Source organism: Cladosporium halotolerans (assembly GCF_011745625.1).
Source record: "Cladosporium halotolerans strain TM138-S3 chromosome Unknown Sca7, whole genome shotgun sequence".
NCBI lineage: Eukaryota > Fungi > Ascomycota > Dothideomycetes > Cladosporiales > Cladosporiaceae > Cladosporium > Cladosporium halotolerans.
The window spans coordinates 1-214,265 of NW_027191458.1; the positions used below are offsets into that span (position 1 = coordinate 1).

At 55.9% G+C, this 214,265-nt stretch overlaps 78 protein-coding genes across 78 annotated transcripts; 40 read left to right on the forward strand and 38 right to left on the reverse strand.

Moving 5' to 3' along the window:
- Positions 1-3,178: 3,178 nt before the first annotated feature.
- Positions 3,179-3,538, forward strand: WHR41_02740 (uncharacterized protein; the record flags this gene model as incomplete). The annotated part of the gene is made up of 1 exon (XM_069371346.1): positions 3,179-3,538. The coding sequence occupies one exon, from the start codon at positions 3,179-3,181 to the stop codon at positions 3,536-3,538; it is 360 nt and encodes a 119-aa protein (XP_069231585.1).
- WHR41_02741 (uncharacterized protein) lies at positions 3,539-4,705 on the reverse strand. Its single transcript, XM_069371347.1, has 2 exons — positions 4,440-4,705; positions 3,539-4,392 (listed from the first exon to the last, which is right to left on the reverse strand). The coding sequence occupies exons 1-2, from the start codon at positions 4,616-4,618 to the stop codon at positions 3,816-3,818; spliced, it is 756 nt and encodes a 251-aa protein (XP_069231584.1). The 5' UTR covers positions 4,619-4,705; the 3' UTR covers positions 3,539-3,815.
- Positions 4,706-6,096: 1,391 nt separating this feature from the next.
- Positions 6,097-9,228, reverse strand: WHR41_02742 (uncharacterized protein). Its single transcript, XM_069371348.1, has 7 exons — positions 8,810-9,228; positions 7,984-8,758; positions 7,790-7,912; positions 7,618-7,738; positions 7,473-7,533; positions 6,959-7,416; positions 6,097-6,901 (listed from the first exon to the last, which is right to left on the reverse strand). Exons 1-7 carry the CDS (start codon positions 8,870-8,872, stop codon positions 6,295-6,297), a joined length of 2,208 nt encoding a protein of 735 aa, XP_069231583.1. The 5' UTR covers positions 8,873-9,228; the 3' UTR covers positions 6,097-6,294.
- A 587-nt stretch (positions 9,229-9,815) lies between these two features.
- Positions 9,816-10,658, reverse strand: WHR41_02743 (uncharacterized protein; the record flags this gene model as incomplete). Its single annotated transcript, XM_069371349.1, has 1 exon — positions 9,816-10,658. One exon carries the CDS (start codon positions 10,656-10,658, stop codon positions 9,816-9,818), a length of 843 nt encoding a protein of 280 aa, XP_069231582.1.
- A 714-nt stretch (positions 10,659-11,372) lies between these two features.
- Positions 11,373-13,391, reverse strand: WHR41_02744 (uncharacterized protein; the record flags this gene model as incomplete). Its single annotated transcript, XM_069371350.1, has 2 exons — positions 11,373-11,857; positions 11,904-13,391. 2 exons carry the CDS (start codon positions 13,389-13,391, stop codon positions 11,828-11,830), a joined length of 1,518 nt encoding a protein of 505 aa, XP_069231581.1. The 3' UTR covers positions 11,373-11,827.
- Positions 13,392-15,020: 1,629 nt separating this feature from the next.
- Positions 15,021-16,517, reverse strand: WHR41_02745 (uncharacterized protein). Its single transcript, XM_069371351.1, has 2 exons — positions 15,594-16,517; positions 15,021-15,536 (listed from the first exon to the last, which is right to left on the reverse strand). The coding sequence occupies exons 1-2, from the start codon at positions 16,475-16,477 to the stop codon at positions 15,032-15,034; spliced, it is 1,389 nt and encodes a 462-aa protein (XP_069231580.1). The 5' UTR covers positions 16,478-16,517; the 3' UTR covers positions 15,021-15,031.
- Positions 16,518-17,125: 608 nt separating this feature from the next.
- WHR41_02746 (uncharacterized protein) lies at positions 17,126-18,370 on the forward strand (the record flags this gene model as incomplete). The annotated part of the gene is made up of 1 exon (XM_069371352.1): positions 17,126-18,370. The coding sequence occupies one exon, from the start codon at positions 17,126-17,128 to the stop codon at positions 18,368-18,370; it is 1,245 nt and encodes a 414-aa protein (XP_069231579.1).
- Positions 18,371-18,926: 556 nt separating this feature from the next.
- WHR41_02747 (uncharacterized protein) lies at positions 18,927-20,457 on the forward strand (the record flags this gene model as incomplete). The annotated part of the gene is made up of 1 exon (XM_069371353.1): positions 18,927-20,457. The coding sequence occupies one exon, from the start codon at positions 18,927-18,929 to the stop codon at positions 19,647-19,649; it is 723 nt and encodes a 240-aa protein (XP_069231578.1). The 3' UTR covers positions 19,650-20,457.
- A 583-nt stretch (positions 20,458-21,040) lies between these two features.
- On the reverse strand, positions 21,041-21,496 carry WHR41_02748 (uncharacterized protein; the record flags this gene model as incomplete). Its single annotated transcript, XM_069371354.1, has 1 exon — positions 21,041-21,496. One exon carries the CDS (start codon positions 21,494-21,496, stop codon positions 21,041-21,043), a length of 456 nt encoding a protein of 151 aa, XP_069231516.1.
- Positions 21,497-21,635: 139 nt separating this feature from the next.
- On the forward strand, positions 21,636-23,819 carry WHR41_02749 (uncharacterized protein). The gene is made up of 2 exons (XM_069371355.1): positions 21,636-21,963; positions 22,024-23,819. The coding sequence occupies exons 1-2, from the start codon at positions 21,727-21,729 to the stop codon at positions 23,446-23,448; spliced, it is 1,662 nt and encodes a 553-aa protein (XP_069231515.1). The 5' UTR covers positions 21,636-21,726; the 3' UTR covers positions 23,449-23,819.
- On the reverse strand, positions 23,652-25,587 carry WHR41_02750 (uncharacterized protein; the record flags this gene model as incomplete). The annotated part of the gene is made up of 4 exons (XM_069371356.1): positions 24,713-25,587; positions 24,453-24,659; positions 24,351-24,403; positions 23,652-24,295 (listed from the first exon to the last, which is right to left on the reverse strand). The coding sequence occupies exons 1-4, from the start codon at positions 25,492-25,494 to the stop codon at positions 23,652-23,654; spliced, it is 1,686 nt and encodes a 561-aa protein (XP_069231625.1). The 5' UTR covers positions 25,495-25,587.
- Positions 25,588-26,073: 486 nt separating this feature from the next.
- WHR41_02751 (uncharacterized protein) lies at positions 26,074-27,758 on the reverse strand (the record flags this gene model as incomplete). The annotated part of the gene is made up of 3 exons (XM_069371357.1): positions 26,074-26,690; positions 26,738-27,688; positions 27,749-27,758. The coding sequence occupies 3 exons, from the start codon at positions 27,756-27,758 to the stop codon at positions 26,074-26,076; spliced, it is 1,578 nt and encodes a 525-aa protein (XP_069231341.1).
- Positions 27,759-28,984: 1,226 nt separating this feature from the next.
- WHR41_02752 (uncharacterized protein) lies at positions 28,985-30,173 on the forward strand (the record flags this gene model as incomplete). Its single annotated transcript, XM_069371358.1, has 3 exons — positions 28,985-29,627; positions 29,675-29,778; positions 29,834-30,173. 3 exons carry the CDS (start codon positions 28,985-28,987, stop codon positions 30,071-30,073), a joined length of 987 nt encoding a protein of 328 aa, XP_069231567.1. The 3' UTR covers positions 30,074-30,173.
- A 463-nt stretch (positions 30,174-30,636) lies between these two features.
- On the forward strand, positions 30,637-31,711 carry WHR41_02753 (uncharacterized protein). The gene is made up of 2 exons (XM_069371359.1): positions 30,637-30,923; positions 31,025-31,711. The coding sequence occupies exons 1-2, from the start codon at positions 30,783-30,785 to the stop codon at positions 31,592-31,594; spliced, it is 711 nt and encodes a 236-aa protein (XP_069231342.1). The 5' UTR covers positions 30,637-30,782; the 3' UTR covers positions 31,595-31,711.
- On the reverse strand, positions 30,937-32,564 carry WHR41_02754 (uncharacterized protein). The gene is made up of 3 exons (XM_069371360.1): positions 32,213-32,564; positions 31,675-32,144; positions 30,937-31,610 (listed from the first exon to the last, which is right to left on the reverse strand). Exons 1-2 carry the CDS (start codon positions 32,498-32,500, stop codon positions 31,824-31,826), a joined length of 609 nt encoding a protein of 202 aa, XP_069231337.1. The 5' UTR covers positions 32,501-32,564; the 3' UTR covers positions 30,937-31,610; positions 31,675-31,823.
- Positions 32,565-32,829: 265 nt separating this feature from the next.
- On the forward strand, positions 32,830-33,936 carry WHR41_02755 (uncharacterized protein; the record flags this gene model as incomplete). The annotated part of the gene is made up of 1 exon (XM_069371361.1): positions 32,830-33,936. One exon carries the CDS (start codon positions 32,830-32,832, stop codon positions 33,934-33,936), a length of 1,107 nt encoding a protein of 368 aa, XP_069231338.1.
- Positions 33,937-34,153: 217 nt separating this feature from the next.
- WHR41_02756 (uncharacterized protein) lies at positions 34,154-35,113 on the reverse strand (the record flags this gene model as incomplete). Its single annotated transcript, XM_069371362.1, has 1 exon — positions 34,154-35,113. The coding sequence occupies one exon, from the start codon at positions 35,111-35,113 to the stop codon at positions 34,154-34,156; it is 960 nt and encodes a 319-aa protein (XP_069231339.1).
- Positions 35,114-35,397: 284 nt separating this feature from the next.
- WHR41_02757 (uncharacterized protein) lies at positions 35,398-35,958 on the reverse strand (the record flags this gene model as incomplete). Its single annotated transcript, XM_069371363.1, has 1 exon — positions 35,398-35,958. One exon carries the CDS (start codon positions 35,956-35,958, stop codon positions 35,398-35,400), a length of 561 nt encoding a protein of 186 aa, XP_069231340.1.
- A 716-nt stretch (positions 35,959-36,674) lies between these two features.
- On the forward strand, positions 36,675-38,467 carry WHR41_02758 (uncharacterized protein). The gene is made up of 2 exons (XM_069371364.1): positions 36,675-36,869; positions 36,919-38,467. Exons 1-2 carry the CDS (start codon positions 36,676-36,678, stop codon positions 38,324-38,326), a joined length of 1,602 nt encoding a protein of 533 aa, XP_069231335.1. The 5' UTR covers position 36,675; the 3' UTR covers positions 38,327-38,467.
- Positions 38,370-40,129, reverse strand: WHR41_02759 (mitochondrial 37S ribosomal protein mS29). Its single transcript, XM_069371365.1, has 2 exons — positions 39,380-40,129; positions 38,370-39,323 (listed from the first exon to the last, which is right to left on the reverse strand). Exons 1-2 carry the CDS (start codon positions 40,029-40,031, stop codon positions 38,485-38,487), a joined length of 1,491 nt encoding a protein of 496 aa, XP_069231336.1. The 5' UTR covers positions 40,032-40,129; the 3' UTR covers positions 38,370-38,484.
- Positions 40,130-41,024: 895 nt separating this feature from the next.
- WHR41_02760 (uncharacterized protein) lies at positions 41,025-42,943 on the forward strand (the record flags this gene model as incomplete). Its single annotated transcript, XM_069371366.1, has 3 exons — positions 41,025-41,938; positions 41,986-42,356; positions 42,409-42,943. The coding sequence occupies 3 exons, from the start codon at positions 41,025-41,027 to the stop codon at positions 42,807-42,809; spliced, it is 1,686 nt and encodes a 561-aa protein (XP_069231539.1). The 3' UTR covers positions 42,810-42,943.
- Positions 42,944-43,824: 881 nt separating this feature from the next.
- WHR41_02761 (uncharacterized protein) lies at positions 43,825-45,692 on the forward strand. The gene is made up of 2 exons (XM_069371367.1): positions 43,825-45,308; positions 45,361-45,692. Exons 1-2 carry the CDS (start codon positions 43,856-43,858, stop codon positions 45,423-45,425), a joined length of 1,518 nt encoding a protein of 505 aa, XP_069231538.1. The 5' UTR covers positions 43,825-43,855; the 3' UTR covers positions 45,426-45,692.
- A 1,455-nt stretch (positions 45,693-47,147) lies between these two features.
- WHR41_02762 (uncharacterized protein) lies at positions 47,148-47,636 on the forward strand (the record flags this gene model as incomplete). The annotated part of the gene is made up of 1 exon (XM_069371368.1): positions 47,148-47,636. The coding sequence occupies one exon, from the start codon at positions 47,148-47,150 to the stop codon at positions 47,634-47,636; it is 489 nt and encodes a 162-aa protein (XP_069231541.1).
- A 1,204-nt stretch (positions 47,637-48,840) lies between these two features.
- On the forward strand, positions 48,841-50,252 carry WHR41_02763 (uncharacterized protein). Its single transcript, XM_069371369.1, has 2 exons — positions 48,841-49,137; positions 49,202-50,252. Exons 1-2 carry the CDS (start codon positions 48,977-48,979, stop codon positions 49,944-49,946), a joined length of 906 nt encoding a protein of 301 aa, XP_069231540.1. The 5' UTR covers positions 48,841-48,976; the 3' UTR covers positions 49,947-50,252.
- A 443-nt stretch (positions 50,253-50,695) lies between these two features.
- Positions 50,696-51,652, reverse strand: WHR41_02764 (uncharacterized protein; the record flags this gene model as incomplete). Its single annotated transcript, XM_069371370.1, has 1 exon — positions 50,696-51,652. One exon carries the CDS (start codon positions 51,650-51,652, stop codon positions 50,696-50,698), a length of 957 nt encoding a protein of 318 aa, XP_069231543.1.
- A 404-nt stretch (positions 51,653-52,056) lies between these two features.
- On the reverse strand, positions 52,057-53,265 carry WHR41_02765 (uncharacterized protein; the record flags this gene model as incomplete). Its single annotated transcript, XM_069371371.1, has 4 exons — positions 52,057-52,212; positions 52,273-52,712; positions 52,780-53,106; positions 53,167-53,265. 4 exons carry the CDS (start codon positions 53,263-53,265, stop codon positions 52,179-52,181), a joined length of 900 nt encoding a protein of 299 aa, XP_069231542.1. The 3' UTR covers positions 52,057-52,178.
- Positions 53,266-53,964: 699 nt separating this feature from the next.
- On the reverse strand, positions 53,965-56,607 carry WHR41_02766 (uncharacterized protein; the record flags this gene model as incomplete). The annotated part of the gene is made up of 1 exon (XM_069371372.1): positions 53,965-56,607. The coding sequence occupies one exon, from the start codon at positions 56,605-56,607 to the stop codon at positions 53,965-53,967; it is 2,643 nt and encodes an 880-aa protein (XP_069231545.1).
- Positions 56,608-57,553: 946 nt separating this feature from the next.
- On the forward strand, positions 57,554-57,978 carry WHR41_02767 (uncharacterized protein; the record flags this gene model as incomplete). The annotated part of the gene is made up of 2 exons (XM_069371373.1): positions 57,554-57,737; positions 57,803-57,978. The coding sequence occupies 2 exons, from the start codon at positions 57,554-57,556 to the stop codon at positions 57,976-57,978; spliced, it is 360 nt and encodes a 119-aa protein (XP_069231544.1).
- Positions 57,979-58,283: 305 nt separating this feature from the next.
- Positions 58,284-59,828, reverse strand: WHR41_02768 (uncharacterized protein; the record flags this gene model as incomplete). The annotated part of the gene is made up of 1 exon (XM_069371374.1): positions 58,284-59,828. One exon carries the CDS (start codon positions 59,826-59,828, stop codon positions 58,284-58,286), a length of 1,545 nt encoding a protein of 514 aa, XP_069231547.1.
- Positions 59,829-60,017: 189 nt separating this feature from the next.
- On the forward strand, positions 60,018-63,215 carry WHR41_02769 (uncharacterized protein). The gene is made up of 2 exons (XM_069371375.1): positions 60,018-60,320; positions 60,387-63,215. The coding sequence occupies exons 1-2, from the start codon at positions 60,144-60,146 to the stop codon at positions 63,075-63,077; spliced, it is 2,868 nt and encodes a 955-aa protein (XP_069231546.1). The 5' UTR covers positions 60,018-60,143; the 3' UTR covers positions 63,078-63,215.
- A 6,786-nt stretch (positions 63,216-70,001) lies between these two features.
- Positions 70,002-72,028, reverse strand: ded1 (ATP-dependent RNA helicase ded1; the record flags this gene model as incomplete). Its single annotated transcript, XM_069371376.1, has 2 exons — positions 70,002-71,757; positions 71,817-72,028. 2 exons carry the CDS (start codon positions 72,026-72,028, stop codon positions 70,002-70,004), a joined length of 1,968 nt encoding a protein of 655 aa, XP_069231369.1.
- Positions 72,029-72,612: 584 nt separating this feature from the next.
- On the reverse strand, positions 72,613-74,013 carry cpr2 (Peptidyl-prolyl cis-trans isomerase B). Its single transcript, XM_069371377.1, has 3 exons — positions 73,743-74,013; positions 73,482-73,683; positions 72,613-73,414 (listed from the first exon to the last, which is right to left on the reverse strand). The coding sequence occupies exons 1-3, from the start codon at positions 73,932-73,934 to the stop codon at positions 73,179-73,181; spliced, it is 630 nt and encodes a 209-aa protein (XP_069231370.1). The 5' UTR covers positions 73,935-74,013; the 3' UTR covers positions 72,613-73,178.
- A 141-nt stretch (positions 74,014-74,154) lies between these two features.
- On the forward strand, positions 74,155-74,899 carry WHR41_02772 (mitochondrial 37S ribosomal protein uS13m). The gene is made up of 3 exons (XM_069371378.1): positions 74,155-74,214; positions 74,277-74,588; positions 74,650-74,899. Exons 1-3 carry the CDS (start codon positions 74,212-74,214, stop codon positions 74,692-74,694), a joined length of 360 nt encoding a protein of 119 aa, XP_069231367.1. The 5' UTR covers positions 74,155-74,211; the 3' UTR covers positions 74,695-74,899.
- Positions 74,900-77,872: 2,973 nt separating this feature from the next.
- WHR41_02773 (uncharacterized protein) lies at positions 77,873-81,010 on the reverse strand (the record flags this gene model as incomplete). The annotated part of the gene is made up of 1 exon (XM_069371379.1): positions 77,873-81,010. The coding sequence occupies one exon, from the start codon at positions 81,008-81,010 to the stop codon at positions 77,873-77,875; it is 3,138 nt and encodes a 1,045-aa protein (XP_069231368.1).
- A 985-nt stretch (positions 81,011-81,995) lies between these two features.
- WHR41_02774 (uncharacterized protein) lies at positions 81,996-84,566 on the forward strand (the record flags this gene model as incomplete). Its single annotated transcript, XM_069371380.1, has 3 exons — positions 81,996-82,530; positions 82,585-83,274; positions 83,332-84,566. The coding sequence occupies 3 exons, from the start codon at positions 81,996-81,998 to the stop codon at positions 84,564-84,566; spliced, it is 2,460 nt and encodes an 819-aa protein (XP_069231365.1).
- A 140-nt stretch (positions 84,567-84,706) lies between these two features.
- WHR41_02775 (uncharacterized protein) lies at positions 84,707-86,678 on the reverse strand. Its single transcript, XM_069371381.1, has 2 exons — positions 86,091-86,678; positions 84,707-86,038 (listed from the first exon to the last, which is right to left on the reverse strand). The coding sequence occupies exons 1-2, from the start codon at positions 86,532-86,534 to the stop codon at positions 84,854-84,856; spliced, it is 1,629 nt and encodes a 542-aa protein (XP_069231366.1). The 5' UTR covers positions 86,535-86,678; the 3' UTR covers positions 84,707-84,853.
- A 502-nt stretch (positions 86,679-87,180) lies between these two features.
- On the forward strand, positions 87,181-87,753 carry WHR41_02776 (uncharacterized protein; the record flags this gene model as incomplete). Its single annotated transcript, XM_069371382.1, has 1 exon — positions 87,181-87,753. The coding sequence occupies one exon, from the start codon at positions 87,181-87,183 to the stop codon at positions 87,751-87,753; it is 573 nt and encodes a 190-aa protein (XP_069231363.1).
- A 4,110-nt stretch (positions 87,754-91,863) lies between these two features.
- Positions 91,864-93,764, reverse strand: WHR41_02777 (uncharacterized protein). Its single transcript, XM_069371383.1, has 2 exons — positions 92,493-93,764; positions 91,864-92,426 (listed from the first exon to the last, which is right to left on the reverse strand). Exons 1-2 carry the CDS (start codon positions 93,709-93,711, stop codon positions 92,368-92,370), a joined length of 1,278 nt encoding a protein of 425 aa, XP_069231364.1. The 5' UTR covers positions 93,712-93,764; the 3' UTR covers positions 91,864-92,367.
- Positions 93,765-94,308: 544 nt separating this feature from the next.
- Positions 94,309-94,650, reverse strand: WHR41_02778 (uncharacterized protein; the record flags this gene model as incomplete). The annotated part of the gene is made up of 1 exon (XM_069371384.1): positions 94,309-94,650. The coding sequence occupies one exon, from the start codon at positions 94,648-94,650 to the stop codon at positions 94,309-94,311; it is 342 nt and encodes a 113-aa protein (XP_069231371.1).
- Positions 94,651-96,311: 1,661 nt separating this feature from the next.
- WHR41_02779 (uncharacterized protein) lies at positions 96,312-96,980 on the reverse strand (the record flags this gene model as incomplete). The annotated part of the gene is made up of 1 exon (XM_069371385.1): positions 96,312-96,980. The coding sequence occupies one exon, from the start codon at positions 96,978-96,980 to the stop codon at positions 96,312-96,314; it is 669 nt and encodes a 222-aa protein (XP_069231372.1).
- Positions 96,981-97,293: 313 nt separating this feature from the next.
- Positions 97,294-98,196, forward strand: WHR41_02780 (uncharacterized protein). The gene is made up of 3 exons (XM_069371386.1): positions 97,294-97,487; positions 97,545-97,642; positions 97,741-98,196. The coding sequence occupies exons 1-3, from the start codon at positions 97,387-97,389 to the stop codon at positions 97,893-97,895; spliced, it is 354 nt and encodes a 117-aa protein (XP_069231439.1). The 5' UTR covers positions 97,294-97,386; the 3' UTR covers positions 97,896-98,196.
- A 170-nt stretch (positions 98,197-98,366) lies between these two features.
- On the forward strand, positions 98,367-99,510 carry WHR41_02781 (uncharacterized protein; the record flags this gene model as incomplete). The annotated part of the gene is made up of 2 exons (XM_069371387.1): positions 98,367-98,923; positions 98,979-99,510. The coding sequence occupies exons 1-2, from the start codon at positions 98,511-98,513 to the stop codon at positions 99,508-99,510; spliced, it is 945 nt and encodes a 314-aa protein (XP_069231438.1). The 5' UTR covers positions 98,367-98,510.
- A 1,156-nt stretch (positions 99,511-100,666) lies between these two features.
- WHR41_02782 (uncharacterized protein) lies at positions 100,667-102,660 on the reverse strand (the record flags this gene model as incomplete). The annotated part of the gene is made up of 3 exons (XM_069371388.1): positions 100,667-101,643; positions 101,696-101,785; positions 101,845-102,660. The coding sequence occupies 3 exons, from the start codon at positions 102,658-102,660 to the stop codon at positions 101,050-101,052; spliced, it is 1,500 nt and encodes a 499-aa protein (XP_069231437.1). The 3' UTR covers positions 100,667-101,049.
- A 2,024-nt stretch (positions 102,661-104,684) lies between these two features.
- WHR41_02783 (uncharacterized protein) lies at positions 104,685-106,085 on the reverse strand (the record flags this gene model as incomplete). Its single annotated transcript, XM_069371389.1, has 1 exon — positions 104,685-106,085. One exon carries the CDS (start codon positions 106,083-106,085, stop codon positions 104,685-104,687), a length of 1,401 nt encoding a protein of 466 aa, XP_069231436.1.
- A 384-nt stretch (positions 106,086-106,469) lies between these two features.
- On the forward strand, positions 106,470-108,782 carry WHR41_02784 (uncharacterized protein; the record flags this gene model as incomplete). The annotated part of the gene is made up of 1 exon (XM_069371390.1): positions 106,470-108,782. The coding sequence occupies one exon, from the start codon at positions 106,470-106,472 to the stop codon at positions 108,780-108,782; it is 2,313 nt and encodes a 770-aa protein (XP_069231443.1).
- Positions 108,783-108,987: 205 nt separating this feature from the next.
- WHR41_02785 (uncharacterized protein) lies at positions 108,988-110,132 on the reverse strand. The gene is made up of 3 exons (XM_069371391.1): positions 109,985-110,132; positions 109,603-109,661; positions 108,988-109,541 (listed from the first exon to the last, which is right to left on the reverse strand). The coding sequence occupies exons 1-3, from the start codon at positions 109,999-110,001 to the stop codon at positions 109,240-109,242; spliced, it is 378 nt and encodes a 125-aa protein (XP_069231442.1). The 5' UTR covers positions 110,002-110,132; the 3' UTR covers positions 108,988-109,239.
- A 250-nt stretch (positions 110,133-110,382) lies between these two features.
- On the forward strand, positions 110,383-111,435 carry WHR41_02786 (uncharacterized protein; the record flags this gene model as incomplete). The annotated part of the gene is made up of 1 exon (XM_069371392.1): positions 110,383-111,435. One exon carries the CDS (start codon positions 110,383-110,385, stop codon positions 111,433-111,435), a length of 1,053 nt encoding a protein of 350 aa, XP_069231441.1.
- Positions 111,436-112,457: 1,022 nt separating this feature from the next.
- On the reverse strand, positions 112,458-115,085 carry WHR41_02787 (uncharacterized protein; the record flags this gene model as incomplete). Its single annotated transcript, XM_069371393.1, has 1 exon — positions 112,458-115,085. The coding sequence occupies one exon, from the start codon at positions 115,083-115,085 to the stop codon at positions 112,458-112,460; it is 2,628 nt and encodes an 875-aa protein (XP_069231440.1).
- A 1,097-nt stretch (positions 115,086-116,182) lies between these two features.
- Positions 116,183-121,157, reverse strand: WHR41_02788 (uncharacterized protein). The gene is made up of 4 exons (XM_069371394.1): positions 120,599-121,157; positions 117,858-120,504; positions 117,482-117,590; positions 116,183-117,057 (listed from the first exon to the last, which is right to left on the reverse strand). The coding sequence occupies exons 1-4, from the start codon at positions 120,980-120,982 to the stop codon at positions 116,910-116,912; spliced, it is 3,288 nt and encodes a 1,095-aa protein (XP_069231435.1). The 5' UTR covers positions 120,983-121,157; the 3' UTR covers positions 116,183-116,909.
- A 435-nt stretch (positions 121,158-121,592) lies between these two features.
- WHR41_02789 (uncharacterized protein) lies at positions 121,593-122,909 on the forward strand (the record flags this gene model as incomplete). The annotated part of the gene is made up of 1 exon (XM_069371395.1): positions 121,593-122,909. One exon carries the CDS (start codon positions 121,593-121,595, stop codon positions 122,907-122,909), a length of 1,317 nt encoding a protein of 438 aa, XP_069231434.1.
- Positions 122,910-122,999: 90 nt separating this feature from the next.
- On the reverse strand, positions 123,000-124,359 carry WHR41_02790 (uncharacterized protein; the record flags this gene model as incomplete). Its single annotated transcript, XM_069371396.1, has 2 exons — positions 123,000-124,166; positions 124,222-124,359. 2 exons carry the CDS (start codon positions 124,357-124,359, stop codon positions 123,000-123,002), a joined length of 1,305 nt encoding a protein of 434 aa, XP_069231628.1.
- Positions 124,360-124,640: 281 nt separating this feature from the next.
- WHR41_02791 (uncharacterized protein) lies at positions 124,641-126,239 on the forward strand. The gene is made up of 2 exons (XM_069371397.1): positions 124,641-125,180; positions 125,232-126,239. The coding sequence occupies exons 1-2, from the start codon at positions 124,794-124,796 to the stop codon at positions 126,147-126,149; spliced, it is 1,305 nt and encodes a 434-aa protein (XP_069231629.1). The 5' UTR covers positions 124,641-124,793; the 3' UTR covers positions 126,150-126,239.
- A 169-nt stretch (positions 126,240-126,408) lies between these two features.
- Positions 126,409-130,959, forward strand: WHR41_02792 (uncharacterized protein). Its single transcript, XM_069371398.1, has 2 exons — positions 126,409-129,672; positions 129,725-130,959. Exons 1-2 carry the CDS (start codon positions 126,488-126,490, stop codon positions 130,785-130,787), a joined length of 4,248 nt encoding a protein of 1,415 aa, XP_069231630.1. The 5' UTR covers positions 126,409-126,487; the 3' UTR covers positions 130,788-130,959.
- A 1,230-nt stretch (positions 130,960-132,189) lies between these two features.
- Positions 132,190-133,792, reverse strand: WHR41_02793 (uncharacterized protein; the record flags this gene model as incomplete). The annotated part of the gene is made up of 2 exons (XM_069371399.1): positions 133,353-133,792; positions 132,190-133,301 (listed from the first exon to the last, which is right to left on the reverse strand). Exons 1-2 carry the CDS (start codon positions 133,555-133,557, stop codon positions 132,190-132,192), a joined length of 1,317 nt encoding a protein of 438 aa, XP_069231631.1. The 5' UTR covers positions 133,558-133,792.
- A 2,992-nt stretch (positions 133,793-136,784) lies between these two features.
- WHR41_02794 (uncharacterized protein) lies at positions 136,785-137,420 on the forward strand (the record flags this gene model as incomplete). The annotated part of the gene is made up of 1 exon (XM_069371400.1): positions 136,785-137,420. The coding sequence occupies one exon, from the start codon at positions 136,785-136,787 to the stop codon at positions 137,418-137,420; it is 636 nt and encodes a 211-aa protein (XP_069231632.1).
- Positions 137,421-138,297: 877 nt separating this feature from the next.
- Positions 138,298-141,228, reverse strand: WHR41_02795 (uncharacterized protein; the record flags this gene model as incomplete). The annotated part of the gene is made up of 1 exon (XM_069371401.1): positions 138,298-141,228. The coding sequence occupies one exon, from the start codon at positions 141,226-141,228 to the stop codon at positions 138,298-138,300; it is 2,931 nt and encodes a 976-aa protein (XP_069231633.1).
- Positions 141,229-141,890: 662 nt separating this feature from the next.
- Positions 141,891-142,526, forward strand: WHR41_02796 (uncharacterized protein; the record flags this gene model as incomplete). The annotated part of the gene is made up of 1 exon (XM_069371402.1): positions 141,891-142,526. The coding sequence occupies one exon, from the start codon at positions 141,891-141,893 to the stop codon at positions 142,524-142,526; it is 636 nt and encodes a 211-aa protein (XP_069231634.1).
- Positions 142,527-143,305: 779 nt separating this feature from the next.
- Positions 143,306-146,899, forward strand: WHR41_02797 (uncharacterized protein; the record flags this gene model as incomplete). The annotated part of the gene is made up of 1 exon (XM_069371403.1): positions 143,306-146,899. One exon carries the CDS (start codon positions 143,306-143,308, stop codon positions 146,897-146,899), a length of 3,594 nt encoding a protein of 1,197 aa, XP_069231635.1.
- Positions 146,900-148,952: 2,053 nt separating this feature from the next.
- On the reverse strand, positions 148,953-150,487 carry WHR41_02798 (uncharacterized protein). The gene is made up of 2 exons (XM_069371404.1): positions 149,536-150,487; positions 148,953-149,479 (listed from the first exon to the last, which is right to left on the reverse strand). Exons 1-2 carry the CDS (start codon positions 149,992-149,994, stop codon positions 149,093-149,095), a joined length of 846 nt encoding a protein of 281 aa, XP_069231626.1. The 5' UTR covers positions 149,995-150,487; the 3' UTR covers positions 148,953-149,092.
- Positions 150,488-151,156: 669 nt separating this feature from the next.
- WHR41_02799 (uncharacterized protein) lies at positions 151,157-153,214 on the forward strand (the record flags this gene model as incomplete). Its single annotated transcript, XM_069371405.1, has 1 exon — positions 151,157-153,214. The coding sequence occupies one exon, from the start codon at positions 151,157-151,159 to the stop codon at positions 153,212-153,214; it is 2,058 nt and encodes a 685-aa protein (XP_069231627.1).
- A 130-nt stretch (positions 153,215-153,344) lies between these two features.
- On the reverse strand, positions 153,345-156,484 carry WHR41_02800 (uncharacterized protein). Its single transcript, XM_069371406.1, has 4 exons — positions 155,040-156,484; positions 154,442-154,990; positions 153,810-154,389; positions 153,345-153,752 (listed from the first exon to the last, which is right to left on the reverse strand). Exons 1-4 carry the CDS (start codon positions 156,264-156,266, stop codon positions 153,640-153,642), a joined length of 2,469 nt encoding a protein of 822 aa, XP_069231416.1. The 5' UTR covers positions 156,267-156,484; the 3' UTR covers positions 153,345-153,639.
- A 1,267-nt stretch (positions 156,485-157,751) lies between these two features.
- Positions 157,752-161,738, forward strand: WHR41_02801 (uncharacterized protein; the record flags this gene model as incomplete). The annotated part of the gene is made up of 2 exons (XM_069371407.1): positions 157,752-161,354; positions 161,411-161,738. The coding sequence occupies 2 exons, from the start codon at positions 157,752-157,754 to the stop codon at positions 161,519-161,521; spliced, it is 3,714 nt and encodes a 1,237-aa protein (XP_069231417.1). The 3' UTR covers positions 161,522-161,738.
- Positions 161,186-163,516, reverse strand: WHR41_02802 (uncharacterized protein). The gene is made up of 2 exons (XM_069371408.1): positions 163,416-163,516; positions 161,186-163,355 (listed from the first exon to the last, which is right to left on the reverse strand). Exons 1-2 carry the CDS (start codon positions 163,489-163,491, stop codon positions 161,728-161,730), a joined length of 1,704 nt encoding a protein of 567 aa, XP_069231418.1. The 5' UTR covers positions 163,492-163,516; the 3' UTR covers positions 161,186-161,727.
- Positions 163,517-163,791: 275 nt separating this feature from the next.
- WHR41_02803 (uncharacterized protein) lies at positions 163,792-166,092 on the reverse strand (the record flags this gene model as incomplete). Its single annotated transcript, XM_069371409.1, has 3 exons — positions 163,792-164,041; positions 164,101-165,054; positions 165,103-166,092. The coding sequence occupies 3 exons, from the start codon at positions 166,090-166,092 to the stop codon at positions 163,877-163,879; spliced, it is 2,109 nt and encodes a 702-aa protein (XP_069231419.1). The 3' UTR covers positions 163,792-163,876.
- A 1,125-nt stretch (positions 166,093-167,217) lies between these two features.
- hxb (Molybdenum cofactor sulfurase) lies at positions 167,218-169,599 on the forward strand (the record flags this gene model as incomplete). Its single annotated transcript, XM_069371410.1, has 1 exon — positions 167,218-169,599. One exon carries the CDS (start codon positions 167,218-167,220, stop codon positions 169,597-169,599), a length of 2,382 nt encoding a protein of 793 aa, XP_069231412.1.
- A 198-nt stretch (positions 169,600-169,797) lies between these two features.
- On the forward strand, positions 169,798-172,968 carry WHR41_02805 (uncharacterized protein; the record flags this gene model as incomplete). Its single annotated transcript, XM_069371411.1, has 2 exons — positions 169,798-170,143; positions 170,200-172,968. Exons 1-2 carry the CDS (start codon positions 170,090-170,092, stop codon positions 172,966-172,968), a joined length of 2,823 nt encoding a protein of 940 aa, XP_069231413.1. The 5' UTR covers positions 169,798-170,089.
- A 1,999-nt stretch (positions 172,969-174,967) lies between these two features.
- On the forward strand, positions 174,968-177,303 carry WHR41_02806 (uncharacterized protein). Its single transcript, XM_069371412.1, has 2 exons — positions 174,968-175,800; positions 175,858-177,303. The coding sequence occupies exons 1-2, from the start codon at positions 175,310-175,312 to the stop codon at positions 177,131-177,133; spliced, it is 1,767 nt and encodes a 588-aa protein (XP_069231414.1). The 5' UTR covers positions 174,968-175,309; the 3' UTR covers positions 177,134-177,303.
- Positions 177,304-177,563: 260 nt separating this feature from the next.
- WHR41_02807 (uncharacterized protein) lies at positions 177,564-182,051 on the reverse strand (the record flags this gene model as incomplete). Its single annotated transcript, XM_069371413.1, has 1 exon — positions 177,564-182,051. One exon carries the CDS (start codon positions 182,049-182,051, stop codon positions 177,564-177,566), a length of 4,488 nt encoding a protein of 1,495 aa, XP_069231415.1.
- Positions 182,052-183,469: 1,418 nt separating this feature from the next.
- Positions 183,470-184,523, forward strand: WHR41_02808 (uncharacterized protein). The gene is made up of 2 exons (XM_069371414.1): positions 183,470-184,186; positions 184,244-184,523. Exons 1-2 carry the CDS (start codon positions 184,048-184,050, stop codon positions 184,480-184,482), a joined length of 378 nt encoding a protein of 125 aa, XP_069231420.1. The 5' UTR covers positions 183,470-184,047; the 3' UTR covers positions 184,483-184,523.
- Positions 184,524-186,145: 1,622 nt separating this feature from the next.
- On the forward strand, positions 186,146-187,553 carry WHR41_02809 (uncharacterized protein; the record flags this gene model as incomplete). The annotated part of the gene is made up of 3 exons (XM_069371415.1): positions 186,146-186,558; positions 186,606-187,261; positions 187,323-187,553. The coding sequence occupies 3 exons, from the start codon at positions 186,146-186,148 to the stop codon at positions 187,346-187,348; spliced, it is 1,095 nt and encodes a 364-aa protein (XP_069231421.1). The 3' UTR covers positions 187,349-187,553.
- A 210-nt stretch (positions 187,554-187,763) lies between these two features.
- WHR41_02810 (uncharacterized protein) lies at positions 187,764-189,121 on the forward strand. Its single transcript, XM_069371416.1, has 3 exons — positions 187,764-188,082; positions 188,138-188,365; positions 188,423-189,121. The coding sequence occupies exons 1-3, from the start codon at positions 187,936-187,938 to the stop codon at positions 188,858-188,860; spliced, it is 813 nt and encodes a 270-aa protein (XP_069231613.1). The 5' UTR covers positions 187,764-187,935; the 3' UTR covers positions 188,861-189,121.
- A 34-nt stretch (positions 189,122-189,155) lies between these two features.
- WHR41_02811 (uncharacterized protein) lies at positions 189,156-189,818 on the reverse strand (the record flags this gene model as incomplete). Its single annotated transcript, XM_069371417.1, has 1 exon — positions 189,156-189,818. The coding sequence occupies one exon, from the start codon at positions 189,816-189,818 to the stop codon at positions 189,156-189,158; it is 663 nt and encodes a 220-aa protein (XP_069231612.1).
- Positions 189,819-190,190: 372 nt separating this feature from the next.
- WHR41_02812 (uncharacterized protein) lies at positions 190,191-191,387 on the forward strand (the record flags this gene model as incomplete). The annotated part of the gene is made up of 1 exon (XM_069371418.1): positions 190,191-191,387. The coding sequence occupies one exon, from the start codon at positions 190,191-190,193 to the stop codon at positions 191,385-191,387; it is 1,197 nt and encodes a 398-aa protein (XP_069231611.1).
- A 4,814-nt stretch (positions 191,388-196,201) lies between these two features.
- WHR41_02813 (uncharacterized protein) lies at positions 196,202-200,773 on the forward strand (the record flags this gene model as incomplete). The annotated part of the gene is made up of 2 exons (XM_069371419.1): positions 196,202-200,156; positions 200,226-200,773. The coding sequence occupies 2 exons, from the start codon at positions 196,202-196,204 to the stop codon at positions 200,771-200,773; spliced, it is 4,503 nt and encodes a 1,500-aa protein (XP_069231610.1).
- Positions 200,774-204,521: 3,748 nt separating this feature from the next.
- On the forward strand, positions 204,522-205,321 carry WHR41_02814 (uncharacterized protein; the record flags this gene model as incomplete). The annotated part of the gene is made up of 2 exons (XM_069371420.1): positions 204,522-205,221; positions 205,290-205,321. 2 exons carry the CDS (start codon positions 204,522-204,524, stop codon positions 205,319-205,321), a joined length of 732 nt encoding a protein of 243 aa, XP_069231609.1.
- A 292-nt stretch (positions 205,322-205,613) lies between these two features.
- WHR41_02815 (uncharacterized protein) lies at positions 205,614-206,567 on the forward strand (the record flags this gene model as incomplete). Its single annotated transcript, XM_069371421.1, has 1 exon — positions 205,614-206,567. The coding sequence occupies one exon, from the start codon at positions 205,614-205,616 to the stop codon at positions 206,565-206,567; it is 954 nt and encodes a 317-aa protein (XP_069231608.1).
- Positions 206,568-209,034: 2,467 nt separating this feature from the next.
- On the forward strand, positions 209,035-209,877 carry WHR41_02816 (uncharacterized protein; the record flags this gene model as incomplete). Its single annotated transcript, XM_069371422.1, has 1 exon — positions 209,035-209,877. One exon carries the CDS (start codon positions 209,035-209,037, stop codon positions 209,875-209,877), a length of 843 nt encoding a protein of 280 aa, XP_069231607.1.
- Positions 209,878-210,821: 944 nt separating this feature from the next.
- On the reverse strand, positions 210,822-211,838 carry WHR41_02817 (uncharacterized protein; the record flags this gene model as incomplete). Its single annotated transcript, XM_069371423.1, has 1 exon — positions 210,822-211,838. One exon carries the CDS (start codon positions 211,836-211,838, stop codon positions 210,822-210,824), a length of 1,017 nt encoding a protein of 338 aa, XP_069231606.1.
- Between the last annotated feature and the right edge of the window lie 2,427 nt (positions 211,839-214,265).

The following is a 214,265-nucleotide window of genomic DNA, read 5'->3' on the forward strand; positions in this document are numbered from 1 at the left end:
CAAAGTCGATGTAAGCGGAAGTTCTGTAACCTTTTACGGTTAGCGCCGCCTTAGGGTTAGTAGGAGATCAGTGTTCTCCTCCGTTGCCTTTTGGCGAGGAGATCAGTGTTCTCCTCCGTTGCCTTTTGGCGAGGTATAAGCCTTAGAACTATAATAAAACTAAGTCTTATTACTAATAGTTAGAGAACTATTCCTAAACTATTATTCTATTAATAATATTTTAAGAGGGTATAAGAACCTTAATCTTTTCTCTTCTAACTTTTTTTTTTATCTTATACTTTCTTCTTCTTTTTAAATCCTAGTTTATTATTCTTATTACTCTCTTTTAAAAAATGGTTTTTACTAACTATTCTATTCTTATTAACTTTAATAAAGGAACTATAGATACTATAGACGCCCTATCGACTACCTATTCGAAGGATATCGCTTTTTCGCTAAATTTAAGGAACTTAAAAGAAGTTACTATTAATAATTATATTAAAGAATACTATTTAGGTAAGTTAACTATTCTAACTATTATACTTACTATTATTAGAGAACCTTTTACTAATAGTTATTATAGAACGCTCTCTTAACTATAAGGATCTATCCTCTTACTTAGAGGATATTAAACCTAAGGTTACTTCTAAGGAATATAAGGCCTTATATTTTTCGCTAGAAAAATTACTACTTTCGTAAGTATTCTATCTTTATTACCTTAAAGAATATAATTAACTCTACTATAGATAAAAGCGGAGGCCTTAGGTTTTAACTATATTAAAGTAAAGATTAAATACTATCTTAAACTCTAAACCCTAAAATATAACTATAATTTATATTATATCTAATAATTATAATATAATTAGATTTTATATTAAGTAAACTTATTAGGATACTAATAGATATTATAATATCCTAAGGGCTTACTAAGTAAACCTTAACTATAGTTATAAATTTAATAGTAATAGTTTCTATTACTTTATCTAATATTAACTTTTATACTTAATACTCTAAAATCTTTAAGGCTATAAGAATACTAATTAAAATAGTAACTTTAAGACCTAATTTTTTTTCTTATTTCTTAAGTCTACTATAATAAAGCCTTTTATTTTACTAAATTAAGGCTTTCTTTTAAGATCTCTTAAAGATTATTCTTATATTTACTATAATAATTATACTATTATTATAGCCCTTAAGATATTTCTATTATTACGATAATCTCTTTATATAATCTAAGTCTTATATTTAGTTAATAAGAAATCCTAGTTTTATTAGCGAAAAATAAAGCTAAATCCGATACCGGTATAACCTAAAGAATCCGCTAGTATAACCTAGGTTATACTAGCTCCTATAGGCCTAAGACTCTCTAACCCTAAGAAACTTACTTTTAAGACTATTAATAATTTTATTATACTAATATTCTATATATATACTCTCTATTCTACTCTTAGAATACTAAAGAGAAGGAGTTAACCTAGGTTTATAATAAAGTTAAAGTTAAAAAAATAATTATCTCCTTTAGTACTAGTCCGATTATTATAAAAATTATATATTATATTCTTTACGCTATTTTCTATACTATAGGAGAACCCTTACCCTAAGAATCCCGGTTTTACCGGCGGAAAAACGAACCTAAACCCGACGCCGGTATAACCTAGGTTATACCACCCTAGATACCGTTAGGGTTCGCGCCACCGCGCAAGCTGCGCCCTTGTCGTCTTATTGAGCGCATCACATCTATATATCCTTCGCGCGCAGCGTCTAGAGAGAAGAAGAGAACACGCCTATAGCACTGCGCTCGTCCTCGGCTCATGTGTGCGCGCACGAACTCTTGTACGTGCGCGGTCAAATTGGCGGACGTGTAAGGTGATAAAGGCTGAAAAGAGCGAAACAGCGAAAAAAAGAGGAGGGTGGCCGTTATGGACATATTAAGGTGTGCAAATAGGGACATCGGGACGCTGCTCAGATTGATGACGGAGGGCACTTGGGATGCGGAGCAGATGGAATGCTGACCGACGAGATAGTCTTGCTGCCGTCTAGTGGGTACGTCCATAGCGACGAAGAACGGGATGCAAGTGCACGCGCGCGTGCGCTTGAATCTGGTGAAGGAACATGCAAAACTGGTACATGCAGTACCACTGCACCGGCAAGTCTCTTTTCGGCTCTGCAGAAGGCGTGACCGCAGATCGCGTCAGAGGTGATCCCCAGCAGTCCGACACTGACGACCACTGCCTCGAATGCTGAGCGAAGCAAATCTACTCATAGCGGACAGCAATGGCATATCTAGCATGCCCCTGGGACGCGCCGAACTGCACGGTAGCATCATGCTCGCGCACTAACGGCACCGCGAGCACCTCACATGCCGCCAATTTCCGCCTTCTTTCTTCATCCGGCCGACCTCTGCTTTCGGCAACATAATCTGATGCAACCGGGCACGACACAGACGGACCACTCGGTCTGGACAAGGCCACCCACTGCATCTGAACCATCCGGGCGAGACGCAACGCCTCCGTTGGTACCAGCTTCAATGTTTCTCCGTACCCCAGCCAGCACTCATTTCAAATCCAAGTGGCCGCGCCTGGCGGCTAGCCTGCACCCACCGCCCACGGCCGTGTCTATGAATCAACGCCACTGCGCAGCAGGATCACAAGTCGCGCAGAAAAGTCCGCTCGCAGGCCGCCCGTGCGAGCGTTGCCATCCGCCGCGCAACAATGCTGAAGAAGCGCCAGAAAGAATAAGGCGCCCGGCAGTCATGTCTTCGATGTCTCCGGTGTCCGTTCTAGCACCAGCGACCACGCCTCCCATGCACTCGTTCAAGCTGCTCCGCGCGAGAAAGCGCGTCAGCACGGTTCTCCCGACCGCCAGCCGCCGGCTCGCCTCCCTCAGATGATGCAGATTTCGATGTAGGGTAGCTCGACTCTATCAGGGCGGATATGGCTTGCCCACGCTCCTGTCCGGCCCATGCTATGGGATGCGTTTTCGCCAGTTCCCCACTCTTCCACGTTGACCTCTTCGTTGCCGGTACCCACAGCAACACCTGTGGTTTTCCGGCGACAGGATCTAGCGCACATGGGCGCTGGCGCCATCATTCTCCGGGCTGCATCCCTCTTTACACCGTTCAGCAGAAGATCTCGCCGACTGATGCCGAGCCAATGACTCCGATCAGTAATCTGCTCTTAACTGACTGGTGAGCGTAGATATGAATACCAAGAGTCCTACAACCCAGGCGAATATTGACACAGCCGAAGGCGTGCAGGAATCATGCATTCTTTCTCTCTGCGACGGCGAATCCGTCGATTTCACTCGCCCCGGCAATGGCAGAATGATTCCAGCGGATCTCAAATCCACGGAAGCAACATCTCTGACTGTTAGTAGCACAGATTCTGGCGATGTTACGGGTCTATTCACCAAGCAGGCCTCGCTGTTCCTAGACGACTTCCGTTACGCATTCAACCCGGACCTGCGCACCTCGACTTACTCTACCACGGCCTGTGCTACGCCCACGGCTCTTCAGCCTTCCCTTTCGATCCCGAAGGCTTCTTCTGCGGCCTCGGATTAAGGGAAAGAGCCTAGGGGATGGATAGAATGGGAGGAAATCTGGGGCTGTTGAAAGGCATGCGACTCGTAAGACCTGAGTAAGGCATCATTGAGCGAGTACGCTTCGGCAGTTTGAGGCTGAGTTTAACGATTCAGCTTGCCAATAAACGCGATCAACGTTCCATCAGCATGGACGTGAAGGAAAAGCTCAGTTTCCACCGCGATTTGCATTTAGTGGAACGTAGGATTGGTATTTTAATGAAACCGCTGACAGAGCCTCGAATTGAACGGCCGATTTGCTAAGGTTTCCAGTCGGGATCATCCTCGCCCGTGAGATCAGGCCGTACTGCTCTCCCCTCTAACCAGTCTTTGCATTTCCCGTACAGAACGTCTTTCTCAGGGCCATGGCTGTTCAGGTTCATCTTCGGTGGAGTGCTGATCTTATTTTCGGCCCACGCCAGATAGCGATAGCCGGTCGGATATTTGTTGACTTCGTCCTCCGGGATGTCAAACGTTCTCGCTGGATTCACAGGAACGAACTTGTCCTTGTCGAAGAGCAGAGTGTAAAACACAACACCCCATCTGCCGCTACGCTTTTCCAGCAAAAAGAAGAAGCGGCAGTCGGCCTCGTTGTCCATCTCGATCCCGTCAAAAGTGAAGCGGCAGGTAATCGTGATCTTCTGCTTGCAGACCGCCCGGGTCATGGCGGGATCAATCTCGACTGAAGCGCCAATGATACGGTGGAGGATGTACATGAACGACGAGCCTTTGGCGAATCCCTCCTTGCTCGCCTCAATGAACTCGTAAATTCCTCCTTGCTTCCAAGAGGTGGCGATGTACGCATCGTCGAAGAACATGGAGCGGTAGTTCTGCCACCTGTAACGGGTCAGATCTAGAGAATGGCTGAGGCGCAGTGTTCATACTCTGCAGCGTCGCGGTAAGTACCCCAACCTTCACATATTTCCCGGATCTTGAATCGTTCCAGGGCTTCTTTGTCTGGGTCATTCCCTTTGGCGTTGTTGCGAAGAGCTTCCGAAGGGTATGTGCTTTGTTCTGGACTTGCAGTATGGTAAGGATCTAGGTCTTTGGGATCGAAAGGCATCTTGCAATGGCAATGTGTCACAAGTTTCACTTCAAGAGACCTTGTATTAAATCGCACTAGCAATTAGCAATGCGTGGGTAGAATAAGAATGCAAGCCTGGACTTAAATAAGACAAGCATTTTGAAAGCTCAAAGGGCAACACTCGTTGCCGAAAGCACTCGGAAACGTACGGCTGACACACCATGACAATATCAGGTTGACGATTTCGGCAATTGTTGTGTCCCAGACACGCTAGAGTCTATCTTCGATGACGCGACGTTGGACGCTGGATATTGACGAAAGCATGACGCATGCCGGGAGTCCAAGTTCACATACAACAGCGCTGGCTAGGTATGCACTGAACGTCTCTGGGTCAAGAGGAAGAACTCAGTCTCATAGAGAAGTAGTCTATGATAGAGAGCAAGTTAGGCCAACAGCTAATGGGCTGTGCAGTCGGGCATTATGATGGTGGAAGAGGTGAGACGGCTTTACTCGTCGCGGCCTCCAAAGTAAATGGCAGGGAGCTTCGTCGAATCGCCTGTATTGTAGCACTTACTGGCATATTCCAAGCAGCTTTCCAGTTCACCGGTTCAATTAGGCTTGCTCGCAATCAACGTTCCGTCCACAGCAAGCAAGGTGGAGATCGTACCAGATGGGATCACGGGCATGGTAGGGTCTGGTCTCCTTCGGCAAATGGGGCGTGTGGAACGTCTTCAAACTTGATAAACTGCAGTGCTGCTCTTGATCACCAGCGCCAATTTAACACTTGAGAAAAGCTACCTGCCTTGTCCGGCCTTGCAAGACGCATCCACAGAGCGAAGGGTGGGCAGTATCTTGATGTAATCTGCCGGGATGGGAGAATTGAAGCATGACTATATTGGCACGTCGATGGTCCTAAGACGTCACCTTCAATATGGCGTGCACCAGGCTGGTCGTGGGCGTCGGTCGATGGTCCCATGATGTATAATCCGACTTAGTCCGGCATTCTGGAGTATAATTACGCGCACTTGGTAGATGCAAGTACTGTATCGATGGGAAATGATACTTTTGGCGAAGTTCTTACAGGAACTCGTCGCATTGCGTGTACTGGTATGATCCTCGCACAAGCGGCAGTCACGGATGAGGTGGCACTGCAAGACGCCAGTAAGAATGGTCAAGCAGAATTTCCAGTGTTTTTGGACAGCCTGGACATAACAGGTCAACGTGCCGATGCATCGGTTTACTTTCTTCCATTCATTGGTGGAGAGACAGGCAACAGATCTCGTGTACTCGGCGGAGAATGGATCCAGCCCAGAGGGAACCGTGGAATCACGTTGCGACAAACTGGCAACAGAGCAGGAGAGTTTTGTCGCATTGGCGCCTTCAAATTTGGACAGTGGCGGGACCCAGGTTACACACTGGCTCGCGACGAGTGTTCCAAATCACTACGGCTGTTCGAGTTGTCTGGACGAACCTTGGCTCAATCGCTTTGTGAAGAAGTCATTCAGGAAGGCGAGCAACGCGAGAGATTTCTCAGCAGCATAGTCTAAGGCAATGCGAATGGTTGCATGGACCACAACTTTGTGAACTTGCGTACGGTGTTCGTTCCAGCGAGGCCTGAGAAGGATAAAGTACAAAAGCCTATGAGAGCATTAATCTATTCCATGCCGTAATTCATTGTAGTATACAAAAGTACAGGGATATATCACCCGCCCAAATCATCCCAGGACTCCAAGCTTCCTGGCATTTTGCACGTACGTTCGTGACGAGCGCTGCGGTAGCCATCCGCTGGGTTGGTGCGAATCCACAAAGTAGCCATCTTCTTGGTTCAACATGCTTGCTGTGAGAGGCTGAGGTTTCTTGGGAAACTCAAGCCCTCGAGATCTGAGGCTTTCCGGAGGCGTACACAGCTGTTGATCCGTCGCTTGCGAGGAACAGGCACCAGTGTCAGCGTAGGGATTTAGGAGATGATCCAGCATTTGAGCGGATGTTTGGTGCAGTTCTGTGTCCCCAGTGAAGGTATCAAGGAGGAGTTCGCGAAGTACAGGGTCAGCCGAAGGTCTTTTCCGGGAAGCTTGACTGCTGGCTGAACTGATTGACCCGGTCGGAGAAGTATGGCGAGGCGCTTGACGTAGTATCGATTGATGTGTAGAGAGAATCTCTTGGAATTTCCGGGCGACTGGGTCTAGTTCTGCACAGAAGGCAAGCACTTGGAGCACTTGATCCGCCAGCTCGAGACTTTCGTTCGCCTCTTGCTGAAGATCACAAAGCCTTAGCCGGGAGCCATAATAGCACAGAATTATGCCTGAAACATAAGATTGGTAGCTGCAGGCCTCATCAGCATGCCATCCAGGTCTGAACTTGGAGCGCGAGAAGGCTCACATTGTTATCCAGCAGTGTCTCACACTTTGTGAAGCTTCTCTCACCAAAAAGAGAATCCTTGCTGTGTGTTGTGCTGCGTTGATCCCATCGTGTAATGTGATTTCAAGACTCTCCTGCTGCTCCTCAGAGAGCTCTTCGCGATCTCTCGGGTCCCGAAGCATCGCCAGACAGCGGCGGAATATCAGCATGGTGGCTCCCATGTGCAGCAGATGCGCATAGTAAATCGATGTCTTCAGTGGCATGTACGATCCTGTACTCAATTGTTTGAGCTGAGCAGCATGCGGCAGACGCCCGTACCACGTCCGAAGGTTTTCTTCCAGTGGCTGGATCGAATCCAACAAGTCCGAAGCTGATCTGCAACCCCAGAGCACCCGCAAGGTTCTTGCTTTCAAGATTGCGACACTTGTCACGATGTCCTGGATGAAGTCTCGTTCATTCGGGGAGGGGGTGGTCTCAGCCTTCCTGGTTGTCAGCAAATGAGTTCCAAGTGAGGGATTAGGGCGGAAGGTCTCACGATTGATACGTTGTCCGAATGATCGATCGGAGAAAGAAATCCTAGAGTTGCTTGGAGCCATCTGTGACAAGCATCAGGTCAGCCGCTGAGGTACTCAGATAGGCAGACTATGGATGGCCTCGTTGGTGTAAACCCTCTCACTCACCCATTGCAAAAGGTCATCGACCTCCTTATCCGATTGACGTTTTGGACCTCTGTGGGGCTCACTGCAGATTCTTGATTCTTCCATTGTTGCAGCAGCCGAGAGCTTAGGGAAAGCCCAAAGTCTGGATGTTGTCAGTGGTATTCGGAGGGGCATAATGCAAAACATCGCATACCGAAGTAGGCCAGTGAGACCGTGGACTTGTTCAGTAGGTTGTATAGCCCCAAGAGGGCGGAAACCTTGATCGCTTTCAAGGGAGAGGTCTGGATGCATTCGTCGAAATACACTTTCGCAGAATCTTCCAAAGAAGAATTAGTAACACCGATTGCTAGATTGCTGCAACGGAATGAACATCGTTAGTCAACTTACCGTACCAGTAGTCTAAAAGATCTGCCTGAAGCAAGTCCCGCGCGTATTGCCCACACGTGGCAGCTATCGCGCACATTTCGCAGAGCGCATCGTCCTGAATTGGACGCTCTTGTGGTCGATCAAACTCAGCGAGAAGGCTTTCAAATTCTTCGGTGCTGTGGCATACGAAGATCTCGGAGATACAAGCCTGTTTGGTGAAGAATCCTGACCGGATTTTACTACTGTTGGATTGAAGAGATAGTTGCAATCCACCCCATTGGCTCGATTCCAAGCCCGAAGTGGTGATGGCTTTCGTGTCTGATACTTTCCCACGATGGAGAACTGGATTCGTAGAAGAGTCGACCCTCGCCAGGCCAACATTGTGAAGACTAGCTCTTCCAATAGTTGCATCAGGGGCTGAAGAGGGTCTTTTTCGTCGGGTGCGCGAAGGAGAATGGCTCGTAGGCCCAGACGCATGGTCTGACTTTTCTTCCGTGCTGTCGTTCCGTCGAAGCGTGGTCTCAAAATCTTGCGGCGCGGCCGGACGTGGACTTGCTTCCTCCGTACTGCTAAGCAAACTTTCCACGGAATCGAAGTTCTCAATGAGTGCTTGTGCTTGCGAGGGACTCGAGTATTTGAGTTTCCACAAGAACTCGACCAGGCTGCCATTGGTCGTTCGGAGTCGCTCGTTCTCAGACCTCAAGGCACCTGTCCTGGTCTCACCTGGCTGGGTCGAATAGACGCACTGCGTTCGCCGGTGCTTGCAAGACCCGCACTCGGGTCGCTCACCATCGCACTATGCCGTGTTACTACCCGCATAAGCTTCAAGGGGCACTGGTCAGCTTACCCGTATCTTCGAGCGCCGACACTGCCCACAGGCGGCAAGAACGAGGCGGCCCCGCTCAGGCATCTTGCAATGAGGGCGCAGGCGTGAAGCTTTGCATCCGCTCGAGTGAGTGTGTCGCAGGAGGCTTCATTCAGGCTGTCGCCGCTTCGAGTGCGCGTGTCAGGAGATGTGCTGCTGATTCGGGTGGTGTTCCGGAGTTCACGCCGCAGGGCACGGGCAGAGCTGCCGATGCAATTTCGCACTTCTGCATGCACTCATAAATGGCGAAGGGGATGGCGAAGGGCCAAAGTGGCTTCTCACCAAAACGGTGCTCGTGCCAGACAGATGTAGCCGGCAGCTTCATCATTTCGGCATGCGAAGCGGGACGCGGCCAGCACGCGCGCTCGATTGGCTGCGGGCCCGCTGAGGCTTTGCTGATTGGCGCAGCGCCGCACGCCGGGCCCTCGGAGTCTGAGCCGCCGCCGCCGCCCCTCATGACTCCTGAGGCATCAAAGGGCCTCATCGATCGCTGCTCGCGCTGGGATCGAGAGATTGCGGTGGTTCCCTCCGAGCGTGTGGTACAGTACATGTACGTATCGGGGAGCACGCTGAGCCACACACGCAATGCGTAATGAGAGATCGAATGTGGCGAGCCGATTCTGGTAGGGAGTCCGTCGTCGCACGTGGCCATGTTGCTTGCCCGTGACGCAAAACTTGTGCAAAAATCTCGATGACCACTTTCGATCGATGCTCGACTTCTCTGAAAACTGCCCATGCAACAACGAGGTTCGAGAACCTGTGTGCCTCCGTCGGCATTTCGAGCGCCAGATACCCGATTCCAATCTTCACGACAGCTTCGAGCCGTAACACCACGCCTAGTGGCAACACGCGGACGGCCGAGGTGGCGAGCGAGAGGAGCTTTCTGAGGTGGCGAAACTGACGCCAAAGGCAAGAGGCCAATGACTGTGTCCAGACGACAGAGTGATAAGAGCCATGTTATTCGGTCTTATGTAAGAAGCGTGAGCATTCAAGTCGCTTGCTCTTCGTCACGTTTCCGCGTCCTCGGCCGCAGACGATGTCGCGACAGAGACGCCATAGAGGTGACTCTGGAAGGTTTGCTAACCTCGTCATCCTCCTTTTCCTCGATCTTCCTGATGGCCTTTCCTTCGACCGAGCTCGGGTCCGAGAGCCGACTCCCAAGTCTCAGCGCGGACCACGCCATGGGGATGCACAGCGTCGCCAGCACAAGCGTAGCAGCTGTACCAAGTCCCACACCGACGACGTAGCGCATGACGAAAGACAATGACAACTGGTCCTTAGCATTGTAAGGCAGGTACTCAATATTGATGGCGAAGAAGGCTGCAAGAAAGGAAAGCGGGAGAAAGATCACTGTCACGATGGTGAACACCAGAATGGTCCGGCCGGCCGCAGCTGTGGAGTCCGCTTGCTTTCTCGCGAAGCGAGCCTCGATGGAATTGGCATACCGCTGCTTGTGCTCCAGAAGATCCGTAAGGGCGCGTTGCATATCTTCCACAGGCTGCTTCATGATCTCGACTTCCTGTGCATGCTGGTTCATGGAAGACAACTGATCATGCCAGGTGCTGACAAGCTTTTGCCAGAGCTTGTTGTTCTCGGCGGCACTCTTGAGACCGAGGTTGTCGAAGATGGAGTCAAGGACGATTTTCTGATCACTGAATAAATGAGCGAGGATGTTGAGCTCGTCCTTGATGTCCTTGACCTCTTCCAGCAACGTGGTTTCTGGCTCGATGTTCAGAAGTCGCTCCACCAGCCCGGGTTGGACGTCGCTGCTCTTCGATTCTATCCATTTCGAAGCGATGTTGCTGTCATCTTTGAAACCGCCAAAGAACATAACTTCCCGATCGACTGCTTCGCCGATGGAGGAATTGAACATGTCGAAAATACTTGGCTTGCCATGTATCTCAGCAGCATGATCGCATGCAGATAGGCATTGGCCAACAATACAGAGTGCCAGCTCGAGGACGGAGTGCACAGGATTCCCTGCACGCGGATTTAGTTCTTCGAGAACACCGGTGAGCAGCGCTGGCGTCTCATTCGTTGGAAGTCGCCATGGTTGAGGAAAGCTCGTGACTATGAGATCCGATCCCAAGATCCAGATCCAAAGTTGATCTACCATCAGGACGTCAAAAGCGTCTTGTTGCGATGTCGGGCCTCCGCTCTCAATTCGCAAGCGATCTTGGTAGCGCCAAATGACTTGGTCGCTATCACGAATGTACGTGTTGATGTTCTTGTACCAGAACTGATCCAGGGTGCGGCGAGCGTGCAGACGATACTCATTTGCGTGCCAGGCACGATCGGCGTTGTACAGAAGTGTGTCTCGATCTTTGGGGATTCTTGAGGGGTGAATGGAGTCCTTTTGCGGTTGGTTTTTCTTGCGATACATCTGCTCGTGCATCTCATCTACACAAGCCTTCGTCTCATAATCCAGATAAGGCATGAAAAGGCAAGCTTTGAATCGTGCCTCGCTCGTCGCATCCGTTCCAAAACCTTGGTGAGAAGCTGTTAGTACATCTTTCGTCGCTCTTTTCTTCTTCCTCATCTTCCTAGGACGGACGCCAGGATCAGAATGACGTTTCGGTTTGACACGCACTCGGGTCTCGCTGTTGTTTAGCGTTTCGGGCTCAGAATCACTGGCACGAAAGCCACTCTCGTCCATGTCGGACGCGTCCCGGTAGATGGCGAATCTTGGAACGTTGTTCGGTTGGTTTGGCGGTACTTCCAGACTGTTCATCCGCTGTGGACTTTGCGGACGTGAAGATTCTTGATCCGAAAAAGCGTCATTCGCAGCTCTATCCTTGTGAGTTCTGCTATCGTCATGGCTAGGATAGCGTCTCACGGGCAGTCTTTAACAGTACGGGCGCATGTGACGGGAATGAACCTTTCGTCCGCGGTACTGCTGCTGGTAAAGCGACCTCTCTAGTGCTTTAAAGCCCTCAATGTCAGATGCGCCATTCTCAATGAAATGCTTGGTCAAAAGTGCATGGCACCACCCAAGATTGTTCACTGGCAAATGGATCCAACGGAAGCTTCCTGTGTCTGATGGTTCTGGCTTTGTGCTCACGTTGTCCCTGCTTACTTCTCCAGCACTGCCGTGATTGCGATATAGTACATCAAACACGGATGCGCGGTACCTCCGGATCTTGCCGCTCGAGTTTTGAAAGTCGACGATGTTCGCATCGAAGCTTTTTGCAGCGGTCTTGATGTCGGATGGCAAAGACTCGACGCCATGCGTCGTCCAAGGAGTGAGCAACGGCACGATTTTGCCTCGCTGTGTAGAATTCGCAGCATCAAGTAGAGGCGTGTTTCCCGCAGAATCTTTCGCTGTGAACCGAATGTTTTTCTTCTCGAGTAGAACCTTGACGATGTCCTCTTGCCCCCATTCGGCAGCTATATGCAACGCCGTCCGCAAAGTCCGTGAAGTCTGATTGATATTGGCGTGCCCGGCAAGCAGTGCCCTCACTGTCGCGACATAGTCGACGGTCACCTTGAGCTCACTAACCTTCAGACCGCTCTCGAAATTCCCAACTGGTGCGTCCAGATGTCTTGTGTGTTGACCACAGGAAGCCAGATGCAGTGGCGTCCATCCGCCTTCACTCACGGCGTTGACATCCGCACCATTAAGAGGCACCAGGAGAGCGTTCACAATCTTTACCTGTCCATGAGCCGCTGCAATATGGAGTGGCGTCATCTGGTCGTCGGATCGCGACTTGACCGAAGCACCCTTCTTCAGCAGGAAGTTGACCATCTCGACTGAGTCGGTCCCAGAGCCGCACGCCATGTGCAAAGGTGTCAAGTTGCCATAGCACTGCGCATCAATCGCAGCTCTGTTTCTCAGCAGCATGTCAGCAATTTCAACATGTCCGTATGTTGCCGCAAAATGCAACGGGGTTTTGTCGTGGTGCTCGGTTGCATGGACAGAGGCTGTGCTTCTTGCTAAGATTATTTTCGCTATTCGCGTAGTCCCCCAGATGGCACTTGAGTGGAGCGAAGAGCGTTTCTTTTCGTCCAGCTGGTTGACGCTTGCAATCCGTTCGTCAATGGACAACAGAAGATCGATTGTAGAGTCAGTTAAGACCTTTTCCGTGTTGGTGTAGGTAACATGGTGCCAGATATTCCGCTTCCGATGATCTTCCTTTGCCGCAACTTTGTGGTCACGAAGTATTTCGCGCACAATTTCAGTGCGATTCTTCCATACAGCGGTCACAAGCGTAGATCTACCATCACCATCGACTGCATGGAGACTCGCACCAGAATCAATGAGGAGGGAAGGAATTTCTGAGCCCACTGATGACCCTAATAAGGAAAGAAGCGCAGTGCAGCCTTCGAGATCCTTCGCCTCCAACGCATGTTCGAGGTCTGGTTTGCCAGCTTTGCCGAGAAGGATCTCCGCGACTCGAGAATCCCCAATGAAGAAAAGCGCATTCTTTTTGAGCGGGTTTAGCTGAGCGACTTGCGCGCCGCGATTCATCAGCAATTCTATGACCTCCAGACGATCCTCGAAATCGGCCGGTAGCTTTGGGGTTCCCGCACAAGACGCGCTTAGTGGCTTGACTGATGCATGCATGTCCGGTGCGCCATTTGCTGAAGGCGGTACTTCTCCAGCTGTGTTACTGCTCCCAGCGCTTCTTACAGCTAGCACCAATGGCGGCCAGCCGCGAATGTCATCAATACTCTGGGTAGAGATGCTTGGGTCGGCATTTTCCTGAATAAGCAAGTACTTCACTACCTGGGCGTAGCCAAGATGGCAGCCTTCCGCCAAAGAATCTGCGAGCACCTCCTCAGGCTTGCGCAGCGAACTCTGCCTCGAGATGACTTGACTCAAACGATCCAAGTCTTCCGAGTGAACAGCTTCCCGGAGTTCCTCGACCAACAGTTGAATCCTGTACGTCGTTTTGTTGTTAGGCATTTCTTTCAAAGTAACGGCGTCCGACCATGACAATATTTGCCGTTCGGCGGATGTGGCGACCGCGGCCTGCGTGGAGGAAACAGTGTCCAGGCCAGGGCGTGTGACGAGGCTCCATGCACTCCTTCATATCTTTCTCGCCTCAACCGGAACGTGCAGCACTGGGTGGAAGGTATTGGTAATCGATTGTAGCGAAGCTGATCGCAAGGCTGCGCCCTCACTCTCAGCCGTAGTGCCTCAGCCGCACCAGCATTGAACGAAAACGGTCCCTCGGCCGCGCCTTTCCCAAGATGGTCGTAATCTCGCCCCATGCTGATATACACTGCATAGACGAGGCGCATCACATGCTCGTTGCGAACGACCGGGATCTGGGAACGGGAGCGGAGGGAATCAGGTATGGCTCTGACTTTCGCTGCCGTGTTTTGCCTTCGGAACTGGGTGAAGCTATTGCAGCGTGGAGCAAGGTCGCGATCAGAAATTGCGCTTGAGGTGCAGCCGATGAGATTTGTGGTGCTTGCGTGAGAAAGCCCAGAGAGGAAATCGTCTTCCTGTCCAGCCTCGCGCGATGCATGAGGTTCGCGCCACAGCGCTTACGTGCATACAGGGCTTTCGACCGCGCGAACGGCATCCCACACGATCGAGATCTGCCTGGTGCTGTGGGGCACTGGTCGTGTGGAGCAGAGACGAGGAGACGCGAGGCGGGCGACATGACTGATGTCCAGGTATCCGGAGAACGAGTCAAAAACCAACAAGCCTCCGAAACGATGTGTCGTGCGCTTAAGGTTTGAGGCTTACAGACTCTCTCGCGGCACGCGGTAGCTACTATCAGTCTTCGACTTCAACGCTTTGCCGCGCGCTCTCGTTGCTCTTCTAATACCAACAATAACGTAGTCCTCATATTTCCCAGGGTCTGGTACATGAATCCATATCGTCGCTGGTATCGGGGAATGGAACAATTGGCGCGCGAGATCTCGTCACTTTCCGTGGCGCGAGCGTGGTGACGAGCGAAAAAAGGGATCCCATGTGTGCTCTATGTAGGAAGGGTATCATTCTAAGCAGCGGGAACAGTGAATATGCGTGAGGGTACAGTATGCCGCTCTGGAATGACACCAAAAGTACAAAACGCCAGCTGATGCAAAGAATGAAAAGACAATATCCGTGAAAATGACCGAGGGCGGAAGGCATAATGCACAACATATGCAGTGGCATCACGCAAGGAAAAGCGTCAAGTGCGGTCGGTAGATAAGCCAACGTTGTCAAGGATACGTCTTGGACTTGGTAGCACAAGAGAGCGAAGCGTGCTAAGCTCGACTCTTCTCTGCCACCTCTTCGGCCCAGGCAAGCTTCTCCTCTTTCAGCTTTCTCTTCGCATACCAGAAGGTAGCGAGCGTCCAGACACCAGCCCAAACAAAAGGAGCAGCCCATCCGATGACATATCCGGCCTCTGCGTTGATAGTGAAGATGAGGATAGTGCACACGACAGCCATGCCCATCGCGCCGATACTCCAGAACAGACCAAGACGACGGAGCATGGCGCGGAAGACGTGGCTGGCTTCGTAGCGCCGGTTAAGGGCTTCACGGTATTCGGTTCCACCTCCGCCGTCCACACCGACGATGTCCTCGATCATGGGGTAGATGCCGGGTCGGAGCTGAGCGCCTTTGGGGATCGAAGAAATGCGACAAGGAGCTGGGATCTGAAAGTATCGGCCGACGTCGATGAGCAGGAGCTCTACGGCGAACGTGTATAGCATGGACGGAACGGGCATGGCAACGAGCCGAAGGGGCGGGTACTCGCGAACGGTACCACTTTATAACGGCGTCAGTAATTATCGCGGTGCAGCATTGAAAGGGTAGAAGACTTACATGATCAACTCCAACATGATAATTACCCAGCCGATGGTGTAGTTCCACAAGAACCAGTCAAAATACCAACGCCCTGCGCCTGTGGGCCTGCAATTGCTGTTCTTCTTCCACAAAGCCCACGTGCGGACAAAGTATTCGAAAATACTGATACCACCAATTGCAGCAGTGACGATTGAGAAGACGGTGTTGGCGGACATGCGACCGTCTTGGTAGACTGTATACCATAGACCGAAATAGAGCCCGATCGGCATGATGACACTGTCGAAGATTACGATGGACCAGAAGAACCAGAGAGCCTTCTTCTTCGTGCGCAAATCGTAGTTCAGCGAAGGCGGCTCTGGCTCGAAAGCCGGGTCTGACTGCATTGTGTCGACCGAAGGAGGCGGAGGGCCACCATCTTCAGCTTGGCTAGGCCTCTCCTGAATTGCAGTGTCGGGTTCGCTTTGTCGATGCGCGCCAGTCGGGCTCATGACGTGACCCGACGACTTGCGCCGGGTCATCGTGAGAGATGGGCGTCCATAGGGACCATCGTAGCGCCTGTCAAAGTCTTCGCTTGGACGCGGGGCTCTCGATATTTGCGTGCTCTTTCGGGGCGGCAGCCCTGGGGTCGTAGGCGAGTTCTTCTTGGTAGCCTTCTCGGCCTCCTTTCCTGCCAGACCGGTCGTGCTGTGTCGCCTTGCGGGAATCTCGACGCTCAGGGGCGCACCCGTGGCCATCGGTGTGTCGGCGCCCTGCTGGACCGAATGGCTTTTCGCATTTTTGACCGCGTGAGGTTCAGAGGTGTGTCGGGTTTTATCATGTGTCGAGTCGTGAACTATGGGCGGCGGATCGAAAGGGCCATCGTGCCGCTGATCGAAGTCGTGCTGTTTGGGTTCCTCGACCATTGCGGTATGCGGCTGCGCCAATATTGTCTAAGCAGTCTCAGCACTTGGCTGAAGACGCGAAGCCGGAGAATGCTAAGACCAGCGGATCGATAGAGTTTGGGACGAAAAAGCCAGAGCCGAGGGCGTTCTTCGGGGGGCGATGTGAAATGCTCGAGAGGCAGGAAAGGAGGTGTGAGTGAAGTTTGCCGTCGAGCGACAGGAGCGCAGGATGGTGTGTTGGTGAGAGAGCGACGGAGTGGTTGAAGATTGCGCGTGCAGGCTCTCGCCGGATGTTCCTCGCGGACGCGGGCGCGGGCGCGGATGGCAGCAGCGCCGACAAATGGTGAAGTCAAGCAATCTGGGCGCTGGGCGTGCATCACCAGCGTCGTCATCGAACAAGGGCCCGGCCGGCCACACGACTTCGCCTCGTTCCCTCTCCACATGCCCTCCCTGCCCTCTGCGCCGTGGGTCCGCCCCTCCCCCTCGCTCCTGTGATCCAATCCACAATAATATTTAATCTATTCTCTACCGGCACGGCAGCCAGCCAGGATTCTGCTGACTCTGCTCGAGAAGACTCACAACATCGGCCTGCGCGTACTTTGCCCACCTTCTAATCACCACCTGGGCCAGCATGTGAGGCTTTCTTGGCCCCTTCCGCGCACTCCCGGCATGTCAACAACCTCACTTCTGCGTGCCCTGTGCACGTTGCTGTCGCTACTCGCCTTCAAAGCCCTCGCGGCTGCAGCCGTCCCGCTCGATCAACAAGCGCCCCTCCTCCACCACGCACGCACCAACCACTCTGTATCGCTCGATCTGTTCTCCAACCTTGAAGAATTGGCCCGCATCGTGGACATCACATACTGCGTCGGCATCACGAGCCTCGGCATCACAAAGCCCTTCTCTTGCCTCTCGCGGTGTGATGATTTTCCAAAATTCGAGCTGGTCACCACGTGGAATACTGGGCCTCTGCTGAGCGACAGTTGCGGCTACATAGCGCTCGACCATGGCAAACAGAGGGTCATCGTCGCCTTCCGAGGGACATACAGTATTGCCAATACCGTCGTCGATCTGAGTACTGTCCCACAAGAATACGTGCCATATCCCGGTAACGATGGCGATGACGAGGCTCAAACTTTGCTTGACGTCGGCAAAGGATTCGTCGACGGCATCGGCGGGCACGCGAAGAGACACGTAGACGAGGTAGAAGATTTGCCCAAGTGTAACAATTGCACAGTGCACATGGGCTTCCACGCCTCGTGGGTCCACACGCGACCTTACGTCCTGCCCGAAATGGAGGAAGCGAAGGCCGCATACCCTGACTACCAACTGACTCTCGTCGGTCACAGTCTTGGCGGCGCGGTAGCAGCGCTCGCGGGACTGGATCTGCTCGCACGCGGTTACGATCCACAAGTGACGACCTTCGGGGAGCCTCGCATTGGCAACAAAGCACTAGTATCGTACCTTGATGAACGGTTCGACCTCCTTGCCGACATACCAAAGAACGACACGAAGCTGAAATACCGCCGTGTCACGCACGTTGATGACCCGGTTCCGCTACTGCCACTTAGTGAATGGGGCTATGCGATGCACGCAGGCGAGATCTACATCAGCAAGCCTTCGCTCTCTCCCGACATTCCTGACTTGAACCACTGCAAAGGCGACAATGATGCGAAATGCATTGCTGCGCAAGACTCGAGCGTGGTTGCTGATGAGCCTGCCATGCGCAAACGCGACCTGATCGGGTCGGTCAAAGAAGAAATGTCTGAGCTCACCACCGAGCCCTGGGGCATCCCGTCGCGATACAAGCTCTGGCAACTGTTCTTTGCGCACAGAGATTACTTCTGGAGGCTAGGTGTCTGTATGCCAGGTGGAGATCCCCTCGGTGGAGGCGGCAAGTATGAGTTTTCCGAATAAAAATTCAATCGTTTCGTTGTCGCAATTTTCCACGTCTTCGCCCAAGGCCTAATAGATGGAAAGGTGCTTGTGAATCCCAGAGCAGAATGACTGTACAATGCTGTCAGCCGTGATCCAAGCCCGCGGCCCCCAGCGGACGAGTCAAGCTTGAAGAAGTCCGACATGACGGTACGACCGCCGCCGAACGGCCAAAGAAATATTGCCTCTACGTTGTATCACCACAATAAAGAATGCCTTGTACCCAGAATGGCATGCCGGCAGGCAGCAAAGCCCCGCAAACGACGCCTCCACGCAGTAGCGCATCCTTCGCCGCTGACTGCCTATGGGCAAGCTGAAACGGCGACGACGTACAGCAGCAGATAAAGTCGTCTCAACGGAAAAGCAGCAGAAATCGCATGTCGAGAGCTTCCAAATTGCGGCGTCGTACATTTGATTCATAGCCATGGCACTGCCGGCCGCCCCTCCCTCGTCGGAGGACCCAAATGATGCAATCCTGAAAACAATCCGCAGCTCAACTCTCGCATCCCATACACGACCAGGAAACCCTCCGACGACCATGTTCAACCCATACCATTTCTACAAAACAGGAGACTTCGAGCAGCACCAGGCACTCGCAGCATCCCTGCTCGAGCGCGTCTACGCAATACGGCCCGAGGGCCAAGCTGTTCACGCCGAAGCACTGGCAGAGGAGAACGAGGCCGCCGGACCCTACATGCTGTGGGAAGCGTTCGTGACGGGGCACGTTGAAATCTACCAAGCGCTGAAGAAGACTTTCGCAGCCATGGGGTGGGAGCAAGCAGCTAGAACGTATGAGAAAAGGAGGAACGCAGAAGTCTTCCAAGCGAGCAGCGAAGTCAAATCCGGGGCGATCAGGAAGTGGCTAGAAGAGTTTCAGGATGACGGGACGAAGCTGATGTTCCAGGCCGCAGTGCACGGCGACGAGGCTACGCTCAAGGTCTTACTCGACGCCGGATATGCGATCCACGATGAAGAGCGCCGGGGCTTGATGCCTATGCACGCTGCGTGCTACAACGGCCACCTAGGAGCTGCGAAGCTGTTACACGGCGCAGGAATCGATCTGAACTACCTGGACGAGTTTGGAGGCACGCCATTGATGCGCGCAGCAGCAGGTGGTTACGGGCATGTCGTCGTGTGGCTCGTAGACAGCGGTGCCAATGTCAACATCCGTGAGACTCGCGAAGGCGGCAGCACTGCTCTAGAACTAGGCGCACGCGACGGAGGGTGCACCGCCAAGCTCGTCCAAAGCGGTGCCGAGTAAAGTCCCGCCGCGTTTGCAGCAGCAGTGAGCCATGGGGATGACAAGTCATTTGGCTGGATCGCGAACGCCGGCGGTTTCCCGGTAGCTAAGTTGCGGGACTCGGAAGCGCAAACGCAAGGCTTGAGCGATCAGCAGCGTGAGTCTGTGATTTTGGCCCTCAAACACTTTTCTGCCGGCTCCCTCCACATCATGAGCTTCCTGCTTGCATTGATCGCCTTATCGCGTGAAGGCGACAGGTACGAGCTTGATCTGACCGACGATGCCTTGTCACAGGCGTTGCGCAGATGTATCCCACGCGTTGTTCAGAACAATCATGTCGAAGTGGCACGCTTGCTAATCCGCAATTTGCCCGGCGACAAGACTTCGGGAGACTCGGAGCAGGCGAAAGCTGCGCGGGTAGAAGATCTTAACCAGTGGTTGATTGTTGCAACACGATATAATGCTACTTCCGTAGCACGCATGCTCCTGGAAGAGTACGGCCTTGACAGCAATGGAAATGCAGGGCCTCGGCTGGAAACATCTCTTGCAGTGGCAGGCAGTTCGCAGACGATTCAGTTGCTTGCGCAAGATTTCGGCGCAGACATCCAAAAAGCAGCTGGGCCCTTCGCGAACGGTCCGACGCCACTTTGGCACATGGTGCAGTCACAGAACGAAGGAGCCGCACGCGCATTGCTTGAACTCGGAGGTCCTGTCGATTGCTTACACCAAGCGGTCCAGCCGGGCGCGAAGAGACTGTGGCTCGTGGCCGGAGACAAAAGTCCGCATCAAGTCAGTCTGGGCGCTTGGATGAGCCCTGACTGGTTTGAAGAGGACAATAAAGACCAGTATCTATGCCTTGAGTTTCCAGGGGGATTCGAAGGGAGGATTCGGCCGAGGAACTCAAATGCTGGACTGGCGGCTGGCGACGGTCGGCCTGTGTACGAAACCGACCAGGATTCCGGATGGCTGGGCAGCTGGAAACGTTGGTTGGAATGGTTTGGAGTGTGAATGCGTAAATGCGGTGGTAGATGATCATTGAAAAGGGTGTAGATGTGTATGTTGAAAGTTTTGCATCCGTTCCTGACTTCACCCTCGTGCAGTGTCTGATCTTGGGCTTCTTAACCGCGAGGTGTAATTGGCTGTCATCTTCCGTGAGGGTTCCCAAGGCCGTCGCAGGCAACTCTCATTCGAAAAGAAATGAGGCTTCAGATGCGGCATACACAATTGCGTAGGGTATAAGAACGTTTGACAGAGCCCGCGCTGAGCTAGCCTGTTCATCATGGTGCTCCTTTGCGTCGGAACGTTACTACGCGCGGCAGGATTGCGCCTGCTCGTCTCGGACACTAAGCATGAGTGAGCATGGCATTAGTACATGCGCCCTCAGCTTCGGCGAGTGGCACACGGCCGAGGTCTCACGGAGAAGCCACAGGTTCAGCCTTGTGCTCCTGCTGCCTCTTCGCCCTTCGACCACCCTCGTTCTCCAGCACGAGCAGCGTGCCGGCGAAAGCGACGCCCACGCAAGTTGCGGCCATGAGGCTCACCCCGACGATGTTGGGCCGGAACAAGCCCTGCTGCAGCAGACGCATGGTGCTGAAGTAGCTATGGGTGCCGTGCGCCACACACAAGCTGCCGCTGCCCACAAGCACCGCCGCGGCAACTTTGGTGTTGCTGTTCTCCAGCTGAAGTAGGTGAGGTGAGATTGCAGCGAACGCTTCCACCTTCTCCAGCGCAACTCCCAGCGCGATGAAGCCGAGGCCGCTCCTAGCCCAGGCGAGAAAAGTGCGTTCGCTGGCCAAAAGATCGCGGGCCACGGAGCCGGTGTTCTTCATGGGCGCCGCCCGGAAGGACGAGAAGATGCGGCTGAACATCTTTTGAATTGGACGCTAACCGCAACGGCGCAGCGGTAAAAAGAAATGAGGTGTGCGAGGCAGAGGCGGATTATCCGAGGTTGATGTGGACGGTCGTTAGGAACAGGAAGGCGACAGGGCGACATGACGCTCGACGTCGCGCGACCACTCTCCGTCTCCGTCCACCAACGCCGACGCCCCTCCATGACCCTGCGAGCTGTTATCGGCGAGCAGCAACTTCACCACTCCCCATGAACCCTGCTATTACGACCGCCACACCCGTCTTGCGATCAGTCACGCGCCAACCTCCTCTAGCAACAGTATCTTCTTGGACTACCGCGCGCAGAAGCTTTGGCAGGATGGCAAGCCAGGCGTCGCTCAAGAGAGCCGAGGATTTCGTTTCCTTCCTCAATGCCTCGCCGACACCCTTCCACGCCGTGCAGACATCGAAGCAGCGTCTTGAAAAGGCTGGTTTCAAGCAAATAAAGGTACGCAACCCATAAGCGAAGCGAGGATGTTGGTCTAAGGCTAATCCCATCAATTTACAGGAGCGCGATTCGTGGTCGTCTACCCTGCAACCTGGCGGCAAGTACTACCTCACGCGCAACACGAGTACTATCATCGCATTCGCGATCGGCAATGCGTGGAAGCCAGGCAACCCAGTGGGCATGGTGGGCGCACACACTGACTCGCCGTGCCTGCGCATCAAGCCTGTTTCCAAGCGTAGCGGCGAGGGTTTCCTACAGGTGGGCGTGGAGACGTACGGCGGCGGAATGTGGCACACATGGTTCGATCGCGACTTGGGCGTCGCAGGCAGGCTGATGGTCAAGAGCAAGGACGGCACGGTGGAGCAGAAATTGGTCAGGATCAACAAGCCTGTGTGCAGGATTCCGAACCTCGCGGTGCATTTTGGAGGCAGCGTGCCGTTCGAGTTCAACAAGGAGGCTCAGCTGTTCCCCATCACTGGACTGGTGTCTGCAGAGCTGAACCGCACGGGAAGAACAGCGGAGGAAACGCGCAAGGTCGAGGCTGATGCCGAGAGAGACTCGTCGTTCGAGCCGCTCAAGACACCTACCCAGCGCCACCACCCCTACCTCGTCACGCTACTTGCCGATAACGCCGACGTCGATCCTTCTGCTATCGTTGACTTTGAATGTGTTCTGTTCGACACCCAACCCGCCTGCATCGGAGGCCTGAACGACGAATTCGTCTTTTCCGCTCGCCTGGACAACCTCGGCATGACCTACTGCGCCGTGGAAGGACTGATTCAGTCGCTGGCCTCTCCTTCAGCTCTTTCAACCGATCCCACCATCCGCCTAATCGCTTGCTTCGACCACGAGGAGATTGGCTCGACATCAGCTCAAGGAGCCGACAGCAGCATGCTTCCCGGCATCCTGCGCCGCCTCTCTTGCCTGCCTTCCAGCAGTTCTGCCTCCAGCGAGCAGAGCTACGACAAAGTCAGCACCAGCGGTGACGACACCTCGACCGCACACGAGCAGACATTGGCAACATCCTTCCTCGTCTCCGCCGACATGGCGCACAGCATCAACCCCAACTACTCCGCGAAATACGAGCAAGAGCACAAGCCGCACATGAACGCCGGTACAGTGATCAAGATCAACGCCAACGTGCGCTACGCAACCAACTCCCCGGGCATTGTGCTGCTGCAAGAATGTGCGCGGCGAGCGAAACCCGCCTCCTTCCAGCTGCCCGGGTCGAAAGCCGGACGCGAGGGTAAAGGCGTGCCGCTGCAGATGTTCGTCGTGCGCAACGACTCGCCGTGCGGTAGCACGATCGGGCCGATGCTCAGTGCAGCGCTGGGCGCGAGGACGATTGATGTTGGAAACCCGCAATTGTCGATGCACTCGATCCGCGAGACGGGCGGCAGCTACGATGTTGAGCACGGCGTGAACCTCTTCGACAGCTTTTTCGAGAACTTTGGCGAGCTGGAGGGGAAGATCTTGGTTGACTAGATAATATACCTTAGCAAGATTGAAGTGCTTTTGAAGACCAGACTTGGGCTGCTCTTATGGAGAGTTGATAAATTTTCATACTACTGAAGACCAACAGCGCGGATCCTCTGGAAACATGAACTGCAGCAAACCACTAGCAGACAGAATCGGCGCACTGGAGTCCTTATACAAATCATCCGTGCCCCTGGAAACCCGAACACCCGTCAAGACCTTAGGCCCACTGTCCTAAGAGTGTTCTTCCAATTGCGCCGGACAAGCTCCCTTGTCGGTGTTGAAAAGACAACATTTATCTCTTCCAGCGTCATGTCTTTCGTTTCTGGCATGAAGAAAAGTTGATAGAACCATCCCAAAACAGCTATCCCTCCGAAGAAGCCCAGTGACAGGCCAGTCTTGGTCATGGCATCCTGCATCCTCGTGAAGTTGTACGTGATGATGAAAGAGCCGAGGAACACCATGCCATCTGAAGTCGCCATGCCGTAGCTGCGTAGGTATGTAGGGTAGACCTCGGACGGGATTACCCATGTTAGGCAGGCGTAGGGTCCGTAGAAGAGCATGTAGATGATGAGTCCTGCAAGATACATGCCTTCGACAGTCTTGGGAGCCTTTTCCAAGTCAACCAGGTAGGATCCTCCGAGGATGGCCAGCCCGACGAAGAAGCCGGGGATCATGGCCATTGCCCAAAACCGACGACCGAAACGTTCCATGTACAGCACGGCTGGGATTGTGCCGATGAAGAGAGCGCCACCACCAACCATCGACATGTACGTGCTGTTTGCGTCGTTGAGTCCGATCTGTTTCATCAGTGTACCCATGTAGTACATAATGCCATTTATACCGACGAATTGGCCTGCGTTCAGAGTTAGGAGCGCATTCTCACGCAAGAGGTATCTTTCCTCACGTACCAAGAAGAATCATGATGTTTGCGTAAACAATGGCGCGGCGAGCCCTAGGCTCACTAAAAGGGTCAGCGACAGGCCAGAGAGACGATGCGTATATTGACTCACGTGAAGAAATCCAGCCAAACAAATCGAGAAGTGGTCTTTCTAGATTCTATGCTGTGGTTTTCTTGCTCGACCACCTGCCGCATCACAAAATATTCTGCTCTTGCCTCTGCAGAGGAGACGTCGCGGATTCGCTTCCAAACACGATAGGCCTCGAGAGGCTTCTTCTTGTGCACCAAAAACCGTGGGCTTTCGGGCAAGAAAAGCATTCTATGGCTGAGTTCAGCAAGCGGTTTGGATGCATTGGTGAGATGCCGACTTACCCCAGAAACATTATGGTAGAGAAAACCACTGAAGAGCCGAGAATGTAACGCCAATTGCCCTCGACCTCGAGGAAGATTGCGGCGACAACGTAGCCGAGAATTTCCCCCAAGGCAATGTTAAATTGGTACAGGGAGACGACGTTGCCGCGAAGCCTTCTCTCAATAGTCTCGGCGACATACACAGGCACGGTGCCTGTTTCGATTCCAACTCCAAGACCCATGATGAGGCGACCTGATATCATCATGCCGTAGTTGATGGCTCCTGCCTGCAAAGCCGCGCCAATAGTGTAGAAGACGGTCGACAGAATGATTGCCCATCGCCTACCCATGTACTCATTGGATGGGATCAACAGGATGGCGCCGCCTACGGCTCCAAGCGGCAGGCTTGCACTGACGAGGGCGACTTGATCACTGCCGAAACCGAGTGCATCAGGGTAGAAGAGCGAAGCACCGCTGATGAGTGATTGATCGAGGCCGAAGAGCAATCCGCCCATTGACGCGAATGCTACGACACTCCAAGTGAAGTACTTCGGGTTGGCGAAGGTCATGTGGAAGATGCCTCTCTTCTGTCCATCATTCTGCATCTGTGTCTCCAGATCATCAATGAAGGAGTTGATTCGCCACTTCTCAACATCAGCAATGCGCAGTGCATCTGCTTCAATCTGATCCACCTCAGCATGCTGCTTTGGGGAATCCGAAGCAAAATCAACATGGGAAGAGTCCTTCTCATCAATGGCTTTGGGTGGAGAGCTGCCCTCGTGGGAGGACTCCACGTGAGACATGGTCGGTGAAGATGTTATTGGTGAAGACGGCTCCTGAGTAGCTCGACAGAAACAGAAGATGATGCTGCTAGGAAATTGACCGATCGTGGCACAGGTGGATGGTTTATTTTATGCATTTCCTGGAGAACCGGCCCCATGGGGTCAACGGGCCCACGTGCCGTACATGAAGATCTCGCGGGCAAATCGTTCCGTTTTGGGCAATATCTCGGCGAAGGAGTGTGGGTTCACGTCGATGCTACGTAAGCTGACTTTGCGCTTTTCCCGCACTCACCCCGTCATTTCAACCCAATATATGTCCTCGCCAGCAAGGATTAACGCCTCCTCACGAGGGATGATAATCGCAAGTCGCGGACTCTTGACGCCGATCACAATGACAACATTTGACGGAAGACGCAGGATCGTATGATAACTGTGTTAGAATCTTCCAAAACTGATGAAGGGGTCGAAATTTTGCTTTTCCCACAATATAGACTACAAAGCCACATGCAGAACATCGCTGCATCACCAACGAAATAGCCACACAGTGTCTGCTCTTCGGCCCATCTTCACCACCTTTAACCTCCCGAGACACCTCAAAGCTCAGACCTTGAAAGGCTGCCTCGGTACGGCTGACACCATTAGCCTCACAGGGCTCGAATTGAATCGCTCAAAGTGATGGAAGTTTCGGCGCTCCTCATCAGTGACCTTCCACTCAAAAGCCATGATCAGAGCAGCCAGGCAAATGGAAATCTCCATGTAAGCCAGATTCCGGCCAATGCAAGCGCGACCCCCTAATGTGAAGGGAAGGACGAACTCCTTGAGATTCCTCAGCTCTTCTTCCGATGATTCATTGCTCTCTGGTATCCAGCGCTCGGGTATCCATGACGAAGCTTTTCGGAAGAGGCTGTCGTCGAGTTGCATCGTCTGCACAGACGCTGACACGGTAACACCTCCAGGGATGAGATGCCCCTGTATGACAGATCCTTCGCCCACTGTCTTTCTCGGTAGGCCAAAACGGACCGGCGGCATTACTCTGAGCGTCTCATCAAGACAGGCCGTTAGATATGGCACCTTGCCAAGCTCTGCAAACGGCGCGATGGGTTGCTGTCGCTTCTCGAGCGAGTCGGTCAATAAGCTGTACAGCTTCTGCTGTTTTTCTGGATGCGAGGCAAGCTGGAACATGGTATTTGTGAGTGTGATTTGCGTAGTATCATTTCCTAAAAGGAGTCAGCGGTTGGTCGAACTCACATTGAGATTTACTTACCGGCGTTGAGGAAGCTCGTGCATTCAGCCACAATTTCAGGGATTGTCATGGGCACCGGACGTTTTTCGGTTGCCTTGAGTGGGAAGAAGGTGAAGAAGTCCGTGGATACTGGCCCATTCTTCAGTCTTTCCATGGTTCCATAACGGGCCATGCCGGCGAACTTGTCTGCAGCCTGGTTGCGACTCATCCAGCGAGTAGCCCATCGCAAGAAGCCATAGGTAGCGGGGCTGCACTGTGCGCATAAAGTGTTGAAATGCACACCAGTACGGAAACTTTCCATGGCGTGGATGCTCGTGACGTGGCCGTTGACGTCCATGGACTTGCAGAGATCACTGCCCACGGTCAAGAAGCCGTACGGCATGGACCAGAGCATGCTTGAGAAAGCATCGAATGAGAACATGTTCATCCACGGGCGCAGATCGAACTCGCTCCTGCTGTTCACAAGGTAAGTATCTGCCTCAGATACCCGCCCACCAGACGCTTTGACATCTATAGCTTGCAGAAGGGTCTCCACCACCTGAGCTACTTTCGGCTCCATTGTCGATATGTTTTTGGCGGAGAATATGCTGGAGACGTTCTTGCGTTTGATCGAATGCAATTGACGACTGGAAGTATCGGCCATCGATGGGGTATCTCCTGCCAGATTGTCGTAAAAGGTGTCCTTGATTATAGAAGACCCATGACCGTAGATCTCCTTGTACGCCCGAGGATCGGAAAAGGATAGAATGTTGGGGCCAATGCGAATGATCGGGCCCAGCCTGCGATGGGCGTCTTCAACGGCGAGATACCTCATGCCTCGAGCATTGTGCCAGATGGCCCACAAGGGTGTAAACCCTGCGACTGAAGGGGCTGGAAAGCGACGAAGGGAATTTGCATCCAGAAAGTAGTGGGTGACGGCTCGAACGATCGCGAAGAGCAGGACGGAAATCGCTACGAGCAAGCAATTGGTGGCTTTGACGACGCTATCAGATTCCGTCGAATCTTGGAAGGACTTGTTCATAGAATACTCACAGGAGATCATTCTGTGCAGCAAGCTCCAATCCCCTTTCGTTGGTACTGTATAGGCTCGGTCAATGTGGGAAGAAATGGACGCACTGAAGATGTGATAATTGCAGATTCACGATGTCCCAAGCCCTCAACGGAGCTGTGTGTGGCTGATATATGCTCACCATGCCTCGTTCCCCGTGGGACGAGCCCACGTCTTGCACTCCTGACAATGCATGTGCCCGTATGAAAGCCTACCAACCATTGTTCATTTCGCAAACGGGTCTAGCTGCTTCAGGCAAGTTTTCGGCGGACAGGATAATTACCTTCGGGCTAGTGAACTCACGCTCTCCGCTCTCCGCAAAACCCCAGCTTTCGCTCTCCATGCACGGCATCGTCCTAGACTCTCGGGTCCTCCACCTACTACTACAACATCGAGTCATAGCGCCCTTGTCATTGCCCGCCGGCAAATTCCTATTTGCGACTGTTCGCGTAACAACCTCAAGCTTCTTTCTGGCTCACGTCTCAGGAGGATGACCTCACTTCCCGGAGAGTCCACTTCTACCCCGGAGCCCGTGCGTCGTGTGATCTCAAGTACACCTCCAAAGAAGCGTCTGGCAAGTTGCATCCCTTGTCGAGAGCGGCACGCAAAGTGTGGCAAGGAGCGCCCCGTCTGCTCTAGCTGCCGCAGCGCACAAGACTATCGAGAATGCACTTACCAGTCAAAGCGGCCGCTTCGATTCCGCCTGACATTCTCAGATCCGCGACCGCTTCCCCAAGGTGGCAATGCTGCTCATATCGTGCATTCAAACGATTCAACGACAAGTCCTTCTATCAGCCCCCGCCAGAACCATGCCTCGACTGGTTCATGGAACCTGGAAGCTCAAGGACCGGTGAGAATGATGCGACTAGGACACTCAGTCCAGCAGCTTGCAGGCACGCGCCTTGACAATCAACAGATCGTGCGAGAGGCTTCAGAAACACCCCTCGTCGCCCCAGATACTGTCAGATTACATGGATCACAGTGGTCTCCCCATCTAGTGTCTAGTCACCAGAATCGCTGGCACCCTTTGTCGAATCGAACAGAATCCGACATATTTGCCTTCTATGCCCGTAGTCTGGGTTACTGGGTATGTCGCTGAGTTGGATGCCGGCCACAATCCAGTTAAGTCTGGTCACCGGCTGCCAATACAGTACTGACGATGTCAGATGGACATAGGCTCCCCGAATCGCTTCTTCCAGTCTCGAGTTCCGCAACTCGCCATGGGCGACCCTTTGTTGTTCTTTGCTTGCCTTAGCTGCTCATCAGAGATCATGACGTTGAGAGGCGAGCTCGACGGTCCGGTGGAAGAACACTATCGCGCCAAAGTACTGGAGCTTTTGATCCCTTTGTTGTCGTCTCATGACGCGGTCCCATTCAAAGAATCTCTGATGGCCACTACCGTGATATTGCGCATGTCAGAGCAGTTCCTTGAGCTAGAAAATGATACTCGCCGGCATCTTAACGGCGCTGCATCCTTGTTCAATGCCAACACGTCGCGCTGGACGCTACAGGAGGTAGATTTGGCGACTGCTTCATTTTGGACGCATCTGCGAGAGTCTATTCGGGTAGCTTTTCTGAACGAGAAGCCTTGCGATATTTCTCTCCAAGGTTTGGTCAGCCGCGCAGCATTCAGTACTGAGCACGCTGTTTCTGACGAAGTCTGGACCAACTTGATGACATATTTGCTCCTCCAAACAATTGAGCTCTGCTGGGGCGAGTCGAACGAACCCGCGGAGTTCCATCGTTTAGCAGATGAAATTGACGACTGGCAGTCTTCCGTGCCCCAATCGTTTCAACCGTGGTATTCCGCTGAGGACCTTGACAGTCCGTTCCCCAGGATGCTGAATTTCGAGCCATGGCATGGTAGGTCATGTGCGGACTTCAGGCAAATCATTACTGACTCCTCGCAGTGGTAGGCTGGCAATTCTTTTACATAGCCAAGATAATGCTTGCGGTTTATCATGAAGAATCGAAGCCGAGAGGCAATATCCTCGAGCTAAGACGTCAGATTGAGGTATGTAGGAGAGCGTTGACATTCATCTATTCCGGACACTTACGCCCGCGATCAGAAGACGGTCGTTACTCCTACTAGGAGATTGTGCGGCCTTTGCATCTCATCGACCGACAACGTTGGGACCACCTTGAACGGCAGCCATCTCATGGCATGGGCGGGGCAATTTCTCTATCATGAGGAAGAGCAAAGACACCTCGTGACTTTCTTAGAACAGTTTAGCACACGGACGAGCTGGCCGACTTCTCGCAGCTTAGAGAAACTCAAAGCTAGATGGGAAGAACAAAGATCCTCATAGCCGAGGTTTACTAGCCATACTTTAAGGCAATGGTATTGCAATTGAAGAAGTTTACGTACTTCCAAAAGGGCTGGGGCATTCTTAGCCAGGATTTGTGACGAGTCTTGCTAATCGAGCGATCGTCAGCTAGTATACGCGGACTTGTGGCTCGCGTCAATGTCAGGATGACCTCAATATTGGCTTGTACCATCTGTCTTTGGGTATTGTGAAGCACCACAAGCCGATTGTTGCTATCAGCATCGTAGTACCTATCGAACGTCTTGCGACAGGCCTGTGATACGAAATATCAAGCGGCCATTCACTTCCCACAACCGTCAAATGCGCCCCGCCCAGACGAAAGCAACGCCTCCAAGCATCAAACCCCGGTAGCTTTCGGTTTCAACCCCCAGTGCTCACGTAATGATCGCCCGAGAACCACGTGCTCGGCGGCAAACCCAAAAAGCGCCTCACAGCGGAGGCGGGCGGCGGCGCGACAGCTCGCAAAAGCAAAGCGCACAAGCTCCACCGGCGCCAGCCTCGACCCCAGCGCCAAAACCTCCGCAAACAATCCTAACGCAACCTGCCATTAGTCTCCGCCGCGCGGCAACCTATCGTCTCGAAGCGTTTGCCAGCCACATAATCCGGTCTTCCAGGTTATTGTTCCTCCCGTCAGCTAGCTTATTTGTCTGGGACCCAGCGGTATTAGCGTCGGTGGGCAACAAGGGCATCAATGGCCTTGTCCCAGGCGGAGTTTGGGCGCGCTGTTGAGGGGTTGGAGGGGGCTTGGCGTGAGGTGTTGGGGGATGAGCCTGGGGTCTGTTCGAATGAGGAGGTGGAGTGGGAGAGTGTGGAGTTGCGGACAGATGAAATGGTATGTAACAACATGACTGACTGCTGTGAAGCATTAGGTTTAGATTTGCGCTGTGCGTGAATTATCAGGAGATTGAACGGTTATTGATTGGTTGTGTTCAGCAGCTCGGCACGAGATATCTGCGGATCAGACGAGAAGTGCAGACACACGGGCAGGTTCTTGAGGATGGTGGCGACAAAGTAGAGCACGAGGACGAGGGAGTCGTCGAGGAAGAAGATCCAGAAGCGCTTCTCCCTCCAGCCCGTCCAAAGCCTGACAACCACAGCCCAGGCCGAATCGCAATCTACGACATCGTCCACTCGCCCTCGTACCAGGTCCCGGTCCTCTACCTGACATTCTCCGAGCCCAGAACGATCAAGAGCGTGCCGCTTCCCACAATAGACGAGATCTACCAGATGCTAGTCCCTGACAGCTTCAAAACGCCCATGCGTGACGTGGGGATCATGGGCGCGCTGAGCATGGCCGATCATCCCATTTCCGGCGCGCCGGCTTTCTTCGTGCATCCCTGCCGGACGCAGGACGTAATGACCGCGCTGTCTGATGATTACGACAAGCCCGATATAGCAGAGCATTATTTGATGCTCTGGCTCGGAGCCATTGGTGGAAGCGTGGGACTGAGCGTACCCGTAAGTGTTGCGCAAACGCTTGCGAAGAAGCGAGGCGAGGCGTGAGGCTGGGAGGGGGGCGCTTGAGAAACGTTAGAAGATAGAGATGGAGTGGGGGTCGCTTCAAGCTCGTTTATAATACCCACTGAAGTAAAGTCTCTGAAGACTCGCCCGACCGCAAGATGGCGCCTTTCCTTCTCACACGCGCATACCCTCAATTCCCACTTCCAAACTCGGGGTATCATTGTCATTATCCTGTCTTTGCCTTCATGATCCTCCACTAAGCGTGCTCTTCCTAATCCTCATCGCTCATTTCCATCTCAGAATCGCCCTCGTCCATCGGCGCATCCTCATTGTCGCTCTCTTCACGGGCTCTCTTAGTTCCTTGCGGGCTCGGCGCGTTCTGTGCGGCAGCAGGAGGCGGCGCAAGACCAGGCGGCGGAATACCAGGAGGAGGGATAGCAGCACCGACACCGGGCGGCGCGTGTCCAGGTGGAAGAGGGAAATTGTTCGCGGGCAGAGCCTTCGACTCTGGCTGGCCGGGTTGGAGGGGCGGATCGTACTGGCCAGTCATCTTGGCGAGAGTCTTGCTCTTTTCCTTTGCATAGCTGAGTTTCTGCAAGGCGAGATCTGTCAGTACACCGCGCCAATTCTGTCTGCACGTCTTTTGAACTCGCGACGTACCATTTCCCTGCCGTAGAACTCAAAGCCCTGCAGCGCGCGCAAAGCCTGGGTGGCGGCATTGACATCGCGGAACAAGATATGCGCCTGGCCGCGCATCTTGCTGGTCTTGACTGCTGTGATGTCCAGTACCGAGCCATAGGTCGAGAAGAGCATGTAGAGGGAGCGCTTGAGGTCGTGTTTCTGGAGCTTTTCGGGCAGGTTCTGAAGGTAGAGAGACTGGTTGGGATTGACGCGCTGGTCGACAGACATGCTGGAAGCGCCCGTTTTCGCGACGGTGGTGGTAGCCATGGTGTGTGTGGGAAGTGCGGCGGGGAGAGCAATGGTTGTGGATGTATTTTTTGGACTTCGCGTTGGCAATGAAGCTTGCAGTCCCACGATCGGCCTTCGGCTGGTCGTTTCGGCGAAGGCTGGCTGCCTGTCGCTGCGTGCTGCGTCACGCTGCCAAGGGCGGGCAGAGGACATGCCACCTTCACTTACCGTCGTCTCTTCCCTCTCAACACACCACCGCATATTGCAGCGACAGTAGAGTGACCTCCCCTCCTGTCTACTGCTCCATCACCGCCATTCCACCAAACTATTCGACAAATCAAGCAAAGACCCGCCCCTCACCTCCAACAATGGCCTCCCCCGAAGTGCACCACCTCTTCCACGCTCCGATTGCGGACCACTCCTTCTCGGCCGACCGCAACACCCTTGCCGTCACCCGTGCGAACAATGTAGAGCTCTACGGCAAGCAAGGCTCTCAATTCCGCCTCCAGGACGAGCTCCGCGGGCACGACAAGCTGGTCACCGGCGTGGACATCGCCCCGCAGAGTGGCCGCATCGTGACCTGCTCGCAAGACCGCAACGCGTACGTCTGGGAGCCCAGCAGCACCGGCGAGTGGAAGCCAACGCTCGTGCTGCTGCGTATCAACCGCGCCGCGACCTGCGTGCGCTGGTGCCCGAACGAGAGCAAGTTCGCCGTCGGATCCGGCGCTCGCATTATCGCCATCTGCTACTTCGAGGAGGAGAACGACTGGTGGGTCTCGAAGCACTTGAAGAAGCCTCTCCGCTCGACCGTCACCAGCGTCACCTGGCACCCGAACAGCGTGCTTCTGGCCGCTGGCAGCACCGATGGGCACGCGAGGGTGTTCAGCTCGTTCATCAAGGGCGCCGACGCCCGCCCGGAGCCCAGCGCCTGGGGCGAGCGCCTGCCCTTCAACACCGTGTGCGGAGAGTATCTGAACGGCAGTGCTGGCTGGGTGCACAGCGTAGCGTTCTCGCCGTCCGGAAACGCCCTTGCCTTCGCCGCACACGACAGCAGCCTGACGGTGGTCTACCCGTCAGCGCCCGAGCAGCCGCCCTCAGCAGTCATTTCGATCTCCACGCAGCAGCTGCCCTTCGCCGACCTTCTTTGGATCTCCGAGAGCGAAATTGTATGCGCGGGCTACGACTGCGAGGCGTTCCGGTTCAGCGGCAACGAGGGTGGGTGGCAGCTCACCGGATCAGTGGAGAAGGCCAACGGTGGCGGCAAGCAAGGTGGACAGGAACATGAGGAGAGCGCGCGCAACATGTTCAGGGCGATGGACTTGCGCGGCCGCACGGGTGGAAACGAGAACACCAAGCTCCCGACTGTGCACCAGAACTCGATCAACAAGATCCGCGCGTACGCTGAGGCTGGTGGACAGGTGCAGAAGGTGAGCACCGCTGGTGTGGATGGAAGGGTTGTCGTGTGGAATTTGTAGACACGAGATATGACATGAGACCAATGGGCTTTGAAGCGCGAAGAACGCTGGCTAGAATTCGTTATGTTCTGCTATGCTATGCTGAAAAGCAAACAATCAATCAATGCGCTGAGCGCAATCGAGGCGCTCGCTTCTTTTCAAAAGTTCATAATCTCAAGAGACATCAAGCCTCCGTTCTCATCACCAAATCTTTCCGTCTCACCTTCTGCCCGCTCGCTTACATCGTCGGGTAAGGGTAGTGAAACTCGCTCGAAGTGCTTTCCTCCTTCTCTGGCTCTGGCACCGGGTAAGGGTAGGGGTTCTCCGGCTCATCCTTCACTGGGCTCTGCCCCTGATCAAGACTCGGCTTGGTCGAACTCGTGGGAGGCGGAGGCGGCTTGCTTGAGCTCGTCGAGGTGCTGGTCGTTGGCGCAGCACTCGGAGTCTCCTTCTTTTCCGGAGACGAAGACGGAGCCGGCTTAGGAGTAGTGAAGCTCGTAGCAAAACTACTGGGAGGAGCCTGAGAGAGTGGACTGTAAGTGCTAGAAGTGGTCTTCGAGCTTGCGAAACTACTAGGCGGTGCCTGCTTGAGCGGACTGTAACTTGGCGGGGGAGTCGTCGAGGTACTAGTAGTAGTAGTAGTAGTCTTCGAGCTGGAAGGGGTAGCCGTGCTAGATGGCTTGCTACCCTTGGGTGTCGGAGTAAAAGTCTTGAAGCTTATCGGCGGCGACGTGGAGCTCGTCGACGGTTTGGGTGGCGGGGTGCTTGAAGACTTAAGAGGGGAAGCAGGATCAGAGCTGCTCTTCGGAGGGATGGTGAATGTGCTCGGGCTTTCAGTCACACGAGAGGCACGAGTGGTGCCGTCGATGGTCTTGAAGACGACCGGCGTGATGACGGTTGTGCTCGAGCTCGGTCTAGGGGGGCCGCCTGTCGTAACACTCTTGCGCGGCGGAGCGGCGGGGAGGCCGTTGATTGGGTTAATGTCCGGCGCAAAAGACTTGTAGTTGAGTGCTTTGGATTGAGATGCTTCAGGGGAATATGAGAAAATCGTGTGCGTTTTGGTCGGGGCGTACGCGTAGATTGTCGATGTTGAGAACGCTGTCACGGTGCGGTCGACGGTGACTGTGTTCGTGCGGGCGATGACCCCTGCAGCTGCTGGCCCGGCCAGCAGGACAGAGATAGCAATACTTGCTAACATTATTTCGTTGTTGTAGTTTGATGGAGGTTTTTGGAGAAACGTAAGGAAAGCTTGTTGTTGGTCGCTATGGGTAACGGGATATCGACCCTGTTGCGAGGAAGGTCCGAACAGGACCATTGTATACATCCAGGCTTTCATCGATTTAATGGAGATCATCAAACTAGACAAAGCACTTTTTGTCCTTGTAGCGAGAAATCTGTCCTCGTGATGTTGAGTGAACAAAGCCGGATGAGTATATTGACGTCCGGACAAAGGGGTCGACAGTGGTGAGGTGATGCTGACAATCATGGCAAACCTGGAGTTCCGATAAACCATGTTATCACCACAGCTATTGCTAGTCCGCCCAAGGCAACAAGGACGCCAAATCTTCCGAGGCTGTCGGCTGCGTTCATGAAGAAAGCCATCGACGTGACGAGCTTGGCTCCAAAAGGCCCGTACAAGTGCTCAATCTGCTCTTCCGGGATCTCGGGCATTTCTGCAGCCTCTTTTTGGACTTCTTTGAGATCTCTGAGGACGCCACGCCGTCTTGCCCGAACCAGATCTTCAACATGTCCACCCTTCGCGTGAATGGAGACGCACGCGGTCGATGAAAGTAAGCCGTTGTCGAGTATGTCGACGTTCGATCCATGCTTGGCGAATCGCTCCATCAATCGATAGATGGGCGTGTATTGCGCCATGCAGTGCTTCTTGTAGCCGATGATGTTGAATAGATAGTTGTTAAAGAAATAGTAGCTCGCTTCGTCACGTAGCTGATGACAGACAAGGAACACTGCCATCGGCAGCGAGCCTGGGCGCATCATCGGGCTGAGCCCTTCTTTCGATGACATGAGGTATATCTGATGCATCGAAGGAAACAGGTGCTGGTAGATGATGAATCGTATGTCGTAAGGAAGGGAGAGCAAGTGAGTCCGACAGCCTTCGCTTTTCGGTGATCTGGGACGCCCTTCGAACATGTTTTCAGTAGCTTGCAAGATGTGTCAAAGGGTCTGCCTCATTGGGAAATCGTGAGCGGTCCTACTCTACTTTTACAGTCGCTGCTGCCTGGTGAGCATGGCCAGGTGTCGGGTTCAGCAGTTGCAGCCCCGGGCACATGGTAAGGTACACTTCACGCGGAGCGATCGTCCAGTAGAGTCTATGAGCCTTCCTCTAATTCGAAAATCGTAGTTCGAAGATGATAATGTGCAGATTTGGTCAATAAGGTGTTGCCGCATTCAAAGCCCTCGACAAAAGTAAAGTCAATGCGGTATCGGCAGCCCGCATGTCAGCCCGGCTGGTTTTCACTGCAGTGCTATTACGCAAACGTCTCTTCCCGTGAAAAGTATGTTCGTTTCATGGAAACATGGAGTACAAACAGAATTGTATCTGATGTATACTAAGAAGAAGAGACACCATTGGTGCGCAATACGAAAGGGATGGACCAAAGGGTGCTGTGACGTCAGGCGAATCGAAGGATGAACAGAGTTGGGGCTGTAGGCAGAACTCCACCGGCAGATCGGGCGGCATGGAGATAAGACGGTGTGATCATCGAAAAGAGATTCATCCCAACATTTCGCATATGTTACATGCATTTACGAACGCCTCTACTGACGCTGTCTTTCGGTGATCTCGCAGTCCTTCCGAGAACAAAAAAACACGTCCCAGCTTACAATCGCGTAATTCCCAATAGGGCAATGGGATCTATACCTAGTGAGCGTCGCTTCAAGGCAGACACAGTAGCTATCATAGGCGCAGGTCCGTCTGGCATAGCAGCATCAAAGTATGTGCCTCACTGTCACGGCAGATGGACGGCAACTGACGCATTGCAGATATCTCCTCGCTGAAAAAGCTTTTTCGAAGATTCAAATATTCGAACAAAGAGACAACGTCGGCGGTATCTGGAACTATGTTCCATGCCCCGAGAGCGCGCCCAAAGACCAGGCGGTGCCGCAAACTAATCCATTCGCGGGCCTTGATGAGCCCATCTGGGAGAACAGCAATGCAAAAGGCGCACTCAACAAGGAAGACCGCCAGAAAGCCTCATTCTTGTCGCCACTGTACGATCGGCTAGAGACAAACATCCCACGCGGTCTAATGGGATTCTCCGACCTGCCCTGGAATAAAGATATCCAACTTTTTCCAAAGCATGCCCAAGTGCAAGAGTACATCGAGCGGTACAGCGCGGATGTCGAACATCTTGTTCAATACTCAACCCAGGTCACCGATGTGCGACAAGAGTCCACCGGAAAATGGACAATCGAGACGCAGCCCGTGACCTTTACTTCCACAGACGAGATCACAACACACCATTTCGACGCCGTGATAGTCGCTAACGGGCATTTCAACATCCCCTACATACCCTCCGTCCCAGGCATCTCCGACTTCGCCACCGCCCACCCGGGCTCAATCACACACTCTAAATTCTACCGTCTACCCGAACACTACACCAACAAGAAAGTAATCGTAGTCGGCAACTCCGCTTCCGGCATCGACATCAGCGGGCAAATAATGCCTTACTGCGCGGCTCCTCTTATCGTCTCCTCGAAATCCGAATCCTATTTCCAAGTAGATACGCCACCCAACCAAACAAACAAACCCGCCATTTCGGAGTTCGTCCCTGGGAACCGCACAGTCGTGTTTGAAGATGGCACGCGGGAGACCGAAGTCGACGCGATCCTCTACTGCACAGGCTACTTCTATTCCTTTCCGTTCTTGTCGTCGCTTTCCCCATCATTGATCAGCACCGGTGAGCGTGTCGAGAACCTCTACAAGCACTTATTCTACCGCCCGAATCCTTCGCTTGCGTTCCCCGTGCTGAGCCAGAAGATCATCCCGTTTCCGTTCGCGGAAGCGCAAGCCGCCGTCGTGGCACGAGTGTTTGCAGGGCGGCTGGCGGTGCCAGACGAAGGGGACGTGAAGACTTGGGAAGAGGAAGTCCTGGCTGAGATGGGTGACGGGCGGGAGTTTCATGTGCTGAAGTTCCCGAAAGATGCAGACTATATCAATGAGATGCACGACTGGGCCTCGAGAGCTGATGGGGAAGGGAAAGCGGTGGGCAAGGAGCCGCCATTCTGGGGCGAGAAGGAGTATTGGACGAGAGAGCGGTTCCCCGCGATCAAGAAGGCGTTCATGGGTTTCGGGGAGGACCGGGAGGGGAAGAAGGCGTTGGAGGATGTTGGGTTCGACTTCGATGAGTGGAAGAAAGAGAGGCAAGAGGAGGGAAAGCAGCTTTTGTGAGAGGATGAGGCTTTCTGAGTGACTTTGAGCATCAAAAGATGAATGAGGGTACTGAAACGCTGTTAGTTTTGATCATCGACTAAATCTATGATACAGATATCTAAACTTCTCTTACAAGCTCAGTCGAGCTGCTCACCGATACTTTTGTACATGCGAACTCAAATCCTTGTCTTTACAGCGGCCTTCTCCAGCTCTCCAATGATCCCACCACCACTCAGACTCCACTTCTCGCCTACGAGACGCTCCGTGACAGCCCCCCTCAAGACACCAGACAGCGCATAGTATTCCATGAGACCCTTGGCTTCTGCCTTACTCAAGCCCTCAACCTTCTGCACATCCATCTTCTCCAAAGCCTTGCCAACCCTCTCGTCAAACGGAGCGTAAGGACTCCACGCGGGCATCGGCTCCGCTTTCCAGCCTGTGTGCGGATTGAATCTAGGCTCGGCCCAGTTCGTCTTTGCGCCGTACTTGGTATCCAACAGGTAGTCCAGAGTTTCCGAAGCAGCGCGGTTGGACTCTGAAACAGCGGCGAGGATCATACCTCCGTTCGGAAGTGCGTGCTCGCCTGTCATGTAGCGAGTGAAGTCGTTGACGAGAGCGAGATCGTGAGCGTGAACGAGACCAGCCTCAGAATTAAGATACTTGGACAGGCGCATAACGTGGTCAATGGCGTCGAATCCGAGGAAGAGAGGTGGACGCTGCTGACCCTTGCCGGTAGTGGGTTTCGACGGCGCAGTGAGCTCTTTCATGAGAGCAATGTAGACGGCATGTGCGTTCTCGGCGTTGTTGGCACCCATTTCTGCGAAGCGAGAGAGCGAAATGTTCTCCTGCACCGGGAAAGGGAGCGTGTGCTTCATGCTGAGCTGCATTCCGCTGAGGACCTTCTGATTGGCGCTTGCAATGGTCTTAAGCAGATTCGCGGTGTATTCAGGCTGGACGTATAGCTTGCCGCTTTCGTCTGGGTGGTAGGAAGTCTGGTTGTTGGTAAGATCTTGGCCTGCGCAATCATGTTAGCAACCCCTCCAAAAATGCTCCGAGAACTTGCAAACACACCATTGGGGAAATGCAGGACGACCCAACCCTTGTTCAGCGCGAGCGCCATGGCCTGCAGCTGCAACACAGTCTTGCCGCTTCCCTTCTCACCAAACAAAATCCTCTTGATGACCTGCTTCGCATTCGCATCCTCGCCGCCCTGAGCCGATTCCAAAGCCTTAGCGATCTCAACCGTCTCTTTCCTGATCACTGTTGCAGGTTTTCTGAACAGGTTCCACGCCTGCGTTGGCTTGAACACATCCAGCGTCCTGAGAGCGCTCACTTGAGCATCTGTCAAGGCGAGCACTTGCCCCTCCAGATGTGCAAGCTTCTCGGCGGAGGAGTTCTCCAAGTTGAGGTCCTGCAAACCCTGGACTTCCAGCGCATTGGTGTTGCTCAGCACAATCTTCTTGCGGAAAGCCTTCCTCTCGCCCTGCGCAGGGGGCTTGCCAGTAGATTCGCGCACGTTCTTGTTGAGTCGAAGAGTTTTACCCTGGCGGGAGGCTGGTTTGGCAGTGACGGGGCCCTTCTTCTTGGGTGGATTGGCGGCGAGGGCGGAGGTGGTAGAGAAGGCGGCGCGCTGCGCTGTGTTGAGGGGAAGAGGCGATGAGGCGGAGGTTTCGAGGGTGAATTGTGAGCGCGAAAGGCATCGCGAGCAGATTGATCGTGACATTGTTCAAGGCGTGGTGCGAGTGCGCGCGGCTGTGGACGCTCGTGCTGCCTTTGTCTTGTCTCTTGACGGCTGCCAGTCGCAAGTTCTCGGAGGTCTCTGCCAAGCCTCTCCCTTGCCCGGCCTCCGACGCAGCCAGATGATTGTTCACTACGGGTTGCGTCCTCAAACAGCATCCACGGTATTTTTGTCTTGAGAGGATGAAGCTGCTTCCGGGTACACAACTGAGACGGTGGTGTCAAGCAAGCAATACAACACACCTGATTCTACTCTGGACGAAGGGGTCCTCCAACCCAGAAGCACCACACGGCATTGCAATGGCGGAATACCCATGTCACCGTCGATAACCGCCCCTAGACTCAGGCTAATTAGTGCATAACCCAACCCAGCTACTTCGATTTTGCGCATGCGACCTTTACTTCTTGCCAAGCAGGGAAACGTGTGGACGGAGTTTTAGGTTCCAACACCCCTGCGGTGCCGCACATACTGCAGGGCTCGGAAACCTGACAATAGCGCTATGAAGTGCCGTGCGTTCGCATGCTCGAAGACTTCGATAATTCGCCAAAGCGGCACATACATTTGATTCCTGCGTCCAAGCGACGCCGCGTGCCATATGAAGCGCTCATGTGCCAACGCCGCCAGGCCGCATTTTACGGCCGAAAGCTTGCATTTCACCGACTTGACGCAGGCGCATCCTTTGCATAGTTGACCCTTGAGGACCAGGTATCGACCCGCTTCTTGCTTTGGGATTGGTATCACGCACGTAAATGGCTTAATGTTGCCCCGCCGGAAGTCGCTACTGTTTGCTTTCAGACACATGAAATGCATTTTACCCGTGAGATCGATATAGGTATCAAGCCGTTCCGGTAATGAATCTCGCCGATGTCAAAAGTTCACTTCAAAATAGCTGAAGAGGATAAAGCACTTGCAAGGCAATCTGACGGGTTCGTATTCAGGCTCTAGGGAGGCACTGATCCGACGAAAAACGTCACCATCATGTCCAAGAAGCGATCCGAGCCTGCCTCGACAGAATCCGTTGATGATGAGTCTTCAAATCGACTGACCGGCTGGAGGCAGCACTGTATCATCGCATCAGTCTTCATGGGCTTATTTCTCAGCTTTCTGGACACGACCATTGTCGCCGTGGCGCTACCGACCATCTCCGATCAATTCGGTGACTTTGAGCGGTCGAGCTGGGTCATCACAGCCTACTTACTAACCTACATGGCCTTCGGCATTATACTGGCCAGATTAAGTGACTTCTTCGGAAGCAAAGCTATCGAAGTCACATCACTGGTGCTCTTTCTGGTCTTTTCCATCGCCTGCGCCGTGAGCCAGAACATGTTCCAGCTCATAGTTTTCCGTGCCTTACAAGGCATTGGGGGCAGTGGCTTGTACTCCATGACGATGGTCATCAACCTCAGAATCGTCTCGCCGCGGAAGATGCCCTTGATGGCTGCCGTACTCTCCCTTGTCCAAGTGGTGTCTGGAGTTCTAGGTCCAGTCCTAGGAGGAGCAATGGCCCACAGCCGGACGTCCGATACATGGCGCTGGATTTTCTGGATCAACCTGCCGCTCGGAGGCGTGGCTTTAGCCACAATCATGGTTGCTTGGCCGCATGAGAAGGGGAAGAAAGTGCTAGCTAAGGCCGCACTGAGCAGTATTGATTTCCTGGGGGCTTTCCTCCTGTTAGCTTTTTCCATATTGCTTGTCTTCGCACTGGTAGAAGCAGGAACACGCGCATACTCATGGGGGAGCGCAGCAATCATCGTCTCTCTCGTGCTGTCGGGGCTCTCTTTGGTTGTCTTCGTGGCGTGGCAAGAGATTCTCACGAGGAGGCCGACATGGTCAGTCGAAGGCATCTTCCCGCTCGAAGTGGTGAAGATGAGAGTCATGGGCTCGACAATACTGTAAGTGCACCTTTTCGATCACCAGCAAAACCATCTGACCTCGCCAGCGTGACCCTTCTCACCGGATTCGTGTTCTACATCGCCGTTGTCCACATCCCAGAACGCTTCCAGGTCGTCTCTGGCGACAACGCTGTAATCGCCGGTGTCAAATTCCTTCCCATGATGGCCGGCTCTGCCGTCGGATCCTTCGTTGCAGGGGCTGTGAATCAAAGGCGAAATCTCACCTCTCCCATCATCGTGATAGCAACGGCTTTGCAAGTGCTCGGATATGGCCTGATGAGCAGCTTAGGAGATGACATCGGCACGCCAAAGGCGACTTACGGCTACCAAGTACTTGTTGGGCTCGGTTTCGGTCTGAGCATTGCCAGCGCGACGATCATGGTCCAGATCAACCTAACATCGCGGCCACAGTTCATGGGTGAGTTTCACCGGACGAATAGCATAGTAGAGACGATACTAATTCAACACAGCTGCGACACAAGGCGCCCTGACCCAGGTCCGCTCTCTTGGCGGCAGCATCGGGCTCGCCATAGCTGTCATCGTGCTGAACGCGGAGATCAGGTCCTCAGCTGTGCTCACTGATGCGCTGTCGTCGGACCAGCTTGATGCCTTGTACAGGTCCCCTCTAGTCATTAAGACGTTCAGTGTCGCTCAGCAAAGCCTAGTCGCCCATATTCATGCTCACGTGTTTGTACAGCAGATGCGCGTGGCGACTTACATCATTGCGGCAGGCTTTCTCGTGAGCCTTTTGGCCTTGGAAAGTAAGCCAGTTCAACCTGCGATCAGACAGCAATCGAATGAGGAGACGGCGCCAACTCAGGAAGTCGCTACGGCACAGCGGTCGGAAGAATCATCCGCATCGCAAAAGTGAAGTGTCTGAAACGAAATTCATAAGACCGGGGCATCGCTTCAACAGTCCATCATCCTGCTCACCCTCCCAAAGCTCCAAAGGATATCTCGGATGCTCCACGTTCCTAGCTGATCTGATCTGCTCTCCCCATCATCCTGCTCACCCTCCCAAAGCTCAAAAGGATATCTCGGATGCTCAAAGGGAGGGCAAAAGACTATGTTGATGAGAGTGGGATTCGAACCCACGCCCTTTCGGACTAGCGATTGTGGTTATGTCGAAGACAAGACCTTAAGCTAGCGCCTTAGACCGCTCGGCCATCTCACCGGTGATTTGGATGAAGGGGTGAGGCATTGTGTCAAATATAAAGCTGTGTTATCTTGGCTACCCATCACGGTGAACCAAAGGCTATGATTCGAAAAGGCCTAGACTTGACCTCGGGAGTCAACAAGTCTCTAGGCAGTGCTCATAATTCTGAACCCAATCATAGTCGATGAAGCGGCCGTGGTGTGCATTTTGACACCAATCCTTGTCCTGCTGAGTTTCCTCCAAGTTCAACATCGTTCTTCACAAGTCACAGGATAGCCAACCATACGAAGCAAGTAGCATCGCGTGAGACTTTTCGCTTGAAAAATGACGACGTGAGTGTCGATCCTCCACGCTAGAGAGCGTCGGGGTTTGGTCGTCCAGCGCGCCGTTCATCGGAGTCAGGCCGAGAGGCCGACGTGAAAATTGTTGCGACAATGGCATTCCCAAGAAGCAATAGCAATAGTCGTGACCATTCCATTAATCCTCTCTTACAAATCATCCGTCAAATCCTCCATCAATCCCTCCGTGTGATTGTTTTCTGGGTTAAATCTCTACATCGAGAAGCACAACTTTCCGCCGCCGACGACTTCTGCCGAAAACGGTCGTCGGGGCCCGCCAGCTTTTTCGCTCGCCGCAGAGACGGGAACATCACCCTCGTCACAGAGAAGCCGCGGAATCTCGCCCCATAGCCTGCCAGCACATATTACTTTTTAGTGTGTCGCCCTTGACCGCTTCCCTAACCTCCAAGAAATTCGACACACATGCATACTATCCGGGAGGAATCAGAGAAAACGGACCCGCAGCATAAAGTGCCCAAGCGATTGCAGGCGCGTTCCGGACCTGGCCTCAACATCCGGATGACGACGCTTACACTCTTCGGGCCCATTGCCCGGCAAAGGGTGAACGACAAGCAGCCGCCCAAGGCTCTCGATGATCTGGACGTCGAGCGATGCGCGGCCCTTCACAACACCCTGCTCCTCTATGGATGGGTATGCAGTGGCAAGCGAATCCCGCAGATGGAGAAGAAATCTTGGTGGAGTCGACACGGTAATGACTCTCTCAAGAAACTCTTACGGCCTACGGTAGTACGCTACCTATCCAAAGTGTTCGACGTGCCTGGCCACAATTTCTTCTACCACGTTTCTGGACTCGCCGCTCCAAAGGACATTCTGCAGCTCGGCGAGGTGCTTGAGGACGAGGACCGCAGTGGACCTAACAAGGAGGAGAAGTATCGCTTCATAGTCCTCTACAACACCTCGCGTGACCATGTCAGCCATCCTGCGGGAATCGTTTACGATCAGCAAGAGCACCGTGCGATCTTTATGCCGACCTACAACCACATCTTCAATCTCAAGGATCGCTCATTACCCTGGCAACCTCTCGAGAGCATACTGAGCGCCTACATCGACATGGTCGAAGCGGAGAAGGCCATCGCTCTGCACGACACCGTCGGTCAGGCCGCCGAGGGGCCCGAAACCGAGATCAAAATGGGCAACGACCGCGTGCAGTACAAGTCGCGACCCTGGGTATTGCAAGCCTACACCAAGGGCGATCTTGAAGCATGCCTCAACACTTGGCTCAAGCTTGTCCAAGCAATAGAACGACGCGCCGACCCCACAGGCTCCAAGCACAACCCGGAGGACGACGACGAGCCGCTGGCGTCTCGGACTGCCTTGAACGTGGCTGGTATTCCCAAAGGCTTCGCGTACGACCTCCTCTCGCACGCAAACTACTCTCACATCTGGTATGTAGCACCTGGCGTGCGACTGCCGAAGGTGGAAGAGTTCCTCAACCAGCCCTTCAAGAAGATTCTCAAGCAGTACCCGAAAGAGACGGAAGGCATGAAGATGCCCTTCCTCTTCTTGCGCGCCACAGGCGAAGTGTCTGCCAAAGAGGCCAAGTTCCGTTGGCCTTTCTCGACGCTCGAGTCGGTGCCGTGCGGCCTCTACCTTGACGCGTTCCCCAACGCCCAAAACCCGTTCGAGGACGCGTGCAGGTTCGTGCTCCCCATCAAGCTTGGCGGCAACCGCTATGCGCGGACGGCCGACTTCAAGCCTATCATCCGCTCGCACAGTGACTTGTACCAGACCGGTATCAACCCGTTTGTCATGAGGCATGGACCCAAGCTGGTAGCGATCTTGGAGAACTGGCTGGAGCACATCGAGAGAGGCCATTGGCAGGTCGACGAGAAGGGTGTAGTCGGAGGTATTGATGGTGAGTCTGCCGCATCCAGAGTCTGTAATTGCACCACTAACACCCTTCACAGTGTGGAAAGAGGCCGACACGCGACAGAACTGGTGGCGTTATCAGGCAAAGCATCTTCTCATTTGAGGTTGATGCGTTTCATTTGGCAAATAGGGGAGAGAGAGGCAGGCGGACAGTCTATTTGCATTTTGCGAGGCGTCCAGAAAGCGGGTCTGGGTCTCATCTTTGCAATCTCTGTGTTTCGCAAGCAGCAGCGTGGCACCCAAACGAAAAGCAACAATTCATGACGAAGCGTGGGCGCATCACGGCATTTTACGGAACGAGGACATTATTGTAGATACCTTACGGTCTGAGCCACAACGGCAAATGTAATGATAATATTGGGCGACTCGATTTTCCTGAAGAGGGCCACGGCGCGTGTGAGAAATGTTCCAAAATCCTGGGCTCAGGGTTGGAAAGAAACGGAGCCTCAGGTGGAGCCTCAGGTAGCAGTCTAGACCTCATGTCCTGTGTACGCCTGTACATATGCGAGAATATCAGCATCGCATCCACACATTTCCTAGTGTCCCCTGTTGCCCAGGTCTTGGCTTGTGAGTTTCCCATTGTCCCAAGACACCATCATCCGACAATACCGATAGCCGCGGAGCACGCACCGAAAGCCCACGACTCTGTCTGGCTCAGCGCCTTACTTCACGGCCCGACCCTGTCTCTCCGCCCTCTGGCCGGCACCGCGATGGAGGTGGCGGTGCGATGCGAGTTCTGGTTGGACTACGGTGTCGGAGAACCTGGCGAACACAAACCTTGTGATCCTCATCACGGAGCTGCGGAACGCGGGCGACATCTGCATGGTTATCTCAAATTCCATCATGGACTCATCAACCCCCTCATCAACCCCCTGCAATCCGACCATCCGTGCCGTCCTGATCACAATCCACGCAATGCAGCTCTACTTGAGACGTGAGGGCTCGGTTACAGATGACTATGCCAGCAATTTATTGCATGCGAGTACGTAAAGTATTCTAGACTGTGCCATCGGGCTCGCTTGCCTAGGCAACACAATAATAGCTGCCCATCAGCCACGCCGATACGAGGTTCGCCTATCAACCATTGGCAAGGCGCGGTACTCCTGCCCTACGCTACTGCCTGGCGCGCCACGCGTGCCTGGGCCAATGGCTGTATGGGAAGCCGCACGCGAGTCTGCACGTTTGGGGGATGACGTTGTTGGCATCTGAACGGGCGCATCGATCGGGGCCAAGTCCTGCAGAAGGCATGTGGCACATCGGGCCATGTGTATGGGTGTGCCAACTTCGAGCTTGCAGGTCGATACGAAACGCGGAAGAAAAGATACTCAAACTTCGTTTCGACCTTCATGCAGCGGGTCCGGTTCAGGGCGGCCCCCAGTTCAAGGCCAGAGCACTGAAGCAGAACGTGTGGCTCATGCCCATTGAAACGGTGCTGCCTGTGAGGGGCGGAGCATGGTCCGAGTGCGTGCGAATGGGCAGCAGCAGCCGGCGTATCAGGCGTGCGAGGCTGAGCGACCCTTTGTTTTCCTGCTGCCTGACGCGCGCGCATTGGTCCTCTCGAACCCTGCTAGTGGGGCACCGTGGGCAGGACCAAACGCGTTTCGCGACGACAGCCGCAATCGGCGATTGCTTGTACCCATCTTCGATCCCCGCGCCTGAGTTCGCATGATACTAAAGACAACACCATCGCTCGTTTCGCTCACCATCGCCGCATTATTGTCAAGCTTCTTGTCGTCGCCCAGCTGACGCGTGCTTTCCGTCGTCATTCCCGCGCCATCCCGCAGCCCTGTCCTTGGGAAGACTTGAGTTTCTACCGCAAACAAGAATGCCTCTCGCTGCACCCGCCGTCGAGCCCGCCTCACATCTCTGCTACTTCAGCTATAAGCGACCGGTGTATGACCACTCCCCAGTGGAGACTGCATTGTCAGACGCCACCTGCTCTCCCTCTGAAAGCCTATTTGAATCGGAACAACATCATCTCCTTCTGGCCCACACGGATCTCTCTGGATCTACCACCATGGCGACGGCCGACCTCCTCAAGTTGCAAACAGCAGCCGCCCACGGGACACCAATCAGGCCCCGTCCAGTACCGCAGCAGAACCTGCTTCAAGTCACCAGCGACGATTCGTCTTCGTCCTCCTCTTCGTCCATGTCCATGGACGCTTATTCTGCACCCGAGATTGCACGTTGCTCAAGGTGCCAACGTACCCCCAGCCACGACACCAAGACGGGCAAGTCAAACATGGTCCAGTACGGTCTCAACCTGTGGTATTGCTCGCGTTGTGCGAGCATGGTGGGCTTCACGGATCGCTGAGACGCCGAGCCGATCAGCCGTGTCGAAGTGACACCGGCAACACGAACTATTCAATTTGAGCCAGCCTTGTGCAATCTGTTGCACGCACACCTTTACTCAGTCAGCTGAGTCAAGTAGGCGGCTCATAATACCGCCAGAGACGACGCTCAACACCGCCCATACACCTTGAGACCCCTGGAAGCTCACCAGAGAGACTGCACAACCAAATGCATTAGGCCTCACGTCCGGCCCACACGACTCGATGGAGGCGAGCCACACATAGGTTCGGCTCGCTAGCAGTAGCATGACACCCATCACTGGCACTCAGTGCGGGATGATGGAAGAAGGAAGGAATAAGAGAGATGAGACGATGAGTTCTTTAGCACGACCGCGACGAGCATATTATGATACCCCACAGAGCTCGACACGGAGTTTTTTGTAGAACATTATGTAACGATACAAAGCTGCAGCATTATGATTATATCGATATCATCATTGAGGCCACCTCCCTTTTGTCTGATTGATTTGTTTGCATTTCGCATGACAAGTCCACGGTGGCGTAGCACTTTCAAACAATACCGAGTGGACGTATGTTGCCTCATGGCGAACGCGAACTCGAACTCTACTCTATGATGTGACACATCAAAAGTATGCCACCAAGATCTCCACGCCGTGCCTTTTGCGTTACAATTCCGCTCATGATGGGGATTGCCCTAACCCTAACCCTTCCGTTCACGAGCCCAGATTGACTTGGAGTTTGAAACGCTATTACTTTCGTTTTCAGAACACATCGGGAGATCTTTTCTTTCGCGGTATCGTACTGAAGCTCACAATAATTCCGTAGGAATAATGGGCGCGTATTCATTGCGAAGAACCGTGTTGCCTTTCCTGTGATGTCTTGGCGAACCTTTCTTTCGACTGATAAACAGTGGATCACGGGAGTCTCTCGTTCGGTTTCTAGTTGCACAGCCCTGCGATCCATATTTCAGAACATGTGATATATCATTACGATCAAAGTTTTATGTTCAAGCGATCAGGATGTAAATTTTGGGTGCCTCAGACGGAGATGCTGTCGCGGTCGTTTACAAGATGTCTCCCGTTGCTGGAGCGAGTGCGAGCGAAAGGAAGACCAAGCGCGCTTAACCCCAGGGAGGGCTCGGCACGTGTGAGCTCCCCACTTTTTCGAACTCACCTACGGCCGAGGCGCCGAGGTTACCACATCTCGCGGGGAGAGGCCGGGGTGGACGAGGCCGAGTTTGGAAACAGTTCCCTCGCGACCTCACTTACGCTTCCATTTCCCATCATCAGGAAGCATTCTCCAAACGAAGCAGTGAGGTACTGCCCACGTGAAATCAAGCACCATGTCCGACCCAACCGCCGAACCCGGAGCGCCCGTCGAGAACCAAGCCGACGCCATCCCTCCGGCTCGCGACAACAGCATTGCGAAAGAAGTCGAGAAGAGAGCGCCCAGACTGGTCGACATCGCTAGGACGCCGGACAAGATCATCCTGCGATTGAACAAGTGTGTCTTCCCAGTCTCCAAGCCGAAATACATAACAGAGCTACCCATCTAACCGACCCTCCAGACTCCTCGCCGCCCCCGGCGGTCTCAGCGCCTTCCTCTCCACCTTCAACTACACCCTCTACCTCCTCACCTTCCTCGAGCTCAAGTCGCAACCCCTCCAAGCCCGCATCGCGCAACGCCTAGGAAAAGCCGCCGCCGCACCCCGCGCCGGGCCCTCGCCCATCGCCTCGCTCGCCACCCTCCTCTCCAGCTGCCGCACGACGCTCCGCCTGCTCGGCGTCCCACCTCTCTACGCCTGGCTCCGCCAGCTCCTCCAGGGTCCCAAGCCCGGCCAGGACCGCGTGCTGTACGCCACGGCCCTCACGCAGTGCACCTTCTACCTGCTCTTCCAGAGCCTGGAGAACATCGCGCTGCTGACGGACCACAAGGTCCTCTCGCCGGCGCTGACGGCGCGCTTCAACAAGTCCGGCAGCACGGCGCGGATCTACATCTGGAGCTACCGGGCGTGGTTCGCGGGCGTGGTGTGCGACTTCGTGCGGCTGGGCCGCGAGGCGCAGCTGGAGAGGGCGAAGCGCGCAAAGAGGTCGGAGGGCGAGAAGGGCGGCGTGAGTGTGCTGGAGGAAGACCAGAAGGCTGACGCGAAGTGGTGGGCGGAGGCGGTTGTGCCGGCCAGCTGGTTCCCGATGGCGCTGCACTTTGCGCTGGAGAACGGGCTGCCTGGGTTCAACTTGGGCGTGATGGGAATGGCGGGTGGGATCGCTGGACTGGGGAGGTTCGCGAGCTTGTGGGCGGCGACGGCTGAGTGAGAGAGGGAACGGGGATGGCTGACGAGGCGCGGAGATGGTCGAGTTGGATGATGGGTTGAGGCGCCAGCGAACGTCAGGGCAGCTTGTAGGGTCGCCATGGGGCGTTTTATCCAATGGTCGCGCAACCCTAATCCCGGTTCGCACGCGGCTTCAGATGACCAAGCCTTGTATGACGGTCCTGCGACAGACCGCCATCTTGTGAAGGATGCCAAATTCCGAGCGGTGAGGTGTAAAGTAATCAGGCTTCCTTTTGTGTATTCGGCCCTTTCGTTCCTTAAATGGACAAAATATTCCCTTTTGATGCTATGCACTGTTCCAATTTGAGGCCGGTTGTCATCGCCATATTCTGCTCCCTCACAGCACCCGCAGTTGCCCTAGCAAGCTCATCCGACTCTGTCCGATTCCGAAGCCATATGTGACCTCCCAAGTGCTGCGTGGATGCGAAGGCATGTCGTCGGCAGGCTGCTGCGGTAAGTATTTGATCTGCCGTGACGAAATACTATGAGTGATGGACTTGATTGCTGAGCTGTGCGGGAATAGCCTGGTGGGGCCTGAATATGTTCGGGTCCGATCTAGTCTGTCTGTCTTTCAACGACAGGTCAATTCTAGTGGTATGTCAAGGGAAGTCGAGGTCTTGATGTGAAGAGCGACACGAAAGGTCATAGTGAATGGAAATTAGAAGCTGAATCGTCCGATCCTTCTATTCTTTTCTGTACAATTATTCATAAGGCGTGACAGATCACATCAGATCAAGTCTCAACGCTCTCTCCGTTCCCCAGCTTCCCTCCAGCGGCCTTCTTCGGCACGACCTTCAGCGAAAAATCGACGTGCTTCGTGCCCTGGTGTATGCTCGATGAGCTGATCACGTCAATATCGTCGCAAACGTAGTCCTGGACATTCTCCGCCGTCAGGCCGCCGGAAACCTCAATCAGCGCTCTCGCCTTGTTGCCCCGACCCCACTTGTCCTTCAAGTTCTTCGAAGCAACCTTGACGCCGTCGCCGGTGAAGTTGTCCAGCATGACCACGTCCGCGCCCGCCTCGATGGCCGTGTTCGCCTCTTCCTCAGTCTGACACTCGACCTCCACCTTGATCGCAAACCCGCCCGAAGCCTTCGCGGCCGCGACAGCAGACGGTATCGAGCCGCCGCACGCCCAGATGTGGTTGTCCTTCAGCATCGTCATGGCGCTCAAGTCCTGCCTGTGCGGGTCGCAACCTCCAACGAGCATACCGTACTTCTCCACCAGCCGGAACCCAGGCGTCGTCTTCCTCGTGCCCGCCAGCGTGTTCTTGTACCCAGCATTCCGCAGCAGCGTCAGCATCTCATGACTCTTCGTCGCAATGCCCGAGCATCTCGCGAGCAAATTCAGCGCGACGCGCTCACCCAGCAGCAAATTCCTAACCGGCCCACGAACAATAGCGCAGCACTGCTTCTTCTCGCTAACGCCAACCTCCTCGCCCTCTTTCACCTGCCAGTCGACGGAGCAGTCGAGCTGGCGGAAGACCTCGTCGAAGAACGGGACGCCGGCGACGATGCCCTGGGACTTGGCGAGCAGGCGGGCTTCGGCGGGGTCATCGCCGACGACGAAGCCGCCGTAGTCGAAGCTGGGAGTGTCTTCCTCGAGCCAGAGAGTGATGTGTTTGCGCCAGGAAGGTGGGAGGAGGTGTGCGGGGTTGCCGTGGACGGGGGCGCCTTCGGTGACGGGCATGATTGCTGGTGTCAGAGAGGAAGATTCGTAGAGTAGAGGATCTTGGTGAAGTCGTCAGAGACTATTGTGGTGCATGACGAGTGCATTAGCCGACGTGATATTTTGTCGGACCGCTTACTGATCGCATCCGACAGCGGAGGAGGACGGCGGGGCACACGCGCGCTCCCCGCTGTGGAGAGAGCGGGCTCCACTTCACGTCTTGGGCCTCGTGGCTAGAACTGACCATCTCACGGACCGCACATGAAACGACGGACGCGTTCTACTTCACATGACTAGACAATGTTTCTGGAAGAGCTCGAGCCAGCACGATGGCGGTTTCAGAGCACGTGGAGTTTCCTGTCCTCGTTTGGTAATGGCCGCCAATTGACGCGCCACTGGCAATCGCTTGCATTGACATGTTGCTGATGAACGACTAAAAACACCAAGGAATCTTCTGAGCCTGGTCCTTTGCTATGGGCAAACCTCGCGCCCCTGGCCTCGCTTTTCTGCACCTGAGACTTTGCTCTCACAGAACCGTTTATCCTCTCTAAGCAAGACCGAACCACTTCATATCTTGAGCGCTGCATCACAAAGTCAGCCAAAAGAACTCCCGCCAACGAACCAGAAAATCGCGAACTCACCCATTCATCGGGACAGTGTGTCCAACATTTTGCGCATAGATACCCTGGACGGTACCGAGCGGGTTCTGCGAGTCAACGCCCCAAGTCTGCGTCGTGTATCCGCTCTGGGGGAAACCCTGCTGCGTCTTCTCGGGCTTGCTCGCATCGAAGCCGAAAACGCCGGTCCACTCCTTAACGGTCTCCTGGTAGTTCTGCGGACGGAGGGTGGTGTCGGCGCTGCCGTGGTAGACCTGGAAGCGAGGACGAGAGCCGGTGTAGCCAGGGTACATGTCCTTGACCGTCTTGGCCCAGTAGTCGGCGGAGGCCTTGACGTTGCCCTGGGCGCAGGTGGAGTTCCAGCCGTTGACCTGGTTGCTGGCGGACATGAAGCAGCCGGCGGGGACGCCGGAGTAGGCGGTGGCGGCCTTGAACATGCCGGGGTAGGTGGCGGCCATGACGTTCTGATTGGAGAGATTGGTTAGCTTGCAGGTTGCGGGTGAGGTGAGATGAGATGGGATGTTCGCTTACGGTCATCATGGCGCCGGAGCTGCTTCCAGTGACGAAGACGCGGCTGGAGTCAGCCTTGTACTTGCCGAGAGTGTAGGTGACCATGTTGGCGATGGAGTTGCTGTCGCCGCCGCCATTGTGGGTCAGGGCAGACTTGGACGAGACGTCCCAGCAAGTGCCCTGGTACGGGGATTCCGGGTAGATGACGATGAAGCCGTACTGGTCGGCGAGCTTGGCGTACGGAGAGCCAGTGTAGTAAGCCTGGGCAGTACCAGAGCAGTAGTGGATGGCAACGACGACGGGAGGCTTCGCAGCAAGCTTGTCGGGCACGTAGATGTACATCTTCGTCTGTCATTGGACGTCAGTATCGGCATTTTCACATCAGGGCTGGCGACTAGGATGACGAACGTTGGACGGGTTGGAACCATAGTTGGTCACCTGCTGCAGCGAAGCACCAATGGAGCTGCCGACAAGCGCGAGAGCGGAGGCGAAAATGGACAATCTCATGGTGTCAATAATCGATGCTATGAGGGTTTCTTAGGGCAAAGGATGGAAAGGATCGAGGGCATGGTATCTGGGCCGTACAAGCTTTTAAGAAGCATTTTGCTTAGTTCGACTCAGTCGTCTGGGTCGCTTAGAGAATTTGAGCGTGCGTACGTGCTTGCGTTTGGCATTTATTGCTTGAAACATGCTATAGTGCTTAGTGGCACGGAGGTTGGCCGTCCGCTTTTAGGCGCGTCAAAGTCGACGTCGGTGCGTTGCCTGTTGTGTGTTTCTGAGACCGATTGGTGGAGTTGAACGTCGCTCCTACCGGCGTCTTTCGGCTACCTAAGAAATGTCGGGCCCTTGAGATGCAAAATTACTCAAGTGCATGTGTAACTGCCGATCGAATGCATCCACATCGTCGGCACGCGCTGTGTGACGGTGAATGGAAAGGTGCTGGGCATGTATGGTTGTCCAGGCATCACGGTTCAAGCATCGAAGATGTCGACTTGTAGGCTTCTTGCTTCGACGACGGGTAGAGTTAACAATAACCTTCAATTATCAGTCCTAAGGCCGACTTATGTCTTTCATTTTCTTTATAGTAATATACAACATCGGTCAAAACGTCTAAATGCTTTTAGATAGGCGCTTTTACCATGTAACAAGCCGAGATGGTATCCAAACCCCACCGATCCCTCACACCCGCCTCTTCAACAAAGGTATCTACAAGTACTTGTTCTCCTTCAACCAAGCCTCAACGTCCTTCGCATCCCTCTCCAACCAACCAATCTTCGCCTTGACAGCATCCACGCTCTGCGCAAGGTTTCGCTCGAAACCCTTCGTGCTCTTGCCCTCAAAGAAACTCTGCACGTCCTGCAGCTGCTCCTTCTTTGTGAAACCGCTGCTCGCCATGGCGACGACGGAGCCCAGCAGCGTGAAGCTGGGCGGCATCTTCTTGACGAGCACCTCCCAGTTCTCCTTGACCCAGGCCCAGAAAGCCTCCATACCAGGCGCGTGGGCGCGGAGGCCTGCGAGAGGCAGGTAGACGTCCTGGTCCTTGACGTGCTTGGAGAGGGAGTAAGCCAGGGTGCGCTGGATGAGCTCGGGCTGCTGGGCGCGGCCGAGGGAGCGCAGGGCGGCGTTGCGCTCGTCGGCGTTGGCGGCGGTCTCGTACTCCTTGACGAGGACGTTATACTCCTTCTCACCACCGTACTTGAGGACGACGGCGTAGACGCTGGCGCGGAGGTTGGGGTGCAGAGCTTGGCGATCCCCAGCGGCGAACTTCTCGAACATCTCGAAAGCGGCGGCCTTGGTCTTCTCATCGCCGGCGCCGGCGGAGGCGCCGAAGAGGAGAGCCTTGAACTGCTGCTCGATGTGGCCGTCAGTATCCTTGAAGGTCCAGCCGAGCTTGTGGGCTTTGTTGGCGACAAGGTCGCGCTGGAAGGCACGGAGGGCGTCTTGTGTCTTTTGATCCTCGAAGAGCCAGGCGTTGCGGACGGTGCCGACACGGGCGGTGATCTCATCCCAGACGACGAAGTCGGGCTCGGTGTCGAATGACTTGAGGAGGGAGAGAAGGCCGGAGGTCTTCTGGTAGCCGGCGGCAGAGAGAGCGCCAGCGTCGGCGATCATACCAGCGCGGTCCTCAACAGTGAGAAGACCAGCCTTGGCGTTCTCACCGAGCTTCTGCAGACGGTGGGCAGGGTAGGAAGTGCGGTAGATGCCGCTGTGGTCGGCGTTGAGCTTGTAGAAGTCGAGGTCAGGGACCTTGAATGAGTCCTCACGCTTGTTGAGGGTGAGCTCCTCGTTGACGCCGTCCTTGGTACGAAGGCCGAGGAAGACCGGGAAGAGGGTCTTATCCTCTTCGGGCTTCACGTCAGCTGTGCGCAGGAAACGGTTCTGCTTGACCTGGATGGATGACTCCTTCTCGTTCTCGCTGACGGTCACAACAGGGAAACCGACGTTCTTTGTCCAAATGTCCGCAACGCGCTCCACGTCCTTGCCGCTGGCGTCGCTGAGGGCAGCCCACAGGTCACCAGTCTGAGTGTTGCCGTATGCGTGCTTCTTCAAGTAACGGCGGATACCCTCCATGAAGACATCCTCGCCAAGGTATTTCGAGATCATACGGAGAACGCAAGAGCCCTTAGAGTAAGAGATGGCATCGAAGATCTGGTTGATCTCGTCGGCGCGCTTGACAGGGACCTCGATGGGGTGGGAGCTGCGGAGGGAGTCGAGGCCGAGAGCGGACTGCAGATTGTCGGTGACGTAGCCCTCCCACACCTTCCACTCGGGGTAGAAGATGTTGCAAGAGTACCAGGACATCCATGTGGCGAAACCCTCGTTCAACCAGAGGCCATCCCAGAAGTCCATGGTCACGAGGTTACCGAACCACTGGTGAGCAAGCTCGTGCTGGACGACTTCGGCAATGCGCTGCTTCGTAGATGCACTGCTAGTCTTCTCGTCGAGAAGCAGGTCAACCACACGGTAAGTGACAAGACCCCAGTTCTCCATGGCACCAGCTGAGAAATCGGGAATGGCAACCATGTCCATCTTGGGGAGGGGGAACTTGCTGTCGAACTGCTCCTCGTAGAACTTCAGAGTCTTGGCCGCAAGCACGGCAGAGAAGTGACCGTGGTCGATGTTCTTGTCGGGAGTGCAGAAGACACGGACGGGCAGGCGGAACTCATTGGTCTCGTAGACCTTGAGCTCGCCGACGATGAAAGCCAAGAGGTAGGTGGACATCAGCGGGGTCTTGTTGAAAGTGACAGCCTTGCGGCCCTCACCAGCCTTCTTCTCGTGAGCGACGTCCATGTTGCTCAAGCAAGTCATCTTGTCGTCAGCGATGAGGGTGACGGTGTAGGCGGCCTTGAGCGCAGGCTCGTCGAAACAAGGGAAGGCTCTGCGGGCATCGGTGGGCTCCATCTGAGTGGTGGCCATGTAGGCATCCTCGCCATTGGGTCCCTTGTAGGATGACCGGTAGAAACCAGCCATGTTGTCGTTCAGCGTACCGGTGAACTTCAGAGACAGAGTTGCCTTGTTGCCAGCGGGGATCGACTCGTCGAAGTCGATCTTGGTTGTTTGGGAGTCCTCATCGAACTGAAGCTTGGGAGACGAGCTGACAGTCTTGGAGCCGCATGTTATCTCGGTCTTGTGAATGTCCAGCTCAAGGGTGTTGAGCGAGATGCTCTTGGTATCCTCGACCACGTCCAGCTCAATCTCGACGTATCCGTCATATTTGAAAGTCTTGAAGTCAGGCTCGAGGGTCAGGTTGTAGTGCAAGGGCTTGACGTTCTTGGGCAGGACCTCGCGACCCTTGGCGATGTCCATGCTGGAGTCGGCGACGTCGATCTCGCGCTGATGACGGCACATGGTTCTTCGGTGCGAGCAGTGTCTTCTGGTGGCAGGCAGCGGGCGGTGGTTGACGAGGCGGTTGTTGGAGGGGTAGTGGCGGTGCTTGGCAGAGAGTGGATCGCGGTGCAGCGAGGGCGCTGACCGCTGGTCGACGGTGGAGCTCGATGGAAAGGCAAAGGTGGAGGCTAGCGATGCCCGCGAGTGGAAGGCAGCGGTCGGCCTGGACGAGCGCAGCAGCGGCCGGGCGGCGTGCGCCAGACGCGGGCGGGCGAAGGATCTCATCCAAGAGGCCTTCGGTAGGGAGCGAGTGTATACAGAGGAGGAGGAGGAGGAGTGATGGACGAACGCAGGGTCATGTGACGGCCGCCGTCTGCGAATTCCATCTCGTCTTCTTCGTCGCTTCGGGCGCGGCGTGCGCGAGCCTCGCAGGCGCGCACAGACTCTGGGGTGCCTGGCAGCCTCGCGGCGATCGACGACGGCGTCGCCGACTGCTTGGACCCGCGCGGCCGCCCATCGACCCCACCATGTCACGTGGATGATCGCATTGCTCTTTCCGCGCTCCACCACCGCGGGCCAGGCGTGCCAGGCCAGCACGGCCAGGTGCGAGGGGGCTGTGCCTGCAGCCACCGGTGGAGGGTCAACGGGCGGTTGTTTGCTTGCATCTGTGCTTTCACCTGCCTGCTGCTTGTTACTGGCCAGGCACGTGAGGCGCCCAGGCGCTACGTCACTTGTGCTCGCCCTTGCCCGGTTTCGAATGGAGCTTCCAGGCCATGCGTTGGAGCTTCCCAGATACGCCCTGCGTCCACCTTTAAAAGACCCCTCTTGACCCTTCTTGACGACCCTTCCTCTCACAACAACAAACTCTCTCACACCCAGAACAAGTAAGCCCTCACGCGACACAGCCAAACCGCTGCAGCTCCTGTGCTAACAACAACCCACAGCACACACACACAAACCAATCAACATGGACTTCGTCAAGAACGCAATGGGCGGCGGCGGCAACAGCTCCGAGAACCAGCAGCCCTCCGGCTCCGGCGAGCAGAAGTCTGGCGGCGGCGGAGGCTTCCTCGGCGGCCTCGGTGACAAGCTCAACGGCGCTGCTGGCGGCGGAGCCGAGGGCGAGAAGAACGAGGACTACCTTGACAAGGGTGAGTGATTGCCTATGAGTCCCACGCCATCTTGGGAGGTTGCTTGACTGACACAACGTTTGCAGGCATCGACATGGTCCAGGAGCGCATGGGCCAGGGCAAGCAGGACAACGAGAGCGCCGTCGAGCAGGCCAAGGACGAGCAGATCTCAGACTTCATCCGTGGGCAGTACAAGAGCGTCTCTGGCAGCGACATGCCGATCAAGGACAAGCCTACCACTTTTGACAAGAGCACCGACTAAGCTGCGGCACAGCTTTGCTGGAAGAAATCAGTCATTAAAGACTTGGAGCTCGGAATTCCGATGTAGCATGAACTGAATGAATGACGAACAGAGTAACCACATTTCGTTTTGCCAGCCCTTACGAGGTTGGCAGGAACTGCTACCACCATAATAACGACCAGTGCTCATGTATCAATTGAACGATGAGTTTCAGGAGGTAGTTGATGTCTTTGAAAACGAAACAGAATGTCATCACAGCCCCGCCCGCGTCTCGACAGGCACAGCCCATAACCCGTATGCATTTTCTTAGAAATTACCTGACACGTCTAATGCCTCCAAATCCTCACCGCCTTATCCTGCCCACCACTCCCCACCCTCTCGCCATCCGGGCTCCAGTCCACCGCGAAAACCTGATCCTTATGCCCCGGCAAATTCTCCGCCAACTTGCCCGTCCGCACCTCCCACGCCTTCAGCGTCGTGTCCTTGCTTCCCGAAACCAGCAAGCGGCTGTCCGGGCTGAAAGCAACCATGTACACGGCGCCGACGTGCCCGCGCAGCGTGTGCAGGTACTTGCCGTCGGCGGCGTTCCAGAGCTTGACGTGGTTGTCGAAGCCCGCGGACGCGATCGTCGTGCCGTCCGGGGAGAAGGTGACGTGGTTGACCTGCTTCTGGTGGCCGATGAGGCGCGCGAGGGGCTTCGTCGACTTCGAGGGCTCCCACAGGTAGATTGTGCAGTCGTCTGAGGCGGTCACGAGGCGCTCGACGCCGTGCGCGGGGAGCGTGGCGGCTTTGTAGCGCTCGAGGGCTTTGGCGCGTTTGCCTTCGACTGTGTCGGGGATTTCTTTCTTGCCTTTGTGGTCATGGAAGCCTGTGCGGAGGACGTGGTCGGTGGAGAGGGCGAGGTGATTGACCCAGTGGGCGTGCGAGGAGAGAGTGTGCAGCAGAGTGCCCTTGCGAGCGTCCCAAAGCTTGACGGTGCGGTCGTGCGAAGCCGTGTAGATTGTGCCGCCTTCACCGGCGCCGCCCCATTTCACGCATGATACGCTCGCCTTGTGGCCGGTCAGGGCCATGTCTGTGTGCTTGCTGACTGCGTCCCAGATGCGGACGGTGAAATCACGGCTGGCGGATGCGAGGCGTGGGCGTCCCGTCTCGCGCAAATGGTAGGGTTCCCAGCATATGCTCGTGATCCATTTGGTGTGACCTTTGAGAGCGCCGCCCAGCGGCGTGCCGGTTTTAGGGTCCCAGAGGCGAACGGTGTTGTCCATGCTGCCGGTGGCGAGAATGCCGTCGTCCGGCGACCAGGCGACCGCAAGCACCCAACCAGTGTGTCCCTTCAGGGTGTGCATCGGCGTTCCAGTATCGCAGTCCCATATTCTAGCGGTGTTGTCTCCACTGCCTGTTGCTAGTCTACTTGAGCTCCCGGGCGAAAAAGCTGTTGTGAGGATGCTCTCTCCGTGTCCGCTAATGCTTGCTGAACATCTTGTCACCGCTTTGACCTTGAACACCGCCTCTGCTCTGCAAGGAATATCCAGCTGCAACTCTGTCGTCACCTTTCCCTGCACGTATGCCTTGATCACTTCATCCTGGTTGAATTCGCCCTCGCCGATAGGGTTGTAGAAGCGATAAGGTAATCTTTCTGTCGGGTCTGTGTGGCCGAGAAGGCTGTTGAGGAGAAGCGAAAGGTTCTTCGGGTCGAGATCTGCGAGCGATACTGTGACAACGGGCCCGTGGGGCTCGCCTGTGTCTGCGTCTCTGAACTGAATGCGTTGGAGGCCTTCGGGAACCGCAGCAGGAGCTGCGACCTGCTCGCGGGCGCGTGTGGCCTCGGAGGTCTTTTGCCGCTTGGAAGGCGGAGGCAGAACGGTCGCCATGTCGAATCTGGAATTTCAGGGCGGTAGGATGGATTTTGGTGAAACTATTCTTGCCGGCGCATTCGTCTGTAGAAGGAAATAATCTTGACGCTGCGGACCCTTTCCGCTCCAAAATTTCCAGCATGTGAACTTGGAGGTGCAGCTTTCTTGGGCTTGCCGCTCGACTTTCTAGAAGAACACCACATTCGCTACGAGACTGTCGCAAGAGCGGGCGATCGCTGAGAAGAGAAGGAGATTGTGGAGTCCATTTGAAAAGATATTGCATGGGCAGAAGTTGAAGGCATAAGAGGGTACCGACCGAGGAAGCCCGCGAAAATGGCGTACAAAGCCGATGTCAAGACGACTTTCGACCCAACTCGTGTGATCCAGCCGATCTACACCGGCGGAACTGTAGCAACCAGCGGTAACGGCAAGATCCTGGCCACATGCCTCGGCGAGGAGGCTCTTCTCACAGATCTAAACACTGGAGCGCATTTGGCGCGGATAGAAGGCGTGAGTCTCGCTGCTTGAAAGAAGGTCCTTTGCTCTCTCTGGACTGACCGTTGACCAAGATCGCAGGACGGTGAGCAAATCACTACGCTTGCGTTCACACCCGACGGCCTCTATCTCGCAATATGCTCGAGATCCTTGTCTATGCGCATCTATGCGCTGCGACCTTCAGACGACCTGGACGAGACAATTGAGCCGAAACTTCTGCGCACCGTAAAGCCCCATGCTGCTCCCGTCGTCACCAGCGCCGTCGACTCAACAAGCTCTCTTCTGGCTACTGGAGGTGCAGACGGAATTGTAAAAGTATGGGATCTGAGAGGAGGCTTTGTCACACATACATTTCACGGCCACAGCGGCGTCATTTCTGCGCTCCACTTCTTCCAGGTGGAAGCTTCCGAGGAGCAGCCAACGAGCAAGAGCAAGAAGCGAAAGAGCAGACAGCAGGATGAGGAGGAGAATTCAGATGAGGCCACGATCGGATACAGGCTGGCTTCCGGTGGAGAGGATGGAAAAGTCAGGGTTTGGGATCTGCACAAGCGCAAGAGCGTCGCCATACTTGATTCTCATGTTTCCGTGGTCAGGAGCCTGGATTACTCTCCGGAGCAGAAATTGCTGCTCTCAGGCAGCCGGGACAAGACCGTGATCGCATGGGATGCACCAACGTGGAAGGCGAAGGCTACCGTGCCGGTGCTTGAGGTCGTCGAAAGCGTTGGCTTTGTGCAGGAGGGCGCATATTTTTATACCGCCGGTGAAACCGCCAGGCTTCGGGTTTGGAGCGTCGAGGCTGGCGGCGAGATCACCGAAGAGCAAGAGCCTGGTTCGGAGATTGAGGCGATCGTGCAGGTATTACATCAACCGGGTCTCCCGTTCGTGCTTACCGTGCATGCGGATCAGACACTGGTTTTGAGGTCACTAGAACCTCTGGCAACACGACCAAACCGCAAGATCCCATCACTTCCTGTCATCCGACGCATTTCCGGTACACACGACGAAGTCATCGACCTGGCATACATCGGGTCAGATCGCAATCTGCTTGCCTTGGCAACCAACCTTGAGGATATCCGCATCGTTTCATTGGAAGGCGGAGCTTCTCGTTCATCAAGCGATACGCCGTACTTTGGCGCGGACGTAGCGCTTTTGAAAGGCCACGACGATATCATCATCACAATTGACTCAGACTGGTCAGGTCACTGGCTTGCGACAGGTGCGAAGGATAACACAGCCAAGCTTTGGAGACTGGACCCAGCCAACAACTCATACGAGTGCTACGCGACTTTCACAGGCCATGCCGAGAGCATTGGAGCTGTGGCATTACCGAACGCGGTTCCCCAACTCGGATCTAAGGCTTACAACAACCCGCTCGAGCACCCTCCAAAGTTCCTCATCACAGGTAGTCAGGACAAGACGATCAAGCGATGGGATATCGGTACGCAAGGCAAGGCCGCACGTGCCAATTACACCCGCAAGGCGCACGACAAGGACATCAACGCGATCGAAGTGTCTCATTCGGAAAATGCACCGCTGTTTGCTTCCGCGTCCCAGGATCGCACGGTCAAGATTTGGGATGTTGAGGCCGGGGAAACCATTGGTGTGCTGCGTGGACACAAGCGTGGTGTCTGGTCTGTTGCTTTCGCACCCACCGACATGCCTGCCCTGACCACCGGCGAAAGCGGCGGAGCAAGCAGCGCCAAGGGCATGGTAGTGACGGGTAGCGGTGACAAGACTGTGCGTGTGTGGAGTCTGACGGACTACAGCTGCTTGCGGACATTCGAAGGTCACGTAAACAGTGTGTTGAAGGTTGTGTGGCTCCCGCCTCCGCCCAAGCAGGCAAAGAGCGATTCACGAAGAGGCATTCAAGTTGCAAGTGCTGCTGGCGATGGTCTCGTGAAGGTGTGGGATGCACAGAGTGGCGAATGTGCGGCGACATTAGACAATCACATCGATCGTGTGTGGGCTCTTGCGGTCAAGCCGAAGCCCTTGCTCTCCGAGGCAGAGCAGAAGAGACTGAGCAGCAAGGACTCTGAAATGGCTGACGCCGATGAGGACGAGTCCCACGAGGACCAAGTTACACTGGTGTCCGGTTCTGCCGACAGCACCCTCACATTCTGGACCGATACCACCGCAATCACCGCACAGCAGGCCACCACCCAGGCGACAGCTCGCATAGAGCAAGACCAAGAACTCCAGAACCACATCCGCGCCAACAACTACCGCGAAGCCATCGTCCTTGCCCTCCAACTCAACCACCCCAAACGCCTCCTCGACCTCTTCAGCGCAGTCGTCAGCGGGACACACGACCCTGCTTCAATCTGCGGCAATGCCGATGTCGACGAGGTGCTCTCCAACCTTAGTGATGCTCATCTCTGGGCCTTGCTCCGCCGTCTGCGTGACTGGAATGCGAACGCCCGCACTCACAATGTAGCGCAGCACATCCTCTACGCTCTTTTGCGATTACATCCCAAGGAGCGTCTCCTGAATGTCCGCAAGAGGAGAAAGACGCCCATCCCTGCTATCGATGAAGAAGTCAACGGCGATTTGGCCCAAGCGATGGGAACTCTGAGCACGAAGGAGAAGACGCAGGAAAGCGTGAAGGATGTTCTCGATGGCTTGAAGGCCTACACCGAGAGGCATTACCAGCGTCTGGACAAGATGAGCGAAGAGCGATTCGTCTTGCTCTGGGCGCTGCAACAAATGGATGGTGTCGCTGCCGGAGGTGCCCTTGATGGATTCCGGAACGACGATGTGATGATGCTGGAATAGAGGGTAGGAGAAGATGCTAGAGCATGGCAGGAAAATTTGGTAGTCGAATGTAAGATCCAATGTGACGACTGGAAGAGAATAAGATTTTCCTCACGCCTCTAGAGAATTCTCACAACAAAATTCAGCTTCATGATGGCACTTCGACGATTCGATACGTTTCACGAAACATCAATTGGAAGAACTGACGATCGTTCGAGAGCGAACTTGGAGATGCTTCGTCTCCGGCGAGAAACAATATAAAGGGCTCTTCCTGGCCCTCCCTCTCAATCTTTTCTTCCCATCCTCCTCAACCACAGCGTGATTAACCTCAGTACAGCTACCTAGCTCGCACCACCGACACCAATTATCCTTTACCATATCGACAACAGTATACGACCTCTCACATTAGCATAAACAGAATCCCAACTTCTCGGTCCATTTGACCTTAATCTGATCAAGATCACCGGTACAATCTCGATTCTCAACTGCCAATCGTCGACTATCATGGGGTACTCAGATTCCACCGGCGCGGGAAGACACTGGATGTCTCGGCGCAGTTTCTCCATCATGTTCGCCCGTCTCATGGTAACCCTGCTCGCTCTATGCTTCGTCTCCGAGTTGCCCCATCTCCTCACCTTCGCCCACGCCAGTCCGACAACTCACCTGGCGCGTCGCGAATCCTTGCAAGAGCGTGGGATTGGGGACGCCCTTCTTCAGCCTCTAAGGGACGCCAACATGACCCAGGTCTTCGGAGTCATCCTGAAGAGCATCATCCCTCCTTTACCTGTCCCTTCCTCTCATTCGCCGACCCCGCCGACCGAGCACGGTACGGCTGCGATCGACAAGGTCGCACATCACGCTGCCAAAGAACTCCAATTCAACCTTGACTTTGACCGAATTCACGAGGTGTTCGAGGCGTCTTATGCGCGTCGGGATCAGAGCGGTGATCCGGCGACGGTGGATGAAAGGTGGATTGCAAAGCAAATGTCGGAGGAGATTCCCAAGTTGAAAAAGCAATTTGAGGGACTACTCAAGCAAGCATCGACTCCTGGTCAGAAGCGCGACGTCGTCCTCGCTCTGCACAAAAACCCCAGTGACCAGAGCCCGGAAACGTCAAGCGACGCAGATCTCGACGTTACTGAGGAATCGTTGTCCAATTATGTCCTGGAGGACTTGGCAGCTGGCAATGGGACCACGAAGTTGACCTCCGAGAAGTCTTTTGCCGCTCACAGGTACGAGGAAGAGCACAAGGAATCACCTGTGGAGGCTGTGCAGAGATGGGTGAACCAGACTCTCGACAAAATCATTCCGGATGAGGTTCGTGGTTCGATTTGCGAGCATGTAGGCGTCGAGTGGCACGAATTGGCAAGCACTTCAAGCAATCGCGACGTGTCCGCATGGCCTGTCAAGATGAAGAAAACTATTGGAGAATACTGGATTTCGAGGGGAGCGTACATCTTGGAGCTCTATTCGTCGAGGAATACGCTCCCAACCTCTGCTTCATCCAATTCAAAGACAAGCACCAGCCTTCCCACCATCGTCGTAACAGGTCTCACCACAGGCCTACACCCAAATAGCTCTGCCACATTGACGAGTTCGAAGTCCGATCCAACGACGACGACGAGCCTTGCTTCTGTACGTTCTACGGCAACCCAAGCGACTTCCGGCAAACTCCACGCCCGTCAAACGGCTACCCCGGACCCGAAAGTGGAACTCAAGGATCTATTCTGGAATACTCCCGAAAAGCGCAGTAATGGACGTGCCCACGCCTTTGACATTCAGGGCCAGCAAGCAAACTCCAAGGCAAGTGTGTCTCGTGTCCATTTGAAGAGAGACTTCCATGACGTGCGATCATTCACGACACTTGCAAGCTCTCCATACTCTGATCCTAGCCCCTCCCAGCAACTCGAGAATAGCTTTGAGGAACGGGATGCAGAAGCGAAGAAGGGCGGTTCGGGCGGAAAGAAAGGTTCGGCCCCCGCGGCCAAAGCAGTATCGTCGGCTCCCAGCAAACCTACCTCAAAGGCCACCAGCGCTGCACCGGAGACCTCCAAGGCTACATCTCAAAAGGCTGCCGCAACCTCCAGTGCACATTCGTCAAAGACCTCATCTCACAAGGAATCCGCGACTTCCAGTGCCGACTCAAAGGAGTCTGAAAAAGAAGCGCCTGCGTCGTCATCCTCTCACAGTAAGACTGCTTCAGCAAGCGGCAAAGCTAAAGCAAAGGCGACTGCTGCTCTAGGACTCGCAACAGACGCCTTCAGCAGCTTCCAGGCTTCACAGAAAGGCGAAGAAGGCACCGGAGGCGCTGCGGGCACAGCTGGAAAACTCGCAAGCTCCGCTTGGGACTCACGCAGGGGCCGCAAGAAACATGGATCGTCGGCCCATTCGAGCGCTGCAGCTGAGGAAGAGGCGATGGCTTCGGATGAGGCTGAAGTTGCCGCTGACGAAACCACAGTGGAAGAAGAGGCCCCCGTTGAGGAGTCTACTGGAAGCTCTCACTCCTCTAAGCTGAAGTCTCATGGGCGCTCAGGCAAAGGCCATGGCAAGAGTAGCTCTACGCACTCCAGTTCCAATGCAGACATCAGCGAGAGCGAGGTCGTCGAAGAGTCTCCTGAATCTGAGACTGAGATTGCCGCTGAAGAACAACCTCCGGCATCGAGTAGAAAGAAAACATCGAGTCATGGAACCTCAAAGAAAGGCCACGGCTCGGCTACGCTTCAGCGTCTCACAAGACGAGCAGCAATGGCACTGGGAGACAAACGCCCAGCAAGTCCTGGTCAGGATGAGGATCCGTCGACTAAACGGACACGCGTAGAAGATCGTACAGGCGCTTCTGGAAATGGTGTCGCGGCTGCATCTTCGCCGGGCGTCTCTGGAGGCGGTATGGGAGCAACTGGGCTAGGAAGTTCTTACGGCGATGTGAGTCCTGCTGGGCCGGTGCAAGGAGCTAACGAAGGCACCTCTGGGCTCGAAAATACAGTTGGAGGAGCTGTATCCCAGGCAGATGGCTCAGCCAGTGCCGCCGGAGCATCTCCCGCGAGTAATTCCCCTGCTGGCAGCCAGGATGTCTCTGGAAGCTCACTGGGTTCATCATCTGTACCGGATATCCCCTCGTCCTCTGGTAGGTTGCACGGAAGCGATGCGCCTTTGGATGAGGCTGGCCCGGCTGCGAAAGGTGATGCAGGGTATGTAGCTGGCAGCGACTACGAGTTCTCGGCAGGTTATTCGGGCTATAGCACGGATCGGGATACCTCAGATGTCTCGACCTTGCAACCAGATCACAAATCCGCTGGCGACTTGGGAAACTCTGGTGCTCCCGCAATTCGGCCTACGTCAAGCATGAGTGTGCCTTCACTTCAGAGTACGGCGGCTTCTAACGATTGGAGTTCCATGAACAATCTCCGGTCTTACTACAACAAGCATACCAACACCCTCAATTCTGCGTCTCCAGTTGTAGAAAACGGTGACTATGCTGCAGAGAACCATGATGATGATTGGGGCATTACTGCCGAGCCTGATTCATACCTGAAGCAATCTCCAAACAACCCTTACCTCAGCTCTCCAAAGATCGCAGGCGGCGATAATTATGCTGCCAACGGTAATTCGCCTGCGGACCTCGATCACACTGGGAGAAGCTGTATCGAGCCCCAAGGGACCGTCTATTTTCGTCACATCTCCCGGAGGTCCAAAACTATACGCTGCGGAAGTTGCCCACTGGAGTGAGGATGGATTGCTGTTGCCACCGCCCATGAACAGTTCTCCATATTCGATGGCTCACCACGGTTCGGCACCTGTCCCGTCGACTGCAGGAGCAATCGCATCCGATTCTGCCAATGCCGTGCCCACTACTAAAGCCAATGTTGCCGGAACTAGTTTGCCGGCCGCACAGCCCTCCGGCACAGTGATTCGTAGACTCGCCAGACGATCCGCCAGAGCACCCCTTGAAGCGTCGGACCAATTTGAAGATGAGGGCAGTAGCGGCAGCGGTAGCAGTGCAGAAGACAATGCCGATGACACAGATGGCGAGATGTCTTCTACGCCCATCACGGACAGCACCACTTCTATGGACGAGCCAGGCTCATCCGGCGATGACACGTATTCTTCCGAGGCACTGGAAGCTACTTCAGCAAGTGGTGATTACTCTTCAGCTAGCGATCCTGCACCCAGTGGCACTTCAGCCATCGACTCTTCCCCCAGCGATACTTCAGGCGGTAACATGTCCGCGGCAGATGACTCGCAAACGCCTAGTGATGAAGCAGCCTTGACATTGAGCACATCTTCGTCCGATGAGTCTCCTGCTGCTCTCCTGGAACACGCTTCGTCACTCGTAAGTCAGGCGATCAAGGCTCTTTCAGGAGGTGGAAGCGATGGGGGAGATTCCACATCGTATCCCGAAAGCCCTGAGTCTGTCGGAAGCACCGCCGCTGACATAGACTCTTCAATTTCTTCTTCGTCTTCTTCCTACTCTGATCTTGGCGATGAGGCAACCGCTGGCACATCATCTGCGGCGGGTTCAATTGATGCAGTAGGTTCTCCGTCATCAAAATCTATGGGCATTGACTCCACCGGCGCGAACACTGATATGAGTGGTGCTGCGACCGGTTCTGGACTTGACTCAAGCTCTGGCAGTGCATCCAGCCTAGGTGACACGACAGACTCGGTATCTTTTGGTGCTATGGGCGGCGACATGAGCAGTGCGACTGGTGGCACGAGTGATATTTCCCTTGACTCCACCGCTGGCTCTACCAGCTCATCAGCCAGGGCAGGCGGATACTCTCCCTCGTCACTCGACGCAGCAGATCCCATGTCATCGGGCTTTTCAGGCGTTGGTGGCAGCAGCGCAAGCATGAGCGATACTTTGTCTGGATCTTCAGGCGCTGACTCTTCGAGTTCGCCACCCAAGGGTAGCGTGCCCGGGTCCACTGCTCTTGACGGCTCAGACACTATTTCGTCAGGCTCTTCTACATCCGAAAGCAGTAACGCGAACAGTGACATTAGTGGCACGACTGCGATTGATCCTGGTTCTGACTCCATGTCGAGCTCTACCACTTCGTCGGTGCAGGGCAGTGGACCCGCAGCTGCTGCACCGGACGCATCAGATCCCAGATTAGCCCATTTTCTAAGCACTGGCCCTGGAGACGCGACCAGCATCATGAATGACAGTCCGTCAGGAACAGGAGGCGACTCTGACGCTGATTCTGGCAGCTCGTCAGCCGCCGGAAGTCGATCGTCGCCTTCCAGCCTCGGGGCATCAGAGCCTGTATCTTCCGACCCCCTCGGCGCCCCAGGAATCGGTGCGAGCAGTGGGATGAGTGATAGCCTGACTGGCACCGGATCTATCTCTGGGGCTGGATCTGGGCCCTTGCACGGCGCAGGGTCGAGTTCTGGCTCTGCATCTGGCAGTCAATCTGGTGCAATGAGCGGAGGAGCCGCATCACTGCCTTAGAGCGCATGCGGGTCTGAATCCAATTTCTGATCCCCTCCATGTTGGCAATTGGTGAGAGGGCATGAGACTGGTATGGCGGTGAACCGAACACTTCGGGTCGATGTGGAAAGCTGGAGTAATTCGAGCTGTTCAAAAAGAGTTTCTTTTGTGACTATTAATCTGTATTGATGCTGGATTTAGTTGTAATAATTAGCTGCTTGATATTCCTGTACAACCGTTATTTCACTCGAGTGCAGCCGAACCTCAGGAACGGAACTAAACGTGGAAACGTGAGGTCAAACCTACCTCTGACCTGGATAGGCGCAAATTCTACGAAGTCGCAAGATAAACAGAACGGAATCTTAAGTGAGACAAAAGTAAAGGAAGACATATTCCATATCAACCTAATCTATACTACGGCAAACACATCGAACCAAAGAATCAACCGCACGCATTAGAAGAAAGGCCCAACAGAGCAGTGACCAATTCAGCAAGCCAGTCTCTACTCGCCAACCAAAAAAAAAGGTAAGCAACAAGAGACCTTGCCTCGCCGACAGCCACGCCGCCCTCCGAACCTTTCCCAAGAGAAGAGCCAAAACAGAACGTGTTTTTGTGGAAACCCTGCGTTTCAATGCCAATCACCCATTTTCATTTCATCGCGCGCCCCGGCCTCTTCGGAAACCCCATCTCATTCCGCATCGAGAGGGTGAAGTGAAGGCCCAAAGCGCAAGACATTCGAAGGAGCACAAGCCCTCTTTCCTTCCGAGATGCCACCTTTTTCGTCGTGTTCGCCAAAAAGGGAGACCCGGAAAAAAGAGGAAAAGATCTATCAAGGTATCATCTGAAAAAGGAAAACAAGCAGGTCGCGTCTTCACTCGCTCGAGAAAGAAGTCCACAAGCTCCGGGAAAACGGGAAGGTGCGCAGAAGCTCAAGGCCTTGAGTGGTCGGTTTCCGCAGGTGTCGCCCTGCACCCGGCTGCCAGGTGGTTGACGACACCGATATGGCCCCAAGAGCCGCCGCGCAAGACATATCCCTTTCTCTCCGGTTTTTTTTTCCAGCAAGCAAAGCCGCAAATAACGCCCGAGTTGTGGATGATCAACATATGCAGAGTTCGCTTTTGGTTGGGTAGTAAAAAAGCAGGGTATTAACGCCGTATGCGAGCAAGCAAGCACGCTCTCGCTCCAGCAAACCAGCGGTCGGAAAGCAGATAGTCGTAAACCGGTCGTGATGCACGTGCGTTCGTCAGCAAGAGGCCCAGATGTAATCCCGTCAGGCCGTATGCGGAAAAACCCAGGCGCACTGAGTCCAGTAGAGAGCGCCAACTTTCCCCACGCCGATGCTATGCAGTCAGGCTGGAAAGTCAACGCGATGTATCATGCTGATTTGATAACCGAGTGGAAGCGCACGCTCGATCGCAAGTCGAAAAAAGAAAGAAACATTAAAGGGAACTGGCGAATCAAAGGCCTCAGTGCAGCAGAGAAGCCGGGAGAGGCTGAGCCGATGAGGCGCTGAGGTTCTACCACCAGCTGGAGGGGCCGCTCGGGTTGCCGTAGCCACCGCCGCCCATGGGGCCACCCATGCCCATGCCGGGGCCGCCGTAGCTGCCGCCCATACCCATACCGCCACCCATGCCCATGCCCATGCCACCGGCATAGCCAGGACGCTGTCCGCCGCCGAAGGTACGGACGTCACGGGTGGCAGCAGCACCACGGCCGCGACCACCAGAGCGGCCACCACGGCCACCGCCGAAGCCACCACCCTCGCGGGCGATGCTCTCGAGAAAGCCAGGGACCTCCTGGTTGGCCTCCTTGAGCAGCTCGATGAGGTCACGGACGACACCACGGTTGCCACGGTTGAAGAAGGCAGTGGAGACACCAGTGTTTCCGGCACGGCCAGTACGACCGATACGGTGGACGTAGTCGTCAATGTCGGTGGGAAGGTCGTAGTTGACGACGTGCTTCACGTTGGGGATATCGAGACCACGAGCAGCGACGGCAGTGGCGACGAGGATCGGGGCGCGGCCAGAACGGAACATCTCGAGGGCGCGCTCACGCTCACGCTGAGTGCGGTCACCGTGAATGGAGGTGGCAGGGAAGCCCTGGTTGATGAGGAAGTCGGAGAGGGTGTCGGCCATGCGCTTGGTCTCGACGAAGATCAGGGTAAGACCGGCACCGTGGGTGTGAAGGATGTCGAGCAGCACACTACGCTTGTCCATGTCCTCCACGTACTCGACCTTCTGGGTGATGTTCTCAGAGGTGGAACCAACGCGGCCAACAGACAAGAAGATGTAGTCGCTGAGGAAGTCGCGGGCGAGCATCTGGATGTCGCGGGGGAAGGTGGCGGAAAACATGAGAGTCTGGCGGCCGTTGGTGGGGGGCATGTCCTCGCCCTCGACAATGCGACGAATCTGGGGCTCGAAACCCATGTCAAGCATGCGGTCAGCCTCGTCGAGGACCAGGTACTTGATGTTCTGGAGAGAGATGCGGCCACGCTCGATCAGGTCGACAAGACGACCGGGGGTAGCGACAAGCAGGTCACAGCCACGCTCGATCTGGCGGAGCTGGGAGCCAATGTCGGCACCACCGTAGACGACGCAAGGGCGGACCCAAGAGCGGTAGGCGAACTTGCGGGCCTCGTCGAAGATCTGAGAGACAAGCTCACGGGTGGGAGCGAGGATGAGGGAGGTCGGGTAAGCCTTGCGCTGGCGGGCGAAACCAGACTGGGGAGGGGCGTTGCCGCTGGGACCGTTCTGGAAGGCCTGGGAGAGGATGGGGAAGAGGAAACCGCCAGTCTTTCCGGAACCGGTCTGAGCGCAAGCCATGAGGTCACGGCCGCCCATGACGATGGGGATGGAGTATTTCTGGACGGGAGTCGGGACCTTGTAGCCAGCCAGGTTGATGTTGCTGATGAGGTGGTCATCGAGCGGCGGGTTGGAGAAGACGTTGACGGGCTCGGGAACGCCCTCACCGGAAGCTTCAACGGGGATGTCATCGTATTTCTCGAAGTTGATACCGGTCTCTTGCTTGCTGGTCGGGTCGGTCGCAACGCCAAAGAGTTCGCGCTCAACGCGCTGGTTGGCAGGGCCGGGCACGTGCTTGCCGTCGACCCAGCGTCCATCGCCAGAGCCACCGTTCTGGCGGCCGCCAGCGCCGCCGCCGGGTGCGCCGCCGTAAGCGTTGCGGTCAAAACCACCGCGACCACCGGGAGGGCCGGCGGGGCCGCGAGGCTCAAAGTTGGGCGCGCCGCCCCAGCCGCCGCGAGGTCCACCGTAGCTGTGGTGTGGTTAGCTATTGCTCAGATATGTCGCATCTCGTTGTGTACGAAGACTTACCCAGGGCCGGGACCGTAGCCGTTCATGCCGCCCATAGGAGGAGGGCCGTCGAAGCCAGCAGGAGGGCCAGCGGGCGGGCCGCGCGCACCTCTCATGTGAGGCGGGATGTAGGCAGAGCGTCCTTGACCGAAGCCGCCGTTCTGCTGGCCGGGCTTGGGAGCGTGCTGAGAGTCCTGCAGGCTGAGGTTGTTCATGTTGAGCTGGTCCGCCATGATTGCAATGTCGTCGTTCCGCGAGGTGGTGGAAGTGGGTTACGTTTGAGTTGAAGGGAGTGTAAGTCGGTCGGTGTGTATTGCTTGTGCAGAAGGCACGTGCGTCGTCTCGTACAAGGAACGCTTGCAAAGAGACACAGAAATGCTGATCTGAAACGGAGAAGTTTCTTGTTTCGGGTGATGGGAGGAAGAGTGTGGGTGGGTGATGTGAGGCTGGCTGCGTGAAATCACGGTGTAGTTTTTCTAAGAGAGAAGGGTCTGCCCATCACAGCGCGGGCCGTCCCTTGGCGCTAGTGGCGACTTGACGCTGCTGACCCGGTGCTTGCGATTGGCCCCTGCGCATGAGGGTTGCTCAACGTGAAAGTCAGAAGCAACAGTGGCGAGCATGTTCATATGACGATGCGGTGCGTTGGTAATCTGCAGAAGCGATGAATGTCCCGATGGTACTAGGGCTGGCTTTCCAACAAGGCAATTGCGTGACACGTGATACTTGGAGGGTTTTCGTGTGCTACAACAGTCATTTTCATGTGCCGTGCAATGATATACTTTTCTGAGGCCCTTGAAAGACACCATAAGGACAGTCATGTGCACCACGGTTATCAAATATCGATTTCTTCGAGTCACTAACAATACCCTGTAAATCCGTCCGTATTCGGTAAGTGTTCGAACCAAATCAACAAACGACTTTATATCCAGACAGTACTAGTTTGACAGGCCTCAGGGTACGAATGTAATTGATTTCACATGTCTCAGGTTCATCATATTCAAACCCCAGCCTTCTCATAAGCACCAGACCGCCCAGCAAAGCCAGCCTTCTGAGGCGAGTAAGCCTTGACAAACGCAACGCACGCGGCAACAATAACGCCAACGAGCGCAAGTTTGGCAACAAGGCTCAAGCCCTCCTCAGAAGCAGAGCCAGACTGGACCGGCAAGGCCTTGTCGAAACCAGAGCCAACCTTCTCACCACCCGCATCCACCTTGGGCGCGTCGACACTCGCGCCCGCCCACTCGTCGTCCAAAGGCACAGCCGACCCGGCCGAGCCCTCCAAGCCTAAGAGCAGAAAACGCAAGTGTCAGCCAGAGCATCGACACTGCCCCACGGCGAGCCAACTTGTCTGTCGGGAAGAGAGAGAGAGGCTAGGTAATAGGCTTAGAGTTCGGCACGGATACCTTCTTCGGGCACCTCGAGCTCGCCGCTCTTGACGATCTTGACGGGCTTGGAGGGCTTGTCGCCGGGGCCCTTGGGCACGTTCTCGATCTTCTCCACGATCTCGTAGCCCTCGAGAACCTCGCCGAAGACGACGTGCTTGCCGTCCAGCCAGGAGGTGATGGCGGTGGTGATGAAGAACTGCGAGCCGTTGGTGTCCTTGCCGGCGTTGGCCATGCCTGCGGTTGAGTCTGTTAGGATACCGAGCTCGCCAGATACCGTTGTGCTTTGTTCGTCCCAACTTACTCAGAAGACCCTTCTTGGTGTGCTTCAGCTTGAAGTTCTCGTCGGGGAACTTGTTGCCGTAGATGCTCTTTCCGCCAGTGCCGTCGCCCTTGGTGAAGTCACCACCCTGAATCATGAATTGCTTGATTACGCGGTGGAAGTTGGAGCCCTCGTAGCCGTAGCCCTTCTCGCCGGTGGCCAGGGCGCGGAAGTTCTCAGCGGTCTGCAAGAGGCATTGGTCAGCTTCGTGCTCTGGAAAAACAGCATTGATACCAAGCTCACCTTGGGGACAGTCTTGCCGTAAAGACCGAGAACAATGCGTCCAACATCCTCGTCGCCGTGCTGAATGTCGAAGTAGACCTTGTTGGTGATCTTGGGGCCCTTGCCGGCAGCCTCGGTGGTCTGGGCGAAGTAGACGAAAGTGAAGGTCAGGATGACCAACACGGAGAGGAGGACACGCTGGATGCTCGCCATCTTGTGCGATTGATGTTCTCGACCAAGAGGAAGAGTGCTAGCGGTGAAACAAGACGAACAGCCAGCTGGCGAACGCGGGACACGACGACCTGAAGCCAGGGCCCACTCGGATTGCGGAGAGATGCAAGGGCCCAGACGAAAGCCGTGGCAGCCTCAGGACGAAACGCCGCAGCCCGGCGCGGAAGTGAAGCCGGGCTCGAGAGTCGCAACCACGAATACCACGAACAACCTGCGACCACCACCCCTACGCTGCATCCGCCCCTTCAACACCGCCAAAATGGTATGCAAAACCCACCTCTTCCCAATCCCGCCAATCCTAGCCATCTAACAAAACCCGTCCAGGTCTTCATCTTCGGCACCCCCTTCCCCGAATCGCAACTCGTCTCAAAAGCCCTGCGCAGCTTCTACGGACTCGGGCCCCAAGCCTGCACGAAGCTGATGGCACGCTTCCACATCCACGACACGGCGCGCGTGGGCGCGCTGGCCGAGAAGCAGATCAACAACCTGGCGGGCGAGCTGTCGGAGATGACGCTGGAGAACGACGCGCGGAGGCAGCTGCAGGACAACATCAAGCGGTTGAGGGACATGGGCACGTACAGGGGCAGGCGGCATGCGATGGGATTGCCGGTGAGGGGACAGAGGACGAGGACACAGGTGAGTGGTTGTGTTGAGGAGAGGTTTGGTGCGGATTGGAAGATGGCTGACCAGAGGGCAGATTATGAATGCGAGGAAGTTCAACCGCGTGGAGAGGAGAGGTTGAGGAAGGAGCTTCTATCCGCGGTCTCTGGCCGCTTTCTTGTTATTTCGAAACTTTGCATACGCTCGGGCGAGCATCAGGCGGAGCTGGACTGGCGCACTACGAGACGGACTACACTTCACTGTAAAGATACCAATGTACAAAAGATGCATTCCATATCCCGAGAAGGGACTTGGGAAAAAGAACAAGACAGAAAGGTGCACTTGCATTTCCACTTCAACCTCAACATATTTTGTTTGGGTTTTCTGATCTGGTCTATCACTACATCTTCGCAGGGCCCGCCCGGCTTCTATCATAAGTGATGAAGAAATAGTGAGGAAAAAAATCAGCAACGCCAAGGAGCTCTTCCCGTCCACGCTATGCCGCTATGCCGACAACTCCAAAGGAGATAAAAAGTAAAAATTTCAGCATCGATCATGAAAATCAAGAAAGCAGCCCTGCTGCGTGGGGTACCAATGCGTCCCTGAGCCGTCTACCCGAAACGCCGAAAGAAGAATCTCTAGGCTCCCAAAACCAAAAAAGCGAAGATATTAATCAACCGCTCATCATCATACAAGTCATGCGTCCGCCCACTCTGATGGTCACGAGCCGCCGCTGACAAGGCGCCTCGTCCACCCTGCTGACGAAGACGTTTCAGTTGCCTGCGACGAAGAGTCAGACCTCGCTTCAACAGGCAGCAATCTCAAATCCTCGACTATATAAGAAGGCGCAGCGCTCCCATGTCGTTCACCTACCTGGGTCTCTGGGCTGCGGGCCCAACGAAGCAAACGACATCCGGCCATTTCCTGGGTCCCTTGGTTGGGGACCACGACGCATGCTCAGTCTTCCGTTGCCCGGATCCCGAGGCCAAGGGTCCTGCGGCCGTGGCTTTTGAGGGCCGTGACGGGCAGACATGGAGTTCGACATGTGGCGGGTGTCGCCGTCTCGCGGCTGTGGTGGTTGAGGGGCGTTGGGTCGTTGCGGCCTTCCTCTGTGGCTTGGTGTGCGAGTCTGGACGCGAGGGGCAGACAGTGTGATGGCGAGAGGGGACTGTGATGGCTGGCTGAAGGCGATCATGAGTGGCAGGTGTATTATTTCAATGCCAGTGTAAGTCGACAAGGTCAAGACCGTCTTGGGTGTCTTGAGCGCTGGTGGAGAAGCAATGGTCTTGTTGGGTGTTGGGCGTTGGGCGTGAGTTGGTCTGCAAGCGAGTCTGGTGTTGTCGATCGAACCGTGGAGTGTCGATGTGTGTGATGGAGATGTGTTTGCTATGTGGCAAGGGGCAGAGAAATAGGCGGAAAGCAAGAGCAATATAAGGTACCTACTCAATTCACAGGGCTCAGGGCATTCCTTCGATGACATGGGGCTTGAGGCACCACCAGAGCCTCAAAGACAGGGCGCGGCGGTGGATAGTTGCCTGAGTGCACGTGGGATGAATCACCGTCACGGGACAGGCCTCCAATGACAGCGAGAACGACGGCCAGGACGAAGGCCATGGCAGGCGCAGCGGCCTTCGAGAAGGACCGCAGTCATTGCGATGATGACGGGCCCGAGCGGCCTCCGTGAGGCTCGAACGAACGAGAGGACCATATCGAACAGCAACCAGCGGTGGCTAGTCGCACTAGCGCCGAGTTGGAAAGAGGGACGAAGAGGCAGAGTAGGCCGTCTGCCTGCGACCTGACGGCAGAGACTTCCGAGGCCGAGCACTAATGCTCCAGCAGAAAAGGCAGACACCGGGGGGTTTAGAGTTGCCAGGGATCGCCTGGGTGCGCAATGACTCCCTCTAGGCGGACATAGCCATTGTCCAAATCGCAGCCAGGCAGCTGACCCAACCACAGCGTGCACGAAGTGAGGTCCGGCAGGCAGTTGCAGCGCGGGCGGCCAGCTAGTGGCCTCAGGCCGAAGGATGCCTGGGGAGCACGGACGCGCGCGCCCACCTAGCAGGCGGAGAGGGCGAGGACGGCGGTGGACGGGAGGGTCAACCGCGCGCTCAGCTGAGAGGGAAGTGAAGTTAACCACCGCAACCAACACGGCCGTGCAGCATTGCGCCCCAATCACCCGTCGCCAGGCCGCTGCACGCAATCCGCTGCACTGCGGGGGCCAACACCAGACATCTCGGCTTGCGCGATCCCAGCCCGCGCGCGCTGCGGAGACGGCGAGCGGCCCTGTAGCCTTGTGCCCTACCGATTCGCCCAAGGATGCCAGGAACCACTCAACAGCCGTGCTAAATGCCCTTCGACCTCACTAACCGCTCGTCACGACACCGACCCTCCCTTGCGCCCGCGGTGTCGCCGCCGCCGCCCTCCCCTTAGGTTCAGGCCGCAAAGTGACTCCCGCCTGCCTCAGGCAAGCAGGCAACCTCCCACGCCTCGGCCGCCTCTCCCATCTGAACTCTGCCTTCCCTTCCCGCCCACCTGCGCCCCAGAGCCCGAAGCCATCCTCTCCTCTCCTCTCCCCATCCTGAAGCCCTCAAGCCCTCATCTCGTCATGCCCACGCCCGAGGCCAAAGCCAAAGCCTCCGCGCCCCACACCCGCCCTGCACCGCCTCGAATCCTTCGAGGCATCCTCGCGGCGCAGCACTACCATCACGATCACGCTCGCGCAATAATCTACGCACCGCGAGATGATCGATCGGCTAGCACGGCGCCGTTAGCCTCCGAGTAATAAGGCTGCGGTGCGCTGCACACAAGCCTCCCGGGCAGCTGGGCTGTGAACCGGCGGCACGTGCGCGGTGTTGTAAGTGAGCGAGAAGCGGTCGGCACGGTCGGGGCTTGGCGGGCGTGTGGCGCGGTGTTGGAGGTTCTTGTGCGATGCTTGAGGGTGCGTTTCGCGTGTTTTGGGCGCGGGTTGGTTTGCGGTCGGGCTGTTGGTGTTTCTGTTTCTGTGTTCGAGCGTCGTTTCATCTGGGGGTTTGCGACAGCTGCAACACGAAGGGGTGTTGGATTGACCTACTTCCGTACTCGGTAAAAGCTGACACTGTAGTACATCGATAGGAGATTATTATGGAACGCGCCTACGCAGTCTGCACAGTGACGTGGGTGCGTAGATGTGAGAAAGTGGCTGATTTAGGTCAGGCTGTTCGCAAGAGAATATTCCCATGCTTGATCATGCCGATATGGCACTCTAGCTATCGTGATATGTAAATGACATCAATACTCATTGACAATGCCGAAAATGCACCCATCAAACCACCTACCATCCACTACTCCTCCTCCTCCTCGCTGCTCCCCTCGGCATCACTCCCACTCCCCTCCTCATCACTCTCCTCCTCATCCTCCCCCTCGACAGCCTCCAACCCATAATCGTCCTGAAAATCCTCCAACCCCCGAACCTCAGCCGCAAACCCAGCCTTCTCGAAATTCCCCACCAACGCCTCCCTCATGATCGGCGCGCACGTCACCATCAAGTTCGCCTTCTTCGGATCGAACACAGGCAGCATGTACTTCGCCATGGCGCCGCGGATCTCCTCGGGCGAGACGTCGCGCACGCGCGCCAGCATGCGGTGGCTCCAGTCCTTCTCGATGCCGCGGACGACCTGGTTGACGTAGCTCAGCTCGGCGGCGGCGGACATGGTGGGCTGCTCGTTGGCCATGCCGAGGACGATCTCGGAGATGGCGCCCTCGAGGGCGAACTTGTCGAGCTTGAGGGAGCCGCTGGCGTAGCCCTCGACCTGCGCTTTGGCCGCCGCGTAGGCCTTGTAGGCGTCGGGCGAGCGCGAGATGCGGAAGGTCAGCTTGCCTGTGTCGGCGGAGCGGGAGAAGTAGGTTCCGTAGGCGAGGCCGGTGCCGCGGACGGCGACCCACATGGGGCCTTCGACGGCGTCCATGTAGCTTTGCGCGACGAGGAGGGCGGGCAGGTCCGGGTGCGAGTAAGTGTCCGGGCCGTTGGAGACGAGCATGGCGAAGGAGGAGTCGATGGCGGGAATGGGGATGATGTAGGCTGCGGAGCCAGGGTTCTTGCCCACGTCGCTGAGGCAGGCACGGCGGCTGTCGAGGGGCTCGAGGGGCTTGTCGGTGTCGAGAGTGGAGGTGAGGGACTTCCAGGCGGAGACGGGGTTGGGGAGGGTCTCGACGTTGGCGGCGACCTTGATGCGGAAGTTCTCCGGGCGGTGTAGCGAGGCACAGAGGGCGGTGAATTTCGCGACCACTTCTTCAGGGTTGTCTTTCAGAATCTTGCGCATGCGGCGGAGGTAGAGGGCCTTCGCGAGAGTGCTGCGTGCGCGAGAGCTAGAGTTGCGATCGAAGGCGACCATGAAGTGCGCGGCCATGAGCATGCTGTCGCCGCTGCGCTTCTCGTCCGGGATGTCTGCCAGGATCTTGGTGAGGGATGCGTGGAGTCTGACGGGGTCGTGGAGTGCATCGAAGAAAAGGATGCGGATCCATTCGATGACCTTCTGGTAGCCTGCAGGCTCGGTGTCGAAGGAAATGTTCAGCATCTCCGGGTTGGCGTGGTTAGACTGAATGCCGTAGCTGACCGTGTCTCGCTCAAGCTCCAGAACAACGTCCTCGAACTCAATGCGCTTACCATCCTTCTTGACAGGCGTGGTGAAGAAGTTCATCATGTACAGCGTGAGGAGCGGCTTGAGGTCAACGGGAACAGCTTGAGTGCACATCTCCAGCTTCACACGAACGAAGTTCGAGGGGATATGCTCAAAGTGGATGAACAGCGGGGAGTCATTGTCGTCCTTGTCAATCAGAGCCTGGATCTCATTGTCGAGCTTTCCCATCTTCCTCGCAGATCCAGAGCGAGCGGTCACCGTCGGGATGAAGTGAACCGAATCCGTGCCAGGGACAGGGAATTGCTCCAGCACAGAGTCCGGAATAGGCTTGTCATTCTCAGCTTTGGCTTGAGCAAGCTTCTCCTCCAGCTCCTTCAATCCCTTCTCACCAAGCTTCTCACGCTGCGCCTGAACGCGTGCTTTTTCGTCGTTGGTGATCTTGTCGGAAAGTTCCTTGGAAGGAACGCCTAGGATGGACACATGGTGAGCATCGGACATCCACTTCGACAGGAAATCCCTCCACTGTCTGTCGGTCCATTTCAGCAAGTCGTCAAGCTCCTTGATAGTAGCCAATTCACGCAGGTCCTTGCCGTCACGACGGCCGAACAGGTGGTCCTCGATGATGGGATCGGCGAAGAACTCTCCAGCGTTCTCGCATCTAAGAAGAATTTGTCTACGCCAACGGTTGATGCAATCGCTCATGTATTCCATGTCGAACTCTTTCGCAGCGGTGTCCTTGAGAAGCTTAAACAAACGTGTCTCGACCGCTTCCAGCTGGTCGGTCTCGACGGCGGTCAGTGAGAACCAGATGGTCATGCTTGGTCTAAAGTCGGTGCTATAGTATACAGCGCTGCACAGCTGTTCGCGCTCAACGAGCGTATTCTCCATAACGGAGATGGAAGAACCACACATGTAGCTCAGCAAGACACTGACAGCGGCACAGGCAATGTGATCATTGCAGTTGGGGCCAAGGAATCCGACCAGAATCTCGCCCATCGACTCATCCTCTTCGGGGAAGTTGATCGTGTCGACGGTGGTCTCCTTAAGCGGAGGTGTTTGCTTGGAGTCTACCCAAGGTCTCGTGAAGGGATCCTCGAGCTTGGGTATATCGTCCAGAATTGTACCCTCGAAGTCGTCCAGGATATGGAGAAGGTTGTCATGGTCAACCTCACCCGTCAGAACGAGACACATGTTCTTTGGCTGGTACATAGCCTTGTGGAACTCGCGAATTCGATCGGCGGTGAGCACTCTCAACTGCTCCATCATGCCGCCTGTCTCGTACCTGAAGCCATCGCCTTCAGGGTACATGAGACGTTTTGCTCGCAACTCCATCAACTCGCCCTGCTGGTTCTGCACACCCTGCATCTCCGAGTAGACGACACCAGCATCCTGACCCTCGCCATCGACGTGATGAACCTCGGTGTAGCAACCAGCATCAGTCAACGTTGGCACGATCAGATGCTCCAAGTACACCGGCAAGATCTGTGCAAAGCCATCCCAGCCAGCAGTCTCGAGAGTATATGCCGTCTGATCGGTGGCGGTCCACGCGTTTGTAGTAGAGTAAGCGCGGGTGGCGAGTTTGTCCAGCAAGCCCTTGTAACGGTAAGACCGCGAGCCCATGAAACATAGGTGTTCCAGAGTATGCGGTGCGCCAGAGTCGTCATGGATCTCGGTGGCCAAGGCAAAGTAACCGCTTACTTTGGGGCCTTTCTGGTCGACAACGACGCAGCGCATGCCAGTGCGGGTGGACTCATACTGCGTGACGGTAACGGGAGCGTATTCAAGCTGAAATTTTTGTATCGTCTTGAAATGTGGGCTCTGAGGCTCTTTGGCGGCTGGCATGATCGCGGCAAAAGACCTTGTCCGTTTTGAAGGTGTGAAGAGCGATGCGGCGAACGATGACAGATGTTGCCTGCAACGGCTGCGGAAGATAAACGCCACCGGGAAGATGTTGCCCGAGAACAAACGAACAAACACGAGATGCTTGCAGGAGACTCTACAGCGATAACGAACGGTGAAAGAGTTTGCGGATTGTGTTTGTAGACGAGTGAATCAGGCTCTCGCTGGCGGTGCAAAAGCCGGAGAGCAGCTTCCCACCGTCAGCTGGCCGAACGTCACAGCCATCGCCGACGCCTCATGCCTGCATTGGCGAGATGGGCCACTTCATCCCATTCCGACCGCATACCGAGCGCGCATGGAGGTGGGACTGCACGTGATTGTCGCTGGCAGAGGGTACCGCCTTGGCAGCGAGCCGCAGGGCGATGTATGCGACAGGCATGCAGTGTGCCGCCGTCGCCGCGGTTGACATGTACTGTATGCGCGGCGCGGTACTCTTACGTTACGCCCGCAGGAAACCCAGCGAATTGCCTCGCAAATAGAAGACGCCCGCACACAATAATTGCATTCACTATACATATATGCCTGCTCATGAACTGGCCACACGTGGGATGTCGTTCCTACGCGCAGGCGCTGCTCGATGTCGCTCGCTGCCGTTTACCCCACGTGCACATGCGTCTCCCAGCAATCTCGATATAGAGCCCATGATACAATCCCCCGGCATCAGCCGGAGTTTCAAGGGCGCGAGCCTTTCCCCGGCCTTCGACCAAGCGAACGTTACCGCACTCCTTCGACGCGACAATCCAGACACTCCCTACAACCCCCAGCACACCAAATCCTCTCCATTGATCCGCGATCTGTACACGCGACGCCCGCGCGACATGCTTTGCGCGCCCACCACCCGATAAGCTTCCCTACCTTCGATTGCTGCAGCTAGCCGGAACCAAACGTCTACACCAGGGGACTCCCGCGCGGCCCATCAATCACAACCATGAGCTCTCTCTCGCATATCCTGAGCGCGCCGGACGAGCCCACGCCGCCTGCTCACGCCACGCCCGCGAAAGACATGCCTCCTCCCACGGGCAGTCAGCCTCCCAAGCAAGAGCAGCCCGCCGCAGAAACACCTCAAGGCGACCACGGCACGCCCAACGAGCAAGGCGACGAGCCAATGTATACTTCCACCACCACATCCACCAGGCGCAATGCGAGCGGGAGCGTGTCGTCAGTGTATTCGGGCAACAAGATCAGACACCTGAAGAAAGAAGACGGCATTCCCTTCTGGCGCAAAGACATCCAATACGATTTTCTGAAGCTGGTCTTCTACGATCAGACGAAATGCTTTTCAAAGTACAGCGACGGTTCCTCGGGGTTCACCTTCGCGGAAATCTACATCGACGCAATGGCGAAGAGCAGCAAGTGCAGCAAGATACTCAAGGAGAAGTTGCTGCAGGACACAGAGGGCGCGATCAGCATGGCCATGGTGTGTCTGCTGGTCAATGTTGGTCGCATGAACACCACTCTGAACTGTAAGCTCCCAATGCGCAGGGAATGCCGAGCTGCATGCTAACAAACCCATCTAGTCTTCCCTGAGATGCGCGCCCAGTTACGAACATACCACTCGATCCCCGCGCTCCAGGCGCACCAAGATCCTAACGCCTACAAGCAGCTTCAAGATGCTCCGCGATTGAAGTCTATCTTGAAAGGCGCAACAGAAGATGACCCTCAGCCGTCCACATTGGAGGAAGTAAAAGCAGCGCAGAAACCTCGCACAAATCCCGTGAACCTCATCTTCGTCCTGGCGCAGTTTGCACCCAAGATCAGCGAAACACACTTCATCCCTCCCAGAGATTTCTACGATCTTGTCATGAGAGGCAGCCTCAGCAGCGCAAGCAGAGCTAGAGCATTCCTCTGGCTTGTCTGGTGGTATCTTGAGTCCGACTTTACCCTGGAAGACGCCCAGCGAAATCCATTTGGCGCTGGACGTTATGGCGAGAACGAAGAAGGCACAGGCGCACTTCCGCTCAAGGTCCCCAACTTGGAGAGCCTGACCGAGGAACAGGCTGCGCTGGAGAACCTGGATACTGAAGAGGAACAGCTCTTCGGCGAGGTCAAGCGCAAAGAGCGCATTGCAATCTTGGCTAGCGAACCAAGCCCTGCAATGACTGCTCTCAAGAGAGCTAGAAAGGAGAAGGGTCTCGCATCTGGAGGCGCCCAGGGATACCGGTCCGAGGACGAAGGAAGCGAGGCTGGTTGGTATTCCAGGCCTTCCGGTACGTTATGCGACAAAGAAATGCTCTCCAAATCAAAGCTGACTTCAATCTCCCCAGTCACCTCTGCAGCACGCCACGCAGTCGGCGTCGACGGCGAAAGCGCGCACACCAAATCACCCTCGCCCGCCATCGGCCGGGGCTTCCAACCCGTCAACTCAGCAACCAAGCACCCACAAGACATGCGCATCAACACCCTCCTCAACGACGAAGGCAACCCAGAAGGCTCCCCTTCAACCACAACCCCCGTGCCTGTCAAAAAAGGCCCCGGACGCGGCAACTGGCGCCGCCACAAGAAAACCGACGCCTCGCCCGCAACCGGCCGCAGCGCCTCCGGCGAAGGCTCCCACCACGTCCCCCTCCTCCCCAACAACGGCTCCATGTTCGTCAACGAAAACCCCGCCACCCCAGGCTCAGCCTACGCCGCCTCCTTCGCCACCGCCAACTCCCCGCAACGCCTCGCCTTCCAACCCCCCACAACAGGCGACCACGTGCCAACACCCTCCTACCAAGCGCAAAAGCGCTCCCGCGGCGTAACCCAGCACCAAAACGCCCTCATCAACCACCGCCGGCAGCAAATCGACTACACGCTGGACCGGCGCATCCGGCGCCTGCACGTGCGGGCGCGCTCCACGCGCGAGAGCGAAGGCGCCTTCTTCCGCGCCTGGCGCCGCGTCAAAGCGATGCCGCCCGACTACGATTCGGAAGAGGAGACGATCCGGGCGCGCAAAGCGCGGGACCGCACGGAGGGCAAAGACGACGAGTGGCGGCGCGGCGGGGCCGGCTCGGAGGAGCAGGCGCGCGCGCTGCTGGCGGGGTTCGTGCGGGTGGAGGGCGAGGCGGCGGATTTGGGCGAGGAGGCGCGGGCGCTTGCGCGGGCGCTGAGGCGGGCGGGGAGGCGGTTGGATCGCTGGCAGGAGGCGGCTTTGCCGGGGCAGGCGGTTGTGAGGAGGCGGGAGAGGGAGGCGGGCGGGCTGTTGTATGCTTCGAGGGCGTGGGAGCAGGAGGCTGAGGGGGAGGGGTTGGAGGAGGAGGAGACGGTGGCGCCGGCGATTGTGGTCAATAAGAGAAGGGGGCCGAAGGGGCCACGGAAGAGTGCTGGGAAGGGGAAGGGGAAGGCGGCGGCTGCTGCTGCGGCGGCGGCGGTGGTGGAGGATGTGAATATGGAGGATGAGGTTGGGGAGGATGAAGGCGGCGGGGAGCTGGATGAGGAGGATAGGGAGATGCTTGGGGAGGTGGATGCGGATGCGGATGAGAGTGAGGAGGATGAGGACGAGACGATGGCTGATGAGTGAGTGAGCGAGCCTGACGGGCCTGTGCCTGTCTCGTTTGTGGATGGCTTGTGAGGTGCTGCTTCTGTTTTCCTAGACTGCGTATCTTTGCGGTCCTCACTCGAAAGGTCGAGTGTTGATCTTGATAGCTCTTGGAAAACGACTTCTTGAGCTGCAGAACTTTTGTATGAACATTAAAAGAGTCTCTAAGGTACTTGACTAAAAGGTCCGGATATCATCACTTCAAACATCCTTGCGCAATGCATCTATCAAAAACCTTCCCTCTCAACTCATGACCAGTAAAATCAACTCTACTTCTTCTCCCTCCTCTCCCACCTGACAACAGCAGGGCTCAGCGGCCTAGAGAACAAACTAGAGTAATCCGTGCCGACAACGCCCTTGACGCCTTCCTGGTTGAAGAACTTCAAATCGCGAATAACCGTCGCCAGAATGGTCTGCAGCTGCACGTACGCAAACTGCTCGCCAATGCACCTGTGGCGGCCGGCGCCGAAAGGCAAGTAGGGAGACGCGGCGCCCTTGCTAATGAGACCGTAGCCGTAGTCCTCCTTCTCCTCAACGACGCCCTCCTTAACGTGCTTGGGAGCAAGGCGGGAGTGCTTGTCCGAGGGAGTCTCGTCCCAGCGGTGGGGCTCCCACTCGAGGGGTTCGGGAAAGTGCTCGGCGGTGCGGGAGGTGACGCCGGGGGAGGCGAGGAGGACGTGAGAGGTGGGGATGACGAACTCGGTGCCCTCGACAGGCATGGGGTTTTTGACGACACGCATGACGCTGTGAATCGGGGTGTGAATGCGAAGGGTCTCCTTCACTACCTGGGCGTGGAGCGGAAGGCGGGACAGGTCCTCATAGTGGAAGTCCTTGAGGGAGCCGTCGGCGTTGGTGCCGAGAATCTGGCGCTGCTCCTCGAGGAGGTCTTCCTGGATGTCCGGGCGAGAAGCGAGACGGAGCAGGATCCAGCTAATGGTGGCGGAAGAGCTGTGCTGGCCAGCCATGAGGAGAGCGATCATCATATGAGCGATCTCACGGTCAGGTACGGGTGTGCCGTTCTTGTACTCGCAGTTCATCAGATTCCAGATCATGTCCTCCTCGCGGTCGTTCGACGTAGACTCGCCAGAGGCGCGGCGCTCCTTGATGATATCCGTGTAGACCTCCGTCATCTTGCGCTGGGCAGCGTCACGTCTGCGGTTGTGAGGCAGGGGCAGCCAGCCGAGCTTGAAGTTGATGGGGACGAAACCGCCGTCGAGGTCATGGTAGAGCTTGGCGAAGCCGGCGTCAAAGCGCTCGCGGACTTCCTTGCCCTGGAGAGAGCGCGAGGCAGTGTAGATGGTCAATTCGGCAAGGGTGGGCGGGAGATCGATGGTGCCGTTGTTGGCGGCGAAGCGCTTGGACGGCGCATCCTTGGAGAAGAAAGCGTTGGTTTCGGCGCGGATGAGTTCGACGTAGGAGCGGAGGGCGGAGGAGGTGAGGCCGAACTTGACGAACTGCAGACCAATTAGCGATGCTCGAAACCCAAGACATCACACGACAGCATACCTTCTTCTGCTCCATAAGCTTGGAGTTGGGGCAGTCGTAGACAACATCCTTGCCAAACACCGGGGTGGTGAGAGGGTGGTAGATCTCCTCAGCATTGACGTCCTTCAGCTTGCCATTGAGGATGAAGTCGTTGCCCTTGGTGCCCAGGCAGACGGTGGTCTTCTTGCCGAGAAGAACGAAGGTGAAGACATCGCCGTACTTCTCACGGCAGGCGAAGAAGAAGGCGTAGGGGTCCATGCCGTAGGTGACGGTGTTGCCGATCCATGGCAGCAGGTGGAAGACGACAGGCGGCTCGTTGGGGTTGCGGAAGAGGATCTGCTGGAGGATGTTCAGGAGGATGGTGAGGGTGAGCAGACTGCCGGCGGCGGAGAGTACGACCAGCCAGGTGGGAGCGGTGTCGAGGAAAGGAGCCAGCGGGCCAGCGAGGCCCTGGAGGAGACCCATGGCGGCGAGGGGGCAGAGGGAGCGCGTGGGGTGAGAGGCAGTGTGGTCAGCACTGGAGGGACCGGGAGAGGGATGTAAGTGAAGTAGGCAGAGCAGAGGCGGGCGGCGGGCAACCAATGCGCTGGTTCGATTTGTCGTCCGATAATTTGGCGCTGCGCTGGGCGCGGGCGGTGGCGGTGGATGCGGGACGCGGTCGATGGGCAGAATGGCCTGACTTTTTGACAGGGGAGGCGCGGCTCGCGCGGGTTCCTGCATTAGGGCGGCCAGCGTTGAGGCCTGCCTGTTCCCGCCCTGCGATGTGGCCGAGACGCTGCCACCACCCGCCCGTGCAGACCGCGAGCCACAGCATCACTGCCGACCACAGTTGCGAGTCGTCATCGCTGCAGGAACGTCACTTGCATGCTGCGACGTCTGCTTTGGCAGCATGTCACGTGGCATCCACCGCATTCATCTCAATAGCCCACTACCTCCTCCACCGGCTGCCCATTGCCGAAGCATATACCGACGGCTAAGTACTGTTCCTGACCGCACCTACATATCACCATCTTTGCGCGCACTCCAATCTCCAACACTCCATAAGCGATCGCATCCCTCTCATCTCGCTAGCGCCCAAACCAAGTCCAGATTTACCACCAAGCCCAAGACCATGCGCATCCCGTACGCCCCGACCACCCCGGCCGACCCCACGCCTGAGCATGAAGCCATCTACGAGCGTATCGCTGCCCGCCGAAACCCGCGGCCTCTGATCCCGCTCGACCTGGCCCTCCTGCACAACCCTAGCATAGCAGATGGCTACAACAGCCTCGTCGGCGCCATCCGCACCAAGTCCTCGCTCAGCCAGGCCATCATGGAGCTGAGCATCTGCTACATCGCCGTGCTGACCAACGCCGTGTACGAGTGGAAAGCGCACGCCGTGCTCGCGCTAAAGGCGGGTGTTTCGCCCGAGAAGCTGGAGAAGGTGCTTGCGAAGGAGAGGGCGTGGGAAGGATTTAATGAGCTGGAGAAAGCGGTGCTGGAGTACACGGAGGAGAGCACTGTCAAGGTTGCTGTGAGCGATGAGATTTTTGAGAGGACTAGGCTGTTGCTTGGTGAGGATCAGAAGATTATGGAGCTGCAGATTACCATTGGCGCGTACAACATGGTCAGCCGGTTTTTGGTCGGCTTGGATGTTACGGAGAACAATGGCGGGAAGATGGAGGTGCCGGTCTTGGAGAAATAGCCTTGGAAATACCGCTTACGAAGTACGACATGGTAATGACGAGTTTTTACCCACACACTCCTCCTAGCTCAAGCGTCTTACCTCTTCAGAAAGAATGACTTTAGGCAAGAAAGCTCATGACAAGCCGCAAACAAGCTAACAACGTCAGGAATGCCCGATCGCTTGCGCATTGCATCGCGAAAGCGGGGTCATTACATTCCTCAAGACAATGCCATTGTCACGGGTCGGGCCCAAAACTCCAGCACTGGAATGCACGCGTCGATCGCTCGCGATGCAGCGAGGCAAACACCCACATTGCTGCTCACCTGCAAGCGTTCGAGTCACGCAGCGTAGCTCGTGGATCGCGGTAGACGCGCATGACAACTCGTTTGCTCCGTTCCAGGTATCGAACCACAGGATGGAGGGGCGCAAATAATCGCAACAGCGCGAACGCTCTAGCCCTCCCGACCACCTACTCAACATAAGACCGCGCCGCGGAGACACCATCGCCGGACAAGAACAACAAAGCCGACAATCTCACATCAAGAGCCCACGCCGCATGCGGCTACCCACCGCACAACAAAGAAACAATATGTGCATCCCATCGAAAAACGACCCAAGCCTCTCCCATGTCTCACGCGCCGATCCCCTGACAGGCATCATCACGAACCGGATTCCCAAGCATCCCTGGACCAACTGAGTAACCACCATCGCTCCCCAAAACAAACCGACACAACGACATGGCGAAGACGCGCTCCCAACCCCCCGGCTCCGGCCCAAAACCGAAGCCCTCCAAATCGTCAAAACCCGCCGCCAACCGCGCAAAAGACGCCGGCGTATCTCGCAAACGCAGCCAGAATGCTTCCAGCGCCTCCAACCCCGAGCGCAGACGCCATAACACGCGCCTCGCAAGCGGCGAGTGGCAGGGTCCGGACATGAACAATCTGCCGGATCCGGAAGACATTTTGCGGAGGGCGAGGAGGGCGGCTGCGAGTACGAGGGCGACGAAGAAGACGAGGAAGTCGGCGGCCGTGAAGCCTGCGAAGGCGAAGGGAAAGGAATCCGCGAAGAAGGGCAAGGTGGAGGAAGCTTCGGAACCGCAGCGGCAGGAGGAGCAGGAGGAGCAGAAGGAGGCGAAGGAAGATCAGGCGACGGAACCGATTGTGGAGGGAGAGCAGGAGGAGGCGAAGGAAGATCAGGCGACGGAATCGATTGTGGAGGTAGAGCAGCAGGGAATGGATGAGCTTGAGCTGCCATTGCCTGCGGTCCCGCAACACGGACCGGTTTCGCAAGACTCGGGACCGCTCGACGACAGTGATCAAGTGCATGATCAAAATGTTGAAGACAATGCAGAACCCGCAGCAAACCCGGTTGCCAACGGAAATGTTCAAGAAGAAGCCGCCCCTGACGAGCAGGCTACCGTTGAAGAAGCCATCACGAGCAACGGACTCGCATCGCAACCACAGCCTACCCACAACAGCAATATTACCACGAACGAAGCGTTAAATGAATCTGAAACCGGAGCTCAAATCCCACCACACATCAACGAATCTGTTGCAGATATCCTGGGGAGACTCGCAGAAAGCAGTCTGTCCGACTCACAGCGATCACCAAGCCATCTGCAGCCGCCGCCGATGCATGAAGCTGAAGCTCCGATCGCCTCGCAGGTTGCGGGAACTAAGCGTACTTTTGAGGAAGACATCACGTCTGGCTCTGCTGCAAAAATAGCGAGGACTAGCCACGATGATGCGGGACCGACGCAGACCCAACCTCAAACGCATGGCCTCACGACTGGAGAGACTTATGCTCCCGCCACTCATGACGAGCCACAGATCAGGCTTCCCTCTGTTCCAAGGACAGCATCGATCTCTGCACAAAAGGAGTCCCAGGCTCTGCCAAACGATCCTTGCGGAGAGCTGGCTACAAGACTCCAAGACCTGAAGGGTCAGCTCAAAGGAGCACCTCTCGACGGGCCAGTACCTCATGGCGAGCTCATGAAACTTAATACAGTTTTCCGAGCGCTGGCGAGCGTTTCAGAAGCCATCAACGAGAACCGAGAATCCCGTGGACAACTCGCCCTCTTTTCGCTCTTCCATCCGATGTCTTTGGTCAGGCCAGAGCAAGGCATGACTCCTGTTGTGCGGCCGCGCTTTGACGCTCTAGTGCCGCTGTTCAGGCCCGGTCAACAGCGACCACACTTCTCTTTGGCTATCCTGCGCCGCAATGGACCACACACGTTCGCTATGGATCACCTTGACGCCAACCCCTCTTTGCGGGCGGCGTTTAGTCACGAGATGCGAAGTGCCGCTTCGCGGACCTCGATCATTCACTCGGACTGGGCTGGACTTGATGCCACTGAGGACGAGCGTGAGAGCCTGCTGGGTCCAAGTCAAAACGTTCCGTGGATCTGCGACAGGCTTCACGGGTACAACTGGGCATGTGGCCTCCACGCTGTCCTCAATGGCTGGGCCTATGCCTTTGGCTGGGAGCTGAACAGCAAAGCTCTTGTCAGTAAAGACGGATTCTACTCGACGGGCATTGATCTGGTCAACCTTGCCGTCCGCGGCCTTTTAGATCCTCAGACCATCCTCGCCTTCTTCAACTGCTACCAGTACATCCATCCTGACCAAGACATCGCCGTTCTGGAAGGCCGAACTTTCAAGACTACCATGGCGTTCGAAACTCTTGAGGCTCTCGATCGACACATCCATATCCTGCTCGGCAACATTCCTCCACCACGCCGACGCGAACCCGCCCCCCAGACCCCTAGCGCAATCCATGTAGCAAGCCGACCTTCAGCGAACAGCCCTGCCGTCAGCCCGACGCAGAAAACACCCCCGACCAATTACATCGATGAGCTACTGCGAGGCTTAGAGGGCCCAGGGACTCTGCCAGCGGTAGAGAGGAACGAAGAGCCGCAGCTCTCGCTCCAGGCAGAGAAGCCCCACGGACTTTCCACTGCAGACGGACGCACCTTGAGCGACTTCGCTTTCGGCGCCGCAACCACCGAGGCACCCAGGACGTCTATTCCAACCTCCAGCACAGCCGAATGCACCACGCCGAAACCCCAACACAAACCCTCTACCACGATCGAAGACCCGGAACCAACCAATACCATCGACGACGCCTACGCCGACAGCGCCCGCACACCCAGCGAACCAGGAGAAATCACCGCCGAAGACGACGACGACGAAAACTCCACCCTCGACCCCGCCACCCGCGAAGCAAACCTCCACGCCGCCGCCCTCGCCACCCTAAGCACCAACGCCCCCGAGCGCTTCGGCTGGAACGGACGGGTGCTCAAAGACCCGCCAAAACCGCTCTCCTCTTTCTCTGCACAGCAGCAGCAGCAAAAGGAGCAGCAACCAACAACGACACTCGCGCCACCACCAAACCGCGAGTCCTCCGTCGAGCTCCTAGACTCCGCCGACGAAGCGCTCTTCGACTCCCACCCACCCTCTCCCTCACCGCCTCCCCAGCCGCTACCCGACTCAGCAGACGACGAAGAAGACCTCTACGCGGCCCCCACGCCACCCCACACCTCCTCCCTCGCGCTCCCCTTCCCTCCCGCGCCCGCCGCGCCGCCCGCGCCAGTCGCGCACATGACGCCTCCGCCGCGGCAGCCGTCGGTCGTAGTGACGCCGCCTGGCGGGGGGCAGGCGCGGCCGATATTCACGGCTGAGGGGGAGGACAGGGCGGAGCTGGAGGCGAAGTTGAAGGCGTTGAAGAAAAATTCTGGGTTTTTGGGGGTGCCGGAGGAGGTGTGGGAGGAGCAGGAGGAGGGGGATTTCGAGGGGTTGTATGATGAGGAGGGGGATGGGGACGGTGGTAAGCAGGCTAAGGTGGAAGATGACGGCGAGGAGGACCTGTATGGAGATGGGAATGGGGATGAGGCGGGAGAGGTGGAAGAAGCTGAAGTTGCAGACGTCGAGCAGCAGGAGCCGCAGAGCGATCAGCCTACGACGGAGTTGGAGTCGCCGTGGAATCCGAACTCCCACGAAGACGAGGACGCGTGGGCTGAATTTGATCGGAATGCAGGAGGACCTTGGGGTGATGACGCAGAGTTTGAGATCAACGAAGAGGAGTACGAAGGGAAGGACTTGGGAGACTTTTGATGAAGGGCACTAGAAATGATCCGAGTAATGTTAATGAATCGATCTATCATGTGTTGTACGGAGAAGCTGGCTAGCTATGCTGTACCCCGTGGGTATTTAGAGGATAATTTCCACAAGACGACCACTCCCGTTTCTCGGTGTCGTATTGCCTTTCCAGTGTGTTCGTAACCAACGAGGAAATCACTTAGACCCCCTGAACCGCCTACGTGGCAGACGAGGGTGTTTCGTGTTTCCTGAAAGAAGCTTTTTGACGTGACGAGCGAGCCTCTCGCACGACTTGTGGGCATGAAGTATGATACGGCCAGCTTCTCGCTTGGTCTCCTAGAGTCTTGGGGAGGCGCGCCGTTGTTCGCTATACATGACCCCAGGTACGACTTTGCTGTTTAGTTGGTAGTGCTCACTGTTTGCCCCGGCGAACACTTTCATATCGTGAGCTCTATTTCCTGCGAGATGAGAATTCTCGGCGGTTTGGTCCTTAGTGTGACCGTCAGAGACGCCAGACCCGTCATGTTTGAGACTTCTAATCATCGAACTTGATGCCCTTGGGGGCCAGATCGATGGCGCCGCCACGGTAGGAGCCTGAGAGGAGGTTAGTCAAGAATTCAATGATACTGGAAAAGTGATTGGATTGCAACTGTAACTTACCCCTCTTCTTCTTGTTCTTCTCCTTGGTAAACCCTTTGCCCTTAGTGACGATCAGGTCGCGGTGGGCTCTCTCAGCGTAGTCGTACGGGACGTAGGCGTTGCTTCCGAACTTGGGGTCGACATATTGGTCGGCAGAGATGCGGGAGAAGGGGACGTTCTGCTTCTTGCCGTTCTTGGTGGTAACGGTGGTGACAGCAGCTGCGGCCTTGGGCTTGCCGCCGTCGATCATAGCGAGACGGGCCGGGTGCATGCCGCCGTTAGAGTCCTCCGCAGACGTAGTCTCAGCAGAGGTATCGGCAGAGGTGGTAGGAGCGGCCTCAGGAGAAGGGCGGCCGAGAGTGGCAGATGATGATGAGTGATCGCTTGCGGGCTTCTTGCTCTTCTTCTTGTCGTCCTTCTTGTTGTCCTTCTCCTCGTCCTTCTTCACGTCTTTCTTCACGTCTTTCTTCTCGTCCTTCTTGTCGCCCTTCTTGTCGCCCTTCTTCTTGACATCCTTCTTCGGCGCAGGCTCAGCCTCGCTCTCGCTAGAAGACTCACTGCTGCTGGAGTCACTTTCGCTAGAGGAGCTGGCAGAGCTGGAATCGCTGCTGGAATCGCTGCTGGAGTCGCTCTTGTCCTTCTTCACGACCTTGGCTTTCTTCGCTGGAGGAGCATCGCTTTCAGATGACGAGTCGCTGTCGGAGGATGAATCCGAAGAGGAGTCGGAGCTCGAAGCGCTGGAGGATGACGGGGTAGGAGAGCGCTTGCGCTTGATAGTCTTGGCCTTGGGCTTCTTCTCGGCCTCACTCTCAGGACTGCTGTCAGAGCCATCGTCGGAGGAGACGGCGGCCTTGATGTCGAGGATCATTTCTTCGTCGGAGTCGGAGTCGGAATCGGAGGAAGAAGAATCGGACGAGGAGTCGGAGTCGTCGCTCTCACTGTCGGAAGAGGCGCTAGAGCTGTCGTCGTTGACTGCGGCCTTGCTTCCCTTCTTGCTCTGCCAGTCGTGCCACAGCTGGGTCAGAGCCGGAACAGAGCCATCCTCAATTGTCTTCTTGAATGCCTTGGTATCAATCTCAAATCCATCGCCCTTCGCCTCTTTCTCAATCGCCTTGAGCGTCTTCTTGAAGCCGATCGCAGACAGGAAATCGGCGACCTGGTTGAGAACATCGTTCACCTTAGGAGCCGAAGCGTCGCCGAAGGTCCAGACATCGTCGCCGAGCTGTTGGTTTGCAGCCATCTTGCCGGTGGATGCGGAGTGTGAGGTGGTTGTCGTCGGTGGGTCGGTATGTGCGACTTGGAGGCAGAAAGCGCGGTCTTGCCTCGAAAAATTTGTGGATCGGCGCTAGCGCAGCGCCTCTCCGCGATGCAGGCACGGCAGGGTCCATTTTTGACATGTGGGCGGCAATGAGCCGCGCTATCGTCTGAAGTGAACGGTGCCATGGGTGCACGTGTTAATCATCAGATGACTTCCTCATTCGTTTGACATAGCGAAGCTCGCTGCGCGACATCAGTGAAAACTTCATCAGTGAGCATTTATAATGGAGAGAAGTAACTTCCATGTGACAAGGGAAGGCGGTTTTCATGCGCAATGCAATTACTATTAATCTATCACCAAATTTCTAAGACGTCCAAAGGCCCCAGTCTCTACTTTCGGCTTATCATTTGCAATAGCGGACAGTCATCCAAGCCAAAACTCATAAGCGATCGATAGGGCAATAAGAGACCCAAACTCCATTCATATGCATCATTAAAACATCGTTCGCATGTGATCATACGATTCAGATGCCATCAATCAAACTCCAAACGATCTCTGATCAACCGGCATTGGCACAGCTCAATGTCCACCAAAGCCCGGTCCGAAAACAATCTCTCCCTTCAGACATTGCGTGCCAGCAGCGACTCGCTGGAACTTGACTTCGCCCCAGTTGCAAAGACCCCATTGCTCGGGGCCATTACAGACGAGTTTGCCATCGATCGGGCAGGGTGCACTGCCTACGGGACGTGGGACAGGGACAGCGACTGGCATCGGTACGCCTGAGGGAGCAGCGTATCCGCCTTGTGGAGAGCCAGTGCCGGTTGCGAAAGGCGCCGGAACGGCGTCTGCTTTTGCGGATTGAATGGGAGAGGCGGTGGCGAGGGCAGTGAGACCAGCGAGTAGGATGACAGTGGCGTGCATGCTGGTCTTGTGGGATATCGTTATGCTTTTGCTCGAAGTTTGATGCTGTAGCGACCGTTGATATAGTGGTACACCGATGATTGTTTGAGCCTGGTTGGTGGATTGAGAAGAGTGTATCGTGGGAGACCGAAGCATCATATATCAAGTGTCGTGAGGGACTGAAATAGCAATAGACCCAAGTGCACACGCAATCAACCTACCACACAGCCCAACACAAGGCCCCCATCAGCAAGCCGCCACATGCTGTAGGGCTGAGCTGGGACATGCAGAGCCTCCTGCGATCGTCATCCGATGGCGTGAGTAAGATTCTTCTATCATCACTCGGCTGTGCAACGCGCACTCATAAGAAGCTTTGAAGTAGTGTCAATCGTGGCTGTGTAGCGAAAACTGAAGGCCACGACAAGACGCCACAAGGACACACGTACAGCTGCGGCCTCGGCAACTTTACCGAGGATCTGTAGAGACACGCATAACACAGGTCGTGCTTATGCAAAGAGCACTGCAAAGGATAGCCTGGTTTGATGGTCGGGAGGTAGAGATGTGAGCACGGCAGTTCCGCCACGCCGCCTGCGACGAGTGAGGCTGAGCGAGCCAAGGAAGGTCGGTCTGTCAGGTTCCGGAGTGCCGACCCCCATGCAAGGCTCACTGGCACACCCAACATCCTGCCACTCCTGCTCATCGACAAATGACTTCTGTTGCTGCGTACGCTTCCACGTAAAAGGCGCGCCCATCGGGTAAGCGCAGATTTCACGTGACGAAATGATCAAAATGGAACGCAGCTTCGTTTCAGTGATTTCCGTGACGCGTCAAGTCTTCGGGAATTTGTGAATGCTGCACGCTTATACTAAAGATCAAAAGATGCCGTCGGTATATGACTATGGTCACGATTGATGGAGGTGAATGGAAAGGTACCAGGGACGACGATAAGCCTTACTTGGTTAAATCAACCTGTGATATCCCCACCTGCTCGGCGTTCGAGCGGGAAAAGAGGTCACTTGTCATGGCGAGGCCGGCCTTACTCCTCCATTAGGTACCTGGGTACGGTCTTTGGCATTATGCGAGCCTTGCTGATCACACGGCTAGCGCGCATGGCTTCTAAACAACTTTGGAAAGGGAGATGCTAGGTTCTCGAAACAGACCACACCTCTCGTTTACTGGTCCAAGGTCAGGAGAGGAAACTCAGTACTGATCCTCATCAATGTTGCTCGTTTGAATCACTGTCGATAAGCCTGGCGCAGAATTCTCATGATCTCGTTTCGTCTGATTCATCCGACCCAGCGTCCGCCATGTGGGGTTTAATGGAGGCCAGCCCTTGTCGATTCTCCTGGGTTAGGCTCAAGTGTTCTGGTGTCTCGAGAATTGCAGCCGATGAAGACTGGAAATATGACCGCATCCGCTGCATGCCCAGAAATCGTGCTGATTACCCCAAGCAATCGTCGAGGCCATCAGTCATTCTTCCGTTGAGTGTTGCATACAGTGCTTGCCCTTTATGCCCAAGTTTCGATGCATTGGCGCTTGTTGTTCCACAAACGCAACTGAACGTCCCGTCCCACGTAGCCATGCATGTACCACTTTCTGCGGCTGTGAGTTGCCAGCGCTTTTTGTCTCAAGCCCGCGCGAGACATGCTCATGTCCGGATGTAAACATCAGCTCAAAGCTTTCTAGTTGCCCTTGTTCTTCCTGACCTCTTCCGCAACTTTCCTAGCACCCTCCACAATCAATCCGTGCTCGACAGTGTGTATCCTCTCCTCCAGCTCAGCCAAAGACTTGCACCCTTCCATGTCGACCTCTCGCTGGCAGATTGGCTCACCCTCATCCACAGCAGCAATGACATAGTGTACCATCACACCAGTCTTCGTTCTCTTGCCCTCCTCGAACTCCTTCCACGCCCTCTCAATGCATCCCGCTCCGACCAAGTCACCGTGCAACGCAGGATGCAGATTGATAATCTTAACGCCTGCCTTCTCTAGCGGCTCCAGGAATTTGCCCGTCAGAATTCGCATGAATCCAGCGCAGACGACAAGGTCCGGCCTGTCTTGCAGCACCAGCGCAGCAAGATCAGCGTCGTAGGCTTCGCGTGCACTCTGGAAGGCCGGGCTGCCGCTGGGGTCGGGGAAGCGCTTCTTGTAAGGCAAAATGCCAAGTGTCGAGGTCGGAATGCCGGCGGCTGTCGCTCTTTGCAGACCGTAGGCGGATGCTCGGTCGGAGATGACTCGTGTGAAGGTATTGTTTGGGAGAGTGGGCGGGGTGCTCGTTTTGGCATTGATGAGGGCTTGCAGGTTGCTGCCAGAACCGGAAATAAGGACTGCAATCTTCGCGGGAGAAGACATTTTGCGTTGTTGCAGGATGTCGTACGTGTGCAGTCTTGTTATGCTTTCCAGTGTTTCTCCAAAATCTCGGAGGGGTAACAATCTCCCCACCAAAGGTTTTGGTGACTGGGCGAGTTAGGGCCGAACAAGCTCGCGGGCCGCGCCGTCGTCTGGGGCCGCACATGAGGCACTAGCCACCAATGTCTAGCGTGTCATGACCGCGAGGTGTCAATCAATGACGTCCACCGTTGCTAAATGGTGCGTCGTGATTAACAAACAGACCAGGTAGGTGTTTATATCACCGCTGCGGCGTCGGATCTCGCGCTCTCTTTCTTTTTTTATTCTTTCCTCAATCCCATTGAATTACGACCATTGTCTCAAACCGCAACATCCACTTGACATTACACCAATCGAGCAGATCGCCCCAATGTCTCACTTCACTACCCGGAATATGCTCCTAGCCGCTGGCGGTCTCGGTGCTTTAGCGATGTTCTTTCCTAGAACTGCGAAGACCGTATCATCAAAGGAGTGAGTATGAACTGCCAATCACATGGTTCGGGTCTATCTTGCTGACGTCACATCCAGCAGCATCTTCGAGACACAAGGTGTGAAGAACGTCGGCTCCAGATACGCTGCGCAAGGTGGCTCAAACACTCATCAGCCTGGCGTGGCTACCCCTAGAGGTATGCGACAACTTATTGTCATGTCCCCCTTCTATACATGAGCATGAACTTGTGCCACCTGAAGAAGTCTATTCTGACCCAGAATCTCTCGAAATTAGGCAACCCAGACAACACGATCTCATACCAAGAGCACGAAAAGGGACTCGCAACACCGCCTTTCGAGAACTCGCAGTCCGATCAGAAAGTTGGATACTCCAGCGCCCCTGCCGCTCAGTTTTACAAGGCTACTGCCGGCAATGAGAAGGGCAAATAAAGGACGCATCACTTTCGGGGAATCTTGCGCTTTGACATGAAACACTCAGCGGGAACACTCGCATATGTACGATGTATGATGGACATGATGGAAGGGAGTTGGAAGAACCAGCTTTGACTATTACGGGCGTTTACGACTATTGTTCTTTCTACAGCCCGGGTTCCTTCGTTTGTTAAAATAAGATTCTGTGGCGCATGCAGACGTTCACTCATCCGAAAATACGAGGCAACTTCATACTACTGCGAGTGGAATCTGTAGTTTCGTGTCGCCCCAGAATGTGAGAAGCACAGTATCCGACCTGCCTCTGATATCTTCAAATTTGCGCTGTAATAAATAGTACCGTCACCTTTCCACTATCGAGGAAAAGCTTTCACCTGGCGAAGGGAGAACAGTGGCTGCCTGTGTAATCAGACTACTTGACAGCTACCTCATTGACACCCGCCATGCAGGCTGCACGACATCTAAAGCCGCAGACACAGCCTGCCTGCGCCTCGTGTGGGGCTATTCAGCTTCAGTCCTGCGCTGTCACCAACATAATCTTCGCTTTTGTGCACTTACTCTTTGACTCTACTTGCAATCTGCCAATCTCTCGGGGGTATCATTACCACTTCCGACATGGCAGAGATCTTTGCTGCAGTAGCCAGCGGCGCCGGCCTCGTCTCGCTTTCGATACAGCTCCTCGAAAGCAGCCGTAAGCTGAAGGAGCTCTACAGCAACAGCAGAGAGGCACCAGACACAGTGGACAACCTTTACTTCGAGCTGGAAACTTTGTCTCTGCAGCTTCGCCGCTTAGAACGCCACCGACAGCACGACCACCTCGATACGGAGCTCCATCGCTGCATCACCATATGTGAGAAGAAACCCCTTCGAGTTCGAGAGGTGATCGACCAGATGGCTCGATACATACGGAAATCGTCCGGGCTCGGCAGACTGTACACCGCATTCAAAGAGCCTGAGATGAGGAAGTTGCTTGAGGACTTGGAAAAAGCGAAGAGCTCGCTGAGCCTTGCGTATGCAAGCTATTGCCAGTAGCGACTCACCATCGCCCTGGACTAGACGAATCCTGCTGACGTGAGATACCAGATCTTGGAATATACACCACACTTCGAATCATGCCGCAGGTTTAGTACGGTATGGCGAAATGCTCTCAATACTGCAGCAACAAAGTTCCCCACACAAGACGTCCATTTCCTCGTTGGCGCAGACTGTGCAAGCTCCCGATGGTCTGAAAGTCCCTGCGGGCAGGCAAAAGAATTCATCTTGTCAGCTTACAAATCCCGTTGCGAGAGAGCACTCTGCCATCGTCAAAAATCACTATGAAGATCGTCTGCTTAGTTCCAAGCGTCGCCTGTTGAGTCTCAGCATAAGCCCGCCTCTATGGCTCACAAGGAGGACATGGCATTTGGCAGTCTGCGAATCTCAAGGCTCCTGGACCATCAAAATTGACCCGATCAGTCTTCGGCCATTTCATGATATCGTTTTTAAGTTTGTCACCCAGGGTGACACAATGATGGTACGAAAGCTCCTCGATGCAGGCGAGCTGTCTATCAGGGATCATATGCTTTCGCTCGGCGAAGGCATCAACATATTTGCTGTGAGCCAAAATCTGTCATAGCTCAGCTGAGTGTGACTGAAAAAAGCAAATACATTCCAGTTGGCCGCCATTTCCGGTGAAGTCGAACTGTGTGATTTTTCATTAAATAGATGCGAAACCTTTCGTGGCATCGATTCCGGATTCTCGTCCTTTCTGAACGGGCTCCCGCGTCATCGTTATACAACGCCAGCAGTCGTAGACCTACTGGTCTCAAATTACGGCATTCACATGGATTTCGATGTTAATGTTCTGGTCGAAACCTCGATACCACCCATCTGGGTACGCATTGGTCCTACGACACTGATGCACCAACGGGGCCTACTCGATCATCTGCCCATTCCGGAACGTCTTCGCCTCGCAATGGAGCTCTAGACATCAGAAGATTTCATGCATGCCATTGGCTCTGCAGACTGGAATGCTTTGGCTCATTGCTCTACGTTCTCTGGCCGAACAGCACTGCATTGGGCTGCAAGCCACTGTGTGAGGGGGTTAGATGATACCGAGCATGGTGAATACCCGACAAAGTCAATTGAGATCTCTAATTTCATTGCAAACCTACTTCGCGCTGGAGCTCCTCCGCATGCTTTGGATGCAGACGGCGAAACTCCTTTGCTTAATCTCATGTCCGTTACTGCGTACCGCACTCACAGCATGGTACGGTTTCAGAATCACTGCAGTCGGGCACTGGGGATTTGGAGTAGCATCCTCGAAGGTTGAGCACAAGATCACGTGTGGACATCTTGCAATATCAACCAATCCCTGGGTCAGTTTTATATCATTCTATAGATCAATCTGTCACTTGCTGGAAGCCAACTGATTGCGATGGAACTACAATATGCTGGCAGCGTGTCAGGACTGTGTACACCCGGCCAACGCTGCTACGATCTCTGGCACCGGCGCATACTGAAACTTTGTATAACGCTTCGATTGCACTACACATGTTTCATTGTACTCAAGACGATCACGGAATGATGCAGGCGGTGATTCGGAGGAACGAAAACTTGATCGATCGAAGCTGCGCGAGGCGGCGTCGCAGTGCTTCCGCACCACCCCTCTGGAAATACACCACTGGACACTTGTTTCGCGAGTACAATGATTATTTTTGCAAATCAAGCCCGCATCTGCGAGACTGGCAAGTTGCCATGTTCAAATGCCCGTTGACAGCAACATGGTGCCTTTCAGATCGTTCCGGAGACATCAGGAAATCAGCCAGAGACTGCATGAACGGGCGTCATGGCGTACATGGACTATTGAACAGTAGGCGAACCTTGCTGCTGTGTGAGTTTCGTCAAGACCAGGAACGAGAAAGGCTTCGGAGAATTGTTGAGATATGAGCACCAATTCAGAGTACTGAGTTGAGGAGCAAATTGGAAGAGATTCGCCATTGAAGAGTTGAATCAGCAATGCGTTAGTGTAGTCGTGAGCGCGACTTGATAAAGGCCGCAGTTTAGCGATGCCCAGCACTCATTTTCTTGTCAAGAGCCAGCCAGCTAGAACATCTTCGACCACCTGCATTGCTTACGTTGGTGGAGACCACGACGGATTCCGGATCAGAATCGTTCATGCATTGGGATCCTCCGTCTCAGCTTTCCGATTGCTCATCGCGATTAGTTCCTCCCCCACAGCTTTCTCCAGCGCTCCAATTGCTTCAGTCATCCGAATCCGGCCTCCCCACGTATGCATCGCAAGACCCAGCATCGGAAGACGTCGCAGCGTGCGCCCACTCAAGCACAGCCCCTCACATTTCTGCGCGAGCTCCCAAATACGCTGTCCCGGGCTTAGTGGGTTTTGACGTTGAGCCATGAGCGCACTCGCCAGCGTAGGGATCTCATGATCCTGTTCATGGCATTGATCGCCCTGTATCATCGAAGAAGCAGGTATATGTGCAAATTCCTTCGTTTGAGGCGGGGTTCGGGTCATGACTGTGTGGCGTCTTTTACGAGTTGGCGACGACTGTTGAGTCCTCGGTGCCGAAGGTGGCGGGGATGAGGTCAATGTTCCATTAATATGCGGGACATCTTCGATGTCGTTAACGGAGAGCAACTCAGATCTGACTAGCTCGTTGAGGCAACCACGGAAGATGTTGTAGACCGCCGCCTTCGATGGGCATGGGATGTACTGCTTGATGTCGACGCGATCAAGGAAGGCAGGGTCCTGCAACTGGAATCAGCAGCTAGCTTGAAACGAAGCTCTTGAATTGACGCACGATCGCTTCAATGAGGTTGCTGGTGCAGCACACCAAGATGTTCGGAAAAGAGCGGACGCGGTCAAGGGCCGTGAGCAGCTGATTGGTAGCCTGTGATCTGGTTCAGCTGCACGTGTCTCTGGTTTCATGCGATATCTGTTCCTCATTACCCGCAAACCATCAATGCATTCATTGCCGGCTGTACCACGCTGGCGTGAAGACACAATCGTCTCAACCTCATCAATGACCACAATGACCAGTCGGGCATGATCCTTCGCAAGACCTTGAACTTCATGAAACGTGTTCTCAATCAGTTTCCCGCTTTCGCCAAAGAACTTGCTGAACAGAGCGTTTGCGTTGACCTGAACCAGTACCGCTTTCGAAAATTGATCACCAAGACGAATGCTAAGCTTTTGTGCAAGAGCGCGGCAGAGCGTACTCTTCCCACTGCCTGGCGGGCCGTGCAGGAGGCAGAGCTTGTTCCAATTGAACGTTGCGAGGTTGAGGCCTGGCTTGCCCATCATACCAACCATACGCACGAGGTAGCGGAGAAGGCGCGATGGAAGGCCATCTTCGAATACGAGGGAATCCCAATCCTCGTTCAGCGCGATGTTGGGCAGTGCGATGACTCGGGAACGGGCGCTTTGAGGATCACTATCACGCTTGATGCTACGGCGTATTCCTGAATCACTTTCTGAGTGGAGTACGTAAGTCTGGCAGTCGAGGACGGTGTCTGCCAAAGAGTAGTATCCAGTGGGCTCAAGCGGTCCAGTGAAGTCGGCAATGTCGATAGATCCTACATGCTCTAGGTGCTTGGTGTCCTGATAACCAGCTAATTTGCCGAAAGTGACGGTGGCATAGTTTTCTTGGATCCACTCAGCAGCTGCCTTGCGCGTCGCTTGGTGAGCGTCTATGGGGCTACCCGACGACTTTAACAGATGGATCTCGATGTGCAGTGTCGGAGTTAGTAGTGTTGCAGTGGCCATCGTGAAGGTGTCGGAGCTCGGAAGCATGAGGTCTTTTTCGTCCGTTGTGTTGGCCGGGACGTCTTGAGCTGAAGTAAAGGTGAGGTCTGCTAACAGTCGTGCCTGCCTCAGCCAGCGAAGCTCAGGGGCGACTTCACCTCATGGCTCAAAATGGAGTGCTCCAATTGAGCAGAGGGTGTGGCCAATGTAAGGTAGAATCTCGAAGACAGACCAGACAGTCATTAACTTTTGTTGCAAGCTGTACGATGTTCCATGTGAAGTTCGGCCGCCCTGTAGTTCTATTCGGAATATTTTGAGCATATACATCCTACTCTCCGGAAAATCATCAGGTCAGATCTAGTCTTGTCGTCGCCTGAACACGCTGACCAGACTCACGGTAGAATCTTTGAGATGCATCTTGGCCTCATAAATCGTGCAATCGTCATCTCTATTATCATTGAAGACTCGCTACGAGCCTTTTATTCAGGAAGCAGGCCTCTAACACCACGAGCGGGAGATGGAGTGCGTCTGGATCTACAACCATAAGAGTGTCGGGCAAAATACCGAGCTCGGCTAGAGCGTGTGTCTATGCATTCGATGCTCTCATGATGTGACAGAGCGCTGTTTCTGGAACCATAGAATTGAGAAGCCGGGAGCATTACCACAAAGCGGGTCGCTTAAAAAAACAAGAAGCAATCGATAGCCGTAACTGATGTGTGAGTTGTGGTCCTTTGAGTGAGAGGTCCTGCAGAGTGAAACATTCGGGCCCTTGGGCGCAACTTTGGCGCACGGGGCATTTCCGAGCGCGTCGACAACGGCTGTTCGTGCCCTTGGTGTCGAAGCACAGCAACACTCTTCCACCTGAATGCCGGCTCTTGACAGCAGCGTCAAGCAATGTGGATAGTGCCACTGTGCTGCAACATTCAAAACCAAGTCTGTGTAATGCATTTGTGACGGCAATACAAGTTGGCAAGGGCACTTGGCGACAGTTCAGGATCTCCATTCGAGACATGCGACACGTGATCTTTCTAGCGACTAGCACGGCAAGATGCTTGCGGCCAAGACGTGCAGTACATAGCATCTCTGGCAGAGCTTTCTCGGTCTCCTCCTGTGCCCTTCGTACCCTCAAGCCCTGGTCTGAGGCCGAGAGCCAAAAGGTACAAGATCTCCTCGAGCAGGGCCTCTCATCCGGACGAATCGCGAAGCAACTCGAGAACCGCACGTTCTACGCCGTACGTCGTCACCTTGCCAAATCACGGAGAACGCCTGGAGAGCGAGCAGGCAGCTCGACCAAATCATGGACCCCGGAAGAAGACAAAATTCTGGCTTCCAAACGCGCCGCAGGCTTGAAGCATGCGGAAATTCTCCCTTCGCTGCCCGGACGGAGTATCGAAGCCGTTCGCCAGCGCTGGCGGTTATATCTTCGCAATCGATCTGAGAACTCTGAAAGCCGGAAAGGCTCTTGGACAGCCGAAGAGCTTGAACGTCTGATTGATCTTAGGGTCAAGCAATTGCAATCTTTTCAAGACATCGCGAAGGAGCTGAAACGCTCAGTAGGCTCGGTCCGAGCGGTTTGGCATTTCAGAGCACGGCTTCAGGTTCCCCAAGTAGTGCAGGAATCTCTTCGGCGCCAACCTGGGTGGACTGTCGAAGACGACGAACTCCTCATTTCCCTTGCTAGCAAGAAGAAGCTGACACGCCCTGACATCGCCGCTCGATTTCCGGGAAGGAGTGTCCAATCCGTCGAATCTCGGCTTGAGTCCCTCCAACACCGATTGAAGTGGAAACAGAGATCTTCGAGAAAGGAAGTAGCCGCCATCAAAAGTGCCTTAGAGCCAGTGCTTGGGGGAACGGCTACGATTGAGCAGGTATTCGAGCAATTTCCCACTTTCAAGCAAAAGACAATCCGCGACATTCGGCGTCGGATGCGGCTTGGACTGTACAAAACATAGGACAAATCCTTAGGCAGTGAAGATTTCGGACCGGAAGACGATGTAATTACCACACTAGAGCCTACCGCAAAGATGCATGACGATGAATGCAACTCAGCTATAAGTCACTTGCTTCTTAGTCAAGTCACGCACTATCTGTTCCAACTCGTCCCGCTTTCGCTTCTTCTCTGCAGCTTCGTTGCCACTACCTTGAGCGAGTTCCTTTTCCTCCTGCTCGACTAAAGCGTCTTCCCAAGTTCTGGGACGCCAACACCTGATCGAACCATCGGTATGCGCTGAGTAAAACTCAACTTCATGTGCACGCCACGCCAGCGAAGTCGTCCGGTTCTTCAAATTTCGCATGCTCGGAGCAGGGCCTGCGGGTGCGGCTTGGCCGACGACGCGAAGCCGACGTTGAAGTGTGCCGGCATGCAAGTCGAAGCTCAAGATTTCTTGCGGGCTTGGAAAGAAGATTGTTTCTGAGCCGACCGGCGATAGGTGGCTTGGGGCAAGCATGGGAATGAGGGAAGTGTTCTGCCCATTCCTGATAGAAGGCCCAAAGTTCGCTAGTGTGTTTGCTCCAGTGGTCATATCCCAAACTCGCATGCGCTCGTCCAACCCGGAAGATACAAGGTGGTGGCCATCCTCCGTCCATACGATTCCGTTTACTGCACCCACATGCGCTCTGCCGCGTTCTCTCCTTCTGGCACCGGTGCCCTTACCGTCGTAGCCTGCTATTCCGATACTGTCTTCCATATCTAGCACGCCTAAGCTGCTAGCGCTTCGGCGAATATCCCATAGCCTGACAGACCCATCAGAGGCACCGCTCGCGAGGATGTTCTCGTTCTTGGGATGCCAAGTCAACGTTAGGACGGATCCAGAGTGGCCAGCGAGTGAATGCGCGCTCGCTCCTGATTGCAAATCAACAAGCCGGACGGCGGGATGCTGTGAACCGCAGGCGACCAGCAGGTGCGAAGCCACATCGGACGTGGCGTGAGAATATACTCTCGATCCCAGATCGAATTTTCCCGAAGCCTGCAATGTCTCTGAAGAAAAGATCTTCAAATGGTGGTCGTAGCCGCTGGTCAAGAAAGCGAGGGAATCGAAGGGAAAATACGAGACGTGATTTATGCCCAAACTGGCTGTCGTCGACGTTCTCACTGCATGGCCGAGCGGCAAGTGTGTGACAGGCTCCCCTGGGGCTGTTGTTGCGGCTTCAAGATCCCATATGGCGACCGATGAATCAGCGCCACCTGAGAGCAAGTAGCGTCCCTCAAACCGGTCGATGGCGATGCTGTTCACCCCCGCGGCATGGGCGATCGAGCTTGGCCTCACCGGTCGTTTTGTTTTGCTGTCTGCAGAGTCATCTCCGCTACCTGAGTGTCCCGCATTGCGAAGGCTGAAGCTCACGTCAGGCGCCGCTTGTATGGTGGCTAACAGCCTTTCATTCTGGGCTTTTTGGAAGGCATGTGAGTCGACGGAGCCGAGCTGGAGATTGAGAAGGAATGAGTTCATCCATGCAAAAGACTCATTCTCCTGTGCCGGATCAGATCATGAATTTTGAGTGTTTGTTACTCACGCGTGAGCGAGAAACCGAAGGTAGGTCGTGTTTCGAGGTGTCTCTATGCGGTCACCCGCGCCAGAGAGGCCCGAGCTTTGTCAGCCAGTGATGCGGTCACTTTGACCCCACGCACCAGAGCAATCAGGGCCCTTCAACTTTCTTGCTCTTTGTTGGAGGTCCTTTATGCCAGACCAGCTACACATTTTCTGAAAGCCATTGTAAACGTTTGATACCGCTGCACCTGCTTATTAAACGTCTCTTATTCTTCCGTACCATTTGCTCCCATTTCGCATCTTCACCAAACCCACAAATCGGATTGCGACACATCACAACGCGAAATGGCTTCTGCTTCTGCGCAAGGCCCACAGGACTCGGCTAGCACGAGTACAAGAGGGGGTGGTCGCGGGAGAGGGAGAGGGTCTCGTAATCGCGGCGGTGCAGCTATGGAGAGTGGTAGCAGCATAGCCGAAGGTGGAGAGGGAGGCAATACTCGCGGTCGCGGAAAAGGCAGAGGTCGTGGCAGAGGACGCGGAAACAGAGACAGGGCACATTCGCAAGGACAAGGCTCGGTTTCTGCTCAAGATCAGAACGCAGCTCCTATATCACAACCTGTCAGCCGCCCCGTCAAGGACGCACCAAACGCCGGAGCTGAAGATGATGACTCGGACGTTTGCTTTATCTGCGCCTCGCCTGTCGATCACCACAGTGTAGCGCCATGCAACCACAGGACCTGCCATGTCTGCGCTTTAAGATTGCGCGCTCTTTACAAGACCAAGGCATGCGCGCATTGTCGCACCGAATCGCCGACAGTGATCTTCACAGACGATGCTGAGAAGCGGTTTGAGGAGTTCCAGACCAATGATTTCTTCAGAAAGGACGACAACATGGGCATCAGCTATGAGAAGCAGGAGATCTTTGAGGACACTGTTGTGCTTCTTCGCTACAATTGCCCAGACCCGAACTGTGATGCTGCTTGCCTCGGCTGGCCCGACCTGCACCGTCACGTTCGCACAGTACACCAGAAGGTCATGTGCGATCTTTGCACTAGGAATAAGAAGGTCTTTACGCATGAGCACCAGCTCTTCACCCAGCAAGAGCTGCGCAAGCACGAGAGGCACGGCGACGACACACCAGGATCCACCGAACAGACTGGTTTTGAGGGACATCCAGAGTGCGGCTTTTGCAGGCAGAGATTCTACGGCAGAGATGAGCTTTACACCCACTGCCGCGACAGGCACGAGCGTTGCCATCTGTGCGATAGAGTGACGGATGCTAACAACCCTCGCTACTTCCTCGATTACAACGCTCTGGAGCAGCACTTCAACAAGGACCACTACCCCTGTACGGATCGTGAGTGCATGGAGAAGAAGTTTGTGGTTTTCGATTCGGCTATGGATCTCAAAGCGCATCAGGTAGAACAGCATCCCAACGGCCTCACCAAAGACGCAAGAAGGGTGGACCTTTCCGGTTTCAACTACCGCTCGGAATATTCTGAGGATCGTCCTCAGCGTGGAGGACGCAGGGAAGGGCGTGGTGGGAGGGGAGGTCGTGGTAGGGACCCTAACGCAGAGGGCCCTCCTCCGACGACTTCGGCCCACATGAGCAGAGCCGAAATTGCGCACCAGCGTGCGCGGGAGATTCAGAGCGCGCAGTCGATCTCAAGTCGTACCTTTGGCGGTCAGCTCTCGCAGCCGGAGCCTCCTTCACAGGTGATTCCTCGACCCACTCACGAGCCCCGTCCTGCACAGCCCTCCGCACCTGCTCCGCAAGCAGCACCTGTTAGCAGCGAGCAGCTCACACCTCAAGAGCAAGCTCGCCGACTCCGTCACGCTGCAGTCACTGAGCGCGCAGCGAATCTGTTGCGCAACGATAAGACCAAGTTAGAGGACTTTCGCGGGAGGATCTCTGCATTCCGCAATGGAACGCTCAATGCTCCAGACCTTATCGACACATTCTTTTCGCTCTTCGATACCTCCTCAAACGAGCTCGGGAAGCTTGTCAAGGAACTCGCGGACATCTTCGAGATCCCCGGCAAGCGCGATGCCCTCCTCAAGGCATGGTCAGACTGGAAAGCCATCAACGAAGACTACCCTTCGTTGCCAGGCCCTTCCGGCGGCAATGCGACATCCTCAGTAGGCATGCTCGGCGCCGGCGTCGGCTCCTCGCGCGTCCTCAAGCTCAAGAGCTCAACAGCCCAGAGCTCCAGAGGCGCAGTAGGCAGCCAACCCACATGGACCGGCTCCAAGCGCCCGCCCGCATCGACAGGTGGTCCAGCCTTCCCAGCCCTCCCAACACGAAGCAAGCCCGCAGCTCCCGCGCCCACGCCTAGCTGGCTCGCGCCGAAGCCTTCCAGCTCAGCTGGCAGCTCCGCGCGTCCCAGTCCGACTCCGAGCCGCACCCAGTCCTCGCAGAACCTCGCCAGCGGCGCCGATGCTTTCCCATCGCTGCCGGCAGCGAGGAAGCCGACTAGCACGGTCTTCTCGCCGGGCTACTCCGGCGCGGGCGTCATCAGGTCGAGCAACAGCAGCACGCCGGTGAATGCATGGAGCGGCGCAAATAGTGCGGGTGCTTCCACGCCTACTGAGGAGCCGGCTCCTCAGAGGCAGGTGAAGGGGAGAAAGGGAAAGCAGGTCATGTTCCAGTGGGGTTGATTCGAGTTTAGCATAAACGCATCAGGCGACTGTTTTCGATTTGAGCGCAAATGTAAAATTGTTCAGAGTGAATAAAGCATCAGGGCTCCTACATGGGCCAAATCTCACATGTTCATATCATTACTATTAGTCTTTCAAGTTCGTTTGAGTGCATATGAGCCGATCAAGCATAATTGTTTAAGTACCGCCAGTAAGAGAGACATCATTCGCAGTGAGACATTCCATTCATTCATGCATGCCTACAGAGTATCATTCCATGGGTATCATCCAAGGGCCGGTACAAAGCCGCCCAGTTATCACCAGTACAAGAATCGCTCGTTCCCTTTGTGCTAGCGACCTTTTGGCCATCCGCATTAGCAACAAAGATTTTCGAGCCCTGAAAAAACGCCGTCCGCTATGCACCCATCAACAGCAGAAACGCCCGGAGTCATTCGTGGCAGGTCCGAGAACCGCCGACTCAAATATCCAGCCCGCCGTTCGGCACGTTGGCCGCCATCTTCTTGAGCTCGAACTCCTTGGTGAACTCTTGGTCAAGCTGAGCGAGCTCGGTGATGAGCTCGCGACAGGCCTTGACGAGGGCGTCCTTCGGGGTGATCTCGCCGTCGGTGTGGATTCGCAGCTGGAAGGAGGCGAAAAGCGGGTGCGGGACCTTGTAGGCGGCGAAGGTGACGTGGTCGGAGCGGTACAGCTTGTCGCGCACCATATTGGCCAGGGTGTGGTCTTCTTTGTTGAAGGTGAAGAGCGCGGCATTGGCGACCTCTGTAGAGCGTTGTTAGTATGCTGAGGCAGTGTCGTTTGCGACAAGGTGGAGTGTACTCACGGGTGATGGTCTCCATCTCGACCTTCTTCTCGCCTTCTCCGAGCAGGAACAGCTCGTGTCTGTCTGGCATGTCAATTTCGGACCTTACTCTGCTGTAAGTGCTCCCATGGATGCGAACATCCATGCGATCGAAGAAGTGGGGAGTAGTGGCGGACCTCTCCCTCGGAGGCGGGGGAGGCAAGTCAGAGTGGGAGCTCGTTGAGGTGCGCCCACGCCTAGCTCTGGGCTGCTCGACCGGCAAATTGATGCGGCGACCGCTCGGCAATTTGTCCATGGTGGCATTCATGGTGAATGAAGTGTTTCCTTCTTTTGGAACGTTGCTCGTTGTGTGTTGTGGCCGCACAGGTAGGAGGTTGCGTGTTTGGTGAAAAGCTTGACGTACCTTTCGGGAGCGTTCATATTTGCGTCGCGACACCGGTCGCAGGGTGATGCACTGCGGTGGGAAGGGCAACAACGACAAGCTCACGAGGAAGGAGCGACTGGGTTGCAGGCGCGGCGACTTTGAAGTCTGGCGAAGTGAAGTCGAAGGTCGCGCGGCTGACCTTCCGCTTTGGGTGGCGTCTTCAGTTCACTGCGGAGGGGCGGAGGAAGATTAGTGCGGAGGCCAACGGTGATGACGGACTTCGATGGAGCAATGGATGCGGCGTGAATGATTACCTCGGTGCAGTTGGCCGAGTCCACGGCGTTTTGTCCGGCAGCTTTCGTGATGACCAGTCGCGTGATAAGTTGGTGGAGAGAATGATTGATGCCAATGCAAAGTTGATGAAAACGAAAGCGACAATGGATCAATTGCAGAAAGATTACCCTTGGACTCACGCGCCACTCATTGTTGGGGCGCCCATGCGCCTCATTGCCCTCTCAAAATTGGCATGTGAAATCTCTAATGCAGGCGGACTGGGCTACATCGGTGCTGGCAGCGATGCGTCAACGCTTGAACATGAGCTACAACAAGGCAAACTGTCACTAAGAGGACCATCTGCCAACGACACCCTTCCAGTAGGCGTGGGCTTCCTCTTGTGGGCTGGAGAAAAGCTGCTGCAAGAATCACTTCCGATCTTGGAACGTCACAAGCCAGCGGCAATCTGGTTGTTTGCACCGGAGAAGCCCGACCAACTGAAGCGCTGGACGCAGGAGTGTAGACGAGTGACGAGCAGCAAAAGCAAAATCTGGATTCAAATTGGAACTGTAAACGAAGCTTTAGAGGCCGTCAGGTTATGCCAACCAGACGTTCTAGTCGTGCAAGGAACCGATGCCGGCGGACACGGCCTTGAAGATTGCGCCGGTCTGATGAGTCTCTTGCCGGAAGTTGACGACGCGGTTTCCTCTGACTGCGCTGCGCAAAACGTGCCAAAGCCAGTCCTGATAGCTGCAGGAGGAATCATGGACGGCCGCGGCGTAGCAGCCTCGCTGTCCCTTGGTGCCTCAGGAGTGGTGATGGGAACTCGCTACCTTGCCTGCCCAGAGAGCAATATTGCAAAGGGCTACCAGGACGCGGTCATCAACGCAAGAGACGGCGGCGTCAACACTGCTAGAGGCAAGCTCTACGATTCTCTACGAGGCACCACCGACTGGCCAGCACACTATGGTGGACGCAGTGTTTTGAACGAAAGCTGGCACGACGCTGCAAAGGGCATGAGTTTCGAGGAAAATAAGCGCTTGTACGATGATGCATTGCAGCTTGGCGACGATGGCTGGGGCGAGAAAGCGAGGCTTACCACTTATGCCGGGACAGGCGTTGGACTGGTCAAAGAGGTCATAGCTGCCGCAGATGTTACCAGGGAGGTCAGGGAAGAAGGCATTCGCATCATTAAACGAGCTCGTAGTCTTTTGTAATAGCGCCATGTTGGCATTTCGCGTACGCCCTCACGCCAGATCCTGCCGGATATATTGAGTCGGATGGGGCCATGGCGCTGATGATGGTTTGTACCCAATGAGCTCGCTGATTCCACGCCATGATCAAAACGTATTGACTCGGGAATCCATTGTCAGCGAAAAAGGCGCTCCGGTAAGAAAGAAAGATTCGAACGCAGGCTTATCAGAGAATAACAACACAATACCAATACCCTCACGTACGATACGTACAATCACTCAGTCAACCAGTCCTCTCATCCTCTCCCTGCCTCTTGCACCCACTCCATGCAAACACCAAACCCATTTCTCACCAGACGTGGCACAATTGAGAAAGAAAAGGAAAAGAGCGACAGCGATCTCACAGCGAATTAATCAATTGTATACCCAACCCGATCCCGATCCAACCTATCCGGCCTGTCCGTATCCTAGTCTCATTCCCCATGCCTGATCCAACAAGAAAAATACTAGGGAACGAAAATGATCAAAAATGAGAATGATAGAATGAAAGTAAAACCTCTGTCAACAGTGTGCGCTCTCTCTAGGAGAGGAGTAAAAATTATCTCTTCGAACAAAAAAAAAAAAAAGAGAAAAGGAGAGGTTATTGTTGTTGTTGTTGTTCAGCCGTGGCAGGCGTGTCCGAACCAAGCGGAGCGAGGCAGCTGGCGCCTCGGAGCTCGAGCTTGGCTGGCAAGTGGTTGTGGTTGATTCATTAGTTGAGGAGGTCCGTCGAAGCCAGATCTTCCGCTTCTCGCTATCCAAGAGGAGTCAAGTCAGGGGCTGGATCGTCTGGCTCGCGGACCCTCGTATCGTGTGATTCGCCGTCTCAGTATGTGCGTGTGTGCATGCGTATGTGCTGTTTCTGTCAGATTCGTTGTGGTGTGTCCGCGCCGGCGCTCGTCGCTGTCTCCGTCTAACCGCGTGTGCGTCCTGCGTGTGCATATTCTCTACTCCACCCGGGAGCCGCATCTATTCATCTCCAATTCAATTGGACCTTTCTGACGAGCTCAGCTCTTCCTCCTCCCACCATCAACCTTGCCCGCCTCCCTAACAGCCGCGACAAACTCCTCCTCGGACCCCAACTCCCACCTCCCCTCGAAACCCCAGCCGAGCAAATCGAGCACCTCGTCGCGGCCGCCGTAGAGCTTCGGCTCAAGCTTGGCCAGGATCGCGACAGCGGCGCGCACGAGGGCTTTGTCGCCTTCGAAAGCGTACAGGTCCCAGACGCGAGCCGCGAGGGCGGGCGGGAGGTTGTACGCGAACAAGGTGCGGAAGAGGGGGTCCAGGAGGTCGGAAGGCGTGAGGCCGAGAGCGGGGGAGGTGAGGTGGGCGTGGAGGGTGGGGGATTTGTATTTGAGGGTTGTGAGGACGAGGTCGTGGGAGCGGGCCATGGCGGCCTGGTCGTGGATGAGGAAGGCGAGGGGCGTGGGGCGGTTGAGGAGGTTGGCGAGGGCGACGAAGGCGGTGGCGGGCTCGGAAGGCGGGATGTGCAGGCACAGGAGGCCAGCGATCAAGTGCGTGCCGTAGACGTAGCCGACGTCGGAGCGGTAGAGAGCGTAGGCTTTGAGGACGTTGGAGAGGGTTTGCTGAGCGGGAGAGGGAGGAGAGCAGTTGAAGAGGCCTAGGTCGGGGAGAACGGCGGGGACGTCGCGAGCGATTGCGTCGAGCCAGGCGGCTTCCTTGGATTTGGCGCGCTCTTCAGAGGGCAGGGCATCGAGGCGAGTTTCGATTTGCTGAGCGCGAGCAAGAGCAGCGGTGTACGAAGATGCCGACAGCGAAAGGTCGTTTCCAATAGCTTTAGGCCAGACAAGACCACGAGCGCTGGGAGTGACACCTCGCCACCAGAGCTCGCGGGTTCGCGGCTCGTTGATCACCGCATCCCAATTGGGCAGCACATGCTGCTCCCAAATGCGGGCTATGCTGCCGTCCATCTCCGTCTTGTTCTCCTTCGCCGCCTTCTCCTTGACCGCGCGCTTCTTATCCGCTTCAGCAGCGCGCGCCATCATCTGCTCCCACTCCTTCATGTGCTTCTTCTCCTCCTTCTGGCACTTGGGCGGCAGCCATGAAGGGCGGGTGCGAGTGAGCACAGCCTCCTTCTCCTTGCTGACAGGCAGCGGATCGATCATGATGTTTCCCTTCTGAATGGGCGGCATCTCCGCAAGGCTGACGGTCGTCCTGCTCTTCTGAATGCTGTTCCGAGGCGGGCTGTTCGACGCGCTACCGGGCGCAGATCGCAGCTTCTCCGCAGACCGTCGCTCAGCGTACTCCTCGAGCTTGGCCGAGAGTTGGCGAGCCTCTTCGTTGAGATCGTCAGTCCAGGACTTGGAGCGCTGCGGCCTGCCGAAAGGCTTTGGCGGGAAAGCGTGAACGGTCGCGCTGTGAGGCATCTTAGGCCTGGGGTGTTTGGGAGAGCGAGGGGACCGGCTGAGAGGGCCGTGTGGCCGCTTAGCATTCTTGGGCACATTGGCAGAGTGCAGTGATGAATGCGCGCCGACCGGGGGCAGATTGTTGTACGAGGGCTGCCGTTGCGGGCTAGGCGTGCGGCTTACTCGTGACTGGCCGGGTACGGGTGTGAAAGGGACGTTTTCCAGAATGGCCTCGTCCGGGACCTCTTCGTCCAGATCGTCGTATTCCGCTTCGAGCTGCTTGACCGTCTTCCTGCCAGGCTGCCACGAGCTCCTCCTGGCCGTGAGGCCACTTTCCTGTGACACCTTCGGTGTAGGAACATCGGGCGACAGAGGAGATGACATTAAGCCCTTGGCAGGCGAGGGTGATCGTGAAGAATCTCTGCGTCCTCCCATGGCGTAAGACGACGATGAAGGGCTGGTGAATCCCCTGCGCATGCCACGTCCCAAAGTCTGGCTGCGCGGGTCTCCCGCGGCAACCTGCAGGCCCGGGTAGCCCCTTGCATTGCCGCTCTTGACGTCTCTTCTCTCAGCAGGCCGGGATGCGCCATTGCGCTTCGCAACCTCCAGGTTCTCGGTCGTCCGCGGTGGCCTCTTCAGTGTCGGTCTGCTTTCAGGCTTCAAGTTGCAGTCTTCCACGGAATCCCGTCCGGTCTCCTCAAGGGTGATGTCTTCAAAGTTGGCCAGCTTCTCCGTGCTCGCATCGTCGAGAGACAATGACCGGCACGAAGAGGAACTGCTCTTCGAGCTCTTGCTGTAGCTCAACTCCGGCGGCGAGCTCGGAGCCGTTTCGACAATGGGCTCCTCCGCAATCATGATGCTGTGTGCCCGCTCGGCGGGTGTTCGGTACGCCATGCTTCTCCTGCGTCGGCCTCGCGCGGCGAGCGGCTTGACGGTGGTCTTGGGTACGCTGACGCTCTGCACGGCGTGCTTGCCGGCTCCAAATCCGCTCCAAACGGTGGTCGAGAACAGGTCCGAGTTCAAGAGCGAGCGCAAGTATTCATGTCGTGATTCCTGGGCGTGGCGGAAGCGGTGGGCGGAAGGCAGGCGGGAGTCGTGGAGGGAGCGGTCGACGAAGGCCAGGTCGGGGTGGTATTGGTAGTAGTAGTGGTGATGGTCGTGGGCAGTGCGGTCGTTGCCAGGGACGAGTTGCAGGCCGTCTTCCGAGTCGAAGTCGAGGCCTTGGACATGGGTAGGAATTGGACGGCGAGCCGGGGCCAGGTGCGCCATGAGAGGCAGAGGGTGCAGTAGGTGCGCGCGACCGTTCGGTGGAGGCAGACCGGGGGGGTGGGCGCTAGCTTATGTCTGCCGTCCTGGCCGTCCTCCACTTTGATGAGGTGAAGCTTCAGACAGGGGCGCCGTCGGCCGGCCTAGCGCAGCGGCGTGCCCGCCAGGGGAAGGAGAGCGCGCGGCGGCCAATCAGCGCGGGCGGCGCTGCGGCTGGCGTTGAGTCGGGGGAGGATTATCTTTTGGTCGAGACTCGTGCACGGTTAGGAGGGTGAGAGCCTGAGGGAGGAAGAGTTGTTCCGGTATTGCATGAGGTGAGGTGTGGATGGGGAGCGTGGACAAGAGACAGCAGGCATTGAGGGGGTAGCAGTCAGATAAGACACCGCCAAAGGCAATCCATCATCATCAGACGGACTCGAGCGGGCGGCATGGACGAGCTAAAGGTACAGCTCCCAGCAGGCAGAGCTGCCGTGCATGAGCGCATACATGCAGGCATGCGCGCATTGTCTGCCACTACGCCGTGCGCGGTAACCACCACCACGAGTACAGCTCTGCTTGTATGTACGTACCGTACCTTATCATTGCATTCGTGCATGCCGGCTGCCCATCCCTACCAGCCCCATCTCCACGTCCAAACCCAAAACCTTCAAGTTCCACCGCATGACATGTAGGACGGTAGTACATACAATTATCACATACAATTATCACAATCTACAGTTACAATTCACCTAGACCTTCTCTCACAAAGCAAGCACCCGTCCGTCGACAGCCGCCTCGTCCAACATCCAAGCACCGACGCAAGAAAAACGGCTCGCAGCCTCTCTCGTCACCGCCGTCACTGCGCACCCGCACCGCCGCCAACACAACACACCGTCAGGCGCGCTAGACGCCGCCGCCGCCCGAGCGGCTGGGGAGGAACAGCAAGCAGGGCAGAGCAAGGCAGCCAGCCGGCTGCGCGCGCGCCATGAAACGCGGAGAGAGAGAGAGAGAGAGAGGCGCCGGACATCCCCTTCGCGAGATAAAAATGCGAAGGCTGGGAGACACGCCATGCTCACGTTTTTTTCCCGCGCTGCTCGTCCGTCCGGTCTTATGATCTGACGCGGTGATAATACCTAGGTAGTTCCCCACAGGAGCAGCGCAGCAGGCGCAGATCGCAGTTCCCACAACGGCCGATTGCGTCGTGGTTTTGCGTGGCCGTGTCGATGCGGCACTACTAGGTAGGCAGGAATCGACGGGCTGGCAGAACAGAGCAGCGCAGGTGAGCCGTGGGCATGGCCGTCGTTGTCTGGGTCGGAATGTCACTGCTACTGTAGCGCTATTTTCTCTTCTCTTGTTTTCCGTGCGGGCGCCTGTCTGCCTTGCCTTGCCTCGCCTTACGACCCCGAGCCTCAACCGCCCACGGGCTGGCTCGCGCAGGATCAGAATCGGGCTGGCCGGCGATTGATTTCTTTCGCGCGAGCTTATCTGCTTTGGTCCAGATGCTTTGGCGGTGTACCGTCAAAAGACGAAAAGATCTTCTTATCGCGAATCGCACGATGCGGCTGCAGCTACAGTACGTAGTACCGTCCAACAATCCCATGTTTCCCAAACCCGCAATTCAAGGCGGTGCAGTTGCAGATCGCTCACGACAGCACATGTCCACTCTCGACCAAAAAAAGCAGGGAAGATGCTCGCTCTCTCCGCTCCTTGTAGGTAATCCGCGACGACGCAATCTGCACATCATCCCGCATCTGTCTGTCTGCCCTTCCCCGCGCCTCTGCTGTAGTGTGTACTCGCCATCTATTTTGCTATTATTGTTGTTCTTTTACGAATCACACGGCACAGCCCTCACGTCAACGATCTCGCCGACCCGCGCCCCAGCACCGGCGGCTTCCTAACATCCCTCCTGGCCATCTGCGCCTCCAACCAAGCGAGCAAATCGCCAAACCCCGTCTGGCGCCTGCGGAACACCGCTCTGAAAGCCGAGCACGCGAGCCTGCATCCCGTTCATAATCCGTCAGCCAAAGCTCCGATATAATAAGCAGTCTCCACCTGGGAAATTTCCCACAACAATAACATCGCCCGCACGCGAAATTGGCCGCCCGGCGGACGCCGGATGTCCTGCTTTGCGCTGCGTGCGCTGCGCGCGCGGGCCAGCGAGCGATGATCCCGTGGCGCAAGCGTGGCGTCCACTAGCAGTCCGGCTGTTGAAACGGCGGGCGCTGGGTGGGGGCGCGGCGCAGAGGCTTTGACGCTTGCGCTGGACTGGGCGGGAGAGCGCGGGAATCGCGATCTTTGGGAGATCGTCGCGCAGGACGTGGGAAATGGCGGGACGAGGCTCGGGTTTTTTTGGTTGTGATGGGGAATGATGATGGTGACGGACTGGGTGAGGTGAGGTAGGCAACGGGAAATCGACTTACCATCGTGTCTGCGAGTCGGCGACGGCGCACTCGAACGGCACGCCGCTCTTGGACGCCTTGCGGCGTCTGGTGAGGCCACAGGCTAGCTTGATGAGGTCGTCGAGTGTTCCTGTCAATGTTAGAGACCCGAGTCAGCAAGGTCCTTGGATGTCGTGCCCTGTTTCTGACCCCGCGGGTATGCTTGCCCAACATGTGGTTGTCAAGACGTGCCGAATCAACTCTAACCTGCTAGTCGAGCTCTCCAAATCCTGCATTCGGAGCGCAGCCCGGTCTCCAATGGACAGGCGAGCCTCACGCCACCTGCAGGCTGAAGCTGCATGCCGCAAGCAGCTAGGCAGGAATACGGTGGTTGAGCAAGCTAGGGATTAGGACTTACTTATGATGAGCTTACTGCTAGGCTGCTTTTTGTGAGGCAGAGCCTTAATGTACGAGTAGCTCTTATGTGCCACTTCGTTGAAGGCTTGGTACAAGTTGGTGAGGACTGTCGCCAGCGAGTTGAAGTTCGTCGATAGGTGCATTGCGCGCATGTGTAACTTCAACGCATTAAGGGTCTTTCTGTAGAACGATTGGCCTTGTAGTTTGGAGTATTCCACCGTCACTGAGTCGCGGACGCTGACTGTTTGGCGGCGCGCTGTGTCCTTGGCCAGGTCCAGAGTAACGGTATTGATGGCGTTGCCGCAATATGGGAAGTCTGTCTGGGCTGGTAGTCGATCGATCGGAATGCCCTCAACGTCGATGTCGAAGTTGGCTTTGCTCTTATCACTCTTCACCTGCACTCCAAACTCCGGTAGACCGCTGTGCATAGTTCGAAGGAACTTTTCAGCAACATTCCGATCTGTAGTAATGACGAGGAAGTCGTCAATGAGTCTCAGAAGTGTGCTATTCTTATTGTTGACGAAGCCAAGAGCGGTCCTTTCAAGCTCAGCGTAGAAATAGCTGCACAACAAACTCGAAACGATCGAGCCTTGTGGGATGCCTTCTTTCTGTCGATAGAAGCGATTGCCCATTTTGATAATGTTGGATTCGACGTGCTCATGCAAGAGGTCCAGGATTGCTTTTCGTTGCTCACATCGTTGCAGTACTCCGCCTACATATGCTGTCCGAGTTCGACCTGTCGTAGAATCAGATTGGATCTCGACATCCAGATCAATCCCAGCACCATCGCTTGTCGCTTTTGTGAGGAACTTCCAAGTTGGTCTCGCCCCAAATCCCGGAGTCTCTTGGTTGTGGCCGCCCAACAGCTTCGCACGAGCATACTTAGACAAGCGATACTCGTCAGCTGAGAGGATTTCCCCCGCCAGTCGAAGCAGTTTCTTCTGGGGTATTGTATCGAAGCAGGATTTCACATCAACTTTGGCGAAATAGAGAGGCTTTGAAGACAGTCCTCGATCTTTCAGAGATGCTCGGAATTGTTGCAGGCGTAGAAAGATATCTTCAATCGAGAACACGGCCGATCCGAGCATTTCCGTGCGCATGCCTCGCTCGTAATTCAGAATGCTGAACGCAGGCGTCAGCACGCTGTTTATGCTTCTGCCTAGCACTACATTTCCATGCTGCTGTCGTTGGATACGGCGACGAAGGTTGACAATGGGACGCATGCCATGGTTCTTTGGTAGTAAGCGTACTTTGCTGACACCTAGAGCGCGCTGTGTCATGACTCTCTGCAGTTCTGCTGGCCTGCATTCCTCGAACATGTTCAGTCTGAGAGTGTCGAGTGCAGGTTCGGACATCACTTTCCAGACATCGTGTCGGAAATAGAAGACTTGACCACGATGAGCTCCGGATTCTGTCACATAGAAGTGGCTCCTTATGAGCGGCATGAGGTATGAGTCGAAGAGATAGTAGAGGAACTCCGCCATGATGTCTTTGCGGGTGTCAAAATCAGACCTGCTCATTCTAGCTCCCTTTTCTGCTTTTTGTGGCACCAGCCATTGGATGTCGCTCAAAGACAGCCCGTGTACCAGATCATGCATGCTGAGAGTCTCGTAGCGACGGAGGTGGATGAAGCGGTCAACGCAGTTCATTAAAAGGCGAAAATTGTTCGACTTGACTCCACCATCGCCGAAGGCATCTGGAGGGAATACGTTCTGGATCGCTGCTCGGCAGAAAGCAGACACTTGAGCGCATGTCGAAGCATGTCTAAAAGTGTTCATCTCATCAATCTGGTCTTTGGGTAAACGTGGGCAGTAGTTATCTAGCAACGCCTTGTAGGAGCACCGGGTGTGCCTTTTCCGTAAGCGTTTCACCATGTCGAATGGCAGTCCGCGCAATCTCCTGGGTATCTTGTCTTCCGGTAAGGGAGGCTTTCCAGGCCGGTATTTGCGTTGAGCTCGCGACCTTGCAATTTCTTGCTCGCGTGACGTGTAATCCATGAAAGGTTGCGAGGTGTCTCGCAGGTCTGTCAGAGACGTAAAAACGTTGTGCAGGCCGAATTGCCGTGGGAAAATGTACTTCATCACGTGGATGGTCTCGGCGGTGTTCTCGATGTCACGACAACGGCTCAACACATGCATGTGACTCAGGCCAGCGCGAACATGACCAGACGCTTTGACAGAGGGCCTAGCGTAGAGCATCCTATGTCGAAGTAAGCGTACATCCGTAGTCCCACGATTTGACTGCATTTTCGATGGGTGGCTTGAGCGATCACCAGAATCATGTTGAGCTGAATTTTTGGGATCCTTGACTCCAGATTTGAGGTCGCTGAGTGGGACGCCGCATATTTGTTTAACGTTGCTACTATCAGCTACTGGACGGTACAAGCCACAGTCCATGAGCATCTCGCTCAATATGCGTTCAGAACCTCGCCCGAGCAGCTCCGGCAAACTAGTCCAAGCATGATTTTTGACCTCGGGGACGAATGGGTTCGTCGCGATAGAGTAGACGCCGGGTATTCCAGGTACTGCTTGAGCCTCTATGCCATTGGCACCGCCGGATGATCGCTGAAAGCCGTGGCACAGAAGATGTGGCGGACGGTAAGAGCCAATATAACGCTTGAATAAAGACCAAATGGTGAAATTCACGATCTGCAGCGTGTCAGCTCCAATGAAATAATAAGTATCGTCCCAATGAATGATCGAGGTGGAACTAAAAGAAAAGGAAGGTATATGAGACTCCTACCTCAGACTGCCTTAATTGCCCTACGCTAGGGCTTACAGAGATGTCCGTCTCCGACACCTGTTGGGTAAACACAGATATGTCCTGGTCAAGCTGTTCGAGCTCTTGGGTCGAAACATGCTTCGCTGTCCCAACCAGTGTCGAATCCAGGAGGTGCACAACGTCATTTTCAACGAGAATACTGTTGTCCTTCTCAGGCTGAAGACCATAATGAAGCAGCCTCCTGCGGCGCTTCTTCGATGACTTGGGCAACCGTGAGATAAGATATGTTCGCAAGCTGTGAACCTCTTGGTAGTAACATTGTAGCAGCGGCACGACAGGGTGTCGATCAGTTCGCTGCCTTTTGTTCGAGTTGCTCTCGTCACGAGACTTGCGCTTGCGCTTCATCGCTGAAGCAGTGGGTCGCTACCGGAACCGCTAGGACTTCATGAGCAGCGATCAGCGAAGACTCTGGCCGAGTCCGTCTTTGACCAAGATCAAGGAGTGTACTTGTGTCGAACAGTAAGGCTGTAGCGACGTTGGTAAGCCAGGCACGCGTCGCGCGTCGTTCCTTGACGCGACGCGAGCAGTCGGGATCTTGAAGCACCCGAACGCCGACAAACACCGAGCTTCAGTCGTGGCAGCAGTCGCTGAGTAATCGCTCTTGCAGCTCCTCTCGCCCCTCGCTTGCCAGGAATGGGCAACGTCGACGAGCTCGGTTGTATCAAAGATCACCTGACGTCTTGAGGATAGTGATACCAAGCGAATAGTACTTGACTCTAGTCAAAACGAAGGGAAAGCGTTGCCTGACCATCATAGCCCCGCTCGAGAACTTACATTGCTAAGAACAACGTCACTGGCTCGCGAAGAGCGAAGCATCTTGCGAGGAGAGATTTAAGTACGAGCATCATTCCGCCTTTCACTTCCAAGACATCGAGACGGCCATATGTTGAACACCGCTTCTAAACGCATTATCTCGACTGTGGATACAGTACATCGAACAAGCATAGCTAGGACAATGGCGACAGCATCTCGGGTCCAGCTGACCACGCACGAGGAGCCGGCATTTGCGGTATTACAAGCAAGCACAGCAGATAAAGCCCAATTCGCTTCAGACCTGCTTCAGAAGAATCATGATAATTACCATATCTACTTCAATCATGATGGCTTTCATAACCACATTGCCCACCATCTTCTCACGACCTACGCCTTAGCTGCTTCCACGAAGGACCTTCAATATCACTTCGACAGCAACAAGTCTTACCAAAGACCAATGCAACCCTACGACCAAGCCGTGGTTGAGAATATGAGCGACCCAGCAAAGTTCACCAAGTACCTTGGAGACGAAAAGCACTACAATGATTTCCTTCAGTTCTTCCAGAACGATATCGACAAGCAGGGATGGCAAGCGACCCTCAACAAATACGTCTTCGGAGAAAACGATCTTGCTCACAAAATTCTACCACTCATGTTTGCCGGCTTCTTGCACCCAATAATTCACCTCGGATTCGGCGTTGAGTTCGAGCAACCGGCCATCATAGCTGAAGCCCTGGCACAGGCCGCCACGCACACTAACTGGATCGCAAAGTTCCTCTGGTCCTCTGAAGACGCCGTCAGAGTAAACCGCTCGAAGCCTTCCAAATCTATGGTCGAGCTGCTTGATGAGATCCGCAACGACAAAGACCTCTACAATTCGGTGCAGATGAAGGACGGCAACAAGGTTCGCGACGGCGTCCTCGCACGAGCCGGTGATCGCATGATCAGTTACGCCGCGCAGTATCACGTCAAACCCTCTGAGCTTGAGGAGAAGACGGCTGAGATGATCAACGGCGCTGCCTACTTCACCGGAGGCGCTCAACGCAAGGATCGCGACGTCAAATTTGATTTCTTCTACATGCACTGCGTCAACTCCAGCATTTTCTGGCCAGTCTTCCTCAAGCAATCTTGGCTGAGCGAGGCAAGCAAAGTTAGGCTGCTCGAGTGGAAGGTCTGGAACGATCTCGCCATGTACGTGTCGAGGAAGAGCCCCGAGATTCACTTGGACGAGATCAGGAACTACAAGCCGAAGCAGCCCTCGGACTGGACGAAGGTCGTCGAGCGAGTAAGGGCTCACGAGGATGACGGCCATGCGTCAAAGATGGTCAGGGCGCTTGCACACGGACAGCAATCCTGTGCGCCGTACGATTCCAAGGCAGAGTTCAGGCTGAAGAAGGATGATTGGCTACAGCTTGCGCATATGACTATTGATTCTGTTGAGAACGATGGTCCGACTTGGGTACGGTCGACAGGATTTGATCAGGCTTGGGAGAAGGTACCGTTGAGATCTCAGTTGTAGAGCGACGAGGCGAAAGCGCTATTGAATGGTGTATGATATTACCAGATTGAAGATAGTTACAAGCTTACACGTGATGCAAATCATGTGCATCTATCTGAAAGGCGACTCGCTCAACGCCTTCTCGGTCTCCGTCTTTGCATCGTATCCGTAAAGCCATGGTTGCACCACGGGACATTGCCACCTGCTGGGAAACTTGACATCAATCTCCCTGCCCAGTGTGGAACGCATCAACTCATCACGGGCCTCTTGTTCTGATCCATCGAGCATGTGAAAGTCTTTCCGTTGAGCGAAAGTCTCTCGCACAATCGCCTCGCCTCGCTTCTTCCGCAGCCGCTGGAACATGTCCAAAGCCTGGGGCAACTGGTCTTTCGACTCCAAGGCGCCCAAGACATATCCCAGCACTGCGCCATCCTCAAGCGAGCTATTCGCTCCTTGCGCGAGATAAGGCAGCATCGAATGGGCACTGTCGCCAATGAAGACGAAGTTGTTCTTGTCGCTCACCCAACTGTCCAGCTCCGAGCGATGCATCAGCTTCCACTTGTCAACTGTCTTGACGTGGTCCAAGAAACGATTCAAAACTGGATCCCAGTCGGCAAAAATTGCTCGCATCTCATCCAGCGAGCCGGCCTGCCTCGCTACGCCAGGCGGCAAATTGTCCGGCACGAGCAGCACGATATTGAACATCTGCCCGCCGCGCAGAGAATACGCGACGACATGCGAGCCGGGGCCGATCCAAAAGTTGCAGGATGGCTTAGCCACCCAGTCGAACAACTCGCGGTCATCCTTCAGATCCTCTGAACGCAAGACGATTCTATACGCCAGATCGCCCGTTGGCAGCGGCTCGTCCGACGTGCCCTTCGAAGCGAGCAGTCGCTCCCTGCACTTCGACCACAGGCCGTCCGCACCCACGATCAGGTCCGCTTTGAGCTGCTCGCCGCCTTCTTTGAGAGTGAGCAGTGGCGCGTCGAAATCGACGTCTGCGACTCGCGCTCCGAGGCGGACGCGGACGCCGAGCTGCTGCGCTCGCTCGCAGAGCGCGACCTGCAAGTCGACGCGGTGGAGGTCCCAGAAGGGCGCGTCGTACTTCTTTCGCATGTCAACGTCAAAGTCATCTGTACGCGAGAGTAGTTTTCCGTCCGAGTAGCGCCTCACGGCCAGATAGGTTGGTTCGGCGGCTTTGGACTCGAGCGTTGAGAGGATGCCCCATTGTGAGAAGAGCTTGCTGGCGTTGGGTGTGATTTGAAGACCAGCTCCAATCTTTTGGAGCGTTAGCAAGTGCAACTCACGATGTAAGAGTTCAAATCTCATTCACCTCTGCGAGTTCTTTGGCGGCTTCTACGACCTGGACATTGTGGCCAGCGAGGGCACACGAGATGGCGGCGCTCAGACCAGCTAGTCCGGCTCCGACAATGATGATGTCGAGACGAGATGCGTTCGTCTTGCGTTCCATACTTGTCTCAAGTAACAAGTTCCGTGCTTGATATCACTTTCTTAGTGGGAAGATAGCTGACTCAAAAAATAAAGGTAAGAAGAGTGGATGGTCGGAAGCTGCTCAAATCGGAACCGAGCCCTAACATCGCGTCTTCATCGCACTTATGGATGGATTTGTCTTTCTGGCAGCCGAGGCAGCTCGCCATAATGCTCTCCGATTAATCGGCCATGATAGCAATGTTCGCTCCGTGCCGATGTCGTTCTTTAGGGCTCATCATCCACGTCAGTTCTGTGGAGAGCGGGGAAGCGTTCTCGGGAGTTGGTGCTTGTGATCGCGGCAATGAGTTCTGCCGGCGACATCGCAGCGGACGACAGCTTACCTACAACATACATAAGCATTTCAGGGCTGATCCTAAAGATCGATTGACGTTTCGATACAAATCCACAGGCATCATGGCCAACACTCTTGCCGACCACAACAAGATTGTCGAAGTTTCAAAGAACTTCAGAGACTATCTGATCCCGTTGGACCACCCAAGACTGCATCCTAATGACCGAGATGCTAGGACACACGGCAAAGGCGTATTGGGCAATGAGGGTATCTTCCTGACTCCGGTCGCAAGAGGCTGGCTTCAGAACTATCAGAGTCCCTACCATGGCTTCACCACAGACGGCACGATAAGACAAAATTTGTGGAAGGCCGACCCAAAAGCAAATGGCCCGACTAAAGAGATGGTCGCTGCCGCAGAGAACCTCTTCAAGGTTGCATCTACAGACGAGCAGAAGAGATTCAGCTACGATATGAATGCAAAGGAATGGCGAAGTTGGTCAAACCCGGAAGTGAGTCTTAGAATACATGGCCGTGTCTGACCAGTTACTAATTCAAGTCAGGTGATCGTTGTCGATTCAGGCGTGCGCATTGAAGATATGCAGAAGGTGACACGGGACGCTGTGCATGACCTTCTCAAAGCAAGTCTTTCGCCTGAAGGATACGGCAAAGTGTGGACCGCCATGCTTACCAACGCCTTCCTCGGAGAATTGACGACGCTCAAAAATGTTATGAATACGGACAGCTACCACTTTTGCTTCTTTGGTGAGCCAGCAGCAGACAAGCCCTGGGGGTTTAACGTGTTCGGCCACCACCTCTGTTTGAATGTCTTTTCTCTTAACGGCGAGGTAGTCATCGGTCCTTTCTTCGTCGGAGCAGAACCAAATATCATCGACGAGGGTCCTGACAAGGGTACCAAGATGCTCAAGAAGGAAGAGGAAGCCGGTCTTGCCTTGATGAAGAGTTTCTCTCCCGAGCAGCAACAGAAGGCTACTCTCCAAGGCGACATTGACGACATCGAGGGCGACACGATGCCCGCCGGACGCTTCAACAAAGCCGACTTGCGCGGCCTAGGAGGCGCTCACCAAGACAACCGAGTCATCCCGTTCGAAGGCCTCTGCGCAAAAGACATGACGGCTTCGCAACGGCAGGCGTTGCTCGAGATAGTGGGGATCTTCAACGAGATCTTGCCTGCCGAGACGAAGAAAATGTTTCTGAAACGCGTCGAAGATCATTTGGATGAGACCTACTTTGCTTGGATCGGTCCGGTCAACGATGAGACGCCATTCTACTACAGAGTGCACAGCCCGATCGTGATGGATGAGTTCGACCATCACAACGGCGTCTGGCTGGCAAATGCGCTGCCGAAGAAATATCACATCCACACGATCCAAAGGCTGCCTAACCGGGGAGACTATGGTACGGCGTTGTATGATGAGTGGAGGGCGAAGCAAGGTGTCAAGGGTGGTGAGAAGCAGTGAAGCAGGGGGCAATCGAAGTTGGTGGTCAATGTAGCAATGATGTGGTCAATTAGCAAGCATGAATTACAATCATCTTTCTCCGTGCAGCAACCTGTGATTTCAAAATGGACAGAATGCCTTTTGCGTGTTTTCGTAATGCCTGTTCGTCGCAATCTTCAAGCACAGCATGACGTACGCAGGAGCGGCGCGTGGCAGCACGAGCCTCTCTCCAGCCCGACTCCAGCCCAACCCCGAGGCACCTTGGGCGAGCTTGACGTTTCACAGCGAAGCCTGGCCTGGACCGTCACCCCTCCACCATCCACCTACCACTCTTTATGTGAGCCCGTAGAGCACCGACAATGTTCTCCGGCTCCAACTCATACCTGGGCGGCGCAAATAGCGGCCGCCCTGGTCTGCAACCCCAAGCGACTGGCTTCCAGGGCCAGCCATCACCCTTTCAGTCGCAGCAACCTACTGGCTTCGGCCAGCAACAACCACTGCAGCAGCAGTATACTGGTTTTCCTCCTGGTGGACTGCAGCCTCAAGCGACTGGATATCCGCCGCAACAGCAGCAGAATCAGTTCCAACAACAACAGCCCCAATACCAAGGCTTCCAGCAGCCGCAGCCTACTGGCTTCCAACCTCCTCAGCAGCAACCTCAGCCAACCGGGTTCCCGCCTCAACAGCAACAGCAAAATGTCGCGCCGCCGCCGCCGGCGCAGCCGCAGATGCCCCAGCCCACGGGCATGACTTCCAACGACATTGCCGCTTCCTTCCGCGGCACCTCTCAGCCATCCCCAGCGCCAGCACCTAGCACTGGCGGCACCAAGATTCCCAACATTCGGTTGAGCTTCATCACTGCATCCGATCAATCGAAGTTCGAGCAGCTTTTCAAGAGCGCGACGGGAAATGAGCAGGCTTTGAGCGGCGAGAAGGCGAGGGATTTGCTTCTCAGGAGTAAGCTGGATGGCAATAGCCTGGCACAGATTTGGACACTCGCCGATACCACAAAGTCTGGACAACTGCTCTTCCCCGAGTTTGCGCTGGCCATGTGGCTTTGCAACTTGAGTTTGACTGGCAAGAGCATGCCCTCAACCCTGCCTGAGACGGTCCGCAACGAGGTCTCCAGCATGGTAGATATCATCTCCTTTGGAGTGCCGGACGATCGGCCTACTCAGCAGCCCAGCAGCAACGCCCCCAACTTCAGCGAGCCGCCCAAATCCTCCACTCCGACAATTCAGCAACCTCAGGCGCAGAACCCGTCTAACTCGCAGCTTTTGTCGCAACTCACCGCGCAGCCGACTGGCTACCAGTTTCCCCAGCCGACTGGCTTCCAACAGCCGCAGCAGACCGGTTTCCAAGGAGGTATGCCTCAAGCGACCGGATACAACGGGCCCCGCCCTCCGATGCCGCCCATGCCTACTGGCTTCGGACCTCAGCAAGTCCTGTCGCCGCAGCAGACCGGATTCGGCGGAGGTCCTATGGCACAACCGCTGAACGCCCAGCCAACCGGCCGTCCTGGTCAGTGGGGTCTCGTGAATGCGCCTGCTTCGGGCCTTCCTAATCTTGATGCTCTTCAGCAGCAGATGATGCCGCAACCTGGGCGCGAGACTGGTTTCACCACCCAGGGTTTGCGAGGCAATGCGACCGTTCCCTGGTCTGTCACCAAGCAAGAGAAGCAAATTTACGATGACATGTTCAAGGCTTGGGACGGGTTTGGCAAGGGGTTCATCAGCGGTGAGCAAGCGATTGAGATCTTTGGTCAGTCGGGCATCGAAAAGGGTGATCTTGAGCGTATCTGGACGCTTTCAGACCCGAACAACAAGGGTCGTCTGAATCTCGACGAGTTCGCTGTCGCCATGCATTTGATCTACCGCCGCCTGAACGGATACCCAGTTCCAGCCAAGCTCCCTCCCGAGCTCATCCCGCCGTCAACCCGCAATCTGGACGCTAGTATCGGCACGATGAAGAACTTGCTCAGCGAGGATGCGCAGCAGCGTAAGAGCACTGGTGCTTTCCTGCAGCCTCAAAAGACCGGCGTCAGCTACCTGAAGGGACATTCGTTCCGTGGCAACGGAGCGGGCCCTGCTGCGGGACGCAAAGATGCTACCATGTTCAAGAACAACGATGAAGAGGTCGGCTACCGTAGCTCCGCTAGGCGCAGAGTCGGCCAGGACGGTCGCAGCCCCAGTCCTGCGGTCAGCGAGAACAGCGTGGATGAGATGAGCATTGATCAGCTGCGCAAGGCCATTCGTGAGAAGCAAGTCCTCCTTGACGCTATGGATTTCGAGGATGAAGGCCACGCCGACGAGGAAGACGCGCTTGATCGCAAGGACAGGAAGGAGAGTGACGATTTGTTCCGCCGCATCAGGCGTTTCCAAGAGGACATTGACTCCCACCCCAACTCGGCTTACAAGACTGGCGATTCAGATGCGGAACGCCGCAGCCTCCAGAGGCAACTTCAGGGTTTGTCGGATAAGCTGCCAGAGCTTGCGAGCCATGTGCGCAAGTGCGAGCGCGCCATTGCGGATGCTCAGCTTGAGCTTTTCAGGCTCAAGGACGCTAAAGCCAACCCCAGCTCCGCCCCGGCTATCGTTGGCACCGGACCTGGTGGTGAAGTGACCGAGAGCGATCGTCTGAAGGCCAGAGCTAAGGCCATGATGCAGCAGCGCTCTGCCGCTCTCACTGGACGCAAGGTCGAAGCATCCGACGACGGCAGCGGTGCAGCTGCAAGGCTCAAGGACGAGCAGAACCGTGTGAACCGCGAGCGTGAAGACAACGAGCGCATGGTCCGCGATGTCGAGGAGAGTGTCACCGAGTACTCCAAGAGCTTGGAGTCCACGTTGAAACAGGGCGCGGAAAGCTCTTCCGATGAGCATGAGCGCAGGAGATGGGAGGATGGCCTGGGAGTTGAAGACGAGGTCAAGGACTTCATCTTCGACCTTCAGCGCAGCTCACGAGCCGCCAGGATCAGAACCGAGGAGAAAGCCCGTCCTCGTGCCGCTGAGCGCGTGGAAGAGCCCAGCCGCAGCCGCAGCGACAACTTGTCTCCTCGCAACGAGAGCCCCGTTGCCTCTCGCTCGAATGCAGCCTCTCCTCAGCCCTCGAGCTCTTCGTACTCCAGCTACAAGACCGCCGAAGAGCGCGCGGCTTTCATCAAGCAGCAAGCCGAGGCCCGCATGGCGGAGCGCCTCGCCGCGCTCGGTATCAAGGCTCCCTCCAAGGGTGGAGAGTCTGCTGGCCAGCGTGCCGAGCGCGAGCGCAAGGAGCGTGATGATCGTGTCCGTCAAGCAGAAGAGGAAGACGCTCGTCGCGAGAAGGAACGCCAGTCGAGACTGCAGGGTGAGAGCGTCGCTCCGCCGTCGCCGGCCAGCACCAAGGCCAAGCCTGCGCCGCCTGCGCCGAGGAAGAAACAGAACGAGGGTCTGCAGGCCAACGATCAGGCTCAGGCGGAGGCTGAGGCCAAGAAAGCCGAGCATGACATCAAGGAGCAGGCCTTGAGAGAGCAGCAGGCAGCTTTGGCCAACGAGACGCAAGATCTCGAGTGAGTACTCCTTCATCTTAGACAATAGTTCATGGGGCTAACAAAATCCCAGGGATGAGGAAGAACGACAGGAACGCGAACTGCAAAAGCAGCGCGAGGAGCAAGAAGCCTCGCTTCGTGCTCTTGAGGAGCAGGTCAAGGCGGGCAAGCTCAAGAAGGCAGAGGAGAAGAAGCGCCGTGAGGCGGCTAAGAAGGAGTCCTCCGAGAAGGAAGCTCGTCTTGCTGCTCAACGCGCTGAGATTGAGGCTGCTAAGGAAAGAGAACGTGTGCTCAGGGCTCAGCTTGAAGCCGACAGTGACGACGACAGCAGTGATGACGATGGCCCAGCATATGTCACACCGGACGACACCACTCCTTCTAGCAGTACGATCATCCCTGCCCAGGCGACCAGCCCGCCTCCTGCCCCTGCAGCACCTCCGGTCCCCGAGATTGTTACCAGCCCGCCAGCAGTCAAGAGTCCGCCAGAGGAGTCTAAGAATCCTTTCTGGAAGAGCATGAACCAGCAGCCTTCCGCCGCCAGCACTCCTTCGGTCGCATCTCCCGAGGCCAAGAAGGACTACAACCCGTTCCACAGCATGCAGAATGCGGAGAACAAGACCGCTCTCCCCGAGCCGGCACCCTCCGGCCGCTCCCGTGCCAAACCCTCGGACGATGACGACTGGTCGGTTGTCGAGTCCAGCGACGACGAAGACGACGAGGACCAGGGCCCCACCGGCGGCAGCGCCAAACAGCTTGCGTCTATCCTGTTCGGCACCATGGCTCCCCCGCGGCCGATGTCTGCCATGGAGAACAAGGACTCCAAGCCCACATCTCCTTCGCCTGCCTCTCCTCCGCCGCCCCCTCCCATGCCTGCTGGTGGCGCGCCTCCGCCACCTACTATGCCCGAAGGTGGTGCTCCCCCACCACCCCCGATGCCTGCAGGCGGTGCTCCTCCGCCCCCGCCAATGCCCGGTTCGGATGGTCCGCCGCCACCTCCTCCCATGCCCGCCGCTCCTTCGGCCGGTGCACTGCCGGATCGTAGCGGCCTGTTGGGCCAGATCCAGGCGGGTAAGGGTCTCAGGAAGACGCAGACTAAGGACCGCAGCCAGGCGAGCTCTGCCGGCAGGGTCTTGTAAGTAATGGATGCGAGAATCATGATACTGGGTTGGGATCGCATAGTGTAGATGTGTTTAGCGATAGTGTGGCAATGATGTTGTTTCTAGGCCCGCTGCACGAGATCGTGCTTTGTTTCACCATACGCCGATGGCCGATAGACTGGTAATTTGCGACTCGTAGTCCTTCCGAGCACTCCTTCCTACCTATGCATTCGCCTCGCCTATGTCAAATTTGCGCCTTCCATCATGGCCCTCTTGCCACTCACACATCCTGCCAGCCCTGACGCTTTAGCGTACAACGTCAGGTAGGGACTACCGTAAAGACCGATGAATACTAAACAAACATCCTGGACACCGTTTCGCTTAGATACATTCGCACTATCACCACAGAAAATATCGATCAGAGCCAGAAAGCCATCATAACTCATCAGCATATCAACCCCATCAGCAGCCACAATGCACGTTTCAGCCGCCCTCATCCTCATCCCCCTAGCGGTCCTCGTCACCTCTGCCTCGACCCAACCAAATGCCTCCAGCTCCGATTCCCCCCTCTTCTCAGCCTTGACCAATCTCGACGTTCCCGCCATCGCCTCTGCAACACGAGCGATCGAAAGCAGGCTCTCTTCAGCCGCAACCCAGACCACCGGCGACCCACTAGAGACCTTCATGCAAGCCTTGTCCGAAATCGGCGACGCCTCTGAGAAGTTCGACCGGCTCACCTCGACCGCGGACCCGGCCTTGCTCAGCAGCTTCAAGGCACGGGCGTCGGCGGCGGGCATGGATTTTGATGAATTGGAAGAAGACGACTTGGACCAGCGCGCGGCCGTCGTCGAGCAGACCGCAGACGTCTCGGAAACCCCGTCTGCCTTCGGCGGCGCGGCTACAGTGACATCACCACCTTTATTCCCAGAGCCTTCTGCAGCCAAACAAGAATTCCCCGATGCCCTGCTTGAGACTTCTACCGATCGGATTTCCGTCGCGACGAGCTCTGTCAGCAAGACTGATGATCCGCGTGTGGTGCATACGTCGAGCAATGCTGGGGTGGTTGTGACTGCGCTGCCGCTTGCTGCGGTGGGAGCTGTGTTGGCTGTGTTGGCTGTGATGTAAGTGGGAGGATGGGATTTTGGTATGGGTGTTTCGGAGGGGGTGTTGCATTCGAAAGTGGTCGGAAAAGGAAAGCCATGAGGGGTTCGTAGGAAGTTTTAATAAGCAGCTTTGGAATCGATCACTACGTGTTTTGAAGTATCTCATCGCTGCTTTTGTAGCAAGATTGGTCGTTCCGCCTGTACTGCGAAGAAACTATCAGCACCCGGGTCGTTGCAGTCAACACCACATTAGACCTCGAGATTCTCTTGATCTCACACAACCGAACAAGCTCTCATCTAAACTATCCTCCAGTCTCTCTATTCCAACGCACACCCACTCACGCCCCCTCCTCCCCCTCAAAATAATACCCCTCCTCAACCCCCCTACTCCTCCAATCCGGCACCTCCTCATACGCATCCCTCCCAAACGTCGCATTCAGCCCAACCCTCCCCACAACCTCCCCCCTCTCCAAGCGCACCCAACTCTCCACCTCCCCCGCCGCCAAACCCTCCTCCGAAACAAACACCTGCCGCGACCCCCGCGCCCAGCTCCCGTACCCTCCATACCCCGACCTCTGGCCGAAACACAAATTGACCCCTGCGCCCGCGCCCGCGCTGCCGTAAGAGCCCTCCGAACGCCACTTCTGGCACCAGCTAATCCCATGATCGTGCCCCGAAAAGACCGCGATGAGCCCCGGCGTGGCCGCCAGCGCGTCCATGAAGGGCTGGTCGTTGCCGCCGTACGCGCAGCCTTCGGAGCCGTCGGCGCACCAGCCGTCGGCTTGCGCGGCGAGGGGCACGTCGTCGTTGATGCCGGGGTTGAGGCGGGGGTCTGGGCCGGGGGAGGAGGACTGGAAGGCGAGGGAGGCGTGGGTGGGGATGTGGACGAAAGCGAGGGAGGGGATGGTGCGGTTGTGCGTCTTGTGTAGAGCGGAAGAGGTGCGGGAGAACCAGGAGGCGACGGCGGGGGAGACCCAGTTTGGGCGGCCGAGGGGGGTGGTGTCTAAGGCGTTGGGGGATTGTTGGCGGGGTTGGAAGCCGCCGCGGCTGTCGAAGAACCAGAGGAGGAGGGCTGGGGGGCAGGAGTGGTGGGAGTTGCAGTTGCTGCTGTAGATGGGGAGGTAGTAGTTTGTGGCGCCGTTGTCTTCGCTGGGGACCATTTGGGTGGTTCTGGCGTTGGGGAAGCGCTGTTCGCGGGCGAGGAGGGCTTGGCCGGAGAGGTTGTATTGGCTGTCGTGGTTGCCGTAGGTTGAGGCCCAGGGGAGGTTGCGGGAGACGAGGGGCGCAACGACTCGATCGATGTAGTGAGTGCTGTTTTCGAAGAAGGTGTTTTCGCCGGTGACGAGGTCGCCGTTGAGGACGACGAGTTGCTGCGACTCGTTGTCGAGGATCCTGTTCATGACGACCGTGGTGTTGGCGTCCTGTGCGGGACCCCAGGCTTCCCAGGCATCTGACGATGTTATTAGCCAGTTTTAGTAGATGTCGTCAACGATAATCATACTCTCGCCGAAATGTAGGTCTTCAAAGATACTAATCTGAAAAGAGCCGTCTTTCGTGAAGCGTAGCGGTTCATGAGTAGCATTACGAGAAGGCAGAGCACCCGCCAGTGCCCAAAAGGCAAACGAAACGAACAACATAAAAGCGATCAACGTTTTAACGAAGCGATACCTGTCGCGCGATGGCGAGGCCCACGCTGGAGGTTGCATGGCTTCTTATATGCATTGCCCTCTTTGCGAGGACGTCTCGTATTCCCAGCGGGTATCGACGACAAGGGTTGCAGAGTTTAGCAGCGTTGCATCTCAACGCAAGGAGGGCATGAGGTGGCCATGGCCATGTCGGGTGAAATACTTCCATGTGATGGTAGGATGAAGTGACCAGTCAGGACCCAAGATCGAAGGAACGTGGCGGCAGAGCCTCATGTGGTGCCAAGACATTTACATCGATCAAGAGAAGACAGGCAATATTAAGCATCATTAACGCGAAGGTTGCTCAACCAGAATATGCGCGGATTTTTGAATTGGTTCTTGTTGAAGATGGGAGGGGTAGTGAGAGCAGAGCTTGCTGTGCAGGTTTCAACGCAACTTCCGTCTTGTGCATCAGCGCGAAGATGCTCCGATGGGGTGCACCTTCACATCAGAAGATGAGTAGCTACCTTCGCGTTAATATCTGGTGATTTCTCCAGTCTTGTACAGCAGATTATCCGGAGCATCATGTTCGTCATGTCTCTACGGCATAAGTCAATAATGATAATATCGGTTGCAAGAATGACTTTATCGTTAGGTTGCGTTTGTTTAACATCTGCAGTGCCTCAAGAGACAGAAATGAACTCAAAGGTTCTGGTAAAGCGGCCAGCAGAGCGATCCGGACGCTGTCCGTCGAAATAAAAACAAAACGATGCCTGAGAATATTCGCTATCCTTTCACAAGTTCATCTTGCAGTCCTTAACCATGGGTCCCAACACCATCTCGTCAAATTAGAGTCGCAAGAGATAAGAGAAACGGCTGCCGACCTGAACGAACCTATTACTATCGAATACTCGCAGAAGCGAACAGAACCACAGTCCAGATTTACTATCACGTTGGTATCATCAGGTTGATAAAGCATGCCTCGCTACGCAGCTCACCGTTCTTGGCTCACGCCTAGCAAGTCACACCTACACATCGGCAAGGTATCTTGACATTCCTCCCGATACACTATGACAACTCTGGTAGCATGAAGCTGACATGAATAAGTGCCCGTGCTTCTACTGAAACAGGTTCGTGACTGTCAGGTCAATAAAGCAAACCGTCCACCCCGCCGCAAAAAGCAACATCCACTCTGCGCCCGTGAAGAAATCCAAAAAGACGCCAAGTCCAGATCCCCTCCCTCCCGCCCGCCAGCGCCAGCAGTGTGCGTGCCGCAACAACCTCTGTCCGACAGTACCTGGACGCAAAAACTCGCACTTTTAGCCGCCCGCACCTACCTATCACCGCCCGGGTTGCAGAAAAGCATAACGCAGCGCTAGAACCGCGACGGCCACGTGCCCGCTTGTTCATGCCCCATCATGCATGCAGGCATGCATGCGACGGGAGGAGAGCTGCAGGTGCAGGAACGTGCCGCAATCGAGGGCCGGAGTGGTTCTTATCGCGCGAGCTTGAGCGGGAGCAAATAGAGCTTGGGTTGCTCTGACGGCTGGGTTCTTAGCGCGCAGAGGTGGTGCGGAGATGTTCGTTTCTTCCAATGTACAGCGCAGTAGAGGACAGTACAGTACAGTAGCGTGTTCGATACGCGCTGGTCGCTCTCTCGGTCAGTCCGTGCAGCGCTCGCTCCGTTTCGCGAGGGAGGAGCCGAAAGGCAAGCTGTGGCGGAGTAGGACAGAGCAGGCGATCGAGCGACAAAAGCGAGCGTGAGGGCGTGCGAGTGCCTGCTCTCGCGCTGTGCCGTCACTTGGCCCATGCCGCAGACAGGCAGGCTCATCATCATGTGAAACTCACGCGTCGCACTTCGCAATGGGGTGTCGTAAGACGACGGGGAGACGTCATCTCGTCGCCGCACGACGCACAGCGGCACAGCGCAGGTGAGATTTCCCTCGCCGCAAGCCTGGCACAGGCCCGGGCGAGATGCGCGTGGCCCGCATGGAGGCGCTGGGTGCTTTTTGTCATGGCGCGCTATGCTGTCTACATGCTGTCTAGTATGAGGGAAAGGCGTTCTTCGCCTGGAGGCAAAGCACGCACGCACGCTCGCTCGCTCGCTCGCTCGACGGCTCTGGCTCGCGTTGGTCCGGCGCGCGCCCAGGAACTGGGGTAGCGGGAGGACGTCGGGTGTTTGCCCGCATGAGAGTCTATGTAGGGACCGTGGGAGCTTATCTGCCAGGCACGGCGGGGTGAGCATGCGAACCCACACGGGCTCGTGAATGTGAGGCAGAAGCTGAGACGGAGGCGAGAATGGCGATGATGATGTAGTGCTCGCTCTCTCCCTCTGTCAATACATAATCTCACAGGCTGAGCTGGCTCGACGGGGAAGGGCCGAGATTGCTGTTCAACTCAACGCAACGGCGCACGTGCAAGGGGAGTGTGAGAGGATTGACGTGGGGATCGTGCGATGATGCGGTGGGTGTGGCCTGTGGTGAGGCCTGTGATGAGGCCTGTCTCAGCCAGGGCGTGTATGGCCCGTCCGACCGACCAGGCGCCGGGCGTTGATGGCCTTGCGGTGGGAGTCTCGCTACTGGTGGCAGCTCTGGTGGTGGCCGTGGGCTAACGACCAAGGACTGACAGTAAAACAATGCGTTCTCGCCTCGCTGCCATCCACCCAGACCATGGGGGCGCGGGCGCTAGAATGGTAGCGCTGGCAAGCGCGTGCTGCGAGCCGCACGGCAGCCCATCGAGCCCATGCACGCTCAGCACGCCAGGCCAGGCGTCCGTGGCGTCCCCTATCCGCCAGCAGTCTGGGGCAGGAAGCTCGTCCCGCCTGCCATCACGCCCATCGAGCAGCGCCTCGAGCAGCGCGTGCCTGTCCGTCGCCCGCAATCGAACCATGTCGTCTTGCCCTCTCGCCCTCTAGCGCTGCCACTCCCTCTTACCTTACCCTTCCAAGTCATCTATCACCGGCCTGCCTGTCCCTTGGCACTCATCACTCGTCCACACCCGCCAGTCGCTCCCTCTGAAGCTCGTCCTGTCTCGCCCCGTCCGCCGGTACATCACCGCCCTCTGTCTCACCACCACGCCCGTCGCCCGTCGCCCGTCGCCTTGTTTGCTCCCACCGGCATTGACCTCCGTTGACGCTTCACACCTGACTCTAGCGTCCACGCTCAATCTCTCGCTCCCAACGCCTTCATCCTTCCACTGCATCCAGTAGCCATTGGCCTTGACCACACCCACCGGAGCAGCCTCGACCGCTTCGGCCTTATTCCTCCTCAGCCTCCCACGGCAGACACATCCACACACATCCATCCGCCATGTCGTCAAACCAACAAACCACATTCGGCGCCTCCATCGTCCCGCAGCAACAGGACGAGAAGGCCGCCATGCTCCCTCCTCCGGGCTTCGAATCTCCCTCGCTCTCACCCGCCATCTCACGAGCCTCTGACACCTTCGACGAAAACAAGCCGCTCCCTCCTCACTCCCCGTTCTACCAGCACCCGCCCGCCTCGCACGAAGCCGTGCCGACCATCCACCAAACCCCCAAGAAAGCCGCCCACCCCAACTCCGAGAAAGACCTCGAATACGGCAACGTCACGCCCTACTCCGGCATCACCGCCGACGACGAGAACCCCTTCAGCAAGCAGTACGCCGTCGGAGCGGGCAACCAAGAATGCACCATGTGGCCGACGCAGCAGACGCTGAAGCAGAACCGACTCGCGGACAAGCGTCAGCGTCGCCAGAAGCGCACCTGCGGCTGCGGCCGTGTGAAGGATCACTGGGCGGCCTTGAGCAAGAAGCAGCGCATGCTCATGCGCATCCTCGTTGCGCTCGTCGTCTGCGGTGCCATCGTCGGCGTCGCTGTCGGCATCACTCGCTCCGTCAACGGCGGCGTGTGGTCTGGTAAGGGCAGCTCACACGAGTTTGATCAGGGCAGGGGCAACGCTGCTTAAGAGACGCCACCACAACGACACTGCTCTTCTGCAGTCATCCACCACCACGCGTCTGCGTCGGCTTCCTTCTTTAAGCCCCGCAAACCATTCAAGTCGTGCTTCCACAAGGTCCCGCACACGCTCCGACCTCGCGCCCGACCAAACGTCCAACCATGCACATAACACACATCAGCATCACAACCGGCGTTTTTTGCACAACTGAGGAATGTTTTGCTTTTACAAAGGCCACGGCACCAGCACAGCACGGGCCGCCAGGAGTTACATCATCATCATTATCATTATCAAGAAAGCTCATCCAAACCGCACATCTGCACAGAAACCACAAGACTCTGCACATGCACACTGGGACGGAAACGGAGCCACACGGCGTTGCGACTGTTTTTCTCTTTGGGGGAAATCGAGGAAAGACGGGCGTTTGGGCCCGCGTGCTTTTACTTCTGCGATTCTTGCTTCTTTTCCTCATTCGAGTGGGACCGGGCCAGAAACGAACATTGGTCCGCTCTTCCTACTCGACACTTCGGCGCAGGAATGGGAAAGGAGTTGAGAGACAGGTGAAAGGCAATGTATGTAGATTCATCTGCCCCGTGTATAGCGCCGCCCCTCCGGATTCGCTTCGAAAGTGAAAAGGCTGCGGAGGGGGGAAGTGAATACGAAATGCTCTTTTTCTTGCACATAAATCACGTGTCTCATCTTACGGGACTCTCAGAATTTTGGTAAACGCAGAAATACTGCGAATCTTCCGTGTGAAAGAGTGCGAATCGCGTTTCATCCGCCTCCCCAACGATGCATGCATGCATTCTTCACCCTCGCCTTTCACACTCCTTGCCCACCCTCCAACTCCACACCGTCCCCTTCGCCTCTCCTCCCACGACCAAAACTACATAACACAGCACCCAACCCCATACATCGCCCCCTCCACATCGCCCCTGACCAAATACCAATCGGCCCTCCTCTCCGCAAACTCACAGACCTCCTCGGCGGGGAAAATGCCCCGGAACCGCTGCCCGTCGGCGATGATCGTCGCGAGCTCCTTGGCCTGCAAACTCGTGCTGCTCGCCTTCGTCGACAACAAACTCGCGCGCTTGGCCTTGCCTCCCTTGCCGCCGCCGAAGTACGTCCCCGGCGGGTCGATGGCGACGAGGTAGATGGCGCCGAGCTCGCGGAGGGCGGCGTAGTACGGGAGGAGGGGTTTCTGGCGCAGGGAGGAGACGAAGGAGGCGTAGGCGTTGAGGTCGGAGATGAGCGTCACGGCGCCGGCGGAGGAAATGCGCTGGCGCTTGATGTGTTTGCACAGCAGGGTGAAGAGGCGGAGGCCGACTTCCTGGGTGAAGATGTCGAGGGTGGTTTTGTCGGTGCTGCCGGAGAGCATGCTTGTGTGGCTGCTGACGGTGGAGATGATGGCGGTGGCTGTTGATGTGGGGCCGATGTCGACGGCGGCGCCGGGGGCGGTGGCGGGCGGGTTGAAGTCCGTGGGCAGCTGGGTGGTCGCGGCGATGTATTCGACTTCGTGCATGAGGACGTCGATGCCTTTGTTGAGGCCGGCGGCGACGCGCTCGTCGAGCATTTGCTCGAAGCGTTTCTTTTCTTTGCCCGCGGGGTTGAGGAAGTCGTCGCGGTCGGAGAGGCGCGGGGCGACCAGCTCCTGCGAGTAGAAGACGTCGATCATCTGCTGGATGAGGTCGCCGACGTTGACGAGCTCGAGGAAGGTGACGAGGGGCTCGACGCCGCCGGCCGCTGAAGGGTCCTGCGACGACGGGGCCTGCGAGGATTTGTACTCGCGGACTTCGCGCGGGTTGTAGTTGCCTAGGTGCTCGACGGCCTTGTCGAAGCCGGGCCGGATGTGCTTGCCGCCGAGGATGTCGAGGAGCTCGACGAAGATGGTTTCGCACTGTTCGCGGGCGGCGGGGCCGTGTTTGCCTTCGGATTTGGTCAGGATTGCTGCGCGCTCGATGGAGGCTTTGGCGTGGTGGGTGAGATTGAGGGCGACTTCGATGCTGAAGAGGGATTTGATGCCTTCGAGTCGGTTGTTCATGATGGCTGCTTTGGCTGCTAGTTCTGTTGTGGGTGGTTCGGGCTGGGGGGTGGAGCTTCGGTTGCTGTCACCCAGGCTTGGGGTCATTGGTCTTGATGTTGAGCCAGTAGCTGGGTTAGGTTGTGTTGGGGCCTGTTTAGAAGACCCAAAGGGCGATGAAAGGGGAAATGCGGTGACGGGCATCATGACCACCTTTTTGAAGGATGAGAGAAAATCACGCTTTGCAGCTTGACGTTGGATGTTGGACATGAAGAAGGATTCGGCGTTGGCTTCCTGCTCGGACAATTCTTTCTCCCATCTCTCAACTTCGGCGTTCGATCGCGTCTTAAAGAAGGCAAGCTCTTCGGCAAGGTAGAGGTCGATATGCTTGTCGAAGCACAAAATCACCGTTTGTCGAGCCTGCTCGACAAAGTCCGGCGGTGAGGACTTGCAAGGTTTGATAGAAGCAACAAACCGCAGAGACTGCTCAAATACTCCAGAGACTGCTTTGACGTAAGTTTCGATGCCTCGGCTGTGAGCTTCGTCAAACAAAGCTGTCACGGAGTCTGAGATGAGATCGTCACACAACCGTGAGAGGAGTGGCATGAGCACGTCTACTGATGGCGGGAAAACGCGGTCTATGACGGATGCTTGGTCGACCATGTGCTCTGATAACCGCTCAAAGAATGATTGTGATGGGTTGAGGTCGACGTGGCCAGGCGCAACCGATTCTAAGCAGTCGAGCAGATTTCCAAGTCGTCTTGACCTGTTCACAACCGGATCGTTGTTGAGGTATGCATCTATGCCCACTGCGCCCCCGTTTGCTGTGACCAGAACATGTGCGTAGCGCTTCATGCGACCGTCAATGTCATTCGCTGCCAGCCCTTGCTGAAATTCTCGCAGCACTGCATTCTCGAACGCGACGATTGTGGATTCCAGCTTGGCCTCTCTGCTGGCCCATCCCTCACTGTGATCACATTTTGAAAATCGGTTGAGCTGGGAAAGTATTTGTGCTTGCTGTTCGGGGTCTCGGTATGTTCGAAATATCAGGGCCTCTGATTGGTTCCTTGATCTGACCAGATTGTTGTATAATGGCCCCAAAGCACCATAGACTTTTCCAAACTCTTGCCTCGCCCGTCCTCGGATGGATCGTACTTGGGAAAGTATCGTCAAAGCTGCTGTAGTGTCCAATGGGGGAAGACCGCCTCCAGCCGGTGAAATGGTGAGTTCGTCAAATCCGTCCGCCAGCGGTGCTCGACGCTGTCGTTCCGGAGAGTCTGCTTGACCAATCGATATCTTGTGCTTTTCCTCTTCCAGACCAACATCAAATAACGTTGAACTTCTAGCATGCCCCCGTCCTGCACCAGAATGGCCGTTCATGCTCTGTCCACCTGCCCTTCTGGCCTCTTCCACCTCTCTTGACCTTTGTGCCTCTGCCTTCTTCTTCATGTTCTCATCAAATCGTTGCCGCGCTTCTCCATCGTTCCATACGCCCATTGCCTTCAATTTTTGGATCCATCTCGTGTCATCGTACACCATCTCCTGCAGCCTCCGGCTTACGCGTGCACATCGTGCTAGATCAGAAACCGGCAGGTAGTCCAGTATAGTTGCAATGAGCTCTGCCGGAAGCACCGGCTTGGATGCCACAATCTGAGTAGCTCTCAATGAGGCAAGCACATTGTCGTCGCTGCGAAGGCCGGTCATCTGTGCTTTACGCAGGTTGGCCAGATTCCGAGCTGTTCCTGATGGAGTGGACGACCGGCCGCCAGGGCCAGTCGCACTTGAGGGTCTTGACATGGAAGGCTGCTGGAGCGGGTGTCAACCAAGAGCTTCACATGTCTGATGTATGGGTGTATGGCGGTCCAGCGTACTCCTGCAGTTAGCCGATCGGTCGGTCAATCCGCCCCCACGTGCAGAAGCGCCGATCTCACGCTGGTATGGGCAGACGTCACCTCCACCTCCCGCGATGGCAGCTTGGGCCCTGCGCAACGGCAGCCCGATTTTAGGGCCCAAGGCCAGTAACGGCCAACCCCCTTCTGTACTGACGCCGAGCTCGCAAACTCTCGCGCGCACGCGATCTTGTCACTTACAACCCTGAACCTAGTATTTGCTGCCCAAGGCTCGCCATCACTATCACTCTCTGTCCTACCACGACTTGGAGCGCAGACTCGCTACTGTGTCGCCAACTAGACTATGCCCACCTGACGCCAGCCCCTCGGCTGCCCTCTGCCAGGTGAGACCCCGGCAAGCCACCCTCTCATCGCCTGAGCAGCAGGTTTCTCATATTGCTCGCGCCCGTCCTGGGCCTGTAAGTATACTGTCATTCTCTTTCGCCGCACACCGCACTTCTACCTACACACACCCGGCGACCCGGTATCCTACCCTGCATCACCATCACAACCCAGCAAAACCCCACACCACACGCCCCCAGCGCGCCACGCGCCGAACAATCGCGCACCATGTGCCTCATGAGCGTGAAGGAAGAAGAAGCCCCAATACCCGCGCGCGTCACTCGCGTCCGCCGCGTCGTCCGACGCTCGCCCTCGCCTCCACCTCGCCGCGAAGTACGCATAACGCGGCAGTCGATCATCGAAGAGCGCAAACCCTCTCCACCAGCACCAGCACCTCTCCCTCCACCACCACCACCTCCGCCCCAGCCATCGCCCCCGCGCTCCAGCACAACAATCCACACCGAAACGCGCCGCACCTCTCGCCCGCCCTCAAGCGCCGCCCCCAGCCGCACAACGCACACGAACTTCGTCGAAGTCGACCACGACTCCAGCAGCTCCTCTTCGGAGTCCGACGCGCGCTCGCGCACCACGCGCAAGTCGTCGCGCTCGAAAGCCAAGTCCGAGGCGGCCCCTTCGGCGTCCGAGTACAGCATGCACGAGCGCGAGTACAGGCGCGAGAGGGGCTTCTCCAGCCCGCGGCGGCCGGAGTACGAGACGTACCGGTACGTGGAGGCGCCGGTGCGCCGCAGTGGAAGCAAGGGCGGGTACTATGAGGGGCCGAGGGCGAGTAGGGACAGTTATCGGAGGGAGAGGATGGTGGTTGAGGATGATTATGGGCGCAGGAGGAGGGAGTATCAGCGATGACATGGGGGGTTGTGATATGGTTTTGTCTGCCGCGTCGTTGGTGACTGTTAATGTTTATTCATGCTTGCGGTGATCTTGAGGGCGCATTGCTGCGATTTGTTGCGGGATCTATGTTTGGCCTAATGTACAGCTCACGATGTTCTGACATGATAGACACGGTTTCTGGCTATTTCTGCAAAGCGTGCGCGTTTAGCATGCCTGGGCGACGGTCTGCATATATTGTTGTTTAGGTTGCGGCATTGCTGTCTAGCCTCGAATGCATTCCATCACAATTAGCACTTCTCAATAGTCTGAGGTTTATCGCATTTATATTCCAACGAGACCGGATGTATCTCCACAAGCGTGAATGCTAGCCATAATCTATCTGTTAGCGTCATACGATACTCGATCAATTGATTCAACGAGACTTTAACGTGACCACTGTCCTCTAGACATTTTATAAAAACAGCTCTCACAGCCGCGTCGAAGTAGTTATAATTCACTGATGGAGTGGTCGTGGTGGGTGTGAGATTCACAGATGGCTGCCGATCATTGCCCGTCTGGTCCGCGCTTTCTTGCTTTCACCTACTCGCCCTCCACAACGCCAACACTTACACCTTCCATATTCACCTCGCATTCACGTGTCCCACGAACTTTTCTCTCTTTTCTAAATAGACGACTCAAGATCATTCATACAAACACAAAACAATCACGACCGTTAGAACGCAACCGCGCAACCGCACTCATCCATCCTCGGCTGCTCACGGCAGCATGATCGTCATCTCAATCGCCAACTGATCATGAGAGTCTTATTGAGGGCCCACCCTCAGCGCAGCATCGCGCTCGCGACCGAAACTCACGTGCTCATATTCAAACACAACTCGACGACCACCGGGTCCGCCAACAACTCCACCACATCACTCGCCGATAATGGCGCGCCACGCTGCGTCGTCGAGTTTCGTCCATGGGAGCAGGCGGACATGGAGGACTACCGCACTCTTAGCTCTCTGAAGGTGTACGGCACGCTCGGACTCATCACTATAGGACGCGATGTCTTCCTGTGCGTCGTTAGTAACGCCAGAACGGTGGCGACCGTGCGCCCGGGTGAGGATGTCCAGCAGATCCTTTCCGTGGAATTTCACTGTCTGAACAGAGGCGACTACGATCACTTACTCGGAGACTCGATCAATCCTTTTCCAGATGAAACTATTGAAGCCGACAACTGGGATTACCAGGGCCAGTCACAGCGCGAGTCTATGCTCGAGCATCCGTGTATGGCTCTCAAGAAGATGCTCGGGGGCGGCAGCTTTTACTTCAGTTCCGACTTCGACCTCACCAAGCGAGTTCAAGACAGGTCAGCCGATTCTACTACCGTTGCTGTAGAGAGTCTGGATGCCGGCTTCCTCTGGAATACATTTATGATCCAGCCGCTTGTCGACTTCAGATCTCGTCTTGCCGACCACGAGCGCGATGCACTAGATCACTCCGGTATTCTGACTTCGGCTATCCGCGGATTTGCCAAAACCGTGACGGTGCCCGCTTCTTCGTCCCCAGCGAGGTACTCAAGAACCGGCCAGCCTTCCAACATGACGCTCATTTCAAGACTCTCCTGCCGAAGAGCGGGCACTCGCTTCAACGCAAGAGGCATCGACGATGATGGCAATGTCGCAAACTTCGTTGAAACCGAGACGATCTTTTCCACAGACGCACTGTGCTTCTCGTACGTGCAATGCCGCGGAAGCGTGCCGTTATTCTGGGAGCAAGCGAATGGTATGCCCCATCAGCAGAAAGTCACTGTCAGCAGATCGGTGGAAGCAACACAGCCAGCTTTTGATAAACACTTTGAAAGTCTGCAGCGGGCGTATGGCGACATCCTCGTTGTGAATCTGCTGAGCGAGGAAAAGATGGCCGAGGCCAATCTTACGCGCCAGTACGAAAGCCACATCAGGCAATTCTCGAAGCAGCGCGGCTCAGAGAATGACGAGTCAGAGCACCAACACGTTCAAATGGTGAATTACGACTACCACGCCGAGGTCAGAGGTGTCGGACTCGATGCAGCGAGAGGCATCAAGCGATGGCTGGCAAGCCCCGCCGTGTCGTTCGAATACTTCTTGTCTGAGGAAGCACAAGCGACACCACGCATTGGACCCGGCGGGCGTCAGTCGGTTTTGAGGGGGCAGAACGATGTCCTTAAGCAGGCAGGTATCTTCCGCACAAACTGTCTCGATTGCCTAGACCGGACCAATCACATCCAGCACCTCATCTCACACATGGCAATGGAGATCTTCCTTAAGCAGCAAGATGAGCCATCGCCAACGTCGGATTTCTGGGCCCGTCACAATACCTTATGGGCTGATAATGGCGATGGTCTCTCGATGATTTACACCGGTACTGGTGCTTTGAAGTCATCTCACACACGCCACGGCAAGTCGGGTTTTGGGTCAATCTTCTCGGATATGAGGAAGAGCGCGGAGAGAGTCATCCAGAACAACTTCGTCGACCCTAATCGCCAGAAGATCATCGATTTGCTGCTGGGCAGGCTCATGGGTCAAATACCGGTTCACCTGTACGACCCGATCAACGACTACGTGACCGCCGAGCTTGGCCGTAGAGCATCCGAGTACACCTCCTCGAAGACAATTAACATCTGGGTCGGTACTTTCAATCTTAACGGCAAAACGGTGGGGATGTCAGAAGACCTGAGCCCTTGGCTCTGTCCAAACGTCGAAAGCGCGTTGCAAATGCCGGAAATCATGGCTGTAGCCTTCCAGGAGATTGTTGAGCTTAGTCCTCAGCAGATCCTGCAGACAGATCCTCATAGGCGTCAGCAATGGGAGGAAGTCGTTCGCGTTACGCTCAACAAGAAGGCAGCAGCGCTAGGAAGCGAAGACTACATTATGCTTAGGGGTGGTCAGCTCGTCGGTGCCTCTTTGTCTATCTTCGTCAAAGTCACTGTTCTTCCGTACATCAAGAACGTGGAGGGAGCTGTGAAAAAGACCGGTATGAGTGGAATGGCTGGAAACAAGGGGGCGGTCGCCATTCGCATGGACTACGCCGACACTTCGATCTGCCTAGTCACTGCCCATCTCGCTGCAGGCTTTGCAAACTACGAAGAGCGCAACCAGGACTACCGGACCATCGCAAATGGTCTCAGATTCCAGCGTAACAGATCAATCGAGGATCACAAATCGGTCATTTGGTTCGGTGACTTCAACTACCGTATTGGAATGGCTAATGAACGTGCTCGGCAACTGGTCGAGGCGTGCGAGCTTGGAAAGCTGTACGAGAACGATCAGCTCAATTTGCAGATGGTTCATGGAAGGGCGTTCCCTCACTACTCAGAGACGACGCCTACATTCTTGCCGACCTACAAATTCAATCCAGGGACCGATGTCTACGACACTTCAGAGAAGGCTCGCACCCCTGCCTGGTGTGATCGCATTCTAACAAAAGGCGACAACCTCCGCCAATTGCATTACGACTCAGCCCCTCTGAAGTTCTCCGATCACCGGCCAGTTTGGGGTCTCTTCAACTGTCAGATCAACGTGATCGATCAAGCGACCAAAGACCGTATCAACGAGGAACTTTACGCCAAGAGGCGTGCAACAGTCGAAGCCCACCCTGCTTCGACCAGAGATTTCGAAACAGACGAAGAGTCTTTGCTTGGCTACGAGTCCATCGAGCCCGGCCTTCCGCCCGCCAGCTCCGACAAGCGCAAGTGGTGGCTCGACAACGGTATGCCCGCCCGCTCAGCTGCCAAGCTCCCTCCGAAGACCAACGGCACTCAGCCCCAGCGCGGCAACCCATTCACTCCAGCCACAGACTCCGACTGGGTCGAAGTCGAAAAGCCGTGGCCAACGACCGTCACTCCGCCGTCCGCCACTCCGCCCGCCCTCCCCGTTCGCTCGCGTACTCTCCCCGCGCACGAGAATCCTCAATCGCGCCTCCGTAAGACCGCCCCGGCCCCAGGGCCAGCGCTCTTCGATCCGGACGCCAACGCCCCCTCCGCCGTTCCCCTCGAACCCTCCAAACCCATGCCGCAATCCCACATCCTCAAGCAAACCCTCCGCAAGCCCGCCCCGCCCAAACCCGCCCCGAAACCCAGCACGCTGCGCGCCCACAGCAACTCGCAGCCGACCCCCGCGCCCCCGCCCCCGAGGCGCTCGCAGAACGCGTCTCCCGCACCGTCTGCTAACAGCACTACCGGCGCGAAGGCGACGCCTCCACCTCTTCCGCCGACGCGTAGGAGCGGGCGCGCGGAGACGGGGCCGGAGACAGGGATTGAGGGTGGTCCGCCGATTTTGCCGCCGAGGAGAGCGAATACGAACTCGGGGTTGTTGGATGGAGGGATTGGAGAGGAGGTTGGGGGTTGGAAGGCTTTGAGGCCGTCTTGATGAATTGAGTTGTTGGGCTGGAGGTTGCGGTGATGTCCGGGTTCGCGCAGGATAGAGATGCGAATACTGGAGAATTGGATTACGACACTTGGTTGATTGAAGCGTTCAGTAGAAGAAGTTGTTACAAGCAGAGAGGGAGTTTCACACCCGTACAGAAACTCAATACCGTAGATGAATACTCAAATCCAAACGCCCGTCAATGCTGTTTGTTCCCTTACAGATAACGCGTCATCCGTGAACGCCGTTCCGAATTTCTGATCGAAACGCCTTCAATGCCACTCCTACCGGCTCCCAAAACTCCATTTCGACATCCGAGGACAATACGGCAGCGTCATACGACTGCCACGGAAATCCCTCCTGTGCTCAAAATCGCCAGCGAACGGTGGATAACCGCTGCCAGACCGACGGCCAGGGAACCAGCCGCCGCGAGGCTGGTAATCGGTGCGGAAAGACTGCCAGGAGGAGCTGGAGGAGCTGGAGCTGTAAGTCGATGAACCATAGGGGGATGAGGACCTGCTGCTGTGGTGTGAAGGGCGTAAATTACCGAATGGAGCTGTGATAGGGGATTAGCGGGTTTATGATCAGGGTTGAGAGTTGGGTGTGTGGGTACGAGATCGCATGTAAAGGCCGCTACGACTGCCTTTAGCTAAAGGGTTAGCAGAAAAGTCCTTCACAACAGGATTAAAATGGTGATCTGAGTCTTCCGTGCCTTGATACATTCCGTAACCGGCACCGCCGAATGGTGGAGGGCCCCTGGAGTCCGGAGCCGGGCCACGATGGTTGTACATGCCCAGACCGGCACCTCCGAAGGGAAAGCCTCGCATGTTAGCTGTTGGATATCGTTGGCGATCTTTTTTTGGAGTTGTTCCTGGCGCTAATTGTTATGTGGGAGACGTTGTGGAGCAAAGACTTGATGTTGATCGATCGAAGAGGTCCATGGACCGATTGCTTGTGTACTTACTTGGAGGGCACCATTCACGGCGGCTCCTACATCATTGAGGGTGTCAATCATGATCATAGACGTAGTTTGACGGCCGTGAAGTAGCGACAGAAGACTCAACGGTGATCATGAGCCGATTTGCCGGTATACACTGGATAGTATGATCGTTTATTCTTACAAAGCTGGTCAATGGGTGATGCCAGCTCCGTTCCTAAGGGTTAACCATCAGCAGCAGCAGCAAATTTGTGCTATAGTTCGTTGCTATAGAGTTGCCGAATAGAGTTGTTCCTCTAGCCGCCGATCGATTACACGCATTGATGCTCCCTTCGTCGATCATGATCTGGGCCTTGAAGCTCTCCGTAGGTACCACTGCCAGTGGTAACTTGACACATTCCGGGAAACAAGTCCAATGGTGAACACCCTATTACTGGCAACAAATGGGCAAAGAGTCCCGCTATCTTGATAATTCGTATGTACGCAACTACTGTGATCCATTTGGCTCTGATGGCACGTCAAGATGATATCAAGTTTATATGGGATCCGGAGCATGGATTGCAAAGCACCATGGGGTATACCAGGGCGTGAGACCATGTAAGTGTATTGCTCACAAGCGGAAGGGCCTTTCAATATCCGTCTGGCTGTGTGTGTGAAGTGGGATCCGTTACGAATGACTTGCCTAAGCCTTGTGTTTATGTCGAGCTCAGGACAAGTTGCCGAAGCTATCTGAATCTCGATGAATCTCCGGCAGGACTCAAAAAGCATTTCCGATGATCCATATTGTCCTCAGAAAGATCCGTGTACGTGCAAAAAGGGTGGTACGCCTGCTCTGGGGCAAAATGCATCGGCCGGGAATCGAACCCGGGGCTGGCCGAATCAGATGGAGTCGGATGACGTCCAATGGCAACGGCCAATTTTACCACTAAACCACCAATGCTTAGATGATCGACTTGCGTTTTGATTGTATATATCACTTTGTCAAAGTGCCTGTTCAGCCCTCTTGAAAAGATGTATAGTATTTACGAAACTGCCGCTGTCGATCTGCTCGCTTGATCAGTGTGGAGGAGGCCTCAAGACCGTCTTCGCTTCCATGAGGGGCTATACTAACGGGTGAGGTCTTGTTCATGATTTCATTGATGTTTAAACATCGTGACGGATCGTCGTCGATCGTATGCACACGCAATCCCAACCAGACTCACTGCGACCAGCGCACCGAGCCAACCCTCTCTTCGCTCCTGCCCTCAGAGCAGCATCCATCATCGAAACATAAACCCATCAGCAAGCACCTGCACCACCACCAACGCAACAAGCAGCCCTCCACTCACACCCCTCCTAACACCCGCTCCCAACCCTGGCTCACCATCCGCGCCCTGTCCCGGCTTACCCACATTCTCTCCAAACTCGCCAACCACGTTCCCAGCGGGATCATACTCACACACGAACAACCAGCCATCGTCCCCGCAATCCGCCGCGCCGCAGCCCACGCTCGTCGTGTTCTTCCACACCAGCTGCGTGAAGTGGCCAACGTCTGTGGAGAACTTCTGCTTCTCGTAGTTGTAGTCGTCCTCCTCGTAGGCCCAGGCATCGATTGCAAGGGCTGGTGAAGGGTAGCCGCGGGCTAGGTTCTCGCCATGGGGGCCGCCCTGCAGTAATCGTTAGAGAGCTGTTCGGTGGATGAATTGGGTGAGGGTGGACGAACGGAATGAGAGAACTCGCAGTGATCTGCGTAGTTCCGAGCGTAGGATGCGAGTTCGTTGTTCCATCTGAGAGGGTTCGCTTCGTGGGCGGCACGGAAGTAGTTCGTACTGTTGAGGACGGCGTCTCGGAGAGACTGGCCTTGCCACGACATGTTTGTAGGAGCGGGAAGCGAGGGCTGAGATGAGGGTTGTAAACTATGCGAGTGCACCTTAGTCGATTGGAGCACGGTCGAGATGCCAATCGTGGATCCTGGTGCCGAACCAGTGGTTGTGTAAGTCACTGGCGAGCAAGAGAGGTCTGTCAAAACAACCCAGTATGTAGAAAGCACTGTTGTTGTTGTCGTCGAGGTCCTTGTTGTGCTTATTGAAGTTGATTCCTCTGCTCCAACGAAGAGTCTGCTCTGCATCACCATCAATAGTAGCACCTGCGCCGCCAGGGCGCGCAAAATGATGTAATGCATGGTATAAGCGATATGCCTGGTTTTCTGTTTAGCGTGTGCCCGGAATGCAGTTACCTCACCCGCGTGACAGACGCGTGGGCGGAGTGCTCCTTCGCGAATACGATGCGCATCTTGGGGAAAGAGGCGCGGTGCAGACGTAGGTTGAAGACATCGTCTGGGAATGCGAAGGAGTTTGTTACTTGCCGCTGACTTGTGTCTGAGGATGTGCTTCGAATAGGTCAGATTCACTTGTTACGCCGGCGCCAGAGTGAGACTGTTGTCGAAGGATTATTGGATCGCGGTTGTGCAGATTGCGCGACGTCAATGGCGTGCAGGGGTCAATGCAGGTGGTGTTATTGCGTTGGCAGGCGTCAAATGATGCGGAGTCGATGGTGATTGGCTGCAAAGCGAGCCCGGGAGCTGGTACGCGCCCTGTCGTGTCGAGACCAGGTCTCAGCACTGTACCTCACAATATCTGGAAATGCCTTGACTGCAGCGTGTAATAGTAGCAAGTCGTCATAGTCTTGACGTAGAGAAAGTGAAACGTCCACTCATGACAAGATCGCGGAGAATTGCAATACGAGGCTTGGGTTCCGCATCGCAAGGGAAACTTTTCCCGATTAGGCAACTTTGTTGCGACGTGATCGAGCGTTCATTTGGAAGACATGGCAAGAGATGAATATGTGAGCAAGGGGCCGTTTGCCGATACAAGGGGACAAGAAAAAAAAATTAAGAACGTTCATGTGAGTATGGCATGGCATCCTGGGAGACTAGTAAAACCTGAACAATTCCCACGATGATAGCATTGATCAGTCCGCGTCGCATCGAACCTGTTGATCGAAGGTCCTGATAGTTCAGAAATTCGCCCAAGAATATTGACTATGCAACAACGGCCATGGTAGGCAACGTTTTCTCGATATCAAGATATAATCAAGTGTCGTTCGTATGGCAGTGCTTTTATCTTCAATCAGGCTCGCCCCCGGAAGCGGATCCTCTTCCAGGGCAAACTTCGCGGGGGAAGGGTTCATGACATGACCCATCACAACGGCATCAATCAGCATCTCGCAGGCGGGCCGAAGATGGGACCCGCAACGTACACGTGTGCTGCGAGCTTGAACTTCTCAAGCAATTCGCTGAGCAACAACATCCTCGAGACAAAGTACCGGCTGTGGCGGCCGCAGTGATGAAGCGGACGCTCAACTCGTCCAAATCCCACAACGGCTGTTCGCGTTGTAAGGCGCGAAAGCTCAAATGCGATGAGGGTCGTCCTGCTTGCAAGGTGTGCGTTGACGCCGGGGCTGAATGTCCTGGATTTGTTCCTCAGTTGAAATGGTCGAGGAAGCATGAGAAGTTTGATGCAGGAGGTGGCTCCCAAGAGCCAAAGTCAAAGGCACGACGAAAGAACGAAGCCAAGCCTGCTGCGAGCCCACCACTTGCGGAAGATACGCCTGTCACAACAGAAGGAAATGAGCAAGTGGTGAGCCCTGTCGATGGCACTGCTGTCGGTCCTGTCACTGCCCCGGCTGGCCCGCCCGAGCAGATGGACTTTGACCCGGCAATGATGGACTGGATGAACTACGGACTAGGCAGCTTCGAGGATCTTACCAATGACAATATGGCTCAGCTTTTTGGTGGTGGTCAGGCCTTTGCGCAGTGCGACCCTTCAAGCGGCATGGCGAGCGCCGAGAACCGGATGATGCCCATGGGCCTTGATGCCTACACGCTCCCTCTGCTCTCAACGCCGTGGCATGGCAATGCACATACAGCCTCAGAAAGATCCGGTAGCTATGCTTCACCCGCGGCTGATCAAGCGCAGCCTGCTTCGAATGTGCCCATCGATCAAGACAATGATCGCAAAGATGGCGGCAGTCTGCTCGGCGCTTTCTATCGGCTGGCTACCCCATCAAAGACGGCTAGATTCTCCGAAGAGCATCTAGTACAGCATTACTTCTCTGAAGTATGCTCTCTTTACTCATGCTTTGACTCCGATCAGAATCCTTTCCGCAGTCTAGTAAAAGAGATGAGAAAGGACTCTACAACTATCAATCTCTCAATACAGAGCATGGCAATCGCGCATCTATCAAACCACTACCTCTACATGGCGCCTCTAGGGCGAATCAAACGAATGCAGTCATGGAAGTCACTACAAATCGACCTTCGCCGATACCGTGCAGGTAAAATCGCACTGGACAAAGTACTGATGAGCTGCTTGCTCCTAGGCCTCTCTTCAGCATGGCACCAACCCTCAGATCTCGGCCTACAATACCTCTTCATCGCCCGAAACTTGATCCAAATGTACCTCCGATCAAACCGACAAGCAACCTCCCCACTGCCCAACGAGAAATTCTACCTCGACGCCTTCATGCACTGGGAAATGCTCGCATCCTTCTTCGAGCCCGTCGCAATGGTCCCATTCCCAGGCTTCGGCGCCCCAGACCCACCCCTCCCAGACCGCGGCGAAACCGTCACACCCCACCCCTGGACCGGCGTCGCCCCAGAAATGAACTTCGCCCTCGCAGAAGTCGGCCGCGTGCTGCGCCGCCGCATGAGCCGGCTAGCCATGATGGGCGACTCGTACGCAGCCGAGCGGTCGCCGAGCGACGAGATCGACGAGCAGTGGTCTTCCTCTCTCGAGCGCCTCCTTTCATCCATCCGCCTACCCAGCGTCGACGACATCGAATCCTACGCGGACAAATACACGCCAAAAACCGACCTCCTCCGCGCCGCCGAAGCATACCGCTTCATCGGCCTGCTGGAGCTCTACATGATCGTGCCCACTCTCCTCGAAGCGCGCATCGACCGCGGCGAACCCTTCCCAGCCTCCCTAGACAACCAACCCTTCCCCTCCCCAGCGAGCAACAACGGCTTCCCCGCGCGCCGCGACTCCTGGCTCTCCGCGATCGCCCTGCACACGCTGCAGCTCATCAAGCCGGTGTCCATCCACTCGTCCTCGTGCCGCACGCACCTGCTCATCCTGGTCTCAGCCGGCAGCCAGCTGCGGATCCCGAGCGAAGCGGACGCGGACGGCGACGCGCAGAGCGAGCACCACGACAAAGTGCTCGAGGGGCGGGGCTTCGTGGACGCGCGGATGCTGGCGCTGTCGCGGAAGTACCCGCAGAAGCAGGTGTTGCAGATTCTGGACATTATCAAGGAGGCGTGGGAGAGGCTGGATCGGGGCGAGTTGAGGGTGCATTGGTTGGGGATCGCGCATGAGCAGGGGTGGCAGACGATGCTGGGGTGAGGTGTTGGCAGGCACGGGGGGCTGGGAGTAGCTTACTTGCGCTGGGGATTGAGTTGTCCTCAAGTAGATGTCGGAATTCATATCGTACGCTCAAGACTCATTCGAGAGCCACGATGAAAGCTGGACCGAGTCTCCGTTGAATGAAGAGAATGATAGATTTCCATAGTATTGAATCATAGCTCCACTACCTATTGCTCCAGCGGTAGCAGCGCGAGATAGAGATGAAGGTAGAAAGCAGTAAATCATACGAAGCAAAGGGTATCCTATATCGAAAAAAGGCCACTCTCCCGAGCGGTCAATGAAAAAAAGTATGAAGCTCGAAACAAGCAAGCAAATCGGCCGTAAAGAGCACTCAAACTAGTCCCCGAAATCCAGATACATCTTTTTATGTGATTCATCCAATCGTAGATGCGCCAACATGTCGTTCAAGCTGGAAGGTCGAGAAACGGGAGCAAGAATCGCGCGACCAGTCGCGAGGTGTAATAACATTGGTTCCGGCAATCGAAGGGCACAGCCTTGCGATCGGTAAGTAGATCTCCTGTGAAAACACGTTAGCCCAGCACACCGGCCCAGACCTTCAGCGAGAAGCACTTACGTTTTTCCTCAAGCAAGTCGCGAACGTCTTTACAGAACAAATCCTCGTCCGCGTCGCGAAGCTGCGGCGTCTGCGCGCCAAAACTGCCCTCCCGATTCCACTTCCTGTCGCGGTACTTGCACTGGAACAGGGCGACCAGCAAGCCAAAGCGGTCGTCGATGCGCTCGCAAGCATTGCGAGCCTCCTGCTGCGCTGCGTCGAAAGAGCACTCGCGCTTGCGGGCTTTGGCATCGGCTTGGATGTGCATTGTGCGCTGGGTCTCTTCAAGAACCATCGCGAAGGTCAGGACGACAACGAAGCTTGACAGCCAGGTCGAGTCTTTGCCACTGCTGGCGCAGAGGGTCGCTTGCTGCCACTTGAGAATTTCGTCGAAGATATTCTGGCGGAGCATGTGGAAGAAGAACTTCAGCTGTCGGTTGGCGAGGCGAGGCGAGGCGTAGGGTTGTGGTTGAGAGGGCTTGTTCGGGTTGCGGACGAAGGCGTGCACACCGAAAAGAGAGTCTTCTGTTATTGTGAGGGTGTGGGCCATGATGTAAGTGATGATCATCATTCGTATGAGCTTTTGGAGTAGAAACTGAAGCTGTTTGAAAAAGTCAGTAGGGTCTATTGAATTCCTAGAAAGGTATCCTTACATCGATGTCATTGGTCGCCTGGTAGAGCCGGCATATCAGCGCAAGGAGTTCTGCCTGGAAGTTGTCGATCTGGGATTCCTCTTCAAAGCACCTCCAGGGGAAATGAATTAGATGTTCGTCTGTCATCAACTCGTCCAGATAGTTCTTGAAATGCCAATCATCACTAGGTACCAATCTCATCACACCCAGGGGAGGCGACCATTTCTCATGGCGCACAGACTGACGCGTATGCGGGTTTTGCAGGTACTGGAACTGAGCCATCAATTCCATTGTGGCGGGTTGGAACTCGTGTAGGATCCAGCGTAGTGGAGGACCATATCCACTGGTGAGGAAGACTTCAACTGGACGTGCTTCGTCCCACATCTGGACCTGATCTTGCACGCAATCTTCAATATTCTGTTTTGAATGCATGGTCGTGAAGGACGGTGGCAAGAAGTCGTGCACAAAATCAGGTAGCTTGGATCTATCGCAGGCGAAGAAATACTGTTGGCCTTTTTGCGAAGTAATGACGTGCAAGCAACGAGCGCAAGGTGATCCATCATCAGGACACTGAGAGGTCAGTAAGGCTTAAGGACTAGAAGGCTATGGGAAAACTTACTGGATCACGTTGGAGTCTGCATCGCCAACAAGCGCCCTTCTTTCGCATCACCGAACTTCTTTTTCGTGCTTGCTCGGTGAGATGTGAGTTTGTCCTCCTGCCACCTTTGCGCTGCTTCTTATCCTGAGGTTCTTGTAACGACACGCCATTGGGAAACCCAGCAGCCGCAATAGGCCTTGGGCCTTGTCTCGGGACCGACGCGCGTGCTTGCTCGGCCTTACACGAAATTCGCTTCTGCGGAGACTGAGAGAGCTTTGGCTGAGATCTTGGAGTTTGTCTTTCGGCGCCACGACTTGCGGGCGCATTCATTGAATGTGACTGTATTGGAATAGTTGTAGGCTGTGAGGGAGCCATTTGGTGTTGATCCCTAGCGGGCAGGTCCGAAAAGCTAACGGCGGCAGTTGGACGCTGGGTGATTGCTGGCTGGTAAACGTAGTTCTGGCTCATGTACAGAGGGATCTGCGGCGTCGTAAGAGTGTTTGACTGATACTCTTGATAGTTGAATGACTGTTGTACGTTGCCCCAGGATGTGCCGTATATTGGAAAAGATTGAGTGTGTGTAGCCGGCAGTGGCTGACTACTTGGCATCGGCCTCAAAGGAAGGGTCATGTTCGCATTTGCGTGGAACCCGCTGGTGGGTATGCTTGCATTGTTGTCAAAGCCATACTGTGCAACTCTGTTCTGCTGCAGAGCGAAGTCGCTCCCGTCGCTGTTTGTCGTAGTGAACGAAGACCACTGTTGAGGAGTTGGCACGGGCAGGAAATCGCCTGGTGATGCCGACGGCCTGTAGGCTGAGGTGATGGCTGCGTCTGACACCTGCGAAGCAGGCTGGGCGACATGCAAGTAGTCGCTTGATCGACTGCTGAACGGCGAGATGAATTCGAAATCTTCAGAGGGACTCGTCGTATATGCGGAAATCAAGTCTGCATCATCGACGTTGTCCACATCGTTCAGTGAATCCAGAGCCGTGGAAGACGGTGTAAACTCGAGGTGGCCGTCCTCTGACGAGGGCGAGCTGTTCACTTGATTGACATGAGCCGAGGCATGTGGAGAATCAGGAGACTTCCCAGGGCTGCTTGGAGCGGGAGTATCGTCGTAGTACATGGACGTCCACTTGTCGAATTCCTCGCTCGTCATGTCTTCGGGGCGACCTGGGTCGTTCACCCAGTCAAAAGGGCGGCCAAAATGGTCAACTCCCAGAGGGGAGGAGGACTGAGCAATAGCCATGTTGGATACTAAGAAAGCCTCATCACGGCCCGCGTGCGGCACGTATCACGCCTCGCGAGCTCGGGCGGTGAAATGGGAGCTGAGAGTAAGATGGAGTGGAGTTCAGGAATGGAGGATGGCGCTGACGGCCTGAGGCCACAAACAGCCCTTAGCGAGCCAATGGACGTGGAGGCAGAGCACACCGGTAAACTAGCGCATTGCTGCACCGGTGAGGAAGAGGTGAAAGTGGCACCGCGGCGTAGGGTGAGAGGGATGAAGCCCTGTTTCCGCGAGCGACTATGTCCCGCAAATAAACCCATCCCGCTTGCTGGCTTGATCGCGCTGCACTGCGGTCGAGTGAGGCGCAGCGCGAAGGCGTCGTTTTGCATGCACGGCGGGCGAGAACGTGAGATGAGACGTTCGTCCAATGACGGTTCAGAAGCAGCTGCATATCCGTAACACCACCTGCGAGCAACAGATCATCATCTCCCAGCTCACCGGATCACGCCTTGCTCTGCTTTGAGCCTCGCCACGTCAAGGCACTTCACCGGTGTCCGTGTTTCATTGGCAGGATCTTGTCCCATTTGCCGCCCAGCCGTTGTGTGCGGCGGCCCAGAACAAAAACCACCATCACATGGGCGATGCATCCATGCCTCAGCCATGAAAGCTGCACAGTGTCACCATGAGCCTCGTGCATGTGCGTCTTCAGGGTCGGATGAGCAAGGCATCAACACATGGCACCAACTCTGCGTGATCCGAGCGCCAAGCGCTGGCGACCTCTCCTCGATGATCGTCAACTTTGGCCGGCGGCCTTGCGCAGACTCTCAGCCTTACAGGGCGTATACGGGACGGGACAAACTCCATCCTCTCCAGCAGTCGGCCACACCCGCCATGGTAAACACCGAGAAGACCCGTTCGCCCTCGCCGCAAACGCCAGACAAGGATCCGCCAGGCACATTCGCAGCCGAGGAACGTCCCAATGACGCGCGGTCACGCCTCAGCCCAAGCAAAATGACGTTAGAAACAGCTTGGGAGACAGCAGTCGACCTGCGCAATGGCCGGCAAACCCCACTTCGTGCCAGGTAAGTTGGCACAAACCCGCAACAACCGCCCATCCCATGGGAGCCGATGATGGTCAATCGTCGGTTGTCAAATGCGAGTCGTAAGTGCTTGTCGATCATCGTTCCTGAGTAGTCGCGTGCCGTCTTCGTCCCATTCCTCCTCGTCCTCAAACCATCTTGCATTGAGAATCGGGAGCACGCGACAGAGTGACCGCATTCTCCTAGCCAATCTCGATTCAACATCCTAGGCACATCGTGCGGTGACTCTCACTTGGCAACTCCAGATCCCAATTGCTTGGGTCCAAAGCTTTGCATGCAACTGTACTGTCTAGTCTAATTCAGCAAGTGGAGTCCTCTCTGCCGGAAGCCTTCCCGTCGAGCGTTCTTGAGTGCTCCGGCCGTTTGCACCACCTCGCTCGGCCATTGACACAAAAGACCGCCCTCCATGTCGGGCCGCGACGACGTGGAAGATCGCCGACACTTCCACGGACCATACACGCCAAAGAGCACAATTCCTACGATCCAAAAGTACCGCGAGGAGAAAGAAGCACGGCGAGCCCAGGCTGGAGACATCCAGGAAGAGCGGGAAGACGACGGCGAGCTTCTGTCTAGGAAAGAGACGGCGCGGCAATACTGGCACAGGAACGATGACAAGACGGGTCGACAAGACGAGCAATCGCAACAGCAAGATGGCCACCTCAACGACAAGGACCGCAATGGTTCGACAGAAGATGCAGGAGAGCAAGCGTACACCGGCGCGGAGATGCCGCAGGACACCTCGCAAGTGGATCCCCAGTCAATGGATCCCAAGGCCCGGATGAAGAGCAAGAACAAGCACAAGCAGGAGCGCATGGAGCGCGAGGTTACAGACCCAGTCACACACTTGCCTGTGCGGATCTTCGATTTCACGGACGAGGCGCTCGAAGAGATCAGCGAGAACGATCCGCCGCACGGCAGCACGCCGGAGACGTCGACGGGTCTTTTGGGGAAGTCGAAATCGGACGATGAGTTGCGAAAAGAGATGGATCGCATGCGGAGGGGACAGATGGAGATGAACGAAAAGTTCCCGCCGCCGAAGTTTACGGAGCTTAGGAAGGATTTGGAGGATATTGAGAAGAAGGGTGTGACGATTGGGTTGATTGGAATGGGATTTGTGGTATTTTTGGTATTGGTCTTCGAGAAGATGTTAGCGAGCCGGGATCACTCGTGGACACGAAGCGCAATCACTTGGACCTTCCTCGGTCTTGTTGCGATCGGCGGTGTGTGGGCCTCGGTTGCCGGAGTGCGAGACTGGATGTCAAAGCGAATCAAGAGCGTCTGGGACGACGAGGTCTGGGACGCTGAGAAAACCAAGTTGGAAGCGGACAGTTCTCGACACGATGCAGAGAGTGTTCGGTGGCTGAACTCGCTCCTGGGATCTGTCTGGCCTCTAGTCAACCCCGATCTTTTTGTCAGTCTGGGAGACACGCTAGAGGATGTCATGCAGGCTTCGCTGCCGAAACTTGTGCGCATGGTCAGCGTCGACGATATCGGACAGGGAAGCGAGCCTTTGCGCATTTTGGGTGTTCGCTGGCTTCCAACTGCCGCCGCCGCGAGATCCGTTGACGAAAAGGGCAAGTTGAAAGAGGCGACTGACGGTGGCCACAACGATCGAAAAGTGTCTGGCGAGGGCCAGGTAGAGGACGCAGGGCCCGAAGATGAGCACAAACGCAAAGAAGAAAGCGGCAAAGAGCAAGCACAAGCTGTTGCTGAAGGTATGGAGGCTGAAGACGGCGACTTCGTCAATCTCGAGGTTGCTTTCGCCTACCGAGCCAGGACAGACAAGAAGTCAGTCGCGAGTCGCATGAAGGACATGCATTTGTACCTGGCTTTCTATTTGCCTGGCAACATCAAGCTTCCCATCTGGGTCGATCTCAAAGGTGTCGTTGGTACGATGCGGATGAGGTTACAGCTCACTCCCGACCCGCCATTTTTCGCTCTGTGCACAACGACTTTCCTCGGTCAGCCCAAAGTCCAGCTCAGCTGTCAGCCTTTGTCGAAACATGGCTTGAACATCATGGACGTCCCTCTCATCAGTCAATTCGTTCAATCGTCCGTCGACGCCGCAATGGCCGAGTACGTCGCACCGAAGAGCTTGACTCTGGATCTGAAAGACATGCTTGCCGGCGACGACTTCAAGAAGGACACAATCTCCCGTGGCGTGCTCGTGGTTACTATCGTTCGTGGCTACGACTTCAAGTGCGGCGACGCTGGGATCCCTCTGCTCAAAGACGGCAGCGCAGACCCGTACGTTTCCGTCGGGTGGGCCAAATTCGGCAAGGCGCTGTGGAGCACCAGGCTGCTGATGAATGAAATGTCACCAGTCTGGCTCGAGACAGCATACATGTTGGTCACGCCCGAGGAACTCAACGTTGATGAGCGACTGCGCGTGCAACTTTGGGACTCCGACCGCTTCACAGCAGATGACGATCTTGGAAGGATCGAAGTTGACTTGAAAAACCTTATGAAAAACGAGCAAACAAATGGCAGGATGCATAAGCGCTGCGACGGCTTCCGCGCGTTGAAGAAAGGTCAAGATATGCCTGGTAAGCTCGAGTGGAATGTTGGGTATTTCTCCAAGACTCGCATTCAGGATTGCCAGCTGCAGCAGCAGACATTTGATCCAGACGTTCGGACCATGGAGCAGCTCAAAGACCGTGTCGACGAGGTCAGCGAGAGGATGCTGCGTGAGGCTCAAATCAAGGACGGTGGGGACGAGAGTGACGAGAGGGAGCTGGAGCAGCAGAAAGCCCAGGAGCTTAAGTCCCGACAGGACAACATGATCATTTCTGCGCCACCGCCAGAAGGATACCCAAGTGGCATTTTCAGCATTCAAGTCCACCAAATCACAGGTCTTGAGCTGGAAAAACTTTCTAAAGAAACAAGCAGCCACGATTTCAACGACGAAGAGCAAGAGACTGGCGACTCATTGCCCAGCGCCTACTGCAACGTCATCATCAACCACCGCAAGGTCTTCAAGACCCGCACCAAACCCCAAAATGCTAAGCCTTTCTTCAACGCAGGCACGGAACGCTTCATCGGCGACTGGCAAAATGCTGAAGTACACGTTGCCGTACGCGACTCGCGTGTCCACGAAGATGATCCCCTCCTAGGCATCGTGCATCTCCCTCTGGCTGAAGTCTTCAAAGAACGCTCGCAGGTGAACGGCTTCTACCCTCTCGCCGGCGGCGTCGGCTACGGCCGCGTCCGCATCTCGATGGTCTGGCGCAGCATCCAGCTGCAGGCTCCTCCCGAAGCTCTCGGCTGGGAACTAGGCACGCTCGAAGTGAAACCAGAAATGCACGCGTCCAACCTCCCCGAGGGCTTCGGCGACCTGCGCCTCAAGCTGCGCACAAACCTGACCTCGGCCAAAATGTACCCGACGAAAGACTTCGCCGGTTGGAAATCGAGCAATGGCCGCTCGCACCGCCTCGCTGTCCAGCAGCGCTACGCCAGCTGCTTGTCGATCCGCTTTCGCGACAAGAAGCTGGTCGGCGGCAACAACGCGGCGTTTGCCGTGCTGTGGCTGCGCGACTTGCCGGACGAGGAAGTGCGAGAGATAGAGCTGCCGGTGTGGAAAGGCGATTTCGCGCGCGCCATCGCGTGCTCGCTGGACGAGTGTGGCGAGAAGATCGGGACCGTGAAGATGAAGGTTGCGTTCTGGAGTGGGTTGGGCGATGCCCACTCGAGCTGGGCGAAAAGGGACCCTCATCTCCAGAACGTCATGGAAGTCCTCGAGACGGCGAGGGACAATCTGGAGCGCGATGAGGCTGGCGAGAAAGCCGGGGTTGTGCAGGACGAGAGTGATGCCGAGTCAGGAGAGGCGAAGGATGAGGGTGATTCTTCGACTGATGACGAGTCAGGCGATCACGAAGCTGACGAGGCCGGATCTCGAAACGGGCACTCGGAGGAGAAGAGAGATTCGAAGAGCACGATGGAGCGCTACCGCGAGCGTCGCCGTGATCAGAAGGTCGAGCACAGGCGACATCGCGGAGTGATGCAGTTCAGGGTAAGTGAGGTTGTGTCCCTCGTCATTGCGCTTAGTACTAACGCATTTCTCGACAGATTCCTCGAACAGCTCGCTGGGCGTTTAACAAGGGGGAGCGTGCGCAAGATAAAGTCGCGAACTTGTTCAAGCACCACACCAGGGAGCCTGGTGTTGAGACGGAAGTGTAATGCGGATGATAAAGCGTCAGTGAGGCGTCGGTTAATGAATTGCTTTGGTGTTCTTCTTTCCGATTCTTTTGTCGCACGACCCGCCTTTTCACCTGAGCATAGCGTTTCAGCGGTTACATGGTAATACAAGGGCATCGCTTCAGCAAAAGATTTGTAGCGTAAAATGCATCATAGGCGAGATCTGTTGATACCCGAACGAAGAGACATCACAGCTTTGCGACTCTGCCCAGCTCTTTCTTTGCTCTCTCCCTCAACTCGCGCCGAAGCAACTTTCCAATGGCACTCTTCGGTATCTCATCAACAAATGCAACACCACCCCTCAGCTGCTTGTACTCTGCCAGTCTCCCCTTGACGAAATCTTTCACCTCGTCTTCGCTCAGCTTGCCAGGTTCAACCGGCACGACGTACGCTCGGGGCAAATCGGTGCCTGGGTCATCGGGAGCGGGTACGCCAATCACGGCAGCTTCTTTGATACCCGGGTGTGAAAAAAGCAAGTTCTCGAGCTCAGCGGGAGCAATCTGGAGACCCTTGTACTTCAGAAGCTCCTTCTTCCGATCAACAACGAAGAATCTGCCATCCCTTCGGACAGCAATATCGCCAGTCAGGAACCAGCCATCTTTGAAAGTCGCTTTGGTCGCCTCCTCATTCTTGAAATACCCGTTCGTCACCAATGGGCTCCGCACGATCAGCTCGCCCTCGTTTCCCTCACCTTCCACATCCCGGAACTCCTCGTCCACCAGCCTCAGCTCAACACCGGGCAAGACGCCACCAATACTCCCACTCACGTCAGTCTCGCCTTTCGGCACAGCCGTCACCGCGCCCGTCGTCTCACTCAGTCCCCACGTCTGCCCCACACTCACTCTCTGATCCGAGCCAGCGCCTCGCAAACGCCCCGAAGCAGCCGTCTGCAGCACGCCATCCATAGGCGCGGCGCCCGTCGCCGCCCCCTCCACGTACTGGAAATGATCAGTGACCTCCTTACTCTTCGCAATGCGCAGCCAGATGCTCGGCACAGTGTAAAAAGCCGTAATGCGGTACTGCTTCAGATACTTCAAGAGATCCGCCCAGCGATACCGCCTCATCCAGACGACGGTGCCGCCGGCGTAGATTGGAGCGCAGAGGTAGCCGAACAAGCCGGCGATGTGCGAGATGGGCAAGTGCGCAAGCGTGCGGTACTCTGTCGGCGCGAAAGTACCCTTCGCCATCTCGGCCTCGGCCCAGGAGCGGACGGAGAGCGCGGTGATGTACGTCTCGGCCACGAGGTTGGTGTGCGAGAGCATGACGCCTTTGGGGAGGCCAGTGGTGCCTGAGGACCAGAGGATGGTGATCAGGCTTTCCTTGAGGGCCTTTGGATCGGTGATTTGGTGCCAGGGGAGGCGGGAGGCGGAGATGGCGTTAACGCCGCTGCCTAGGCTTTCGAGTTTGTGGGCTCGAGACGATGAGAGGACGAGGACGCGGTCGAGGGATATGTTGCATTGCTGTGCTGCCTTCTTTGTGACGTCGATGTGCTCTTCGCCGCAGATGACTAGGTTGCTGCCTCCGATGCTGATCTGACGAGCAAGTTCGGAGACTGTTGAGCTGGGGCTGGCTGCAGAGTAGACGCCGCCGGCTGCTATGACACCGAAGAAGGCGGCTGGCACCATGATTTGGCCATATGATATCACTGTGATTACGTCGGTGTTCGGCCCATTGGCACCGATACCATATGAGTTGCGAAGTCCGTGGGCAATGCGCTGGACGAGGTCTCGAAGTTGGGATTTGGTGATGCTGTTGTCCGGATTTGCTGCATCCTGGTGGAGGATCGCATCTTCCTGGGAAATTGAGTATGGTGAATCTAGAATGTTCACTGGTCAGATCAGAGCACTTCATTCGGTCAATTTGGTGAATCCAATACCGAACAAGAAAGTCAACAGGTCCAAGTTTGGTAGATCGACGTCTGGCTGCGTCGCATTACAATATATCTTCTCCATAGTTAATGCGATCCTTCGTTTGGTTGGAGACAGGTCTATTTTATTGAGCAATCTAGAATTGTTTTAATCTTCGGCTTCGCGCAGCTGCAATATGTCCTTGTTAGGTTCGGGATCGGAAGCTTCCTTATACCTTCAGTGTAGGCGTGAGGGGTTAACAAGCGGCCGAGGTACGCTCAGCTCGTCGATCGATCCAACAAGCGTCTCGGTTAGGTTCCCAGCAAATACTCGGTTATTTTACGTCCATGAAGAGAGCTGCTCCATCAAATGGAGATCGCGTATATCTAATCATGTCGACACTAATCATGGTAGAAGATCATACTGTTGCTACGTTCATGGCGATCTACGTGCGTACAGACTTCGATTGATCTAACCAATTTCCGTTCCTCTACATGCCACCATCGAGGTAGTACGAGATTGTGTAGTTGAGGAAAGTGCACTGCTTCAAGTCAGGGAACTGAATAGTCTTCGCAGGCCAGTCGAGATTCTTCGCAGGACCATTGCGGTCGCGCACCGGCAACCATGGACCCGATCGACGAACACCCTCGATCATCTATTACATCAGACGTTAGTAATGGAGACACATCGGGCTCAAAGGTTACGGCAACTCACATCATTGTATCCTCGCACCTCGAGATATCTCATAGGCGGGTTCGGGTCACCTGTCCGCGTGAAGGCCGCGATGTATCCCGACATAAGCTGGGATGTCTTCAAGTCATTGGCGTCCCGCAACGGCTGCTGGTTTCCGTAGGTAAAGCCTACGTCTGCACCATGGAGGCGGAAGTAGGGCAGGTTCGGGTTGCCATTGGGGAAGCCGGCAGTGACAGGCCCGGATGCGAGACCGGAAGCACCCAGATTGTTCGGGTCATAACCTCCATAGGTGCGGTCGAGGTTGTAGTAGTATGCCTTGTCGAAAGCGCGACTCTTTGCACCGGCGTAGACAGTTGCCTCGTCAATGCAGCGGAAGGTTTTGTCCGTGGCGATGCGCTGGCTGACGTTGAATGCGTCGAGGGTAAGGTTGCCGGTGTCGTAGAAGGGGAACAGGCCGCTGTCAATGGTGAGTTGAGCGTATTCTGCAGTGATACCAAGACTGGCTTGAATGCCCTCGGATAGGTCGGAGATGTTCGCTGGAGGGAAGTTGGAGAAAGAGGCACCGTCGTCAGTGGTAGTTCCGAACATGACCGGGACGTGAGCAGTGCTGCTGTTACGCTCTGAAACAATGAGCTGTGGGGTGTTGACGATGGTGCCATCCTGGACGACGTATCTTGCGACAGTCGCGTAGTTCTGGATTGTTTGAGCAGGAACATCCTTGAGACACTCAATCTGCGCGTCAAGCGATGTCTGGTTGCAACCAAGGCCACGGAAGATTTGCTGACCGGCAACTGCATAAGACTCGTTGACGGTGTAGTAAGAGCTGTAAGTGGTACCATAGTCGCCGTCAAGACCAAGAGTCCTGCCGCCACCCAAGTTAGATTGCGGGATAGCTCCCGCAATAAGTTTCTGGTTGATGACTCGAGGAGATCCCAGCAAGGTGCGAACGGAACCTGCACCAGCGCTTCCACCAATCTGCTATTTCATTAGATTGGTCTCAAGAGCGATGCGGACATCACTTACGATAGTAACACGGTTCGGGTCGCCACCAAACTGTGCAATGTTCTTCTTCACCCACTCTAGCGCCACAATTTGGTCGCCGATACCAAAGTTGCCCTTGATATCAGTACCTGGGATCGCGAGAAAGCCCAGGGTCGACAAGCGATAGTTGATCTCAACACCGACAATGTCTTCCCGCGAGGCAAAGTTGCCAGAATCTTCACCACTAGTCGGACCACCATCTCCGCCCGTGAATCCACCACCGTGAATCGAGAAGAGGACAGGTCTCAGGTCTTTCTTTGATCCAGCCTTGGGCAGATACGGAGTTTGGATGTTCAAGAAAAGGCATTGCTCGCCACCTGTGGTGCGGCCAACTTGCACGCAGTCTGATCCGTACTTAGTGGCCTGAATGGTCTCGCCAGTGCCGTCGTAAAGAGTCGAGTATTCGAAGCGAGCTGGTGGTTTCGCGTAAGGGATACCGTTAAAGCGGAAAGATTTCTGGTTACGGAAGCCGACGTATTTGTTACCACCAGAGGAGACGGTGAGCTGGTTAGAAGCTGTGGCGTTTGAAGTGACGGCGGTGTTTGCATTGCTAGATTGCGTGCAAAGGACTGGGAGTTTCTTGTTGCGGCTTTGAACCTTTGCAAAGTTGAGCTTTTTGTCGAATTCGCCCACGGTCAAGGCCCCATTCTGGATAAGGTACTGCTGCTTGTGGCTTTGGTGACCTGCAAAGCTCAAGTAGGCCAGGGAGTGCAGGAAGTCATCGCTGTGGCTCTCAATGGACATCTGCGTCAGTAGTGTCTCTCCAATAGCGGCACATGCTTTGGCTCCAGCCTCTGGCATCATGGGATCCAGCACAATGGCACCAATGTGGTTGACATCGTCAGTAGTGTTGAGGTTGTTCTGGTAGATCAGTGTCATAGACGTCCCAGAATTGCTGACTGCTGGTGCTGCAACCACAGTTGAGCTAAGAAGTAATGCTGCAGCAGCAGCAGCTCTTGTCGTCGGGCCCATGTCTTCAGGTTCCGCACGGTGTAGGGAGAAGACGATGATCGATGAAAACAATACTGCGAACCATGAGGGGACGTGAGGGTATTGATATGCTTTGTGGGTCATGATTCCCGATGCTTCAATCAACCGTTTAAGTTCGTTCTTCCCGATTCACCGAGCAAAGACTCCTCCCCACGCGGTCCACACGCGGTCTACTAGATTAAACCCACAGACGGGATCATTAAGCCTGCCTTGTTCTGGGGTACTCCATTCGGTGCTCCATTCGACCGTGCAGGCAAAACCGGGAAGCACGGCGTGACTCTGCGTGGTCGTATGGGGGAGTTGGTCCACAACGGTAGTTGCCATTTAGCCGGGTGCGGCTGTTCTCAAGTTTTATTAGCGTCAGCTGTCAGTGGTGATGCCATTTTCAGCAATTTTCCGTCCTTGCCATGCTGTCAAATATTGGATTGTTACCTGGCCATACAGTTTGACAAGGATGAGGTGCATGGGTGTTCAGCATTGGAGCCAATGAAGTGGCAAAACCCTCCTTCGATATTGCCGAAGCCCGCGTCTCTCGTTGTAGGAATTCCTGCGAGAGGCTTGCTGTGTGCCACCTGACAGCACCGCGACTTCTTCCAAGGCCTGGATCTATCCTCACCAGTATGGGTGTGAGATTGACCAAGCGGTAGTTGGAGGCAGTGGACACTCTCGTGTGTCCATCTCTGGACAGAAAGCAGGCGGCCATATTGCCCCATTTTCAGCGAATTCAAGACTTAGAAATTCATCAAAAGCTCTTGACACCATATTAACTCCATGACGAGGTTCACTGTTCGCCTTCAAACTTGTTGACATCTCATCATAGAGAAGAGAGAGAAAGGGAGAGGCGATCATACCTAGCGCTATCAATCGCAGGCGACCCCACAGCTCCACTTTCCCCAGATCTGGCCATCTCGCATCGTCGGCGCCCGCCGACGACCAAGATAATGACCATCGCGAGCCACCTGATCTTCACGTCGCTGTTCTAGAATATGCCGAGCAACTGCGGCCGCACACTTCACTCCATGGACACTTACCTGACGCATTCAGCTCTGCGACCGGTATCAGACGAGTTCGGTTGAAAAAGCAAGGAAACAGGCACGCTCGCCTATCATGGCGGACATACCGGACGACCCAATTGAGTACAATGCGTACATTGAGGAGATGAGGAAGACGCAATACCCGATGCTTGGACAGAAGACTTATTTGGACCATGCCGGCACTACGCTGTACAGCAAAGCTCTTATGGACCGATTCCACGCCGACATGATGGGCAATCTGTTTGGAAACCCCCACTCCGCTTCACAGTCAAGTCAGCATTCGACGCAGCTGGTGGAGGATGTCCGTTTGCGGCTTCTGCAATTTTTTGGAGCGGCTTCTGAGCAATACGATCTGGTCTTCACCGCCAATGCCACCGCTGCTATCAAATTGGTCGCCGAGGCGTTCAGGGAGCAAGAGGGGGGGTTTTGGTATGGATACCATGCCGATTCACACACCAGCTTAGTGGGTGTTCGACAGCTGGCGAGAGAGCACAGGTGCTTCGAATCGGATGCTGAGGTTAATCGCTGGATTGAACCCAGCGAAGAGGACTCCTCCACGATGGTGAAGCTGTTCGCATATCCGGCACAGTCAAATATGAACGGCCGACGACTGCCGATGCAATGGACTACTGCACTACGACAATCTGGAGAGAAGCGGACATATACCTTACTGGATGCAGCTTCCTACGTGTCGACCTCACCACTAGACCTCCGTCACATTGAATCGTCACCAGACTTTGTGACTGTGAGCTTGTATAAGATCTTTGGGTTCCCCGATCTCGGCGCGCTTCTCGTACGGAAAGATGCTGCCGACATCTTTTCAAAGCGTAGCTATTTCGGTGGTGGTACCGTTGATTTGGTTGTGACTCTCAAAGAACAATGGCACGCGAGGAAGGCTGGAGCCGTGCACGAGCAGCTTGAAGATGGCACGCTTCCGATCCATAGCATTCTTGCACTCAAGGCTGCCATGCATATACATTCGGAGCTTTTTGGATCTATGGAACGCGTTGCGCGACATACGGCGATGCTAGCTCGGCAATTGCATGAGGGCTTGTCCGCCATGAGGCATGGGAATGGCAAGCAAGTATCCACTATCTACAGAAGCCCCGACAGCAGTCATGGTCCGGTCTTGGCCTTCAATCTACGCAACAGCCGGGACGAATGGATCAGTAACACCGAAGTGGAGAAGCTTGCATCAGTCAAGCAAATACAATTCCGAACCGGCGGCCTATGCAATCCTGGAGGAGTAGCTACGTCGCTAGGCTTGGCACCATGGGAGATGAAAGAGAATTTCTCCGCTGGCCAGCGCTGCGGAACCGAAAACGATATCATGAATGGGAAGCCCACTGGAATGATTCGTGTCAGTCTTGGTGCGATGAGCACAGTGTCCGACGTGACACGATTTCTGTCCTTCGTGAGCGAATTCTTCATTGATCCGCTGGTGTCAACGTCAAGAGCAGACTCACCAATGCAGAATTTGTGCCCAGTCGTATCGAGTCGCCTGCGGATAGAGAGTCTCACTGTGTATCCTGTCAAAAGCTGCGCGGGCTGGCAGATTCCGTACGGGGCACAGTGGGAAGTACGTCGGGAAGGCCTAGCTTGGGATCGTGAGTGGTGCATCGTACACCAAGGCACTGGCGCTGCTCTCAGTCAAAAGAAGCACCCGCGCATGGCGTTGATCAGGCCACACCTGGACTTCAAAGCTGGCAGGTTGCACATCCGAAGAGTAGGAAGCGCAGAGCAAATCAGCGTACCGCTCTCGCTTGATCCTTCATACTTCGCATGCGAAAAGTTGAGAGAAGGCAGCACGAACGTGTGCGGTGACACCGTCCAGGCTCGGCTGTACACTTGCGACGCCATTGCAACCTTCCTCACGAACGCGGTAGGTGTGCCATGCACATTAGCCAGGTTCCCGAGCTCTCACGATGCTACATCTATTGGCCGACATAGCAAATCGCATTTGATGCCATCAAATCGACAGCCCGGCATTCCGCATCCAATACTGCTGAGCAACGAATCACCAATCCTGACAATCAACCGATCATCACTCAATCGCCTCAACGAACAAATCAAAGCTAAAGGAGGCAAAGCAGCGCATCCCGCCGTCTTCCGAGCCAACATCGTGCTAGCAGAGAGCTCACACCTTGCTCCCGGCCAAGAGCGACCCTGGGCGGAAGACGAGTGGGAGTGTATGCAAGTCGGCGGCCCTGACGGGCCAAAATTTGAGTTCCTCGGTGGCTGCAGGCGGTGTCAGATGTTGTGTGTTGATCAAGAGAGTTCGGAGAAGAGTGAAGAGCCGTTCGTCACGCTGGCGAAGACGAGACGATTTGGTGGCAGGATCTTGTTTGGCGTGCATACCGCGTTGGCTGACCGCAGAAGCGTGGGCGGGTGGCCGACGATTTGCGTAGGCGATGCTGTTGAGACGCAGAGGAAGGAGATCATCGAAAACCAGTAGATATGACCCCAATTTAATCGTCTTACCAACAGTCCCTGCACGTGGGTGCCTGATGTTTACATGCCGCTTTTGGACCTCTCCATATTTGAGCAATGCCGCGTGGCTGTGACGATGGCGGAGGGAGTCGACCGAGCTTCAGCTGCGACAGGGGACTCAGCGCGCCCGCAAATCAGACGCCAGAGCATCGCCAACAAGGCGACGAGCGTAATTAATTGTACCGTCCAGCCGTCTCCCTTCCCAATGTATACAATCGCATAATCGTAATCTTTCAATAACGCATGCCCCCTTCCGAACGTCCGCAATAGACCGATCAATTTATCTAATCGACGTCGCCGCCCGCCGCGAACCGAACCATCACAGTCACTCCCCCGATCGCTGGCTTAGGAGAGGCAAGGCTGATGCCGGAGCCGTAAAGAGCAAGAATTGAGAGGCACTGCGCACTCGTCGCATACGTACACGAACCCACAATACATTCCGTTGGCGAGCGCATATGCCGCCGGCCAGGACACAGGCCGAGCATGAGCTGCAAGACCAGCGGAAGAAGGTATACCATCCCCAAGGCGCTCCCTCACAATCACAACCACCGCTGACAACCGACAGCTCGCCAGCTCCTACCAATCGCTTCTGACCGAGTTCTCCTCGCCCGACCTCCGCTCCGTCGGCAACTACACACTCGGCCGCCTCATCGGCAAAGGCAGCTTCGGCAAAGTCTACCTGGCCTCGCACAAGCTGACGAACGGGTCGCGGGTGGTGCTCAAGAGCGCGAAGAAAGACGATGCGAACCTCGCGCGCGAGATCCACCACCACCGGCAGTTCCTGCACCCGCACATCGCTCGGCTGTACGAGGTCATCGTGACAGAGACGCTGGTATGGCTGGTGCTCGAGTACTGCCCGGGCGACGAGCTGTACAATCACTTGCTGGAGCACGGGCGCATGGAGCCCGCGCAGGTGCAGAAGATCTTCACGCAGCTCGTCGGCGCCGTCAGCTATGTTCACGGCAAGCAGTGCGTGCATCGGGACCTGAAGCTGGAGAATATCTTGCTGGACAAGCATGGGAACGTCAAGCTGGTGGATTTTGGGTTTACGAGGGAATACCAGGGCGCTACGAGCTATCTGCAGACGTGGTGTGGGACGGTCTGTTACTCAGCGCCAGAGATGTTGAAGGGGGAGAAGTATGCGGGTGAAAAGGTGGATGTGTGGAGTTTGGGGATCATTCTGTACGCGCTGCTGTGCGGCGAGCTGCCGTTTGACGAGGATGACGAGATGGCGACGAAGGGCCTGATCATGAAGGAGGAGCCGAAGTTTCCGGAACACATGCCCGAGCCGGCGAAGGAGTTGATCAAGAAGCTGCTCTCCAAGCGACCTCTGTTACGGCCTGCGCTGGCGGATATTCTGAAGGATCCCTGGCTGGCTGAGTATGCACCGCAGCAGCAAGAGATCCTCAAATTGCAGCAGCCCGCGCCTTTCAGTACCCAGCTGGAGAAGGACACCCTTCAGCGCATGCGCAGTGCTGGTGTCGACATCGACATGGTCATTGAGCATGTGCTGTCACAACGCTGTGACGGACTAGCTGGTTGGTGGGCCCTGTTGATCGAGAAGGAGACACGCAAGGAGCGAAGAAGAGAACGCAAACGCAAGGAGCGAGAAGCCGACGCGAAGTCCATTCGCCGTTTGAGTGCTGCCAGTAACAGACTGCTCGCCCAGAGTGCTTTGCTTGGGGAGATCAACGAGGGCGAAGAGGCGTCCGGAGACGGGTCTTCGGTCGCAAGAGGTCGCAGGACTAGGAGGAATGCGAGCTTGAACCGTCGAAGTCAGGTCGAGGAGATGCCGAAGGTTTCTGAGAACAAGCCAGCCACACCGCCGCTGCCCAGGAAAGAGAACGACCCGTCGAAACCAGCACTGCCTGACAAGCTAGAGCTTAGCAGGAGTCGCAGCCGTCCACCTCCACCACCCAAGGACATCAACCCTTCCATACGACGTCCGAGAAACATCAGTCGAGGCAGTACCAGCATGCTTCACCACGTCACAGTCAACCCAGACTTGCTCAGCCCATCCTACGTCCCGCCACCTCAACGCAAGAAGAAGATATTCTACCACCAACCACTCAAACAGCAACTGGCAATGTTTAAGCACTGGTTCAAAGAAAGCGCCAAGCGAGCCAAATCGCCCACCAGCGCCGACAACACCAACGCGCGCAAAAACGGCCCCGAGAGCCCCGGCCTCTTCATCAACGGCAAAAAGCACGCCGCAGAAGAAGGCACCCTCCAGCGCAACCTCACCCGAACCTCCACCGGCCCAACACCCGCCCGCACCTCCAGCCTCGGCAGCCGCCCCGACCTCACGCAGCGTCAAACCCTCCCCGCCCGCCCACGCATCAACACCAACGCCTCCTTCGAATCCCGCGCCTCGAACACCACCCGCAAGCGCCAATCCCTCAGCCCACACACCCTAACCCCCCACTCCTCCTACCGGCGCTCCTCCGGCCTCCGCGGGCGCAAAAGCACCTCCTCCTCGGTCTCCTCCATCCGCAGCACCTTCCCGCCCTCCACCAGCGGGCCCAACCACCAACACACCCTCTCCAAAGCTTCCTCGACCTCCAGCACCAGCCTCGCCAGCCCCTCAGGCCTCAGCACCGCCTCCGGCTCCCGCGCCGCGCGCTCGCCCCACTCCTCCGTCAAAGTCCTGCCCGCGACGCCCACGCACGCGGCCTTCCCATCCGGCATCCGCGTCTCGCGCCGCCCCCCGCCGAGCGGGCTGGGCACGCTGCCGGCGTTCTCGGAGGCGAAGAACGCGTTCGGCAGCGGCGGCGGCGGCGGCGGGGCGCTCGCGTCGCCGGGTCTGCCTGTTTTCGCGCGCAGGAAGAGGTCCGTTTTCAAGGGCCCGGGAGCGATTGGGGCGGCGACGTCGCCTAGTGGGCTGGGGAGGGTGCCGATGGCGCCTGGGTCGAGGTCTGGGTCTGTGCCTGGCAGGCGGAGCGCGGAGATTATCGGGGGGATTGAGGAGGAGGAGGAGGAAGAGGAAGAGGGAGAGGGAGAGGGAGGGGAGGGAGGGGAGGAAGTGTTGCTTGAAGAGGAGGATGATGAGGATGGGGAGGAGAAGTGGGTTGACGCGGATCAGTTTGGGCCGGAGCTTGAAGTGCCGCCCGCAGTCCCGGAGGCCGGGGCGGAGGCGGGAGAAGGGCTTCTGGCGCCTGCGCCGGCGCTGAAAGAGGGGGACGTGCTTGCTGATACGGAGAGTGGCGCGAGCGTGCCGTTAACGCACGAGGCGTTGAAGATGAAGGACGAGCAGGATGAGGAGGTCGCTGCTGCTTCGGCTTCGGGCAAGGAGGGGAAGGAGAAAGAGCAGGAGAAGGGGGTTGCGGTGGAGTGAGCTGGGTTGTTTTCGCCTTTTTCTTTTCTTCCCTTTCTTCTCTTTCCTTGCATTTCTGGATATCCCTGATTTCGTAATTACTGTACCAGTAGGCAGATGGGCGCAAGTGAAGTTGTGACATTCCGAGCGAGTTGGCTCACAGCACTTTGATTCAAGTGTGGGATCACTTTGCCTGGGAAGAGAGACAAGGTGCGTCCTTTTGCGTGATATGTAGGGCTTTTTGTACGATGAGTGGAAGGCATTGCTAGATTTGATAGATCTGACTACGTTTAAACTGTACGATTCAACACCTTGATTCTTTGGCAATACGGACTCGAGCTCACCATGTCGTTCGTAGCGGGAAACTTCGATTGCGCTTGGTGTGTGCCTGTAATGGTGGTAGCGCGGCGTTACCTTATGTTTGTGGCGTCTTGTACCGGTCATAACCGTGACGAGGCGCATAACCCTAACCCTCGTAACACCTCGTACAGTATCTGTGATGTCGGTGGGAAAGGCATTGAACCGTGGTATATTGGATGATGGCCGGTTGAAGATCAAGGTGTAGACAGACCTCACCCACAAGATTCGACGAATAGTAGGTTTGGTGCTGGAGATAGACAAAACTGGGAGGCTGTTTTCCATTCTTGAATCTACAACAAGCATCTTGCTCTTTGTACCCCTCACTCCCGTAAAATGAGTGATGTCTTACCTCGTCTGGTCTTTCGTGTGTCATCGTCCCTCCACTCTTTCTGGAAGCCGGATGTCTCGAAAACCCAACGACGTCCACACGCATATGAACGTCTCAACATCCCACCTCCAGGCCGCGACGAAGATGAACTTCGATGCAATGCTGCGGATACGCACCTCCAGACAACAATGTCTCTCAACCGCAGGCCGCGAATACATCTTCGTGTACCTACCGTCACACAACTTCCAGAACCTCGAGGCAGGACATCGGGAGCATCGGCCGCCACCCACCGCTGGATTTGAAAGCCGTGCAATCGGGCGCACAAAGGACTCGGCTGTTGCACGACAGTCCCCTCCTCCAAGGATTCGATTCCGGACGCTCCTACACCGCCTCACGCAACGCGACGCGAGGGACTTTCCTGCACGACTGGAAGCTGTCTGCCGTCCCACGGACTTTGCCTGTATCTTTGAGAGGCTCGTGCCGGTGAGAGGCAATCGCTGGATTGAGACGGCTACTGGTGAGCAGGGAGACGAGCTTTTGGGCTTCTGAAGATCAATGGACCAGCGCGTACGTCGTGTATCGGACATGGATGCTCTGTGCATGCACTGCGTCTGCACTCGTGGTTGGCTTCTGTCAGCATGCGCGCGATATGCCGTGCCTGTCCTTGGCTGCTTGGGGAAACCGGCTGGACTTGACTTGAAGCGGCATCATCATCGATTTGCAATTGCGAATGGATGGCTTTGCTAGATCGGTGGTTGCATCGCAATGCTCGTCTTATATCGTCCTGACTCCTCGCGTGACGATTGTCTCCGGATGTGGCCGATTTGAGCGAAGGATGATCCTAGGGCAGGCGGTTGGCTTGTGGGGTCCATCTGGGGCAGCGCTGGAGACTCGAGCAGAACAGTGCGGCGAAAGACAGCAGAGCCAATCGGGCGGATTGGTGCGACCGTCCTCTTCGTCCTGCGCGAGAGGCGTGGTGCTGCCCTGTGCGGCAACAATAAATCCTTGCTCCCCCAGTCGCTTACCGGGCGCACGACGCAGAGGAGGCGTTGCGGGCAGAGTTGACAGGCGGGCGCAGATGATTGCACGACACACCCACGATAACAGGCGGCGCGGCGCCCTTATCTGCAACACCCCGTGCAAATGAGCGTGCCCCACCGCCGTCCGTATCGCGTGTGCCCGCCAGCGATGCTGAGCTTATCGCTGGGCTAACGACGACGGTGTCGTGCCTCGGTGTGAGTAGGGAGTGCTTGTCCTGGGCAAGCCTCGACCTGGCCGTGACGGCGCGGTGTCGTACGCGCACGTGATAGACGCGCCGTCCGCCGCCAGGCCGAATGCGATGCACCCCAAGGATGCCGCCGTACGCCACCGCCGCGACTTGCCAACCGCGCAGTCTTAGCGAGGACTGCCATGCCTCTCGCCCCTCGCCGCCGACCCTGCAGCCACGCCGCCTGTCTCTCCGGCTATCACAGGCACTGGCCTGCCTGAACTCTAATCTATCCGAGCATGCTGCACCCGTTGTAACAGCAGGCAGGCGACCATAAAGCACTTCACTGTCCTACGCTCTTGTGACTCGGCACTCACTGACTCCAGGCGACGCCGGGACTGCGGCTCGCCGCGTCCAACATTACATACCTTGGAGCTTTGTCGCCCACCTCCAGCCGATCCACCACCATGGAAGGCTCGGAGAAAACGATGCGGTCCGAGTACTCGCCCAATGGCTCCGGCGACCTGCCCGCGTACGGGCACAACCACGAACGCACTCGACCATGGCAGACACGCTTCGTCGACAGCTTCAAGAAGGACCCGAATGCGCACGCAACACCCGTCGGCTCCGTGGGCGGCGACGGCCGAGTCTACGATGTCGAAAGCGCTGCTCAGAACACGGCTTCGTCGCCTCTCACCCGCTCGCTCAAAGGCCGCCACCTGCAGATGATTGCTATCGGCGGGTCGATAGGAACTGGTCTCTTCGTCGGCTCTGGTAGCGCCCTTGCCCATGGCGGTCCGGCTTCGCTCACGATCGCGTTCTGTCTCATTGGAATCATGCTCTACTGCACGGTGCATGCGCTCGGCGAGATGGCGGTTTTGTTTCCAGTGGCGGGCTCTTTCTCTGCATACTCGACGAGGTTCTTGGATCCGGCTTGGGGCTTTGCTATGGGTTGGAAGTGAGTGGATCGCTATCGATTGGGCCTTGCGACTCCCCATACTGACACGTGAACTAGTTATGCTATGCAGTGGCTTGTGGTGTTGCCGCTTGAGATCGTAGCAGCAACCCTCACCATCGAGTACTGGAGTGAAGGCAGCATCAACAACGACGCCTGGGTCGCCATCTTCTTGGTCATGATCGTCGTCATCAACCTCTTCGGCGTGAAAGGCTACGGCGAGGCGGAGTTTGTCTTTGCGATCATCAAGGTCATCGCCGTCATCGGATACATCATCCTCGGCATCATCCTCAACTGCGGAGGAGGTCCAGACGGCAGCTACATCGGAGGCAGATACTGGCAGAACCCGGGCGCCTTCAACAACGGCTTCAAAGGCCTCTGCTCCGTCTTCGTCACCGCCGCCTTCGCCTTCGCCGGAACCGAGCTCGTCGGTCTCGCAGCCGCCGAAACCGCCAACCCCCGCAAATCCCTCCCCACAGCCATCAAGCAGGTCTTTTGGCGCATCACCCTATTCTACATCGTCTCCCTCACCCTCGTCGGCCTCCTTGTTCCCTACGACGACCCCCGCCTCCTAGGCGGCTCCAGCTCCGCCGACGCCACCGCCTCTCCCTTCGTAATCTCCATCGTCAACGCCGGCATCACCGGCCTCCCCTCCGTCATGAACGTCGTAATAATGATCGCCGTCCTCTCCGTCGGCAACAGCTCCATCTACGGCAGCTCGCGCACCCTCGCCGCGCTCGCCGAGCAGAACCAAGCGCCCCGCATCCTCGGCTACATCGACCGCAAAGGGCGGCCGATCATCGCCATCGCCGTCGCCTCCATCCTCGGCCTGCTAGCCTTCTTCGCCGGCTCCGAGCACCAAAAAGCCGCCTTCGACTGGATGCTCGCGCTCTCCGGCCTCTCCTCCATCTTCACGTGGGGCTCGATCTGCCTCGCGCACATCCGCTTCCGGCACGCCTGGGCCAAGCAAGGCCACACGCTCAGCGAGCTCGCCTTCCGCTCGCAGCCCGGCGTGCTCGGCTCGTGGGTCGGCTTCGTCTTCAACGTGCTCGTGCTGGTCGCGCAGTTCTGGACCGGCGCGTGGCCGATCGGCTACGCGGACATGACCGCGCGCGAGCTGATCGAGGGCTTCTTCATGGCCTACCTGGCGGCTCCCATCGTCGTGATCTGCTACGTGGCGTACAAGTTCTGGTACCGCACGCCTGTGATGCGGAGCCACAATATGGATTTGCACACGGGGATTCGGGATTTGGATCTCGCGGAGCTGATTGCGGAGGAGAAGGCGGAGCAGGAGGCGTGGCCAAGGTGGAAGAAGGGGTACAAGATGTTTTGTTGATGGGGTGCGTTTTCTGTCTCTTGGGGGGTTCTGTGCGGGCAAATGGAGTTTTGGAATTTGGGAATCACTTTCAATATTCTTTGGGAGTACCCGTGGGTTTGGCACAGCGATAGCGTGTATTAGCTACTCAGCATCATGTTATTGTTCAATTGACATATTTCCAACAGTCAGTTCTTCCACGTCGAGTGGGAAGTGCTTGAGACACTACATATCGCGCACGACACCCGAGAAAGAGCGAAGTCAGGCGAGCGAAGAACTCCAAGAGACTTATGCTATACTTCAACATTACAAACTGTGGCAAATGCCGAGTATGTATGGCTCACCACTCCAAATCGTAAGACATGCTAGGCTGAAATCTCGCCAAAAAGAACGCCAGCAGTGTATGCCAAATCATGACCTTCATTCTAAACAGGTACGAAAACCCCCCCATCTACTCCTCCTCCTGCACCTCCGCATCCCACCTCGCCTCCTCGCTCGCAAAGAAATCCTCCCTCCGAATCCCACTCCTCTCGCACATGCCCCTGAAAATGCCCCCGCGGTCGTACAAATCGATCGGCCGGTCCAGCTCCGCCACGCGGCCCGCATCCATGACGAGAATCCGATCGTAGCCGATGATGGTCTTCAGCCTGTGCGCGATGCACAGCAGGGTCTTGCCCTTGAAGCCGCGCACGATGGTGCGCTGGATCTTCTGGTCGGTCTCGAAGTCGACGGAGGAAGTGGCCTCGTCGCAGACGATGATCTGCGCGTTGCGGACGAGCGCGCGCGCGAGCGCGAGCAGCTGCCGCTGGCCGAGGGAGAAGTTGAGCCCTTCGTCTTCGACGGCGGTGTCGAGGTGGATGCGGCCGGCGTCGTCGCCGAGCTGCTGGTCTTCGCCGACGAGGTCGGCCTGGCGCAGGGCGTGCCAGAGGGCGAGGTCGGCGTGCTCGTTGAAGGGGTCGAGGTTGGAGCGGATGGTGCCGCGGAAGAGGGTGGGGTCTTGGGGGATGATGGCGAGGCGGGAGCGGAGGTCGTGCAGGCCGATTTTGGCGATGTCGACGCCGTCGATGGTGATGCTGCCGCCGGAGAGCTCGACGAGGCGGAAGAGGGTGGACATGATGGAGGACTTGCCCGCGCCGGTGCGGCCGACGACGCCGATTTTTTCTCCCGCGCTGACGTGCATGGTGAGGCCCTGGAGGACGAGGGGAAGGCCGGCGCGGTAGCGCATTTGGACGTCATTGAAGACGATTTCACCGTGGGCGGGCCATGAGGGCTGGACGTCGCCGAGGTGGAGCGGGGCTTCTTCTTCGAGTTGCGTGCCGTAGTAGTGGATGCGCTCGGTGCTGTTCATATTGTTTTCGACCTCGGCGAGCTGGCGGACGGTGAACTGGATCATCTGGACGATGGAGAGGATGTAGGAGAGGACGAGGCCGCCGGTGGATGGGTCGATGCTGAAGCGGGAGGTGACGACGAGGATGCCGACCGTGAAGACGAGCAAGGTGCCAATGACGTCCAAGCGAGTAGCGAGCCAGCGTTGGTTGGCGTAGGTCAGGAAGTAGGCGCCGTCCATGCTGTCGACTGCGTCGTTGACAGAGTTGGCGAACTGCTTCTGCAGGCCGTATGCTCTGATGGTCGGCGTGCCGTTAACAGCTTCGCTGAATTTGGAGAAGACGACACTGCGTAGTACGGCTTCGTGGCGTTTGATCTCGCGAGCCGATGCGCGGTAGTAGTTGGCCGAGAAGATGAACATGACCGTCAGAGGGGCCAAGGCGATCGCGAAGTAGTAGTAGTAAGCGATAATCAGAATGAAGACCGACACAATCATCGCCATGGTAAGCGTGAACATGCGAATGGCATCTGTGAGCACGTTATCCATGGTGTCGACATCCTTTCCGAAGCGATTGATGATTCGTCCAAGCGGGGTGGTATCGAAGAAAGACATCGGAGCGCGGAGGACGCGGGTGTAAGCCCGGTGAAGCATGGTCTTGCTCGACTTGGTGCCATAGACGGTCAAGAAGACGGAGAAAGCGAATTGAAGCAAAGCCTGAGCCACACCCAACGCCGCGTAGACACCAATGTAGGCACCCTCAGCATATCCGAACTTGTCCGATGTCCACCACGACAGCCACAGACTGGTGGTGATGTTGGCTCCTTGTGAGATGATGAGCAAGAATATGACGAACGGTGCGACGAGGACAGAGCCACTGGCGCGCAGGTAGGCCATCCAGACTTCGAAACCTACGCCATTGACAGCCTTCTCTTCCGCTTGCATGAGACCACCCCCGGGCTTCTTGCCACCCTTCTTCTTCCTCACTTGCTTCTTCTCACCCTCGATCTCATCCTCATTCGGCTCTTCTTGCTGCTCCTTCTTTTCCTCAGAAGCTGTGGTCTCCATAATCTTTTGGAACTCAGGGTCCCCCTGCATGAGCTCGTTGAACGTGGCGACCTTGTGGATGCCGCCATCCTTCATCCAAATGATGCGATCGACCCTAGGCAGAACGTGCAGCTGGTGCGTGGCCAGCACGCGAGCCTTGTTTGCGAGTAAGCCGCAGATGGCGTTGTCCATGATGTGCTTGCCCACGTGCGCGTCGACGGCAGACAAGGGGTCATCCATCAGCACGATGTCCGCATTAAAGTAGATTGCACGCGCAATGTTGAGACGCTGCTTTTGCCCACCAGAGACTGTGATACCTCTCTCGCCGATTTCTGTCAGATCACCGTTGGGCAACATATCGAGATCAGGTCGCAGGGCACAAGCATCGACGACCTCGTTATACCACCTCCGCTCGTAATCCTTGCCGAAGGTGATGTTGTCCTTGACGGTGGCGTTCTGAATCCAGGCGTACTGCGGGCAGAAAGCTCGGTTTCCAGCGAAAGTGACATCGCCAGTCGTTCTGCGCATGTCACCAGCCAACGCGCCGAGGAGGGAACTCTTTCCGGAACCGACACCACCGATGATGGCTACAAGTTCGTTCCGGCCGATATTGAGATCGATGTTCTGAATCGCGAAAGGCTTCTCCTGCTCCTCAGCTAACGTGCTGCTGCTCACGCTCGACGGCATACCTTCCGGATGCTCCTTCTCCATCTGCTTCGACTTCCGCTTATCAGCTTTCTCCTTCGCCTTAGTGTCTTTCTTCTCCTGCTTGAGCACCTTCTGGCTTTTGGGACCCTGGCCTGGGATTTGTTCCGAATCCTGAGTCGGCGTGCGCTCCCATGTGAAGTCGGCGGAGCGGACAGAGATTGCATGCTCAGCCTGGTGGTCCCATACAGAAGGGTCTTCCTGTTCTTCGGCGTTCAGGAAGTCTTCGATTCGCTTCAAAGATGCATTGGCATCAACGACCTGGCCGATGACCATTGGAAGCAGGTTGAGCGGGATACGGAGGGCGTTGAACAGCGCCAATGAAGAGAAGACAGGAGCGGGATCCAGAGAGCCAGCGCCGTGGGTGAGCGAGTAGGTGATGAAGGCAAGCATAGATGCGAAAATGGGAATCGACATCGACACTGCCATGATGCCGTTTCGGATGGACAGAAGGAAAGCGATTTTGTTGATCTCCTTCGTTCGGATCTTGCTCAGACGATCGAGGAAACTGGTTTCCCATCCAAAATATTTGACGAATCGGACAGATGATAAGATTTCCTGTGTCAAGCTGACACGCTGGTCCGTAATCTTGTTGATGAACTTGCGGCGAGACATCAAACTCTTAATGGAGCGGCCGAGCAGGGGCATCAAAATCACAATGAGTCCGAAACCAGAAAGCGCGCTGTAAGTCAAGTTGATCAGAAGCAAGGCCAGAGTGAGGAAGACTTGCACGATCGAGGTCCAGGTAACGTGGAACATGCCGGATGCTTGGTCCACGCGGTACGTATCTGTCGACATCAAGTTGACAATCCTGCCGTTGCTCCACCCTTGACCATCACCAGCAACTCCCTTGGCCTTCTCTTTGCCGAGCTTCTTTTCAAAGAATGCCTTCTCCTCTTTGCTGCCCGCTTGCAGATTTTCCGGCCGCTTCTCTTCGCCTTCGCCACCGGCCTTCGCTCGTCCTGAGATTACCATCGCTTTGTCGAAAATAACCGAGATTAGCACAGCACGAGCTTGCCCACCAACCATCATTCCTCGATAGATGAAATGATTGGTACACATCGACTGAATGATCTGCATGCCGGTGATACCGAAAACCAATCCGAGACCTCGACCAATTGAGGGTGCAGGAATGGCACCTTGGGAGGCGGCATACGCTTCTCCAGCGAATCGAATGAGATACTTCATCACAAATGGTGACATTACTTGCAGGATAGCAGATGTGAGCTGACAGCTGCCTCCGATCAAGAATTCTTTCCTGAACGTATCGTAGAGAGCCATAGCCAGAGGGTTCTTGCTGACCTTCTCCTTCCGTGTCTTGTAGGCAGCATTCAGCTTCTCCGAGAGCACGTATACACTCCGGTCCGGGTTGACTTGCCAAATATCGTTGAGCTCCAGAGGGCGCTGATAGCCAGACACCATGAGTGGGTTGATCCATTGGAAATACATTATACTAAAGAAGCCGGCCTTCCATTCTCTCGAGGGAATGCGCTCTTTCGGCACCGGAGGCGGATACCTTGACTTGAGCGGATTCAGCCTCTCGCTCCAAGTCTGCTTCCGTGGCGTCGGTTCGTCATCCTGGGGCGCGTCGCTGGCGTAGCTGGTGCCCGTTCCTTGTGTCCAGTTGCTCTGCGTGCGCTCCACCTGCAACCGCTTCTTCTCTTTATCCAAGTCATCTCCGCTCGAGGATGCCTCTGCTTCTTCCACGGCTTCCTTGTCGAGGACCGTCTCTTCGTTCAATTCCTTCTCCGTCCCGACTTTTATGGGCTCCTCGGCCACCGGTTCCGCTTCGTGCACTTCCTGGGTCGCAGCGAGGTTGTCATTGTTTTCCGCAAGGGTTCGCTCCTCGTGAGGTCGCGACATAGTTGCGGCGCAGGCGGCTCAGAAGCCGGTGCCAGGGATCACCGTGGTCGCGGCTGTCGATTATCCAAAGAGCGCGCACGCCTCGGTCAGCAAAGCGAACATGCCGTGGCGACGGTATTGGCAGTATTAAGAGATCGTGAAACGAAAGAGATGGAGTGTCTCAGAAAGAGCATGACCGAGACAAAACACGGGCGAGCGAGGGCGGGCAATCGCCTAACGGCTCGGACGGTTCGCAGTCCATGATGCTTCCTCACGCCCACTTCTGCCGAGCGCTCGGAGTTTAGGACTTCTGCTGCCACCGATACTGCGTAAGCGGCCGAGAGGCTATTGGCCCAAACATGGGGTTTGGCGCGCGCAAAAGGCCAAGCTTTGCAATTAAGCTCTTCGGAACGGTGAGATGCGAGCGGCACGGACTTGATGGGCGGGAGAGACGTGGTAAACTCGGTGTCCTTCAAGGATCGCCACCATGGACAGGGTGTTGATTACGGTGCTCGGTCGCATTCGCATGCTGAGATAACACATCTGGAGTCGGTGCCATCTATACCAGAAACATGCGGGGCCGTAGTTTGTTCTGCGATCACTAATCGATTTCAACCTCGTGGACGGTAAAGTCGGCACATCTGAGCGCCGGAGCTCCGTTCGCCGAAAGAGGCAGGAGCCCAGACCGTCTGTTGCTCCAACGCTTCTCCAGAGTATCACATACTTTGCAAAAGATACCAAGAAAACATGCATGAGCGCAATACCTGTTGGGTGATGCAAATATTGAGAGGTTTGATAACGGCGTGGAGAGTCCGTCGATATCCACGTCTTTTAGCGAGACTGCACACACCAAGATACTAACCGTCTGCGATTTCAAACGATGCTGCGTAATACATTCCTTGTGGGCATGACGGGTATCGCTCTCCCTATGCACGAAGCAGACCCAAGCTCACGCATAAAATGAGAGTAATCTATGTACAACACATCACCAACGGCTCGCGTGGACTCCAACTGCTTTGCAAACGTCAGCCTAACGACACTTTCGAAGGCTAGCGCTGTTGGTGATCGCCCTCGCAGACAGGGCTGAGAGGTGGCTTCGCTGCCTGCCAAGAAAGAATCTCAAGGGCTGCTCTACGCCAATGAGTTTCACTTTGACTTCACCAAGACTGTCGAGGTGCTTCCGAATTTGCGCTCACGTTCTGTTCAGTCTCCACTACCGTCTGGAGACCAACTGGTGACGCGGAAAGTGGCTGCGGCAGGATCTGGATCTAAAAGTCGCTAACCGCTCCACATAGCGGGTCTGTAAGGCACATCCGTGGTGTAGCCGTGCCAGAGCAATGTGATCCATCACTTCCAGTCTGCCCTACCTCAGGCTCTTGAGATGAGTTGCCTAGAGCATCGGTTGCTTGTTGGCCGTCATGGTCAGACTGGCCAGGTCATGCCTCACTCCATCCTCAGAGGGCTTAGGCATTGACAAAGTCGTCCAATATTGTACGCCGCAAATGACTCGTAAGGGGCGGCCTTCAAGACGGTCAGGTGCTTGTTTTACGCTCGAAGGATTCCCAGCGTGGCCGAGTCGTGTTGCGATGACACACAGGCGGAAGTGGCGTATGCCTCCGAGTGGTCGAGCAATGTGACTTCGGGCTATCGATGTTGGCCTTGATTGCCATCGACTTCATTTTGGCCCCAAGAACCTACTCTCACCCACCTTGGGGGGCGTACTGACTTATACAAGAGCTCGGTGCTTGCTCTCTGAAGCGGCTTGGAAATGCTTCACAGCTTGTTGCCCACAAATCTGCCAGGGAGCGACCACATGACCAGGTGCTGAGGCCTGTGACGGTTGCTGCAGCTAAAACAACCATCAACTGGTTCGCAAAGATTTCGCGAAGAGAACACGAGAGTACGTCGAAGAATCCGACCCATTAGACTGGCTGCCAGGAGGTCACAAGCGCTGTCATAATCGGCGACTACCAGATGCACACTGATCACACAACGACCCTGACGCCACATCCGTGACATGTCGCAACGAAACTCGACTATGACGTCTCAGCCCAATCAAACGGCATCGGCGAGATCCCCCGACGAAGATTGGGCTTCTATCACAGACCCGAACGAAAGGCGAAAGATTCAGAATCGAATCGCCCAGCGCAAGTTTCGTAAGGCACCTCGTAAGCTCTGTCCGGCAGCATGTGATAGCACACTGACAGGCCTAGGCGAGAAGGCCCGAGAGCAACGAGAAGCAGCGGAGCGATCTGCCGAGAATCAGCGTCAAGCTGCTGGATCATACGCTGCGGCGGAGCCGAACGACCTCGACGCAGGCGGTGAGGAGGGACTGCCTTGGGGAAGCATTTCGCTTCGGCATATCGTCTCAACCAGTCGCTCGAAAGAGCAGAGCTCAGCAGGCACTTCCGCCTATACCGCAACGTCTCGGGCGGGCGGAAGTCCCAAATGAATGCCACAGGCGGTACCACACATGTATATTGCGGGCCTTGCTCGAAACGGCTGCTGCTACTGAAACAATAAGAAACCTGTCCCTGTCATTCAATATGTGTGTGACCCGGCACGTTGGGAGGCGTGGAAGGGTGTCCCTGTGACATTGTCCCGCGGCTCACTTCCTGCCGCGTTTGATCGGCGCGGCATGACTCTAGCAATAAGGAGCGATGTGTCTGGCAGTTGGGACCGTCCTGAAGGCTCAGTCGGCGTATTGTCGCGATGACGGCCTCCACATGTTCGGTATCCAGGTTTTGCTCGAGCATTATTAATCAGCGAAGAATGCCGCTTCAATTGTTGAGCGAAGGCTTAGTGTTCCATTAGGGCGACGGTAAGGACCGAGGGCGTTGTCTTCAGAGCCCGTCTGCAGCGGGACTTCCCTCATCACATTCCTTCGTTCATTTTGAAGAACGCCGCAATAATGGCGTACCGCTCACACGCCTGGGCAGTCTTGTAGCAACTAAGACCGAGGCAAGAGTGGTACGTAGCTCCAAGGGAAAATAACTCCGAAATCAGGCAATGCTCATTTCCATCAGCGGTCATCGTCAGCCAGGATTGATAGCTCGCAATTGATGGACCATAAGGATATCACAGGAAGATTTCTTTCCCGTGGGCGCAATGAACCGACCCGGACTAGCCGCCGCAACCAACGTTGGCGTTTTTTGAGGCATTGTCGTTGGTCGCCCAACTTTCTGCGAGCGCCGCAAGCACAAGCCACGCCTCGGCTGGTGCTTCCCCTCAGGCACCCAGTCCACTTCACTTACACAGCAACATCACTAGGCTATGTCATGGAGACTTTCTCTCATCGAGCCTCCCTTGCGAATCACTTCGGCCCGCCCTAAGTCTCGCCAAGTGCACGCGACCCGTCCAACACAACGGCAGAGTCAACTGACAGCAACTGCTGGGTTTGAAACAATAGTTCCTACCGGTGCAATGGCTACCCCTTCGACCACAAGGCCGGATTATTGCATCGCCCCGAGCATGGCGACCTCAACTCAAGCAAAACGATAGGACGATGGCCCCGGACAGCACTCCCAAGCTCAGAAACGTGATCACCAGGCCATGCGGCCTTCGCAAGCGAACGTTGCATCCATGCCGATGGCAGCTCTGACAACCTCGCGAAAGCTGTCAAGCCGTTCGCCTTGCCGCAAAGTCATGCAGCCCTCCACAAGTCCCGCAACTGCGACTGCAGGCATCGCCGCCTCTTCGACGCTAGCGGCGGTCTACGCCCCCCCTTCCGTGCTGTGAGGCACATCGTTCACTTCAAGGCCCCGATCGGCATCGGGTGTCAGGCATCAATCCAGCTCGTGCGCAACTTCTGAACGATGTTCCCTCCACACGCTTCCTTGTGGCGTCGGCCATCCCCTGCAGGTCCCCGAGCGCCGCCAAACTGCTTGGCGAGGTCGCCGAGGTGTCAAGGCTCGCAGTAGGCTCCGACTACAGTGTTGGAAAATGGAGACCCCGAAGTAGGTGCCTCGTGGTCGCTGTCGGGGAACGAGGCCGTCAGTGCCGTGCCTGAGCATCGAACATCCCTTATCTCTATAAGAGAGCCCTCGAGCACCAACGTATCCAAGCAGATATAAAATCCAGAGCACCATCGACATTTCGATCAGAACTCTTCCACCATGCCCAAGGGAAACTCTCAGCCTGCGCCTGTCAACGCATTCGCTCGGCTCGCAGTCGCTCAAGCATACGTCGCAGCCAACCGGAAGGGAGCTACCATGCCTGCGACTACTCGCTCGCAGAACCGTGCTACCTACACGGCTTCTCCTCAAGCCCAAGCTGGCTCTTCGAGGAGCGGTCAGACGCGTGTTGTCACGCCGGGCACGCCTCTATCAACCGCCCAAGGTGACGATGAGGACAGCGACACCGACACCGACAGCGACGGGGACGATAGCGATGACGAAAGCGAAGATAGCGACGATAGTGACGAAAGCGATGACGAGGACGATGATGAAACGATTGTAAGCAACATCTTTGCAATCGGAGAACCAAACGGGCTCGTTAGAAAGGAAAACATGCTGGGCCATCCGACATCGTAAGTGACATCAAGGATCCTTCTATACATCGTCTGACCCTCAACAGTGCTGAGTATGCGGGACTCGTACGAGTCGTAGCCGACTTTGCGGCTGAGAACTCTGACTTCCTCAAAGCTCTCAAAGCCCGCGTGAAAGTCCCCAGCGACCAATGGAGCAAGCTCATGGCCAGGCGTCTCAGGACCCGTTGGGAGACGACGATGCTTCGCTTTGATCGCAACCCGTCCGACCCATCGAACCGGTACGACGTCATCAACACCGCCCAACGCCTTAAGAATCTTGCGGGCGCCATCAAGCGCATGACGCGTGCCACGTACTGGGAGGCCATGAGGCTCGACACCAGGATGGAGTTCTTCAGCCTCCTGCTAGACATCATCCGGGACGTTGTCCGTCGCGACAGGGACCACTACGGGGGCCGCGGCTCGCCGTACGCCCTGCAGTCGGCCATCGACGTCAATCTGTACCAGCGCCTGATCGGACAATCCCAGGACGTCTTCGCCGTCAAAGTCCTCAGGATCATGATAAAGCGGGAGCTCGGCGTGCCGCTGTTGAGGCAGATCGCGTACGTCGACGAGATTATCCACGAGCTGAGCCGCCGTCCCAATGCGCGTCCTGGGAGTTCTGTGTCGGGCCGCTCGTCGGCTTCGTCGGGATCATCGGGGGTCGCGACAAGCTTTGGCGGAGTTTTGTTGAAGCTGCGAGAGAGTGAGTCGACTCCTTAAATTTCGCTGTCAATGTCCGTTGCTTTTCTAACATTGCTGCCCAGAATTGATCCAACAGCGCGAGCAGTGAAGGTAGGAGACATACGTCGGCTCAAGCGTGTTCGATACGCGGCAACCATTCGCTCTTTTCGTCAAAGCCCTACTCTCGGTCTGGTCTTCTGGCGTTCGGGTTGGTTTCGGTTTTCATACAGGATTTTGAAATTGCTCACGCGATGGTCAGTGAATCTTTCGGTCGCTCATTTTTCTAATCAATCTAAAATATCTCCGCTCCTTCATTTGGATCATGATACCTATGCCTCGTGCGTCACAGTACTGTTGAGTCATCATCGTCGTCTCGCTTCTGAAGATGTATCTGCCTGGGAGCCGCAATCTTCCGAAGTAAAAAGATGCAGGTCACGTTTCTGCGAAAACAAAGAATCTCATCTAATGTCAACGTTGGGCAGGTCACGTGCACAGCCTGATGTGGCGCAGCCCTTCTTCAAGCCTCATCCCCCGCAAGTCCAACGTCGTCACCAGGACGTCCCACGCGCTCTCTAGCGCTTTCTACGCCGCCGCCTCACACTCCGACGTACCTACATCGACATACTACTCGCACGAAGTCACCGTCGACAACATCTGGATCTACCTATCACGGTCTTTCGAGGCATCACACACACCATGGCGGCGAACACACGATACCAAGACGTTCCCCAGCGCGACAGCTTCGAGGAAGCAGGCTACAGCCAGCCGCCTCCTTCATACCAGGCTGAACCCGTGCCTGGAGACTCCCGATCTGAAGACGACAATGTCCCTGATGACTTCAAGGTGAGCATTTGAGAAGCGCAACAACCACGAAAGCAGTGTGCTGACCACACAACAGTTCGGCGGCTCAGTCGCAGAAGCGACCCTGCCCATTCGCATGCAGTTCATCCGCAAGGTCTACGCGATCCTCACCCTGCAAATCCTCCTCACGACAGCCCTCAGCTCCATCAGCTTCTTCTCCGAGCCGTACAAGAGATGGATCCAGACCAACCAATGGATGATGTGGGTCAGCTTGTTCGGCGCGATCGGCTTCATGCTGCTCACATACTGGAAGCGCAAGAGCTATGTAAGTACATCCCCATCAGCAGCGCATCAGCCCTTACAAGACTAACACCCCACTTAGCCCATGAATCTTGCCTTCCTCGCAGTCTTCACCGGTCTCGAAGCCTACAGCGTCTCCGTGATCACCAGCATGTTCGAATCGCGCATCGTCCTGCAAGCCCTGATCTTCACCTTTGGCATCTTCATCGCCCTCACGCTCTTTGCCTGCCAGACCAAGTACGACTTCACCAGCTGGATGCCGTACCTGTTCGGCGCGCTGTGGGTGCTGATTATCTTCGGCTTCATGGCGGCTTTCTTCCCCAAGTCCAGCGGCGTCGAGCTGGGCTACGGCGTGGTCGCTGCGCTGATCTTCTCGGGTTACATTCTGGTTGACACACAGCTTGTGATCCGCCACTACCATGTTGAAGAGGAGATTGCTGCTGCGATCAGCCTGTACCTTGACATCCTCAACTTGTTTCTGGCGATCTTGAGGATCCTGAACAGCCAGAACAACAACTAGTGTTTCTCCCTTTTGTCCGAATTTCTCGCGCTCTAGACTGTCTGTTTGGGTAATCCGTAATTAGTATCAGGCTGTGACACTGGAAATCAGGATGGCGTTCGGGTCACAATTACTTTAGTTGGAATAATTGGAACAAGTCTCAAGAAGGGCACTTCAGACTCGCTCAAACACCGTACACAACATGTCATCGTAGTATTAAGATCTATACGTCTAAGCGTGTGTCACAGCAATATATGCAACCCGTCTCCATCGTCATCAAGATTACCTCCTCTCAGCCTGACACTCTGACATCTCTTCACCTCCCCTCCGCAACATCCTTGACCCTCGCCTCAAACGCCTCAATCATCTTATCCGCCACCATCGGTGCCATCACCGCGCTCACGCTCGCCAACCGTGGCTCCGCAAACTCAAACTCAACCTTCAAGCTAACCTCCGTGCTCTCCCCCCGCGGCTCCAAACTCCACCTCGTCGCCAACCTCTTCAGCACCCTCTCATCCCTCGTCGGATCCCCCTCCACCGGCCCACGCGCACTATGATGCGCGACCTCCTCATCCGACAGCGCCGTCTCGCTCTGCCCGGCCACAGCCTCGACAACCCTCTCCGGCGCGCAGTAAACGCGGCTCCAGAAGGCCTCGCTCAGGCCGCCATTGAAGCCGATCTGCAGCTCCGCTTCCTCGGGGTAGCGCTTGCCGTCTGCGGCGGTCGGGGCGGAGGTCTTGGTCACGCGCGAGGAGCGGCAGTAGGGGATGAAGGCGCTGTAGGAGGCGACGTCGGAGATGGTCTGGTAGATGACGCGGGCGGGGTAGGGGAGGGTTCGCGAGGCGGAGATGGTTTGCGGGCCGGGGTTGGGGAGGAAGTTGGAGAGGAAGGTGCGGGTTTGTTGGTGGTGGTGAGGGTTCGGGCGCTGGATGAGTGGTCGGAAGGTGTTGAGGAAGGGTCGGAGGGTTTTGGTGGCCATGTTGGAGGCGTGGGGATCAGGTTGTTGTAAGTGAGATGCTGGTTCGGCTGGCGAATGAAGTGATGCTGTGTATGAATGAAGAGAAACGAATGGTGGTTTCGCGAAACAACGGCAAACAAGAGAACGCTCAAATGCTAGAGGACGGTGACGATGAAATCATTAGTCGTCGTTCTGGTGATCTTCCTCCGCAATTAAGTTCCGCAGATTGGGTTCGGGACCGGCGGGCAGATCCGAGACACTGCTTTCAGGGTCCAAACGGGCGGCGTGGGATTTGTGGAGGCTTGCGAAAGTTGAAGGAAGAAATTCCTGGCCGTTGACTCGAATCGGGCGAACACTGCAGAGAACACAAAAAGGTTGCAGTAATAGAGCAAAATGGCTGAATCAAGACAAGACGAGACAACTTTGCCTGTCAGGCAAAAGCAGCCCCGTCAACAATTGACGAAAGGAATGGAGCACATGAGGGAGTACGTGGCGATCGACGACTCCAACAAAACCTCTCAGCAGCAAGCAGAAGAAGACGCCTACGGAGTGCCAGCAACGATCGAACCGATTCGAAAGCCCGCCACAGACTCGCAAAGCAACCCTCAAAAGCGAAGCGACCCTTTCCAATTCGGCACGCGGTACCTGGAAGAAGGCGACGACATCTTCGCGCACAATGCGTGGGACCACGTCGAAGTCGACCCGCAGTACACCGAGTTCATCGCAGCGCAGACCATCTTCCAGCGCGAGAACCAGGTCTCTGATTTCGACAAGAAGCGGTTCAACGACAAGCCCGAGAAGTGGTGGGACAAGTTCTACTCCAACAACCAGGCCAACTTCTTCAAGGACCGCAAGTGGTTGACTCAGGAATTTCCTGTGCTCGCCGAAGTGACCAAAGCCGACCATGGGCCCTGCACCGTCCTCGAAGTCGGCGCCGGAGCCGGCAACACCGCCTTCCCCGTCCTCGCGATGAACTCTAACCCAGGCCTGAAACTGCACGCATGCGACTACAGCGCCAAAGCCATCGACGTGATCCGCTCGCAGGAAGCCTACACATCACAACAGGAGCCGAGAGTCCTCCAGGCAGATGTCTGGGACGCAGCCGGTGAGGTTCTTCCACCAGGCCTGAAACCCGGATCCGTAGACTTGATCGTCATGATTTTCATCTTTTCCGCGCTGTCGCCCGATCAATGGGCGCAGGCGGTGCGCAATGTGCACACTCTGCTCAAGCCTGGCGGTGAGGTGCTCTTCCGCGACTACGGGCGTGGCGACCTGGCCCAGGTGCGGTTCAAGAAGGGCCGGTATTTGGACGAGAACTTCTACGTGCGCGGCGATGGCACAAGGGTGTATTTCTTTGAGGAAGACGAGTTGCGCGAAATCTGGTCTGGAAACATCCCTGCCAACTCAAAGGATGAAGGCGAGGCTCCAACGAAGGTTCAGGTGCCGGGGCTGCAAGTGTTAAATCTGGCGGTTGATAGACGCATGCTGGTGAACCGTCAGAGGAAGATCAAGATGTACCGTTGCTGGATGCAGGGTCGCTTCCGGAAGGCTTCAAACGAGAACGAGAACGGAGAGGCTGCCAAGGCATGATTGTACTCATGACTGCCGCGGGCAAACAATGATGAGATGAGGCATTACGAGCTTGGCTCTATCATGATGATGATGACCGTACGACCAGTTAAACGCTAGAAGTTGGCGTGATCGCCGGGAAATGGCTCAGGGACTCGCCACAGTCAACATCGCAAGTGTTGAACATCTACAGGATGCAACAAGAAGCCAGCCATAATACAGAGGCAAAGTGGCGGAATTTGTAGGGGGATCGCATTCTCAAATAACTCACATGGTCAGTCAATTAGCTAGCTACCAGAACTGCCTCAGACCGCGTCCCTCCGAGACACCATGCGTTTAACACAGTCGGTTCTGTATCAAGAGGTCGACGAGAAAAAAATTCCAAAGTACGCACATGACGACTTAGATGCCGCATGACCCGCTCACTATACTCACCATGTCGCTTGCGCTGTCATCCAACTCAAGTACTCGCAACCCGCTGGGCAATATTGATCTCTCACCTTCAGCCTTCTCTAATCTCCACATTCAACACCATTTCCCATTTAAACAACAGCGGCATCGAAACCATCAAGGTATATAGCGATGTCGTCTACACCCACGACGTCGACGGCTCGACGCTCCTCTAGTAGGCTTCAACGTCTCATGTCGCCCAGCCACCGCAACCGCATCTCTTCCTCTTACAGGATCACACCACACGCGCACGCAAGAGGGCTCATGGAAAACTCGACGGAGCATCAAATGAATTTTCAGGTGGGCCAGCCACCGAAAGAGGCCACGGTCATCTATAGCACGCAGGGAGCACCATCGACACCACCTTTCAACTTGTCAACACCACTTGATAATCCCGGTTCCTCACAAGCTTGCGGGTTTTCCGAGCTGCACCATCTTACTGGACCGTCTAGGACCATACAAACTGATTGATGGCGACTCCGAGTACATTCGCACCATATTTGTAATACAGCTTGCCAAGCTTGGTCGCCAGAACCGCCGCCCGCCTCACCAATCCACCTTATTTGATGGCCACGTTAGCAGGACATTGCTGTGGATAGCGTGTCCCCGCAGCCATCTACCAGAGTAGCTCGAAGGAACTCGCACGTGGTGATCTCTCCATGGCCACTTTAGAAGGCTTAAAGCAAGACGGAGGACCTCATCGCTGGATGCTTAGAGAATCTAGACGTCTCGATCGCTGAAGGCCTGTTGGCTTTGTGCAGATCTCACAAAGAGAAGACCTGGCTTTTCCGCCTCTACCCAAGGAGTTTCTCCATGGCATGAGCTAGCATATATACAACTCATCGAAAACGGTCAACAAATCACCAACAATGCTTACTGCGAGCTGGGCCTCGCGTGCGCGAGCCCGGAAAGCACACCGGCGAGACCAAGACACGCCTACCATTGAATTATGGGGACCAAGTGGCGCCTACCGTCCGTGGTGCGCGAAGTATTCGACCTTAAGCCGTCAGCAAAATCACCAAGCCCTTTGTACAATTCGAGCGCGTCGAATGTGGCAAGAAATTCCAACAGCTGAGCACCCTTCGTACCCATCAATTTACACAGCTTGACGTAGCGGTAGATGAATGTCAAGACCAGACTCAAGCATCCAACCCTCAGGATCCTCATTAATATCTCGAGCGCAAACGGTACAGAATCCGACATACAAGAGGTTGAAACAAAAGGCGGCCGAGGAAGGATCGGACACTGCGTTTCCACCCAGTAATGCCGTACCACAACTGTACGATGAAGCATTGAGTCACTGTTTCCCATTTGATCCTGCACTGAAAACGATTCCATTACGACTATCACCACCATCATAAATGTGTACCGAGAATGCCTCGCGCCCTCCATCCTAAATCTGAGGTCTATTAGTTGCCGTGATAAATTAGTTATGGTGGAATCTCTCTCCTCTCCATAAGAAAAGGAACGGTAATGTGCTACCTTCTTTTCTAGACTACTGAGGTCACACCTTCCCTCAGAAAGACTGGCATCTCATGGATACCCCGAATACGCAACGTTACTAGGACCGTGAAGCCTGTAAACTTCCGGGTAAAGGTCAACCCCTAAAATCACCAATTCTGCCCTGCCCTCGAACACCTTTCGCAAAATCACTAGACAGCTATATTGCGATATATAGCCTTTTCCTTGACGACCGGGAGTCGACACAGAACGGCTGCGACAAAGTGTCTACTCAACCACTCCGGAGCCCTCCGCTAATTTGCTCGCCTGAGGCACCTAAATATATCGACACCCCGAGAATACCGACGTTTCAAAACGATTAGGGAGTCGATCAAACGATCGACCGACAGACAAAAGCTCATCACGCCACGCCACGCCGACAGCCACGCACACCCATGATGAAGCCCTGACGGTCGGGTGATATCGCGGTGATCGAAATGCCGATAGACAGAAATGCCTAAACATGAGTCCACTAAAAACAAAACCCGCAAATGTCCGCTCTCCTGATATCAGACGTGCCCACATGCCCTATTCATCAGCGCAGTATTGCTCAACAATGATGATAGATGAAGAGAGAGATATGCAATCCAAATGCTGAAACGCCTCGCCGGCGATCCCGCCCCGCGCCGTCGTCGCACGCGCGCAGATCCGTCCGCGAAGACTCACCCTCGTCTCGCAGATTCGCACCTCGAGATGATGATTGCCGTTCTCCTGAGAGTCAGAACTCCGCTCTTCTACAGTAGTACATAAAGTTACTGAATTGCAAACTACTACCTTACTCAAAAGACGATGATCTCCCACCAGGATGCCGCCAGCGGGGCACCTCGGCTCGCCGCGTCTGGAGACGAGACAAGGGCTCGCAATCATGGCGCAATCAAGGCGAAACGCGCAACGAGCCGATCGCAGAGTGCACGCGCGGAGGCCCGTGGGCGCTGGGCGCAGGATCATTTGGCTGGCGAGGAGGGGAGGAGGAGGTCATCTGTGGCGAGTGATGCGGGTAGCCGCGTGGATGGATGGGTTGATCTATTGTATTTACTGTATGTATCGATGTGTGAGGTCGTCCGTCACGCCTCACGCCACGGCGGTCGATGGCTGGAACGCCCTCGGACGCCAGACCACGTGCGCGCCGGTTCAGGACATCTGCATACAGTGCAGTACCGCAGTGTCGTGGCGAGCGGTTCGCGCGCCGGGAAGAGAAGAGATAAAGTTCGGCGCAGGGCCAGGGCAGAGCAGGGCCCTGAGGCCGTTTGCGGACGGGGGACTGATGATCTGCTCGGCTGCTGCGCGGACCCCCCGAGTCAATGCTTAAGCGAGAGGAGGGCTGGCGAATGGCCGCGGTCATGGACCTGGCGCGGCGCGCTGGATTGGGCAGTTGCCCTACGTGGCTTGGGCGAGGCGAGCGGTGGGCGAGACGATGGAGAGGCGCCCCGAGGTAGTGGTGAAGTCAGCAGATTGTTCGGGGTTCAGGGGGCACGGTAAGGTAGGCGACGGCGCGCCTCAACAGTTCGGCGAGAGGGCTTGCGGGCGAGCGAGCGAGGAGAGCCACGCCCGGTCGCCTTGTCACTTCAGCTGCGTGCGGGGAAAGTCGCCGGGAGAGATGCGGTGCAGGCGAAGGGACAGGCGTGGCGCAGGGCGAGTGGATATGAGGTTTGTGATACCACGCGTGTGTGATTGATATGCGTGGGCTGCGGGAGTGCGTGCAGGATGGCACTGGTGCCTGCGTGCCGAAGGATCTGAGACTGCAGCCAGGCTCGCTTGCTTGGGGGAGCGAACGGCGTGCCTGGCGCGCTCGCCGCTGGGCACGGAGCCACAATTATCTGGAGCCGTGGTGGAGAGGAAGAATTACGGAGATTGGCTCGGACGGGTTCGGTGCGTAGCGGGCTGCGATCAATAGGTTCGGTACGCTTTCGAGTCAAGCCAGCGTGACAGACGGCTGACAGAAGTCTCGCGGGCGGGGAGGTGGGTATGCCAGAGCCGTGGTCAGGGTACGCTGGCACAGTAGGCGTGCGCCTGATATATCCATGTCGATGTTTGCGCTTTTGAAGACCGGCGTAATCGTAGACGATTGCACGCACCTTATATTCGGCTCTGCTACTGGACGGCAAGCGAGAGCAGCGTGAGACACACAGACGACTATCGAAGCGTGTCAACACCCCGCGCAAATCGGAGGGTGCACCGGCCGGGTAGAGACAGGGCCTTTGCACCGGGTGGGTCGTGGCTGTCATCGAATCTTGGTGGATTTGCTGCCAGGACTGCTCCCAGGAGGCGGCCCTGGAGAGAGGTGGTGTAGGCTCCGATAGGGCCCTGCCGTCGTACGTACTCGTACCAGCTCCTCTCTGCCAGGGCGCTCAGCTAAGGCGCACTGCTGTCAGCATCGCTCCCACCACTGCTGACGGCGGCGCGTGGCAGCACGGCATTCTTGTTCCTGAGCGCCAGGCCCATCACTCCCGCTCCCGTCCATCGCAAGCAATTCCTCCCCCCTCGCCAGGCTGCAGTGCGACCGTGCCTTGGTGCAGCGCATCAACAGCCCAGCGGAGACGAGGTGCGCTAGCGTATACAATAGCCGGTCGTGCTTAAACCGTCCAGCGTGTGCGCGACTCGACGACTCCTCGACGCAGGAACAGCGTCAGGCGGCCTGCTGGCAGGTGTCTGTCCTCACCTCTCTCGCCGGCAGCCCGCGTGCCAATATCCCATCATCCTCGCCGCCTGCATCTACCTGCGGCAGCCCTCGCCAGGCCAGCACCCCCCGGCGGCGCACAGAGCTTGCGTCAAGTCTGTCTGCCGCATATCCTCCGTCGCCCGTTTAATCCAATCCTAAGCGCCGGCCTCTCATTGGCGACACCACGCCAGTCCGTCACAGCGCCGTCCACGGCGTCTGGGCGCAAATGGCCTCCAACGAGTCGTCGAGGCTGCTTGCACACCAGCCCGACTCGACTCGCGACCACCGCGGCCACACCAGCTCGTTGCCCTCCCGCGCGCCCACCAGCCCGCTCGCTCTTTACGAGCCCGCCTCCACCACTCGCAGCCCGACCACGCCTCCCTCCGCCTCGACTCCCCCGACCCAGGCCTCGTCCTCCTCCAATCGCAGCGCATATGTGCCCAGCTGGCCTGACGCGACACCACCCTCTCCGGACCGAGTGCGTGTCCCCGACCCAGCCAAACGGGCAGCGCCCGACCCTCGCCTCGATGCCATTCGTGAAGCCGCTGCTGCAGATGCGCTGAAAGAGGAGCTGGCCCGGAAGGAACTTGCAGCTTCACAGGTGCAGGCGCAGGCCCAGGGACGCGCCGCCGTGACCGACACGATCACAGGCGAGCAATTCCAGACCGGCACCGCGCCGTCAAGCTCCCCTCAAGCGTCTCCCACCATGTCTTCGTCCTCGCGCCCTTCTCGGCAGGAGCCACCCGCGAACATGCCTCGAACCGCCTCCATAGACTCTACCGTATCCTCCCTATCCAGCGTTTCGACGTCACAAAAAACATCCGCACCGAGTTCGTATCGTGTATCCGACAGCGCCGGCCCACAGGACGTCGCATCCGCGATTGCTGCAGCTGGCTCGCCAGAGGCTGCCATCCAAAAATTGCTGAGCGAAAAAGCCTCAGCAGCCTCACACAACGCCCAACTCTGGCGCCTCGTGGAAAAGCAAAGAGCTATGATTCTAGGTTTGAACAAGGATCTGGAGAAGTCATTAAAGGAGAAGGACCGCTACAGGAGAAAATTGAAGGAAAGCCTGGTTTCGTCGTCTTCTGCACCCGCTCTGACAGGGTCAGGTCAGACTCCTGCGGAGCTGGTGGCAAGAGATGATAGCGAATCCCCTGCGCTCCCCGACCGATCACGATCGTTAGCATCACACGCTGCTTTGCGGGATGGTGATTTGGACAGCCCGAAAGTCAGTGAGGGCTCAGAAGTGGCGTCGTCGTACATCAGTCGGTCAGACACCCCGCAAGGCCCGCGTGATGTAGATTCGCCTGCTGGAATACCCGTAGTCCAGACACCTACCGGTGCTGAGCTCGCCAATGGGGAGCTTGGAAAAGTTGGGGAGGACGCAAGGACGCACGATGCGGTGCCTGGCGTTAGCGAGCGAGCTGCGCCACTGGCGCAATTAGTCGCAAGCACCAGGTCACCTCCAGTGTCACCGAAGACACCGGAGCTACCACAAAGAGGCCATGTACCTTCGCTGTCGGTCTCATCGGCGACCAGCCCCACGTCAAATGCAGCGTCTTTCTCTGGAGCGTTTAAGGGAGCTTCACGGAAGGCGCCGCCTGCGCCCTTGAACTTGTCGCCCAAAGCTAAAGACCCGATGTCGCCGGCTTTCGTAGATGCATCGGAATCGGAATATGAAGAAGAACCGGAGAAGATCAGGGCTGATCGCGAGACGCGAGGAAGGCGAAAAACCCGCGAGGAGGACGATCGCGAGCGAGAGGTCCTGGCGCGTCAAGAAGACGAACACAGAAGTCAGTCGAACAAAAGCAAACACAGCAAGAGCAAGAGCAAGAGTAAGAGTCTGCCACCAGGCGAGAAGCCAGCGATAGTGGACGAACCAGGCGTCCCTCAAATCTATGCTGGCCACACACTTTCTGATTCGGTCCACGAGAGGCCACATGTTCCGACATATCAGCCTTCCGGCGACCCGGCCGCTATAATGAGCCAGCGCGCGGTCGCAGATCATCCTGGTATTTTACAGCGCAACGTGACTGCCCCGTCGCTCATGAGCCCAGGTCTACCTATGAGCCCCCGACCTGGAGATCGACCACCAAACTCACCGATGCCACGCGCACCCAACAAAGCTCTCAACTCCATGCCTCTATCGCCCAGATCAGGTCTACCTCTATCACCGCGCCCACCGAGACAACCTATCCCAATGCCCCCGCAGACACCCATGTCATTCGCTTCGCCACATCTTCAACGTGCAGAAGCATATCATGCAGCACAGGCTTCTCACAGCTCAGTCGACAGCCGTGTCACAGATGGTTCCCCGGACCCAAGCCCTGAGAACGAACGCCCGTTGATATCCAGCGACCCGAAAGCTCCAGGTGAAGTGTACAAGGGGTTGATTACTGAACAGTATCCTGGACTCTTGTTGCCGCCCAATGCTCTTCCATCAATCTTCGTCAAGACCGCCTCGTCCCGTATGAAACCTTCACGACAGAGCTTCATGGCACCGAAGCATTTCGAAGAAAACCCCGTGTTCACATTGTCAATTCACTCCCGGTCTGACGGGAAGCAATTGTGGCGCGTAGAGAAGACGTTTGCGGCGATGGCGACATTGAATCATCAGATCCGTCTGGTGACAGCATTCCGAGACCGCTTGCCGGATCGGAATCTTTTCGCCGGCCACGCACCCGCAAAGATCGATGCGCGTCGACAGGCCTTGGACGCGTTCTTCGACAGAATGCTGGAGGCAATCCAGGATGAGCGTGCCGCTCACATTGTCTGCAAATTCTTGTCAGCCGAAGCCTTTGAGTCTGAGGGAGGAGACTACTTCCCTACAGTTGGAGACCGCAGACCTGACACTCCCGTTGGCAAAGGTCGCACTCGACGTGAAGGGTACTTGACAAAACGTGGCAAGAACTTCGGCGGTTGGAAGGCACGATATTTCGTGCTTGATGGGCCTAACTTGAAGTACTTCGAGGCCCCTGGCGGTGCCCAACTCGGATCCATCAAACTCCAAAACGCACAAATCGGCAAGCAGTCACCCGGAGCTAACAGCAGCGCGACTGAAGATGAGGAAAACCAGTTTAGGCACGCCTTCCTCATCCTGGAGCCGAAGCGAAAGGATTCTTCTAGTTTGGTTCGTCATGTTCTCTGCGCGGAGAGCGATGAGGAGCGCGACTCTTGGGTCGATGCACTCCTTCAATATGTGGACTGGCGGGACGACGGTGAGGAGATCGGCAGAGGCGTTCCCATTTCCAAGGCCGACATAAGCGCACCGCGAAGCCCCAAGATTCAAAAGTCGTTCAACGAACTCCGCCCATCGTCTCTCGGGCCAGATACCCGTCTTAGGCACCCTGACTCGATGCGCAGCGTCGGATACGAATCAACCGTCGCTGGCGAAGCACCGATCATGGGACCTCCGAGTGCACGGCCATCCGGTTCACCTTCGCCTCCTTTCGACTCTGCACGCCAGAGTGGGAACAGCAGCGGCGCAAGCGAGCAGTCTTTCCCACAACATCCGACAATCTCCGGCCCAAGCAACGCACACATCATCCAAGATTCTGGCCAGTGGGGTATGAAGCCTCCGCCCACGCCTGGGGTTTCGAAGGACAAGAAGCGTGGTCTCTTCGGCTTCCGCGGACGATCCTCGTCTGACTTGGGTCCTGAGAAGGGTTCCCTGCCTGGATCTCAGCCGGACAGCGGTACTCGAGCAGCTTTTGGTGTGACGCTGACTGAGTCTATCGAATGCGCGAATGTTGCGGGCGTGACGACTGAGCTTCCAGCAGTGGTGTACCGCTGCTTCCAATACCTGGCCTACAAGAGCGCCATCAACGAGGAGGGCATCTTTCGATTGTCCGGATCGAACACGGTGATCAAAGCCCTGCGCGATCGCTTCAACACGGAAGGTGACGTTGACCTCGTTGGTGATGAGAAGAACTACGACATCCACGCCGTCGCTAGCTTGCTCAAGCTCTACCTACGTGAGCTGCCCGCCAGCATCTTGACGAGAGAGCTGCATCTGGAATTCCTGCAATGTCTCGAGTTGGGCCCCAGAGACAAGGTGATCAAACTGAACGTCCTGGTGAACAAGCTTCCTCGTCCCAACCGCGTCCTCCTATCAGCCCTATCCGAGTTCCTGCTCAGCGTCGTCAACAATGCCGACATCAACAAGATGAACGTCCGCAATGGTGAGTCTTACAAACCAGTCTTCCGAATCATGTCAGCCTTCCAGCATTGACACTAACATCCCACCGCAGTCGGCATCGTCTTCGCCCCCACCCTTAACGTCCCCGGCCCTCTCATCTCCTCCTTCGTCGAAGACCAACCCACCATCTTCGGCGCCCCCCTCTCCCCCTCCGCCCTCTCCCCCGCCGCCCAAGACCACCTCACCGCCAACCCCGCCTCCCAACCCACCGACCTCCGCTCCCCCCGCAAAATGACTTTCCAAAACCTCCCAACCCCAGCCTACAACCAGCCCACCTTCCAATCCATCGGCCTCCCGCCCCACTTCGACCCAAACGAGACCGGCCTCATCCCCATGCGCCCGGAGTACCACATGGCGCCGCAGGGCGAGGGCGGCTTCGGGAGTCTGAACGACGCGCTGAGGAGTCCGGGCTTGGCGCCGCCCGGCGGCCGCGATGCGAAGGCCCGCAGGCGCGAGAGCAGTATGGTTGCTGCGGTCGCGATGGCGCAGGCGCAGGTGGCGAGGAAGGGGAGCGCGGGGAGGTTGAGGGATGAGCAGGGGCAGGGGCAGGGGCAGGGCGAGGGGGTGGGGATGGGTAGGGAGTATGGGACGAGTTTTTGAGTGATGCGGCATGACTGAACGGGTGCTTTCTGACGGTTTGGGGCTGTGATGATCACCCCGGCTGCCCGCCGCCTCATTCTTTGAGCGGTGGCCACGACTCGAGGGTCATGCCCTAAAGGACTGCCTTGCGCGGGCCTGGGCGGCAATTGTTACCACCCAACGAGTGCCTTCATTCCTCGCAGTGCGCTTCGACACTGCAGCCATGACCTTTCGCACGACTTCTCTTCGCTTCGCCGAGTTGAACGAAACAAGAACGCGACCCGGACGAATCGACACTGGACCTCATCACTACTCGACGCGATCAGGGCGGCACGTTTGGACGTGCCCATAACCCCTCTCCTTCCATCCCCTCTTTCCTCTCTTCCCTTTTTTTCAATTTTGGACTTTTGTCAAAGCATGAACGAATACCCTGTCTTGTTTCTTGCTTGGTTTTTTGCCTTAGTAGTAGTAGTAAAGTACAGTAGTACAGTACAGTAGTAGTAGTAGTAGTAGTAGTAGTAGTAGTAGTAGTAGTAGTCGTAGTGTCCATGGATATACCCATTCTTTGTTTGGTAATTTGTTATGTGAAGTAGTTTCTGAATACAGCACATAGATTCATTGCTTCAGAATATTACCTACTACTCGTTAATTATCAAGATTCGATACCATTGTCACCTTTCATATCAAAAGTAGTATGCGAAACAAACACGTCGGCATAAAAGGCTGTTCACGTCAACGCACTAGATTTTGTCCCGTCATCTGCCGCGGTCATTGGCCACCTGATGAACGATACCAGGTCGGACGATGGAACCCACCTCATGAAAGCGAGCCCGAACTGCCTCGCGATCCGACGCAGCAGCATATTCGCCTGATCTAGGATCGAGCACTCGCACGCTTCGTGAGGTCTAGAACGTGAGGTGCTGTTGCTGAATTTCGTGGACTTAACTCTTTTAGTCAACCGCACCCTGTCACTGCCACTTTCGCTCGCTACTGGCAAGGAAAACGTCGCAGGCTGCTTCGCCACACCCACGCCACGCCACGCCTACTCCACCCATCTTAGTAACTACCTACCTATACCGCTCCGTCCAATATGCCGCGGCGCGCTGTCTCACCAGCCTCACCCACTCGCCGGGCCAGCAGGTCCAGACAAGGCGCGGCAAAGACAACTCGCAGACTTTCCCCACCGCCCTTCGGGACCCGAGCCCGCGTCCGGCAGAATGTCTTTGGAGACGTTCTAGAAGGAAGGCGCGCGTCTGTTCCCGTTGTTCCCGTCCCGTCCCTTGTGGTGGTCTTTGTTTGCCGACGGACGAGGACGAGGCGCGGTGCGCGGGCTGCGCGCCTCCGTCTGTGCGGTGGCGAGGAGGGCTCTGATTTTTGTTGCTGTTGGTTGGTTGGTTGTTTGGTTGGTTGGTTGGTTGGTTGGTTAGATGGTCAGGGTCTCTGGCGCTGTGGTGGTGTGGCTGGGTTTGGGGGACGTCGCGAGTCGGAGGCTCCTGTTGTTAGTATGTGTGTGCATAGGGACCCGGGCAGGGCGGGAGGTTTTGAGCTTCGGGGGAGCTCGGGCGCGGCGCGCTGGCGGGTCGTGAGAATGGATGCATGTAAATACATATTATTGCAATGTGTGTAAGTTGGGTCCGGCGGGATCTGTGATGGCGGTGGGGGTGGTGGTGGCGACGGTTTGCGCGAGGGCCAATGACAATAGTTCTCACACTGCGCATCTCGGGGATTGATAGATCTACGGCACGGTTGGATCTCCGTGCATTATGTCCATGACGCGCTGGCGGACGATGCGCGTCGTCGTGCTCGAAAGACTGCAGGGTTATGACGACTGGCAGCCGCGAGGGGTGGAGGGTGAAAACAAGATACGGGCGCGGGCTGCGCTACCTTAAGTGCGTTAGAGTTTGGCTGGGAGGGCGACGCGGGGGGTTTAAGCGAGGCGCTTGGGGTGGGTGGAATGGTCACTATGACAGACTTGACAGTCTTGATAGTAGTTAGTTGGTGTGAGAGAGCACGAGAGATGGCCGATAGGCTCGATCTCTAGAAACCCCGCGCGCGTGTCGATGCGCAGTGCGCGCCCGGTGGCTACATCATGGGAGTCGCATGCTATGTACAGTAAGGTATGTACGAGCCACAGGACGATGAATGGAGACGGCAACGTGGCTCGCCTGACAGGCGAGGCTTCCAGCTTGAAGAAGGCAGATCGGACGATGCATCCCTGCAAGCAGGCCACGGCTCAATGGTCGACGAGGCTGGGTTGACGAGGGCGGCAGCGCGCGCCGACGTCAGCCACGTACGCGGGCGTTGGTGTTTGGCGAGGTCGCGGTGGAGCTTGAGCCACGAGCCCTGGTCTCGTCCATCTGCGTGGGTGCGAGGTGCGCTTGGGCGCACGCGAGAGCGGACGATTTCTCCGACGGCCGCGTCGCTGGCTGTCTGTGAGTCTGTCTGCCTGGCTGTTTCGCCCGTCCCGGCTGCCAGGCCCTTCAGGTGTGGGTGGAGCGCTTTTGGAACGCCACCCGTGGCTCTGCGAGACCGAGCCGAGCGAGCACCAAGGCGCGCGCGACATCGTCAGCCTCGTATGGCGGGTGTTCGTGCAAGGCACCGCACGCGATCGCGCGGCTCCCACGCCTTCACTGCCCTCGATCCGCAGGCCCACGCACATCGCCGGGCCGGCAGGCGTTTGCGAGTGGGCTGGCGATCGGTGTGGCTGCAGCGGCGGAGGAGGAGGAGGAGGAGGAGGAGCAGCGCTTGGCCGATGACGACGGTGATGAGCAGCGCAGCCGGCTGAGGGAGGCGGATGGAGCGAATGCAGCGAATGGATGTGTTGCTCTGCCAGCCTTCCAGCCTCGGGCGCGCTCATCCCTGCGTGCCGGGCTCGTCTCGTCTGTGTTGCCGCAGCCCAGAGAGGCCCAGAGAGGCCTGCCGTATACACCATGCGACCGCCACCTCAGCGCGCCGGCTGCCTCAACGCCGTCTTCCTCCCTCACCAGTCCTTGCATACCTTAGTTGCTCACACTACCTGCCGTCTCCCACCAGGAACCCGCGCACTCGCCACGCACGCCAGCCAGTACCGACCTGGGTAGTGCCCTGCCTAACCTCACGATCAACACCGCGGCGCCACCAGCAGCCCCGCGGGCGCCTTCCGCACACGCACCGCCCCCGTCAGCCCGTCAGCCCGTCAGGCTCGCCATTCATTCCCGCCTGCTGCGCCCACCCCAAGCCTTTGCACCTCAGGGTCGCAGCTTCTTGCCTGCTTTTGCTTCTCAGCGCCCGCCTCAGCCCCCCTCGGCATCGCCACACCACGCCGCTCGCTGGCCACCACCACCGCGCTTGCTGCGAGCGCACCGACTCCTCCACCACGCACTGATCCTCCGCCCACACCACTGCATCACTCTGCGCGCATCTCGTCGTCTCAAAGTCTCAAAGCACACGACACGCCCGCGCCCCCAACCGCCTCGACGTCATCCGCGAGACGTGCTATGCGCCGGCCCACCACCCGGTCACTGCGCTCCCATCCATACACTCTCACCCAGATTGCTAGCATTCCACACTGCCGCTGCCCCGTTTAGCCGCGCGCGACGAGGTGCGTTCTCCGCCGCCCTTGTGGCGACACCATGCACTGCCACGCCACCGTCTTCCCATCTCCAGCCTGCCGCCAAGCCCATTCTTTGCGCTGCCGCTGTATCGAATGCCCGTCGCTGACCTGACCACGCGACTGCAGACTCCATAGTGACACCACCGCGCATTCCACCTCCCATGTCGACCTAGCCCTATGGCAGCAACTCAGCGCGCCGTTTCCCCTCCCTCAAACCAACCGCCCGCGACCAACCCTCCTAGAACGCCGACCTCATTCCCTACCGACTCACACGCGCCGACCACGACATCCACCGGAAAGGCAGACACGCTTCGTCCGAAGCATTCCAACCTGGGACCCACCTCTAACCCAAGAAGCCTCTCGCCAAATACAGCGACATCGAAACCGTCTCAGCCTCGCCCGCATTCTCGATCTCCCGTACCTTTGACCGGCGCAGCCGCAGTCGCAGAGGCAAAAAGAAGGGACCATCAGGAGCAGCAGCAAAAGGCCGCGGCAGAGGGCAAGCGGACGAGTCGGAACCCTGCCGTGCAGGCCATGCAAGCCCTCATGGGTGGAGGAGGCATCAGCAGGCCGTCCGACAGTCCCGCGCCGAACAAGCTCAGCGAGCCCATGCGCAAAGTCGCGGAGAAAATCACCATTCCTTCACAAACGCAGGGCGATTCGTTACATGCGAGTCCGACAAGCATGTCCAGCTATGGATCTGTGGAGTCTACCGGACTAGGTGCAGCCATGACTGCGACAGCCAGCAATTTCCCCGAAACTTCGGGACAGCACAGTTACGTAGCCGAGCCGGCCGACATGGAGTCTGGCCAATACCCGGAGAATGGACACTTGAACGTCAACAGCGACGATGGAGCCAAGGCGTTTTCATATCCTGGTCCGCCACCACAAGAGGCAGAGAAAGAAGCGCCTTCTCGAGGAATGAGTCTGCCTGGATACGGCCAGACGAGTCCGAAATCGCCGGCCTCGTCGACTAAGCGTCACAAGTGCCCGTACTGTTCGACAGATTTCACCAGACATCACAATCTCAAAAGTCATCTGTTGACTCACAGCCAAGAAAAGCCGTATGTGTGTCAAACGTGCAACGCACGATTCCGACGGCTTCACGACTTGAAGCGACATACAAAACTACACACCGGAGAACGACCCCACACATGCGATAAATGTGGACGACGATTCGCGCGAGGAGACGCCCTGGCTCGCCACAACAAAGGACCCGGAGGATGCGCAGGTCGAAGATCTAGCGCTGGTGGCGAGGACGATTTCGGCATGGACGGCGTTGATTATCCCGGCGACGAAGATGACGACGTCGATATGGACCCTCACTCCCGTCGCGTCAGCGAACCAAGCCGCAAGCGAGCACACCTCGAAACACCTCAGGATGTTGAGCGACAAGTATACCGCCAGCACTCCAGCACATACCCTCCACCCGCGATACCCCCACACGCACGTGGCGACATGGCGCCACCACAGGTCGTGCACCCTAACGCCGGTGCCGCCACTTCACCTCGAGATATGTCAGGTCAACCAAGCCCCGCAGTAAACTCCTACTACAACGGATCCTGCGCCCAGGTCTTCCCGCAACAAGGCCCCATGATGACCGAATCCCCCAAACCCCTCTCGCCAGGCCAACCCTCCGACCAACACCGCCTGAGCGTCACAGACCCCAACGCCGCATCCTCAGCGCGCAACCGCTCCCCCTCCCTCGCCTCCCAACTCCAACAACAACACCTCTCCCGCGCCAGCGCCGGCGGCGGCGGCCGCACACCCCCCCAGCACCCCCCCGCCCAACAATTCCCCCCTCACCCCGCCCAGCCCCAACTCCCGCCCCTCACCGCCTCCTCCCAGCGCCCCTTCGCAAACCCCGGCCCCTCCTCCCTCCACCACCAGCAGATCCCCCCCGCCTCCGCTTCCAACGCCGGCAGCATGTCCTCCCACGGCCGCTCGTCCGGCAGCAGCCTGCGCGACGTGCTGGGCTCCGGCAGCGGCAGCGGCGCCTCGGGCCCGGAGGCCCCCGGCGCGCCGGGCCCGGATATCTGGGCGTACGTGCGCGGGCTGGAGGCGCGCTTCGGCCGCATGCAGGACGAGTACGAGCTGCGGATCTCGAGGATGCAGGAGGAGATTTTCGCGCTGAAGGCGCAGGTTGCTGGTGGGGGAAGCGGGGTGGGTGGTTATGGTGGTGGTGGGGTTGGCGAGGCGGCGGCAGCGATGCAGAGGCATTAGGATTGTTGGTTGTGGGTTGCTGGCGTTGATCACCCAGGGGAGGAGAGGGAGGAGTGGAGTGGAGTGGGTATGAGACTGATGAGGCGGCTGGAGCTGGAGATGGGGAAACGTAGCGGTGGGGTTGTGAGGCTTGTCTGATGGACGAAGATGGGATTTCGAGGCGGACGCTTTCGGCGCCGGGCTTTTATGATTTGTCCCCGGAGAGCGGACGTCACAGTCGGCGGAGCTGCTCTTGGGTTTTATTGAGGGCGTTGGGTCGGGTGTAATTGTACGCGTGCGGCTTATCGCGCGCGGCACGCCACTCGACGACTTGTCAGCCGCGCGGCTCTTTCGGAAGAAGACGCGAAGACGAAGACCCAAAAACGCACCACGTCACGTCAGCTCCGGCCGAGCGCAACACCAGAGGAGGATTTCGAACCCCCCTTCATCGAACCACCGCGCAAGTCGCCTTCAGGATGACGAACATCACGTTTATCCATCGCCATCTCCGCCACAATCACCGCCTACCATCACCCCAGACACCCAACCAAGACGCGGTGAAAAAAATCACGAGAGCATTGAATACGCGGCCTTTCCATCCCTGAAACAGCGGAAGGAACCGAAGCGCAGCGCTCACTCATCTGGCTTTCGCCAACATCAATCGGCCTTCTCTTCAAAAAAAAAAAAGAAGAGCAAAGAAGCAAGCGCTTCCCCAGCGCCCCCATCGCCCATGCTTCCTCACTTCAACGATTCGTGTTATTTCTTTTCCTTCTTTCGTCACGACCAAAAAAAGTGTATTATATAAGGTAGCTAGCTAGCGCTCTCGCTTTTCCTCTTGCTCTTCTTCTTTTTGCTCTTCTTCTGCGACGTTTTTGATTCCCCACGGAGTGCAAGGCAGGAAGGGTTCTTTTGGGTATCGCGATGAGATGAGATGAGGAGGGACGAGGAAGAGGGGTGCTCCGGTGGATTGGGCTGGATTGGAACGGGCTGGGGTTTGGCATTGTTGGTTGGGTTGGTTGGGTTGGGTAGCAGAGCAGAGCAGAGTAGTAGTGTTTGAATGATGATGTTTGTTGGTACTCCGTTTCCATTGCTTGTCGCATGTCTTTTCTAGTAATGGCAATTGTTCGTTCGGGTGAGGGGGGGGTTTGTCTTGGATTGTGGAATAGTGGTCTTTTATTTTTATTTTTATTTTTATTTCATTGTTTTCGGGTTTTTTGGGGGCGCCGCAGAAGCAAAGGAAGGGGTTCGTTCGTTCGCGAGGACTTCTTTGACCGCGAGTCCGGTGTTCGATGAGGTCGGAGCGAGCGGTCACCTGACTACTCCACCTACCTACCTACTCCCCAGCAGTGGGTGGCAGTCGACTGCCACGAACTTCTCCGACTGCAATGGATGAACGACTGGCTCTTCAGGCGATGGGAAATCGTGATCAAACGATGAGTTCGATCGTGGATGGAGTGGAAGACGTGGTGGTGTGGCGAGGGTGTGAAAATGGCATGGCGAGGGCGGCGTGCTTTGAGACATTTGTTTTGATTTGAGCTGGCGGGGTTTGTTGTTGCTGTCTAGGCTACGCTGGCTGATGGGGGTTCGTGTTTCTTTGGAAGAGATGGAGTCAACGCGGATACGCTTCGTGAATAGGGTGTTGTGGTGGCTATAGTGTGCTGCTGTTTAGTATTCGCGATCGCTAGGGTCGTTGCTACTGCTCCACTGGATGTTGTTGTCGATCGCCAAGCTTTGGAGGCTGCGTGGGTCTGAGACATCCATGTCTCGGTTCTTCCGCAACTTCACTTCCCGCATCTTTCACGAATCTACATACCTAGGCACTTGCAACGAAAGTGTCGATTCGCCTAACTATCAATCCACACTCGAATGGGTATGCGCACTCGCCCGCCTTATGATTATTGCCAGCCGCTCACCATTGGCTGCAGTTAGCCCAACGGTTCTGGTTGCTGGAGTGGCAGGCGTACCGAAACCATAAAATCGCCAAACCCCCCGGACGAGCCACCCTGACGCCCGAGCGCCCAACCATTACTGAAACGGTATTTCCTAAATGGACTAGCCCCCCAGTCTCCCTCCAACAATGGTGAACACATTTCGCACCCAAGCATCACGAGAATTGCTTGATCGTTCTGCAACATGCACCCGCCTCTCTGTTCCAGCATTGCGTTTCCCCATATGGACATCCAAGGCCAGCCACGGAGAGTGTATATGATTGCGCGTCTGCCTTGCAGATCGCCTGGATCCTATTCTGGAGCGTTGGCCATCCGCCGCCGCGTTGGCCATTCTTCACGATGGCTTCAGACCGGTGGCTGACATCCTGTAGGTGGTTGGTATGCACAATGTAGGTGAATATAAGGCCGTCCATTTTTTCTTTCTCAATCCCGGTCAGCAAGCATCTCCTTGTCTCTCAAACGATCTCATCGCTATCTCTCTCTCCAATCGATTGGCTCTTGTCAAGATATCCATTCTTGGGCATTCGATATCCCCCACAATGGCTCCAGCTTCCCAACACCTGCTGGCCCTCCTCGCCTTGGGCCTCCTCTGGTCCCCTCAACACGTCAACGCCCACGGCTACATCAAAACCCCTCCCTCCCGACAAGCTTCCTGCGCAGCCGACAAAGTCGACGAGTCCAACTGCGGCGGCGTAACCTACGAGCCCCAATCCGTCGAAAGCCCCAAAGGCGCCCCCTTCGACACCGACGTCGGCACGCAAATCTGCAACGGCGGCGGCAGCCGCTTCTCCGAGCTCAACACGCCCGGCGCCGACATCTGGCCCACGACCTCCATCCCCGCCGCGCAGGACCTCGCGCTCGAGTGGAAGATCACCACCGCGCACAAGACCCAGAGCTGGGCCTACTACATCACCAAAGCCGACACGCCGCTCGACCCCTCGCAGCCCCTGACCAAAGACTCCTTCGAGACGGAGCCTATCCTCCTGCTCGACACCAACCACGACGCCCCGCCGCCCTCGCTCACGCACACGGTGCCCGGCGACGCCCTCGCCGGCCGCTCCGGCTACGCCGTCATCTACAGCGTCTGGTCCATCGGCGACACGGGCAACGCCTTCTACAACTGCGTCGACGTCAACTTCGAAGCCTCCGAAGCAGAGCAGCCCGCGAGCAACACGACGACGACCGCAGTGCCAACGACGATGGCGACGTCCACGCGCGCCATGACCGGCACCGCAGTGACGGGCACCGGTCTCCCGGGCACGGCGGTGTCGGCGACGGGCAGCATGAGCACCGCGACGGGCGCGGCGAGCGTCGGCTACTCGGCGACGGGCAACTCGACGGTCCTGACGCTGTCGGGGAGGAAGTTGAGGAAGTACTTTTGAGTTGCGGGGACGGGGAGTTTGTAGATGTTTTTTTCGTTTCCTTTCTTTTTTCAGAGCGTCATACCCATTTGAATCGCCTGGTTGCATTTTTCTCGGAGTTTGGGATTGGGACGGGAGTCAAAAAAAAACGCCAAAGAATGGATGGATGTCCATGTTTGCGGTACGTGTTTGGCCGGAGGGAGTTTGGTGGATTTTTGACTGCGAGATGGAGCTTCAAGAGCCGGTATCGAGTGGCGTTTGGGGTTCATCGGTGGATTGGGATAAGACAGATGTAGAGGAGGCATAATAATGAGACATAATAACCTTGTGCACGATCTCGAATGCACGATCTCGAATGCATCATTCCTCCTTGGACCAGCCTCTCACTACGTGGGCGAATTCTCCATGAACTATGTCTGGCAACCGTGTAGATCAGCTAGTAATCCAGTTATATAACCTACGGAGCAACGATATAAACTTGAAAGCCGCGATAGCGCGGATTTCCCAATTGGGTTGTTGAGGAAAGTGGGGATCGTCACACGTCAGCGGATGTTGAAGTGAAGTGCGTCTCAGGCAGCTTGCGAGCGTGCCTTAAGCATCTCAAAAGCTCAAGGCAGCGTGAACTTCCTAATTAGGCAGTTGTGAGAAGAGCGGGGACTGTGACATGTCACGGGTTAGTGAAGTGAATATGGCCTTCCACGGGGCTCAAGTCAGGTACGCGTCTTTGTCACGGAAACTGGTATGCTTTTGGAGTCTACGTGGGGGTTTGACTGCCCTGCGGCGCCTATTCGTTTCACCGTCTAAGGCGGAGAAATGGAAGGACGAACGGACAATCGTGCACAGGAACGTCTGAGTCAAGGATTGCGAGTATAGGGTGTCATAACACTTTTAATCATGATATGTAATCATAGCTTTCTAGCTGTGCAATGATCGTAACAGTACTCAAAAAATCACAAAGCTTTTTCTTAAAGCTCGATGACGACCTTCTTGGCAGAGACACCCTTCTTGTTAGTGTCGCAGCCCTTCTGCACATTCTCCAGCCCCTTGCCAACAACAAGCGGCTCCGGCACAAGCCTGAGCTTACCCTGCTGCAGCGCCTCCTGCACGTAGCTCTTCCAAACGGGGTGAGTCGTCTCGGAGATACCAAAGACGTTGCCGACCTTCACAGCATCCGGCACATTCTGCGGCCCAGGCAGGGTCACAGCGAGGTTGCCCGCGCCGCACTTCTCCATAATCGGCACGGTGATCTGGTAGCTGTCCTGGTTGGAGATGGTGTCGTAGACGCCGATGAAGTTGCGCGGCTCGGCGGCCTTGACGGCTTTGGCGACGTCGTCGACGACGCTAGAGGACTTGTAGTCGAACGCCTCGCTGGCGCCCAGCGAGCGCACGAAAGCGTGGTTGCGCTCGGATACGATGGCGATGACGTGCGCGCCGGAGGCGACGGCGAGCTGGACTGTCAGGGCGCCGACGGAGGAGCTGGCGCCGTAGACGACGAGGGTCTTGCCGCTCTGCGTGGGTGTGAGAGTAGGGTACTCGAGACCCATGAAGCCGTTCTGGCGGGAGCCGTAGAGGCCTGCGGAGGCGGTGTCGAGGGCGAGGGGCAGGACGGAAGCCTCGGAGAAGCTGGCGCTGTCTGGGATCTTGCCGACGATGGCGGCGGGGGCGGCAGTGTAGAGCTGGAAGCCGCCGTGCTTGGGGTCCTGGGTGGCGAGGCTGATGGCGTGGGCAGAGACGCGGTCGCCTTTCTGGAGATGCTTGACGTTGCTGCCGACCTCGACGATCTCGCCGGCGACGTCGCAGCCCAGAACGATGGGCCACTTCTGGATAAACATGCCGGTGTCTTGAATCTTCCAGTCGACCGGGTTGATTGCGATGGCGTGGTTCTTGATCACGACCTCGTCCGCATTGGCCTTGGGCATGTCAGCCTCTGCGACACGGAGGGTCTGGCCCTTGCCGTCGAGCCATGCTGCTTGGTTGGACATTTTGATTGTTGTTGTGGGTTCGTATCGATTGAGTCGTGGGGCTTCTTCAAGCTGTAATTTGGAGATTGGTTTTTTGTTTTTGATTGAGATCGACTGGAAGAAGAGGCAAGAGTCGATGATAGAACTCAAACGACGATGTGATGTGGAGTGGATTGTAAACTGTAGCAAAACGAAACGATGATGTCAGTCCGTCAATGGCAGGATTGTTCGAATGGTGGAGAGCCGACCGAACGAAGGGGACACCGTTGGACTTTATGAAGCTTGATCCAATATCACGCTAAGCCTTTGCTCGTATATAAATTTCGCTTTGTCAATTGGGTTTTCCGTCGTACCGAGTAATCTGCGGTGAGCTACCGGACTTTGCATCCTTTGAGCGGACTGGCACGTTGCTTTGTCAGAAAGCCAGCCTTCGGCGCGGAACAGACACCGCAAGAGGTAACCGAGCGGGTAGATTCGGCGAAGTCGATGGAATATACCCCAAAGCCATTGTGCTCAAGACGGACAACGGCGATTAATTGCACCGATATGCCGTATGTTGCAATAGAGAGCGCAAAAACTTGTGTGCTGCTCACTCAGTCCTGTGAGTTCAAGTTTCTTGCGGTGTCAAGGGTTAGGGTTCAATCTGCTCTAGCTATTTTGTGGCTGATGAAGGTGTCACGGTGTAACATCAGGATTCAAGTGTGCTTTGAAGTGAAACATTGCAATGAGCTGAGTTTCTTCACAAACCCAACGAAGTGAAAATTAGTTCGTTCACTGCACCCCTGGATGGATGTGGCCGGAGTGATCGTGACAACCATGCATCTTCTGTCCTTGACTGAATGAGGGCGTATCTCCATATGCCCCATGTACCTGTTATACATTGGTTCTTCGACCGACCCCCCGTAGAAACGCATACTCAGTAAGGATAGCAAACATGTATTCACTGATTGCATACTGCATCGATCACAGTTGGCTGCATTTCAGCAGCGACGCACAAGTTCGTTCATTCATGACCGCATCAGCTGGCGCGATTCTGTAGACCAGTCTTCACTTACATGAAGCACGTGCCCCGCACTTAACCTTGCATGGCTTTCAGGGATGTCGTCAGGTGCTCGAAATGCTGCTTGAGCTCACATGTCGCGCGGGGTTGTTCAAAAGCATTCATGTGCTCGACGGGATACTTCACGGACCCCATCACTCAAACGACACACTTTATCAATTCTCTACCCCCATAAGCCACTGTGCTACATCACAACACCACCGGAATCTCTACGCTTCCTCCTCTCGCTTACCCCATAGTCGGCGCTTCGATTTTCATCAAAGCGCTTCGACTTCAATCAGACCATGGCCGACACCCTCGCTCTCCACTGTCGGATCGCCGTCCTGGAAACCGAGCTTCGCCTGACTAAAGAATCGCTTCGCCAATATCAAAACGGCGGCATCCAACTCGTAAACCTCCTCGCCCAAAACAGTCAAGGTGCCCCATCAACCAACGTCCTTTCCGCGGAGCAGAAAGAGATCGCCAACCTTCGCTTCCAACTCCACGATGCAGGCGAGCGCATTGAAGAATTGGAGAGGTCGCTGAAGACTGTGAGAGGAGCGAAGGATGTGCTGTTGAACCTGAGGAAGAAGGAGCGAGCTGATGCAACCAAGAAAGAGGCAAACCCTGATGGAGATGTTGGCTGGAATACTTATGCGGAGTCTTGCGCTGAAAGAATCCACGACGGACCAGAGATCGAAGATTCAACAAGTCAGGTGCCGAACTATGGACGGAAACAGCAATGGGCTCGCGATCAAGCCAACCTCAAGTCTGCTGATACCAAGTCTGGTCGCGCGGACCCACCACCCGCTACTATCTACTGCGGAAAGAAAGTTGACTACTTTTCAACAGCTCCATGGAGCTATGGAAACAAGGAGAAGGAAGTGTCTGTCGCTCGCCAGGAGTCCAAAGTCGCCACTCCTGAAGAAGCCCCCATCCAGGGCACCAGGATCGAAGGCTCCAATGGTCAAGTCTTCTGGATCACCCCAGCTTCGCCTGACGAGACGGACTGGATGGAAAGAGCACCTGCAAACGGTGCTGAATCTCCGCGTACCACTGCCCAGAGATTGAAGGATTGGTTTGCTCCTGACGAGCACAATCACCTTCTTGAGCTTGCCTGCGACATCGAGGACAAGGAGAAAGATGAGTACGAGATATACTGGGAAGATTATGCCATCGCGTTCAACGGGCATTCTGAAAAAGAATGGAGAACGTACTATGAAACTGTGATCCGCCCGGTATATCTGGAGGAGCTTGAAGGAGCTAGGCGTGATGAGGAGGTCGCCAAATGGAGGGAGTTCGCGGAGGACAAGGAAGACGAAGGTGAAACGCCAGAGCCTCCCGAGGGCGACAATGACGTGGAAAAGGAACAAGCAAGCTCCTCGGCTGATCACGAGGGCGTTGCTGTG

Coding starts and splice junctions, on each gene's coding strand:
- WHR41_02741 (XM_069371347.1), bottom strand. CDS start 4,618: ATGCCTTTCGATCCCAAAGACCTAGATCCTTACCATACTGCAAGTCCA. Junction 4,393..4,439: donor ACTTACCGCGACGCTGCAGA/GTATGAACACTG, acceptor GACCCGTTACAG/GTGGCAGAACTACCGCTCCA.
- WHR41_02742 (XM_069371348.1), bottom strand. CDS start 8,872: ATGCCTGAGCGGGGCCGCCTCGTTCTTGCCGCCTGTGGGCAGTGTCGG. Junction 8,759..8,809: donor GTCGGCGCTCGAAGATACGG/GTAAGCTGACCA, acceptor AACACGGCATAG/TGCGATGGTGAGCGACCCGA. Junction 7,739..7,789: donor GGTCTCACTGGCCTACTTCG/GTATGCGATGTT, acceptor GACAACATCCAG/ACTTTGGGCTTTCCCTAAGC.
- WHR41_02745 (XM_069371351.1), bottom strand. CDS start 16,477: ATGGTCGAGGAACCCAAACAGCACGACTTCGATCAGCGGCACGATGGC. Junction 15,537..15,593: donor ATCATGTTGGAGTTGATCAT/GTAAGTCTTCTA, acceptor GCCGTTATAAAG/TGGTACCGTTCGCGAGTACC.
- WHR41_02749 (XM_069371355.1), top strand. CDS start 21,727: ATGAACCCTGCTATTACGACCGCCACACCCGTCTTGCGATCAGTCACG. Junction 21,964..22,023: donor CTGGTTTCAAGCAAATAAAG/GTACGCAACCCA, acceptor ATCAATTTACAG/GAGCGCGATTCGTGGTCGTC.
- WHR41_02753 (XM_069371359.1), top strand. CDS start 30,783: ATGGCCTTGTCCCAGGCGGAGTTTGGGCGCGCTGTTGAGGGGTTGGAG. Junction 30,924..31,024: donor AGTTGCGGACAGATGAAATG/GTATGTAACAAC, acceptor GGTTGTGTTCAG/CAGCTCGGCACGAGATATCT.
- WHR41_02754 (XM_069371360.1), bottom strand. CDS start 32,500: ATGGCTACCACCACCGTCGCGAAAACGGGCGCTTCCAGCATGTCTGTC. Junction 32,145..32,212: donor AGTTCTACGGCAGGGAAATG/GTACGTCGCGAG, acceptor CTCGCCTTGCAG/AAACTCAGCTATGCAAAGGA.
- WHR41_02758 (XM_069371364.1), top strand. CDS start 36,676: ATGCATTTACGAACGCCTCTACTGACGCTGTCTTTCGGTGATCTCGCA. Junction 36,870..36,918: donor TCTGGCATAGCAGCATCAAA/GTATGTGCCTCA, acceptor GACGCATTGCAG/ATATCTCCTCGCTGAAAAAG.
- WHR41_02759 (XM_069371365.1), bottom strand. CDS start 40,031: ATGTCACGATCAATCTGCTCGCGATGCCTTTCGCGCTCACAATTCACC. Junction 39,324..39,379: donor CGTCCTGCATTTCCCCAATG/GTGTGTTTGCAA, acceptor ATGATTGCGCAG/GCCAAGATCTTACCAACAAC.
- WHR41_02761 (XM_069371367.1), top strand. CDS start 43,856: ATGCATACTATCCGGGAGGAATCAGAGAAAACGGACCCGCAGCATAAA. Junction 45,309..45,360: donor TGTAGTCGGAGGTATTGATG/GTGAGTCTGCCG, acceptor CACCCTTCACAG/TGTGGAAAGAGGCCGACACG.
- WHR41_02763 (XM_069371369.1), top strand. CDS start 48,977: ATGTCCGACCCAACCGCCGAACCCGGAGCGCCCGTCGAGAACCAAGCC. Junction 49,138..49,201: donor ATCATCCTGCGATTGAACAA/GTGTGTCTTCCC, acceptor CCGACCCTCCAG/ACTCCTCGCCGCCCCCGGCG.
- WHR41_02769 (XM_069371375.1), top strand. CDS start 60,144: ATGGCGTACAAAGCCGATGTCAAGACGACTTTCGACCCAACTCGTGTG. Junction 60,321..60,386: donor ATTTGGCGCGGATAGAAGGC/GTGAGTCTCGCT, acceptor CCAAGATCGCAG/GACGGTGAGCAAATCACTAC.
- cpr2 (XM_069371377.1), bottom strand. CDS start 73,934: ATGGCGAGCATCCAGCGTGTCCTCCTCTCCGTGTTGGTCATCCTGACC. Junction 73,684..73,742: donor ACGGCAAGACTGTCCCCAAG/GTGAGCTTGGTA, acceptor TGCCTCTTGCAG/ACCGCTGAGAACTTCCGCGC. Junction 73,415..73,481: donor CACCAAGAAGGGTCTTCTGA/GTAAGTTGGGAC, acceptor ACTCAACCGCAG/GCATGGCCAACGCCGGCAAG.
- WHR41_02772 (XM_069371378.1), top strand. Junction 74,589..74,649: donor GACAGAGGACGAGGACACAG/GTGAGTGGTTGT, acceptor ACCAGAGGGCAG/ATTATGAATGCGAGGAAGTT.
- WHR41_02775 (XM_069371381.1), bottom strand. CDS start 86,534: ATGGGTCTCCTCCAGGGCCTCGCTGGCCCGCTGGCTCCTTTCCTCGAC. Junction 86,039..86,090: donor AGCTTATGGAGCAGAAGAAG/GTATGCTGTCGT, acceptor ATTGGTCTGCAG/TTCGTCAAGTTCGGCCTCAC.
- WHR41_02777 (XM_069371383.1), bottom strand. CDS start 93,711: ATGGCTGCAAACCAACAGCTCGGCGACGATGTCTGGACCTTCGGCGAC. Junction 92,427..92,492: donor GAAGAACAAGAAGAAGAGGG/GTAAGTTACAGT, acceptor ACCTCCTCTCAG/GCTCCTACCGTGGCGGCGCC.
- WHR41_02780 (XM_069371386.1), top strand. CDS start 97,387: ATGTCTCACTTCACTACCCGGAATATGCTCCTAGCCGCTGGCGGTCTC. Junction 97,488..97,544: donor AAGACCGTATCATCAAAGGA/GTGAGTATGAAC, acceptor CGTCACATCCAG/CAGCATCTTCGAGACACAAG. Junction 97,643..97,740: donor TGGCGTGGCTACCCCTAGAG/GTATGCGACAAC, acceptor TCTCGAAATTAG/GCAACCCAGACAACACGATC.
- WHR41_02785 (XM_069371391.1), bottom strand. Junction 109,542..109,602: donor CGAGATGGAGACCATCACCC/GTGAGTACACTC, acceptor AACGCTCTACAG/AGGTCGCCAATGCCGCGCTC.
- WHR41_02788 (XM_069371394.1), bottom strand. CDS start 120,982: ATGAAGCGCAAGCGCAAGTCTCGTGACGAGAGCAACTCGAACAAAAGG. Junction 117,591..117,857: donor TAGCAGTAAGCTCATCATAA/GTAAGTCCTAAT, acceptor TAACATTGACAG/GAACACTCGACGACCTCATC. Junction 117,058..117,481: donor GCCGACTCGCAGACACGATG/GTAAGTCGATTT, acceptor AACGGGATGCAG/GCTCGCGTGCTCGGCTTTCA.
- WHR41_02791 (XM_069371397.1), top strand. CDS start 124,794: ATGGCCAACACTCTTGCCGACCACAACAAGATTGTCGAAGTTTCAAAG. Junction 125,181..125,231: donor GAAGTTGGTCAAACCCGGAA/GTGAGTCTTAGA, acceptor AATTCAAGTCAG/GTGATCGTTGTCGATTCAGG.
- WHR41_02792 (XM_069371398.1), top strand. CDS start 126,488: ATGTTCTCCGGCTCCAACTCATACCTGGGCGGCGCAAATAGCGGCCGC. Junction 129,673..129,724: donor AACGAGACGCAAGATCTCGA/GTGAGTACTCCT, acceptor ACAAAATCCCAG/GGATGAGGAAGAACGACAGG.
- WHR41_02798 (XM_069371404.1), bottom strand. CDS start 149,994: ATGCATTACATCATTTTGCGCGCCCTGGCGGCGCAGGTGCTACTATTG. Junction 149,480..149,535: donor ACTGCGAGTTCTCTCATTCC/GTTCGTCCACCC, acceptor CGATTACTGCAG/GGCGGCCCCCATGGCGAGAA.
- WHR41_02800 (XM_069371406.1), bottom strand. CDS start 156,266: ATGGCTATTGCTCAGTCCTCCTCCCCTCTGGGAGTTGACCATTTTGGC. Junction 154,991..155,039: donor GCAGACTCCAACGTGATCCA/GTAAGTTTTCCC, acceptor CTGACCTCTCAG/TGTCCTGATGATGGATCACC. Junction 154,390..154,441: donor AGGCGACCAATGACATCGAT/GTAAGGATACCT, acceptor TTTTTCAAACAG/CTTCAGTTTCTACTCCAAAA.
- WHR41_02802 (XM_069371408.1), bottom strand. CDS start 163,491: ATGGAGAAGATATATTGTAATGCGACGCAGCCAGACGTCGATCTACCA. Junction 163,356..163,415: donor CCTGTTGACTTTCTTGTTCG/GTATTGGATTCA, acceptor TGAACATTCTAG/ATTCACCATACTCAATTTCC.
- WHR41_02806 (XM_069371412.1), top strand. CDS start 175,310: ATGGAAGGCTCGGAGAAAACGATGCGGTCCGAGTACTCGCCCAATGGC. Junction 175,801..175,857: donor GGCTTTGCTATGGGTTGGAA/GTGAGTGGATCG, acceptor CACGTGAACTAG/TTATGCTATGCAGTGGCTTG.
- WHR41_02808 (XM_069371414.1), top strand. CDS start 184,048: ATGTCGCAACGAAACTCGACTATGACGTCTCAGCCCAATCAAACGGCA. Junction 184,187..184,243: donor AATCGCCCAGCGCAAGTTTC/GTAAGGCACCTC, acceptor TGACAGGCCTAG/GCGAGAAGGCCCGAGAGCAA.
- WHR41_02810 (XM_069371416.1), top strand. CDS start 187,936: ATGGCGGCGAACACACGATACCAAGACGTTCCCCAGCGCGACAGCTTC. Junction 188,083..188,137: donor ATGTCCCTGATGACTTCAAG/GTGAGCATTTGA, acceptor ACCACACAACAG/TTCGGCGGCTCAGTCGCAGA. Junction 188,366..188,422: donor ACTGGAAGCGCAAGAGCTAT/GTAAGTACATCC, acceptor CACCCCACTTAG/CCCATGAATCTTGCCTTCCT.